The following is a 265,525-nucleotide window of genomic DNA, read 5'->3' as shown; positions in this document are numbered from 1 at the left end:
ACAACAGACACAGAAAAACGATTTCCGAACGCACGAGTCTTCGGGTATCTGTAGAGACGCTCGGCTCAGGGCTTTCTGGGCGCGCTTATCTCGGGCAGCTCCGCGCCTCCTGCGCGGGCACGCGGCGGGCACCGCCTGTCGGGGCGGCCGCGCGGAGGGGCCGGGCCCCGGGGGGGCGGGGGGGGGACGGGGGGGGACCGGCACCGGCAGCACGCCCGGGTTCTTCAGTTGTTCTCTCAGTGCTACGCAGATGTGCTGTGCTGCTTTATATTTCTAAACAGTTCTTTTGATTATCACTATTTTTATGCCAGCCACGGCAGTGCTGGGGAAGAGCCACGTGGAGAATTTGTTAGTAAATAAATTTGGTATTATTCGAGAATCGGTTGCTGTGTAAACCTTAAAAAATAGATGCGCATACCCAAGGACGTTTCTATGTGCTCTGTGCTACAGCCACTTAGGAAACTCAATAAAATGAATAATAACAAAACTGGGAAATAGTAATTTAGAGCAATGAGTCCTTAGCTTTCCCTTCTGTATCTGATCCATTCTACTATACTGGGGTTTTTGCTTTAAAAACACATAGGTGCTGCTCACCAGGGGAAATTTGGTTCCCATACTTCCAGCTGCATTACTTTGCTCTCCTGGAAGTACCAAACCAAACTCGCCAGAGGAGTTTTTGTAGAACTGCTGTGTCCATGTGCATGCTTCTGAAGCTACCAATGAATAATCCATGCTCAAAATTCATAGGTGAAAAGAATAAAGAAATGAAATTTGGAAGTAAGTTTCATGCGGCTTGGAAACTGCACTTCAAGCCATGCCTGACTGAAAACTGGAATATTCACTTTCTTCCACAGTTACATCACACACAAATACAGCTAAAATAAATGATCCACTATCTGCTTCAGATCTATTTCTAATCTTGACCAGACCACTTTTGGTTTTGCTTTTACTGGTTTACAGAGAACCTTCCCCATGTAACATAATCCTTTCAAATAATGAAATGAAAGAAACCAACTTTAAAAAAAAATCCAAACAAAGAAGGAAGTCTTCAATTTAGATTTGAAAAAAGAAGGCTATCAGTCAAACTCCTTCCCCTTGGTAGAGCATTCCAGATGCAAGGTATTTAGAGAATGCAAACAGCAGAGACTAAATCATTGATCTGCTTGGGGGTAATAGAGCTGCATTCATCCCTGGGCAGGAGATGAGGGAGAAGGCTGCCCTCCAACCCAAACTCCATTCACCCCTGCCCCAGCTGAGATAGGGCAAAACAAGCTCTGCAAAATCATCTCCAAAGGGAAACCATTCTTCTCTTGCAGATTTAAATGCTATCAGGAACTGCACCGAAAATCCAGTGGGATATCTGAAGCTAGGGAAGAGCTGAGCAAGTTTTCACCCAGGCACAGTCAATTTTAAAAGCATGTGTGGCCTTTTTCCTCCCCCAGGATTTTCTTGCAGTTGTAAAAATCACTCAGAGTACTTGATTCCTTTGTGCAAGTTTACAAGCATTTTCAAATTGTATAGCCACACTCAGTATCAACATAATGCTGCTTATGATTTTATACATAAATTCTAATTTGGGCAAAAGTTGTTGGATTTGGGGTATTTTTTGGTTTTGTTTTCTTGTTGTTTGCTTTAAGATTTAAATCTTTGAGTCATGCAGAAATGTTCTTAATCAGTTTTTACAATTTATCTGTAAGTCCAAATAATCACTGTTGGCACTTTGGAGTTTTGGGATTTTTTTTTAAGGTACAAGGTTAAAACTGGGTGGTAAATAATACATCTAAGATTTCAATGAAATGTGGGTTTCAAATGCAAGGGTAATAATTACTGCAGTCTGGTGAGGTATTGTTGTTGATCTGAGGCATAAAATATTTAAAATAGAAATAATCTTTATGACAGATTAGTGGTAAAATAGAACAGAATATATTGTTATTTTTTCTGCCAGTTATTTGGTTTTAAAAAATATTGTTGTTATTTTGTTGTTTTGTTTTGTTTGGTTTTGTTTTTAATCTCTGGTGATATCACTAATGTTTAATTTGGGCAACATTAAAGATATACTTGGAAACCCTGGAAACTTTGAAAAATCTTCATTTTCAAAAGTTTGAATGTATGTATTAGTTACTATGAAATATTTATGGGTTGAAAGTTTTTAGTAAAACACATAGGTCACAGAGGGGAAAAAAATAATTTATTTTCATAGAATCTGTTTCAAACAAACCTCAGCTAACAGAAATAATCCGAATATAGAGCAAGCCTGTCCATAAAATGTATGTGAGAATTCGACAGAGTAAGAAGTGTGAGGGTTGCAGTTGGAAATATTTCCTTTTACTTAAGTGGAATCACAGTTTAAACCAACTTCTGTTCAGTTTTTGTTATGTGGAAACATTCTTCACTGGAAAAAGCAGCTCATATCTAAGAAGATCTAGTTGATCCAGTTGATTAAAACTTGAGTGGACAAATTAGATAAGAATCAAACTTACTATGAAACTATTAGTTTAATTTAAAACAAAATTAGGGTTTGAAGTAGATTATTAATAATCTCCTGATTTTCTTCTGTGCATTTGAAACACAATCTTGACATTCAAATGTTGTTTTGCTAAAGCTCAGGATCAGAAGAGTGTCCTCAGCCCCAAGGAAGGTGCTGAGCAATGGGAAACACCCTCTCCTCTCTGGAAGGGCTATTCAGATGGGAGGTTCAAAAGAAACAGTGCTGAAGATGCAATAGGTTAAGCCTGCAACTTGTTTGAAGATCTGGATATTCCCTAAACATTTTAGTGCTTTAGTTAAAAACAAAGTAAACGCTGCAATAAACTCAGGCTCCAAAAAATCAACTCACAGTCTGAAAAATCCTTTTGTTCTGGTACTAAAAGATGGAGTCCCTTTAAAACAGAAAAAGAAAACCACAACAAAATAACTATTTTCTTCTCCTCTCTACGTCTGTTTGTTAGCTACTTCTGTGTTCACTTCAGCGCAGGGTGCTCATCTCTCTCAGCAACCTAAATTCTCCATTGGGTCTTGCAAATATTCAGAGAATTGTTCAAACTTAAAACAAACTTGCTTTGCATAGGTATTTTTTCTCCACAACGGAACTGATTTGGTTCAGTTTTGATTTTGCAGCCCTTTTTTTGGCTAAGTAGTAAACTCTAAATGCAAGGAAAATAAAACGCTTATTGGAATGAACCCTGAAATTTTTCTGTTCGAAGAATCCCTTTAATTTTTCATTTCCCTCCTTAATTTTACTTTTGAATATACCACCACTTCTTTATAGCAGATCTCTCTAACATGTCAATTTGTTTTTTTCTTCCTCAAAATCACTGTGAGCAGTTGGACAGATAGCTGGAGGAGACATTTCTCCTACTGATGGCTAGAAAGGTGGAGGAAAGTTTTTGTCTTGGTATAATGATAAACAAAACTCACATAGTTCAGAAAGCATTGTGGGGGATGAATCCTGCCATTGCTGAACTCCCCCTGACCTTATTTCAAGAAGGAGCTGATCTTTTGAACCCCCCTCCAAACATTCACAGCATTTATAGAGCACAGATTAAACATTTTCCTCTTGGTAACAGTAGGCATTTGTATCAAATTTCCTCCAGTCTGAAAGAAAAACATTTATATCAGATTTATGCTACGTGAGTACAAATTTGGGGGTCCTTTAATTTCAAGTCACCATTTAAATCCCCTGAAGAAAGGTGGGCACTGCAGCACTCACTGCTCTTCACCCTTTCACTTTCTGAAAGTCCCTGAAGTCCAGGAGGCAGTGAAAGGCTCAGCCACTAATACCACTTCATTTTTGTGTAATTCCTCAGACCCAAAACAAGTTTATCCCGGGAGGTGGGTAACTCTGCAGCAACAGTTTCTGTTGTGGGTCACAAGTATAGGTCATTTCACAATCTAAATCTTGAACCATACACCACCGCCTGTGCCGGGGCACCAGTACCGCTGGGCTGCTGGAAAGGTGATGTTAGGAGAGCAGCAAAGGCACAAGATGGAAATAATTTCATGCTAGTGAACCAGCCACTTGGGCAGGTGCCTTGCCATTGACTGTGTTGTCTAATTTCTTGTCCTGCTGGTATATACTTGGGATTTATCAGGACTGATTATTTCTTCTCCTTTCCTGCAGCTCCACTGCTCTAGTCTCTCCAGCCGTTTAGTTCTGGCTCTGTCTTTGCTTAAAGATGGAGTAAAATATGTTTAATGTTAGAATAGCTGCCACAAGGTAAAGAACTAAAAGGACAAGACACATGTAAGTTTTGACATTATAGCAAGTGCAGATCACCTCTCCACGTATTTGAAGCAATGACAGTGCACAGCTGCACAGTGGTAAAAGGAGCAGTCTTTGGATTTTTCTCTAGAGACATCTTTGCGGTCCAAATAAATCTGTCATGCACTGATGTTACATGGGCTTTTTGCTACACTAGTTACTGTGCTGTAGCTCCCTGTTCCTGGTGTGTAAAGTAAGCATTCAAGAAAAAAAGAAATAGATGGAGAGTGGGACATGTAGAAGTACCTAGTTCCTATATTTTGTGGTTCCTGGTTTTGGGTGTTTTTGTTTGGTTGGTTGGTTTTGGTTTGGTGTGGTTGGTTGGTTGTTTTGGGGTTGTTGTTTTAAAAAAATAAAAAATAAAAATAAAAAGCAGTCATGAAGGATCAGAGACAACCATGCCAGTGAGCTGAATTAATCAAGAAAACACTAAAAGCTTTAAAAGGCCCTAGTTTTTTGTTTGTTAGTTTTTCAGTTAAAAGGGAGTACTGGCATTTAAAAACATACCTGGTATTTTGCTATTGTGAAAAAAATAAATAATAATTTAAAAAAAAATCTATTCCTGTAAGCCCAGGAAGGGAAGGCAGGTTTGAACCCAGAAGAGAGGATGAAATAATGCTCATTGCTTGAAAGATCCGCTGTAACTCTAGCCAGAACATCACTCATGTCCCATATGCAGCTAAATGAGAATGTTGGATAGGTTTAAGCACCAGGGATGAGATGAGGAACCAGACAAATGCTCTCTGCCTTCAGCTAGAGCTGAAGCTGCCTTTGGTGCATTTTGGTTAACCTGAGTCTCCTGACAGAATTCTGGCACCTGGGATAGGGCAGAAGTCTTTGCTACTTCTGATATAAAGGACCCATGTATGTTGGCCGAGGCTATGAGCAGGCAGTGAGAGCCCAAGCAGCCCTTGGAGGAGAGAGGGGAAAGATGGATCTGTGCTGTGGGATCAGGGCTTGGAACAAAGAAGCTGATATTCAGGACCCTGTGGTCTGCCAAGGTGGATTAGGATGAGCAAAAACAAAGCATGTAGAAGTTACATCCCTGCACAACATAGCTGGTATCTTAGGGAGAGAAATGAGCCCCCCAAAAAAGCCTCAAGCCTCTGTTCCTTTGACAGCAGCTAAGGTAAGCTGAGAACAGAAACAGTCCTGAACGAGGACCGGAGTTTGAAAGCTGTTCCAATGTCTGTGATTTCAGTGAGAGGATGAGGGTGGAGGAAAAACAACAACTAAAAATCCTCTCTTCCTTTCTCTCCCTGTGATTTGAGGAGTAGAGCAGATGCTAATACTGATCAATCATAGCTGGATACAGCCAGGAATCTCAGATCAGCCTAATGTTTGCAAACAAAATGGAGCAGAAAGTCTTATTTTCACATGTCACATGCAACACCTGAAATCCTTCTCTGTCAGAAGAGATCCCCTAACTGGTGCCACACAAGACAGCAACTAGACAGCACTACTCCAGAGGGAAAGGGAAAACCTTACTCATCATATCCACTGGGGAAAGACAGAGGTGTAAATTGTGCCACTGAAGGTGAGGTTACAGCTAAATACTACAAGAAATTTATTGGGAAGTTCACAGTATTTCCATTTCTGAAAATTTTTGGGAACAGATCAGACTCTCATCCATTCAGAATGGTTTAAACAGAGTTGACCCCATCTGGCAGCAGGGGAGTGAATGGATGACCTGTTAAGGTCACTTCAAGACCTATTTTCCATGATTATGGGGACATCTAATATTTGAAATGCTTTGTAATCAAAGTTGCCCTTGAGATGTTCCAGTGTCTCAAAGCAGAGCAGGACTGTTTCAGGAGCACAGCTGTGACCTTCCCAACACTCCCAAACTCCTGAAACAACTTTTCAAGCCAGGTCTGCCACAGACAAGAGGAGAACTCTGTCTCACTAAGTCACACTCACTAAGTGCTCTGCAGCAGAATATGGTGAAATGGGGCAGCACCAGCTCTCTTGCTTAATGTGCAGGGAGACAACTGCCCCAGCTGGATGAAACCTAATCTGAAGTGCTCTTTGTCCCAAGCCAAGATCCAGCTGAAGCTCATGAAACAACTTGTTATTAGAGAATGTAGCAGATCACAGACAATGCTATGGATAGCATTGCTATCTCATATCATAGCTGTAATGGGCTAAGGCTAGAGAGGAGCAAGGTTTGCATCTTTAATTAGACCCTCTGTTACACTGGAAAAAAAGCAAATGTGGGCACACGGCCCTTTTCTATGCCCGCAGTTCAGTCCTTGCCCCTGCACTTTTCAGAGCTGAACTGGCAGGCAAAGGTTCATCCTTTTACATATTGATCAGTGGATATCATGCTGATGGAATATTGAAATGCAGATAGTGCCCGTCTGTCTTTAGGAACCTGGTGTTTTTTTGTTTGTTTGTTTGTTTGGGTTGGTTTTGGTTTATTTATTGTCTGAAAGATTGTGAGAAACTTTAGAGTGATGCTGCTGTCCAAACTGGATCATGAGCAGATGCCTTGAAATAACCATAACTGTGAACAGTGGGTCAACATTTAATGTTGCTGGATATTTATTTCACTCTATTAACTTCACATCATACAGAGGCAGTTAATGAGAGGAAAACAAATAGGTTATACTTTGGAGAAACAAGATATCCAAGTTGGCTAGGAGTGAAGTACCTAGAATACACATAATAAAGATGTCAGGTTAAACTACTCCACTTTATTGATTAGCAACTATGATAGGAGTGTGAATTGGTTACTTTTAACTATTACAGTGCATCATTTAGTACAGTAGGCATGACGCTTTTGCATGGGTGAAAAGCTTTTGAACACTCTGGCATGTGTGTGTACTAATAGTTAAAGGATTAAACCAAATGTTAAGTAGTTCCTGTGAAAGTAATAATTACTCCCTAATAGCACTGAAATCTCAATCTACCCTAAAAATATCCTTCTGATCCTTTATCTTAATGTAATAGAGATGCAAGACTTTTTGCCCAAGAGGCTGGTTGTGCCAGGGAGTTGTGTAACTACAGAGTAGCAAGAGTTTTGCTCTGCCAAGGAGGGCTGCAGTAAGCTGGATGCATGCTCATTCTGCACTCTATGCACTCCTGATGTAGGAAGACAGGTGGTGGTTGAAGCAAACCTATACCTGATAGTGTGTCACAGCAGCATTTCTCAACAACATTTCTCAGTTTTACCACAGGGAAGCTGTCACAGCACCGAGCCTGACAGAATTCAAGAAGTGTTTGGACAATGCTCTCAGATACATAGTCTGATTTTTTGGGTGGTCTTTTGAGGACCTAGGAACTGGACTCCATGTTCCTCATGGATCCCTTCCAACTCAGGGTATTCTGTGATTCTACTTAATTATAAAAAAAAAAGGCAGAAAAAGTATATTTCAGGAAGGAATTTCAAAGTAGGAAGCTTTACACAGAGACATGTACCTCAATCATGCTGGATTTCTGCATTTGTTCAGGACAAGTTACATCATGGACACTGTGCTAGCACAGTGAAACCCTTTCCCACACTGAAATCATTGATATACTTCAATTTTGCCATTATTACATTATATACATTTCCACTAAGGTCTGCTTCTTGTGCAGCCCAACAAGAAAGTCTACTGCTTTCATGCACAAATCCATGATGTAGCTAAGCCAGCCCAAGCCCAGGAGAATAGGCACACATATCCCTCCTATATCCAGGTGTGTAGGGTTACTGCTCCAAGCAGCTCAGCTGAACTCCATAAACAAGTGCTGGCAGACCTGAGGGGAAGGTTGTAACTTGGATAACCTCCTGTAAAAGTTCAGGCAGCTTAGGGGAACTAAGCCACAGGCAGGACTATGTTTTACAAGTCAGCACAACCAGCCACAGGCACTGCTTCAGAAAAGATGCAAATAGAGCTTAGCTTGTGTGTTAAAATAGCACAAAGATAATCCTTCTCTGTTCCTTCAACAGATTAAACCTGGGTGCAACAAGGATCCTGGAGCAGCTGGGACACCCATGGAGCAGCCCCTGACCAGAACTCACATACTAAAATGCAGTAGGCCCAGGTCTTCTCCCAGATAGGACTTGGGTTGGGTAGGGCAGGTCAGACAGCACAGAGAACATCTTACCGGGCATACGATCACAGCAGAACTGGTGGGAGTGGGGTTTAACCCCTTACACTTTAATGGTATAATTAACATCAGGGGTACATCTGCTCTCCTAAATCCAGCTGTACAAGGGCGAGATGAAGTAGTTGCCTTACTGACACTCACCTCCAGCAGCTACAGAACCATAATAAAGCACTTCTTCACTTGTTCAGGACAGGAGTCAAAATAGTTGCTGTGCTTCAGGCTAACTTAGCTGCCATCCTTGATCCCATATAGGCTGCTGCTGTGCCACCACCATTCATCTCGTTAACCAGCGCTGCCTCACTATTTCCTAATAGTTTCCTGTCTGCTGCTATCCATCCCAAATTTTGTCCTCTTAGATTGCAAATTCTGGGGGATAGATACAGCTTTCAGTATCTAGGTTTGCACAAGGAGGTTGCAGACCACAGTCAGGTTGCCCAGACTCAATGCTGATGATGACAAAAATAACAATCGAAGCTCTTGGTTTTAGCGAATTTATTTGAACTTTAAGAGAGAGAAGCAGCAAACTGAATCTCTCTAAGATGATTCTCATGCTTCTCAAAAGAAGAGATGGATATTAATAAAACTTTTGCTGGGGAAGGAGGTGTTATGTGGAATTAAGGTTTAGATCAATACCATATGCATTATGTCCACAATACACATTCATTCTTGATTTTGCGATATACTAATGTGTAATTACCATTAATGTAAACATATTTTTAAAGGTTATTTTCCTGCTCTGCAGGTCAATGGACCTAATGAAGCAGATCTAAGTGGGCTTGAGCTACTTTGAGTAGGTGCTTGATTTCCTGTTTACCTCATGGAAGTGGGTTTGGTCCCACACTGCTAATGTTTATAAAGGCTCTGAAGGATCTCCTCTGAGCACTAGAACTGGTCGAAATCTTCTGAGCAGCCTCAGTGGAGTAGAAAGGTAAGAAGCTCTATATCAGTCTATATTTTTTTTTATTCTTTTTCCTAAGATGAGAGTGAGCAGTGCTTGACAGTGTCAGGCAGTATCTATAGCAGAGTAGGAACAAGCTGTACCTTTGGCTGAGTTTTTCCTGAAGTGGTGTAAGACTAGCAATTTTCTTGATAGGTTTGGTGGAAAAGAACTATAGCAGTACGCACCGTGTTGTAAAGGGAAAGACTGTTATTTTAGAGGATTCAGTACATGGCAAGTCTCAGGCTGGGATCTGCCCCTTTAAACATATTCTACACAGGGAAATGATGAGAAATTGGTTCTTGGCTGCTTTTTGTATCCTAGCTATGAATAAAACAGGGATAACTCTTCTTCCAAAGCAGACGGTATTGCACAGGGGATTTGAAGACCTTCATGTAGTAAAGATCCCACAAGTAGATACTACTCTTCCTTTTGTGAAGGAATCAAATTGTAAAATCAAAACAGTGTAATGACAGTTACAGTTAGCAGTAAATGACACTCCAGGCGAGACTAACTGAGCTTGATTTGAGTATCATACAGGCAAAGGGGTCTTGTATTAATTCAGGAATGGTTTCTCTACAATCTCCGAAAATGCAGACTGTTTTTCCTTGCTGCTTAGATAAATTCTGCAGAGAATAAGTGCTACCCTTTCTTAAAATTAAGGGTACAATATATGTCCTCTCCTATTTTCATAAATAATTATCTTAAGCAGAACAATATCCTTGGATGACTTAACTATTTTCAGATTCATCATCATAACTACAGTGATATATGTAATGAATAGCAAATAAGAGGGAAAGCTTATTTAATCATGACACTTTTCTCAACTTTCATTTAAAATACTCTTTGGCTTTCTGTATAACGAAACCTACTTTTCATATTAATACACTCTGTAACTATTTGCCTCTTACTGCTTTAGCTGTAAATATTTCAGGGGTTTTGCCACTGTTCAATATATAACACCTTTGCTTTTAAAAGTATTCCTCTCAACTTGATATCTCTGAGATAATGTAACACATTTAGTATTCAGCCTATATATAGGCCAAAACATTTGTAAAAAAAGTCACAGTTTTCCAGAAACAAACAAACAAAAAAGCCTCAGTTATGAACAACATCCAAACTTACAAATTCTTGTTTTCTCCAAAATAATAATTGGGCAGTTGTAAGAATGCAAATTGCTACTTATGAGTAAAGTTTCACTAATGTATGAATGAATTTTTGAAGGATGGGATACCTAAGTCCTGATCTAGACTTGTTTTTGTTACTATATTATTCCTGTTAACAGTAGTTCTCCAGTACAATGCAGATTCCAGAAATATTGATAACAAAGAGTGAGGTGAGAGACAATAAAATACATCCGTGAGCCTTGATCAAAACCATTTTTGTACAGAGTTTGCAGAGCTGGAATAGTTATTAAGAGCTCAAATGTCCAAGGTCTACTGAGCTGAACTGTGGACATGAGGACTAGGAACAGCTTGAAACTAATAAATCTTGGAATTGATCAAATTCCGTCACTATCCTGAGATATTTTTCATAACAGATATTCACTGACTCTGGCACCAGTCCCGACGTAAGGCATTATCCATCCCTACAGAAAGTTTCCCAGGAATTAGATCAGGCTGCTAAATCCTGCAGAACTGCAGTATGGGATAAGCAGGATGTGATGTAACTCCTGTTTGCTCTTGAATTGCCTGATCCAATGTGCGTTCTCATTCACATACTTAAGATTGAATTGACCCTTAAAGCACAATGAGGTACCCACAGGGTCAGCTTGTAAATGTGGAACAATACAATGTCCTCGCCTCCACGAATGGGCAAATCACAATTAATTTGATGGTTGCAATAAAAGTATAGGGAACAGATGTTAATAGACGCCACTGTGGTGAAGGAGCATTGTTATTGAAAGAGTAACTTAACTGTGAATGGCAAAGGAGAGCTTTGTAGGTTGGAGAAAGCTGTTCCAAGGACAAGGAAAGAAACATGTTTACAAGTGCAGGCACATGCCTAACCATTGCCCATCTCCCTGGGTTCACTGTCATGTCACTTATGTATCCCAGGGGCCAAGCATCTGGATTGCCCTCTGCTTTTGAACAGAGAAATCAGCCAAGAAAATGATGTCTTTGAAAGTTCTTTCTCTGCTTTTTGCTTCTTTGAGCTTTGTTTTGATGGAAGAGAACGTCTCAGGGTAAGTGTTTTGGAAAACCCACAATGTATTTTGAGCCTTTTCCAGCTTCCTACTGGAGGCAAGTAGACTATTTCCCTTGGCATCTTGGTAAATAGGTGAGAACATGAGTCCTGAGGTAGCTCTTGGATAATAGAAAGACAGCAAAGCATACAGAGATGAGCAAATGATAAGAGAGGTCTCAAATTAAAGCCTTTGAGCCAGAGCCAAGAACTCCCAAGTTTTCCCTAAAAACTACATTGCTCCAGCTGGGAGTAACAAGCTGGAAGGCAACCAGGAAGTGAAGGTTGGCTGGGAACTAGAAACAAAATGTAATTGTCTCCCATGAATACGGCTAGGGGGCATTTGATATTTCAAAGTTTCTGAAAATGTGACCAGTTATATAAAGCAGGTACATAAAGACTTTCCATCTCTTCCTCTGATTTCTGCCACAAAACTTCCAACTACCACATGAGAAGATCTAAAAGAAACCCTATTAGAGCAGCAAGAGCTGCTGCAATTCCAGATAATAACACTAAAAAAAGATCAGCCTTGATATCCTTTGCTAACTTAGCTAGCCACCAAGTACGTCTACACTGTCAGACCAGCACTGGCTTCAAGTTCTGGACCTTGTCTCCTGCTGTCCACCCCTCAGGCTCTTGAGGACACAGGAGGAGGTTCCCTTGGCCCTATGTGTGCAGCTCACTAGAGAAGAGAATCTGTGTATACTCAGTGTCTTAACACTTAGTCAAAGTCTATATCCATCAGGCTATGGCAGGAAAGCTACTCTGACTCCAGACGTCAGCAAATATCCCAAGTTCATCTCCTCCTGAGAAGTCAAATGTGAGCTGCAAATGTGTTAGCAGCCAGAAAAATGGATGAGGAGATTGCTAGCTCCTTCTCTAGTTAACTCTTCACTTTACAATGCAGGAACAATCACCTGTGCTAAAAAAGAATTAAAAGTGATCACAAAACTTTGCTGACCTTAGGGGATGCATGGGCAATCCCATGCAACCCAAGCAAAATTCTGCATAGTGCTTGCTTCTTGTCTGAGCAAGAATCACTCTATCTGTACTCTTACTGTAGCATAAGTATAAGGACTCCCAGTGCCAGACCAGTGCAAAAACGCTACTCTGAGGCCACCCTGGCAAGTGATTACAGCCGCACAATGGATAACATGCTGAAGAAGAACTTTGTGGAATGGTTGCTAGCCAGGCGAGAGAAGAAAAGCGAGTAAGTACATAGACTTTCAGCGCTTCCATGATTTGAACTGACAGCTGTTGTCAGGCAACTGTTGGCTACAGAATAATGTAGAGCTGAGGATATTTTCCTTGGACTGCAGCAGTGATTCTCTGGGGACTTTCTCTTCCTTTTTTTTTTCCTTAAGTCCTTGAAGCGTTTCTTGTCTGTCGGCACACAGCACAACTATCCTTCTCTCTATCCAACACTGCCTTCTTCTCTGTATGCTTGGTAGATGGAGTGGGAAGGAGTTGGGTTTTGTGGAAAAGCAGCATTTCAGCACCCTCTTGTGGCATCTCAGGCTGATGTCCTTCTTCCCATTTTTGCCTTTTCAGCAACGTCATTGAAACATACAAGAGAGAAGCTGAGCCACAAGCATCAGCTGTGAATGGCCAAAGCTTGGACCTGCGCAACCATGAAGCCAAAGACTTCTTTGCTTGGCTTCTAAAAAACAAGAAAAATCAGAGGTGAGATTGGCAGAATAGGAAATAAGGACGAAGTCTGGTCCCCAAGGGAGGGATGAGGTCCCCAAGTGTTCAATTTTTGAAGGGATGTTTTAGGGCAGAAATCGGTGATAACACTGTCAGCACAGGAAAACAAAAAGACCTCTGTTTCAAAAGGGAATTCCATATTTTGCAATTGTCTCATGAGTGACAAAAATAACAAATACAAAAAAGCTTCTAAAACTTTACAATTTCTCACGAAATACACACTTCAGAAACAGAAAAGATTGATTTTTTTTTTTTCCTTTCAAAGTATCAGAACAGCCTCATCAAAGCCCAGCACTTTTAAAAAAGTCAAAGTGCTGTCTTTTGACAGGGCTGAAGCACATCCATTCCTGCAACATACTAACACTACAGTAATGGAGAAGTTAAACTGAAGTGCTTTGACCTAATAAAACCATTCCATTCTATTCAAAACCCTAACAAAAGAAAACTTTCCAGTGAAAATTGGGATGAAACTGATACATTCCTGCAAAACTTTTTTGATTTGATCAAATCGTCTCACAGGGCAAAAATAAACAAAACAGTTATTCCATTGTATCATTGCTACACACTCTTACTATGAAAAGCATGAGATCTAAATGTGAAATTATGCAGGAGAGATGCCCGAGTGACTCAAGGAATTCCCCAGTTTGTTTTTGATCTATGTCACTGGAGACACTTGCAGTCTTATTCAGATGTATCTACGCTGGTTACAGGAATGATGGCAATGCAATCTAGTTCTTAAAAGGTACCTCTCAGGAAGGTAACTTAGTCCATACGGTGCTCTCTCTTGTTCCAGCTAGTACCTTCATTTCCCAAGCCATCTGGCTGAGAGTGCCATCTCTGTGTTGCACAGCTTTGTGCTGTGTCAGCATAGCCATGGCCTGTCAGTAGCGTGTTTCACCGCCCCCCAATCTTACCTCATGTCGCAAATGTTCAAAAAGAAGGTTAGACACTTGAGTCCAAACAAAAATCTGTTCTCAGGCACTTTCTATTAAAAAAAGAAAAAAAAAAAAAGCCAACAAATGAGGGAAACATTTCCTTTCTTTAACATGAAGGGGATTTTACAAAACCTAACAGGTTGTTGCTGATTAGTCCCAAAATTGTGTCAGGAAGGAAAACAGGCACTTACTGCACATGGCTCACATCCTTCAGGCACAATTCTAGTGTCTCTTGATAAGAGAATGAAACCTCTAACTTACAGGGAGTCATGGGACAGTCACCCAGAACAAGAATCTGGGGGCATTTGTTGTCTTTTACAGCCTTTGCATGAAAACTGCTTTAGAAACAAACGTGCAGGGGATGACCCAGGGGTGGGGGAAATGAGCACTGTTATGGTTCACAGAGGTGTTAAGGCCAAGCACCCAGAAAATCAGACATTGAGAATTGCTAGTCATACTGAAAATGCAGAATCAAAGAAACAAGGGCTTTGTGGGATCTCAAAAGGTCATTTAGTCTGACCTCTCCTACAAGGCAGGATCAGCTTGCTCTAAACTACTCCTGACAGATATTTTTCTAACCTGTTCTTACATAGGACTGGGGGGGGAGGGAAGGAGAGGGAGAATGACACACACACCTTTGGTGCTAGAGATTAATCAGCTTGTTAGTTAATAATATTTAAAAAAAAAAATGCAGTGTTTCCCCTAATCTCCTTAATTGCAAATAAAAACCACAATTTGTGGGGTGAAAAAGTCCTCAGAAACAAAGGCTTCCCTTTGTGGGCTTGGGGCATAGATCCTGCTTCACTCTGCCTTTGTTTTGATGCCTGCTGGGTTTAAGAGAGGACATGGGGTATGGGAGGGGCGGGGGGTGGTACAGGACTGTTCCTTCTCATCTCCTAAGCCTGACAGATATATTCAGTGCTAGATATCCCAGACTGACCAAGATCAAAGCAGTGTTCTGTAGCAGGATCTCATCATGTCAAAACTAGGTTCTGTTGATTTTTTGTTGTTGTGTTGTTGTTTTGCTATGCTTAGGGGAACACCCCCCAGCCACCAAGATGTACCTTTATTCACTCTTCTTCACTGGCACTTCTATTTTACAGAACAGAAAAACAGTTACTAAGAGCATAGTGTCCTTTCCTTCAAACTGTCTCTCCTAGTTCATGGCTCTACTGCACTGCCCAGGAGGCAGCAGAGGGACTTCTGTTAAGGAGCAAATGACTAACCTTGTCAAAAATCTAAGTGCTGCCTGGAGGAAAAGATGATGAAGAAAATGCCGTATGGATTCAGATCTTTTTAGTTAACTAATCCTTGATCTAGGCTGGGAGGCAGAGATTTGTACTTGGCTGTTTCAGAATATAGAGGGATGAAAGACTCCCTTTTAAGATTTAAAAGGTTTTTTATATATATACAAATAAATTTAGTTAAGAATTACACAGTACTGAAAAATAAGAAAAGAAGAAAATGCATCCTCTTGGCTGTGGAGATAGGAAGTGGTGAACAAAGAAGAAAGATGAACTGAGACAAGAGCCTGAGGTGTCTAATTTGAATCATGCTCAACTGAAACCCAGGAAGAGAGAAAGAAATCCTCCTGGCTTTCTTTCCTTAAATCAGCTCATCCCTCAGTTCCTCCCCACTGTCACTGATAATGTTGCAGAACAGTCTCATTTCCCAAGAACAGGGAAAGAAAAAGCGAAAAGTTGATAGGATTGACAAGATGGCAAGCAATGCACTAAGTCAAAGGTATTAGAAGACAAGGAAAATAAAATATGCCTGTGAACTCGATGCAATTGGAGTAAGATTGTTATATACACATTTGGGTGGTTTCCTTTCCTCTGTCTTTATGGCATGGCACATTTCTTGCAGTTTTACTTCTCTGGAAGGTTCAGAAGATTTGAAGGATGTTTTGAACCAGGAGTTTCTGACATGGCTAATGTCGATTGACCTCTGCAGACCAACGTGAGTGGTTGTTCTACCTGTTCCTGTTGTTAAAAACATCCCTTCAGATCCCATTCCAGCACTGTACAAAGGTTTTGCCCCAAAGGTCCTTGATGCAGTGCTCATCTTTTGATAGCTGTTGAGTGCTCACATGGCGTAGCTCAGCTGAATTTCATTGGACAGTTAAGAGCTTTGGCCAGAGTTTGGCTCTGCAAGAGAATCTTCAAATCATTGATATGATAAACTGGGGGATGGGCAAATTTCAAGTTATGACTGTCTAGAGAAGGCAGGTTAGTAAATTCTTTTCTCTATTTTTATGAGAAAATTAGATGTTCATCTAACCATTTACAGAAAATACTTTTCTTTTTCTACTCAACATACCTAAGTATGAAAGACATTCAGAAAGAAATACAACAAGAAATTGGGATGCAAAATGTCCAGGGGAAGGTCCTGAGAAGGCTCAAGGAAAGGGAGAGCCCATCTTAGAGGCTCTAGTAAAATGAAGGCTGAGAGAAACAAAGTCACCATCTATTAAAAAACAACAACAAAAAAAAAAAAAAAAAACAGAGAGAAGAGCTATTTATGCTAATGGGAAAAGTTAGACAAGAATGAAAAAGGATGAACTGGCCACAAATAGTCTGGAAATAAAAGGCAGCTCTGTGCTACAACCAATTCCATGCAGCTTGGTCAGACAATGTGAACTAAGTGGCCAGCAAGCAAGCAAGCCAGAGAAAACAATTAACTCTTGAGCTCATCCTGCAGCCTTTCCCGCAGAGGGGGAAAAAATAATAATAATAAAAAAGCATTTATCTCCTCTAACCAGTTGCTGATTTTTTCTCAAAAGCTGTAGATACTTGCTATTAGATGCTTACTAACTTTGAGACGTCTGTCCTGCTATCAGAATGGATTTCCAAGGTATCAGAGGGGACTAGTGGGTAAAGAAGCCAATAACTTATGCTTTGTTTCACGTAGAAACCAAATTAAAATGGGTTAAGTGTGGTCCCACAGGGATTTATGCTTTTCTCTCCCACTTCTGCTTCATTAGGACTGTGTAACTCCAGGACCCTATCTCAAGGAGCTCTCCACTCTATCAACGCACTCACTACGGAGGAAGATATTCTATGTTCATTCTGTTCTATGCATATTGTCCACTTTGCCAATGTAAGAAATAAAGATTTTAGCCTGAAGCTGAAATAAGATTTAGTTAAGGCTTCGTTTGGGGATGGGCTATAAAACGTTACTAAATTACTTTTTAAAAAAAAGGCGTCATTCAAAGCAGGGCTCGTAAGGGTCCCAACACGCGCTGCGTTGTGCGGGTCGGTGAATCCGGCCTGCAGCTGCCGCAGCCGTAACGCGGCACGAGCCTGGCCGCAGGCTGCCGGGAGGCCGCGCCTGCCGCCGCCCGGAGACCCGGGAAGCGGCGGGGGGGCGGGACGAAGCTCACCCCGGGCTGCGCAGGGACGAGCCCTGCCCGAGGGCTGCCCCGGCACAACGCCGGCCGCAGGAGCCCGCCCCCTCCCAGCGCCCCGCCGCACGGGGCGGGCACCCCCCCACAGCGGCTCCCCGCACGCCGGGGGCCCGGCCACCCCCCCGGGCTCCTCCCGCGGCGGGGCCGCGGCCGCGTAAGCAGAGGCCCCGCCCCAGCCCGGGGGAACCCGCGGGGCCCGACCCCCGCTCGCCCCCGCTCGGCCCCGGGCCCCTGCGCGAGGCGGGGCCGTGTAGGCCCCGCCGTGTAGGCCCCGCCCCCGCCCCGCGCCGGCGCCGCGCGTCGCGGGGAGGTGACGTCGGCGGGTGCGCGGCCGGCGGGGGGGCCGCCATGCACCGGCGGGGCGTGGGCGCGGGCGCCGTCGCCAAGAAGAAGCTGGCGGAGGTGAGGGGGCGGCGGGGCCCGCGGCCGGGGCGGGCGTGCGGGGCGCCGGTCCGCGGAGGGCGGCCCCGGCGGGAGCGCAGGGTGCCCTCTGGTAACTTCCTCGCTTGCCCGGGGCCGCGGGTCCTTCTGATTCACGCGTCCTTAAGGAGCGCCGCCTCCTCCGGTCTGGGGTTTGTTCGCCCGTTTCCCGGCGCCGTCCCCAGCGCCCTGTTTTCTTCCTGCAGGCAAAGTACAAGGAGCGAGGGACGGTCCTGGCCGAAGACCAGTTGGCCCAGGTGGGAGATCGCCCCTGCCGTGGCGTGGCTTGCGGTGGTGAGCCTAGCCTCAGACCTGAGCTTCGTTTTGCGTCCTGCTTTGGGTTCTGCCTCCCTTCCCGTCGCCTCCGAAACATCTCCGTTCTGTGGGGTTGTTTCTGTGCCATGCACGGCACAGGATATCTGTTGCCGTCCTTCTGAGCCCAACTATGGGTTCAGAATAGCCTTGTCTTCTCTCCACTCTTGTTTGATATTGGCTTATATTCAGTGTTAAAGCATACACGTGTGAATTTGTCAAGCATTTTTTTCTTGTTTCCTGCTTTTTGAGTCCACTGGTGCCATTTGTACAGGGTGAGCAGCATGTCTGAATCTTGGCTACTGCTTTAGGACTGTGTCCACTTAGTGCATTGTGGGGTCTGTGATCACCAAAAAACGTGTTAAATAAGTGTTAAGACAGAAATAGTTTTCTGTAATTCTCTTCCAGATGTCTAAGCAGCTGGACATGTTTAAAACCAACTTGGAGGAGTTTGCCAGCAAACACAAGCAAGAGATCCGTAAAAGCCCAGAGTTCCGGGTCCAGTTCCAGGATATGTGTGCAACAATTGGAGTGGATCCTCTGGCATGTGAGGAGCAGGCACCAGGGGTTAATGACTAAAGATTTGTTTTACTGTTCTTCTGTTGTAAACAGTTCTTAGTGGAGCTGATGGAAGTTGTCCTTGAGGAAAGCTAATGGTATTTTCATTCTTGGGGTTTGTGAATTGGTGTAATATGCCTGTAGGTGCTATTTACTTTAAAGGGTAGCAAAAGAGGTGGAGATGACCAAAATGGAGACTCTTGACTGAGGCATGAGTCCTCACAGTGAGGTTTGTGAGCAGGCTGCTTCGTACCAGTAACTATTAAGGAAGATGTTCTTGCCAGTGGTCCAATCACTTTCCCCTTTCTCACTTCACAGCCGGTAAAGGATTCTGGTCAGAAATGCTGGGAGTTGGAGACTTTTACTATGAATTGGGTGTGCAGATTGTTGAAGTTTGCCTGGCTCTGAAACACAGGAATGGAGGTGAGGATCGCACTGTCTGTTTTCTAGGAGAATGGGAGTATACCTTGTCCACGTAGAAAATGAGTTGCATCACTCAGCATAGCATTCTTTACTAGATTTCACAGAATATGGAGCTGATGGTTCTGTCTTCCTTGTACCCCTCAAAACCCTTGTTTTGTTTCTACAACATTTTATCACTGTGCCACTGGTAGTCACCTAGCTTCATTGATTTCTACAGAAATCAACCAACTCTGCCCTTCCCTAGGTAACAAAACTGTAATTCCTGGTACGGTGGGAAGGGAGACGGTGATAAATGACAATCTGGAAGGAGTACAAAACCAGTAAGTTACTGCTTTGAGACTGGCAGTAAGACTGTCTCTAAAGGATCACAGCAATATCCAGAAGAGTTAGTGTCGATCTGTCGGAGGGGAGGGAGGCCCTGCAGAGGAACCTGGACAGGATGGGATGAGGTTCAAAATGGCTAAGTGCTGGGTCCTGCACTTTGGCCACAACAACCCCATGCAGTGCTCCAGGCTTGGGGCGGAGTGGCTTGAAAGCTGTGCAGAGGAAAAGGACCTGGGGGTGCTGGTTGACGCTTGCTTGAACGTGATCCGGCAGTGTGCCCAGGTGGCCAAGAAGGCCAACGGCATCCTGGCTCCTATCAGGAATAGCGTGGCCGTCGGGACCAGGGAGGTGATTGTACCCCTGTACTTGACTCTGGTGAGGCCGCACCAGAGTACTGAGTACTGTGTTCAGTTTTGGGCCCCTCACTACAAGAAGGACATCGAGGCCCTGGAGCATGGCCAGAGAAGGGCTATGAAGCTGGTGAAGGGCCTGGATACAAGTCTTATGAAGAGCGGCTGAGGGAACTGGGGTTGTTTAGTCTGCAGAAGAGGAGGCTCGGGAAGACCTTATTGCTCTCTGCAAGTACCTGAAAGGAAGTTGTGGGGAGCTGGGGGTCGGCCTCTTCTCGCAGATAACTAATGATAGAACTAGAGGGAATGGCCTCAAGTTGTGCCAGGGGAGGCTGAGGCTGGAAATTAGGAGACATTTCTTCTCTGAAAGAGTGGCTAGGCATTGGGACGAGTTGCCCAGGGAGGTGGTGGAGTCACCGTCCCTGGGGGTGTTCAAGGAAAGGTTGGCCCTGGCGCTTAGGGACATGATTTAGTGGGTGACATTGGTGGTAGGGGGATGGTTGGACCAGGTGATCTTGGAGGTCTTTTCCCACCTTAATGATTCTATGATTACTAGTGGTAAGTGCCTAATGAAAATATACTGGGTGTTCTTCACCCCAAAAGGGCAATCAGAGACCAAGAGTGGGCTATAGCAAAGCTAATTGAAACTCTGTCTGGTAAGTCTGTGGAAGAAGGCAACACCAGAGTGCTGCATGTTAATTGTAGGACCAGAAGTGACTAGATGCTTATCTCATCCAAGGCTTGAAACGGGGAACAATGAAGAATCCACTTGTATAATGTAGGGCAGGAGTGATTCAGTGGTAAACACACAAAGGAGCCTTTACTACTTGTGCTGGAGTAGTTTTCTTTCTGTGCAGTAATGTTTTCCTGTCCCCTTTTGTTAACTCCTAGGTCTGATAACACTAGAAGAACTTCATCAACAAGTGCTGAAGGGAAGAGGGAAGTTTGCTCAGGAAGTAAGCCAGTGAGTGTCTGGATATTACAGGAGGGTAGAATCAAGTAGCATTTGTGGAAGAAAAGAGGGTGACTGATCTCAGCTAGGCTTGAATTTGCTGCTGTTAATTGGACTCCAAATTCTAGCAATTGAGCCACTTACACATGCTCTGTAGTTAATGACTTAAATATTTCAAAAAGCAGGAGTGAGCACTAAAGCATGAAGAACTGTTGTCTTGAGCTGGAGAGGATTAGTTCCCTGCAAATCCAGCTCTCTTACTGTCACAGTCTGCTGAAGCTGCTGTGGTCTGAGCTATAAGGAAGGGACCAATACGTGCCCTTACAGAAATCAATGTTAGGACACAACTCACCATAATTAGTAAGTTGGGCTGAATCTTAAATATAGCACTTGCAGCTTAGATACTACAAATGTCTCTAATGAAAATCTGCACTTCTGTAAAGGGGCAAAGATATGCACACTAAAAGAAATTATTGGCTGTTGATTACCTGAAATTGCAGCAAGTAGCCACTTGCTATAGCTTATAGCTTCTTCTCATTTACAGAATTGAGGATGCAGTTTGAGAGAGGCTCTCTTGGTTTAAAGCTTTGTATTAACCCTTGCTCTTCAGGGATGATCTCCTTCGTGCAATCAAGAAACTGAAGGTCTTGGGAAATGGCTTTGGGATTATCCCTGTTGGTGGAACATATCTGGTCCAGTCTGTACCAGCTGAACTGAACATGGATCACACAGTCGTCTTGCAGCTGGCAGAGGTATTGATCCAAGTGATTTTAAAGTACAACCACCCTGAAAGAATCTTATTACTTCCACGACAGGGAAAGCAGGTTGTAGGAAGTGCAAATTCCAGCATGAATGTGAATCTAGAACTTGTGCTATGATTAGATCAGACCTGTAGGCAAAATTGTCCATGTGCATCTAAACTATGGACTTAAATATTGATTATAAGCACACAGTATTTTTCTCTCTCATTCCAGAAAAAGGGCTATGTAACAGTCAATGAGATCAGGTCCAGTCTGAAATGGGAGATGGAACGTGCAAAGCAAATACTGGTACGTATGAAGGTCTCTTGTGCACAGTGGAGGTCAGTGACAGGGTGGAGTGGCTGTTCCTGCAGCACAGCTGCGTACACTATGGTGAGGATGTTACCATAGCATGCACAGGTGATAGACCTGAGGCAGGGTACGTACTACTTAAACATAGGTTAAAGACAGCAGAGTCTCAGGAGTTGTAGATATTCCTGTGGCTTCACTAGTCTCGGTTAAAACTTGAATTTTGTTAGCTCAGGTCCTGCATAAACATGGAGGGTAGATTTGACTGGATGTCCAAACTGTATCTTTCCCTGCTCAAGATGAGTAAAAATGTTGAGTTCTACACACTCCATTACACTACAATAAATGTGGGATGAGGCCTGTGAATGGCTTCTCAGCCATTTAGTTAAGTTTTACTCACAGTTTCTGCTCTGTTTGAATAGGAACACTTGCTGAAGGAAGGAATGGCCTGGCTGGATACGCAGGCAGCAGGAGAACCTCAGTACTGGCTGCCTGCTCTCTTTACAGAGCTGTACTCTCAGGAGATCACTCCAGAGGAAGCTAACGAGGCAATACCTTGACTTCTAAGTGTTCCATGTGTGTATATAATTCTTCTTGTGAGGTTACTTGCATATCACCTAAAACACAGGTACAATGGATTTGAAATAAATTTTTTTAAAAAAAATGTCTAGATTGAGAAGTTTAATAGGACTAATTCATACTTGCTTACCTTTGGATTTTCTCCTCTGTTGTGAATTGAAATACCACTTACTGTTACAAACACTAATTACCTTGTCACAGCAAGAGAAAAAATATATAAGCTGCTATTGCAACTGCAGTCTCAGAGGATGCATATGTGACTGTCTAATGAATCTTAGAGCCAGCAGTGACATTTCCAAAGCATCTTAGAAACTGTTTTGTAGTCCTCTGCTCTGTGAATGAGCCTTTGTTTCACTAAGGAGTACCACAGTCTAGATTCTGCCAAAACAAACTTTATTGCACAAAAAAAAATCTTATGTACAATAGTATATAAACAAGGTATCTTAGAGTGACTCTTGTGCATATATTTCAACTCAATTAGGTCTAAAAATCTGTTGCTAAAACATCTCTGCCTAGAGCAGTCATTTGAGGATTGTCACTTTGAAATGGAAACATTCAGAAATGGTAGGACAGACAACATTAGAGCTATAAAACTAATACTTCTCTTTTACAGCCACATGCTAGTTATGTGAATAGTGTCCACAATAAGGCATTTTCTTGTTTTGTTGTATCAGTGGATGGTAACGCCACATGCATCACAAACAGATTTCAGAACCAGCTCTGCCTTTAAAAGGCAGCCGAGTCACAGCTCTATCCACAATGCTACTGAATGGTGACAAACAACGTGACATTTACAATGGAATTACAGAGGCGGAAGAGTAGCATACAGCTCATGACTTCCCAGGAGATCCTGCTGCCTCCTGAGACCTTATTTCAAGGTGAACACAGCTTTATTTACTCTCACCTGGTGTATGTGTTGAGTGAGTCCTATGTAAGTTTAGCTTTCCCTTGAGGGAAGACAGGGTTTAAGTCAGACTCATACCAATGACAGACCCAGGGGGTGTTGCTTGCTAAAAGGGAAAGGTTCCCAAGTTGTTAAATGGCACACTTACAGGTCAGGAATGTTTCCACCTTTCAGCTTTTCAGAGCTGCTTAAGGAGCAGTGTGCAGGCTTCTGACTTCTACACAAGTTGATATAAATCGGAGACTGAAAATAATTAAATAATTCAGTGATGTATGGGACATTGCCTTTTTGTACATTGCATGGCAGGGGTTTTCTGGCCCCTCCTTCTATGGTTGTATTGTGTTTTTTTTTTAAAAAACAAAACACAAGGATGACCATTGGACATTCTCTCACCACCACTGGGAGTCTGAAACAGAGCCACACTGGTGGAAGGTGGTTAAGGAAAGAGCCTAGGACAATGTGCAACTTTGCTTTCTATCAAAGCTCCTATGAAAACAAGTAGATTAAGCTATTTATCAATGAAACATTTTACTGCTGCAATCAAATCATCACCAGGATCTTTTACCTGAAGACACTTTTTATTTCTTCTCCACCCAAGTTGCACTGAATACATTTTTCATGTAACTGTACTCGCAGCTAGCAGATACTTCTCTGACAGGCTTGCCCCTCACAGTAAAAAGCTGCTGTCTAAAACATTCAAAGCACTGAAGTGTTAACTTTACAACACTTGTCTAGCTTGCACTCAGCCAAGTTTGGCAAAGGAATTTCAGTCAGTAACTAGGTGTACACCTCTGAAAAGCTCCACCCAGAAACAGTGGCTTCCTTATCTAGAGTTGCCCCTTATTCTAGCATTTCAATCTGATGGATCAAGGTAGCAGTGGGGAGTGAGGTGGTAGTAAAGAACGACGGAGGAGAATAAAATATTACACTGACTAGAGAGGTGGAAAGTGAGAAGTACTTCAGTTAAGGAACAGCTCCATCAGAGCAGCCAGAATAAAATATTTCTAGAATACTAAATTCAAATCAAAACCTTAAAGATATAGACAAACTAGACTTATTTTTAGTGACCCCCCCCCCATCTCTGAACCAATGTTTTTCCCCAAAACACCAGGATGAACACATCTGCACTCAATTTATGGATTCTTGCAGTTTCCACTTTTCATCCTACCCTTTGTGCCTAAAGTCTCAGTGGACAAAGTCACCCAGGGCTTGTGTAAAGCCTTCAGAAAGGAGCCCAGATTCCACCACTGCTCTTTATCTTTGGTCTGTCTAGAACAGCATCTAGAAGAAAGACATTAGGTAGATGGGCTCAACAGAGCAAAGAGGCTCCATCTCTCCCAACCTGCAGAAGAAGGTTTCATCCAGGCACGTAGTGCCTGGGCCCTGTCACACCCCAGACTCAACAGAGCGCTCCCACCGCTACAGCTCTGTATTCAGCATGGCCCCAGGGAAGGGCTCGCTGTCTAGGAACAGAAAAGCTGTAAAGAGGAGTCGCAGTCTAGATCTCATTCTTTAATCAAATGGAGACAAAAAAATAACCAGTGTAGATATTTTCAAAAAATAACCTGATGCCACATGCTCCGGCTTTGTATCAGAGTAAGTACCTTTTAAGAGTAGCCTGTCACAAGCTTGGCTTTGTCTAGCATGAAGTCTTCTCATTCAGCATTATCCACCAGAGCAGTAAAAGGAGACAGAAGACGACATCCTGTAGTTTTCTCCACTCTGGCATTGGTTTGGTTGTTGAGTCTGTCAGGGGTACTCTAGTGTGAAGACAACATTCCCACAGCTTGGCCTCTCCATTGGTAACACAGCTCTAAGCTTTGGAGCAACTTTGAGTGTCTGTCTCTGTCTCAGAGGAGCTGCTCTCAGAGTCTATTTCTGTATTCTCCTGCTGATGTTTCTCTTGCACCTTCTGCCGAATTCCTTGCAAACGGACTAATAGGGATTGATAGTCAAAGTGGCCTCGTTTTTCACCAAAAGGATCCTGGAAGGAAGCCATAGATAAATATATCAGAATAGACCTTTATCATTCTGGCAAGAAGTAGAATTAAGAAAGCTGTACAGTAACTGGGCAACAAACAAATAGTTAAAGGTTAAATCCTGTCATATGACCAAGGGGCCTCTAAACAGGGTCATGGTAGAGGTTGAGGACTGCAGGTATTTTCTGTTTGGAGTCTTCTGGGAAACCTTACAAACCCAAGCAAACTTCAAAGACAGATAGAAGGCCAAGCAGATATGAAGTGAATTTCTCCTAGCAGGCTTGAAGAAGTAAACTATTTCATAGAATCATAAAATGGTTTGGATTGGAAGTTACTTTTAAAGATCACCTAGTTCCAACCTCCCTGCCATGGGCAGCAACATCTTTCATTAGACCATCCAACCTGGCCTTGAACACTTCCAAGGATGGAGCACCCACAACGTCTCCGGACAATGTGTTCCAGTGCCTCACCATCCTCTTAGTAAAGAATTTCTTCCTTATGCCTAATCTAAATCTACCCTCTTTTATTTTAAAAACATTACCCCTTGTCCTACCACTACAAGCGCTGGTGAAAAGTCTCTCTACATCTTGCTTATAACCCCTCAAGTATTAAAAGGTCACAATGTGGTCTCCCCTGAGACTTCTCAAAGCTAAACAACCCCAACTCAGCCTTTCTTCATGGGAGAAGTGTTCCAGCCCTCTGATTTTTTTTGTGGCTCTCCTCTGGATCTGCTCTAACAAGTCCATGTTTTTCTTCTGCTGAGGGCCCCAGAGCTGAATGTAGTACTCCAGGTGCGGTCTCATGAGAGCAGAGTAGAGGGGGAGAATCAGTTCCCTCAACCTGCTGGCCACACTTCTTTTTATGTAGCTCAGGATACAATTGGCTTTCTGGCCTGCAGGCACACATTGCCAGCTCACGTACAATTTTTCATCCACCAATATCCCCAAGTCCTTCTCCACTGGGCTGCTCAATTCATTTATCATCACCCAGTCTGTACTGATACTAGTGATTGCCTCAACCCATGCACGTTGCCTTGTTGAACTTTATGAGATTCACATGGGTCCACCTCTCAAGCCTGTCAAAGTCCCTCTAGATGGTATCCCTCTCCTCCAGCATGTGAACTGCGCCACTCAGCCTCCCTTATGTTACCTGCAAACTCGCTGAGGGTGCACTCAGTCACACTGTCATTGATAACGATATTTAACAGTACCAGTACCAATATGGAGCCCTGAGATCCACCACTTATCACTGGTCTCCATCCGGACATTGAGCTGCTGACTGTAACTCTGTATGCAGCCATCCAGCCAATTCCTTATCCAGTGAATACATCATCCATCAAATCCATCTCTCCAACTGAGAGACAAGGATGTTGTGTGGGACCATGTCAAAGGCCTTACAGAAGTCAAAGTAGATTACCTCATTAACTCTTCCTTACCCACCAATGCAGTGATTTCACTGTAGGACATCAGATCACTCAGGCACAATTCACCCTTTCTGAAACCATATCTACTTCAAAGATCAGGTCTCATGCTCACTTCCAGGAGGCAGGAAAATATTACAAATGAAAGCCTCTAAAATCCAGAGGCCAAAGACTTGACCACACTTTATATTAGTGCTACAGACCCTTTCCAAATTAAAGCATTTCTATTGTCATTTTAAATCAAGGCACCCAGCTGCTTTAATACTTTTTGCTTTTAACCCTATTCCTGGTTAAAGACACGTTGTCAGGGCTATATAAGGTGGTGGTGGAATTTACCCTGTCCCACCTGATGCAGTTCTTTGGTGCAAGCCAACATGCAGCTCCAGAGTTAACCAGGCAGCACATTTGGCAAGTACTAAACTGACACTGAACATGGAGTGACTTTATTTTAAAAATAGGGTAACGAAGACAACAATGGCATCTCTCCAGCATGTTGTGTTCATACTTCCTGTACTACTATTTACAAGCAAGCAGAAAACAGACCAAGGCAGTCACTACCTCTGGGAACTGAGCACAACACAGTTCCAAGTCACAGTGTTCTTCATAAACCCATGGAGAAAGCAACTGAGCCCTGGATCCTTGAAGAATAAAGAAGAGTTGGCCACACCTGACAATCCTCTACCCTCAACAAACTGCAGCCTCTCTGTACAGCACTCTCTGTAGGTATGTCTGTCACAGATCTTCCTTATGGGAATTTCTCACTTCAAACATGAACTCTCCTATTTTAGGAGTGCTTTCATTTTATGAATTAAACGGTCAGTGATGGTACTTACAGGAAAGAAGGATCTTTAGACACACTAGATCGTTAAACCAATCACCTCTATCTTTTCTTAACAATGTAATTTCTCAATGAGTCAAACAAGAGGTGCCTGATGAGGGAGGAAGACGTACGTGTTCATAGGCAAATAACTTGGCAACCTATTCTTTAAAATGTACTTCCCTGCAGAAATAAGCTTCTTTGTTCAACCTGTCTATATGTGTCTGCCATATTGTCACTGTTCCCCCACTCCTTCCTCCTCCAGGAACTTTTGTCTCAGCCAGCCAGCCACTTTCAACCTCATCTGAGAGAACAAGGAGTGTCAGAGAAAAGTTCTTATCTACTGTATGAGCAATGACACCTCAGAAAAAGAAATCCCACCAGTGTCTCAACAGGGGAACGCTGCAATAGAGTTCAGTTGCCACCAGCACTGGATAACCTACATGTGCCTTCCCTCCTTAACCCCAAATCCACATGAAAGCAAACTGTACTGATTCCACTGCTCAAAGCACGACCCACTTGCCTTGAGAGTGACCCAGGTTCAGCACCGAAAGAAATCTAACAGCCTTGAAAACACTGTGTGCCTATGCTGGACTTGGGAGAGGTAGCTTTTTATTCACAGGAATGTCTCAGGTCTCAAGTTCCATGGTTAATTCAAAGTTGAAATGTACAGTTGATAGAAAAAGGTCCAAATCCACCCCACACACATTTAGTTGTTGCACATTACCCATTGCAATTGTCTGTCACTAACTACAAGTGACTAGGTATTTTGAATCAAAATTTTGAATCAACAAGAAAATTGTCTGCCACCCACCTGCATTGTCTGACCTTGCAGATAAAGTCTCTCTTTGCACACCCCTTCATAAAAGTCGTAGTATTCCATGAAGGATTTCTCCATTACACTCCTGAACACAATCAGAGCAAACAGTCAACAGAAAATGACAGTGTTACAATGGTCACATCATCCAGGGTTGCACCATCCTACTAAGCAGCAGTCCATGTAATCAGCACAGCTCAACCGACACAGGGCATCCCAGACAACTAACTGGATACAGCGAGGCAGGACACAGAACAAAACAAAATACAGCACTGCTACTGTAGCTGAACAGATTCTGCATGTGGTTCCACAACAGCTTTGCTTTTCTCTCCCTCAGATTTTCATTTTTTTTTTTCTCTAAGAGAAGGCACATTTATCCTCAAACAAGTCAGAGGATGCAGCCACTGTGCACAGTAACACAGCCTTTGTCAATGTACAGCTCCCGGGCACCACATAGATGCAGCCATCCATTTCAAAAGAAACAAAACCGCTCTTCACTGGACCAGGATGAGTTAAACACTTGCTCTTTCCTGTAGCAGCTCTCAGGAAGGGCAACCAGAGAACTTTAACCTGCTTCCCCACACCCACTTTCTTATGTTCCCTCCCTGCCTCTTTTCCATACCGTAGTGGCTCAGGACAGGGACACTTTCCTTCCAGCATGTCACATACTGCTACTCGGATGGTCTCATGCCGAATACACTCATTATAGTTCTTGCTGTCCCCGGGGTGCCTCTCCTGGAAACAGAATTTGGTCCAGTAAGTCCATGTGACTGGAATGATTCTTTGTATCTCTCTCATGGGCCCGATGAATTTCACTAAGGCAAGAACCCACTACAGCATTGTCTGTTTTGTGTACACTGAGCTCACTTACACTGCAAATGAAAAGCTGGCAAGATTTCCCATATCTAAAGAGCCTTGGACTCACACAGCTGTGGAGACAGACAGCCGATAAAGTTAGCACAGCAACCTGCCTCTCTTGGATGCTGGAGACATAAAAACCTGAGCAGTTTGTTTCCTGCATGACATTATATCTCAAGGAAGCTGTATTAGGAGTCACGTAGCAGAGAAATGAAAAGCCATCCCATCTCCTCAGCCACTTCTTGAATGCCTCTTGTTCTTCGGTTACTTAACACATACAAGAGCTAAGCAGCCTCCAGTCCAGAGCTGGGTTGCAACTTCTCCTCAAGATCTGACCAGAGGCAAAACAAACTGGAAAGGAGCCACGTGATATAACCTGGTTTTCTCCCCCATTTCCAGAGCAGAATTTGCCACCAGAAGCAAGGTGTAGAGTGAAGAGACAGACAGCTGCAGAACCAGAGATGATCCACCTTCAGGTCTCACCTGCTCAAAGCCGGGTTCATTGTGATAGGGGTTCTCAGTCATCAGAGATTGGATGGAGATGAGGACTGAAGAGATACTCTGTGCTGGGCTCCATGCAGGCCCGGTCCAAGTGCTGAGGCATCAAAACAGAAGAGCATCAATTAACAACGCAGGACCAGCCAAGTGACCACCATCCCTCCAACTACCAAAGATCAGAAAGCTTGTGAAACTACCTCTATAGCTTACAGAAATATGACAGGAAAAGCAACAGCTGCTACTGATATACAAAGCACTGGACACTAAGAAAGTTTTCAGGTTGAAGGTAGTTTATTCTCTCAACCAGATGAGTATGCTAGCTTGCAGGAGGCTGGTGAACTTTGCTGCCAACATACATAGGGCACCACATGTGAGCTGAGCAAAAGTAACATTTCCAAACACCTTACAGGGCACTTTAAAGCTATGGCTATCATCTCGCACAGCACCCTGAAGCAACATATCCTACCAGCACTACAATAAATCAAAACCTGCAACTCTTAAGAACTGAAATCTAACTCTGAAGACTTGAACAAGACCATCACTTTTGCAGTTTGTAATGCAGACATTCAGCACAAAGTCTGCCACCAAAAACACTAATGGACGCTCTGCTGTAAGAACGAGGTACCTGTTTAATACATACAAGGTAGCAAAAAACTCTGCATAGACAAACATGATCAGGAAAAGCTGTTCTGCTGCTTGCCCTTAATATCCTGGTTCCAGATACAGACTCGTCTCCCTGTGAGCTGAACAAGGATGTACTGACCCATATATGCTCTTCCTAAATCCTTTCATTCACAGCTTCCCATTTCTGCCAAGGCTGAGACTCTTTATTCACTCTTCAAGACATGACTACACTGCATGAGCAACAATGCAGCTTGCATGGAAGTTGCTGGGCCTTCAGACCCCCGAGGTACGGATGTGCCCGACACACCTTAGTGCCTCACAGGCATGCGGCATCCAGCTCATTGGATCAGAAACCTCATACAGTGAGATGTTTCCCAACACACTGTGTCTCTCACCCAGCCCTGGACCATTAACTACCAGCTGACAAGTATCAGCTACTTGGACCAGCTTTCGTTTAAGGGGCACGTGCAGAGAACTGCAGAAACAATCCCAGCAAAGGCAACGTTATAAACTGCATCAATGCTGAGATTTTGTTTGATAAAACTCCTACAGCAATTCAAGCTACCACTGCCCCTTCGACACCTAGCTGCCTGTATCTGTCTGCAGCCAAAGGAAAGGGACACTAACACCCCAGCTGCACCAGTCCAGAGTCTCAGCAAAAATCTTTCTTTATTGGCAGATGAAACTGTCACAGCTGGCATGAGGAATATCACACTATGGCCACGGTTCCTCTGGTAGAGCCCTAAGAGCCACTGAATCAAACAGGACTTTCACATGTTTAAAAATCAAGTAGGTGAGAAACGAGCATTTGCAGCAGTGGAGCCTGTTTGAACAGGCAGCATGGGAGCAGCGCTTGCAAATCATTACACCCACCACTCAGCCCCACGTACATGTAGGTGGAAGCCCAGAGCAGTCGAATGGCTCTCAAGGAAGTTCTTAGTGGCTTTTAATCTTATTTATTTATTTTTAAACCCACGTGGAGAGAGGAAATTAAAACCGCAAAAACCTACATTCAGACAGCATTAAGGATCAGGTTGCAAAGCGCAAGAGCAGAAGAAACACAGTGCTCAGGCCAAGACTTTGCACGGGGAAGAAGAAAAGTAGCAGTGTCCACTGAACTACATGCTTCCCTTTCTCCATTCTCAGGCTCTTTTAAAGACAAATTAGACTCTTATTTCAGAGGAATTTGTGCTGCTTCATGACTCTGTTCTAGCACATGATTTTACAGAAGCATAAATGTGCATCAAACACATCTGGGGCAAGATCAGGGCACAGTGCATTGAGAAAGATGCATGAGGCAGAATACTACCTGCAGCTACCTCCTGGTTTCCCACCAAAACAGCCAAAGTCTCTTCTTACCCTAGAATACTCAGGCAGACTTTCCCATTGCGGTAGAAGTTGGGGTTAAACCTCACTGTGTTATTTCCTGTTGTCATCAGTTTGACCCTTGGTGGGTGGATAGGATAATCTGGAGGACAGCGAAACAGGAACAAGAAGAAACCCCCTTCATAAGGCGTGTCAAATGGGCCTGTGATCAATGCATGAATCTGGAAAACAAAAGCCCATCTTGCGCACCACTTCAAAACTGCAGCACCCTCAAATCCTCAACAAAGCCAACGGAAGGCAAGAAACCTCCACCCAGGCAGCAGTATGGATGCAGCATCTTCCACAAGCACACACCATACACAGGCCATACTTAACCCTCCCTCCTTCCCTCATTAGAGGGAGCCACTGCTGTGCACTTCTCTCCCCTCTGCCACACTCAATGTGCAAAGCAAGTTTCTAACGTGAGGTTTGGCCGGAGTCCACAACAGCTGCCTCCCATACATCTCTACACAGCTCAAACCAGAACGGATCACAGTTCAGCTGGTAAGCTCTGCTTAAAAAAAAGACAAAAAAAGATTTCAAATATGAAAAAAAATATAGCTAATTTTAGAAAGAAAACGTCAGAATTTCTGCCAAAACTGGAACATTCCTCAATTTTATGGTCTTGTGCTGATCTGGTCGTATTGTAACCAGTTAAATCCTCTGCCAGGATCTGAAGTTAAGACCCTATCCTTGCCATGCTAATTACCCTCAAAAATCTCAATAGTGTACCAGGAAATCTTCTCCCACCGGGCTATTACAGAAGTTTTCTCCCTTTGCATCCTCCCAAAGTGATCCAAGCAATCTTCCTTAAATGACCGTCTTACTTAGCCTAGGATTTTAGTCAAAAGCCCCAAGGCTGGTGTTCTACAAACCTGCATTTCCACTGAAGGGCATTTTGGCACTTGCGGCTTCCAAGCCAAGGGAAGCCAGAACTACAGCTAAACGCCTGAGGTAGCTGTTGTCTGTGCAAAGACCCTCCCTTTGTGCTATCTCCAAAAATCCAAGAGCCCTAAGCCAGGAGGTGCTTACACTGGGGGAATCAGGGGACTACCAAGTTTGTCGGGGGGGTGGGAGAAGTGCACAACAGAGAAACCAAAAGCAACCCCACATGCACACACACACAACTTTCTCAGAAACCAGCACAGCCAGATGAGGTGACATTGGCTGGAGAAAGGGTAGCACCAGCCAAGGAATGCACTGGATTACGAACACTGTTTGAGCAACCTCACCCTCCCAGATCACTGCACTCCCTCAGACTTAATTGGAAATTCCCAGTTCTGGAAACCCCCTAGAGCCAGGCAGCCAGGAGGGGAAGAACTGGGGCAGGAGAGGCCATAGACATGCCTGCCCCTAGGGCGTAAGTGCACTAGAGGCAATCTGGTGGAAGTGGCTGTGCAGGTCAGACTTGCACGAGACCCTGGTACCTGTGAGAACCAGGCAGGCAGCTCCACAGCAGGATGGGATCTGGGCCCAGAGACAAATCCCATTACCAGTTCACAACAGTTAAACACCTCCACCTTACACAGGTGGGTTACAGATACTCCAGCACTGTCTGCAACTGATAGGTGCTTCTCATTTCCAACTCCTCAAGAAATCCCCCATGGCCGACAGCTTTCCACAGAGCAAATCTCTTCTTTGAGATGCTCTATTGATTGTTTTCAAACATCAGTAGAATAAAACAAGCTGGAACAGCACTCCACTAGAGTTCATAGGGCCACAAAACAGTGCTGGCTTTATCTGTGGAAACTTCTCAGATTCCTGCGGTGTTCTCTCTCCACAAAGCCAGTTTCCTTGATAGCCTCCTCCCATTTAAAATGCAGCCCATCTCAATATCACCAAGAAAACTGGAGGTGCATTGTGCTCTTACAAGATTCACCCTGACTTCTCCCAAAATACTATGGAAATACTCTACTTGGGAGAATCTTTAGAGCGGCTGTCAACAGCAACATGCAGAAGAGCATGAACCTGAAGCAGTTCCAAATCTGCTCTTACCTTGGTCATGTCATGGGGATCAGGCACAACAAACATTCCTGGCGGTGGTTCCTTGTAAATGGACATGATATCTCTGAACAAAGGAAACAGAAATTAGTCAGGATCTCCCTTGGCGTTCATCAGCCCTTGATGCACGGAATGTTCTAGATGACAAATCTGTGTACAGATGCAAAGGGACAGATTTTAAAGATGGAAACCTGTAACTCGAAGTAAAAGATGTTCTTTTTCTTCAGTCTGTTTTCTGGCTGAGCTCTCTTAACTTATCCTAAACAATAGCTGAGGCAGTTCAAGAGTACAAGGAGCATTCAATCAGTCAATAAGCAAGGCATCAGACCACGAGCACCTTGACTACCTGCTGCCTTGCGTTTTACCACAGATCAACTCCAGCATATAGAACTTCAACCATAAACTTCTCCTAAGGTAAGCACATAAAACTTCTCTTAGGTGAATTTTGTTGCTTAACAGTCAACTTTCCCTCCCCATGTTTTCCCTCTCCACACTCAGACTATCTTTTGTATACCCAGTCACTTGTTTTCCCCAAACATACAGTGACTCAACTGTCTTTGAGCATAAAACTGCTCTGTCGAATTTGGTTTTAATCAAACAACGGGTTCAAGCATTATGAGGATGCGTATATACATGCAACTTAATCACAATGCCCTTGTTTTTCCTGGACTAAATGAACTGAAAAATAACAAATCCCATACAGTTCTGTGTAGTTTACAGATAGACTGAATGACACCCACCAGCTTTTATTGCCAAGAGGTTCCCCCCATAATCAGAGCTGCACCGAGCTCCAGGACAAGCTATCACTAGATCTTCCCGTTCAGGAAGCAACCACAGTTCAGAGAGGTTTAGGGCAAGAACAAAAACAAGTGTGAGAGCAACAGGAGAGTTTTGCCTTCCTACCTAACAATATGAAGTTAGTGTTTTTGGCATTTGGATCGGAAACTGACAAAACACCTGGTGCCATCTTTGGAAGACATTATACAAGCTCTAGAACACGCAACGGAACAAGGATGAGCAAGAGCCTGGCAGGCAGCAATACTTGCTCTGAAGGAAGAGGAAGAGCTTGTTGAAACACTGCCAGTATTTCTAACAATAAAAGACCACGTTGCTCATAATATCAAAGGCTATCAACACACCAGATTTAACTAGATGATTATTTAAAGAGTGGGAGCAGACAACTAGGTGGGCACCACCAGGAAAGAGGATCACTACTGGCAGGTTTAGGATAAACGTCTTGCAAAACTCCACTTGACTGCTGATGGGGACTGCAAGAGAAGCCTGCTCCCCTCCCCATTGAAGAGCATCTTGAAGAAGCAGCCAGTAATCCCGAGGGCAGGATTTGGGCAATGCGCCACAGCGCTTAGCGGCCACAAGCACCAGCGAGAGCAGCAGAAGAAAGCTGTCCTGGGTGGAGGTACAGGGTTCTGCGGCTCCAGGGCAGGTGAGGCACGAGAGCTGTCCTCGCCCGAGCACCTGGGCGAATACAGGCCCGGGGCCTGCGCTCAGGAAAGCCCCCGAGCACGGCGGTGACCAGGGGCTGCCCCACGCCCCAAGAGGGCGAGCCCCGGGACCTGTCCCCGGGCCCAGCGGGGAGGGGTCGGCGAGGCCCGGGGGACAGTTACCGGCGGCCCGGGAGCACCGGCCGCGAGCCCAGCGGTTCCGCCGCGTTACGGGGCCCGGCTCCGGGGGGCGGGGGTCCCACGGCGCCCCGCTGGGCCGGCAGAGGGCGAGGGCCGGGACCACCCCCAGGGCGCCGCGGGGCCACGGCTGCCGGGGCCGGCGGGCAGGGCGGCTCTCACCGTTTGATCCGCAGGAGGCAGGCCGGGCTGGGCCGCTCGCTGTCCCAGTCGCCGCTGACCGTGGGGTCCCAGAAGGCGGAATGCGTGAGGAGCGCGGCGCCCGCGGCTGCGGCCGCGGCGGCGATGGGGGCTCCGCCGCTCCCCGGGGCGACGCCGCCGCTCGCCGGCGCAGTGCCGAAGCCCGCGGCCGCCCACAGCTCGGCAGGGATGAAGACGCCGGGGCTCCCCGCGCCGCCGCCGGGGCCGGGGCCGGCCGAGGCGCCGCTGCCGCCGCCTGCCGCCAGCACCGCGGCCGGGGCCGGGGCCGCCTCCTCGGCGGCCGGACTCTCCGCCATTCCGCGCCCGGCCTCGGGGAACGCCGCTTCCGGGACTCGGCACCAACGAGTCGTCCGGCCGGAGGGGCCGCCCCCTCGCGCCTCCGCCGCTCACCGGCCAGAGCGTCACCTCCCCCGGGCCCCCGCCCGCTACCGGCGCAGGCTCCCCCGAGCCACCACAGAGCCTCCCTCTGGCGCCGGAGCGCCCTTCCGCGGAGACGCCTCCTCCTCCCCGCAGGGCAGAGCGGAGCGCCGCGGGCAGCGCGCCCTCTACCGGACGGCGGCGGCGGCGGCCTCCCCGCGCAGCCCGGGCCCGCCGCCCCCGGAGGCCGCGAGCTCCCACCGCCAGCGGCGCGAGCTGGGGGCCCGCTGCGTTTGCTTTCCGCGGGGAGGGGCCGGAGAGAAGCGGCTTCTGCGGCAGCCTCGCTTCCCGCACGCCTCAGCCCGCGGAGGCAGGCTGAGCCCCCAGCAGGGCGGAAGCTGAGCACGGCCCCAGGCCGCTCCCGACCCCCCCGGGGCGGAGCCGCCCGCCACGACCTGCCAGGAAGCACCCGCGGCCCCCGTCCGCGGCCCGTCTGCGGGCGCCGAGAGGAGGCGGCGCAGGAGGCCCCGCTGCCAGCCCCGCGCACCTCCGGCAGCGCCGGGCGGCACCTGCCCGCTGACCCGTTTCACCTCCGAGACCCCTGCTGCTGTACCAGAGATACAACAAATAAATAAATCGTATTTAACCACAGTTACACGCACAAAAGACCCATATTAGGAAGAATAAAAGGTCAGGTAGCGCTGCCCTGAGTTCTTGAGGCAATAAATGCAAGCGGCTGACATGCTAATAGCTGCAGCCAGCTATTAACAGCCAGGTTTTAGACTGAAGGTTCCTAAGCATGATATTACTGACCTGGCCATTGAGTTCATTCTAGACCTCGACTGATCACGTCATTTTGCCTTCCTGCTTCACAGGAAGCACAAATAAGCTTTCCCAGATATTTAGAGAAGTCTTGTAGTAACCCTGCAGCAGTCTCTCCCTAGATCACAGTCTCAGAGGTGGCAGCTGTCTGTAATGCACTACAAAGACTTCTCTTTAAAGAAAACATGAAAAAAAAAAACCCACAAGTTAACTCGTGTATCACCCCCTCTGCCAACAGGGGTTTCTGCTACTGCAGCCTGGGATGCTGCTTGGCATAGTTAAGACAAAATCTGAGGCTCAGTTAGAGTAGAAAAAAGGGCACAGAGGACAGTCTTCTCCTTTGCACAACTACACATTTGTCCCTAGCAGCCAGACCATCTGACTATGTAGAATCTTTCTCCTTCTTCAGCCAGGGAGTCTCCTCTGAGCTCTTTTTGGTTTCAGAGCCACTTTTCTCCAAGTAGTCTCAAGGACAGTTTTTGTCTGTTTGTTCTTAAGCACAAGTCAAAATCCTTGTCTCACTCCCTTACCCTCACAGGGCGTAAGCAGCTCTTACAAAGGAAGACAGAGCGGTCACTGTACCCCGCTCACATCCCCCAAGGAGGTCACAACCATGCTTCAGAGGCTTTAGTATACACAGCAGCTGCATTAATTCAATTACCTAAAGCAGATAACCAGACAAGCTTCCCAAATGGTCACCTTCCTACCTTCCTTAAAGGCACAGCTGACTTACCACAAGGTCCAAGATTCAGGTTAGATTTTAGAATTTCTGCCTAGTACACTCCAATCTCTAAAACAACTGAGGCATAGAACTGTTGGGGAAGACCACAGCTGTGGTCCTTTATTTAAACTGATGCTTTGAAGAAGCCTATGAATAGTGTGACCTTGAAACCAGCTCTTCTTTGTGAAAGAAAATTCAGATGATACGGTAAATCCTTGTGTATTTACTGTTTATTTAATTTTTCCAATGCCCTTAATACACTACAATTCTAAGCACACTCATCTGCACCCATCACCTTTTCAATATTGTCTTCGCAAAATAAAGTGGATATAGCATTTTCATTAATAGTATGTGGAGAAAACAACGCTTTATCAGCTCACATAAGTATTTGCTTTACTAGGGCAAAACTTCTTGGGATTTCTGAATAGATATGATGCATTGTTTGAGCTGTTCAAGGACATCCTCTCTTATCTGACTGTCTTCGCATTTATTATTGTCCTTTCTTCTCACCACCATTTCACATTTGTCTGTGGGTACCCCTATACTTAGGATATGACATTGCTCAACTTATACAAAAATGACCCCCAGGATCTTCCCCATTGATGGACCAGAACATAAGAAAAAAATAAAGCCACCAGTTTATTTAGAGAAATCTTTTCTTTAATTATCAGCCTTGAACACTCTGATGGAAGCAGACTCAAACTGCAGAGGACAAAGTGATGAAAGCCACAGCCAGGGCCAGAAGTTGTCACATAGCAAAGAGGATAAGGAATGCCACCATCAAACAGAAGAGACCCATGGCCTCAGACAGGGCAAAACCCAGGATGGCGTAGGAGAAAAGCTGCTGCTTGAGAGATGGATTCCTGCATGGTACACAAGGGGGGAAAAAAAAAAGTAAAGAAAAAATAGATCCACGGAGAGTGGAAAACAAAACAGACCCCATATCACCAAAAGCCAGGATTATGCCACACAGTCAACAAATTTTGGAGCACAAACCAGATTTATGGCAGCCAGCCAATGGCTGGAATGAGAAAGGACTGCTTCACTTAAACACAGTATCTGCTTATACACACTACACATGTAGAGTTGAACATACATTCTAGGAAAAGCTCTATCCATCTAACAAATTTAGTGATATAAGAAGGGAATAAATTCAAGCCAGCCTGGCACCTTACTTACCTGGCATAGCCAATGATCAAGCTGCCAAACACTGTCCCAATACCTGCTCCTGAACCAGCCACCCCAACTGTGGCAGCACCTGCACCAATGAACTTAGCAGCAGTGTCAATATCCCTGGAGACAACACTAGTTTGGAACTCGCGGCGGGACAGCTGTGAATAGGAAACACCAGCTGGCTGCGGAATACAGAAGAAACATGTTAATAATGACACTTAATCATAAATACAAAACTTCCTTTAATAAAATTCTTAATCACCATTTATCATCTACTCAAGAGAGCAGGAAACAGCCAAACTTGCTAAGCCAGCTTCTAGCCCAGATCAGTGGTAAGTGTTCTTACTAGCCATCCTCTTGAAATACAAACTTACTCTTCCACCTCAGGAGAAACCATCAAGTACCCCAGACTGCAAACACAGAGATAAAGGAGTCGATTTACCACATAAGAGTCTTACCTGTACAGTCTGAGTCTCAGGCCTGCTGAAAACAGACACTGGAACTGGCCTGGCCAGAGCCCTGGAACAGCACCGGAACTGAAGCAGAACACAGATAATTAACGCCTATAGTTGGACGCGTCCACGCTAATTCTCAAAACAGGTATTTTATGAAGAACAATCTTGGTTTTTTTTAAACACATCTCAAGAATGAAACAAGACTCATAACAAGGTATGTGCTAATTTAGAGTATTTCTAGCTTAGCCAGTTGGATGAAATACATGAGCGATACCGCCACAGACCATGCACTGCAGTACAGCAAGTATCACTGCTGCTACTGCACAGTTCAGTCATTATTATGACTCCATACGTTTTATTCTTAGTTCACACTTTGAGACAAAAAGATGACTGAGTATCTATGTGATAATCAGTTATCTTACAATTCAAGAAAATCTTAGGCTTGCAGTCTAATGCGTGTCTCCTAAAGCCGTAGGTATCACTCTCTGGTCACCAGAGGTCACCTTGTTTCCCCTCCTCGTCCAATGCACAGTAAAACAAATCCACGCGATGCCGTCCCAGCTAGCGCTGTCCAAACCAGCATTCTGAGCTCGGCAGCACGGGGAAAGCCTCCGCAGCTGCATATCCCCACTAAGCATCGTTATTCTGCTCTGAACAAAGACAACGTACCAGAGCTGGAGAGCTGAGGAGCGCCACGGGGGTCCGCATGTTGGTTTACCTGTTACAGACAGAACAGCACCACAAATGAAGACCCGGCAACCGAAGCGCTGCGGCAGTGCCCCGGGGCCGCCGCACAACGCGGCCCCCGCAGCCGCCTCCCCGCCGCCCGTCCCGCCTCCCCCAGCCCCTCGCCGCTCTCTCCCGGTTAACCCTCGCCCCGGGCCCCGCACGGCCGCCTCGCGGACCCGCGGCTTCGCCTTCCCGGGCCCAAAGTCCTGCCGAGAGCGCGCCCGGTGCCCGAGCCCCGGGGGGAGCGGCGGAAAGCGGCGGAGCCACAGCCGCCCGCGTCCTCCGCCGCCCAGCGATGGGCGCGGCGCGGCGCGGCGCGACCCCGGCCCCGGCCCCGGCCCCGGCCCCGGCCCCGGCCCCGGCCCCCGGCCCCCGGCCCCCGGCCCCACCTGCGCGGCTCCCGCTGGCGACAGCTGTGAGAGCACCGCGCGCCCCCGCCCCGCTCACCTTGCGGTGTCCCAGCGCGTCCTCCACGTCCATTGGCTGTCGCCGCGCGCTGCGCACGGCATTCTGGGACAACACTTGTGCTCCCCATTGGCTGCGGCCAAGCAAGCCCCTCCCACCAGCATCCGGGACAGCGGGACAGGGCGGGAGAGCAGTGTGGCTACGTGGGTCTCCATTGGCTAGCTGTTTTCGCTGCGCGCTTCCTGATTGGCTGGCGGCGTGGAAGTCTCCCTCCCAGAAGCTCATCAGGCGCGCGGGGCCGCCTATTGAACGCCCAGCAGCCGCTGAGGCGGCGGTGGGGTGGCTGGGGTCTGTCCCGTTGCGGCTGCAGCCGCCCCGGGCAGTGCCTGCGCCTCGCTCGGCGCCGCTGCCCCGGGGAGGGCTTGGGGCCGGGGCTCGTCGCCCGGCCGCGGAACAGTGGCGGTGCTGGGCCCGGCGGCCGCTACCGCCAACCTCGGGGCTGGGGCCGCCGGGGCGAGCCCAGCGCGTGCGCTCGCGGGGGCGGCAGCGCCGCCCGAGGCCGCCGGGGTCCCGTCCGCCGCCGGGGGGAGCGGCCGGAGGGGCCGCCGCAGGCCGTGACCGGGACTTCGGGCTCCCGCTGTGCCGAGCCCGCGCGCTCTCGGCGGAGCCCCGCGGCCCGTGACGGCCTCAGCGGCGCCCCCGCCGCTCCCCGGCCCCTGCGGGGGGCGGCCCCGGGCTCGGGGCGCTCCAGCGCCGGACTCCACATCCCGGCAGCGCGGCCGGGGCCACCTGGGCGGTGCGCGGGGCGGGGCGGCGTGTGGGGACTCCACCTTGTCCTTGTCCTCCGCCTCCTCCTCGCCGTCCCGGGGGTTTCTGGCCGAGCGTCTCGGTGAGTGAGCTGGGGGGGGACGCGGAGGCCGCGCGGCCCCGCAGTGTGCTGCCCCCGGAGCCAGGCAGGAGGATGGGGGCGGTCGGGGCTCGCTCGCTGCGAAGCGGCGGCGCTTTCGCTTTCGGTTCCCGGCGGCGGAGCTGAGGTGGTCCGGCTGCGGGGAGCGCCCCGGTCCGCTGCCCGGCCTCCGCTGGGACCCCACGCACGGGGATGCTAACGGGGACCGGGCCCGGGGCACCCGCCTGCGCGGCGCGTCTGGGCCGCGGTGTCCCGGTGTCGAGCCGCGGCTGGAAGTTGGTCGCACTCGGGAAGGGGGAATCCGCGGCTCTCGGCGTTCTTAGAACGCTGTAGTATATGACAGGAAGAAAGCAACAACAGCAAAATGAAAACAAAACAACATTTAAAAAAAAGCCCCCAGAGAGAAGTTGGGCCGTGAATATCACAGGAAGCGTATGCTGTGCCCTCCTCCGTGCGTGCTGTAATGATACCTCATTACCTCGGCTGGGGGCTGGGACTGCCTGCTGCGCGTTACCATCCCCGAAGGTGCGGCTTTCACTATCTCCTCGGGCAGCAGCAGCCTCACAGGGCCTCTCCTTCCTGTACTGATGACTTAAAAGCTGTTCATAGAACAAAAATTTGAACGCTAATAAAATCTCTTCCTACTTCCTGTTTTTTCCTTGAAGTGAACTGCACAGTGTGCTGTCAACACAGTCTGTATGACCATTGGGTTTGTTTTCACAATTATTTTTACCAAAACCAACACTCTTCATCTTTGTTTTCAGAAGAATGCATTGTTTTGCTGCATCCAGGCTGTGACGCTTCATTTTCTTTGCAGGTTACATTGAAGTCTTACGGCAGCAAGGGCACATATCCTGAAGTTATTAAGGAGCTATTCTTAGGTTACTATTTTTTTTCTTTTCGGTCTGCTGGCTGTCAGGAGGTCCCAGGGCATTAGGGAACTGCATCATAAGGCACGTCAAGGTAGGAGAGGTTGACATCAGCCAAATAAAGACTGAGGCTTAGGTAAGGCATGTATAATTTGCTATGTTTTACTAACTAAAACTTAAACTGCACTCCTGGATTCCCTGGAGGATCAAGGCACACTCATTTCAAGGCCTTCAGCTCCTGGCAGGAGGAATTAATTATCCATCCTCCCAAAGCAAGATATATCAGTGCTGTTATTAGTGCTCTTTCCAGCTGCGCAGGTACCATTTCTTTTTTGAACACAACCCCACAATGCCCATCTAAACTCCTGCCTGATTTTCAGGCTGTTCTTTGGCACAGAATACAGATGATGTCCTCGGTCATGACAAAAAATGAAGGGTTTCATGGATTGGAGATGATCTTAAATCCTCCAGCAGGATAGTTTTTCAAGATGAACTTTCTGTCATTTCTGATGTCAATACCTATTTGCTACTACTGTCACTAAGATCAGCTGAGAGGGTTCTGCTTTGGATTTCTGGAACTGAATTGCCAGGGATTGGTGGCAGGGTTTTCTCAGCAGTGATCTGTCTCTTGACAGATTGCCGGGGCTGAAGTCTGGTTGCCTGCAAGACACAGTGGCAAAGAGGGTAATTTAGTGTTGTTTCTAATCATGCCTAGGCATCTGGCAGTTCGGATAGATCCAGTAGATGCACGCACTGCATGTTTATGTTGTCGTGCGTAACACATTTGTAGTGTCACAATGCACTGAAAAGCTTTCTGTGTAGATAACTCATGCATGAGCTTCAGTGCTATTTGTTGACCCTGTTGCCATGCAGCATAATCATTTTGATACTGAGAATCTTGCAGTTTCACCGTAACAGTCACAAGTACCAAGGCTATTATAGCCTCATAACACAGGCTTGTGAGACAGAACTACAAGAACCTGCCTAACCAGGACCTCCTGTGTTTGTGCTTTTCCATGAGAGCTGATCTTAGCAAGGTGCCTCTTTTTCTTGGAGCAAAAAAGCTGAGAGGAAAGATGCTGTATTTGGAGGTCAAATCATCATGTTGGATTTGAATGCAGAAAACAGCAAGGCTGTTGAGTTTGCATATCACCAGCATGAGTATGTCTGGTGTGTCTCACCGTGGTCAGACAGTGAAGATGAAGTGTGTCAGGGCTGGGACTGTGTACAAACGTTGGAGCTCCTAGCATGATGGATCATACGCTGCTATTTTTGTGTATTACTGCTATCTGCAGGAGCACTTCACTGACGCAGCAAAACCTCTGTTTTTCTCAAACAATATGCTAGTCTCCAGGTTTCAGAAGAGGTGATGCACCCCCACATTAACCACATATAGTGGAGATGTGTCTGGAGTGTCAAATCACATTAAAAACATGATGTAAGGCTGCGTGTAGGGACAGCTTGTGTTCCAGCTGGGTTGTCAAGCAGGGAATCACACCAGTAGGCACGCATGCTCTTGCTGCTACAAGGTACCACTGCCTCTCTCCTGAGTAGCAGATCTTTAGGATGGTCAACAGGGTCGGGTTCATGGACTCCCATGCAGGAGAGGGGCTGCTGTGTCACATTGGCAGCTTCAGAGCATCAGACACTGTGGCTAGGAAGCAGGGGTCAGCCTTACACTCTGCTGAAGAGAAACTGCAACCTGCCATGGATGTAAGGAGCAGTCTCGTCACAACAGCAGGGACTCCAGTGAGTGCAGGTGCCTTGCTGAGAAACATTGGTGTGTCTGCAGGGGGTTAGGACCTTACAGCTATGTCATTCATCAGCTGTACCTCTTCATATCCTTCATGGATACAACTATGTTGGCAACATCCAAAGATGAGATAATGACATTACGCTTTCCTCTTGTAGGCTTCCATGATGGATGAGACTTCGGACGAACCTCCCACTTCCGCTGTCCTCTTAGACAACTGCCACTTCTCCCAGGTCATCTTTAACAATGTGGAGAAGTTTTATGTTCCCGGAGGAGATGTAATCTGTTATTATACTCTCACACACAACATAGTTCCTCGTGGGAAGGACTGGGTGGGCATCTTCCGGGTAAGTGAATACTGTGTAACCAGATACGCCGTGTATGAGAAGGCAGCAGCTGTCAGAAACAAGTAATTTGACGTTTAATTCATACTTCATCCCTAAGAAAGGCCTTAGGGCTTTGGTAGAACAGGGTAAGAGATTTTTTTTCAATAATAACTTTGTGTAATACAGCATTTTTCTTGTGCCCTGAGACAAAATGCCAGACACGTTGTTACTTGATCAGCTTCAAGACTAATTAAACAGACTGTGATTCACAGAATCAGTGAAGAATAATTGCATTAAAGATCATGTTGGCACCATCCCTTCCAACACATTTCCTACTTCAGTGCTCCCCTCGCCTCCCTAACACAGACCATAGAATAAGGCATATGCTAGCGAGTAGCTTTGATTTATGCGTAGACCACAACTCTGTGGAGTCAGGATATCAACACAAAAGTCCTACCATTAAATGATCTATGTGGAAATATAGTCCAGTTGCCATAGGATAAGCATGAACTATGTGATCCCTTTTAAGAATTTTGTTATTGCAGGTGGGATGGAAAACAACCCGGGAATATTACACATTCATGTGGGCTCCTCTGCCCGGTGATGTCCATGGTGATACCGCTGTGCAGCAACAGATCCAGTTCAAAGGTGGGTTGGGAGGTTGGGTCACTCAGGGAATGTATGTGTATGTGTACACACAGGCACATACACACAAACTCCCACACTACTGCCACTAATAAGTATTACATTTAGAATTTGAGAAAATGTGTAGTAACATGCTGTAGTAAACTTCAAGTCGCATAATTACAGCCAAAAAAATCAAATCTACTGGATTCTGCCATCCTGACTGAGTGATATTGTTTGTGTTCTTATCACTGGCACAAAGGCTTACTAATGGTGGAGGAACAATATTGAAGTAAGATGTCTGTTTTCTTAGGTGCTGACTTTCTGTGCTATATAGTTAAGAGACTTGAGTAATTACAAGCATATGACAGGATTGTTGTGTTTGTCTGAAGCTTACTACCTACCGAAGGATGATGAATACTACCAGTTCTGCTACATCGACCAGGATGGTGTGGTCCGTGGAGCCAGTGTTCCTTTCCAGTTCAGAGCAGAGACTGAGGATGATATCCTGGTGGTAACCACACAGGTATGTGTCCTCTCTTCCCCTGCTTTTTCCTGCCTTTGCTTTTATTGGCATCTGCTCATTGCTAAGTTGGAGAGATCCAGTAAATCGGATGCTGAGCTGGAACTCAGCAGATCTGGATTCTATTCCTGGCTTTGCTACTCATCTGTCACCCAAATTTGGGCAGCCTTTGTTTCTCTAACTGACATTTATCAGACTAGTTTACTTAGATTGTGAGCTCTTCTTAATGGGGAGTGACTAAATACATAGTGTTTCAGGGCATTTTGAATATTTTTTAGTGGAAATGTAATGTTCATAGAAACAGCCTTCCATTAGATGGGAGTAAGAACATACACATGGACAATAATTGAGGTGTTGTGAAGCCAAGCACCCTTATTTTGCAGTGTCTTGTGTGCAGCCCTTTTACTAACTACTACACAGAAAATCAGTCTGTGGTCCTAATCTTACAAGCTACAAAAAAATTTGCAGACTTCTGCCTCTGCTTTAAGATTGAGCATCTTAAAAGATCAGAGGTAGTGTGTGCTTGGTATTCAAGGACTGTGTTGATGGTCAGCTTTGGACAGACTATGGATAGTGAAGTAGCAGTCTCGTCTGAACTAATAATGAAAACCTGAGGAGGTACATGATGTTCCCTTTTGCAGAATTCATCTTTTTTAGCTCTTCATACTGTGTTCTTCGGAAGATAGATTTTTGATGTTTCCATGATGACTAAACAAATTTGTTGTTTGCCAGGGAGAAGTGGAAGAGATTGAACTACAAAACAAAAATTTGCTTAAAGAAAATGAGGAGCTGCAAGCAACCTGCGCAAGTCTCCAGAAACAAAACATGGAACTGCAAGAAGAGCTCAAGAAGACACAGGTACAACAAAAGTTAATATATATTAAGTCAGAAGCTTTAAGTCTGAAAGATGAAGAGAGACCGAGTCAGGTCTTGCTCCACTGTATGCTTCCAGGAAAAAATGAAGGAGGTTTCTCCGCATATTATCTCTTTAATCATTTACCAGATATTACAACAACTCTACTACAATAAGAATGATAATGATGAACAAGAGGCTTCACAAGAAAAAGGGATCAGGAACATATGGGAAAGGGAGTTTTCACAACTGTTCAGTAGGCTGTCCCAAAATTGCAAGGCCAGCCCTGTTTCTAATGTTCTTTCATCATTATTGTTTCCTCCTTCAGTTTTGCTCAGGACTTAATATAAATAAAATAGGGTCTGAAAGATGCAAAGGAGAGATTTTTCTCCTTAAGGTGGGCTGCCTGCAAGTGTTGCATTAGAAGGATTTTGCAGTTCCACTTCAGAGCAGGACTATTGCTTGGGTCCCATTTTGCCTCCTATTGACCTGTCTTTGATTTTCAGGAGCTGCAGAATGGTTTAGAGTCTCTTAGGAGCAGCACAGAAAAACTGGAGCTGGAGCTGAATTCCCTGAAAAAGGAAAATAAACATCTAAAAGAGCTGGATGAGTGCAGAGAGGCAGAACTGCACCAGTAAGTGTATTTACAGCATCTCTTAAAACAGTATTTCATTTAAGCACCTTACCGTTGTGGATTAAATTTCCATTTGTGAAAGTATGGTGTGTTTTGATTTGTTCTGAGTAGATTCAAAGAGCAAATTCAGAATGTGACCTCTGAAAAGGTACGCTTGGAAACCAGATTGAAAACAGCCCTGGATCACATGGATCAGCTGCAGGTAGAAAACATATAGCTGCCCTCCTTTGCTTTTGTGAACTGTCTCTGATGGTCTTAGTTTGTCTGACAGAGAGCTGTGCAATCTTGAGCAAATATGTGATGTATAAGTTTCTTTTCTGGTTATGTGGGTTCTTTCGGAAAATGTCAGGCTCTGATATGGTTTATGTCCAAGAAACCTCAAGAAAGCTATATTATGGAAGGAAGGATAGTGTGGGATGTGCTAAAAGAAATTATAAGGATTTTACTCCCTAAACACGTTCCCTTTGCATGCTCATTAAGTTGACCAAAATCACACCATTGTTCACCTCCTGCTAGGTAAGGATCCAGGCAGAAAACACTTCTGTTTTGAAAAATTTTCTAAAATTATGTTCAATATTGGGTAAAAACAAGACAAAATCTGGGAGGTGTGTGAAGGTAGAAGGTAAATGAAAATAGCTTGTTTGTTAGATGTGGGATATGGGAAACTCAGAGTAATAGGCTAAACATCTGGCTAAACAGCCACTATTTTTCTCTTTACTATCTGAATTCCCAGACTAGAAGTGACATTTTAAAATGTAGAAAGCTCCTCAAAGAACATATGAGTGAATACTGAGATTTAATGGATTTATCAACTCTGATATATCCCCATGTAACTATTCTAATTTTCTACAAAGGTTTTAATGGAAAAAAAGTTTGCAGGAAAAAAATTAAGTAGCTGCGGGTTCTAGTGATTTTCTTTGTGCAGCAAAAGGGGCCTGTCTGTCTCAATCATAGCTATTAAATTTTCACTTTCTGCCCATTCTTCTTTCTCCCTAGTCTCAAGTGTTGAATTATGAGAAAGAAATGGAAAACTTGGTTCGTATGGACCATGACAAGACTGAGCAGCTTGAAAGTTTAAAGGAAGAGAATTGTCAGTTATGCATGACTATAACTCAACAGGTAAAACCTCCCCTAAATATCAAGGTGCTTGGGGAAGCCAGGGAATAGAGGCTGAGAGGTATACTTGGCAGTAACCAGGTACAAATATTGCTCAATCTTATGAAAAGTCTAGGAGATTCCATGACAAACAGAGAAGTCTTCATGGTGGCATGGGAATCCACATAGGTGGTTCTGCGAACAAACCATCTGACAAATTCTTATAGTACACACACACACGTTGTGGTTTTGGAAGAAACACCTGTATAACTAAATTTTGTAATTCTGATTCTCTAGCAAGAAAATTCAGTCTCCGTCTTCATCTCTTTTGAGCCAGCTCAAGGGATGAGGTAGGGAAGTGGGAACTCAGGACTGATATTTGGCTGATTGGAAATTGTTGCAAATATGCAAAACTGTTTCAGGACTGGGACTTATGTGTAAACAAGACAAGTTATCCTAAATCTGCTTAGACTATATGCCATTAATTTTGCATCCAACAGGAAGCTACTAGTAACTGGTGAGAGGCAGCAACCCTGCTGGTCTCCTGTCTGCTTATGTTTTTGCCCCTGTCTCATCTTTACAGTCATAGATTTGGCATTGAATAATCAATAAAATAAAAAAGTGAAATATGGTCAGAATGCCCCCCAAAAAGCTGTAAACAATACAAAGTTTCTATTCTATAGTTTGATGCTCTGCCCCCCATCCTTACCTGACACCTCTTTTCTTTGACATTGCCTTTGCAACTCTGCCTTTGAAAATCTGGGATTCCTGTGCAGAAAGAGCAAAAGAAGGAGCTTGAACATCGATTGGAGAACTTGAAAGAGACAGAGGCCAACTTGTCACTTCGTCTGCAGAATGAGCAGGTGACCAGCATTTTTGGGGGTGAAGTTGGGGAGACGGTTCCAAAAGAGCTGAGCATAGAGCTCTGCTGTATTGTATAGAATCTGCTGGTATTTGTGTAGGGAAGCTGACATTTACTTAAAGCGCCGTTGTCCACCCTTTTTCAATTTGCAGAACCATCAGAATTTCCCTGGGATGTTGCAGATGCCTTTATGTGTAATATTTAAGTTTATGGTCAAAAGGCTTGCTTTTCTTAGGTAACTTCTGCAGATCTTTGGCAAGTAATCCACAAACCTCAGCACTGAAAATCACTACATGAAGAACTGTGAACGTTAGAAAAGGGAAACATGCGATGGCGTTTTCTTTCTACTGAACCATCACTGGTGATGTCTGAGGCTGTCCCATCATCATCTTTAGCCTGTTGCCCTGAGTGACCTTCTAAAGGTGCTTCTCTCTGTCTGTGCTGCTCAGGACACTTTTGGAGGCTCTACTCTGTTTCTGACATTGAAAGTTAAATGCCTAAAATGGATTATGTGATTACCTCCACTGTGATGCCAAATGTTCAGGATTTTTAGAGTGATACTTTGAGAATGACTACTGAATCCCTAAGTACTCTAGCTTATCTAATTTACTGATTTAAATCAAGACTTAGGTACAACACTGATTCCTAAGGAGGTACTAGCTATCCACAGTCAATGCAAGTCTCACAGTAGCAGAGAATTTGGCAGACTTGGAGAGTTCTCATCTGCCAGTGTAGATTTTTCAGCAGTCATAGTTCCTTTTCTTCAACCTACCACTTTGTTTGACCTGTCATATGTCCCCTTTCGAGGTCACATGTCATCTCTCATGTTGTGCTGAAAATGCAGACATTAAGTGGTTGGTAATGCGGAGATATCCAAGGTCACAAACTATGAAATGGTAAGACTCGTGGTGCAAGTGAAGGTTTATTTGTTGGTAATAAATGCAGTTAGAGGCTGCCTGTATATGTGAACAATGATTGGAGCTGTCATGGTTTTGTTTGCCAGTTTTCCACAATTTACCAAATAATCCTCTTCCTTTATAGCAACAAAACAGAGACTTAATGAAAGAACTTGAAGAGCAGAGGCATTTGTTTCAGATTTTGCAAGCAAAAAAGAGTGAATCTGATGAGGAAAAACAGGTGAGAACTTGGCACAGCTCCCTCACCTTTCTCCTGCATTGAATATGACACAAATATCTTAAGTCTAATGTCCAGTTCCATTAGCCCTTCTACCACACTGATCACTAACTGTGTCTGTACGTGGACCATCGCCTAAAACAAGGCTGCCGTGCTGTCTGCGTGCACATAGGAGCGACCATGTGCTCACTCTCACAGTATGTTGTTGCTGCTACCTCTGTACAGCCTAAGAGGAAAGAAAACTTCCACCTTTTTGCCCCACCGCAGACAAGACCAGTTCACCCATAATAGTGTGGGGATTTTCAAAAACTCCTGTTATTTCACTGAAGTGAATGGACTTTCTCATTTAAATGAATATAGCTTTTTCATCCAGTCTAGAAAATGACTCTATGGTGTTGTTCCTTACTCTGCCATTATCTGCATGACTTCAGTCTTCTGTCTTTTAAAGTGTATTATTCTATTGTGGTCATCCTGTTTGCCTTTCTGAGCAGGTCACAGAATAGATCCTTGCACTTCCTTACCTCACTTTCCCATTTTGTCAAGCAGGACTAAGACTGAGCTATCTAAAGGAAGAGCAATTTTGATTCTGGTCTAAGAGGATCTATGTTAGTGCAAAGTATAACTTCTCTCTGAAATGGTCTTCTGAGGTTCTGGAAATTCATTCTGTCCTTCTGTCCCTTTGCAGAAACTGAGGGAAGAGAATGATACCCATCTGAGGCATCTCTCTCAGGCTAGAGATGTTTCTTCTTTCTCTGCTGTTTCACAAGCTCAGGCCCAAGTTCCAGCTCCTGAAGCAGGATGCCTTGTGTTTGGTAATCCATATTATGGTAAGAGTACTTGGCAGTCTGTCTGAAACCACAAATCCGTGGCAGTAAAATTCTCAACAAATTGTACTCCCTCTTGAATTGGTTGCTGTGGAAAATAAATTCTTAGCAGTACCTCTGTATAGTTTTGCATGTGTGCAGGTGACTTGGCAAAATGCTGCCGGGTGTTAAGAGTTGATTTAAATGATCAGCTGTCTGTTCATCTTCTGTGAAGAGAAACAACTGTTAGATAGTTTATTCATCTGTGAGGCAGCTAGTTCTGTGGCTTATGTCCAGTTTTCATAGTCCTAAGTATAGAGGTCTAGATCCAGGGCCACATACTCATGTTTCAAGAATTACTATTTATCAGCACATTACACTGTTAATCATTTGTAGTGGCTAAATGAACTTCTTTCTTTTCCAGCTGCAGAAGCAAACCTGGAGTCAAGAGCTGCCAGAACAGTAAGTAAAGTGGATGTGAATGGACATGAATTAGTGGTTTACAGACAGAAATTAACAATTTGAAATGAGGAGCTACAAATTCAGCTCTGTAGCCTATTGTCTATGTACCATTTTAGTCCTGGTAATAAAGTGGACAACAAAATGGAATCATGTATGCTTAACCTGTAGGATTAAGTTGTTGTAATAACAGTTGGTGGTGTTAGGGAAGAGAAAGGAAGCTCTGTTCACCTTAATGTTTAAGGAACAATTTTTGGCAGCATCTGGTGTCAGAATGAGAAGCATTCAGCTGCTAAATGACTTATTTCATATTGTAGACATGGACATGTGCTATTTAGGATGAAAAGTTAGAATACCTTGTAGAAGTTTGACTTGTAAGTACTATTTACAGAAGCCTGGAGACATTTGAAAACTTGAGGGTATTGCAAGTCAGAAAGACTTGTCCAAAGCTGATAATGTCTGACTAATAAACTTTTCTTTTTCTTCTCTTTGAATGTGAATACAAATCTTAAACTGTCTTTATTTGCACTTCCTTTGTACTTCAGGATTCTATAAGGAAATGCCCCATGTGTGATGACATATTTCCTGAAGATATTGAAGCAAGTGACTATGAGGCCCATGTGCAGAGCCATCTTCTGGAGTGCCCATTCTGCAATGAGACCTTTGAAAAGTCCAATCGGCAGGTGTTTGATGACCATATTTTTTGTCATGGCCTGGAATAATTCTGAATTCCTATCTGTTCTGTAGAACAGGTGGCAGAGGCCACAGGATAGAATAGAGCAAAAGTATTCTATAGACTTGATTCATACTAATAAGATCAACCTGACAAAACTGCATATGCTACTAGTGCTGTGATTCTGAGCTTTCTGTTCCATGCAATATGTGCATAATTGGGTCAGATATCCATATCCTGAAATTGAATTGTCATCAACTTAAGTCCTCCATCTTGGATCAAATATATGTGCTTTTTAAATGAGTCACAAATCCTATCATAAGTAAAGTAGTTGAATATGGTACCAGTTCTTTATAACAGGATTGTCTATGTAGCTGTTCATCTAGGTAGGGCCAAATAATAGATGTAACAGTTTTCTGTACTTGGCTGATATATCTCTATTATAACAATTTTATTCTTCAGTATAGCACTGTGATCGCTAACCAAAGACGAGAAACATTGTGGAGTCTTTTAGGATCACACCTTCAGTCCAGCTCAGCTTCTGGAATGCTGATTTAATTGCTAATAAAAAGTCTAAATGAAAATACATTTTACTTTGTCATCAGTCATAAAACAAGTGAAATATATTTATAAAGAGACTAAATACCTGTTTCTAGATCTAAAGGTCTAGGGCTCTTCTTACAGCAAAGTAGGCAATATAGCTTGTAGAACAAGGTGCATGCACTGTTTTCCCTTTTCTCTGTATGACCAGACTTAAAGTGGTGATATACTTAAACTGTGCTTGTGCAATCGCTCTGACACTGTCATGCCTCCATCTCATAACGAAGGAACCCTGAAATTTCTGAAACAGGAAAGGTCAGCATGGCATGGAGCCCATAGGAAAGCAGTAGCTGAGTTTTCTTAACAGTGGTGAGGATAAATGGCCTCTTAGTCTTGAAACTGGGCATCCTCATTTAAAGGAAGTGATGAATCTGGATTATTTCTCTTTTATGTTTCTAAACCTTATTGATTTAAAAAGAAGAGCTTATTCTGAAACCAAAACATTGATTCAAAACTGCTAAGTGCCTTGGAATATTACAGTACTTTGTGAATAGATTATCCAGTTACTATTTTTATTTCTGCTTTGGGATTTTCAAGTTATGATTAACAGTTATTTAGTCTGTGCAAACATAAATGGGTGAAATTTTATTATCCAGCTGTATTAGACTGGATTTTCTGCTGAATATCTGAAGCAATAGAAAATCCTAAGAAGTTTACATAGAGTTTTAAGACTATTAAGAGTAAGAAAGACTTCAAAATGTTTTACTGTTTTGTTTATACATATTTTTTTTATCAACCTAGGTTTAAATAGAGTATTTCTGTCTTTAAGATGTACTATACTGGAAAGCATTTTTTTAAAAAAAATCGTAACATAATAGGAGTTGTTAAAAATAAAAACTGTACTGAGAAAATCATTGAAAAAGATGACTGTCTATTTTTCTTAAATAAATTGGGGAAATTGATGGGGTCTTCAATTACTTTGTGAAGCTTCTCTTGAACAAAGTACTCAAGCACACCTCTGAATATTTTTTAGCATGTAACATAGCATCTCTGTGGTTAGTGGGTCTGCTTCTGTTTAACAAGACATATTTCAATGGCTGATCCTCACTGGTTCCTCACAGCATGGGAATATATCAAGAAAGCCAAAGAAGTATGAGGTAACATGAACAAACCCGGAAAGTAGAATGAGCTGTATGGGGTCTGTTTGTTCATATCAGTTCCAAGTACTGCTGATCTAAAAGCCTAGAGCTGGCTGAATTTCTGCTATGTCATAGGGACATCCAGTGTATCAACATTTATTTTTTCCCTAGAGTAAAAGAAAAAGCTGAAAAAACGCTCACTCTGGACACTAAAATTTTTTTTTAATATTGTGCATATACTTGGTATTGTGCATATTTTGACATTATCGGTTACTATAGTATATATCAACATTCCTGACATTTTTCCCAATTTTGACAAATATTATGTCATAATAAGGCCAATTTTTAACTGAACACCTGTTTCCTCAGGAAATGTCCCATTGTTTTTCAAGAAAATCCCCCCTCCAACTTTTTTCTCTGTGTCCTCATTTCGAATTACATTTGTCTTTTACTGCTTTACATCTTGACAGAATCAAATCAAATGTGGAGAGTCACAAAAGCAGACTTTATTAAAACCCTGATAGTTCACCCTAATACCAGTTACCAGACCTATTGCCTTTCTACACTTCTGCTGGAACTGGCTCAAATCCTAAAGCCAAACCCAATCATTTGGGGTTAGAGTTATGTCACAATGCTGTCTGTGTCCTTGAACTATCAGTGCCAAGTGTCAGTGCCCCTGAACTGCCAAGTCTCCATCCCTTTTATGCTGGTACCTATCATTTTCTGCTTGCCAGCACCTATCGTCTCTACAAATCACAGAGCCTGTTTTGAAGTGCAGGTTATGGTACACTGACAGCAAGCATGTCGCCAGCAGAGGGGGTCAGACTGCAATAAATCTCCTGAGGATGCTGAATTTTTAAAGTGTTTTAAGGTATGTCATTTGTTTTCTGTAATAATAATGCAGATTCAGACTCCAAAGACATATACTTCAGCCTGATGCAGGTCATACCTTCCCTATTCTGGGCAGCCAGGAACCAATTTACCCATAAGCACAAATTACATTATATATTTTCTAAGTAAATCTTCATTTTGCTTGTATTTTACAGTTTTATTTATGATATGGCTGTATTTAGCATTTGGAATCATAAGAGGCTTCAATCCTACCTCAGTTTGATAGTTTAATACAGAAGTAGCTCAAATGGCTGATAATTAGATATAGTTATACTTTGGATGAGTTCCAATTTACGTTGATATAAATCGCGCATAAGGACATTGAAATAAATTTTCAAAAGGGACAGTAGGGGTTTGGCATAATTTATACCCAAACTCACGCAGAATCTGAATGGGCATTTATTATAAATGTATCTAGAAGGAAGGAGCTATACTTTGTGGACCAAATGCCTGAGGACATAAATTCTACTACTTCCTTATACCTTTACAGGGCTTATCAGTTTGGTCCAGCTTAGGTTTGGTTTCTGTGAGCAGTCACTGCCCCAGCGCAGCATAGTGTGTTCTGTTCCCCCAGCTAGGCAAACCCACTCAGATGTTCATCTTGCTTTGCTTGGTTCTCCCTTGCTTTTTGTCAGATCTTTTGGCTATGTTTTACAAGAAGTTGGTTCTTCCCTTGGGCTTTCTCTCTCCCACTCACATAGAGTACATTTTGAATATCTCTCTTCATGTAAAATCATTTTTCACTTGATAGGTATTTTTGTGTGTAAAATACAAACCAGATGATAACATCTTCAAGCTGCAAAGGCATGCTGTGGATCCCAACTATGGCCACAGAGGGTATCACATACTAACTGATGTCAGTTCTTTCCATAGGAAAGGCCATTGTTTGCCTGGGAAGTTATTTTCACTGCAGAAAAAAGAGACTGGCCACAAGGGAGACAGTTACAGATTCCAGAGTCTCAAAGTCTTTCAGCCTTGACAGAGTATCTGAAAGGCTGCTAAGATAACTGGCTGCTGTCTCTGTTCCTTTCACAAAGTGATATTCACAATCTTACAGCCACTTTCTCTCTTTAGCAGCCTCTTACCTCTGCCCTTTCTCCTCCTGTTTCCTCTTCATTTGTCCATGTCTTCCCCCCCTCTTCCTGCAGAACAAGTTGGCCCTTCAGCATTATCCTTCTCCCCTGAAATCACAGTGCTGAGATTCAGGGTGCGGGAGAACACAGGAAGCACGGAGCACAGTCCATCTGGCAGTGCTGCAAGAACACAGTCTGGGAGCACTGCTGGTGCTTCACTTCACCTTATTGAGGCTGTCACGTAAAGCAGAGAAAACAGAAAGGAAATAAAAAGATTCCCAACAAAATGAATGTAAATAGACAAGACACAGGTGAACAATAGAGAAAAAGGAAAGCAGTGTCCAAGCCAGCAATTGAGTGGTTACACTTGTTAACCAACTTGTCTGATTTTAAGACTCAGCAGAAGAGATGGGTAATTCTTTACAGCAGCATAATGCACGTCCTAGGATTTAAAGTGTTTTGATCATCAAAGTCCTTATTTCAGGGATCGGGCCTGTACTGCTTAGTACGTGGCACTGCTTCTGTATTTGTCAAGTCAACGACGGAAAAGGGAAGAGAATAAAGGACGTAATCATGGTTAAAAAAACATGGTTTAAAAATGACACCGGTAGACTGCCATACTGGTTTAGACAGGGCAACTCAGAAAAATCTGGCAAAGGAAATGCTCACGTGTCCCTGTGAGGATGAAAAATGAAGATATTATACTTATGCAGAGCTCTTTTTTTGCTTATATTGTTTTGTAAGGAGAAATTTATTTATCTTTGTTTTGCTGTGGAGATCCAAACTGAGACATACTTGCTTGTACAACGAGTCCCTTTTTCTCCACTGCACTAGCACAAATAGACAGTGCAAAGTGGGTATATAATGGCATGAAATCAGAACACTACTGTTTATGACCCTCTTTGTACTGAATTAAATCACTATGTGAAACGCACTGAAGAATCGAACCTTTATAGTTTTGTTGGTGAAAGGGCTGGGTCCCAGAATTACATCAGTTGTTTTCTCTAAACAGCTATTAGCCACCTCCATTATACTAACAGAACTGGTTTCCATCCTCTGGCTCATTTATTCCAAACCAGCATTATTGAAGTGAATGGGGTCTAGGCCCTGGGTATTAGAAGAGCTGTTCGTCTACTCATAAATAACAAGTTGTCAAGGTTTTTAATGGAAACCCTTAGAGTGCTGTAAATCTGTGCAGTTCTGCCTGGATCCCCTCCCTCATTTCCATCACAATATCGCTCCAGTGGGACTGCAGCTTGCAGCATGTGCCAGGCAGCCTAGATTGGTAGGACACAGGGGAAGGAGGGAAAAAAAAAAAAGCTGGAGATGGGATGGGGGATTCAGAACAGTTGGTACTGCGGAAGCATCTGCTGGGTGGCCGGTTTTGGAGTCACCTGGCCTGTTCAGCATTGTGAGGGGGAAGGGCTATTCATCCAGGGGGACTTGAGAAGGGAAATAACAGAACCAGAGATGCTTGTGGAATAAAGATGGTTGTGTTGCAGTTTACATTTTGCTCTGTTGGTGTGTGAAGTAGTAAATCTCAGCAAATAGAGGGCTTTATTATTTTTTCATCACAATTTAAGCAGTAGGGCTACTGCAGTGATACTGTGTGGACAATCTCTTGCTGTTAGTAAAAGAGAACTCTTCTCAAGATGAAACTTTTAACCTTCCTAGCCAGACCAAACTGCCTTCAGGGAAAATTTAACACTGCATCCTGATCCAAATAGCAATGTTTCTGTGATTCACTGCACCTGGCCAGAAACTGGGTTAATACAATGTCCCTTGACCCATATTTCATCTACCCTGAAATATAGCTTAGCTGTGTGCAGAGATCGTAGCACCCTGCTGCATATAACACTAAAGTTTTCTAGGAAGGAGCTTGAGCTCACTCATCCATTCTCTGCTGACTATATGATATCATGGGATATAATATGATTGGCTTGGATCAAGAGTACTTGGTGCCCATCCCACTTGAAAAGTAGATGGGACTGCATGGTGCCCTGTTTAAGAGATCATGTGGACTCTCTCCTCTCAGGCTCCAGAACTTACTAAAATTTGTAAGCAAGGTCACTTTATGCTTAAATGTAGGTTTGCACCTTGGCTTACCACGTAACAGAAATAAAAAAATGAAATTGATGACAAAGCTTCCACTAGCTTCAGAGTACCCAAGGCTTACAGTCTTATATAATTACTAGTCTGGCACTGAGAGCCTAAAATACAGTAAAGCCATCAACAACACAGATGCTAAATTAATTACTATAAAATATAGCTCCTTTCACATTACTATGACTCTATGACTCTATGAACCACCCAAGCAATGAAGAAGTAGGTCTTATATACATATATATATATAACACAATTAAATATTGACTCTGTGTAATAGATGGGGAAACAGCTATGTAGACATGAAGGAATTTGGCCAGTCTCACAGAAAATTTGTGGCATAATCCCCCTCTCCCTCACTAGATTTAACATTCATTTTGAGAAAGGCTGCACAGCACAAGAAGTGAGCCAGGATGGAGAAAAAAATGGATGCCTGTCAAAAGGGATTGATGTCCCTCAGACCCCAGGGAGTTTTTAACCCTTCCCAATGGTTTTCCCAGTCTGAAAAACCTGGTGGGGTTCATCAGCCTGTACTTCTCCTCTGCTGAGCCATAAGAGATTTGCCAGTGGGAGCAGCTGCTTTGAGAGTGAGTTGATAACTCAAGCCCCGGGGCACTTATATCTGTATGTCTCATACCCTGCCTGCATCCCTTCCCCAGTAACAGGATGAGACTAGAATATTGCATGTGCTTTTATAGTGTGTATTCCTGTGGGGCCTTGGTCATGATTATGGCATCTAAATGCAACCAGAAACAAATAGTGACAAAGAAAAAGACAAAAAGATGGTGTCTGAAGATTCTGAACGTTTTTTTTTACACTAAAACTGCTTCTGTAATAGTAAGTTGCATTTCTGTAAGCATCATAGTGTAGTTAATTCCATTTTTATTAACAGTTATTAACATATTTTTGAGGGCAGGTACTGCATGTTAGACAGTACAGCTGAGAGAGCGATATGGATTTTTAATCCCTAAAGGTATTACATGGTTGTAGCAGTATATATGAATCCATGTTTGTCTTAATGAAATCATTAAATTTGACAATCCTTCCTTAAAGAGTGTGATTGGTAGGATAGATATGATACAAAATGTTGGAAAGGTTTGGATGAAGGGCTCTTCACTAAATCATCCAGAGAATATCAGCATCTTCTTTGAGGCAGCTCCGTGGTTTTCACACCTTCAAGAAGTTCCTTCTCTGTTACTATAAAATAATTTTAATTACCTGTATTGTGGGTGCTTGTTTTTGTTTGTTTTTTAATGAACCAGTCAAAATGGTGACACTCAAACTTTCTTGCAAGCTACCTACTAGAACACCCCTCTGTTCCTAAAAGAATAATTTTAATAAGAATACTCAGGGTTATACTGCTAGCATATATTTTGGAAAATACATTAACTTTGAAAGATATATTAAATTATATTTCTCAGTGCACTTGTCTAAGACAACGCCTAAACATGAGATTCTTGCATTTTATCCTAAAACATGTGGCCCAGTAGGAGACAGAATATAGATCTGATGCATCACTGTGAGATCCTGAACGAAAATTTCTCTAGCAATAAAGGCTCTCACATTTGTGTTTATAAGCAGCAGAAGAGAAAAACACACTGCTTTAATGCAGAAGCTATATACCAATATATCACTTGGATGTATCTTATTGGGTATGCTACAGATTGCTCAAATAAATCTAAGGAGCTCACTGGATCTTTAACTCGATAGAAGATGTTGGAAAACTCTTAACCTTATGACATATACCAGGATTGTAAAATTTAAAATGAATTCTAGTAAATCTGCTGCTGGCTGCCATGAAAATGGAGAAGGTTAGTTTAAAGGAATCAGTATCTGAAAAAAAGAAAAAAGAAAAAAAAAACGGAATCCAAGTTTTTTTGTGTCTAACAATTAGCTTAGAACAACCTGCTCCATTTTTAGCACTCTCCGTCTGTTTCCACGGCAACAGAATTAACAATAACAACTGCAAATTCTGGATGTAGACGGTGCTACCCGTTGTGTCAGCAGCACCAACAGACTTCAGCATCTAATTTCGCCTTCCCAAAGCTGGCAATTTTGTTTCAATATTGCTTATTTCGGATGACTTTTGCGCCTGTTTAAATACGTAACCCAAGTCTGCGCTGCCACTTACGCAGACCTAGGGTAGCGCTGACAGAGCTGGCGCGGATCAGCCTGCCAACTTGTTTAGAACCGCGTCCTGAAGTGCCGTCCCGGCGGGCAGACGCGCGGCTGCTCTCTGGAAGCACCGCTGCCTCACGGACAGGAGCACCCTGCCCTCGCGGCACGGCAGCACGCCCGCTGCTACTCGAGCACCAACGTTTTACTTCTGCCAAGGGCTCTGATACCCTCCCGTTACGCGGAGCTGGCCTGGGCCTCGCAAGACACTCGCTTCCCCTCACTTCTCTCCTCCGGCCTCCCCCCAGCGGTCACAAAGCGGACCAGAGGTGCAGCCCTCCCCACGCGGCCTGCCCGCAGCAGCGGCTGGAGCGGGGCCGCCTCAGAAACCCTGCCCGCGCCCGGCCGTGAGGCGCCGCAACCACCCGCCCAACCGCCCCGCCCCGCCCCCCCACCGCCCTCGGGCGGCAACCGACCGCCCCTCCCAGACGCCCCTTCGCGCCCCGGCGCCTCATGAATATGCAAATACGCCCCGTCGTCGCGGCTGTGATTGGCTGTGGCCGTTCAAAAGAAGGGGGTCAGTTACCGGGCCGTTCGTTCGAAGGTGGGAGTTGGGGGCGCCGGAATGCGCATGGGCAGCCCTAGCGCATGCCAGTGACGCCAGCGCGTCGTTTCGTTGTCTTCTCCATTGCTACGTGTATCCAATCACAGACATTCCCGGTCGCTCGGCCCAATGGAGCGGCAATATGTTAATAAAGGGGCGGGGCGAAGGGGGGTATGCTCGTCCATTTGCCCAATCAGAAGGCGTTAGGGTGAGGGATAGGGCGGGTTCCGGCTCCGCCCCGCCAAGTGAGGCCGTCTGCCGAGGCGGGCCGGGTGGGGCCGCAGGAGGCCCCGCGGGCACCCGCCCGGCCCGGCCCGGCCGCCTGCGGGGCACGACAGGTGCCAGCACCTCTCGGCGCCTCCGAGCCTGATGGCGGTGGATTCGGGGAGCAGCGGCCGTCGTAAGGGCGCTCCTGGCAGTACGCTGCCGGTCGGGGCGTCCCGTTGGCGCTGGACCGATCCCCGCGCACCGCAGCTACGCGGCTGGGCGCGGGGGGCGGGGCAGGGCCCCATGGACGAGCCCGGTGGGCTCTCGGGGCTGCCGGGCTGGGCGCCGGTCCCGAGGGGCGGTGTCGGGGGGCGCGCCTGCCGCCTCGAGCTGAGGCCGCAGCAGTCGCGGGGCGGCCGATTCCTGAAAGAGAAGCGAGCCGACGTTTGTGCGGGGGTCGCGGCATGGTTTTAAAATGCCGTGTGGAATGTTGCATGTCAAAAGCTTCCGTGTCTGGCTTTGCGGAGTTTGGCAGTGTCTCAAAATTCCCCTCCTGATGCAGTTCGCTGCAGCCATACACAACCAGTCATTAGCCAAATATTTCTTTATTGCCCCCAGAGTGTCCTCTGTTGTTCTAACACTTGGTCTTTGCAAGTGTTCGCTGTCCCTAATGTTTAATCTTTTTAAAGGAGTAGCTTGTGAGCATTATACATATTTCTCACATAATGACTGAAGCTAGGCAAGAAGTCAAAACTTAATACGCCTGTGAGTTCATGCCAGCACTTTCTGGACTCATGCCTTGAGTGCAGAACATGAAGAAGCACTACAAATGGCTCCGTTCCCAATTCAAATAAAGCATTATTCAGGCTCATATTCCAGGAATCTTTGTTTTTCACCACTCACCAGGAATATCAATGGAACTGTTTGTTCTAGCAGTTATTGCTGGCTACTATGAAGCTTCTGAAACAGCAAGAAATTGTTTGTCTTGGTAGTCATTTATGACTAATTGCTCAGATTGACATCTAAAACAGGCAGTTAGTAAATAATACATCCACAGCAAACAGAAGCAATCCACCTTGATTTATTGCCGAGGTCTAACTGAAAGGTGATGATACATCTCCCTCAGAAGACAAAGTCTGAAATTGCAAATATTCATTCTCTTGAAACTGCTTCTGCTTTGTGATGTAGTGTATGGAGCTGCTAGATGGTATGGCTTTTGGGGAGCAAGAGATAATGAGGAGTGGACAGCATACTGGACAGGCTATACCATCTCAACAGATTGGTTAATGGAAATGAAAAATCAAGTCTAATCAAGTCTTTATGAATGCGAGCTGGATAGTGTGTTTTTTATATGTATGATGGTCCCTTTTTGACTGTGAAAAAAAAAAAAAACACGATCAAGATACAGGTGGGTTTTGTGTTTTTATTGTTGTTTGTTGTTTTATTTTTGTTTGGTTGGTTGGTTTGGTTTGGTTTTTCCTTGTTTCTTTACCCAGAAAATTAGCTGCTTTCATGGAAGCAGTGAGATCTGTAGAAAAGAGTTCCTGGCTAGGAACAAGAGCAGGGTGGTAAAGCTGGTGTCTTTCTGCAGAGTAAATTCTAAAGCCTGACTTTCTTGGCACAATTATTTTTTCCTGTCTGATTTAATTTCTTATTTGCATTTTATTAAGTGCTATCTTAATAAACTTCTTAGAGCTCCTATGAAGAAACTTCATAGGAGTCCTATGAAGAAAGGGTGAGAGAGCTGGGGATGTTCATCCCGAAAAAGAGAAGCCTCTGCCGTGACCTCATTGCAGCTTTTTCAATACTTAAAAGGAAAGTTGTATACTACTTATAAAGTAGTATATAGAAAGTATATATAGAAAGTAGTAGTATATAGAAAGTATATATACTACTTATAAAAAGATGGAGAGCAACTTTTTGATAAGGCAGACGATAGGACAAGGGGGAATGGTTTTAAACTAAAAGAGGGGTGATTTAGATTAGATGTTAGGAGGGAATTCATCACTCGGAGGGTGGTGAGGCACTGGAACAGGTTGCCCAGAGAAGTTGTGGATGCCCCATCCCTGGAATTGTTCAAGACTAGGCTGGATGGGGCCCTGGGCAACCTGATCTAGTGGGTGGCATCCCTGTTCATGGCAGGAGGATTGGAACTAGATGGTCTTTAAGGTCCCTTCCAACCCAAGCTATTCTATGATTCTGTGAACTTCCAGCATAACAGTAGAAACCTTTCCTGAACTAGGCAAAGATTAATATTCTGTGCTAGAGGAGAGCACATAGTTCTGTTTATGTTAAACTACTGGGAAATAAATATGGAAAAATAACCAATTGTCACTTAAAACTTTTCTAAGTGTGGAGAGCGGAGGGAAGGTTGTCCTGATTCTTCACCATTATAAGTGCCTTACAGTCCTATTTTGCTGTTACAGTAAGTTGCAAAAGATTGAAAAACTAGGTCTAGAAAGTCTACCTTAGAAAGCAGCTTTAATGCAATTATTTCATAACTTTTAAAGAGTCTATTCTGTTTCCCTCCTCATAGTACGACAATTTGCAGGCCAATAGCATAGCAAGGAAACACAGACTTATATCTGCAAACTGGACTTTGGCTGTCACTGGAGAAGCATCTTCATCACCAAAACTGAGAAGGACAAAACCTGGGCAGGATAGGATCTGCCAGGTCTACATCTCAAGGGTAACCACTCCATTCCATGTTTCAAGATTGCTGTTCTGTCACTGAGCTACTGTTTTAATATCCAGTTTAGCCTTGCTTTGATGTGGTCAGTCAGCCATCAATAGCATTCACTGGTCATTTTCTTCAGATTCATCACTGTCAAAAGAATTCATCACTGTCAAAAGAAAAATGTCTACTTTACATGTTACTGCGTAAACTCTTGTTCAGAAATGGCCTCTAATATTTTGAGATGGAATCACCTTGACAAGAATTCAGGCTATTCAGGATAGACAAATTGGACAGGGAAAAGTTTATCCCTCATGAGTGAATGAGCACTTAAGCAATACTCATTTTTCATGAGTCTGGTTAAGCCCTGTTGTGCAGTTCCTAGCATTCTCTCACCAAAGTGTTTTTAATTGATACTTTAAGTCATGTTCCTAATGAAGTCTAATATGCAAACCTCAGGAAGCCTCTAGTTGTTTGGACTTCTAATAATTTTAGAGGAAGAACCTTAATTTACTCTGGTTTATTGTTCACATTTAGACGCACTTTATTTTAAGGGCTAAATTTGCTTGACTTTGCATTGACTTTATTGCTGTTTTTTAGGGAGTGTATCAAGGAAAGAATGAAACTCTATGGAAATCTGAAAAAAGCAATAGAAGGCAGGGCAAGTGGAGCCTCTGGCTTGTTGAAAAATAAAGTAGGAAATCAGATCCTCTTGAGCAGGAGATTGGCTAGACTGACCCATAGGCTCCTTTTATGTTGTTAGTGTTTCATTCCTTCAAACATTCATGCTTGAAGTGAATTTCAAACACATAGTGAGTTGCATGAAGAATAGCTAAGGCTTTAAATCAGGTGAGAACACTTGCTGTGGTGCAGACCCAAGCTCTAGTCTGGTCAGCGTTAGGGGCATAAGCCCCAGTAATAGACATTTACAATATCTTTCCTAGCTCTGTATTAGCAGGGCTAGACCATGCTGGAAGCATATCTGAAATAGGAAAGAGTTCAGTGGAGACATTTAACTAGGCTTATAACCTCTGTTCCAGGGCTTAATGAGTTACCAGTGTTGTTCACGTGTTTCAAGCAAGTTTAGAAGCATATTGGTTTCATGTTCTCCTTCCCAGACTTTTATGATTGGTAGATATAAGTTTGATCTGAAGATTTACGTGCTGGTGACGTCCTGTGAAACTCTGAGGATGTTTGCCTATAATTTGCCTATAATACCTTACACATTTTGCTGTTTCAGCATTCTCTGACCCTTTGCATAATAGCTTCATAAGTAAACAAGCCTATTAGCAGAAGTTAATGACAGTTCAATACATTGCAACCAGAAATACAGAGAAACCATAATGGTTTGACTCCAAAATATCATTCTCTTGAGAATATCCAAGCACTTTATAAATGCTAGTAACTTGGCTTTGTAGCATCTGAGTACCATAAATAAAATTATGCATGAAATATTTGAGCAGATTCTCTAGTAGAATACAGCATGTGTTATATTATCCAGATCCATGCTGAATACAAGTTTTAGGCCTATTAATACTTCTATAAATACATATCTAATTGACCTTTTGCATAATTTTGGTACTTTTTTTTATGAAATATTATTGTGGGGAAAAAAAGGTAGTAATGAGAAATTAAACTCTGGAAGGAAAAAAAAATTGCCTACATGATAAGATATTTTCTTTTTCTTCTTTATAAAAAGAAGTCATGGTTTAGTTGATGGCTGGAAAAGGTTCTGGTATGTAGTTCTGGATCATTCTAACACAGAATTAGCTCTACTAGTAAGTAATTTTAGAACGGGACCTGACTGAGGAAGAGGGTTATCTTCAATTGAAACCGCTGATTTCTTAGAAGTGATGGAATTGGAATGCTGATGAGATTGCAGTGTAGTGAAATTGAAGCTGTTGAGCCTCATTTATTGTGTTCTTTAGAGTAATGGGATCAGTATAGAGCTGATCATACTCAGTGCCATTAAATCTTCTGTGCTTAATTAAGATGCTTTGTATATTACCTAGTGTGATCAGGATCATGTAGAGAAGAAGGGAGGAGGCTAATACCTTTCTAACCCTGCATCTTGTTCATTCATTTACAGATAATGTTTGCTTGCATCTGACAAATTATTCCATTAACAAGAACAGTGTTAATTCTGCTAAAGAAGACGACACTGGTGGTAAGAAGTAAAAAGGAGAAAACGTTTCTAAGCTACTCTCAGAGAGGGTATTATTTACTTTTTCTGGTACGTATTCATAGGCTTGATTTAGGTCTTCAGAGTATTTCTTTGTGTTTCCCCAATGCAGCATATTTTTTGCTGTTGAATTAACCAAGTGAAGAAACTCAGAAGAGTTACAGAATTGGACACCGAAAGCAGGGAGGAAAACTTTGCAAAGGGGAGTTAGGACTCAGGCTTGACAGCAACACTGGATTTGTTTCAATTTTTCTCTTGAGACTAAATGCTTACCTAGCTATATGGATTTGTCTAATGAGATATTGCTACTGGTTCCAAACTTTGCTTGTAATTCTAGATCATTGTGCAGCAACAGCTCTACATCTTCACATCTTCGGTGTATTTATTATCATTGTTTGCTGTGATAGGCAGTTTTACATTAGTTTACCTAGACATCATATTTTTCCTGTTGCACACATTTCTCTTGAAATGTTCCTTCTGTTTCCTTCTTTCTAAATAGTGAGATCCCTTGCATCTGTCTAGTTCTGCTTAACATCTCATCCTTTGCTAATAAAATTTAAATGTTATCTGTTCATAGCAGCAAAACTCTTAACAGTACTAGCTTCTCAGCTGCAGTGCTGTGATTTTGTGAGGCTTAACAGTTGTAAGACAATCTAGGAGTATAGGTTTCTTCTTTCCATTTGCCTTAGAATTATAGTCTTAGAATATCCCAAGTTGGAAGGGACCCACAAAGATCATTGAGTCCAACTCAGTGCTTCCCAAAAGTCTTTTCTGCACTAGGAAAAGAGATTGCTGTAACTCAGTAATAGTTTGTGCAATTGAAGTTTCAAGGCATGAATGTGGTTTTAGTGGTATAAAGAAGCTGTATACAGATTGATCTATTGCAATATTGGGGTAGAAATACACCAGTTCAGCTGTATTTGTGTTAGCAAAGTTTCCAGTGTTTCACCATTTCTAGGAAACTGTCCACTTTTAATAACTCTATGCAGAAATGTGGCTGTGATACCTACCAAATGTGGCCAGCTATTAGCAGATACTACTGTTAAAACATTGAGATCAGCACATTCTATTATGAAACACAACTATCACATCTGCCTCCCTAATTACATTGGGGTAGTGGTCTATTTGAAATACAGAGGTTTGATGTTATCTTGATTCAAAAATTCAAGCCCTAATTGCTTGAGGTAAGAACCCTGATAAAAGTGTCTACTTGCTGCTGAAATATGTTCATGTATTAACTGGTCTCTTTTTCAGCCTGTTGGTTGCTGTCATTAGTCTCTGTTTTAACACCAGTTTCGAATTGTTCTGGTTATCCTCTGTAGGATCTCCTGCAGAGTTCCCAGAGAAGAATGGCTCATGGGTGACCGGCAGGGGGGGATAGACTACACTGAATCAGTGTGAAAACAGCTTGAATTGTGCTCCAGGACACATGCATAGAACATTTCTTGCCTGCAGGAGTCCTCACCGTTGTGGACAGCTTCACTCAAGTTCTTTGCATACAGAAGTATTTCAGAGTTAGCCATTACCCAATGTGGGATTTACCTGCTAATGGAGGGTGTAGCCTGTGGTTCTCAGAGGACAGTAAGTTAATACCAGTTCCTCCTCTTCTACACCTAGCAAATACTAGATTGACATCAACTCTACGTTCAATCTCAGGCCATAATTTCAAACTGAGTGTCACTTGTTAGTTCCCTCTTTGCCATATATAAAACAAACAAACAAACAAACAAACAAAAACAGATGGTTTCACTGCTTTTTTTTGTTGTTGATTTGAGGAATGTAAAGAACATGCTGGATAAGAAGGCATCTTTTTCAGCTCAAGTGACTTGTTCAAAAGTCCTTGGTGAAACCAACAGAAAAACTACAGTTTTCCTGTTACCTCAGACCTGTAGACACGGGGACAGACAAGCATAGTACATCCCCCAACATGGCTCCATGCAACTGTCACCTATAAAATATCTAACTTTCTAATACAATATACCTACCGTGTTCTAGGTAAACTTCAAACTACATATGAATTTAATTTATATGCTGTTTGAGACAGGCACATGAGGAAGTCAGATTAGCAAGTGAAAAACACTCAGAGGACTATATTCACAGTGTTTTGTTTTGTTGTGTTTTGTTTTGTTTTTCCTGGTCCTCTAAAACATTAATCTCCTTATGAAAATGCTAAATGGCTTGTGACAGCAGCATACTAGTTATTTGATGCAAAAAATGGTATTGTGTGCGCTAAGTTACAAACAGTGGAAGCCACAAATAAATTTGAAGACAAAAAAAAGAGGAGAAGGAGAAACTATGTGGTAATATCTATCTGGCCAAGAACTATCACCTTCCAGAAGTATTCTGCAAATAATAGGCACTAGCCATCCAGGAGTGAAGTGCATTCAGTGAAGACTGGTACATTTCAGTGGTCCTGATCTCTTGCTAGGTTTGACTTCAGACTGTAGGAGCAATGTGAGTTAGCAGGTGATTTTTCTTCCTCTGGTTCAGTATTGTATCCTTAGAAGACTATTTACAGATGCTAAGGCAAACTGTCAAAAGAGCAAACGATTCCTAATTTTAACGTAAAAATTGTTTAGGAATGAAGGATTGAACACTGCTAAGGGGGAACCACTTTGATTTGCGCATGAGATGATTAATCAGCAATATTCAGCATACGATAACTGTCTCAGAAATGATGCATTGACTTGGTAGAAGCTATAGTTAGAAGGGAAAACCTTGACAAAGAAGGTGCTAACTTCTGATGGGTTTTTTTTTGACCATCATGTCATTGGAGGCAGTACAGGACAAATATACTGTAGCATCTGAACTTAAGCAAACTAGGGAAGTTAAAACAGGATGGATGAAATGTATTGCATCCAGCAATCTTCCATGCTCTTCTCTGAGAGTTTGCTGTCCTTAAATCACCGGCAACTGAATAGCTCATCAAGCAAATTATGTCTGTCTAAAATTCAGCTTTGTGTATTACAGTAAGTTGAAACCAGGAATGGATTGTGTTCATATGCAAGTTATTCAGTAGCACAAAGCACAGGTTTAATAGAATCCATGGGAGAAGTGTCACAAGCCAGCAGGGATGGATTTTTTGACTTTCATCAAATGATTTTAGTCCACTTCCAAAGCATGTATCTGTTCTGCAGTCTTACAGTAGTAAAATGGAGTAGTCATTCTCAAACTGCAATGTCTTTATGAGCAATAGTACATAGGCAATTCAAGATGATAAGCAAGTACCACTAAAATGATAAAGAAGTACTTCTCTGCATGGAGGTTTATAGCATGGAGGAGCAACCTAATTTAGGAACCCCATTGTGTGGTGATAGCTGAGCTATCTTTAATTTATTTCACTGACAAATGATCACGCATGTGCATGGCTGGTCCTGGCTTTACTGTTTCCAGAATTTGAGTTAGGTTGTTTAAAGCTTCAGTCTGTGGTGAAGATATTAAAAAATAAATAAATCTATTTACAAGGCAAGATATGTATAAAAAGAATACGCACGTCTATTATTCTTCATAAGACTAAAGAATATAAAACCAAATACAGTAATGTGGTATATTAGGGTTTCACTTCTCAGTCTCACAAAGAGTAAAGGATAGAGGCCAAAATGAAGAACAACTGTCATCCTGTAAGTATGGGGGTTTGGAAGGGCTTGTTTATATTGTTCCATTGGGAGTTGTTCATTTTGCACTTAACTCTGTTAAGAGAGCACTCAACTACTTATAAGTATGCCCTTCCTTGGCCTAGTTTTCATCTGATTAGAGGCAAAAAGACCTCATATATCTCACAAATTGCTTCATTTGATAGGGTAATTTCTTTTTCAAGCTCAATTTCAGTAAATATACATTCATTTACTATGTATTAACAAAAATGTTGATTATTCGTATTAATACTCACTACAGATCCTCTGGTTATCCAGAAAACTGCGGTAAGGTGAGTGGATGAGTAATGGAATGGCTGCCGCTGGGGCTTAAAGATAGGAAATGTAAGTAATGCTTATTAGATAACACACAGGTCTGTTGAAGTTATGCATAGATCTGTCATTCTGTCTCACTTGTAAGTTGCAAATATTTGTGGTCGGTCAAGAACAAGCAAATCGGTTTTATCATTAATTATTTTATTTTATGCACACTTTTCAGCAGATGAGGAAGCACCGTCCTTGTCCAAAGTACTTAACAACATCTGCCCTAATAAAAGAAAGACTTAAGGCTATGGCTTCGTGTTTCTTCTACTAGCAACTGAACAAATATAACCCAGTGTCTCATTCTACCTGATCTTAATCCCTGTGTCCAGAGCTTCCTGCTCTGTTAATTATATCAGTTTGGTGTTCAGTACTCATGCTACAAAATTCATCTGTGGAATGATGTTATAAAAATACTGAAAAAATGACCTGGGCTTTTTATTTTTTTGGTTGTAATTTTTAACAATAGCACTTTGCAGATCTCCTTTAGATGTAGCTACAGACACTGTTAAGTTGTTCCCTGTTCAATTGTTTTTATTTGCAGTGGGTAGTCATTGAGGGAATGTGGGGAACGAGCAGCCGACTGGGGAAGGAATTAGAACCTCAGCATTAGCTCTGCCTTGCAGAATTCTAACATGAAACAAAATTAAAAGGTAATCAGTGTCTCATCCTCACTTTTTTAATTTTTTAATAGTAGCCAACTTTGTAACATAGACTGAGTGGATACTCTCCATTTCATCAAGAATGAATTTAGCCTATGCAAGATATTTGGCTTTGTGAGACAGGTGAGTCTGCGTTTCAAGGAGGACCATTCTAACGCAAGATGCCTATAAAATATTAATCTTTTAATATATTTTAATAGAAGTTTTATTAGAAATTAGGCTACCCATCCCAATACTGGTCTACTTCCAATATAAAAATAGAGTACAATGTATTGGAAACTACCACATACTTTGTACATATTTAATCAGTTCACTGTGGGAAGAGAGGTATGTGGTTGTATAAGCCTGGAAAGTGATCATGAGTTGCCTCCCAGCATTTTTGTAGTAGCTGGGTTCTTGGTGCAATGATCCACTGTCTTGTGCCCATGTAGTAGATGATAGAGGGATTTTTCAGTTGAAAGGAGATCTGCCTACAGAAAAGGTGGAAGGATAAATTTTGTTTTTTTCCAGAAACCTTCTAAACACTGGAAGAAAGTTTAAGTGTAAAGGAGAAGGGAGGAGCACTAATTCAACATAATAACTAAAGGCATTCTGAACAACAGCTATGTAAAACAGGCTTGAGGAGCAGCGATCAAGGCAATTAGTATCTCTTCCTCGTATCCTTCAGTTCTGGAACCAAATGTCCATGCAGAAATAAAGTAGGGCATATTAGAAACACTGTCTATACAAAGTATCACCAATAGGTTGGGAGAATATGGCTATGACAGTATTGTGGGTAGGGAAACTGAGGCACTGATTTTGATGCAAGTTGGCAGAGGTGCTCATCTGTGTTGTTGGACCTCTAACTTTTTCTGTAATCCACTGAGTGAGGAACAGAACCAAGTCTCTTATCCTCTCCAATATGGAGTAGATAATAACCTGGTTTTGGTTCCTGCTTCAGCTATTAACAGCACAGGCTTGGATCAGATAGCAAAGATACCCCTTAGTGGTTTTAGCTCTTTCTGACTCTTAGGCAATGAGAGATCCCATAACATTCATTTCTACAGCCTTGTTCTGACCAATTCAGAGTTGATAATGAACCTCCATGGTGTTGTAGGATACATTCAGTCCCTCAGTCAGCTCTTGCCTTTTAATTCTGGAAAAATGAGCTCCACACAGTTATTTTTCTAAGTCATCTATTTCAAATATAAGAGGTTCTGTGTCTACAAAAGGCTGTTTGCAAGCTGTATGGTTCTTCATTGTCTTGTGCCACTGTGAAAAAAGAAAAGGGGTACAGAACTAATTCTTTCCTTTTTGCTTCAACAGTGGTATCAGTTAGGTATTAAAATGGCCAGATTTGTAAATGTAGTGTAGTCAGGAAACAGCAAATCAAAGCAGTTACTATCAGAAGAACTGGATTTCTGAAAGATCTTCAGCGTGCCATGCAGGACGCAGACCAATGAGTTAGGACAGAATGGCATATCCTTGAGAGCAGGTGCATTGGAAACGTACTTGTTATTCAAGAGTTTAAATGGGAAATGGCCATTTCTCATTTCTACATAACTGCTAAATGCTTAAAAATCTGTCCAAGCTGTTACGAAAGCTTAGTCCTCTGAAAGCCCCTTAGAAATAGTCCTCCGGGTTGTGAATATTTCTGAAAAGTCAGATTGCTTCAATTAAATGCCTAAATGAGAATTATAATCCTTTAAATATCTGATCAAAAGAGACTGGCAACTGCACCTTTTCACTCTGTGGAAAACCAGCCAAGCTCATATTACAAAAATAAGCTACTGTCCACTTGATCTGGCTGCAAAGCACATTTTCAATAAGTTTATGCTCTAACAAGCTGTATCAGTTTCATCTCAGTAGATCTGATGGTTATTGAACAGTGTTCAATGTTCTGGAGGGTGCCAGGCACATAATTGTTTTTACAACACTGTAAAATGGATCAGACTGAAATTAGTGTCACTCAGCAGAATCACTTTCCTTCCCTTTAAATTACTTAATCTGATGATTAATCAAAAAGAAAATGAAGTTTTAACACTGCCCTTCAGCTAAGGGCAAGTACAGGTTCAGTTGCCTTCACTTCGTTTGGCTGTGAAGTAGTATTTTACAATATCTGCACTTGTACATGAGCAACTTTGCTGCTACTCATTCACAGGGGGGAAGGAGAGGGGGTGAAGCAGGATGGTGCTGTCTTTTGCGTGCTTCACACTTAAATATCAAATTTGCAAAAGAAGGAAGCAGATATCATTTTTTATTTTAATTCCTGTGAAATGGGAGATAGCAAAGAGGAGTTGCAGGAAAGATAGGGAAAAGGGTATTGCTGAAGGAATACTCTCACAAGAATAGGCTGGCAGCTTCATCGATTATAAAGCACAGAGAGGTTCTCACCCCTCCTTCGGTGCCACTTGTCCTCAGGAACTGAGATGTAAATGAGTTGTATAGCTAGGATATCCTAATGTATAAAAATATCAAATAGCATCTCCTTGATTTCTCTGGTATTTATTGACTTCTTGTTGAGATAAACTAAGCTTCTGTTGCTCTGCCCACTTTCAATTGTACATTCTGGAAACAATCCCAGTAAATTTCTCTTTCTTGAAGGCTTTCATGTCTCACTGTATGTAACTATTGCTTTGTTATGATCACTCACTGTAACAGGTTTATTATTTTCCACTGTCACATTTTGTATGCATGCAGTTTTCAGTTTATCAGTATGCTTTTAGAACATCATCTGGCTGATGAGTTCTATCAATAACATATGGGCAAAGTAAAATGATCATAAGCTATAACTATTATATACAGCAATTCTGTCAACTAAAGGCTTCTGAGAAATGATGTAGGCTAGAGGATAGCTCTAGTTTCAATACTGTATAATCCCTTTACAATAATACAATCATGCAAAATGAGATTAAAGTGATTATCTGCATGTGAAAATTGCATCAGTTTCTATTCATATTGCTTTTCTGCTAGCGTGGATAATATTTGTCCTCTGGTGGCCTCAGTTCAAAAGCTAGTGGCATAACAAGCCTCAGCATCCATTTTTCCAGCTTCCCAGAAAGAACTGGTGCATTAAAGGTATTTTTGTCCGTTCAGGTTGAGTTCAGACATCTTCTTAGACATCTGGTCTGCCAAGGCTAAGTTGCTGCAGGTCAGTCCTCCTCCATCCTACTAGAGGCTAATCAGTTAATACAACTTTCATACAGTCCTATCAACATGGGACTTGCCCTGCCTGGTGCCAGACCCCAAACTGTAAGTTGCTGCAGTCCAGCACAAGCAATATGGATAACCTACTGCAGGTTTAGGGTGGGATACGCCCACCTAACAAAAGGAAGTATGTGTATCACCAGAAGACAAACCCACACCAGCTTTAGAACAAGTATAATTAAGAACAAAAGCAGAATAAGAGAGGCTTAACACAGGCCAGGAACCAAAACATTTGCTCAGCATTTTTCAGGGGCGTGTAATTCCAGCTACTAGCCTGTGTAAGAAGGTGCTAGTCTCCGCTTGTGTTCATGAATGAGCTGTGCTGTTCTCAAGGCACATCTCCCGTGCTGGGAACATGTGATTCAGGTTTAATTAGTTCCAGCGCATATGGGATGGCTTGTTTCATTACAACGTATAACTGAAGATTTATATTCTAGCAGAGACAGGGAGGGATGTAGCTTGTGGAGTGCTCTGACTCTTTTCTGATGAAACTGTTCTAGATTTCCTTCCCTGCAGCATAGCCAGAAAAGGCATTGTGTCAGCCAAGGTCTAAAATCCCTGGGATATTATACCCAAGAAGTGTAGGGGCCAAGGTGAGGTAATACAGATAAAAACCCTTTGTCTGGATACCAATATTATGGTATGAGGAAGAAGTATTTTATATGTTTTAAGTATATTTAAGTATACTTATATAATTTTAAGTAAATTATATATTTTTTATATTTCAGTATTTTATATTTTTTCTACTTTTAGTAAAAATATGTGAACTCAAGAGAAGAAATTATTACAGTAAACCAGTCATGAGGAAACAGTATTTACATCTTAATCTATTTTCTTGTGCAACAATCTATAGTGTTTCTGACAAGTTTAATAGTGAATGAACTGTGAAGCCACTGATGGCAATATCACACCCTGTTTTTAATAGTTGGGGCCTGGATACAGAAATATATTATTGCATTAAGTCATACGGGTGGTAAGATTGCTAACAACCACTGAGTACCAAAAAGCAGCATTTATTGGTCCTGGCATTCATAAAATGATCCAGCTCTGCCTGATATTTTGTAGTACGTGACTAGTCAGCAGGAGAAGTTGTACGTAATGACAGTGGGAAGGCAACATTAATTGCCAGCTGTCAGAAGAGTACTCTGATGTGGTGTACACGCTACACAAGGAGAAAACTCAGATCTGCCTCTCCGTCTGGCAAATATAAAATGATTTAGGCACAGGTATTGAAAAGTCTATGCTATCTTGGAAATGGGAAGAAAATGACTAGCGAGGTACAGTCTCCTACTGCGTGTTCTCAACTGTATGCTCATCGTCTACTTCTTCTGCTATAAAGAAACTGTTCTGGGCAACGTTGGAAGGAAATTTGACAAAGGGAATGAATTAAACATTTTTTTGAAGAACTTTCTATTGTGGCAGTGAATAACTCTGGCTTTGTGAATCTTTTTTTTATATTTTTTTTCTTCCCCCCATGCTATGCTTCATAAATCAAAGTTATTCCCTGATTGCATTTATCAGCAGCAAGGACTGGACTAACATGAGAACGAAGAACATAGCTGGAGACCACCGAAATGGTCCAAGACATGTTCCCCAGGGAGGCTGCGGGATATCACTGAAGGGAGGTGGATGGCAGCTTGGGTATGCATGACTGCATGTTCAGAGCTGAGCATATTAAAACTACAGCTTCTTTGAAAATCTGTGCTCTGGGTTTTTCAATGTCCAGTCTTTTAAGAATATCATGCAAGCTAAAAAATCAGAATTCTGAAAATGAGGAATTTTTGAGCAAGAATCACACTGTGTAGACAACTCCAGACAGCACATAAGCACCTAGCACAAAGACACTGAGATATGCTTCTGGGTGACAGAAATGTATTGGTCAGTAGAAACAAGGAAAAGTACCTTTGGTTCAGACAGATATAAACAGTAGAAAAAATGTCCAGTTTGTGTAAAACTTTTTTAATATCGTGCATGCATATGTTTTAACTTTTTCATGTTTATTGTGCTTTAACCTGCTTCAATTTTTACATCTTGACTGTTTGATAAATAGGAAATAAAATTGATTTTCCTTGCTGAAGGACAAGAAGCTGTAGAGACTACCTCGAAATTAAAATGTGAACGGATATAAATCGGGTTGGGAAAGGTTGCTGAAAAATGCGTTATTCCATTTCCATTAAGGTTTCTTGAGGACATGAATGGTTCAATGGGGAAAGTTTTGAGTTCTTCCTACCAGGCCGAAGGGTATCCCCTTTCTTCACCTCCCGGGCTCTCAAGGACCCGGACCCCCGTAGTTTTCTACATGGTAAAATTACTGGGAAGAAGAAAAAGGAAAGAAAATGAAACCAAAATAAAACACAAGTTAGATGTGGAGGTGCTCCCATCTGAGTAGTTCACAAACCATCCTCTCCTTAAGTGAATGGCTACTTTGGCACCTTGTGGGAACCTCCCGAACCCCGGAGCCCCTGGGGGAAGCAGGGAAAGGGCTGCCCGGGGGAAGACTGGAGCTCTCCTGGGCTCCCTCCCAAGTCGGAGGCGAGGGATGGGCTTGGACACCCTGCCCTGCTCCTCGCCAGGACTGTGATGTCGTCCTGGAGACGGCCAGATTCCAAATCCACCCCAAAGTCACCCAAATCCTCCCCTTTTTCCCCTGGCGCCCAGGTCCTGCTCGATCGGTGATCTCCGCGTGGTAGAAAGCCACGACCTGACTTTTCTGGGTGGAAAAGGGTTGTTAGCTGCTGGTGTCAAATCTGTTTCTCTGGCTTCCTCGGGCAGCGAGAAAATAGCGAGAAGGCAATTTCCCCGTCCGACGGTAGTTCTCCCCCGCTCCGCTCAGAATAAAGGGGCATCTTCAATTTCTTCTTATTTTTAATAACCCAAATAATTAACACAAAACAAAGCATTTACCATCGCAGAAGGGAACTCGATCCCTTTAACAGCCCACGAGAGAGGAGTTAGTTATTAGCGGCAGTTAAATGTGTGCTGCCTTCCCTGCCTTTGAGGATACCTTCCCCCTTCGAGAGAGGATTCGGGGGGGGGAGGTGCCCCCTTCGAAGTGCAGCGGGGGCTGCCAGGTGCTCAGGGGAGCCTCAAAGTTGGTGGCACCAAAATGAGAGAAGAAAAAACATCATTTTTCCCCAGACAACTGAAAAAGAAAACAAACAAACAAAAAAAAAAAACAGGTAGTGCTAAAATATTACACAGAGGGAGAAAGGAAGGGAAGCCTTCTCTCTCATTCGGGGGGAATTAGTGTAATTCGGGCAACACAGGAAGCAAGTGAAAAAAAAAAGTAAAAACATTTCTTAACCGATTTTAGAATGATTTCTCTGCTTTGCAGTGTTATCTCGATACTTTATTGTTTTTTGTTTTGGTTTGTTTTTATTTGATTTTATTTTGTTGGTTTTGGGTGTTTTTGTTGTTGGTGTTTCGGTGTTTTTGTTGGTGGTGGTGGTGGTTGTGGTGGTTTTCTTTCCGGTTTGGCAAGCAGGAACAAACCAAGGGAAGAGACAGAAAGAAACCTTTCCTATCCGCTCTGTTAACTGATAGAGAAGATACATATTTGTGAATCTAATAATTTGCTTTCTTTCTGAAGTCGGCAAAGGCACCTCGCCGCAGCCGCGCACCCCGCCGCACACAGCACTTTGGGGCCACGCAGGGCTGTGCTGCCCTCGCGACACCTTTACACACACTTCGGGTGTACACGTATGAGATACAGGTATTAAATAAAAATATCTTCTAGGTGATGTCTTGTTAGCAATGATAATAATAATACATAAAATGCATTAATATTTTAGTATTTATCAATACTGCCATTACTGTGTCAATATTAACACTTCATACTAATTTAATATTTGATGTTAATGTTTATTAAGTTGCACAAACCTCCCAGGAAAGCTCGTTAAGGGATATTGGGTCTTTATTTTAACTGGAGAGTCTTAATTGTTATATCTCCATTGGTCAGAGAGGAATGCAGTGGTCTCTGCCCCCGTGGGACGCTCAGTGCTCTGTGTCCCAACCAAGGGGATAAAGCAGCAAGTGCGGGAAGAGGAATCCGGGTGGGGAACGGGCTCACGGGGTCCCAGGGACGCGGCGTGAGACAGTCCGGTGTCCTATCACTCAGTCAACTCTGGGTCCGGAAAAATAAAATCTGTGGAGAGTTGGCCGTGGTAACACTTGTTCCGGCCAGTTTGCCACAGAACTCGCATAGATGTGATTCTGCAGGGAAACAGCGAGAGAAAAATGCAAAGAATTTCCTTGCTTTTTGGAAAAACGAGTTAAAAAGTCTCCGGCATTGATGCTTATGTTGACGCGAGGTCTGAACTGTGTAACGTCCTTGCTGTTCTGCCACCGTCCTTATTTATCAGGAGGACGTTAAGAGCAGGGATTATTAAAACCTTTATCCTGCTCTGCGACAATAGAGATGTGTGTTCCTGTACCACCATTGACTAATTCAGTGATCGGATTTCTTTAGGTGAGTAAGACGCGTAGATAGGAAGAGTCAACTAATTTTATTATTTATTTTTTTTTAATTAACTGCCACTGCGGTAAACTTCCCAGAGTGATGTCTGCAATCCTAAAGCAACTATTATCTTAATCGACAGGAACTGCTTCTTCTGCCGTTCTGACCTGAGCTTCTGATTCAGCTTCCCTCGTTGTGCACTGAAACCTGTGGGGCTTAGAACTGAGTTCAAACGGCCAGAGTTGCCTGAGAAATCTCTGCTCGTGCCAACAGCTAGCAGGACTAGGGACAGGAGCCCCCGTCACCTCTCCCAAGATAGAAAAGACGGGAAGAAAAGTGATTTCAAACATCGGTATCAGGTAATGAGATCTCCTTGCGTTTTGCCCTTCGGAAAAGGATAGAATTGCGTTTCTGCAATGCGTAATATAAAGCATCCGACCCTGTACGGCTTGTAAACCAATAATCCCTCCATTGTATTCAGGCATGGAACTTAATGTAGCCTGGCACTAGTTGTAAAGAAATAATTCACTAACACATCGGTTGATACTTGGCGTTATATTTTCCGCCATTCTGGCAAGTATCATTTGGGTGCTTAACTGACTCACAGCAGCGCACTGATTCTCCATACCAAACTAATTGGACATCAGCTGAATAGTCCTAGCAGCCGGGACGTGTCACGGCGTTTAAGCGGCAGCATCTGAAGCCTCGTCCGAGAGAACTCGTCGCTGAAAATGCCAGGAGCTGGCTTTGGATTTCGGCTTTCATTTAGGGCTGAAGCTCGCTAGGTCCCGGACCCCCGGCGCCCCCGGAGCCGCGGCCACAGCCCGGGGCAGGAGGCGGCTTTGGCTCTTCCCGCGGCCGCTCCTCCCGCCTGCTCCCCGCCTGCTCCCCGCCTGCTCCCCGCTGGAGGCAGCGGCCGGGCCGGGCCGCCCAGCCGGTGAGGGCGGGGGCGGAGCGGGGGGCGAGGGCGGCCTCTGAAACCTCCCCGCTCCCTCCGGCACCCGGGCGTCCCGCGGGCAGAGCCGGGGCAGGGTCGGTGCTCAGGGCCACGCTGGGGGCCGGGGTCGGGCCGGGGACCCTGCGGAGAGCTGAGAGACACGAGGGGCGAGCGGGCGGAAGGGTGGGAAGGGGACCCCGGGGTGAAGCGCGGCCGCCGCCTGGCTTACTCGGGCGGGGAGGCTTCGCCGCCCGCCCCGTCTGGTTTAACCGCGGGGCTCTCCGCCTCCCCCAGCAAGGTGGGCGGGAGAGGCGAGGGACATCAGAGCAGCATGGGGAAGGGGAGCTCTGCAGACCCAGCCTGGCCTCAAAGTGTATGCAGCGATGCGCGTCTCACGTTGTAGTCTTGGTCCTTCCCTATCGCTACTCCCACTTCACACATGATATCGAACTAAACTCAAGAGCCGAGGTGGAGACAGGGGAGGAGACCCTGCTCTCAATCCTTAAACTGCTGAATAAGTAAAAATTACAGTAAAAGCCACTGGGACTGGGGACATCGCTCCGTGTTGCCCGCAAAGCTGCAGCCCAGGATGCAGTGGAGCCAGTCCAGTCATGATGGCTGGTGTCTTTCCATGCTGCAGTCATCTGTTCTCGTTGGGAATCACCCTATGCCACAATGCATGTGTCTGAATCTCCACCCCTAGAGTTCTCAGGGTGGGTAGGGAAGGCAGGAGAGACCTCCCCAGATCTGGCCCGGCAGTGGCAGCAGTGAGGGCAATGCAAGAACCCGCTTCCCTGTGGCTATAGTAATGTATACTAATCACAAATGTCTCCCAAAAAACTTGTTATGGTTTCTGCTCTAGCCAGGGGACACTGAACCCACCCCTGTGCTTATAGGTAACTCTCCTTAGGCACTATCGATCCGCCACCTAACTCAGGAAGGCAGAGTAAGCCTGAGTCAATCACCTGGCCACTTTTTGGATATATACAAATCTCTCCTAGCAGTGCAGGTAAAAAGCATACACAGTTCAGCCAAAACAAAAAATATTGTCCCAGATTTCCACTGACTGTGAAGTGCCACAACCCGTACTGCACAGCCAGCAATGTTGTGCCCTGGACACCTCCATGTGGCATTTCCAGTGTGACTGCCCTGAGGAGGTACACTGGTTCAGATCCTCAGTATTTTGTCTGCTCTGAAGCCCATAGTCCCAAAGGCCTGGATAGTTTTGCCATGAATAGCAGGAAGCATAATTCCCATTGCTATGGGCACTGCAGGGTCTGAGGACCTCAGTCACCATCCTGCTTGTCTGTGCACCTCTGTATCCAGCCTGGGGCTGAAGCAGCCATCACCCATCTTGCTTGATTTATGGTCATCCTACTGAACTCAGTAAGACTTTCCTGAATGTAGGACATGAATCACACCTGGCACATGAGTTAGAGCTTACCCATTGGTGGAGATGACCATGTTGGTGGCTTGGTCCAAAACACAAAGGTCCCATGTCTAGCTTTCTGTCCTAGGAAGAAATCTCTGAATTATCAGAGAAGTTAGAATTGAAAGTGATCAATTGCAGTGGAGCCTGGCTAGAGAGGAGGCATGGTCCCACCTGGGAATCAGAGGCATAAAGAGCTTCAACAGCTGCCGTAAGTTTGGACAGATCTCTGCAGTCAGAGCCCTACTGCTGCCCCACAGCCTTCCTCAGCATGTGAACAAACTTGCCTATAGGGAAGGGGATTACTCTGGTTCCCGCCTCCAGGCTGCCCTGGCAGCAGCATGCCTGGTGTGGGAGAGCTGCTCCTGACCTGTCTGGATAACCACCTAGGTTCACCTTCCTCAGGGGGATCCCAGTCTCAGGCACATTTTTTAGAACAAGTCTCAACCTACTCCTGATTCTACCCAAAATTTGCCTTATTGTGAGCCCTTCTATGCATGTCATCAAGCTGTGCCCCTTTGCAGGCTGCCTGCAGAACCCACACCCTGCTGCAGGCTCCCATCAGCAGTAGAGAGCAGAGACCAGTGCAAAGGAATATGACAGTTCCTAATGAATTGAACATCAGAAGCAAGGCTTAAACACCATGCACAAAATAATTCCCCTTTTATCCCACAACAGCTGAAATAGATTGCTTTAGCTGAGCAGGGACTTGGGGAACACCAAGTTAGTCCCTGGGGCAAGGTCCTACGTGAGCAGGGCTGTGGTGCATGCAGTGGTGGGTGCACATTGCTGGGCTCGATGCCAAGCAGGGACACATGCTCAGGCTAAAGGGTTGCTCCATCTGGGTGGGACACTCAACAGGATGCACAGCCACAGTGCATGATGCACGTACATGTACACACATATAGGGGTATGTGGAAGGGGTTTGCAGAGATGCACATCTTGCCATATTTAAAGGAAGTGCACTTGAAGAGCTGGATTGTACATAGAGCTGACACAAACAGGGACATGCGGGAATGTTTATGAGGCTGTTTCCAGGTTGAGGATGTGCAGACATCTCTATTTGCAGCAGCAGATGCACGTTTATATTTTGTATCTCTGCTCCAGGGCAGGAGCATTTGCCTCATAAGCTGCACCCAGGACACATCCCCTCCACTTTCCTCGGGCTTCCACCCTGCAGGAAAAGTCATTGTGGACTCCATCTATGCTTCTTCCCCTCATGGCGGAAGGAGGAGTACAGAGTTGGCCCCCTCTGAGGTTTCAGCCTCCCAGCCTGAGGAGCTTGGTGTGGGAGAGGCCAGGGCTGCAGGACAGGATGCAGGAGATGGGCAGGGAGAAGTTGGAAGGGGGGCATTTTCTGAGGGAACGTCAGGGTTTGGGGCACTGACAGCTGCAGTTTTCAGGGAACAACCCAGGGTTTCATTTTCACATTTTGGCAAAAGGGAAGTATGGACCCAAACTGGAGATTTCAGGTTTGACAGTCCAAGAGCAAGACACAAGTGGTGCACATCAGCACTCAGCCTTCCGGGTTCCTCAAAGGGAAAATAAGAGGCATGGAAGAAGCCACCAGTCAAGGCTGGGGAGGGGAGAAGAGACCTGGAGGGTTCAGGGATGGGGAGAACCGGATTAAACAAAACGCCACGAGTTTGAAGTCACCTCACATTTCACCCCAAAAAGGGTGTGTGTGCAAAAATGTGCTGCAGTGATTGTGGCGCTGGGGGCTCGGCCAGGGCTTCAGCGTGGAGTGGCAACAATATACAGGGATAAAAGAAGCAAAGAGGAGTCAGGCCATGCTCTCTGTTCCCATGCCAGCTGATCTGTTCAAAGGACCCAAGAGAAATGTGCTATAAAGTGCAGATTCTGGCCCTCCAGTCACCAGGGAGAGAACTATTCGCACCTACCACCACTGGGCTTCCGGGGATGCCTGTGGGGTGGGAAAGGAGTGGCCGGCGGTGAAGGGGAAAAAAAAAAAAAAAAAAAAAAAAAGATCAAAATGTTTGCCTTTATTTGATTTTTCTTCCCAGAAATATTGCCAAAATCAGAAACCAAAGAGCTGGGCTCCCTTCCAGACCCAGAATTCAATTTTCCAACAATTGATTATTTCCAAACGTTAAGTCTTTAAGTAGTTCCAATTTTTCCCTTTCAAACTGCTTGGGGGTTAGGGTTGGTTTTGATTTTTTTCCCTCGTATTTTGTAACAACGACTTCAAATTCAATTGCTTAAAAAATTTACAGACAGTTAAGAGTTATTTCAAAGCTTTTCGGATTCCAGATGACATAAATATTAAATGGATCCTATCGAGAATAAAATAGCAGAATAGTTGCAAACTAATAAGCGTTTTTAATAATTTTAAGCACGATTGTCACGAGAAGAGAGGAACTGGTAAAAGAAATCACTCTTTTCTTTTAAAATAATAACGTTCCTCTTGCTCTATTGTGACATAAAATATCACACTGAATTTTCTGCGTAAAATCGTCGAAGAACAGAAAGGTTATTATCAGTTTGGAAGCCGCACTAAACTATTTCCACGGCAAAGCGGGCTCAAAATTTTTGCAACATGTTATAAAGAATAGCTGAAGGGAATCGAGATCTCAGAAGCACGCGGTATGACAAAAATTCGAAAATAGGTAATGCCGATAAATAAATTAGCCCAAGTGCAAATTCTCGGGGAGCCAGGTGGAAAGGCAAAGTCCTCTCCGACGCTGCTCCTGCGGTCGCTGCACCCGCGGAAGGCAGAGGCGAGGCTGCTGCTGCCGGAGCAGCGCGGCGGGGTCCGCCGGCCGCGAACCGCCTGCTCGAGGGTTTCCGTGAAGCGGAGTGAAATCACATTTCCGAAAATCAGCGTTTCCTTTCCCTCTGTTAACGAGGGTGTCTGTGCGCGTTGGGCTGCCTGGGTGCTTCTGCTGGTGGATCCCACTCCTTTTCCTTCCGCGCTTTGAATAAACAATAAATAAAGATAAATAAAATGACAAACTAGCAGGAAAATCTGCAGCCAGTCGCTTTGTCCGCGGATCCCCCTTCAGGCTCAGTCCGGGCCACCTCGGAGGTTCCTCCCGCAAAGCCGCCGCGGGTCCGTTCCTCGCAGCCGCCGGGACCCACGGAGCAGCCCCGACGGCGGCCGCAGCTCCCGCCGCAGAGGAGCCCCCGAAGTAAACAGGCCCTTAACTTTCAACTTGGCCTTGACCTCCGGATTAAACCCGACCTTTCTGCGAAGGAGCACCGCGAGACGCGGGGGAGCTGCGGCCCCGTCGACAAACACTTGGCCGACCGTCGCGGCCGCCTTGTCCCAGCGCCCGAGTTGTGAGCGCTGGCTCAAAGCAAACGGGGAGAGGGCAGGAGCAGAGCATAAAAAGAGCGTCAAAGAAGGAGTGCAGTCGTTAAACTACAGAAAGGGAAGAAAGAAGCTCTGAAATAGGAAAGGTGAAGGCTAAAAAGACAGGACTTTTTTTTTTCTTTTCTTTCCTCTGATTCTTTTTTTCTTCTGGAAAAGAAAATCATCGGATTCAGCAAGACTCCGAGATTTTTAACAAAAGAGAGAAAGAAGGGCCGAGCGAGGAGCCGAGACTGGGGGCTCAGCTTTGCGCTGTGGTTCAGCTGTTTTCCTGCGAAACGCGGCGGGCAAGGAAGCGGTGCGGGAGCGGATCTCGACGAAACAGACCGGGACAACCCCCCTCGCAGATCTCCAGAGCTGAAAGGAGCGGTATGGGAGGGGGGAGGCAGCCTGCCGCAGCGAACGGGGCTTTTCCGCGTCGGGTTGGAGGTGATCGAGCCAGTACCCCTCGGCTCGGCGGGTGCTGCCCCCGGGGCCGCAGCCCGGCCCCGGCAGGCTGAACGCCCCTCACCCAGCCTCCCCAGACACATACACAGGTAGGAAGCCACAAGACACAAGCCAGGGGCTTTGTCAAGCCGGTGTTTTTCCATCGTGTCCATTTGGGCACTGCCAAGTGGCTCCGAAACGGACACGGCGCGGGATTTACCTCCCACAAGCCTGGGGGGGGTCCCCCCGGGGAGGCATTTCGGGCAAGGTAATGCTCCCATATGCCTGGCCCAGCATCACAATCCCTATTTCCTGACTTTTTTCTGTCTTTGCGTGTGAAAGGCTGATGCAGCTCCTTCGGGAAGAAGGATCATGATTTGGTGGCCTAAAGACATGACAGAAGGAGCAGTTTTTCTATAAGTTGTTAATAAGCAAGGAGAAAATCTCGATTTCTTGAGTTGATCTCTTTGCAAGAAGGAAACGATGCAGAAACATGGCATGAACTCAACTGTTATTTGAGTAACTGTGGTGAAAGTTTCCACCAGACAAAGGCCTTTGGGAGAAAAACAGAAACAGGAGGGAGAAATGAGGCTGTGTGTGTTTGTACTGTGTGTACAGGTGATGAAAAATGCATGTACCCAAAAGATTTATTAATAAGCACTTATGCACAGGCCTCATCGTATTTACTCCAAACTTTTCCATGCTGATGTAATCCCCTACCTCTACATCCATCTGTCTTTACCTCTTCTGCCTGTCTCTCCACCTGCCTGTTACTCTGGGGCCCAAAGGGGTCTCTGTACTATTTCTCCACTCTCTTTTCAAAACTCTTTCCCTTTGAGCTACTTAGCTGGGATCCATACTGACCTGCAGACCAGGCCCAGTTCCACGCCAGCACTGTGCAAAGAGGCAATAGCTGTGTGCAAGGAGGTTTGGTTTTTTTTTTCCCACTCTCTGCAGTTATTTTTCTTTCCTCTTTTTTTTTTTCCCTCTTTTTTTTTGGGAAAGATTGGGGTGCATATGTGATATGTGTGATGATGGGACACAATCCCTGAGCATGAGTGGAGAGCAAGGCAGGGGCAGAGGGGAAGCCCTGTCCCACGGCAGTGCCGGTTCTCCACAGCCTCACGGAGAGCAAAGCTGAGGGCCCAAAGGGGTCCTCAGGTATCCCCAAGTCAGGTCGGATTTTTTGCAAAGGCAGAAACCCTCGGACCTGTGTGGGAAGAAGGGGACACACCGCTGAAAGATGGCTTTAGTCTGAGCCTGTATTTTTTTTCCAGGACTGCTCCCTCTCACTGTTTTCGATCCTCCCTCTCCCCCCCCCCCCCCCCCCACTTAATTCATCCCTCTACTTTTTTTTGGGGGGGGGACATGATGCAAGAGGCACCTCCTGTGTACCCACCTGTCACGTGCTTGGGGGGGGGGGGTCCTCCCTCCTCCTTCTATTGCAATAAAAGTGTTTTCGCTATTTCTGCAGCCAGGGTTTATTAGGACTGGAGGGGTTGGGGGAGGTGTTTTTTTTGTTGTTTTTTTTTTTCCTTCCTTCTCCGTCCTTTTCCCCCCGAGCAGCAGCCAATGAGGCAGGCCCTGGCCATTGCGTCAGGACAGCCCGGCGGGGAAAGGCAGCTCTCGGCAGCTCACAGCCTTTTAAAAAGATCCGGGGACCCCCCTCGGACAGCGCCCGGGTGCTGTCGAGCAGCTTCTCCCCATGCCCCATCCCCCGCGCCGCCCCGCATGCAGCCTCCGGAGCCCCGCGCCCCCTCGGGCCTCGAGGGGCTCCTGGCAGCCGGGGGCTTCGCAGGCGGCCAAGGCAGGGGCCTGCTCCCCGCCCCGGCTCTCGGCGGCCCTTCGCCTCCCCCCGGGATGAACCCCAGCTACCCGGCGGAGGAGCCGGCCAAGCCGTGCCTGGCCGCCCCGCCGGGCCCCGCCGCCCCGCCGGGCCCCGCCGCCTCCGCCCCGCTGCCCTACGGATACTTCGGCAGCGGCTACTACTCCTGCCGCGTCGCCCGCAGCGCCCTCAAAAGTGGCCCGGCCCAGGGCCCCTTCACCCCCGAGAAGTACCTGGACCCCCCCGCGAGCAGCGAGGACTTCCAGAGCCGCCCCGCGGAGTTCGCCTTCTACCCCAGCTACGGGGCCCCCTACCAGCCCGTCGCCGGGTACCTGGACGTGTCGGTGGTGCCGGGGCTGGGCGGCCCCGGGGAGGCACGGCATGAGACGCTGCTGCCCGTGGACGGTTACCACCAGCCGTGGGCTCTGGGCGGCAGCTGGAGCGGCCAGATGTGCTGCCCCAAAGAGCAGGGCCAGGCCGGGTACCTCCTGAAATCCGCCTTTGCAGGTAAAGTCCCTGGGCTGGAGCTGCGGAGGGGCTGGGAGAGGGGAGGTGTAGGGTGCTCGCCGTGCGTGCGGGTAGTTGGGATCACAGCTTCCAATAACCTCCTGGGGAGCTGCTACTGCAGCTCCAGGAAAGCTTGTTCGTGAGCCATTTCACCGTAGTCGGTCCGCAGGCTCCGAAACCAGCAATTTAGATTAACACTGCTCTTTGCAACTCATCGCCCTCTCAGAACGGAGGCAATCGGTGACACATCCCAGGTTCAGGAACGATCCGGGTAGTTGGGGGCCAGCCGCAGTCCGCAAGCAACGGGACAGAGCTGGTTTAAAGGCTGGGTGTACGTGGTCCTGAGAACAGGGGGGCCGTGCCCATGCCCCACGTCCGCTGCCCATGCCACGGCGGCGGGAGTGAACTTGCCCCGGCCCTGCTCGGCCGTTCACCGGCCCCGCGTTACGCGCTGAACCCGCGGAGCGAGTACGCATTGAACCAGCGCACGTCGAATCAGCTCTCTCACGTCGGTTGCTGTTACGTGGAGTCGTGTCCCCCTCCCCCTCCCCCAAAAAACAGTCAGATATGAATACATTTAGCGAAGAAAAAAGCTGACTTCCATTAGGAAAGAAATTGTCAGGAGACAGGAAGGCTCGAGGGAAGAAATGGGGAGGCAGGGAAAAGGTGCTGCTGCTGTGAGGAAAAGCCGGCGGGAGAGGGGTGCCGGGGTGAAGGGGTGGGGATGCCCGCCCACCGACCCCCCGGCCCTGGCATCACTCAGACCCGTCTCTCCCTGCGCCCAGACGCCGCCACGCAGCTACCCTCCGACGGGTGCTCCTTCCGCCGGGGACGCAAGAAGAGGGTCCCCTACAGCAAGGGGCAGCTGAAGGAGCTGGAGAAGGAGTACGCCAGCAGCAAATTCATCACCCGTGACAAAAGGAGGAAGATCTCCGCTGCCACCAACCTCACAGAGAGACAGATTACCATCTGGTTCCAGAACAGGCGGGTGAAAGAGAAGAAAGTCGTCGCCAAAATCAAAAGCAGCAGCACTCCGTGAGGACACGGCCACCCCGCACCGCAGCCCCGAAGAGTCCCAGTCTGCAAGGGGACTCCGGCTCCTTCAGCGGCGAGAGCGAGCGGCGCCCGGGGCGGGCCGCACCACCCCCGCCGCCCGGTGCAGCTCGGGGCGCGGGGCACCGCTCGGCTCTGTTCCCGAGGAGTTAAACCCAGCCTCCAACGAGGGCAGCTTAAGAAGATGCAACGTTCCTGCCCGGTCTGCACGCAGAGGGCCCTCTCGTCTTACAACGTCGCTCTAGACATCGTGCTCTCCGTCTCCCACCGCTTTTGTTTGAACTGCATCCTCAGAGCGTTAAAAAAAAAATAATAATTGCTTTAATTAACCCCAAACACGCAACTTCCGTCTCGCCTCCGTGCAGGAGCGGGCTGACCGAGGCGGAGGGGTGGGGGGTTTCACAAGGAATTTGGTCTTTAGAGAAGAAAAGCTGTACTTAGAGCGTAAAAATAAAATTTCCTTAATTGCAGGCAGAAGTATCAAAATGTGTGTGTATACTCCAGGTGTGTTACATAGAAACACACGTGATTTTTTTTTTATTGGTATAAACGTGCGGTTTTGCGTGAATGCACAGTACATGTGTACAACATGTACACATAGACATACATTTATGAAGGCACGTAATACGTTTTGTGCTGTTATATATAAAATATACATATAGGTATGCACATATATAGGATTATGCATTATTTTACCTTTTATCGTATATGATATCGGTGTTCGTGTGTTTATATATACCCAGATACCCAAACGTATGCACGTATATACATGCAATATAGTAACCAGCTGTGTGGATATGAATATATATACATGTGTTTGTATACGCACATATATACATACACTTACATGTATGTTCGTGAATATATTTTGATACAGGTAAATGCAATTCGTATAATTTCATAGACGGTTTCGTTTGTGCATATATACGTATATTTGTATCCACATTTTCCTTCTCTTAATAATGCAGAACTATAGCGATGCGTTTCATAGCATGTCTGAGATAACCTTCGTATATTACTGAATAATATTGTTTAATATTAAGAAACTTTGTGATCGTTTACAACAGCATAAATAGGGTGGAAGTACTCAAACATGCTCTCTTCTCTGCACTTGTATGTTACGGCTTCGGGGAAGGGCTCGGTGCAGGATTGCAAACCACGTACAGGATCTGTTCAACATCTCGGTGTTTAAAGGCAGCGGAGTGTTGCCTTGGAGAGTCCCCGCAGCAGCGTTGTGTTTAAGTCTGCTTGTAAACCCCAAAACAGCCTCTGAAAGGATGAATAAACTTCAAAACACCGTTACCACGACCCGCGTTTATTTTTGTTTTTTTAATTTTTCCTGCCTTTTCTTTCACAGATTCGGAGCATTGAGCCGCAGCGTGCCCTAATTAATGGCTATTTTAGGCAGCGATTTCGCCCGTTTCCAATGACACGTGTATTAAATGTTGCAGGCAGGGGCAGGCGCAGGCTCCCGCCAGGTGCCCGGCAGGGAGCGGGCTGGGGCCGGCCGCGCTCTCCCCGTCTTTGCGCGTCCCCCCGCGGTGTTTCCGCCCCGAGCCCCGCTGGGGGGGGGGGGGGCGGGCACGGGCGGGCGCCCCTCCGCCGTGACGTCACGGGGAGCGAGGCGGGGGAGCCAATGGCGCGCGGGGCAGCCCGGCCCCGGCCCCGGCCCCGGCCCCGGCACCGCAAAACAAAGGTGAAAAAGGAGCAAACCGGGAGCAAAACGGGCGCGGAAACGTGCGGGGAACGCCGCGGAGACACGAAGGCTTCCGCGCTCGGCTGTAACGCTCCTCGGGCTTCGGACAGGGGCGCAGGCGCTGTCGTGCGGGGACCGACTACACTTCGCTCTTCCCCATCCAGATTCTGCTCCGAATTGCTCTGTTTTGAACCAGTTGGGGCATTCTTTTTTTTTTCTTTTTTTTTTTTTAAATTTTGTTTTCCAGTTTCTGGCTGGGAGGGAGGGTCGGAGGTTCACCGACTCGCGGCTGCACCCTCCGTTCCCGCCACTCTGGAAAGCGTCTCGAAGGGTTTGTTCTGCTTTCCTGAACGTGCCGGTCGATGAGAATCTCAAAAGTATCTTTTTCTTTAAGCCTGTATGACCGGTAATGAATCTCTAGCCCTGATTTCCATGCCTCTGTAGGGGCCGTACAGAAGCGGCTTTAGCCGATAAGAAGTCCCTCGGATATTCCCCAAAGAAAAACAAATAATACGATAAAACAAAAAAGAAATCCGTCTGTGATCTCCAACGGCCTGTACCTGCGAGTGACTTCAAAAGAAACCAGGTCTACTCCAGGGTTTGGAAATGGCTTATCCTCTTAAAGTGCCCCTCTATTGCAAGTTAAGGGTTAATCATTTTACAGACATGTTTCTTTTTCCCATTCTTTTTTACAGCTGGGGTCTTTCACTGATGTCCCAAAACGTGCACTGGAACGTCTGGAAACGTGGTGGGTGGACCCCAGACACCTCCAGCCCCGTTAGGATTGCTGCCTCCCCCTCCTCCTGGAGAACTGGGCTGAGAGTGGGAGACATGACTCCCCCCCCATCCCCGTCCTCCGCTCCGGCCCCGAATCCGAGGCGGAAAATGCAGATGGGAAGGGGAGGAGGGAAGTCTCGGGGAGAGCTGTAAAACCTTTACGCGGCGGCCTCAGCAAAAGGCAAGAAAGTCCTGACATTCTCGTAAAACTCCGGGAAGGAGCCGCTGCCGGGGCCAGGTGAAGGCTCCCGGCCCCCTCCCTTTGCCATTGAACTTGAAAATCAGAAAACCTGGGGCAGAGCAACCCCAAAACCGGGGCAGAGCAGCCCTAGGAGGTCCAGGGTGGGCGGGGGCCTCAGGTATGGTTTTAGTAAGAGCGCTGCTTTTAAAACACGGTTGTTGGAGAAGCGCCCTCACCCACCGGCCGCCAGCCCCAAGGTGCTTCTCAGCAGGTGAGGTGTGCCGGGCCCGGTTCTGCAGGGTCTGCGAGTATGGCATCCTTCTGCTTCCCCTTCCCTTTCTCCTTCCCTCTTTTTCTTTTTCTTTTTTTTTTTTTTTTTCAGTCAAATTAAAATGTAACACAGATACACCCATGAACAAGCAAAAGATAGAAATAGTGGGGAAACATCTTCCAAGTCCTTCCTTCATGCCTCCTCCTCTTTCCCCCAGCCTTTGACTCCTTTCTTTTGTTCAAGTTCATTCCCATTGCACAAAGTGTCTGGCCTTTTTTTTTTCCCCTTCAAAGGATTTTGTCATTGAACTTGAGCCCACGTTGTAAACATTCTTGGGTCTTACAAGCATCTTGATGAGATGTCATTAACAAGGACCTCAGACTGCTCTGTGCATTTCCCTGCTTCTCCTTTATGCAGCTAATAACAGAAACCTATCTAAACCTCATGACAGAATCAAAGGTGCATTTTTTATATCCTGACTCCTTTTCTTTCCTAATCTGAGTCCAAAAATAAAATACAATATAAAAGGAATCTCCGGGATTTCTGAGTCTCTCTTTCTTCCCCCATCTCTCTTGTCTCTCTTTCCTATTTTATCCTGTTTTTCAAACACGAAGACGATGTGACTTCCTAGTGAGTGTGCCGCTGTACACCATCATGCAGTTTTACACCTGTACACAAAACAGGAAATTTTTCATTGTAGTTACACCCAATAAAAATAAGATAAAACTCTTTATTACAAAGCAGTGTCAGGAAATGTCTTTTAGATAAATTATATCGTTACACTCTGTACAAAAGCAAAATATTATTAAATTTATACCGGAATCAGCTTTATCCTTCTCTGTTAGATGACAATTGCCTTATATAAAAGAAAATAAGATGAAACAGGTTTATTGTCTGCAAGCAAACTCACCAATGATTAGTCTCACGCCACTGTGAAAGAGCCACTGTGATAAAATATTTCCTAAACAGCTACTAAACCTCTCTTCTCGTTAGAGTTCTTGCTCTAATGTACAGAAGCCGGCTTCCAAGTGAGAAATATTTCGATTTTTCAAGCCGAAATTCAATATAGTCATGGTTTTTGAATTGTTTTTTGTTAAATAGCACTCAAAACCATTTCATTCCCACCGAAGAGAGCCGTGTGCTGAATGTTAATGTACACTTCAGGACTGTGAAATATATGCATTATAGATCCATGTACGATTTTCTGTTGCAATAAAAAAGAGGAGAAAAGGGGGCTCTTTTTGACTCCTTTGAAGCACAATCTTTTCTTTATTTCTGCCAGCTCCGCAGCATGATGGCCAAACACGTTTTTTGCTGTAAAGGGCGAGAGATGAACAAGCAGGAAACCTTGTCTCCGCTGCCCCTTTGCATTTCGCCGCATGTCCGCGGAAGAGCGCGAGGGAAGCACCGCGCTCGGGAAGGCGGCTCCGCGCCTGCGGCCGCTCCGCGCTCGGGCTGCACCCCCGCCTTCACCGGAGCGCCGCCGGTTTGGGTGCAGGCGGGACCGCAGCGCAAGAAAGAGGCGATTCCTGCTGCTCTCGGTCGTCCTGCAGGGCGGGAGGAGAAACCCGAGCCCGGCGGAGAGCCGAGGGCAAGAAGCCCGATTTATTCTTTTCGCACCGCAAACGTTTTCTCCGATCTCACGGGAACGTGGGATCCCAGCTCGCCGGGAGCGGCTGCGGCCCCGAGGCTGGAAAAAATCACTTTTGAAGCAGAATTTTACACAGAAAGAGTAGAGCCCTAGTTGTGTCTGCGCTCACCTTGCACGTGTCTCCCGTCCCTTTGAACAATTTGCAGCTCAACAGCTTTGTCCATTATATGTAGGTTTTCGTTTGGTTGATTTTAATCTTTAAGTTCCAAGGCTAGCAGAGATTTTATTATTGTGATGATTATTATTATTTATTATTATTTATTAATTATTATGAGAATGCCCATTTGCTTTTATTTTTATTAGCAAGAACGAAAACCTTTCTTAACAGCCACAAGAAGGGTAATAACTAATGAAGAAAAATCTGTAGAAATCAGTGCATCAGTTAGTATGACACTACAGATTTTGTTGTTGTTTTGCACGGAGAAGGGAAAGAAAATCCCGGTTGTGCTTATATTCAGTTTCATAAAGCAACAAAAGCAACCAAATGAAAGGATCTGTTACATTATCATCAGGTAAATGAAATGCAGGAGATTAATCATGCTTAAGACTAGGCAGCTTTCAAGCACCTTGTGGGACATGGGGCTTCTAGCATTGTCCTCTAGCACCCATGCAGCTGCAATTGTCATGGTAGATGTGGCTGTAAATAACCAAGGCTGCTAGGACAGTCATTGCTTACCTGAAGTGCTGTTGGCAGGCAAAAGAGAGGAGAAAAGCATTTCTGGCTTGGAAAATTCCAGTAGGAAAAGGCTACCTGGAAGAAATTTGCTACTGAAAAAAGTTGTCTTTAATCCACTAAAATAGCTATATGCCTTCATCCTGCCCAACCCCCAACAATTAGTGAAGTGCTTTAAATTTCCTTTGACTTCAGCAGTCTCTGGTTCAGGTACCTGCATAAACACTCACATCTGCACACTAAGCCCAGAACCCACTTTTTATGAAGTTCATCAGAAACAAAAGCATTGCATATTTTCCTAAGAAAAAAATAGAGGAAGAGTAATAATGCCAAAGACAAAACAAAAAACAACACATTTTGTTTTTCAGCACTTTATTACATGAAACAGGAGAGATGAGAAGTGAAACGTCGTTAAATTATGTTAAATACCATTCTTCCTGTACTGAGAAAGGTTTGAAAGCACTGGGGCTCATTCAGTGATGAGCTCTGGAAGCAACAGCTTTCAGCAATGGAAGTTCTTTAAAATGGGGGACATTTTGAGAGCAATACGTGCAACCAGAACAGGGCATGACAGAGATCTGCAGACACTGCATGACTGAGTCACTATTACTCACCTACCATTTCCAATCAGTCTAGATTGCACCTCAGTTTGGGATGAAATTTCTGAGCAGCCCAGCCTTTGTCCAAGTTAGAAGGTCTAAATATGCACTAAAAAGCCAGGAGTTGTGAGAGGTAAAACTCATTTGGCCTTGATGAGGTCAAGGGTGAACCTTTCTTTCTGTCATGTGGCCTTGGTGCAACATGTCCCTCCAGCTCTCTCTTTAATCTCCAGGCTTATGTTGATGTGAAAAAAACAGCTATTTTGCAGAAGTTCACCAGCAAAATTCTGCAGTCTCCTGCATCGGTTTAAGTTCAAAGCAACCTCTCCAGGTTTAGTGCAGAGGAGACTGGGAACATCATTTCATGCACATTTTCAAGCAAAGAAGTAGAGCCTTTTTGCAGCATGAAAATTATGATAGCTTCTCCTATTTGTCAGTCCACAACATCTCTTGGTTTACATTGCTGAAACACTGACCTAATAACGCTGCAGCTCCACTGAGGATGGAGTTGGCGCTTCTTTCAGTGCAAACAGAGGTGCTTCTTTCAGGCAACAGAGGTTTTCTCCTACAATTAATTTCTGTCTCTCTTCTCTCCATCTGTCCTGTGCAAGCTGTGGCCTGTTAAGGCAATGTCTTTCAGATGGACAAGAGATTAGTGACCTGCAGTAGCCAAAGTAGCATATGCCCATGTGTTTTTCCATATGTGCACCCAGAAACAATCCCCACAGACCTGTGAAGATGAGACAGAGCCAGACAGTTGAGAAAGAGGTGGAATTTCATAACTTCGTATTTTTATTCACCAAGAAAATTTGTCTTGGTATAAGATGAGGAATTTGATCATGGTTTTGGGATGTTCAGAAACATGGAACAAAGGAACATAAGACAGGATGAACTCCATGAAGGTCAAGGAGTCTGATGTATTTAGAACATGCTGGAACCTACTGCCTGTGAGCCAGTCTGTACAGTACACTAGCAGCAAGTCCAGCGCCCTCAGACATGCTGTGTGGTACAAGATCTTTTTCTGCTGGGGGTTTCCAAGCAGTAACTGTCCTTCCTGCCCCTCCTCCCTCCAACACTAACTTCCCCCCCTCTGAACCTGAAGGGTTTCACAGCAAACAGGTTGCAATCCACAGTGTACTGGCTCCAGTGGAACAGGCAGTTGAGCAGGGCTAGCCACTGGGACCATTTGCTGGGCTATTGCTTCTACTGGTGTCAAGCAAACACAAAGTGCAGATCAGCTGTTGGGTCAAACGCATTTACTGGCCCATGTTTTCAGGTCTACAGTATTCCTAAAGCATCTGTGTGAAATCTTGGATGCTTTTGCTGAGAGTATACAAGTTACTGATTGAGAACACAGCATGCAAACAGCCTGAACATTTTTGGCTTATGGATATTTTTTTGGAATTCAATGCACCACCAGTACCTTCACCTATATGTAAAAACAAAACAAAGCAAAACAAAACAAAAAAAACCACAGTGACAGGGAATTTAATCATTAGAAACAATATGTAAACTGATGTGCTTGATTAAATTTAACAATGTGTGTTAAGCCATAAAGGCCAGTGCTGAGTTAGAAGAGACAGGCAGGTGCTTCTTGTTAAAATTCTTCTCTTGAATTACATGGCAGGTTAGGGTGAGTTTCCTGTCATTTGAAGGATCACCCTGCTTGCAACATCCATCCATCTACGCTTAGATTTTATAATAGTCAATTTTAAAACGGTACTTAACATCTCCATATTTCTTAAACGTTTCAAATACTGACATTTTTCTTTTCTTTGTCAGCTTATCCCAGATTTCAAAATATTTTCCTGAAAAAGATCTGATTCTTAATTATAAAGCTCTGAACAATTATTTTGTTCTTATTTCTCACTCCAAGAAGTCAAGCATCAGAATTTAGCACTGACATAGCTTCAGCATATTTTTCCAAAACCCAAGGAAGTAAATTTCCAGCCTCCAATATTTCACAGCAGCATGCTTGCCCAGCCCTGGTCCCTTCCTCTCCATGAGAGGAGGAATGACAGTTAAAAGAGAAAGTGCTTTTGTGTAAACAGGGAAGCAAACACTGTGGTGTTGCAGCTCCTCAGACATAAGGTTTTTGCAAGCAAAGGTCAGTAGTGATTTTATGGCAATCCTTGGTTAAAGTATGTTACCATCTCTGGTAAGGCCTCCTGTTTTTCTGTTCCAGTTTTCATGAAACCCTTTCTCCTTAATCCTGAATAACTTGTAACTTAAAAGGGTTTTCAAAGAAACATGAAAGTTTGTACACAGCAGCAAACATGCCACAGGTACAGAGTCTCTTGAACAGACCACAGAACTGGCATCTAAACAAATGTTTACATAAAAATCACACACCTTAGTCTTTATGATACCTTACGGCTCTGTCTGCAGTCTGTCCAGGTGATCCAAGGCTAGGGTCATTTATGTGCATCCTGCTCTCACAAACAGCCTATTCTAGGGGGAAGCGTAAGCCTGGCCATGGCACCTGAGAACAGACCTAGACACTTGCCTGTCCAGATGGACTGGGCATGGCTGGATCCAAGAACACTGCTGCCCTCTGCTCCATTACCAGGTGATGAGAGTGTTGATGAGTCCCCCAGGGTGGGAATCTTTGTGGGGACTTTCAGAGGAACCTCAGGGAAATTAGTACTTGTTTTTGATGGCAATCAAAAAGATTCTGATCTCAGTCTTATCACTTTGTTCTCATTACCAAATAAGCTTACCCTCTACAATGACTCAGTTCAGTACAAATGAAAAAAGGACAAAGCTCGTTCCTACAGGGATGCACAGTCCTGCTTCCAAGTGGAAATGGCAAATCAGGATTAATAAATCATTCTTCATGCCCTATTAGTCCCTAAGTCTGGATAGCTCACTGTGAAGTGTAAGAGCACTTTACCTTACACTTAAGTTTATTCTGCTTTACCCCTTCAGTCTGAACTTGGCTGCATTTTGAACAACTGGCATCTGGGACTCACAGTAGTCCTAGCCCATCCGCATGGTGTTGTCCATGCACTGAGCAAAGCCCCCATCATTGTAAATCTGTGGAGATGGTATTTTTTAACTCAAACCATTGAGCTATCCTCAGATTTTTCACTTCTGTTTTCTCACTTGCTCTGCTTTTGTTGCCAAATCTAATGATGAGCTTATGTCTGAGATGCTGATGTTGGGACACCAGCCACCCCATTTCCTGTCTTTCTCCCAAGCTCCCCATCATCATCAGTCCGTAAAGGATGTGAAATCTGCAGTGAGATTCCAGGGCTCATAGGCTCCATTCCTGCTAATGCGGCTCTATTCATTGCCAATCCCATGTCCTTTCTTGGAGTGCTTTTGGCAGTCTTTTCCTACATCTGTGCTCAACCGTCATTCAGACACATTCCACTAAACCTAGGGTTACACAAAAGCATGAAACAATGTGAGATGTACAGAGCAGAAATGGAAACACACTGTTTCTTTTTTGGTATTTGGTCACAACCCACCACTGCCAGCACCTTCCTCTATGTTATGTATCTTTAAACTTCACAGAGAGGTAAAGTAGGTGAGCTAAGAAATCTCCTTAATGTAATAGTTGGAGTTTTTGGATTTGAAGTGATTTTTTTTTTCAAAATATTTCCCAAAATCAAGCTTGTTCTTTCCCCTTCCCCACCCAAGTTTTAGAAGAAAAGGATCTGAGATTCCTCAAAGACAAAAATAAATGTAGTCTGTCTTTGTTCTCAGCGTGAATTCAAACCCTAAGGCTGAGTGTTCTTAAAAGATGTATCCCAAGATTTGGTTTGCATTTGGTTTACAGCTTTTGCTTGAAAAGAATTAATGTATTTCTGAAGACCCAAGAGGCCAGTGGTTGGGGTACTATCCTGGGTACTTGAGAGATTTGAGTTGTACTTTGGGCTTTACCATGATCTCTAAATTTATTCCCAGTTCTTACAGCCATTGTAAAATACTCAGAGATCTCCCTGGAACTCAGCTATATAAGGGCCAATATCATTTATAGTCTAAGTTGCAAAGAGAACCTCCCAAATCTGCCCAGTGTCTATCTTGGCTGCCAGCAGCAGGCCAGAAACACAGCGAACTCTGGCAAACCTGTGGGGTCCTCCAGCTTGTCTGACAGCAGAGTTCATAAAAAAGTCTGAAAAGATGCTGTGTGGACAGGAGGCATTTCTCTCTCTCTCTCTTTTTTTTTTCTTTTTTTTTTTTTTTCCTTTGCTACAATGTCAGATGCAGGTGGGAGAATAAGTGGATATCAAAATTCTCTCAAGAATTTGTGGACACCAGTTCTCTGTTCTCTCCCCTCACACTCCTGTAAGTCTCTACCGCTCTGGGACACTTCTCACACTTGCTGCTCGCTTCACCATCAAGCCCTTCATCGCCCATTGAGAGCAGAAGGGCCTCGGGCACGGCAGAGCCCCAAGGGGAGGGGTAGAGCTGGGCCGAGTTCACCCAAGCCCACTCCAAAGTCTGGTGCCTCCTCCCAGGCCGGTGGTGCTCTCAGGAAGCGTAATTCAATCCAATAATGCTCTGGGTATAAATCAGGATCCTTTCCCCGTCAGAGAGCCCGTGTGTGCAGGGACTGACAGAAGTGGGGGCTTGACAGCACCGGGGCAACCCTTCTGCCGGGGTGTGTGTGTGCTCCAGGGGGAGCCGGGGTCCCACCCGCAGGGACAAAGCTGCCGAGAAACAACCGGCGGCAGAAGCGAGCCCTTCCCATCGCGAACCCGGACCCCCTCCTCCCCCCCGCCGCGGCTCAATTTGCTGCGTGCCAGAGGGGAAATTTATCGCCGCCTGAACAAGAGCACCGTTTTTTGGCGAAAACCTCTGGCTAAGCGACATCCCCAGATTCAAGCCCCTTCCGGAGAGGCCGCCGCAGCGTTTTGCAGTAAATCTGCCCGGTATTTCGGTTTCCAAAGGATCGCAAGCAGCTCCCCCGCCGCCACCCCCCCTCCGCTCTGCTGTCCGCGGCCGCGGCCGGAGAGCGCGGAAAGGCGAAGCCGGGGGGGCTTTGGCCGGGGGAGGAAGAGGGGGAGGAAGAGGGGGGGGTGCCGCATATGAGCGATTAATAAAGGAAATATGGCTCGTGCCCGAGCACCGTGGGTGCGGTCCCCGGCCTGTGCCTTGTCCGACGGCCGAGCCAGGGCTGGCGGGCGAGGGGGCAGCGGCGGCCCCGGCAAAAAGACCTGAAAAAGCCTCGGAGAAGCGGTTGAGGGCAGCAGCCGGCCAGGAATGAACGGGAAAGGTTTGGGTGCAGGCGCAATGTGTAATCTGTGCCGGCTGGTGGGCTGCGGTCCTCCGGACCGGGCTGCCCGGTTTTCTTTCTGGCTTTTCCTCCAGCAGCACGGACGGCAGACGGCGATAAACGAGACGGAGCTCGAGGTCTTCCCCAGCCCGTCGTTTTTCTCCCGGTAGTTTCCCTCTCTGGAGCCGATAAAAGTCACGGCCGTAAATACGAGCGTTTGTCTTGGATCTCTCGGCGCGCTGGGGGAGGTCACTCAGCACACGGGGCTGGGAGACGGTGCCTTCTCCCACCTCCTAAACAGCCCGGTGGACGTTTAGAAGCACAGAAATCACACGATTTCATTTTCTTTTCCAAAAAAATAAAGGAATAAAGGCAAAAAAAAAAAAGTTTCAGCAAAATCCCTGATTTATTATAAAAGCGAAACTCGCAAATTGAGCCAGTTTAAATTTTATTTCTGAAAACAGCAACTGTGTAATGCATAACCCCCGTCCCAGAAAAACACAACTTAAAGCCCCACCTGCCATCCTGCCATTTTGTTCACACACCCTTCAAATCTGTATCCCAAAATTGTCTGTAGGCTGAAGCGGGAAGCAGCGGCGTGGCTTCGTCACATCGCTGGTTGCTTCTTGTGCACAGTTGCAAATCCTCTATAAAAACAAACAAACAAACAAACAAACAAAAGCCACTCCTCTCATTTTCTGTTCTTTTCATTTTAATTTTCGTTGGGTACTTTTCTTTTTTTTTCTTTTTGTTTTTTACATGCACACATAACAAATAATAAGGAGGCATTTCAAAGGAAGCTCAGAGATGTGTCCTTCTCACAGGGGTAACAATTTCACAAAACACTCCTATGTTTCAGCCTTGAAAATATTTCCATGAAAATAATCGTACTCACTCTGTAGAAAACGTTGCACTAATTCCCACATAATCACTCTTTTCCTTCCAGAATCAGAAATCAAACTCTTCTTAGATACAGAGTTTTTAGGCTACAGATAATTACTTGTCTCTATTTGCAGTTACACTTCCCACAGTGTGAATTAAATTATCCATACTGATTCCATGTGTGTAAGGCTTTCCTTTGCCAGCTGTCTGACTGAAGTAAAGGTAATGGGGCGCACGCTGTTAAAAAACAATAGGAAGGTGTAACTCATAGTAAGAAAGGTCCTGCAGCCCCAAGTTTCACATGGAAAAGTGAGGATGGTAAGTGAAATGTGAAGCAGATCTGAAATTATGCTGTAATATCTTATGTTGCCACTTTGCATCATCCTCAATTCCCATTTTGGAGAAAGCTGGCATTATATCTGTGGAAAACAAAATAAAACAAAGAAGGTCATTTCTTCCCCAAGTAAAACCATAGTTTATTTTGTAATTTTCCTTGTGCATGTGTTTGGCTCGCAAAGACACTTGCAATCATTCATATCTTGGTTGCAAGAAACTATATTCTAGGCACAACACAAGGAAGCAGAGCTGCTTGTGCCCCTAACGCATGGTCTCTCCAAGCAACAGCTCCCTCATTTTGTCTATTTGCAGACGAATCTGATCAGCTTCTAGGAAGCACAAATGCAGCAGCATTGTGTTATCTTTTTTTTTTTTTAAACCACTTATTTTCTAGACTTTCCCAACCCTGCAAGAAGAATTAAAAGTCATTCTTTCAGTACATCAAAACATCACTTAAGGCAAGCGAGTGCAGTTTATATTGTTGCTTTATTTTTTACATTTTACTTCTGTAACCCAAGCTGTTTGTGTTATTTTACTTTCTTAACTTACGTGGTGGTGCTCCTGTCTTGTTGCATAGTGACCTCATGCACTACTACTAATTAATAAATGCAGGAAACAAAAGCAAAGCACCAACCCAAATAACTGGAGTTATTTAATGCCCATGTTGCTTCAGGAAAGTGAATAGCAAAGCTGGCTGCACACAGAGCATGGAGGACCCTTCCCAGTTGTGGACTGATGAGGACTCACAGCCAATACATCTGATCATATCCATCATTACTGTTCATCGCCTGCCATGGAAAGGAGGGTCAGACCATCACTGTGGACTCCCTTCCTTCCTTTGATAAGAGCATTGGATTGGAAAAGAACCTTGATGGTGTAGGTGGAGCTGTGCATATCCAGACCCATCTGTGCTGTCACAGAAAATCTGTGGCTGGCCATGTCCAAACAGAAGGAGGCTTTGAGACATCTACCTAACTCCCAGTCGTCTCCCACCAGGATGAGCGATCCTCCAGGCCGGCGGAGGCAGGGCTGCCCCATAGGGTGTGGAGCTCTCCACGGTGCTGCAGGCCCTGGGTTCAAGCACTGCACTGGTCAGCAGCTGAGCTGCACAGCTTGCTTGGGAAGGCTGCCTGGGATGCCAAGACTGTAAATTCCTGTTGACACCGGGGTGGAGTATTGCTTTGTGTTTGCCTAACAGTGAGGTGGGGTTTCTGAGCTGCATCTAGGCACAGGTGTTCCTGCAGGACAGCTAATAAATGCTAATAACTTCTGACACTGCTCAGTGGTTCCATGTCAAGTTTTGAGACTGTGTATTGTCTGAGCATTTTCTGGGTGATTAAGTAAAAAGTAACATTCATTATATATGTTCTGTCACAATGCATATGAAATTGGACTTGATTTGCTTATAATTTTCTCTGTGATATCGCTCTTCAAAAGAACAAGACCCATCTGCTGGGCAGAGCAAAGCTGCTCAACTTTAATTCATTTTTGTTACCATTTCAGGGGTGTAACCTTTGACAGAACATAGTACAAGTCTTTGAACAAAACAGTTGTGCAACTAGCATTAAATAGCCTAATTGAATCTTTCACTAACCACACCCACTTGCTTTGGGCAAAGGCTTTCTCTGTGCAAATATAATCATAACCATTTGCCATGAAATTTATTACCTTTCAAATCATGTGAGTTCCATACTACATGCAGACTTAAAAGAGTAAATGCCATGGATTCATCTTCAACATAACCACGTGTTTCATTAAGGTGCCTCATAAATTCATTCTGACTTTCATTAGTTTGCCTTTGCTTCTGTGTTACGCTTGTTTCTGCCTTTCCAATGCATCTCAGTTTGATTGCCCCTTTAAGCTCTGCCCTATGAGATGGAGACATGATATTTATTCTTGTGTGTGTTAAACACCAGTCATTTCTGTTGTTATGAGACAAAAGTAACAGTAAAATTAATTTAAATTACTATTTCTTTCTGGTTTAGGTATCAGCATTAAGTAAATTGATTTTCAGAAGGTGCTGAGCACCTGCCATTCAAGGGCAGCACCCAAAATCTTTTCAAAAATTTGCCATATTATTTCTTCTTGCTCCCAAAATGTCTAGTAACACCAGTGATCCAAACAGGGATGTCCAAAGGACAGAAGCAGAAGGGGAAGTGGGGACAGGCCAGGGCTGGTCTGTAGCATACTCATCAGCTGCTCCTGGTCTGCACGATCAGAGGCACTCTGCAAAGAAAAGGCACTCTGCAAGGAAAGAAGAAGGTGAGAACTGTGAGAATGAGACTTGTACACTCCGCCTAAGGTCTTATTTCCACTCTCAGCCTTCTACATGGTCTCCTACAATTTTACCTTGTTATTACCATGACATGTATCCTCCCACTGCCAGAGATCTCACGTTGCCTTTAGACTCCAAATCCATGCTTTCTGTTACTTGCAAATAAAAAATCTTTGAAAACATGTAATATAAATCTTCTTGGTTGTGATCTAAACCATTATTTCATGTCCTGTCCACCATGAAAGTGACGAACATGACACACACTAGTCTTGCAGCCACTTTCATATGTTATTTAGACAATGGTCTGAAATTTCTCTTTCTACTTTACTTCTTTAGACTAGTGAGTCTTCAAATATCTTTAAGGACTCATTAAATTTATAGAGAGGAGGAGAAATTGATGTGTAACAGGCATTCACTGCTCAGTGTTTGGAAAGTGTTTGGATGGAAAAAAAAAAAGTTATAAAGCTATTGGAATTTATTTTTTCCTACTTTGTTATCACTTATCACTTTGAAAGTCCATGGTAGGGTCTGGCTTCACACAGCTACTGGAGTGCAATAATTTTTGTTAACAATGATGGCAAAATGAGATGTGTATGGATTGTATTGTTACAATATAACTGGATTATATTGTTATGATTCTTTATTTTTGAAAGAATCATTAAAAATGGCTATGAAATGGAAGTTTAAATTAAAAAGCTGATCTGGAAAAACAATTTATTGTATTGCATAAAACACTCATCAAGCTGCTTGATCTGCCTTTTTCTTCTTTATAGCTTTCTGGGTGATGGCTAAGAGGGGACTTTGCCCAGACTCTGCACCTCACAGAAAGGAAGTCACTCCTGATGGTTATCAACTGTTTTGTAGACTTTAAGGAGTTAACTCCAGACCTTGTTCTGGCTTCACTTCTCATGAGTGGATTTTATGGGCTCCTTTTAACTCACAGCACAGACTTGACACTCTGGCCTTTTGCAATAATCCTCTCACTCATGTTGTTTCTTCTGGAAACTTCTCCTGCTCAGCTTGTGCCAAAAAGCTCCACATTCCAGTTCTCCCAGACTTCAGTGGTTTGTGTTGATTTTTTTCCCCTTCATTTCTGCTTTCTTTATGTAGTTAACAGTTAGCAAGAGACAGAATGGACAAAGGACTTTTTTAATAGGCTTTGTTCATTTCTTTTCCAGATATTTCAGATATTCTTTCTCTGAGCACCCATTCCGTTCATGACCACACACCCTCACCAGGATGAAGTGGCCCAGTGGGATGCCTACTTTTGTTCCAATGCTCATACATTAGGTTTTCCACACCTTCCCCCAGGAAGCAGTTGGGAAGTCACTGAAGTGTTTAGCAGCTCTCCTCAAATGGGTGCTTTTTTTACTCAGAAGCATCTTGAAACCCTTTCCCCTCCCCATCTTCCCCTTCTGCTAGGTCCTAGACACATTCGAGTGCAAAATTATAATCATTCTCAAAAGTAGTTTCACTGAAATATACGTAACACCTGTGGCACTCATAATAAAGCACATTTCAAATATCAGCTTGGATCTTCACTGTTGTCTTAGGGAGGAGGAGATATGAACTTTTTTTTTTTTTTAATTCATAGATTCTGCATATGGAATTTTGCAAAATTTTCCAGTTTTGTGATCCTTATTTTGCAGATGAGGAAACAGAGGCAGAGAAGAGGCTGAGTTATTTGATCTATTTCACACAATGTTATAGAATATACCTTGGAATAAATATTGCCAGTGTGTTGCTCACCAGCCTGTCTCCACAGGGCAGAACAAGAATGTATTTGCTAGTGTGAGCGTGTATTGCATAAATAAAACTGTATCTGTGGCAGAAATAAAATATTTGGTGGAGGTTGAGAGAAAGTCTATAAAAATCTGCTTGTTTCACCAAAGATATACCTGCATCTTCTGTCTGAGTCTTTAAAAAGGTAGAAAATCAAAGAAGATTAATTAACCACAAGCCTAATGAAAATAAACGGTGAATTATGCTCATGATTGGATCATTCAGCACAAAGTTTTGACTGATTTGAAAGAAAACACGCTTTATTGTTAACTCTGCTTTTTCCTTTAAATTAGAGCCAGTTTGTAATAATGAATACCACTATGTAAAGAAACATGGGCTACCGAAACTCACAATCCCTGTAAGATCCCCCATCTGTGTTTCCATTTTACAGCCTTCCTCCATCACAGTAATTTGAGCTTTTCCTTGGACGGAGCAGCGAAAGAGGAAAAATGCTCTGAAGTATCTCTTTTTAACTGGTGTTTTTCATTTCAGTTCTAGCCAGGGATTGCCCCCTCCTGGATGATAGGAGGAAGTCGAATACCACGACCTTGGAATCCTTCCCTTTAGGCTGTAACCCATGCACCGCCAGACCTCCGGGACAATTTGCTTCTGCCAGGGCAAGCTGTCCTGTAAAGTAAGATTAATGCCACAAAAAATGTGGGTAACCACACCATCCACTGGGGACTAAGCTGCCAAGGATAGAGGGATAGCCAAGACAGAGGATGATAGAGATCTGTCCCAGCCTGGAAGGCAAAAGGAAGAGTTCGGGGGAATATTTTTTCACTGTTTCCGGGGATGGACAAGTTGTTTCTCACATACTGTGGAACTCACATACACTGAGGAACTCACTGCTACTGGAAGCTGCAGAAGCCAAATGTGTAAACAAGAGTCAAAAAGGGATCCAGTTGAAGGACACATCTACCTTTGGCTTTCAACCACAACAGTCCAGGCAGAGACACCAAGTTAAAAAGTACATGGCGCTTCCCAGTACTTTTTTGTCCACTTGTCCTCAGTGTTTTTCTAACTGGAATCTATATCACTGTGAAAATCCATCCCAGTGACATGCCACCATGCCCTGGCTGTCAGTCTGGGTTGTGTGGACTCTTTTGTCTCTGTGGTTGTGTTCCCAGGTCTTTCTCTGTCCCCATTTTCAGCATCTACTGCCACTCCTCTTGCATCATGTGAGCCAGGAAGTTTCCAAGGTGCTTGGAGGCTTTCACCAGGCGGTGAGACAGAAATGCAAAGCATACATCCTTTATGCATTTAAGACTCATAAAAAGGAAGCCTACATCTATTTCATCTGCCCTCTAGAGTCCCAGAGTTGGCCTAATAGGAAATGGGGATTGGGGGTGGTGGTGGTGGTAGTGGTGGTGGTGCTGTTTGTTTGTTTTTTGTAATGTTGCTATTTAGATAAGCAGGCGAGAAGGTCCATTTCTCTGCCTAATGGTGATTCTAACACTTGTGAAGTTGAATGAACACCACTAAAGGGAAAGATTAGAAGTCACTTTAAAGTGGAAATAGGGGAAGTTTTCAACCCAATCTATTTGCAACCATGACACTGTATAAAGATAGAGCTAATGTGAGTGCAGTGAAGTCATAAAGATAGGCTGACTTGGTTTTAAATTAACAGCAATATTGTTTATACTCAGGACATCAGATAAAGGAAACCTTTTACAGAATCTCTGCTACTTCCTAATCGTCCCCCTCCCCTCCAACAATATTAGTTAATTAAAAAGTCAATATAAAACTTCAGAAGGCTTGATCCCCCTCTTCCCCCCCCCCCGCTTTTTTTTTTCTTTACTGAGTGCTTCATTTTTATTAAGGTTGGTTGGCTTCTGTCAAGATAAATACATAACATCAGTGTTTTATTCTCCAAAGAGCCACTGGATGGGATGCTAATAAGATTAAAATGATAATAAATAATCCCAACAGCAGCTTTTATGACCTGGTTTCTGCTGAGCTCCCTTTTGGTTCAATTTTGCTAAAACTCCAGCCAGATCTCATCCTACACACAGTTCCCATTCACCATGCCATGGTGGCCTGAGTGGGGCCTGGGGACTGGATCAGGCCTGGGAACCTCCCTGGAGCAGCTCTGCTCTGGCCTCCCTGTTCATAAGCTCGTGGCTCACAAAGACAGGAGATGTTTCACTCTTTCACATTTATTCCTTACATTTCCCCTTCCTACAGAGGCACTTGAAAAATCTATACCCGCATTAAAAAAAAAAAAAAAAGAAAGGCTTTTTGGAGACAGATTGATCCCTTCTGTTTTCTCTCAACTGCTACAAAGTGAAGAATACATATCTAGACTGAAGACAGAATGGGACTGACAGCCGTTTAAATCAATTAGAGCCCAAATTACCTCGAATCACAAATGCACAGAGCCGTTACCTTGCTGCATTTCGCTCTAGTGGTGTCTTGCTGCTACACTTTTTGATGTAACTTGGCATAAATGCAGATTGAACCCCCCCTTCCCTAAAAACACAAGTAACCCAATTCTCACTTTCTCTCCTAGGTCCAATGTTTTTCTCCTCCTCAGCTAATTCGCGCCAGCTAATTAATTGAGCCCGTGGCTCCCCCTAGCGTCGCTCGGGGCCGTTCCCGGGGGCGGGGGCTCTGCTCCCGGCCCCGACCCCCGCCCTCCCTGCCTCCCTTCCCTACCACTGGGCCGGAAAGGGGAAAGGCTCTATGAGCTTAAGCATCACAGCAGCACCTGGCCTGTGTAGTTTTACTGAAGAGCTTTCCGTGTGTGGTTTGCATGAATGACACAGAGACATTTGCTCTCTTTAAAAAATAATGGAATACAGCTAGGCCAATTTAGACCGCAAGGTCTTCTAGACTATAGTGACACCAGACAAGGATCTGGAGCTGAGTCTGTTCAAATTTGGGGCTTCAGTACAGTGGGCTGAGGTGATGTTGAAGGTCCTGGACCTTCAAACACTTTCCTGCACTCTTACTTCCTCTCAGCGTCAATGGATTTCACCTCTGTGTATTTGTATGTGGACATGAACACCACGTTTAACAGCCAAAGGGACCTGTTTATGGTGGTGCATGGCACCTGCAGTGCAGTCTGGTTTTGGTGGGATGTAGAGACATTCAGCAGGACTGTGCCATGATGCTGCTCACACTGCCCATGTCCCCTCATCCCCTGAAGAGAGCAGAGGCACTGCCTGTGCACAGGTACCGAGGAGTCGACAAGCACAGGCTCCTGTCTGCAGCATCCATGGGCACAAGCCAGATGGCTCTGAACTAGCAAATATGTTGCTTTCTTCATTTGGATATGAATTCCACTAGAGAAATTAGGTTTCTGTAATCAACTGGTACCCTGAAATAAGTCTGGAAGTGCTCTTTGCTTCTCTTATTGTTATTTCTGTGGAGAAAATGAGGCATGCAGCTGTGATTGACTCCCCAGAGCTCTGCAGGATCTCACAGAGGGAAGCTTTCATAGTTGTGTTAGGCACAGATTAGAGATGTCGTCTTCTTCAGTACCCCTCTGTTACTTCCTTGACCTTGGCGGGATCTCTTCCTTTCTTCCCTTCCTGCAAAGATGTGCAGACTCCTTGCTCCTAACCTTCCACCTCCAGGCTGCCATGATGAGGGGATGTTCCTTCTCTTGCTTCCCACAGCACCTATCTCCATAAAACTGCCAACATCAGGGCCTCTGGGACTGCCCAGAATATAAATAATAATAAATAATGTGGGTCTTCAGGCTCCAGCAATCTTTCCCCTCCTTTCTCCTCTCCTTTATCCCCTGTTTCAGCCATTGTGCATCCTTTGGGCAGTCTGCAGGTATGCAACCATCCAGAAGGAGGTCATAATTCTTGGGGAATTTGTCCTTTCTCACCCTGACTGAGGCATTCTTCTTTGTTTGGAAGACTTTTCCCTGTGATCTCCAGCAGACGCACCTCAAATTTCAATCCCAACCTTGCACTCCTGCTCCTTATTCAAGGACCGTGACCTGTGACCTTCAAGGTCAGACATCTCTAATCCCAAGAATAACAACTCTCTAGTCAACAGGAGGATCTCTCTCTCTCCAAATTTATGAGGGGTAGTGACTCTGGGGGTGGGGTAGGGAGAAGAGACCTTAAAAGGTCCACATCACCCATGGATGTGAGCTAAATAGTTTCAGAATGGTGCTACAACTTGCCTTTGCTCTGTCAGAGGGAAAAGACACTGGGATCTTTTACTGGGATCCACGGCCTCACTTTGTTCTTGTGACTTACCATGTGATTTTGGGGCCTTTTTTTTAAAAATAAATAAATAAATAAATAAATTATTCTTCTAAAGAAAACTGGCAAATTAAGGGGCAAGACCAGCCCAATCACCAGGGACAATCATGGAGATGGAGAAGTAATTTTTTTGGCCCTATTTGGGTTCCAAACCTTCAGAGAGACTGGAGAAGAGGAGGCTATTTTTTCAAAGATGTGAGACACTGAAACTGCACAAAGGAGAACCATAAACCTGAGAGGCCAGGGGAGCAAGAGGGAGAGGAGTGCTTACATCCATCCCCTTCCAAGGGAAGTTAAGTCATGGATTTGCTCTTGTGCTTTTTCTTTGCCTGGATTTCCAGTTATTTCCCATTATTTCACCTCCTTCTTTCTCCACCAACCTCCCTCTTTGAACTCCAAAATATGTGATTAATTAGAAAGAAAAGCAGCAGGAACAGCAAACCGATATATCTATGGAGTTTCTGCAGCTACTTCAGGCTGGTGTTGGGCTGGGATTTTTCTGTGTGGATGATGGCCTACAGGGGAGCTGAGCAGCCCTTTCCATGTCCCAGGGATGGGAAATGATCAGGACAAAGAAGCCCCATTGCCTTCCTGCAGAGACTGGAGCTGCCAGAGGTGGAAAGGCTCTCCCCAACATGGACATCCCATGGATGTTTTAGAAGCCAACAATGCCTCTGACTGGAATCAGAATTCAGCTCCAAACAGTTTGAAAATCCTGTGTTTTAAGGTCAAGTCGTGAACCAGCTCTCATTGCAAGGTTTGACTGCTTAAATTCATGCTAAATCTGGAGGGATCTCTTGCTGGGAAATGTAACCTGGAGAGAGGGGGAACACGGGTTAAGTTAAGGAATGAAATGAAACTGTGTCCTGGGAGTCAGGTTGTAAAAAGTTGTTACCTGGTAGTGTTCAGGCTCAGGCACTGTAAAAAGACTTTTACAAGAAAGGTTTATTTTTTGGACTGTGGGCAAAAGGGCTGAGGCGGGGAATGCAGAGGAGCCCCGCACTTCTCGGGGTCTGGCTGGACAGGACCAGAGGTGCTCATCCCAGGGTTGGTCGTCTCCAGTGCCAGTGGCAAAGCACATTAGTACCTGCTGGCAGCAAACATCGAGAGGTAGTAGTTTGGGGTTGTTTACTATGTGATTACATGATGTGGCAAAATTCCCTGTGTTTCCTCTGCCCTTGGCAGCAGGTGCTCCAAAGCCCTACACACTCTTTGCTTCAGGATTTAAGCACAAAAAAACTAAAGCAAAATACGTTTCCTAAATCCTAAGGCCTGGAAAGCCATCAGCAAGGGGGGGGGTATGGTAGTGGTGTCCCCTGCAGCCTATAGTATCCTTTTCTGTCACTCATTTCTGACAAACTACCAATTTTTGTTTTAAAAAAAAAGAAAAGGAAAATCATTTCTTCTAGCTGAGACACCCTGAAACCTCAACCACTGACATTTCCTTTAAAGGTTCTGTGCCCATTTCTCCTTTTTTTTTTTTCCCCTCCCCAATTCCCCAGTGACTCACAGTTATGGAGGGACATTGAGGACAAGTGAGCAAGTGTGGGGAGTAGGGTCAAGGCTGCAGAGAGCCTGGCAGTAAGGTGGGGATTGTAGTGGTCAGTTCCCTTGGCCACTCTTCTTTTGTCTCCCAGATGGCTGAAAGCACCACTGGCTGACACTTTGGACTGTACAGTCAATGTGCAAAGCAGTTCTGGACTTTGATCCCTGGGGAAAGGAGAGGGTAGAGTGTGAATGGAAAAGGGCACCCCCAAGGGACCACAGTGCAGAATCAGACCCTGGAGGAGGTCTGATTTTTATTTTTTTTTCATTTTTGTGAAGGACTTTTGGCTACATTCCCTGTGCAGTGCAAAGGCCCATTGAGAGCACAAGTGCAAAACTGTTTGGAAGAGGAGATGGGAGGTAGAAAGATGCTGAAATGGGGAAAAACACCACAACTCCATAGCTCACAGCTGCAGCTCAGATAACTCTGGGGAGCTGAGTCCTGCACACTGCTCCAGGTCAGTCCTGACTGCTGGAGGGGAGCACTAGTGTTGCAGACCACTGAAAAAGGGTCAGATATCCTTCTGGGGCTCCAAGTGTTTCCAAAATGCCCTTCGTTTTGGTTGTTTTAAAGCAGAGGTTGGTTTTGGTTTTCGGAGCTTTTTTTTCCTATATGAGGTTTTGGTTTATATTTGTAATTTCCAAAATCTGTAAAATCCCTCCCCTTCCATAACTCTTTTTGAAAGAATTGCCCATTACTAGCTACTAGAATCAGCATAGTTTTATTTTTGAGATCATGTTGTTAATTCAGAACCAAATGTGACTGTAAAGTATCTCCTCCCAGCATGAGCTTTAATAGGTTTCCACCAACACCCTGTCCCCGCAGGCTTAATTCCAGAAGAGAAGGTGTGTTGCAAGTGAAGGAATTGGATAAATAGATTCTAACGAGGAACCATTTTTTCCCTTTTCTTCATGCTCCCAGTCCGCGTCGTTTTGGAAACGGTGCCTTCAACCATCGGAAACCTGCTGTTGTGGTTAGGATTTTTTTCTTTGCAATTACAGCTCTGCAGAGGATTGTGCCACAAAGCATCATTTTTCTTAAAGACAGAGTCAAAATTAATTCACTGTGATTGTTAAATTGCCTTGTGTGGCCAGGCATTTAATCCCGTGTATAAATCCTTACTGAAGAGAGAGGGAGCAGACGGGGCACGGCCCTCCAAGGCAATCTGGGTTTCCCCTGTGTGTTGGACAAGCCCTAAAGCAAACCCCAAAATTGGACGGAGTCCCCCAGCCCCGGCTAGGAAGGCTTAGGGTCCTCATCCAGACACCCACCAAGACCCTGAATTCCTGCCGAAAGGGGAGAGAAAAAAAAAAAAAAAAAAAAAAAAGGCTAAGTCGTAGCATGTAGGGCACAGGCGGGAGAACAGGGGCGAGGGCTGTTCCCCCACCCCCCCCCCGTGTCCGTGCAGAGCCGCGGGCCGCGATTTTTCCGCGAGCGGCGCGGTTTGGGAAGGGTGAGGTGGGGCGGGGGGACTCTTCCCGGCGTCTCCCGGCCTTCGGGTGCCCCGTGCCACAAGAAGGGAGGGAGAAGCCCCAGCCCGGAGGCTAGGTGATCTTTCCTTCCCTGAGAGTGCTACGGTCTTTTTGCATTTAATATTTAATATTCAATATTCCCCTCTCCCTCCTCCACCGCACGTAGATGTGTGCAGCCTGCAAGCAAAGTACACTGCAGGGAGGTGAGGATTTGTCCTTTGAGCCTGTGGGGACCGAGCTGAGCCCTCCTCTACGGCAAAAGCTTCGAGGCCGGCTTGCAAACGCCGCGTTGAGTGCACTCAGCTGGGGGTCAACTTTCGCAAAAGGACTTTTTCTCCTCTCTGTTTTTCAGGATAGGTTTTTGTGCTTTGGCACAACCACAGGCTTCCGCTTCATCTCCGCAAGACCTTTCTCAGAATAGCCACCACCCCAAAAATGGGGAGGCTGGAAATAGAGGTGTCAGCAAGCTGCGTCGGAATCGAGTGAGTGGGGAGGAGCGAAAGGAAAGTCGGCGTTAGCTGCGGCCGCATGTCCTCAAATTAAAAAATACATATCCACCCCCTGCAAACCAGTGAAGTTTCCCATTAAAATTGACACCAGGGGATGGTCTTAGCAGTCTCGTCCGCCTCGGATTGGTGAGCCCTCCGGAAGCCTCTTGCACACGCATTTTTTAACAGATAAGTCAATCGCCAGAGACTTGCCCCCTTCTTCCCTCCACTTTATCCTAAAATACCTTTTTGCAAAGCCAGAGCCCGCTCCCCTAGCCGTGCTGGCAGCTGCGTCTTCCTCCTCTGCATTCTACCCTCCGCTCAAGGCTCCTCATTGCAAAGAGGGGTGTGTGTGCGCGTGTGTGTGTGTGTTTGTGTGTGCGTGTTCGTGTGTGTGTGCGTGTGCGTGTGTTCCTCCCCTTGCCCCTTCCTTGGGGTGCAAATCAGCCGGGACTGTGGTTCCCCGCACCGTGCTTTCCCCACCGAGCCCGCAGGTTCCCAGGAGCTGCTTGAGCACGTTCCCCAGCTGCAGGCGGCTGTCTTTGGGAAGGTGGCTTCGCACCCGCTGGGTCGCACGCTGCAAGTGGGGATTTTGAGGTGCCCGTTGTGCTGGACCCTGATTGTGGACCGGGGAAAGTAAAAAAGAAGATGTCCTTTTGCGGCAGGAAGCTCCATCTTTAGACAGGTCTAAAGATGCTAAAACATCACAAGAAATCCAAGGTGGGTAGAACTAATAAATAAAAATTAAACTCCCCTCCCTAGGTTTTATAGCGGACGAAGGCAAACAATCAGGAATTAACGATGAACAGGCAAAGCCGGCAGTTTGCCGTCAGACTAGAATGGTTTCGTCTAGACTGCTAAACAGGGGGAGGGAGAGTGCTTTTTTTTACCTTCGTTAACACAATGGCCTTTTAGTTAAAAATTAATTTACAGCACCCTCGCTCACAACCCAGACTCACGTTCAACCAGAAGGAGTCTCTAGGAAAGAACTGAAAAAAATAAAAAATTTTTAAAAATAGCAGGAGCTGGGGAAGGTTTGCTAGGTTGTAACAAGTGGTGGAAGGATGCCTCTGCGAAGGAGAGGGGCTGCCTTTATTTATTCATTCCCCGTATATGTTTTTGTTTTGTTTTGTTTTTTCCGGGGAGGCGGGGGGGACACTTTAAAAAAAAAAAAGTAAAAAGAGAAGGCACAGAGTAAAATAATTGAACAGGTAAGTCATTGCTGGATTCGACCTCTCCGGGAGACTGGGGAGGGATGTGTTTTTCGTAACGTGTTGGTCTTTTTACACTTTCCCACACGTAGATTCCCGAGAATACTTTATCCTCCTCATCAACTACAGAAGTCCGGATAGAAAACTGTTACACGGCTCTCTGGACGGGCGAGCAGCCCGTTTGCTTATTTTCCCTTTTCTTTGTTTTTAATGATAAATCAATTCTCCGTCTTCTAAAAGTTCAGGCTCTCTTTTAAAACAAAGATCAGACGCAAAACTGCTTTGTTTGTAATCCCCCTTCTCCACGCGTCTGTTTCTCTGTTGGGAGTTTTGACTATTATTTGTCACGGTTCCGACTCTTCATCATCAGCACAATTTATTTGTTTATGTATATGGCTAAAACCACTAACCTGCGCCATCGACTCGGGGAACGGATTGTAAATGAAAGGCAACCGCGTCGCAGCTCCAAGCACACCGCAGAGAAATCGCACTTGGTGCAAGGCTGGGAAAATCTTCTGGAATAAATCCCCCAAATTAGTGGTTGCCTCGCCTAGTGCCTACCTAGTTAAAATATAATAACAGTAATGCAACCCACAGCTTCTTCGCATGACTCTTCTATTTTCACCGTTGTCCTTTCTCCTTCCACTTTTTTTTTTTTTTCCTCTGATGATTCTTAGAGCCTAGCGTTTGGATGGGAGGGAAGGCTACTTGCTAGACTTGAAATTTAAAGTTCGTTTCGACAAGATTGCCAAGTCCACTTGCTGAGGAGGACTCAGCCTTCTATGCTGCCATGTATTTCTCTCCGTGTGCATAAACTTGTGTCCGTCCGCAGCGATGTAGAGGTAGGAAAGCAGTTGTGCCGCAATGAGGTACCTTTAAATTTAATTTTCTGTCCCTTCCCTGCTTTACGGATTTCTAATAACAATGTTGGAAACCAGAGAAGAAATCTCTTTAAGTCTCCGGGACAGAGGGCTTACGTAAATAATTGAAGGTAACCGGGCTTAATTACATTTCATAACAAATGGATAGAATAGGAAGAAGTGCAGTATTTTATTGAAGGGAGCACCCAGTGCTGGATATATTTCTGTTGTTCCTTTCTAGATATTTTTTATCAAGGTTGCTCTTTAATTTTTAAAACATAAATAAGCATAATTAAACATAATTCTAAATACCCCGACATATAGCAATTAAAAAATGGGAATATTTTTTTAAATAAATTATCGCATGAATTGTTGGACCAACAAGAACTTGGTAAAGCGAGAGGTTTGATGTCAGAAAATTAAATTCGCTTTACCGATAGGTTTCGTATCTGACTCTAGGCTTGTTCAAAATATTTTATGTGTTGACAGCCAGCGTAAAGTTTCTGACTCTTGTACCTGCTGCTAGATTACTTATTGGGGTTCTGCCCTTAACCACTCCGCCCATAGCTTCTATTGTGAATTAAGGTCTCATTTGATTAACTTAGAAGGTTTGCCGTATCTGTGGACACTAATAAAATTATTATTTTTTTAAAGTGAAGCACCCCTGCCGTTCCCCGTCCCAGGGTAACGATGCCGTTTTGGGTCCGGGACCCTGCAGCCGGGCCGGGCTGTGAATCCGCGGCGGGGGCAGAACACCTGGAATGGGGCCGAGTTCAACCGTGAACCTGCAAAGGCAGCTTCGGCATCTCCAGACACCCTAAATTAAGTTCGAGAATTTGGGGAAAATGCTTACGTCTTTGCTCGCTGATGAGATGTGTTATCGTTTTGCTTCTCTACACAGCCTACAATTCCAGTTCGCCCTGAAAAGAAAGTTATTGAGATAGGTGTGACCGAGCTCACTCTATCTTTTTGTTCCTATTAATTGGAGTTTTCCAGCAGTGAAGGGGACATTATCTTGCCCGGATTCTGCTTTTATTTCCCGGACTTTGCATAGTTTGCTTTCCTTAATTCCACAGGAAGTGGGTGCCGAGAGACAGAGGGGAAGGCGCTCCCGGGGCACTGCAGGGGCACGCCTGAGCCAGTCCTTGTTTTTGTTGTTGTTGTTGTTTTCCTGGACTAATGACTCCGTCTGATTGAGGGTTTAGTCTATAAAATCAGGGTCTCCGTCTCTCCTTGATCTCAGGAAGAGCCTGGACGGCCACTCACACCGATATCGGGAGGGGAAAAAACAGAACGAAAAAGCAAAACCTCCAGCCCAGTCCCGACGGGGAGGGCCGGCGGTCGGGCCGAGGGGCTCCCACTTCACCCCACCTCGTGTCTCCCTTGCCCGGAGGGAAAGTTTTCCGCAGCAAGCATCCGGGGAGGTGCCGCCCTCGGGACTTGACTTCTCCCCATCGGAGCAGATTGCTGAGCCCGCGTACCCCGGCGAGGAGAACCGCACAAACAGAGCTGCTCTGGTGCAGTTTTTGGCCGTGTTTTAGGCGGCCCACGGCTCAGTCTCGCACCTCACTTCGGAGCAGGACCCAGGACTTCTGTCCCCTCGACATCACGGGGCCGCCGCAGGGTGGTGGAGGGAGGATCGCTGCACTCCTCGTACCAGCTCCTCGCCGTTGGCTCCCTGCCGGTCACCTTGGCTAGAGGCCGTGGCACCCTGGATGCCCCGCGCACTCCCACCCCGCCCCGGAATTACCGGCGTAAACCTGGCTCCCAGGTGGCTTCTGCCCCCACCTGGGAACATGCCGCGGGGAGTGGGCTTCAGAGAAACGACTTTAATGCAGCCTTCCTTAAGGCAGAATGACTAATTTTTATCCCAAAAAATCTTTTCTCTCTTTACCTCTTTGCTTTTCCTTTCTTCCGCAGAGAGAGAGAGAAAGGGAGGGAGGGAGGGAAGGAAGTAAAAAAAGAAAGAAGAAATAAAGTGAAAACGTTTGTGTTCTATTTGTCAGAGGAAACAAAGGCTGCACCTCTAGCTGGCAGCTGGCTGGCGCGGAGGGCGGCGGGGCCGGGGGCAGCGCGGCTCTCGGGCTGATCCCGGCCAGCGAGCGCCGCCCCGAGGCCACCGAGGCGCCGGCTCCGCTGCCGCCAGGAGCGGCGAAACTCCCAGCGAGGGTGGCCGCCAGTCCCGGCCAGTTTCTGCCGTGGACAAGTGGTTAAATACAGCCTCAGTCAGCGGACGGGAGATAACTTTTTAATAATTATTATTTATTGCTTATGGTTTATGCTTTTTACTGGAGTTATAATGATTCAAGCATTATCTCTCTCTCTCTCTCTCTCTTTTTTTTTTTTTTTCAATGGGTAGTTAAGAAATATCACAGTGCAGTTTTCCTCGCATTGCTTTGTATCTTTTGGTCCAATGGATAGCTAGAAGAAAGAGAGAAAGAGCCCACACCGAGCTGTTTCCCATTCACATGCAGTCCAGTGAGGTGGAGAGGGAGGACAGAAGGAGGGATTAAGGCCAATTTTTTAATCTTTTTCCTGTAACTGCGACAAGCTCCTCCCGTTTGTAACATGCTCTTCTTGGGAATATCTGTATGATTCCTAAGGAGCAGACACCAAATACCCCCAAAGGCTAATGCTGATGAATAGAAACTGTGAAAAAACAGCTACTATAACCTCATTTTAATAAAAATACTGTTTTGTGAGCACCTAAGTAAGTCACAAAGAATCCCTTAATGATATCTTGAGATTCAGTGCCATTTCACTTAGATAATCTTTAATAGATTTTTCTATCATGTAACGGTGTATGTGTGTGTAATGGATATGTACACATATATATATATTTACTGATATATGCTCATGCAAACACTTGAAATCCCCCTATTCCAGCCTATTAATTATTTTAGCACTTATTCCCCTGACAAGCAGAAGTTATCTTATAGCTAAGACATCCATTTACTGTCTAAGAGCTCTAACTTGCCGCTGACGTCTAAATTTAAAATGTCTTTTAAACTTTAGCATCGTCCAGAAGGGGAAAAAAGATCTCATTACCTTAAAATATTATTCCAGCCAAAGAATTAAAGCTAATACATCACCTACTTAGATTTTTTCCTTTTTCTTCCTTCCATTTTTTTAAACCAATTGTTATTTATTTTAAACATAATCGTGAAATTAAATGGCACATGCAGTTTTGTTTTTCATGTTTAACTTGAGTGGCTTTCCTTATTTATGTTTTCCATTTGCAGCTGGGGGAGGGCTTCATTTCCTTTTCAAGTTGCAACAGTGAAAGCTCTGTTATATATATACATTCCTCCTGCTTGATTTGTCTGAAAGAAAGAGCTTTTAGTAGAGCTTTTAGTAGTACGAGTTCAAGTGTGACTACAACTTTTGGTTTACAGATTCTATTGGCATAAAAAGTGCAGCAATGTGTCCTAGTGAGGTTTTTAAATCATCTTTGCAGGAAATAGAAAATATTCAACAAATTGTAAACATATTGTAGATGTGATACATGTAAGTATACTAGACTGTACGTATACATCCCTGGAAACATCATATCTACAGACCACAGGAACGTAGTACTATAGGTTCCTAAATTAATATGTAAATATAACTGAACTTTAAGAGTAAACTTAAAATGCATTCCCTCCACAAGTTTGATTAAAACTTGAACCTGTGTATATTTGTGTACCAGAATGGTGAGAAAGAGAAAAACGATGATTTGTGAAGTAACAGAAAAATCTATATTCATTTCAAGCTGTACCCTTTACGAAGACACGGAATCAGACGATCTTTTCTCCCCTCGAGCATTTAGAGACCTCTAACCTAACAACATAAAAGTAAAAACCCAAGCTGCACAACATTCTCGCCCAGAAGACTTTTTTTCCCCTTTCTATTATCTTTTAAATGTTTGTTTGTTTGTTTGTTTGTTTTTCCTGGGGGTGGTTGTTCTTTGTGGGCTTGTTTGTTTGTTTTCTCATTCTGCCCTGTCTTTCTGCTCCCCGCCCGATGTGGTGTAAACTGTTTGAAGTTCAACAACATGGCTAAGTTTTATTGTATTTCCGGTACAATAGATTTATATACCGTCCTATCCAGTCTTTTAAAGGCTTTTCAAATGAAATGAAGTTAAGTTATAGACAAGTTTCTGGCTCCTGCGTGTATCTCTTGAACTCGGTGAATTTGCTTCTTCAATGAACTTTTAAACTTCACTAAACATGCACTTTCGGGACGGCTGTCTTATTGTCTTCCGTTTAGTTATTTAATTCACTTGAGGACAAAACACGATTTTACAAGGTAAGACTTTGACTTTATTTTATATATTTAAATAAGTGTGTGTGTATGTGTTTGTGACACGAAGGGACCTAACCTGATAATCTGGGGATGTTTGTTCCATTTTTGCCGAACGAAAACTTTTGTTATTTCTGCCAAAATTCCACCGCGGAGGTTGCTCGGAGCTCAGCAAGGCCCTCGGGGCCTGCACGCCTTCTATCTCCTCTCCTTGGCTTTAATTCTTCTTTCTATCACCACCAAGTCATTACTCTATAACTTGTTCTTCCAGCACATGGTGCACGTCGGAGGGAGGAAAGAACAAATTAAGTTTCTCGGAGTTGTTATTTGCACCTATAAAATAGTCTCAATGACGCTTTTTCTCGTTTTACTTGATTTATATGTCCTTGGCTTCTTTTTTCTTTAAATGAATCACCTTATACATGCATTCATGGGATGAGAATATGAATTAATAGCATTATTATTATTATTATTATTATTATTATTATTATTATTATTATTATTATTATTATTATTATTCCGGAACTCACGGCTTTGACTTCATTTTCTTCCCTGTGGAAAGTTTTCCAAACGTTAATGCTTTTAGATTAAAAAATAATAATATTATCATAATAGTGTTTTAATATGAAGTCTTGATGAATCAGCTTGAAATCGGAAAGGATCCTCTAAAGTAGATTTCCAAAGGAGGTGAGGGAAGAACTTTGGGAATTTTTAGTCTTTTTTTTATAGCCTCGATAATCGCTTGTTTCTCAAAGTCAATAGCATTTTACTGTTTCCTCTGGTCTATTTGTAAACTATTTGTAAAGTCCTGCAGGAGGGATCTGCTGTAGACACTGTACATAGGAAATCATTTGAATAGTTATTTCGTGAAATCGTAGGGGTTTTATTTCGTCTTTGAAAAGATCCTTTTGTTGCTTTTGTTTCCTAGCAACTGTTTTCTATTATAAAAGTTCAGATTGCAGATGATGTCAAACAAAATGGCCGCCCAGGCGCCTTTCTTGGTAATTTTAGCCTTTGACCCAAGAATGAACTAGAACTGCTCTGTGAATTAGGTAGTTTCATGTTGTTGGGCTTTTAGTTTTAAACACAAGAACATCGAACTACCTGATTTACTCCAGTTATCCTCCTCGGTGTGTTTGCTGAGGGCAGCCGTGCAGGGCGGGGGCCGGCCTTATCGCCCCGTCCCGGACCGGACCGCAGCGGCCCCGGGCGCGGAGCCGCCGCCCCCCGCCCCTGGTGCAGACCACGCCGCTGCCGGGCCCCAGCACCGGGCACCGCCGGGCAGGGGTGCTAGTTTCTTTGTTTGAATCCCCGTTTCGGGGACCTTTTGCGGGACAGCGCAGTCATGGCCCAAATAATAAAGAGCTTACTAAAGGTCTAACTAGGCTGCGGCGCCGCTCAGAGGCCCAAATCCCTCTCCTCAGAAGCAAGCAGTCTTGTGTTATCAAGCCTCTCTGTGCAATGACGTGTGGCCGTCGAATAAAACGTATACATACAAAATACGTAAAATATACACAGAGTTGTAAAGTAATTTTAGTGCTTCTTATTTTAGTAGCTGTGATCTACACCACTGTGTAAAGGGTAAAATGTGGGATTAGGGAACGCCGAAGAACTGTGACCAGTTGATGAGTTTAATTGTCCCAGTTGACAAGATAAGTTTATTAAAGGCCCCGCTGCACATCTCCGCAGGGCTTCACATTTGTCATTTCACTGGCAATGCTATAGGTATCAGGACAGCGAGCAGGTCTCTATGGCTTCTCCTATTGAGGTAAAAACACCCGACTTAGCCATACTTGTTGGATATCGAATTCATTGTCATATTTGGTCTCTGAGGAGCTCCTGCATCTCGTAGGAAACATGCCTACGTCTTCAGAGACTAAGTGTATAAAGGCGCAGTCTGTAGGCGTGCACCCGTGCACAGGCGCGTGTCAGCTGCACACAGCTGAGCGCTCAGCGCTCTGAAAGCTCATCTCCGGGCCCCAAATGCACCATCTTTAGACTTAAGCTAGAAGCACGCCTGCGAAGTTCACTTAATGAAAGGGTTCAGATGGTATCAGAAATGTCCACAGACACTTTTTCCACATCCTTCTCCCGTATTTCAAAGTGTTGTATGTGGGAATACGCTAATTTTATTGTATTTTATTCCAAACGAACGAGCAAACAAACAAAATCAGTGTGAATGTGAGAAAGAGGGAGCGCAGAGAGCTTTATGTGTCAGCTTGTGTGGTTGAAGTCTACCCATTCCTTTTGGACCCATCTACTTTCTACAAACTGGAAGCTCGTAGAGTGGTGTGTGTGTTACTACTCAGCTCGTGGAAGCAATTTTCCCTGCATTGGTGTTTAAAATATCCATAAAAACAAGTTTAGCATGGTCTAGGCCACGGCTAAATAAGCTTGCGACTGCATGTCCCTTCGAGGTTTGAAGAATTAAACTCTGAAACGGTATCCAGGATCTAAACCACCATCTGCTGCTACATTCCGTGGCCGATGGATTACTTGGGAATTTTTTTTTCTCTCTTTTTTTTTTTTTTTCCCCATTCGGAGTGTTAAAACACAACGAAAACAAACAAACAAAAAATTGTATAGGTTGTAGTCCGGTGTGTGCTTATTCCCGAAGCTGGTGATTGTAGCGCGCATATTGCCTATCTCTCCTATTAAACAAACAGCCACTCCAAGGGGAGGAGAGGGAAAGTCAAACAGCGTAAAATAGCTCGGAGTTTTCTACCTAATTCACCAGCCCTGTGACTCCTTCCTTGGAAACAACGTGCTACTTGTGCCCTGACTCAAAGCCCTTAAACGGAAAAGGACAATCTGGGAAAGTTAATCATAAACTATTCGGTAATAATGTCCCCACAGGCAACCACTAACCTGCCTTGTAAATGTCTGGGCTTCTGATTTTGATCTCCCTCCTACCCACGTAAATACAGGAAGCAAGGGCCAGGGAGGAGAATGGGGACACAGAGCTGGGACAGACCAGAATCAGGCCCAGGGGGGTCTGTATTACTGCCTGAAATCGGGAACTGGGACTCATTTCCCCAGGCTTTGGGAAAGGACTAGGGAGAGGAGGGTGAGATAGGCTGGTCCCGCTTGTCCCACAGGCACGGCTACCTCTGGAGCGGTTTGTTTCTCTTTTCCGAATTAGAAAGATAAGAATGACCTTACCTGGAGAAGGAGCTGTGTGGGGATAGCTAAAAAATCCTCCGCGTATTAATTGTCTCTTTTGAGACATGGTACGCACTTCTGCTCTAAGAGACAACGAGCAACTGTGGTTAATGTAACAAATTTCCCCCAAGTTGCTCTCCTGCCAAGGTCCAGTCTGTCTGATATTACCCGACTCAGGATGAGTTTTAATTAGGGGCAAAACTGTAGTGAAAAGAGCCTATCTATAAGAAGCTCCACCTTTTATTTTCCTGAGGCTCAAGGTACGGATTTTACTGGAACTCTTCCATGAGTACTTAGTTCTTGTACCTGTACTTCTACTTTCACACCCTCCTCCCCCGCCTGGGGTAGGAGCGGCAGATATCTCACCCCGATGGGCTGTTACTTCCCTTCCTTCCAGATGAATGCGGTTTGGAAGATTTTTCGGGGGGCTCCAGTTATATCGTGGTGACCCCAAAGTAGATCCCGGTCTCAGGGAAGGGGAATGAGCAGCAGTTGCACCAGCAGCTCCCGGGGTGTAAAACCTGCGGCAGCAGGAGCGAGGCAGGCGTCCAGCTATTTTATGGGGGTTGAATATTATTTCAATGAGGGAGGCGGGGGGGAATTAGTCTAGTAGCCAGAAAGTGGGTTCCCGAACAACAATCAAACTTTATTTTAACTTTCCTCCACCTTCCCGTTTCAAATGCCGTTTCAAATGCACATACGCTTTTGCTTTACAGGGGATCTAAATGCTTTATTAACTGCTGAGATTACAAACCTCATTTGAAATGGTGTTTTAGCCAGAGTGTACTTTTGGTTCTTGGAAAATTTCCAACATGTGTAACTTGTTTTTGCTTCTCTTCAGACAAGGAATTCCTCCCCCCCCCCCCTCGACGCCCCCCCCCCGCACACACACGCTCCCTTTACGGATTTTTAACAGACGGCAGCATTCAAACTGAGAGCCTGCACAGGAAATGGCAAAGGTAGATCTTTCTGCTTTTAGGCTACAGAAACTTATTTCACTTTTTTTTTTTTTTTTTCAGAGGTTTTACTCTTCAAGAGAGATTTTTTGTTGCACTCTCGTGAGTTTGGAAGGGTATGTGACTAAAGTTTATTTCTCTTAGACCCATGTAAAAGTATCATACATAAATTATTTGCTTTATGCTGAGTTTTTATTTATGTTTCCTGGCTTTAAAAGGTTGTTGTTGTTATTATTATTAATATTATTATTACTGAATGTTTTTATGGCCTAAAATAAACGCTCATCCCTTTGAAAGCTGGGTAACCTCTGAATCTGGTCTCCAGACTCTCTATAGCCATGAAGTTCACGCTCAGCTTTTATCCTCTCTAGCTTATCCTTATCGACTTCAAAAACTAAACTGAAAAGCATAGTGAAAGCACTGCCGAAAGTAACGCACGTTACACACTGATGACACGTTGGCCTCTGAGTCTTAAGATTCTAATAGAACCCCCCTAGTTCTGTCCTGTCTTCAGTGCAGGAGAAAGCTCTGCAGCCCCCAGTCTCCTCCTCCTTCTTCATATCAGTGATAAAGAGGCAAAAATATCTGGAAGAAGGTGCCAGTTCTCATTAATGAGAACAACAGTCTTTAAAAAGTGCCTAAATATATTTCAGGCAAGAAATAAATTATCTTATATATATATATATATATTTATTATGCCAAAACTTATACATCAGTAAACAATGGCAGCTGAACAGACTTAAAATCTGCATATTTTGAATGTATTTTATATTTGGTAGTTTTCAGCTTAGCAATGGCAAGCCAAAGAGCTGTTTGTTAAGGATGAATTTTTGCAGCTGTGTATTTCAAAGGGAAGCACTATTTGGAAATTATTCCTTCTCTCTACAAACAATAAAGATTATTTATAAGCAGCATCTGAGTTCAGAAGCCTTTGGCTTTCCATTGCAAGCTGACAATACTTCAAATTTCTCCTCACAGCCAAATACACTTGGTGCTTATTCTGAAAGCAGGAAAAAGTTTCCACTTCAGACTTTTTTAGTAACTATTTCCAGTCCCACTTCCCTTTACTAACTCTCAACAATCGCATATCTAAAATTAAGTCAGCTACGATGCAAAACGAGCAAAACTCATATCCTGTATCCTCTTGCTCAAAGATTCATCCCTGCAGCTGACTTTTAGATTCTGCTCGGAGGTCACTTTCTCTTTGGCTCTTCCTTCTCTAAGTTTTTTTGCAAACAAAAGAGCTTTTCATGCAATTTCTGATGGGCTCTATTTCGGGCTTTAAAGTATAAATGTCTACGTAACACCACCGAAACAGACAGCACCACACGACTTGGTCTCTGTAAGCGGGCAGATCTGGAATAAAATGGTAGCTTGCCTTAAGCCCCATTCAGAAAAGGCTGCAAAGAGATGAGCTATGGGGATATGCATAAAAAATAAACTACTGAACAAACGGAAACCTCCAGAGGACCAAAAGCAAATGGATTTTGCAGATCTTCTTGTGAGGTTTCCATCCACTAGGGATCTGAAAGCCCTTAGTTTCTGCCTCACAGCCATACTCATAAGAGTCTTTTCGGTTTGAATTTATATACTACAGAAAATTATATACTCACATGCTGACACAGTTCATCATTATTTATAGGAGGCGCACCAGGATTTTTTACAAGAATATATTTACTACAGGTAAGACATAGCCAATCTATCTAGCAGACAGAGAACAGGTGTTTTGCTTCAATTAACGTTCAATATTTTTGTCTAAACTTATTCAACACACTGATAACAACACGGCTGTTTATCCATCAGTTGTATAAACACTTTTCCATGAGCCAAGAGAGTTTAATCTCCACAACACACTTAAATCAGCCTTTTCCTTTTCCAAGCTCTCATAACATTTTCAGAATCCCTCCGAATCTGTTGTAAAATGTGTTGATTAAAAACAAACAAATTAACAAACACTGAAAAGCAATAGAGCCGAGAAATATGACAACATGGGCAATCAGCTCGCATTTCGTGTCTGATAACACGCGACCTTGAAATTTAAAAACTCCCTAAGTCATGAAGAAGTTAAAGAGAAGAACAAATACGATAGAAAAGTTGGAAAAAGCAGGAATTCCACCCGTCGCTCTACACAACCGTCTTTTCTGAGATGAACACTGGAGAAAAGCAGCGGTCCTGCCCCACTCTGTTCACTGGCAAGAATTCCTCTGCTTTTACTAGTTTAAACGCAAAGGGTATGAAGTGGAGTTACTTTGGATTTACTCCCGCGAAAAGGAGAAGAAAGTTTGCAAGCCAGTGGGGAGTACTCACCTGGTCACATTTACTCACGGAGGTCTTTGCAAGATCTTAGACCAGGGGCTGGAAAGGGCTCCCCAACCAGTCCTCAAACCTCACCTTGGCTGGAGACTGGAGACTGGATCTTTTTCTCAAGAACAGAGAGAATTTTGCTCTGGCTGGGGTGCTCTTCCTACTTTGATTGGTGCAAAAATTAAAAATAAATCTGACCTCCGGCATTAGGCTCCGGCTCTTCTTGCCCATCATCCTGATCCCCTTGATTTTTATTTTTATTATTTTAATTAAAATGAACAGCTTCTTAATAGCGCCTCTGTTAGAGGATCTCTGGTTCTGAACATGGGGAAATGTGTCCTTCCATCACGCTGCAGGGCACATACTCATGGAAAAGCACCGCTTATAGGAATAAACGAAAATCTAACAGTTTGGGTGTCGGTATTCAAGCGTCTCTATGATCTTCCTGTATCAGTAAAACACCTCTGATAGCAATTTCATACATACGTTTTGTATAGATGCGGACATCGGGAGTCATGTACGCACATGCACACACAATATCATAGAGAGAGAGCTGCGTAATAAATTTTATCCTTGGTTTCAGGTGGCTATTAACACATCCCAATGTTATTATTAGCCTGCTAATACAGACTTACATCCCTATATACTTCAGGAACGACTCGCGATGATTTATCATTGCTAGAAATCTCTTTGCCCTTCACATTAAATATCCTTCTGTTTTGGGGTGAGAAGAAGAAGGACGGAGGGGTAATAGATTAAAGGAAACGAATTGATCCAGACTGTTACAGCTGAAGTCCAGAGAAACACTTTTGCCCTGATCATACAGTGCACCTTTTCCTTAACCAACATTTACGACGCCATCAGATCATCTTGCAATAAATGCATTTGTCATAATAACTTCGTAAAACTGACCCTGTTACCCTGCATCAGACAGGATCGGAGCCGCACTGCACTATAGTCCCCTGTCAATCACTTACGTCGGTGCCGGCCAAAAAAAAAAAAAAAAGAGAGAGAGAGAGAGAAAGAGAGAGAGAGAGAGAGAAAGAAAGGGGAAGGAAGGAAGGAAGGAAGGAAGGAAGGAAGGAAGGAAGGAAGGAAGGAAGGAAGGAAGGAAGGAAGGAAGGAAGGAAGGAAGGAAGGACGGAAAGAGAAAGAGAGAAAGAAAGCGAGCGAGAGAGAGAGAGAGAGAAAGAGAGAGAGAGAGAGAGAAAGAAAGAAAGAAAGAAAGAAAGAAAGAAAGAAAGAAAGAAAGAAAGAAAGAAAGAAAGAAAGAAAGAAAGAAAGAAAGAAAGAAAGAAAGAAAGAAAAAGAAGGAAAGAAGGAAAGAAAGAAAGAAAAAGAAAGAGAGAAGGCAGGAAGGCAGGAAGGCAGAAAGGCAGGCAGAAAGGAGGAAAGGAAGGAAGGAAGGAAGGAAGAAAGGAAGGAAGGAAGGAAGGAAGGAAGGAAGGAAGGAACGAAGGAACGAAGGAAGGAACGAAGGAAGGAAAAGAAAAAGTATTTTTGAAAACACTCGGAAAATGCACGAGGCCGGGGTGGGGGGTTGACACGCACACACAAGGCACATACATGCAGCTATGTGAGGTGTGAAAGGGGAGGGGGGGGGCGGGTGTACCGTGACTGAAAATGCGAGGGATTCCTTTTTACCCGCTTTCTTTTCCACAGGCAATAAATTCAAGACTATAAAAATCAAAGAAAGCTAATGTAAGTTTTATTAAACTATTTAACCATCACAATTTTAAGGCATTCTGTAACAAAGCAGTGTCAGTGGCACGCTGTATTTTACTAGCCTTGTAAAGTTAAATGAAGGCTTACGGTTTCAGCAACATAGTAAACTATTTTAATCCAAGCAAAGCAATACTGATATTATGCCGCAAAATACGTGAACATATACTCATATATGGAGATATTTTTTAAATAGTATATATATATAAAAGCATTCAGTCTAAGACAAGCTTTGGAGGTATACAGGAGGTTGTGTCTCCTCAGCTTGATGGTCAAAGTAGTAATGTCATGTGCGTACCAGTGACATTATAAATTTCATATTAAACCACATTATTTGACCATGTTAATAATCCATTTTCCAATGCCAGAGGGTTAATTAGTTATAACATCGTCCCCACTACTCTTACTACTTACATCTGTTTTTTTCTTTTCAAAAAATGCGTATATATCAGTATTTATGTATATATGCCTGTAATGGACACACACATACATGCATGTGTACGAAATCACCGGGTGTGTGGTGGTCTGTATGTAGTCTCTGGCTTTTTGCTGTCATACTCTGGAGACGAGTGGCAAAGAATAGCGTTTATCTCTATTCCCCCATGATGGTTATTAAAGGCAAAGTGAGTACATCAGCATCTTTCTTTAAAAAAAAATAATAGTAAAAAAAAATAATCCTTCCCCCCTCCCGGACCCCCACACAATGTTTCAGGAGCAAATCTATGAAGGGATTTTAGCTATTAGCCCCAGCGCTGCCTGTTTCGTGGCTTTTCTAAACTACTGACGTTTTGCAGCATTGCATAAACATAAAACAATCCATCCTTGATATGGAATGCAAGGGCGGATGACAGCGCAGCGCAGCCCCCTTGGCTTCGATTGATTTACGCTGAGACTGACGCTTTATCAGGCACACGAAAAAAGTTTGACCAATCATTTTGCTGGGAGCTCACAACACAGCAGCCCAACTGTACTTTGTTGGCTAGGAAGTTCGAGAAGGGGGTAGAGTACAAATCTAGATCTGTCCTATATATTTTTTTCCCTTCATTGAACCGTGCTTTGTATGATGTCTGAGAATGTCCATTTCTGGGACTCTTAGCAATTATTATGTCGACTCTATTATAAGTCATGAAAGTGAAGACTCGCCTTCAGCCAAATTTTCATCTGGGCAATATACAAGTTCCAGGCAAGCTGGGCATAATGAACATCTAGAATTCCCCTCTTGTAGTTTTCAGCCAAAACCTCCAGTTTTCAGCGCCTCCTGGACTCCTTTGAATCCACATTCTTCTGGTACCCTTCCTGCCGTCTACCATCCATATATTCAACATCAAAGCGTCCCATCTGATAGCAGGTATCTACGGAGCTGGCTGGATCCAGTGCCCAGAGCAGAGAACCTCCCCGGGCAGGGATCTGTTAAGGCAGAGCCGCTGCTGGGCCGTCCCGGGGATGTCCATAAACAGGGAACACAGGAGTACAATTTAGAAACTTCTGCTGGAAGGGAAGGGATCGTTTCCAATCAAAGGCCCAGCTTCGAGGACAATAAAGTTTGTGAAGGAAGCGAAGACAAAGACAGAACAGATCAAAGTAAGTTATAAAAGTGAGGAAGTAAACAGTATAAAAGCTGGAGGAGGTGCAATAAAATGGGACAATGCTGCATAAAGTTTAAAATCAGGGCTTAAAGAAAACTCTCAGATTGCTGATGCCAACATAAGGGGAGAGGTGGGGAGGGGAGAGGGGTGGCATTGTCTCTGCAGATAAATAAAAATCAAAATAAAAATGAGCATCGTCTCTGAGCAAAACAGAGTCCAGAGCGGACAAAAGCTGGATCAAATCATCCTCTTTCCTACAGAGCGCTGACTCCGGCTGCAGAGATCACTTTTGTAAGCGGGAGCAAATTCGTGCGGGGTCTGCGTGTGGAGGGGAAAAAAAGGGGGAGAAAATAAATGTCGGGGGGAAAGATAGGGAAAGGGGAGTGGAGGGTGGCGATCGGGGGAGAACAAGGGGGGAAAGAGAGAAAATTACGGAGGAAAAGTTCACGTGAGGGAAGTAAACAGCAGCGAGGTCTTTTCCATGCCCGTTGCTCTGATTTACCTCGGCAGATTCAGGGAAAGGCTCCCCTCCTCATATTGTTTCGTGTTTGGTGGTGGTGGTGGCGGTGGGTTTCAGTGTGTGTTTTGTTGTTGTTGTTTGGTTGTTGTTTTCTTTGGGGGGGTTGCTTGTTTATATTTAATTGTTTATTAAGTGTTACGGTTCAGGGTATGAATATTTCACAGCCATGCACCCTCATAGTTAAAAAAAAAGGGGGGGGGGTGCCTCCAGATTAATTAGTTCTTTATTTGTAAGGTAGCCAGATAGGGGAACAGTTAAAATTCTGCATACGTTTTTTCAGTGACCTGATTAGTGTTTTTTTTATCTAAAATACAGAAAAGAAAAGCTTTCTCCTTGAAAGTACTTAATACTACTATAATTAATGCTATTATTATTATTGTTGTTGTTATTATTATTATTATTAAAATTATGCAAAGGCATTTAAGTAAAAAAGAATCAGTATCTTCACCTCATGCAGTTTCGGTTAGTACCTAGTTTCCATCTAAAAGGTAAAAGTGAGCGAAAGCTTGTGTTGGAGGTGAGAGAGAGAGAAACTTGGCTTCACCGCCACGGTAAATATTTTGCAATGAAAGCCGAAGTTGTATAAACTTCCCGGCTGGAAATGGCAGAGAAACAGCCCCCGCAGAGGGTATAACTCTGCAGAGTGCATGCAGGACATACTGTCACAGTCATTCTTTTTCCTCCTGAATTAACTTATTTTTTTTCCCACCAACATGCAAGAGCAACAGAGATTGCCATTGCAACCATAGAATTAAAAATACAGTATATTCTCGAGCCTCGTGATTTCCTTTCCTCCGTGTCCAGGATGTTATGGTGACATTTTTTTCCTATCATTTAACTTGCACCATGCACGCGCACGCACACACACTTACACGCGCGCGAAAAAGAAAGTCCTGTTCTATTGTATTGGGCAGAGATCCAGAACAAACTGCGACCGTGAGGTGAATGATTTGAAAGAATTAAATATCCAGGTTCTGTGCTCAATGTCCCTGAAATTGAATATATAAAAATCTTGTCCAAGAAAATGTTATTATGTTATAAGTAAGTGCAGGGACCCACTCTAAGAGGATGCTGTGTGGTTTCTATGGCATGTGGTTACGATGCATATTTTGTTTTAAATAATAGTTTAATTTGGGGTAATGTTGAGAGCCTGCCAGGGCGGGAAGACGGAGCTGTTTTGCAGAAAGTACTCCCACCAATTTCCCTGACTATTTCAATTTTTGAAAGTATTTCACAATAATGAATCTCTACACTGTATATGGCACCGGGATCTGTTAATTTATTTGCCAGATTTTAAAGAAGGCATGTGCCAGAACTTCTACTCATTCTCTTGCCAGTTTAGGCACGTGTATACAGTAGGTAGATAAAACAATACTCGCATTTAAAATATCATATATTTTAACGATCCAAGATATAACCAAAAAAATAAAATCAAACCAAATAAATATCTGTTATGAAGCACAGCCCTCCATTGCCATTAAAGGATGGGTAGCAGGATTAACAGTATCAATTATTAACAGCTTTCTTCCTCTTTAATATTTAATTCTGCATATTAGATTAAGTCAATTACATTAAGGAAATAGCCGTGCAAATTTGTAAGAGGCAGTACTTACAGTGGAAGATTAACCGGATTATTTTAAAAAAATATTCAATATATTTAATTTTACAAAGAGGAAATGTTCTGATGGTGCGCGTGTGTGTGTATGTATATATTTATAATGGTCCATTTAATTGGTGTAAAGGTTTATGGCTTCAGTCATAATTTCAGAGAACGTAAAGGAAATAAAATAGAAATACGTGGTCTGTCTATAAACCTTCATTTTGCTTTTCCAGTATTCAGTTACCCAGCGGTCCTCTAAAATTTGCATGTGATTACTAAATGCTCTATTGTTTATTCCAAAAGGACTTCACCTTTGTGTGCAACCTTCCCATAGCACCTTCCCCAAGTACTGTCTGTGGGACTCATTTCTAAAATGTTGTGTCCCGTCCCCCCCCTACCACCCCGCACCCCACCCCACCCCACCCCGGCTTGATTAGGCTTATTCCTGAAATGTGCTTTTTGCAAAGGATTCCCACGTAACTTCTCCCATACGCGAGAGTGACGGGCAGTCTGTTATTTATTTTTGGCTGCATTTCTCCCCTTCGAAGCAGCCCTGCAAATGTCCGTGTCTCTGCATAACACTGTCCAGATCTCCAGCAGGAGAGTCCGGCCAGCCCTCAAAGGATTTTTATGGTATCGAGACCATTTCTTGCCACACAGCAAAACAGGCAGAATTTATGAAAGTTTTTTTTTCAGGCATCGTCTCAATATTATTTGCCTGCACGCTGTGTCTGTAGGAGTGCATCTGGAGACACGTGGGAAAACACATCTGAATTCTATATATAATTTTTGCATTGGTTTCTCTGAGTATAGCATATGGAACGCGCAGATAGGCATTATGCAAATCCGTAAGTGCATACATGTGGGTGTTTTCTGGTGCGGATAGACCTGGAGAAAAGTCGACGGGAGCTCTGCTACTGGGTACAGAAGACACGTGCGCACCCAAACATACGTGTGCGCAAGCACGTATGTGCAAGTGAGCATGTGTGCGCAGACATGTATGTGCACACAGACACGCGGGGAAGTCTAACTCGCTGCTGCTCCTTGCCTGCAGCCCAGACCCCCACCCGCGGAGGCGCAGGGGACAGGCGCGGCAGCTTTTCGGGACCGGGGCACCCCCCACATCTGCGCGGGTTTGTTCGCCCTGATGATGCTGTACTATTATCATAGGGCCTCTGCTGCCAGCTCATATCTCAGCGAGCATTTTTCACTCGGGCGTGCATATCCGTATGTATAATCTTAATATTTGATGGCATGATTAAAACCTTCTGAGAAACACTCAAGCTGCATCGTATTGATCTTGCTGCTTTTCTTTCAGCCAACCCAGCTGCCAGCTGGCTTCACGCCCGTTCCTCCAGAAAAAAGCGATGCCCTTACACGAAATACCAGACCCTGGAACTAGAGAAGGAGTTTTTATTCAATATGTACCTGACGAGGGACCGTAGACATGAAGTGGCCAGACTCCTCAACCTGAGTGAGAGACAAGTCAAAATCTGGTTTCAGAACCGAAGGATGAAAATGAAGAAAATGAACAAGGAACAGGGCAAAGAGTGAAAACCAGAAAAGCAGCACCCCTCCCTCCTTCCCCAGCCTCTGCGGCCGTGCACCCGAACTGTAGTGCTAACATATAAATAACCCAAGCAGCGGCAAAACCTTCCCATTTCCCATCTCCATCGTTGCATGCGAGATGTTGCTTATTATTTTTATCTTCCTAGTGTTGTCACGTATGAGGCAACTTAGCAAAAACTGCAGCTCCTCTTTGGAGACACATGCTAGGTTTTGTTTCTATTTTCTTGTTGTCTTTCTCTATTATCATTTTTTTTTCTTCTCCCTACAGCGTTACATAGATACAGGCTCCTGTCTGAGCAGCAGCTTTCTCTGCTTGCATTTTCTCCATGGAAGGCAAGACGGCAAACAAAACTGGCCACAAACAGATCTGGTCCAAGCTCCCACCAAACCACGCTGTGTTTCTTTATCCACGTAAGGACAAAGATTCTCTATAATACTCACAGCACCCCGGTGCACCCAGGCACACAAACACACAGACACACAAACGTTGAGGTGGCCAAGGAACCAGACGATTTAATTAAACTACTGCAAGACAGACACATTCGTAAGACTTGCGTTTAATTGCACCCAACAAATCATTTTCAATTCGTCAACTTTACACTGGGCAAGTCGGTCAGTGACAGCCCAACTCCCAGCTGCGCTGGGTTTCTTTATTTCTTTTTCATTTTCTTTCTTTTTTTTTTTTTTTTTTTTTTTTTTTTTTTCGGTTGGCGTTATTATGCGGGATTTTTATTTCAGTCTTGCCATGGCAGATATGTGACTTTGACCTGGAAGTTTAGTAGGATCTTTACAGGCAAACATCCTCATCTGGTAGCTTTATATTGAGTCACTTGGAAGAGGAGAAAGACGGGGAAGGAGACGAGAGTGCGTGTGGGGGGCACTCTCAGAGCCGCATTGTAAATTATTTAGGAGAAAAGGGGGCGGAAGAACCCCTGCCAACTTATTCCTAACTTTTAGAGGACAGGAAGAATGGGATTTTCTAGTTAAAAAACTACCTTAGTAGAGCTGTAAGAGAGGGAAAGGTTGTGTTCTTAGTGCTAGCATATTTATAATTTATTGTGAATTGACTTTTCCTAAAGCAGTAGGCTGTTGCAGAGATAAAGTGCCAACCATAGAGTGTGTGTATTTCTTCCCCCTCCTGTTTGCCGAGATGCTTTTAATACTCCGGTGTTGTGTTTTTTTCGCCTGCTCCGTGGTGAAGCGAGCTCACGGCATGTTTTCCCACTGCGACCCCGTTCACTTCGGGGCCCTGCGCCTGGCCGGCCCCGGGGCCGCCGCCTCCCCGGGGAGGGAGCCCCGGCCCGCGGGTGGCACCGGGGGCTGCGGCGGCTCCGCGGCTCGGCGCTCAGCCACCCTTTTCCCGAAGAGCATCCAGTGTAACAAATATAGACCCTAATTGTTTACAAACGAGGTCTCATGTCATGCCGGACGGAGCTGGTTTCTCATCTGACAGATCCGCTGGAGGTTTCTCTGAACCGCCCGTGCGGGACTGGTTTTCCTTTATCTCTGTAAGACTTAACTTTGTTTTGGGAAGGGGGGAGGGAGTGGGTGGCGGGTGGGTTAGTACGAGTTGATTACATGGTGGCTATTGTAAAATGTGTTTGTGGTTGTGTTTCTGTGAATGTTGAAGCTCGTTTTCTGTTTCTATTGTGGCTTTTAAGTATACAAAGAGTTCTTCAGTTGTTAGTTGATGGAAAATACCGAAATAAACCTCTTTTTTTTTTTTTCTTCGTGTGCAAATTTGTATATTTAGCTGCCAGGAGGCTTTCTAGGAACAATGCAAGTGCAAGGTAGCTTGTTTTAATTGGGTGGATGGGTGGGGAAGAGAAGACACATCTATTTCTGTTGTATATGTGAACGAATCAGTGCAAATCTGATTTCATAAGCTACTAACTTGGGTATCCTTAGCATTAGTTTTTGAGACCACTTTTATCTGATGTGAGCAGAGATTGCCCTGGGAGGAAGTGATAGGAAGATCTGCGTTTTTTCCGTGTTTTTTTTTTTTTTTCCCAAGTGTTCCTGTTTTATTTTGTTTGTTTGTTTCTTCTTTCCATGATCCAGAGATAAGAAACAAGTAGCTGCACCTCGGTGCACCGAAATTTACACCAATTCAATTCCTTATGAAAGGGAAAAAAAATCTTTCACTCCACCAGAAACCAGTGTGTAAGACCATTCCTCAGAAAGTTTGTTTTAATGCCTAAACTTTCCCATTTGAAGCTTTCCATCATTTAGTAGCTCCTTTGGGGCTTCAAAACTTAGGGGGCTTCAAAATTTAACTATTACGTTGCCAGAGAAAGATAAATTTAACTAAACTTCACCCTGTGTCAAAATATCTATTCTCCTTCCTCAAAACTAAATTAAGAAAAAAGCTGCTGCAGATATTCTGAGCTGGAAAAAAAAAAAAGTTCTGACGGCAGGATCATTTCTTTAAATCCAAATTTATATATATATACTAAAAAAATAAAAGATACTATGTTGAAGAAGATGATTATGTGTGTTTAACTACGTAATTATTTCAGTTTTATTTGATTCTTCTCAAGGGTGAATGAACTTTTTAATCTGCTTCTTGCTAGGTTGATATATTCCTCACATTTGGAACTGAGCATGCAGTTCACTAAATACACATTACTATATTTTTGAGAAGTGTACCCATGACTTAATTGATGTTTGCAACCCATCGGACACTAGAATTTAGAAACGTTTTTCACTTTCTTTAGAGTTGTGGTAAAGAGCAGATATTTTTAAAACAACAACATAAGGTTCTTTTAAAATAGAATTTAAAATGTTAGTTCGTTTTATTAGGAAATATACTTACTTTTAAAATGTTGGAAAAAACTGTCTTCTGTAGCATCAGCCTGGATGTATTTTCTACAGATGTTTAATGCTCCAGAATAAAAATCGATTTTAGAACAACAGTACCTATATGTCATTGTGTTATACTGCTTCGTCTAAAATTTCATAAATATTTTCATTGTGTTTTTCTGCGTTCTTTAGTGTCTCGTTAAATGTATTATAAGAATCAATTTTTGCTTAGGTTAAAAGTATGTCCAGAGACAAATGGAAATAATTCCTTTCCAGTGTAGCAAGTGCTTACTCGGTCTTTTGCAGATTTGATGCGTTTCTAAATCTTTCTAATTTTTTTCTTTAAGTCAGAGATCGTTAATCTCTGATTGCATTCACCGTTGCTTGCTTGTTTGTTTGTTCTTTTTTCAGGTTTTAATTTTTGCATTCTTGCACCAGCCTTAGGGGACCAGAAGTAGAAGTGCACAGTGGGTAGGCTTTATTTTACTTTCTCTCTGGTTTATACTTCTACTTCCCTATGAAAACTTTGCTAAAGGAAAATTAGAAAACCAAAACAAACAGTGAGAAACCCCACCCTGCCTTCCCTGCTTGGCATCACCTCGGATTTGACACGCGGTTCCTTTTTTCAAGGACTCAATTAGCGGTTACTGTAATTTCGTCTCTAAATTCTTTTGATACTTTATTGCTTGAGAATAAATACAAACGCCTGGAAAGTGTTTCCATCTATATATTAAAAACAACAACGACAGACAAACAAACAAACAAAACCTATTACATCAACAAATATACAAACAAAAACTGAGACCTGCTCAATCCTACAGGAAGCAGGTATTGAGAAACATAACCAAGAATCTTTTTTCCACTAACTTTTAACATAATGGGCGCTCTAAAGGGCAATATTTCACTTCTTTAAAAAATCCTTTCTTTGAGGAAGCTCTGAAAAGAAAACAAAAGAAGAAAAAAGATACTTAGAGCTTATTGAGGGAAGAGAGAGAAAGGGAAGTAACTTGTCATAAAAAAAGGAAAATTCAGTGCAGTGTGCTGCAATAAAAGAATATGACCGCTATAAAACTTTATAGGGTATAAATTTCTGAAGGTTAAGGAACTAAACGGCTGTAAAGCAAACAGTGCAAGAAAACTTTCAGGAACTCCTAAATTACTACAACGACTTGGGAATGTGGGGAAACCCAACGTGTAAAAGCTCTTCTTTCTGCTTCAGTCACATACAAAGTTCACTCCTTTTTATTTTCCCTATTGGAGGGGGTAGGTTAAAAAATAAGAAGGGGGGGGGAGGGAATAAAAGGTAGGGAGGAACTTTTGCTAATTTATTCTTCTCTTGCAGTTTCTGTGAAAATCCAGCACTCTGGATTATACCCTTTGTTGTTCAATTTTATTATTATTATTATTTTTTCCTTTAAAGCAATTCCAGGCTGCCAGAATGCTGAGCCGTGCACACAATAACACCACCACCACACAGATGCACCCCCACACTCACACTAAGTTCTGGCGAGACGTCTGGGCTTGGGAAGCTCTTTATCGGTTTACAGCTCCGGCCTTCCCCTTCCAGAGCAGAATGACCAATTGTTTAGTCTCGGAATTTGAAACAATAGAGGTTTTCAAAAGCAACCCCATTTTGTCTCTTTTATTGCTAGTAGAGTGACTGGATGGTGGGGCTTTCGCATCGCAGAGAGCGCTTTCAGCGCTGAGCGGTGCAGAGGAAGAAGTCAGCTCTCCTCCTTCTCGCTCTTTTCGCTCCTCACCGCCCTTCGCGGTCGCGGTGCCCCTGGCCCTCGCGGGCCCCTCTCCGCGGGCCTGGAGGGGGAAGCGCCGCGGGGCTGCGGTGCCGCCAAGGGCCGCGCGGTGGCGCCATTGCTCCACGAGAGACGCGCGGCTCCCGCGCGCCGCCGCGGGGCTCCGCGGAACACCTTGATTGGATTAGCGGCAGAGGCCGGGCTGTTCGCTGCGGGCATGAATAATCCCGAGGCATAAAATATAGGGTTAATTATAGCTATTTTTCCGATTTTATAGGTTACATCTATTTTTTTTTCTCCTCGAGGGTAAATTATGTGAGGTTTAAAGAAAAGGGGGGGTGTTAATCTCGTGGCTCTGTGCTGGGATGCAGTGAGAGTTGGGACACGCATCTATTGTAAATGTTCTTAAAAGGGAGGAAAAAAACATCATTTTGTTTTCTGCGAGTTTGGATGGAGGTGGGGGGACAGCTTTATTATCTCAAACCAAAGATTTACGTTTGCAGCACTGGAAAAGAGAGTGGCTCAAAGATTTCGGGGAGAAAGAGGCACATACAAAATCAGGATATTTCTCCTTGGCTATTTAACTTGGCCGTTAGGATGGTTTGCGCTTTCTCGGCTCTTTATTTTATTTTATATGTTTTAGCTTTCTTAGCCATCACCTAAAAATGGGATATGCTTTTTAGATTTTGAGCTTTTTTATATACTTCCTCCTCCTTTTGGTAGAACTGCCGCTGTTTCTTGTCTTCATTAATAGGCTTCAAAATGCTACTATATAGTAAATTAATCTAAATTGCTGTGAACTTACCACGTTTTGTTATGCGTATAAATGCTCCAAGGATGCTGTACCAGCAAAAAATGTAAAATTTTAACTCTATTAGTTCACTTCTTCTGGGAACGTTTTTTTCTTCATAATTGCAAGACAATAATTATTCAGACGTTGCAATCCTTATATTCAGCTACAACTAGCACAGAAAGAAAAGATGGCAAATATCTCAACATTTTCATTCAAATTATTATAACAATGCATTTTCTGAATACAATCTCCTCCGAAGATACACAAGAAAATATGCCCATTTCCCGATATGCAGCATTCTGGTGAAGAATGTAACAAATTAAAACTATGCACACAACAGAATAGGAATCATTGCCCAAGCGATTTGACATGATGTTTAAAGAGTCAAAGTTTAAACATCTCAAGACTCTATTTAAACCCTATAAAATGAAATACAAATGTAAACAGATACAGATGAAAAAAAAAATATAAGAGAAATACTACCCTTGTGCATTCATTAAAATGCAGAGTAGTGAAAAGTTAAGGTTTACCTAACAGAAGGTTTGGAGTTCCTTCCTCCCTCCCTCCCTCCCTCTCTCTTTCTCTCTCTTTCTTTCTTTCTTTCTTTCTTTCTTTCTTTCTTTCTTTCTTTCTTTCTTTCTTTCTTTCTTTCTTTCTTTCTTTCTTTCTTGTCAATTCTCAATAAATCTTTCCTCCACTGGGTATTTATAAATTATCTTCTTTCACACACACACCCCCACATGCACATACATGCGCACTTGTTTTTTCTTATAATAGAAACATTTTCCTTTCCTCGGGAATCTGAGTACAGTATATGAAAGATTTAAGATCAGCTATTGATTTCTAGTGCATTGATGAGTTACCATCACTTCATGACCATAAAATTCTACTGCACTTGATAAAATGTGAACTTCCAAGAGCAACTTCCCTCAAGCCTTCTCAGGCTCCGTATATGAATGGGAACGGCTGTTATTTTTTATTTTATAAACTTCAGTGGATGTGAGTACGCCTGTAAACACCCATAGAAGAACATAAATTATTTTCTAAAAATCCTTTAGTCAATTCATTGTTTTGCTTTCTTGAAAATTCTAGCATCGAGCATCCACACACCACGCTGTTTAGTTCTGTTTACTTATGTGCACCATTTCTAGGTTTTTATGTTCAATGATGAAACCAAAATCTGCTCAATCGACAATAAAAGTGTTGAGAAAAATAAAATGTTAACTTGTCTTTTAGGGGGGAAAAGCCTTAATTATACCACTGCAAGTACTTCAACCACAATAATTACTTGAAAAGGCTCTTAGACTCGGCTGAAATTATCCCTACACAAAATAAACGAAACGTATTTACTTAAATTATTTCTCTAAGGGTGGTTTTAAAGTTTTATTCCGTTATTATCTTTGTTTTCTTTCTTTCTTTCTCTCTCCCTGTCTTTTTGTCTACCTTAGTTCCTTGCCTATTCCCCCTGCCAATGCAAGTGCTTTTTACCAAAGCCCAACAAAGCAAGGACTTTTACTCTTTTTCATGTTGTGGACAGTTGAAAATTGTCCTTCAGCTTAAGGCAGGCAGGAGTAAAAACGTGCTTTATTCACCTTTCTGTGTCAATACTGCGCAGACGGATGCAACGGATTTCAGCAGAAATCTACCTGGGGAAAATGGAAAATAAAAAGAAATGTTTAGAACAGTGTCTTTAACTCCTACTGAAGGTTGAAGGATTGGAAAATAGAGATGGCAATGCGAGGGGATTGGAGAGGCGTCGTGGGTGTTAGGCACGCTGGGACAGCATTTAAGTTGGGAGGGTTTGGTGTCGTTATTAGCTGAAATACGTCTCTGTAATATTTGCTGACTGCGATAAATGAATTTCAAAATCTACCCCCTGTGTGTTTAGATTGTGGAAAATCGCAGCGTTGGCATCTTAGGGGTAAGTTTACTTCGTTCTTAACAAACGTCAATAAAATAGAAAGCCTCTCTTTCATCTCACTTATCCCATCCCCCTTTTCTCCCTAGTTTTCATAAGTATCATGAAAAAAAAAAGTTATTGAGAACGGGGTGAGGTAGGGAAGCAGCCATCACTTACTGACCATAAAGGTTCTGTTCTGGATGTGATAAGCGAAACAATACTTTTAGTTTGTAATCATCCCCAAACACATCTTGAACAAGTCCTCTGTGTGAGCTGGGCACCGGGGAGGAGGCTGGGAGGGGGCTAGAAGAGAGATTCAAAAAGTCAATGTTATATATGAAAAACTATAATCGTTTTAATTCAATATTGACACCTCAACATCTCGCTGTAATGCGGACGGGTCCAATCGAAACCTCTGTTTTATAGCAGTAGAGGAAAGAACTCGTAAAATCCTAACAGCTTTTATGTAGTGCGGTATAAACAACAACAACATCCCCGGCTTTATGGCATTTTATAGTTTGTTAAACAGTTTACAGCCTTTTTTGGGGCTATTACAAATGCAATTCCCTTCATGTGATAGTTAAACCTTTATCAATAATAAGGAAATTGATCATTAAAATGTTAAATATGACTACCTCGTTTGTTTTAAAATATGTTTAGGGTAAGAAGCTGTATGATTTGATAACTTGTATTAAAATACCAATTACATTTATAGGACCTTTTAAAACTGGTAGCAATTAAATCGTGTTCTTTTACAGTTTTCCAAAGCGACCCTGACATTTAAAAAGGCTAAAACTGCCTCGTTAAAATTTTGAAATTAACGACTGAGAGCGCTCCTCTTTAATTTTCCAGCACTCCCCAAAAAATCAATCTTTTGGGTGGTCTAGGTATGTGATTTGTTGTGAGGCGAGAGATATCTCATTAATGTAGGTAGTTAAACATATTTAATCCGTATATTCACCCCACCTCCTTCTCCCTCTCTCTCTCGCTCCCTCTCCCTCTCTCTCGCTCCCTCTCTCTCTCTCTCTCCCCCCCTCGCTTGCTTTTCCTTCTTTATTCTCTCACACTCTTCCTTTCACAATCATGCAGTGCAGAGTCCGTGTGGAGTAAGGAGAAGCCAATAGGATGAGGTTTTGGTAATAGATGCAAATGATCATGAAAAGACACTGCAAAATATGAAACAACTCATTTGCGCTGAAGTAAATCACTGAAAACTGTTTATGAACTGGCATCTCTTCTTGGAAATGTAAAGCGAGAACTCTTTAAGTGGCGATTTTTTTTTTTTTTTTAGGGGTGGGGGGGAGGAAAGAATTCAATATCATGCAGGCTTAGAGTTTTGATTATATCCTCCTTTTATATTCCTGGAAAACACAAACTGTCGTTGCTTAGCATCTTAGCGCTTTCTTTTTTTGCTGATAGATTCCCGTGGTCAGGTTTGGTTGGCTACTTCTTTTTTTTTTTTTTTTTTTTCCTCCTCCGAACAAATATTATTATTTAAATTAAGATGAGCTCTTATTTTGTCAACTCACTCTTCTCCAAATACAAAACCGGGGACTCCTTGCGTCCCAATTACTATGACTGTGGGTTCGCTCAGGATCTTGGGGGCAGACCCACGGTGGTGTACGGACCCAGCACGGGGGGCACCTTCCAGCATCCGACCCAAATCCAGGAGTTTTACCACGGAGCATCCTCACTCTCCAGCTCCCCTTACCAACAGAATCCCTGCGCCGTGGCGTGCCATGGGGACCCCAGCAACTTCTATGGCTACGACCCCTTGCAAAGGCAGAGCCTCTTCAGCGCCCAGGAGTCGGACTTGGTGCAGTACACGGACTGCAAGCTTGCTGCCAGCGGCCTTGGAGAGGAGGCGGAGAGCTCGGAGCAGAGCCCTTCTCCGACCCAGCTTTTCCCCTGGATGCGACCGCAAGGTGAGGCGAGATGGAAAGGACAGCGAAGGAGCGTTTCCAGAGCCCATAAAGTATCTCTCTTTCTTTCTCTCTTTCTCTCTTTCTCTCTTTCTTTCTTTCTTTCTTTCTTTCTTTCTTTCTTTCTTTCTTTCTTTCTTTCTTTCTTTCTTTCTTTCTTTCTTTCTTTCTTTCTTTCTTTCTTTTTTCTTTTTCTTTCTTTCTTTCCTTTCTTTCCTTCTGTCTGTCTTTCTGTCTTTCTGTCTTTCTCTCTCTCTCTCTCTCTCTCTCTTTCTCTTTCTCTTTCTTTCTGTCTGCCCCTCTTTCTTTCTGTCTGTCTCTCTTTTTCTTTCTTTCTTTCGCTCCCTTTTTCTTCTCCAATGACTGTATTTTACTGCTTTATGAGGGTAAACTTTTGCACTTGTAAATTGCTTTATAGTTTAATTACCCTGAAGGAGACCTTTTCTTCTGGGGGCTCAGCGAGCCGGGCTTTCAGTGGAAGGAAGCATCCTTAAAGTTTATGGCACTTTTACAGCCTTAAAAAGCCTCTCATTTTTTGTTTTGCGTTTGGTTGGGGATTTTGGTGGTGCTGCTTGCTCTCCCTGGGCTGCAGCTTTTTTTTTTTTGTGTGCGGGCAGCCTCCTGGATCCCAGGGAGCCGGAGTATGTTGTTGTTGTTGTTCGGGTAATAAGTGTACAAGTGAAGGCTTTAGCTGGGCTGCTTGGAATGGGCTTGTGTGTGACCCTCCCCCTCCTCCGCCACCATCACCCTTTTCCTTTACAACCATCTTCCCTTTTATAATATAATACAACAGTCTTTCCTTTTCCCTGTTTGCTTCCTGCCTTTGCTTCTGCGAGTCCTTTCTTCCTCCCCCTTCCGTGTGTGTGTGTGGGGGGGGGGGGGGGGGGGGGTGAGTGCGTGTGTGAGAGTGTGTGTGTCTGCGTGTCTGTGTGTGTGTCTGTGTGTGTGTGCGCGCCTATTCCCGAGCCTGGTTTATGTATCTTTCAACCTCCTTCTCTTCTTCCCCTTTCCACCCAACCTTTGCAATTCCCCAGCAGCCGCTGGACGGAGGAGGGGGAGGCAAACCTACAGCCGCTACCAGACGCTGGAACTGGAGAAGGAATTTCTATTTAATCCCTACCTGACCCGCAAACGGAGGATCGAGGTCTCGCATGCCCTGGGATTGACAGAAAGGCAGGTCAAAATCTGGTTCCAGAACAGAAGGATGAAATGGAAAAAGGAAAACAACAAAGACAAGTTTCCCAGCAGCAAATGCGAGCAGGAAGAACTGGAAAAACAGAAAATGGAAAGAGCCCAGGAGGTGGACGAGGAAGGGGAAGCACAGAAGGTGGACAAGAAATAAAAGCATTTTTAAGGACTGAAAGGCAAGCGCTGCTGGGGTGGAAGAGCCCCTAAGCCCCACATTAATGGTAGTTAATGTAAGGGAGGGGTGGGAAACAACAATGCATAGAAAAGAGAAAGAAAAAAAAAACATTTTATTGCTGTAAAACAATATAGCTGTAAGCACCACTTTCCTGATTATCCTTTGAAACAATGAACAGTATGCAAAAGTGGTCTGGAGGTCTCTCCTGCCTTTTGCCAGTTATTAACTAGTGGTAGTGTAACGCAATAGCTTATGTAAAACATGACTGTGAATTTTTTTTTCTCTCTCTCTGTCTTTCTGTCTCTCTCTTCTTTCCTGGGGGGTGGGTTGGTTAACATAGCTTTCAATGCTATAGAAGTTATGTGAAATTACATTTGTGCACTTTTTAAAAAATTTCCACTTTTTTTGTTGTGGTTTATCTGTATGTACTGGAGGTAGCGATTGACACAAACATCCCAACAACATGAAACTGCCTATTTATGCTACAGTTTTCTCTCTCTTTCTCTCTCTTTACTTTCTTTACTTCTGTTCTTATGTTCGCTTCATTTTTTTTGTTTTGTTTTTTTCGATTTTTGAATGTCTCTTAAAAAAAAAGAGAAAAAAACATTAAAAAACGTTTTCCTCTCCTTTAGTTAGCATGCGCACAGTGAAGCAAGTTGTAAAGTGATCTTTAGGTTAACTGTGAAAAAGAATGTATACTGTATACGTGAATTACTTTATTGGGGGAACTAATGATATATTTTGTTGTTCTTTCATCACTTTGTTCTATTGTCTAAACCTGGAAGCAGCGGAAGAAAGTTACAATAAAGTTTACAAGCGAGAATTCCGTGACATCATTCTTTTACCCTGCTCCATTTCCTCCAGGACCACTTTGATAGAAAGGAAATAAAAGTCATTGTGTCGGAGCTGCAGCCCTCACCATCAAAGACTTCTTCGCCTGTAGAGATGCTGGCAGGCTGGATCGCTGCTGGGACAGGCAGAGGCAGGGGCTGGGGCTGGGGAGCTGCATGGGAACCGTGGAGAAGGGGCCGGGGCAGGAGGGGGGGAGGAACTGCGATGGCTTCTTCTGTTGTTGTTTCTAACTGTTCATGTGTGGTGACAGGTTGGGAAGCTGTGTGGAAATCCTTCCTGAAGGTAATGTGTGTTTTCCTTCCTTCCTTCCTTCCTTCCTTCCTTCCTTCCTTCCTTCCTTCCTTCCTTCCTTCCTTCCTTCCTTCCTTCCTTCCTTCCTTCCTTCCTTCCTTCCTTCCTTCCTTCCTTCCTTCCTTCCGTTCTTTCTCTCTCTTTCTCTCTTTCTTTCTTTCTCCCTCCTTCTTTCTCTCTTCTTTCTCTTTCTCTTTCTTTCTCTTTCTCTCTCTTTTCTCTCTCTCTCTCTCTCTCTCTTTCTCCCTCTTTCTTTCTCTCTTTCTCTCTCTCTTTCTCTCTCTCTCTCCCCCCCTTCTCTCCCTCTCCCTCTCTCTCCCTCTCCCCTTCTCTCCATCTCTCCTCCCCTTCTCTCCATCTCTCCTCACCCTACTTTCTCTGCACGATAAAGCCCAGGTCTGAATCACTGTCCTTTCTTCCCACTGGTCTGTCTGCAAAATCGCCAGTTGTGCGGCTGAGCTGTTCTCTACCCTTTCGTCTAGTGAACTCTCCTGCCATGGCAAGAGAGAGCGTATGGTGTATGGGGATACATCCCCACACACATCCCCTTGCAACTTAACCTTGGGAAAAGGGAAACAGTGCAAATCCTAGATGCACATCCACCATTGTCTGAGCTGCTTTTCGTGCCACCCCCACCCCCCAAAAAGAAAAAAAAAAAAAAGTCACATTTTGGAAGGTCTCTCTGCTTCTCCAGCAGAAAGCAAATCAGCCAGCTGGTAACGCTTTACTTATAATTGTAATTGAGTCCTGCAGAACCGCTGACACGCTGAACAACGGATCTGTACAGTCTTTATTTTTTGCAACAAGAAAAGCAAATGCCAGCTCAATACGAAACTCAAAGCCCGTGGCACTGGAATAAATTAGATATAGAACTGAAAGGCATTTGGAAAAAGAATCCTGAATCTATTAGGTATCAATCAGATATTTGTCCTTTGGGGGGTGGTCGCAGAGGGGGAGAGGGTCAAGGGGGGAGGAGAGGAAATTATGTACTGTCTTGTGAAAAAGTACCTCGGAGCCAGGGAAATGGTGCGAAGGAGGGAATTTTAGACGGGATCAATAAAAGGATAAATAGAGCTCCGCTCCTTTTTCTCCAGCAGAGAGAGACCGAGAGGGAGATGCTGGTTTATCAGCAACGTGCTTTTACACCCCCCTCGCCTTTCTCTTTCTCCCTCGGTCTCAGCTGAAAACTGATTACAGGTTGCTTATCGACTCCAGCACAATTTCACCCCTTCCAGCATAGATCTTGGAGGGTTTTATATCGCATCAATTATTTATCATATTTTATAAATCCAGCAGCACTACAATTTTTTGCCCCTGAGGAGGGAGCGGGCGGCGATTGGCGCCGCCGGAGCCACGTGCCCACGCGTCACATGGGCCGGGAGGAAAAAGGGCTCCTTTTTGGTGTAAATCTGGACTCTAATTCCGTAATATATCACGGTACCTCGTAAAACCGACACTAAAACGTCCCGACCTACAAATCACCCGGCCAAATTATGAGTTCATTGTATTATGCGAATGCTTTATTTTCTAAATATCAAGCCGCAAGTTCGGTTTTCCCATCCGGAGTCTTTCCCGAGCAAACTTCTTGCGCTTTCGCCTCCAACACCCAGCGAACGGGGTATGGGGCCGGATCCACTCCTCCCTTCGCCGCCTCCATGCCCGGGCTCTACTCCAGTGGCAGCGCCGTGCACCCCCAGGCCCCCACCATGTACTCCTCCGGCTACGGCCTGGAGCCCAGCTCCTTCAACATGCACTGTTCCCCCTTTGAGCAAAACCTCTCCATGATGTGCCCGGGAGATGCCTCCAAGCAGAATTGCAACAAAACGGACCAGAGGGACTCAGATTTGCAAAGCGACAGTAACTTCCGCATCTACCCCTGGATGAGGAGTACAGGTAAGCCCAAGCCTCCTTAAAGAGAGGAGCTCGGGGAGGTGGGGGGAGTGTAAATTATTTTATGGCGTGCGCGGGGGGTGGCGGAGGGGGAGGGGGGGGGGGAATTGTCCCCAACTCCTTTCATGACGTTTCATCGAAAACGAATCTCTGTCTTCAAAAGGGAGAGAGAGAGAGAGAGAGAGAGAGAGAGAGAGACCCCCGCAATAAAGCCATCCTTTTAGCTTTAAATATTTATTAGTGTTGCTGGGGCTGTGTATGTGCCATCCAAAAGGCAGTTTGTCTTTGAGAGGACAGACAGAGCTGCAGAAATAATGGCCATCCCCTTCTTCTCCTATATTTACAGGATGAAGATTGTGCTACCCCTACGTAGATATAGATATAGATTCTGAAATGAACTGTTTATGGGAGGTACCCGCAAGCTTGTTTTGTTAGGTTTCAAAACCTTCATTTGCCAGCCCCTCACCGCAATGTCCCAGATGCTGCAATTAAGCCTAGCATGTTACCATCAGAAACAGCAACACATCATTCCTTGTTCAGTAAAAACCCTTCTCTCAAAACCCTGACATTCCAGCCGGGATCCGGATGGATGGATGGATGGATGGATGGATGGATGGATGGATGGATATAAGGACTGTGAGAGGGAGAGCACGTTTATCCGTGTGACCGCCAGAAAAACCCAAGCCAGGCAGGCGGCACGAGGAAGCGTACTGTGTGCTCTGCGCCCTGGGGAAGTCTCTTAGGAGGCGGTGGGACTTGTCCTGGGGCGCTCAACGTGGCCCTGCCCGCCTCGGAGTTGGGGCTTCCCGGGCAGCTGCCGCGGCGCTGGCAGCGCAGCCCCGCGGGAGGCCGCGCAGAGCTCCGCGGGGAGCGGAGAGGGGGCGCCCCGCAGCGGGACGCGCTGCCGCCCGCTTCTCCCCCAGTGACCCACTCCACGCCGGGCCGCCGCGCTGCCTGCGTTCACGAGAGTGCTCCATCTCCGTGTATTAGTGTCAATTAACATTTAATAAACATCCCGTTCCCTCGCACGGGAGCGCCCCGGCTCTACCCGGGCCCGTGGAAGGAGCGCCTAAGGCCGGGCTTCCCTGGGGCTCCGGACCCCAGCCGGGGCACGCCGGCCGGCGGTGGTTATACTCGTGTGAGACTGGGAAGAGGGGAGGAAGGCGCTGCTGTCCTGTCTGGGAGACGAGAACGCGTGAGCTCATTTCTACAGACCCCCGGCTTCGCCGGAGCCAGATTGCAATTTGAGAGCATCCCTGAGAACAAACCTCAAGCTGCAGCCAAATTATGGGAATGTGTCTTGTTAGTAAATTTCGGGGGCGACCGGACTGTGGGCCAGACTCCCTGCAAAGTAAAGGAAAAAGAAAACAACACAGCAGCCAATGCACTGCAGCTTATAAAGGCAGGAGATACCATCACAGCTATTTGGTGGTCTGTTCTTTCCACTACCTGCTCCACTGTTTGTTCACTTTTATAGTTGATTTATCAAAGACCAAATATTTCTGGTCGTAAACACTTCGTCTCTGCTTTTATCTGACCTTAGATTTAAGAAGCCCTCCGCCTCTCCCCGCCCCCCCCACCCTTTCCCCCTTAGCATGTGACGCTGCGAGGAACAGCACTAGAGAGGGCTTGGAAGCAGAGAAAATGCACGAGCGTCCCTGTACTCCAAACCCTGGATGCTCTGGGATGTGTTCTGCCTAAAACTAGGGAAACTCGACCTCGGTCGTAAAAGCGGGTTCTCGTCCGCCGCCCGACACCCCCACCTCCCACCCACCCCCCCCGCCTGATGCCCACTGTGCGATCGCGCTTGTGGAATTTCATCAGCGAGCAGAGATAGAGTTGTCATCCCTATTCAGCAGCAGTTTATGGCTCTCCTTCAGAGGATTTTACAACCCACATTCCACAACCTGCAGATTTTTGCTTTACAGCTAGCATGGCTATTTTACTTTTTTTCTCCTTTTAATGACTAGGTCTTTTCTTCTTTTAAAAAGAAAAAAAAAAAAGAAGAAGAAGAAGAAGTAGAAGAAGAAGAAGAAGAAGAAGAAGAGGAAGAAGAAGGAGTCTAGTGGAATGTGTGGAGGAGGGGCCAAGAGCTGCTGTTTGCTAACCCGAGTTCTTTGGGAAATAATATATTATACTGTAGATATACACTTACATGGAAAATAGAGCCAGGATTACAAACACCATATTGTATAATTATTTCCAGTTGGACTCAGGAAATGTCGGTTTGGAACGGGGCGTGTGTGGAATTAAGGGTCGGGCCCTTTCCCGAGCCCTGCTCAAGGACAACAGAATAGTAGTGGCGAGTCTGGGGTAGGTGTTGAAGCATTCTCATGTATGCACACACCCACAGGAATAGTCCGGGGGTAGCAGCCCCCATGTCAGCCCCTGCCTGCACAGCCCCAGTGAAACAGAAGTCGCTGCTGTGCCCAAAACATTCCTTGAAATAATTAAGACCATAAGACACCTTCTAAGCAAGCACCCTGATGACAGCTTTAAGAGAGGACAAATAGTTGGATCTGGGTAGGTATCAGATGCCTCTCACACTCTTGCTCGGTGTTTGTGTGTGTGTATTTATTCCCCAACCATCCTAACTTTCTGGCGCCTAAAACTAAAGTAGGAACTTTGAGTTTGACTGGTGCTACGAGGGCAGGAAACTTTCTGAAGTTTGCTGTTCGTTCACGCACTAGCTCGGAGCCACACGCAGGCACAGGCTTATCAGGGATGCATGCAAAAAAACACTGCACGCATTTCCTAGAGTAAAGAAAATTAAATGTGCAGTGGTTTCAAAGCTAAGAACAGGAAGAGTGAAGTTGGAAAAGCTTCTAGAATGCGGAGCTGATTTTGCAAATAAAAAGGCAGATAGTCTCATGTTGCACAGTTCATCCGAGGATTTTGCACTCCTGTGGAACTCAAGTGGATGGTGCTTGCTAGGCTGCACCAAAAGACAAAAGCAAGAGGGTAAAACCTAACCGCAGCATCAAAACAACACTCCCTCCCCCACCTCAAAAAAAAAAAAACAAAAAACACTAATACGGATCTAATTTTGCTTCCCAGGCACTGACAGAAAACGCGGCCGCCAGACCTACACCAGGTACCAGACCCTGGAGCTGGAGAAGGAATTCCACTACAACCGCTACTTGACGAGAAGGAGACGCATCGAGATCGCCCATGCCCTGTGTCTCACAGAGAGACAGATCAAAATCTGGTTCCAGAACAGGCGCATGAAGTGGAAAAAAGAAAATAAAACTGCCTGCTCTGGCTCCGGCAGCCAGGAAAAGCCAGACGTGGAGGACGACGAGGAAGAATGAAAGGGCAAAATGTGGATCCAGGAAACGTGAAAACCCACGCGAACAGAAAAGGGGAAAAACACACAGAAGAAAAGACTATATATTAAAATACATAAATGAGAAGTGCATAAATAATTAAAAACATAGGAATGATACATTGTGTTTCCTGACACTGAAAAAAAAAACTACCTATATTAAAGTCTTTTTTTGGGGGTGGGGGGAGATAAGACAATAGAATGAATATCTACCTATTAAATGTGGCTTTAGAGTCAGAATAGACACATTTTTCTATGTGAGTCCTCCGATAGTACAAGTAATTTGTAAATCTCCGTTTGTATTTCGCTGTGTACTTTTTGGTATGAAGTAATGTGGTCGTGTTTAGCACCTTTAATTTAGAAAATGTGACCTGAAAGTCTGAATGCAAATTATACTTAGCGTATATAGAATCGTGTACATAATATGAATGATTATCACCCCTTTTCCCTGTAACCTCTGTGGTTCTTTTCACGTTGCTATGCTGTTTTGTCTGTGTATATTTTTACTGGGATTTCTTCCCTGTTCACGTCTCTAGGAAAAAAAAAAAAAAAAAGGAATTAATATTGTGCTACGTAAAATGTTATATATCGAAGTAGCAATTTATTTAATGGCAACGTGTTGCTTTTTGTTCTTCCCTCGTCTGTGATGACTATTCTTCGAAATAAAAAGTAAATCTCCAATATTCCAGAATCACGTTGGGTTCAGTCCCCTTTTCATATTAAAACAGTACACAGGCTTTTGGATTTAATTTTTTCCCCAAGGAAAATATGTATAGTAAAAGATCTTTTTTATATTAAAACATGCCACGACCTGTAATCTTAATCTTCTCTTTCTTTTTTAGCAAGGTCACTGCTAAAATCTATTTCAATAGATTTCAAAGATCAATATAATACCTTTTTCAACAGATTTGGCAAAAATATAAAAATATAACTATTATTCTGGGCTCTGGAAATGCGGGCTGGTCATCTCTCTCTTTCTCTCTCTGGGATTGTGCTGTGGCGATTACTGAAGTAGGTAAAAGTATAAAGAAGGAATGCGAAGAGGCCAGAAGCAGCCCAAACAGTCTTTCCGCCCTTTGTTTTAATTCTCTTCTTACACCCCCCCCCCCCTTTTTTTTTTTTTGAGAGAGAGATTCTCCCTCTGCTTTTCAATTACCTTACTGCGGATTACAACTATTTCATTAGTACCAAATAATGTTTAACATCAAAGCGCGCATAAAATAAATTAAAGCAATTAAACGCAGGAAAATCACCAATGCAAAACAAAAGTGAGTAACTTTAAGCACTTGCGCAGGAACCAACCTTCGCCGCCCTTTCCCCCTCCCGTGCCTGTTTGTTTATTTACATTTCCAGGGTGCGCAGTAAAGACGCGGATTCCTCCAGCGGAGGCTCCACATAACTTGCTCGACAAATATATGCTCAAGATGCACACACGGAAAAAATCAGACAGCTTTGGAAGCACTTCTGGCTTTGCAATGGCAGCTTTCCACCTTTCCTTCCTTGCGGCTCTGTCTGCCTGCCTTTTCACCACCCGCCAGCATAGATGACTTCATGTCTTAAGTGAAGGCGCACAGGGCGTCTTTAGCAGGTTCCAGCGAAAATAAGATGCCACGTCAAGTATCGGCGCGCCCACATCTATCATACAGATTTGCAGTATATACTACATATCCTAATTATGGCAAGTCCATTGTTAAAGAGAGCAGCTGTTATGGCTTCTGAACACTGAAATCCTACTTGAAGAGAAGGGTAAATAAAGGGAACTTCCTTTTTTCTTGGTGAAATCCGTTGGTGCAATCTCTTCGCATAGCGAGGAAAAAAAAAAAAAAAAACAGTTCTAGAAATTTCCCCCTAGTCCTGGAGCTCTGCTGCATTGGCACGGCTTTCTGCCCCCTTGGCACGGACCTCTGCCATCGGGGACAAGCAAGAATTGGGGAGGATTTCATAAAAAAGGCAAAACGTCCCCCACCGATGCCTTAATACCATGAACCCAGGGCAGCGGCTTACCGGCGGGGCATCCCGTCACACCCCCCCCACCTTGTAGAGGGAGCCCGGTGTCTCCCCGGGGGTGATCAGCCGTGGGGACCCGGTGAGGCACGAACCCCACCGGCTCTGCTCTGCCCAGGGCATGAGCACCCCGGCCACGGTCTACTTTTATTTCCTTTTTTTTTTTTTTTTTTTTTTACTTCCCTAAAACCTGGTAATTGCCCTTTTCAGCAAAAAAGGTTCCCAATTGAGTAAAAAAAAAAAAAAAAAAATCCCTCCCGAACCCCACTGTTTTACTATGTCTTTACACATCTAAAAGCCAAACCCAAGCCCCATCTCTTTATTTCAGAGGAGTTATTGTTCATAGCCTATTACGTGAGAAATTATTCGATCATTTCTCTCAAACACCCCCCACATGCAACCAAGGGGGGAAGAATCCCTGAACCCCCTTTCATATTCTTTTATTTTTGTTTTAAAAAAAAGATGGCGGCTAAGAAAAAGACTGCTGTTAAACCGGTCATGAAGAAATGCAATAAATTCCTTGTTGTTTTATGAAAATTTACAACTTTGTGATAGAACTTTATGAGTGGCTGGGTTCTGGGATTGGCCAGAGCCGGTCATGTGGACTGCTAACCGTGAACATGAACTTTTTATTATTTCCCATGTGGTTATATTGCACCATTCTTCTGTCCGCTGCACCTTGGGTCGGATCAGTGTCCTCTATAGGGCTCTCGCCTCTTTACATTTTTTTACTTTTGTGTATAGGTTCGATAGGGCTAAAACAGGGGAGAGAGGAGGGGGGACGCCTGTGCACACATCCACACACACTCATAGACACCCACATCCGCACACACATAGGAAAAGAGGTGCTTTATTTTTATTTTTATTTTTTTTTTAAATTCATCTGTTAATTTGCCTGCTGACTTGGAATCTCAGTAGTAATGGAGGGACAGAGGAGATTCTGGACCGAGTGGAGGCTATCATTTTTCAAAGAGGGAAGTTACTCCATTTTCTATGCAAATGACAGAAATGCAAGAAGCTATCACAAGTCAGAGAGGCAATCGACGGCTATCAGGTTGGGACAATATTTGTCAGCTAACAGATAAGCAAACGCTGTCTCTCTGTCCCTATATATTTACTTATACCACAGAAATGGACGTCAAAAGGTAAGGGAATAATATCTGTTTCTCTTAATTTAATGTTTTCATTGAGAAAATGTATTTGTCAATCTGCCTTTTCTATCCCAGTCCCCATTTTCCTCTCTCCCCCTACCCAAGGGGACAAGTAGAAATAAAAGGGTGGAGTGAGGAAGAAAGGAGACACTGGAAGAAATCAGGGGTGGTGGAAATCTCTTTAAGTGAAATTTTCCCCTTAAAAGTGTAACATAAGGTGGGAAAAGGAGGGGGAGAAGAAAGAGGGAAAAAATGAATAAATGGGGGGACGACAGAAAGAGAAGGAAAGAAAGAAGGAAAGAAGGATGGAAGGATGGAAGGATGGAAGGAAGGAAGAGAGAGAGAGAGAGGAAGAGAGAGAGAAAAGAAGGAAGGAGGAAAGAAAGACAAAGAAAAAAATGAAGGAAGGAATTGAATGGAATAAGAAGAAAGTAGCCTGTAAGGTCACCTGGAGATTGTAGAGTTGGAATGAAGGATTTTGCAGTAGATCGGTGATGAAGGCTTTTAGATACTGTCTTAAAAAAATTACCAAGCCCTTTGTGGGTAGTTGTCGTGTTTTGTTTTGTTTTGTTTTGTTTTGTTTCCCTCGCAAAATCTCTTGACAGTTTGCCTGTCTTTAGGCGCCCAGTAATTTGCCGAAGTTTGTGTGGAAGCCAGTTGGGTTTTGCGTTGCTCTCCAGGGTCATTATTATGTGGGTGGTTTCTTCAAAGAGGGCAGTTCACGGCAGTCCCCAAGAACAAGGTTCTGAAAATTGGGGGTGGGGGTGGGGGTGTTGGAGGGATGGGGGGGGGTGTGAGGGGGTGAGGAAGAGAAACGAAAAGAAAGAGATTAAAAAAAAACAAGATAATAAGAATGAAGCCAACCCAGATAGCAGTGCTCTCATTGCGATTCTTTTTTGTTATTGTTTTTTTTTTTTTTTTTCTTCGTGAAACTCCCAAATGAAGCTGACGTTGCGACGCAATAAGCCTCCCCGTATTTAATTGCGTTTTTCAGTGTTAACGGGTCTTTACGGATTTTCATACCGGAATACCGGGTAGGGTTTCAGACCCACGTTGTGTTGGTCCTTTTCCACAGCTTGCAACCAGGTTTTGTGCAAGTTTCCCCCCGTGTTTTCTCTCCTCTGCCTGTCTGATACCCTAACGTTTGCCTTCGGTTTTAGGAGAAATTGTCCGGAGATGCCCGTCATTTTGAATGCGTTTTTTCTAGACTTCAGGTTGTTTAAATAGTACTAATTGCTACTGTTATGGGGTGATTTTTAAATAAGATGTAGAAGCCTCTATATGTGAAGCGAGATTGAGTAATAAGAAATTCATTACTTAAGCATAAACCATTTTATGACGTGCCAATTTATCTCACCTAATTTCAGTGTGTCTGAAGGTTGCATGGACCAGAGTAAATGATCGCAAGCCGTGGAAATAATAAACAGAAAGTCGTTTTTAAAAGATATTTCTTCCCGAACCTGTTACATTTTTCATAAATCACGGGAAAAAATACAATGCCGGTTCGCACGCCTGTTTTCCTCTAAGTCTCTCCGCGCTCATTTTCTTCTTTCTTTTCTTTCCATTTTTTTTTCCAATTCTTAATTAAAAAACAAACAAGCAAATAAATAGAAACCTTGCTCCATAACGCTTTTATGCCGATTCTTCCACATCCTGCGTGGGCAACCACTTGTGGAAACCTCGCACTTCGGTGCGGGCAAGTCTTTTTAACCTCGTCAGCACGGGTCGGCGTGGGATGGCCGAGAAACCTCCGAGTGCCCCGGGGTGGGGGGCCCGCGCTGCTGCCGGCGGGCGCCCCTCCTCGCAGTCTTCCTGCTTGCTAATTTAAGAAAATAAAATTAAATAGAATAAAACGAAGGCAGCCCCCGGCGGCGCCGTTCCCCCGGTGCCGCCGCCGCGCTGCGGGGCTCGCCCATTCCCCGCCGTCTGCTGCCATCTACCGTCGACGGCTGCGGCCGGCGGCTCCCCGGGGGCTCCCCGCAGCCGGTGCCCCGGCGTGGGCGGCTCTGCCCGGGTCCTCTCTCCCCGGCCGGGCGGCCGGAGCAGGCGGCCGGCAGCGCCCGGCGGGGCCTGGCTCCGCGCTGCTCGGGAAGGGAAGCGGCTTTCGAATGCGTTTCCACCCTTGAGGCTTGGTGCCCTGCTGGGAACTGCAAATGGGAGATGTGCTTTTAGCTGTTTGCGTGGTCTTACAGTGTCTGAATATGCGTACGCGGGATGCGCTTGCACATATACGGGCACTGACATGGGCAATGTACACCCCGTACGAGTGTGTGTTGCTCTGCGCACACCCCGATGTGTAGTGCTGTGTGTGTGCAACTGTGTTTGTTCCTTGCCGTGTGTGTATAAATACATACATGCATATACATTCAAAGGCTATCTATCTCTCTATCTCTCTGTTTATCTATCTGCACACACACGGAAGATGAAAGATAGCCGGTTGTTTGCTGAGCGTGAACACAAGCGGAGATCTTGTAAAATGAAACACGGTAATGACGTATGAGGCAAAGGCGAGGCTGGGGATTTCAGCTAATCATAAAAGGCAGAGGAGCTTTTATTTATTTATTGCTTCGAGTGGTCATTTCAGTGGGCTCTGGAAAAGATATGTCAAGTCGCATACACAAAATTGAGGTGGTTGCTGGGGAAGGAACAGAGAGTAAAGGCAGACGACGAATCACTTTTAAGTTACTCTGAGCTTTGAAGGGACAATGCGTGTCTGTTATTTTAAAAGGTTTCTCTCTCCTTCCCTCCCTTCCTCCCTCCCTCCCTCTTTCTCCCTCTCGTTTTCTCTTTCTACCACACAGTTTCCTGGCAACTGTTTATGTCTAGGCTAGTGACACTTTCTCTAAGAAAGTGAGATGCTGAGTGACTACATGTATAAAAAAAAAGGGGGGGGGGGGGGCAGACACGACGACTTTCCTTTGACTAACAACATCCATGATTAACTTATTCTATGTTGTAATTCCCAACACCTCGCAGCATTCGCCTTCCACATTTTATGGCATGTATCGGCTTCTCCTTACCTTCTCCTACGTATCCAATCCAATCTACTAGCAGCCCCCTTCCCCCGGTCTCAGGGTTTTCTTTTGCCGAAATAGTTCAGTATGAATGCATTTTGACTACCCCAATGTCCTTACCCCCCCCGCTCTCCCTCCTCCGCCCTCCCCTTTTTGTTAATAATTAGCTGCACTCTTTAATGGAACAATGGTAGATTATTATTACTTCTTTTCAAAGATCCCATTAAGAAGGTTATTATGCACTGCACGGGAAGTCAGGTAAATTAAACTTAAATTGCTGGAAATTAAGTTTCAGATGGTTATGTGCGGAGAGAGCAAGTATTTTTTTCTACACCTTCAGGGGTCATTGTTTTAAACACGCCAGCACTGCAGCGCATACATGACTTCTGTGGTTGTTTCTTTCCCCAATGTGATTTTTACTGTGCATGAACATCACAGGGGAGGCTTCTCTGCTGCCAATTGCTTTCTATGTCTGACTCCAGGAACAAGTTTTTTTTTTTTTTTTTTTTTTTTTTTTTTTTTTTTTTTTTTTTTTTCCCCTAAGTGTTTTCGTGGTATTTACTTGACTTTATGGCTGCAATAAGTCCCTCGGTAGGGAAACCCCCGCTGTGTTCTCACTTCAGAAGGATCGGGAATTCCAGCTCCACATGAAAAAGAGTTTCATTTTTTATTGGAACCAACTGCACTGAACTTTCTACCAAGTTCTTAGCCGGTTTAGCTTTCACACAAGAAATGCTCTGTTCTGTTTGCATTTCGAAATGTTTGGGTGTTGTTTTAATCCCCTCATCTATTTGCCTTTCTCTACTTTGTGGAGTAGGCATTTGCTGCCCAGAAAAGCGAACAAAAATCGAGACCTTCCTGGGCAGATAGCTGTGATTGTACATACTGTAAATACGTCTCTTTATCTTTATTTATACCCCGCCAGTTGAGTGATGTCAGTCAGGAGAGGAAAGACGGGTTCCCAGCGCAGAATGAAATACGTTATACCACCTTCTGGCGTCTCTTGCAACTTCCCCGGTTTATTGCTCCTTAGCAAACCCTGTGCCTGTTTTTAAGCAGATGAGGCCAAAGACTGAATAAAGATATGCCAATGAGTACGGTCAAAGACAAATCTAACTTAAGGGCTGCTGTATAAGCTTGCTTCTGCATCCGTTATTCTTTGCTCTGTGTCTCCGTCCCTCCCGGCTTGTCTGGCGCTAGAGTCGTCCAAAGAAAATACCGCAAAATCGGTCTCAGATTTACATGGGGACTTTGGCGGAGAAGACAGGAGATTGTCTATTAAGTAGCTATAATAATAACTCAATATTTATTTATTTATTTACTTTGGTAAAGCTATTTAGATGGGGAGAGAAACCACCTCTGTGCTTAATGTACAGTTCTCTGAGATTTAGTGCGGTTTAAGACCTCTGCTAGAATTTGCATGCATTATATGTGGCAAACCAATTAGACTGCGGTTCAGACCCTTCAAAATGCACTATGACACATTTTTTCAGGTTGGAAATAATGTTTTCTTCTTATTTTATTTTATTTTTTTTTTTATTTTTTATTTTTCTCCCACAAATAACCGTCTGCAGTGTCAAGAGAAGCTTCACCCTTCTTCTAAAAAGCGGGATGTATTAATGTTATCTATAGCGTGTCTAAAATGTTAGCAATTAGCAAGCGGACAGATTAAATTCATTTTATTTTCTTATATAATGGCGACAGTCAAGCCACTTAAAAAGTCTGTTTTAGTCATAAATGCGCTAAAACGAGTAGCATTTTACTGCTGTAAAACATGGGGAGGGGATGGGGCGGTGTCAAACTATTTTGAAGAATTGACTTGCAGCGAAGTCATGAGAACTGATAGAAAATATTATAGTAAGCATTTTCAGCAGATGTACTCACGCGTTGAATTATCAGGACATCAATTTCTTAGCCAAAAATGTGCAGGCAAAGCTGATCATGCCAGATAATCGCTGTTTTTGTAGTGCTACCAATATTGTGTAATTCTCAAATCAAATGTATGAGCTGTACGGCTCCTGCAAAGCAGTTAACTTCAATCTCTCATCCGATCTTTTTTTTTTTTTTCTTCTCTAGTCATCGTTCCCTTTCAATCTTCCTTTTTTTTTTTTTTTTTTTTTTCCCTTGCATACCAATAAAGTAGATCTACGTAAGTTTGGGTCCACTCCATACACAAAAGGAAACTCTGCAAGAACAAATATAAGAGATATCAGTCAGAGAGGGGGTGGAGGATGGAAAACTACTTCCTTTGCATGTTATTTCCTTGAATTATAAGGATTACGTTTCAGTCGAAATGTTCATTGCAGCCGTGGCATGAAACAATCTTGGCTGTGCTTATGTAAATATGATGTTTAAAATATATTAGCTCGTAATAAGATACGGATTTCTTAGATACTTAAAGCTCTGTCAGACAGCCGCATTGGCAGCTTTACAGTGAGCATGTACTATATGTAATTCTAGATTTGTAGCGCACACGGCCACAGATTCAAGTACAGGGGAGTGCATATTATAAGGCGTGCCATTTCACTGCATATAAGAACCGACAGACAGATGGCTACAAATTCGGACAGGAAACAAATCCTTTATATAACGCGAATGATCAGTGACAGTCCTGGTTTTCATTATTACTTTTTTTTTTTTTTTTCCCCTGTAAGATCGCTCTGATTTTTCCCGCTTGAAAAAATAGTAGGCACCGAATAGAGATCCCACATTACCTTGAGCAAACAGAGGTCTGAAGAGGGGATGCACCAGGTAGTGCAGAGTACATCCCTGGCGACGAAATCCAGGAAAAAAAATAATAAATTAGTCGAACCCAAGAAGAAAGTATAGCTTTTGGGATGGCAGGGAATTGCTTGAGACTTTCGAGCTTATCTCTTTCAACGTTTTAAGTTTGCAAAAATAAGTATTTTGCAGTGGGGATGGGCTCGAAAGGAGGGATGCAAAAAGGCAGGGTCCCTGCGCACCTCCAAGGCAGCAGACCCACCACACCAGAAATTTCCTCTCGTAAAAGAAAATAAAAATAAAACAAATAAAATAATAGAAATAATTTTTAAAAAATCTCGATCGGTAACAATCAATAAACTCAGCTTTTGATCGTAACACAAAGTTTCTTTTTCTTGTTTTTTTGTTTGTTTGTTTGTTTTTTTCCAGAAAAGGTCGGGCATAGATTTGGTATTAACAAAAAAACGCAAGAGGGCACAATGCGGTACAATACTCCAGAGCAGATCGGGATTTAGCAAGGGATAAAGGAAATACTTCGATTTTCCATTTATCTCCTGAATATGTAGCTTTTGCAGATAAATAAACGAAAAAGATACTATATATGAAAAGCGGATGTTTGTTTTAATCCAGCGCAGCTTTCTTAACAGGGAATGCTTAACAGGGAATGCTAATCTATAGTAATTAGATAAACATGAACCGAAATAAATTGTCAAAATCCATTTCTTCTCCTATAGGAAATCTCTTAGTCTAACCAACGGGATCTCATCCTTGCAAAGTTCACACACACAACTTTTTTCATTAACTGTAGAAAAGTACCCAGATATTTTAGGACGAATTGCAGACACTAAGGGTTAAAGTTTTCCGAATGTAAATAAATAACTTTTTTTTTCCCACTTACACCAGGTATTTGTATACATTATGTGTGTGGATGCACCGCCATCCATACACACAGGCTTTCACATTCACACTCCCCCATGCTGAAGTCGTCGGGGGGGGGGGGGGGGGAGCATTTATTTATGAAGCTCTGAGCGCGCCGGGAACGTTTCTTTCCGCAGATATCATATATTTGGTTAAGGGGGTGCATTTCTGTTGTTTAAAAGGGAGGGAAAAGGGGGTGGATGGTTTGTTCTTGGGGTCCCTGGTGCAATCTCAGCTCCTCATGGGTGCTATTTTGCAACCTCAGGCGCCTGCTATTGGTCAGCCCATGATCAGATGGTTGTATTTCCTTGTGTCCCTCGCTGGCACCACGCCATCTCCCTTCAGCTAAAACCCAATCTCCGATATACTACTAATAGCTAAACCACTTGGACTATAAAACACAACAAATCATAAAGCCGGGAAAGGACGGCAGGCTCCTTCCAATGAGTTCTTATTTTGTCAACTCGACCTTCCCGGTGAGTCTGGCGGCGGGGCAGGAGCCCTTCCTGGGACAGATCCCGTTATATCCCTCGGGCTATGCGGATCCTTTGAGGCACTACCCCACCACCTATGGAGCCACGGGAGTCCAGGAGAAGGGCTATGCCTCCTCTCCCTACTACCAGCAAAGCAACGGAGCCTACAGCCGCAGCTCCGCCTGTGACTATGGGGCCGGCGGTTTTTTCAGGGAGAAGGACCCTGCGTGCGCCCCTTCCAACCTGGACGAGGTGCCCTTCGCCCCCGAGCCGCGCAAGTCGGACTGCGCGCAGAGCAAAACTGTGTTCGGAGAGAGCGAGGAGCAAAAGTGTTCCGCCCCGGTTTACCCCTGGATGCAGCGGATGAACTCTTGCAATAGTGAGTTTACTCTTTTACAGAAATAAATACATCAATCTCCTCCCCCCTTTTTTATTTGTTACCGCCAGAGTGAGAGAGCGAGAGAGCGAGGGAAGCAGGAATAAGGTTCACTTTAGAGCCCAAACTTCCAGCGGGGAAGTTAGGCAAAATGAGAGGCTCCAAGTTGCTTCTGACACGCACCAAAACTTCACGCCGCTGAAGTATTTTCTCCTTTCGACCAGTTCCCCCCGCTTCCCCACTAGAAAAACAGCAAAAAAGTTTGCTCCCTATTTAATCCCCGGTACAGTATTTCTGCTTTCCCCCTTCTTTTTTTTCCACATTCCAGTTTGCGTGTCACGCAGTCACAATGATTTGTCTCTGTCTCCCCTAAACGCACAGGGAGATATCTTTTCTAAATCAGATCTGGATGACTTTACACATGCACGTACCCACACCCTCAAGCAGCTTCCTCTCTCTCTAGATAGCCGACCTGGAGTTAGATAATATAAAAGTGTTTAAATATTTGAAAGGAGAGAGCTACATTTTTAATGAAACTTACACGTAATGAAAAGTCTGCCTGGGGAGAATTTTTTTCTCCTGGTGATATATGACTTTTTTAAGTGCTGTTTCCTCAATCAGGAGAAGGGGGAAAAATGAGAGAGAGAGAGAGGGAGAAAGAAAAAAAAAAAAAGAAGAAAAAATTGAGTCTCACCACCCTTATCCCCGTGTTTAGATGCATTTGTTGCCTTTTAAGTTCCGAATTGATGTCCATTAGCGCAGGGACATAAAGCGTTGTATCCTCTTTAATGTCGACTTTGGGCAGATCGATTCACTTCATTATTGCTTAAATGCTCAGATCTATTACAGTTGCCGGTAGGGTGGAAAACAGCGGAGGGGGGTGGGGGTGGGAGAACACCTTGCGATTTTTCATCGCGGAGTAAGATAGATCTCGCCCTGTCTCCCCAGCCCGCTGCAGGCTGGCGCGGTCCGCACCAGCCCCTGCTCTGCCCGGCCGCCCGCAGCCCGCGCGGGCTCCCCGCGGGCGCGCACCCAGGCGGCCCGGCCGCGGGGGCTCCCGGGGGGGCTTTTGTTGGCCGAAGCCTGGGGAGGGCAGGGAGCAGGCCCCCTCTCCTCCGCACACAGGCACGGCGCAGGCGGCACCGTCCCCCCGGGTTGCCCGGGACCTCCGCCGCCCCGCTAAACCCCGGGGCTTCCCCCCCCCCCCCCCCCCCCGCCCCCCTTCTCTCTCTTTTTTTATTTTTATTTTTTTTGCGGGTGTCGCAGGTTCCTCCTTCGGGCCCAGCGGCCGGAGAGGCCGCCAGACCTACACCCGCTACCAGACGCTGGAGCTGGAGAAGGAATTTCACTTCAACCGCTACCTGACCCGGCGCCGGCGGATCGAGATCGCCCACTCCCTCTGCCTGACGGAGCGGCAGATCAAGATCTGGTTCCAGAACCGCCGGATGAAGTGGAAAAAAGAGAACAAACTGCTCAACTCCTCGCAGCTGAGCGCGGAGGAGGAGGAGGAGAAAACGGCGGAGTGAAAGTATTATTTAAAAAAAGAGAGAGGGAGTGAGTGCGTGCGTGTGAGAGCCAAGAGGATGAGGGTGGTGTGGGCTGGCTGCGAGGAAAGGGAAAACGTGCACATTGGTGGGACAAGCCCTCTGCAGCAACGGCAACAGCTAGAAAGTTTGGGCCACCAATGCCACGGACTCGTGTTCCCAGTAAACTGTCGTGTCCAGAAAAAAAAAAAAAAATCAGGCTTCTAGTTGCGTTTTTTTCTTCCTAGACTCCCCCCCCCAGTAAAATCATAAAAAAAAAAAAAAAAAGTGAGGAGATAAGCAGAGAGGAGAAAAGAAAGGCAGAAAAAAAAAAAAAAAAGGACTCCTACCCGTGTTTCTACCCTTGGTGTCACTGTTAGTAATATGCTAACTCTTGTATTTAATGGAAGTGCTGCAATATATGTCATTTGGGGTGTTTATTGTCTTAATTTTGTAAAAATGTTTTATGCACGGTTGACATAGGGTTTTTTTCCTTTTTTTTTTTTCCTTTGGTAAACTAATCAAGCCCTGGGGTCTTGTAATTAGTTTCTCTCTCTCTTTTTTTTTTTTTTTTTTAAGAAGAAAATCTACTGAAAGAACGAATACTACCTAAAGGGATGCAAAAGCAACAACAGCAAAAAAAAAGTTATATTTTATTAATTTTTGTACGTGTTGTGTTTGAAGTTTGTCTTAGGTATGACCATGGAATTCTCTAATAAAAACAAAGTCTTCGATCTCATGTACACCACACTGTCATTATTATTATCCTTCCCTTTTTCAGGGGAACTTGTCATTCTTAAGGAGCACGGAGTTATAAAGAAAGCACTGCTACTCTCTTTATGACACTGTCTTCTAATCTGCAAGGACAAGCAACTCCAAGCATACGGAAGTTACACTGGAGAGATAAATCTGGTTTTCCCTCTTTTTGTCTAATCTTAAATGGAAGACCTTTCACCAATATTATTTCCTCGTTGACATTCTGCTTTAGTATAGCTCTTTTTTATTGTTATAGTACAAAGAGTTATGACGAAATGCTCTCCATATACATAATAAATCAAGGAAACAGGCAAAAATATGCTCTCATTTATCTACCAAAGATACCTAACATTTGCCTAGCATCTTTCAAACATCTGGTCCCTTACTTCACATCCCCGAATCAAAGTGAAGTGTATTGCAAAATACTCCAGATTTCAAGGGATTTTTTTCCTATGAAACGTATAACTTCTCAGCTACAGGAATACAGCATTCACTTATGGGAAAAAAAATAAGAGGAAAAGAAAAGAAAAAAAATCTAAACTAAGTCTACTAGTGGATTCTGATATTCTAACTTTGCTCAGGGTGGGGTGGGTAACGCTCTGTGCCAAAAGGGAACCTTGTACATGCAAATAGCAAACTCTTACTGGGTTTTGTAATTAAACAAAAGGAAGTGCTTTTTCTGCTGGGGATTTAGGACTGGAAGCAAGCAACCAGACCAGCCTAATGTGGATACGATTTTTTGAAGCTTCACGGGGCAGGAAAGCTATGAAACAGTACCTCCTTACTTCTACTCCCTATCCCCACTGCCCACAAAAATACCTATGTATGAACGCATTCCCCCATGCCACGAGCTGGTTTAATGTCAGTCACTTTTAAAATCAATTCATGCAGAAGCTTCACAGCTGTAGGACATTTACTATTATTGCCACGCTTTTCATTGCCCGTAATTATTATAATTATATGTCACTTTCAATATGGCGCATAATTTCCAATGAGTTGCAGACAAGCATATGAAATTCCTGAACTGCCTTGGAAAAAAAAATGGAGAGAGAAAACGAGAAGAAAAAGTAATGCTTAACAACGCACAGACCTTTCACAACGTTTTTACCAATTTCAGAGTGCTTTTGCTCCCCAATATTCCTTGCAGGTTAGCAAATGGAAAGGAACAGCACCGTAACACAATGCTGTGGTTAAAGAGGACGTGAAACGCTCGGGAACAAGATTGTCCTAAATACAACGTTGTCAACCATTTCCACCGGCTGGACCTTCCTTCCTCTGCCCTTTTTCCTCATTTTCCCCGTTTTTTTCGCTCCCCAGTTACGGTGCGACTGCATCGCTTGTAGCACGCTCAGCGTGCCAGGAAGCTCGACTTCTCCCGGAGCAGTGGCGAAGCCTTCGGAAACAAACACGCACGGCCGCGCTCCCCCGTAGCAGCTTCGCATTGCCCCCCTTCAAATATCAAAGGAGAAGACTGCCTGGCCTAAAAGCGATTTAACGCCTCACCCCTCGCTGCCTCTAAAACTTCCGCAGTGCTGTTACAAAGGAAGAAATAACGGTTTAATAAAGAGAACGAGCGGGGCGAGAAGAGCCACATGGAGAGCGCGGGCGTGCTCGCCGCGGCAGGATCTCCCCTGCTGCTGCGCAGATTTTTGAAGAGGCAAAAAGCGGGGCCGGGGGACCCCGAGCGAGGGCCGGGGCCGGGCCGGGGCCGGGCCGGGGCCCCGCCTGCGCCGCCCCCACGCGGCCGGCAGGTGGCGCGCTCCGCCAAGGTGGGGCGAGCGCGGCGCCGGCGCGCCCGGGGACTCGGGGCGCCGCGCACCGACTTGGGCCTAACGACTCCGCGATCGTCATTATTTGTAACCATAGAGCATGAATTACCTCTTGAGGTCATCAGTGAGAATTTACGACTGGTCAACAAAAGCACGTGATTCCCAAACGCACCCCCACCCTCCCCCCATATTTGGCCGCATACATAGCAAAAACGAAGTACAGTGCATCGCTATAATTCATTAATACATCATAAATCGTCAAGCACAGGGTTATAACGACCACGAGCCACAAATCAAGCCCTCCAAAATAACCCAAATGAGCTCTTACTTTGTAAACTCGTTCTCAGGGCGCTACCCAAATGGCCCCGACTATCAGTTACTAAATTATGGGACCAGCAGTTCCATGAACGGTTCTTACAGAGATTCAAGCACCATGCATTCCAGCTCTTATGGCTACAACTACAATGGGATGGACCTTAGCATCAACCGCTCAGCCTCTTCTAGTCACTTTGGGGCTGTGGGGGAGAGCTCCCGCGGTTTCCCTTCTCCAGCTCAGGAGAGCAGGTTTAGACAGGCGTCTAGCTGCTCCTTATCTTCTCCCGACTCCCTTCCCTGCTCCAACAGCGAGAGCCATGGAGGCAAGCCCGCCCCGTCCCCCTCCGACCAAGCTACTTCTGCCAGCACCAACACAAATTTCACAGAACTAGACGAGACCAGCGCGTCCTCGGGAGCCGACGAGGGCACTCCAATAAGCAGCAGCATCCCCCGAGCGCAGGCAGAGCCCATCGCAACCTCCACCGCAGCAACAGAAGGGCAGGCACCTCAGATATTCCCTTGGATGAGGAAACTTCACATTAGCCATGGTACAGCTACTTCTTTTTCGGTCGTTGTCGTTGTCGTTGTTTATTTTCTCACACCCCGCTTTTTCCCCCCCTTTCCTTTCCCCCCCACTCCCTATTTTCTCTCCTTCCCTTTATTCGGTGGAGACGCTTTGATCAGAAACACAGCTATGTATTGCTTTTTGCATTTCTTGCTCTGATCACGGCTTTAAAGCTGCCTCTGGCGCCTGGAGGGGGGAGATTTTATTTTAGTTTCGTTATTCTTGCCGCGAAATGTGCGCTTGTTTCAAGCTAGTAGCTATATGTATGTGGTGGGAGAAGGTAAAACAAAAATTGAGGGAAGGGGGTGTTCCTTGGGGGGCAGAAGAAAGGAAAGAATTGACCATTAAAATGGCATTATATGCACAGATGGGTCTCTCAGTCCTTTCCTTCTCTGATTTTGCTGGGTGTATTCTTGACAATCTGCTCTTGACAAAACCAAAATTGCGGTGAAATACAGAGCACGGGGAACAGCGAGGACCATCACCACCACCACCACCCCCCCCCCCCCTTTATCTTTTTTCTCCCGGAGAAAAGAAAGCAGTATTAAACCAGATGACCCAGCAAGCAGGCACAAAAACACCCAGGCAGGGCGAAAAAAGGCGATTTCAAAATCTCGGTTCTTCATTTAAATTATGAATATTGAGTTGCGGGTGTCAGTTCTGAAGGGACCAAAGGTGGGGGTTTTTACACGTGTCTGGGGGTGTGCGGGAAAGAGAGGGAGACCGGGGGGGAGGGGGGGAGAGGCTCTTATTTTGGGAAAGAGCAGCGTTCCTAATTGCTCGAAGACGGTGAATATTTTGCCTCGGTACTAAAAAATAACCTTAATAGTAAAAATCCTATCAGAAAGACTTGAAACAGAAATCAAAAACCCGTTGTTGTCCGTGTTATTCAGACATGACTGGACCAGACGGTAAGAGGGCAAGGACAGCGTACACTCGCTACCAGACCCTGGAGTTGGAAAAGGAATTCCACTTCAATAGATATCTCACCCGCAGGAGGAGAATAGAGATCGCTCACGCTCTCTGCCTCTCCGAGAGGCAGATCAAAATCTGGTTCCAGAACAGGAGGATGAAATGGAAGAAGGATAATAAACTGAAAAGCATGAGCTTAGCCTCTGCGGGCAGCGCCTTTCAGCCATAAATTATAGAGGAAGAATGTCGAGGAAAGAAGAGGAAAGATTAAATAAATAAGTAAATAAATAAATAAAGCTCAGCAGATCTTAGTTTTGGAGTACTGTACAGTGAGGCACCTTCTTTTCAGCATGTTGTTGCTATTCTAAAACAACGCGTGTGGTACCGTTATCCCAGGACTGAGTTCATGTCGTGTTTTTTTAATTATTATTATTTTTAATTAAATTTTATTTCCAGATGCTCCTCATGCTCTTGTTGTTCTTATAAATGTATGTGTCCGTGCTCTCTTGATGCTTTCTGGAAAGCTAGCATGTTTACGTGAGCCCTTTAAATGTTATAACTTATTTATAAATTGATAACAGATACAATTGTTTATTTGTTGCTTTTTCCCCTTCCTGAGTTTACTGCTTTTTGGGTGAGTTCTTCTCTGCCTAAGCTAAAATCGGGGGTTCCTGCACTACAGTCGCAGAAAGAAAAATAAAACAAACAAAAAAAAAGGAAAAAAAAAGAAAAAAAAAAAGAAAAAAAAAGAGGGGGGAAGGAACAAAAAAAAAAAACTCTTGTAACTTTCTGTCATAAAATTGTCCAGTCTGTGTTTTAGTTCAAACTTCAGGCCAGGATTTCTAGTCCCAGGCTAATTCTGAGATGTACTCTTAGACGTGGGTAAACTTCATTATTAAAAAAAATATATAAATGTATAAGATTGGACCAACGATAAAGTGCTCAAATGTTTGTAAATACTAGAAATATTTCTGATGTGACTAATAGACAGTTTGTAGTGGGCAGAGTGAATGCAATGTTATGTGTAAAAATGGCATCCGTCATGTCTAGCTGCCTGTTAGTACTTTGCCAATAAGCTTTTTGTATTTGTTTGTAGCTTTACTTGAAGTCAAATAAACGTTTCTCCTACTCACAAAGGCTCCCAGTTGCACTTTATACCCAACCTCTGAGGCTTGCGCAAGGAGTCCGCAGTACGTGCTAAAGCAGGGACATGCCTGGCATGGAGCTCAGCCTGCCTGGAGACCCCAGCAGGGCTGCAGCCCTCGCCTCTCCTGGGCAGCTCTCGGGGAGCTCGCAGCCCGGCAGCACGAAATGTTCGCTCACACAACGCCATGGCATCGCACGGGAAACCTTCCGCGGAAAACACAACTTCTCACATTTCTCAGACGCTGCTTCCCTAAAAACAACACAGACACCCCCACCCCACCCCCGCTACAGCACCATATCAGACAAAGTAGTTTAAAATACTTCAAGTTACAGTAACAAGGCATAAATTCTTCCCAAGTACATTTACGTGCATTTCAGGATTTGTCAGACATAGATATAGGTATACACACACACAAACATTCTAAAAGCAAGTGGTATTTACATCAGTATATGCGTACACATAAACCTGTGTTCTATGGAATTATATATCTGTGTGTTTGTATAGATATATTTATTATATATATAGTATGTATATATAGAGAGAGAATATTTCTTTGCTGAACTGTAATCTTTCCTCTACCTCTCGTCCTCGGTTTATTGTGCTTACTGATTTTACATCCTAGTCTCTGGTTCAACACGTAAATAACAGATTACAACTCTGTAACTACTGACACTAAAACGAGTCATTTTCGCTGCATATAATTTAACATCATCAAAGATGGCAAATGTTGCAATTTTGCTACCTAGGGAATCTAACAAGGCGCAAGATACTCCAGTTTAAAGTCGCTCTATTTGGCAAAACGCCACTGACATCTCTACAATATAGCTTAGGCTTTTTGTTCGTAGCAAGTAAAGTTGGATCTTAAAACTTACCAAACTTAATCTCCCACTGTTTAGGTACTTCTTAAGTGATTTTGAGAGGAATGTGAAGTGGACTGTCAGATCCCAAACCATTTGCTCGCCTTCCCTTGATATTTTTTTTTTTTTTTACCAATAGCAAACTATACCAAAAGTGGGTATGACATTTAGATGTCAAATGGATAGGGTTTTATCTAGAAGTTAGATCGTAAAAATCGCCCAGACCTCAGACAGATACCCCTCACTGGCTCTCAAAAGTCACGTGAGGTCCATAAAGTTAGTTTTATGGTTTTGGGGAGTTGACAATGTACAATATATTTCACATTCTCTAGAATGTTAAGTGACACTTTAACTGCTTGGTTTGGCTTGTAAGGGGCAGCTATGGGTGAGCACTTTTCCAGATGAGATAAACGCTGCAATTGCAGGGAACATGTTTTGCGGGTCCAGTTTTCAGTCCAGAGAGCCAATAGACTGGAGTCCTGAAAGTAAGTTCTTCTGAAATATTATCTGCTCAAACTATTTTAAAGGGGTTATATGGAAAAACGCTGAGTGGGGAGGAAAGAGGGTCTGCCTCTCTTTCCTAGTTTTATTTCTCACTTTTAGAAGGTCCTAATTCTTATCCTCCTGAGAGCTGAAATTGCATTAGATTTCCATCACAGCTTCGAGGCCCGCCAGTAAATTTTGTGGAACCGGGAGAAATAGAAAATATGTAAAGATTCATTATAATTGCAAGGCGAACTCCATCGTATCTTTGCCGGGGGACGTGTACTTCAGACAAAGTTTGGTTTTGTCCTTCGCCAAGTAAAAGAGGATCTTGCTTGTTTATTGGAGGTGATTTGGTGTGTTTTATAATGCTCGCAAGTAGACACAAATCTGGTCTATGCTTTTGCATTTCAATTAGCTGTATTATGTCTGTGCTCTTCAGGTTGTTAGCACATTTTGATTTTAATTCTTTTAATCTGCTTGCCAACGAAATTTGGGCACTTCTTTTTGCTTTCGGCCTGTGTCGAGACCGATTTATTCCCCCTTCCACCTGAGCTTTTCTTTTTCTTCTTTCTTTTTTTTTTCTTGGGTTTCGTTTTTTTTTTTTTTTCCAATAATATGAACACACATTTCCGTAGTTCGTTTCTACCATATGGAGACACTGAATGACCGATGTTATGTCTCCAGTCTGTCTCGAAGTGCTACAAAAAAATAATCAGAGGCTGCATTTTGCGTACGGACCCTCTCTGTATGTCACAGGCTTGCTTCTCTCTCTGAAAGTGACATCGTTATGGAAAAGGCAGGCAGCAGCCTTTTTCTTTGGAAAAACAAACAAGTTAGCGGGGAAGGACAGAAGAGCAGAGCCAGCCATCGCTCGGAGCTTAGGTAAAAAAGGCAAAGGGCTGTGATGGGCTCTGGTTCCCCCTGCTACATAGGTAGGGGCGCTCAGGTGGCCCTTGTGCTAGCCCGCGGCTCCGGCCAAAGGCCAGAGCTCCGCAGCCGTGCAGAGGGAGCAAAATAGAGCAAAAACCTGGAGGGGTTTCTTTTTGAAACCCAAAACACCACATCTGCAGAAGAGGTGAGGGACAACACCTGAACCAACTCACATCTATCCCCCTCCTCGTTACTTTAAAAAAAAAAAAAAGTTCAAAGCAGGGGTACAGAGGTGGGGGGGGGGGGAGGGAGACTCTAGAATTTGGAGCATTCACAGGCTTTTTTTTTTTTTTCCTCTTTAGCGGGGATTTTTACGGTAAGACAACATTTGGTGGACACATGTCCGTCTCTTTTACACAAAGCAGAATGTCCCCCTTTCGCACACTTTGTAGATTGCTTTTCCTTCCTCGGGCTGTTTTCCCTGTCCTGCTCCATGTGTCTCCTGTATCTTCGCTATCATCATTTGAACTTCTGGCTTTTTCCTGGCCAGTTAGAGGGTGGCCAGCACAATCCTGAGTGAGTCTGCTTGAAAACGTGTAAACTTAAATGCAAAAGCTGGAAATTCAAAGAAGGGAAGCAGGATGCAGAAAACCTTTCCTATTCAGCAGTCTGGGGTTTATTCTGAACTGCCTCTCCTTAACGTCTGTGCAAGCTGGATGCCTCTTTTTCAGTTGATAATAAAGATATTTTATGAGATCCTAGTGATTTTCCAGTGAATGGTCTTTAAATGTGAATTTAGCCACACAGACATGACAGGCTACAGACATTTTGTCTACATGGCATTAGAAACACTTGGAAGAAAAGGTTCACTGTGGTAAGTGTGTTATTGTTTGGGGATTAGACCAAGTGGTGGGCCTAGTAATTCTTAAACCTTCTGATCTGTACTGGTAACTAGAAATAATTTTGACTAATTCATATGAAAACTAGTGATTTTGGCAGGAAAAGTGACACACCTCCTCCCCTTAATATATATCTGAAAATGTAACCATACATTCAATGCACACGTACTCACAAACACTGTGTTTCCAAAATTCATCCATCCATGTATCCATATAACTGTCCATCCATCCACATCTCCCTTATGCATCATATGCATTAAAGTCCAATGCCCACCTCTCCACTCAAAGGATTTGTCTCTTATATAGTCGCAAGCAAACTTTCCTTCCAAATCCAGTCCAGATGACACTAGGAACAATGTTTTTCTCTCAAGTATCACCATTTCTAATCACCTGGTGCATAAAACATGTTATTTCAAGGGAAAAAACAGACCAAGATAGCCAGACCAAAGGGAATTTGAAATGCAGTTTAGCTACAGGACATTGCAGCAAGGAGGAGATGCCTGTATGGGTCACAACGTGTAATGCCAGCAGCAATCCTATGCCACTCCCTTCATTTTAGCTGCCTGAACACAGGGATGGCACCAGGCCTACGTTGCAGCAAAAGACTTGGATTTTATTGCTGGCATAGCAATATCATCCTCCCTCTCCTTCCCATTACTCACATGAAATGTTGTTCTCTCTGTTCATGAGCTCTGCTTTCTACCTGCATCATGTAGCATACTTTTTTTTTTTTTTTTTTTAACAAGATGGGGTGTTTGTGTGTGTCTATGTCTGTTAAACTCCAGCTTCTTGTGACGCATGGGGAAGTATAACTGGCTACCATTTTACAGCCTGGAAGGAATCACAGACTTAGCACAGGCTTCCCCCCATCTTTTAAAGAAAGAAAAAAAAAAATCTCCCTGTTGCTGGTGAAAAGGAAGTATAAGGAAGATAAACAGGAAAAAGGAGCTCTGACCGTGCAGGTAGGCGGAGATTTTCCTTTGTATCGTTTCTCTCACATTAATGGCATACATCAGACTTTGGACAATTACTTCTTCTGTAGCTGTAGAAGAAAGAATAAATACAAAATGCCTTAATACAGGGTATATAACTATGGAGGATATCTTGGAAATCGCTACTGCTTAGGAAAGAAAATAGACTTTCTTTTTTAAAACCTGCAGTCGTGCAGATCTTCCTATGATTACTCTGTGTGTTTATTGGGAAAACCTCTAATTTACCACCATTCCAAAACTGAGTCCGATGGTGGCCTGGGTAGATTGGGTCTGTTGGCATCAAATGTGCAAAGTCTCCCAAAGCCTTGAGGAGCCTCCTCATCAGCTCACCTGTGCCACAGCAGCTTGGGAGTCTGGCTTATTAAAAATGGATACAACCATGTTCACATTTGCCTCTTTTTTTTTTTTTCTTTTTTTCTCTGACATGTCTCTTTAGCCTTTCTTCTTCCCTGGAGGTTTCCTATTTCATTTAGTAAACAGTGTCTAAGCTTCTCTAATTCTTTGGGGGGTGGGGGGAAGCCAAACCCCAAAGCAGTAATTTCTCACCCAAGAGCCACCACGGGCTCTGCAGACTGAAAGAGCCAAGCTGAACATCTGTATTAATTACAAAGTCGTTTACTTTTGGGGCATGCACAGGCTGTGCTCTGTCCCCCAGGGCCTTGTGCCAGGGCAAGTGAGGGACCCTAATGCCCAGGCTGTTGCTGAGGGGCAGCTGTGCTCAGGAACGAAAAAGATGAAATTTCACCTGTAAAACACCCATTTTATTCCCAGGTTTGTTCTGCAATAAATGGGGGAAAATGTGTTTGTGTGTTTGTGAGTGGCACAGGGAGGCTTGGCGAGCACTTTGATGTAAAAGCCAGCTCAATATTACAATGCCATTGTCAGGCCATCTTGAATGTCATGGTTTATTTGTTTTTATTACTTTTTGTTTTATTACTTAAAATATTTGTTACTTTCAGGCCTTCTTTGTTCTCTGTGTATGGCAGGACACAAAATAAAATTTACTTACACCCAGGTTTTAAAAATTCAAACAAGAAACCATGCAGGTCAAATTAAAAGCAAAACCAAAACAAAGAAACCCCACCAAAAACAAACTTTGCCAAGGTAACCTAGTTACAGATGTGTATGATGTCTTATTTTATTCAACAAAAAGTGATTAAAATCTGTTAAAGGATTTAATTAAGAGAATTAAATGAAAAGGAAGGGGCACAAATGAGTTGGAAAAAAGCGAAGCTATTCTAAACGATTAAATCGCCATTTTAACAGTATAATGGGGTTTGCATACTGAAAGGAGAAATCAGAGCTCATATCTCATCAATAATTCATAGGCAAGAGGGATCATTCCGAGGTCAGCAGACTTGTACAGCCCCAGCTCCTCTCTCGGAGGAGAGGGTGAACATCGGATCACAACACAACACTTCTTGCTCGCACAGACCCCGGGGTCTGCTGGGTCACCTTTTTAAGGAAAACATGAGCTCCACGGCTTTTTCTCTCTCTTCTTTCTTTTTCTTTCTTTCTTTCTTTCTTTCTTTCTTTCTTTCTTTCTTTCTTTCTTTCTTTCTTTCTTTCTTTCTTTCTTTCTTTCTTTCTTTCTTTCTTTCTTTCTTTCTTTCTTTCTTTCTTTCTTTCTTTCTTTCTTTCTTTCTTTCTTTCTTTCTTTCTTTCTTTCTTTCTTTCTTTCTTTCTTTCTTTCTTTCTTTCTTTCTTTCTTTCTTTCTTTCTTTCTTTCTTTCTTTCTTTCTTTCTTTCTTTCTTTCTTCTTTCTTTTCTTCCTTTCTTTCTTTCTCTCTCTCTCTTTCTCTCTCTTTCTCTCTCTCTCTTTCTCTCTTTTTCTCTCTATTTCTTTCTTCTGCCTCACCCTCTCCCCCTCCCTCACTCTCTCAATTTGCCAAGTCCCACTGCCCGTGTGTGGTGGTGACTCACAGCAAGAGGAGGAGAGCTGAAGAAGGAATGGATGTGGTTCATATTGCTCCAATACAGACACACAGCTATAACGTGGTGATTATGTTTTTGAGAAGCTAAAGGGATCTCCTTTACTATTCCCTCTCCCCCCCTCCCAGTCCCACCCCCAGCTTCCCCCCCCCCCTTTTGCCACAGAGATGAAGGTTGGAAGGCTGTGGTTCCTTATTTGCCTTAGTGGGGATGTGCTGGCGGCAGGGTCTAGAAATTGCACTGTTCGGGCTGTAATTCTTGTATTTCATTCTATTTAAAGTCCTTGAAACTACTCCATTCTACACACATGCCATTACCTCCCCAGGAAGGGAAAGACAGTTCTTTCCCTCCAGGTCCGCTTCCCAAACCCCTTTCTCTCCCCCGCTGCTAAATTTCAGTCTGAGAAATTGTCCTTTATTTCCCCCTCTTGATAAAGGTCTTTCTGCAATTAGGGAACACGAAGAGGACTTCTATGGGGTTTGGCTCCTCCTTTGGGAGTCTCTTTCCATTCCTAGAATGGATTTAAGAATGAAATTTTCTTTCAGGCCGTGGCTATTTCGGTATCTGAGCTGATTTCCCCCCACATTTTCTGTCCTGAACTTAAATAAATGATATTTGGAAAGAGGCTGATAACTTAACTTGAGAGGTGTCCACCCAGCGTAGTTTTCCCGTGTTCTGTTACCCTAAATAGCTTTAAAAAGAAACTATTTTGACAGCGAGCGTTGAAAGAATAAGACTTGTATGAGGCTTTTTTTCCCTTTGATTTATCTCTTTTTAACATGTGTACGTATGTGTACGTATATATATATATACACATACATATATACCCTTCAAGTCAAAACAAATTACCGCGTTAGGATTTGTGAAGAGGAGGTTTGCTCGGTGGCAAATCACGGGTCTGTTTAGGCAGGGATGTTCTGCACAACCGGCGCGGGTGGGAGCCCAGGGACCGAGCAGAGCGGGGCGAAAGGCCAACCCGGGACGGCGGATTTGGAGCAAGCGCCTCGCCTGTAACGTCCTCAAGCAGCCAGCAGAGCTCGCTTCAGACCAAGTTCACTGCCAGGAGGGCCGAGGCCGGATCGGGGCTTGCTCGGCGCCACCGGGCCGGGCCGGGCCGGGCCGGGCCGGGCCAGGCCGGGAGCGGCAGCGCCGCCGCCTCCCGCCGGCCTCTGGCTCCCTTCGGGCGGCCACGGCGCTGCTCGTCCCCGAGAGCTCCGGTGCTCCAAAAATAATCGCGGCAGCATCCCCCTTCTTTCCCCCCAAACCAAACCAAAACGAAACAAAACAAAACCATCCAGGCTATTTACTGCAGTAACAACTCACCTAGCTGAAATGCCAAATGCGAGAAAAACAATTCAAAGTGAGGTGAACCCAGTTGTGGCTAAGCGGATATTTTTTTCTCCTGCTCTTCTAAAAAAAAAGGGGGGGGGGGGGGAGGAAGGAGAATTCCAGCTGTTTAAGGCAGCACTGGGTGATCTGGAGATAAAGATCTAATGTTTGCAGAACTCTGAAATTATTTAATATTTGTTCCCCCCGGAAAGAGAATTCACGAAACAAAATAAATAAAACAGGGAAATCGGTGGGCCATTAGTTTGTAGAGACGTATAAGTTAACTCTGGTCTTGGGGGTCTTGTACAGCATTATAGCTCGAGGGGTCAAAAAGTTGAGGGTCAAAAGTTTACACTGTGCGTGACTCAGTCTTGTGTATAACCCAGATAGACTGATGTCAGTGTGAAAAAAAAAAAAAAAAAAGAAAAAAAAAGAAAATAAAGAAAGAAAGAAAGCGGGGAGGGGGGCGAGGTGGGAGGAAGAGTCTCTGCTTATGGGCAGAGATGGGAGAATATGATAGCGAGGTAGGAGAGACCTTCAGCTGCAAGCTGGAGAGGCAGGAAAGAGGTCTGCAGGGTTTGGGGTGGGATGTTGATAGAAAATAAGGTAGATTGATTTGGGTCTCCCGTGAGGAAACGTCAAGCGTCTTCCTAGTATTTTTCTAAGATAACCCCTGAAACGCTATTTGGAGTCAAATTAACAGAATATAAGGGGAAATGCATTTATTAAATCCAATTACGTGGAGGTCCCTATAGGATATTAACGCGAGCAGTTAAAAAATAATTTTCATTCCAGAGTCAATTTTGTTTGGAGAGGCCTTAAATTATACAGAAAAAAAAAGTCTGACACGTTTGGTGAAAATGTGTTCTAACATTTTTCCTTGGAAGCATTTCCAAAATACTTGGAAAGGTGCCTGTCTACCTCCTCCCCCGGGCTTCCAAGACCAAGAGCCACACATTTTTTAATATGTAGTCGGTATGAGTGCAATGCTCATGAAAAAAAAAGAAAAATGAAAAAGAAAAAAAAAGAAATAACATAAAGAAAAAAAATACTTTACTATTTGGATTTCTACCTTAATCGCATGAAATCTATAGTAATTATATATAGGCGAAATCAGTGGACTGATGACTTAAAATGTTCAACGAATGTATTAAAGTCTCTTTCAATTTCGTCACTTGGTCCAGTTAAAGTAGCTAATTTTGTTTTGCAGCACACTTTCTGTCGGAATTTGAATGAAATGTTTTATATTTCTTCCTGGAAATGTGACTCCACTCTGGTCATTACAACAGTTTAACGAACTGATATAATAAATATTTCCCTTGGCATTTCAAAGTTATTTCTACACTGCCAGACTTCGAACCTTCCAAACTCTAAATATTATTTGCACTGGGACCGGTCTTTTCAATAGCTTCTTAAGCAAACAGTCGAAGCAAGGCAAACTCTTCTGGAAAAAAAAAAAAAAAAAAAAAAAAAAAAAAGCCCTGCAAATTTGCTTCCCCCCCACACCCCCTTGGCTTTTAAATATTTTCAGTGACTAAATACTTATAACAAGGGTCATTTTTCTTGGAAGAGAAAGGGAGAATATTAGAGCCCTGGGAAAGGCGTTCTGGAAAATTCATTTGCTTTCCCGATGCCGATATATTCATAGAGTAGGTGAAATTCGAGAGAACGTAAAGCGTTTTGTTTCGCGTGATAAGGCTCGGGTTTAATTAATTGCCATGAATTTGCTTGGTATTTATAAAATATCACTATATAAGGGCTACCGTTTAGTTGCAACTTGGGTAATCCATCTCTTCGCCCTTGTAATTACTATACTTATCTCTCTAGAACAGTCATTTCTACTTCAGGTTTATAGAACAGGTAATGGATAGTAAAAGCCATTTGTTTTCGGAATATTAAAACAAGCAGGTATAATTTCACGGCAATAAAAATCACCTCCCAACTTTCCTTGTAATATTCACTCCTACATCATAACGTTTAACTTTCAATTTAGGAATACGAGTCTGCGTGTTCTTTTGAAGTGGGTTCGTTTGGAGGGACGTAAAGAGAGAGCGCGAGGGAAGGAGGGGAGTAGAGAGGGAGGAAATTAAAGGTATCGTTTTCAAGAATATTTCTAATTTATCTCCTTTGCTCTGGACAGACTCGGTCTGGCCCGGGGGTGAGGGTCTCTAAGTGCCAGACAGGCGCTGCAAACACAATTCAGATTGAGTTTTCTTTCTTTTTTTTTTTTTTTTTTTTTTTCCTTCCCTGCCAGACAATCAGCTGAATGTGCTTTTAAATCCCGATTTACTTTTCAAATGACCTCTTTATCACGGTGAGAAACGCGGGGTTGGAACTGGCGGTGTAAATGCGGAGATAAACGGTGAACTGCCCCCAGCCCCTCGCCGAGGAGCCCCACTCCCCGCGCACACGGCGTTAACCCCCGTCCCTTCACGACTTTTAAATGTTGCACACCATTAGTGAAATCACAATCATAATTAGTAACAACGAAGCGGCGTTAGTAATAGAAAGATACACGAGGCTGACTGGGAAACACGCACGGCTTAAGTGTTGGTGCTCCCGTCGCGAGGCAGGTGTGGGCTGATTCCCCCTCACCCTGCTCGGCGCACCGCGCACCCCGGCTGCGGGATGCGAAAAGTCGGGCGCTAGGGAAGCTCCTCGGGAGAGAGACCGGCGTAAGGCACGAAGCCGCGGGCTGCGCTCCCCAGGGGGGGGGGGGGCAACTGGCAACTGGCTCTGCGGGGGGAACAGAAGCCGAAAAATACCTAAACGCAGCCCGAGCCAGAAGACGCGGGCAGCGCGGAGAGGGGAGCGCGGAGCCGGGCGCGGAGCGGCGCGGGGCTGGGCCGGGCCGGGCTGCGCTGCGCGGGGGCGCGGAGCGGCGCGGGGTGAAGCGCGGGTCAGTGCGGCTCTCGGCGGCCGCCGCGCTGCGGACACGCCTCGCTGTTTAACAAAGACTGACAAACTATGAGATTAATACCAAAACTTGCGGGTTTCCCACCCCAAAATGCTCAGAGGGCCTCCTGGCGCTGCCAGGAGCAGTTCCGCTCGCCTGCGGGGACAATGGTGGTGTATAGTGGGGGCGGGGGGAGGGGGCACCAACAAACCCGACCGAAAAAAAAAAAAAAAAAGAAGAAGAAGAGAGAGAGATATTAGTGTTCTTATCGAGAAATAATCTCATTGAAAAGGCAACACGGGGGAGAGAGACCAGAATAGCCCAGGCTGGACCGGGTCGGGGTTCTGGGGTGGGGGGGCGAGGTTTTAGGGGATTTCGGTCTGATTCCGCCTGCAAAGCCTTACCAACTTTTGAGGGAGCGTCCTAACCCCCTCGGGGATTACTCAGAGGAAAGACCCCACGTTTGGCCAAGGTAGGTACCGCCGGCGGCGTTACACCTGGGCGGTGCGGCCGGGCTGGGAGCGGGGTCCGCACCCACCGGGGGGCAACTCCCGCTTAGTGCCCCCTCTTCGGGGGTAGAGGAAGGAGAGGCGACAAAAGAGCCGCTCAGCTGCAGGAGTGCATTTGTAAGGAGCGGGAGCGGTTTAATAACCCCCTGCGCTGGCAGGTGCCTTCGGGAGGCTTTTGGGGAGGGCTGGGGGTCTCCCCCCGCCTCCTTTGTGGGGTAGCAGGTCGGGGGGGGGGGGGGGGCTGGGGAACACCACCAGCCCCCCCGGCTGAGTCTGCTTTGAAATGGTAAAGAGCCCAGGCGAAATCTGCCGTGAGAAACTTCCGCAACGTGGGGCGGTTTCGCGGCGAAAGGGAGAAAGGTGTGCGGGGGGGCGAGGGGTGTCTTTTTAGTTTTGGATCACAAGCGGCGAGTGTGAGATTTCTTGGAGGTGTGTGGGGAGAAGATTTCTGGTAGACGCTAGGGGTGCTGGTTTGCTAGCGCCAAACCCATTTTGTCATGGGAAAGGAAAATTAAAACGGATTATTTTTTTTTGGAAGAGTGTGGGAGGGGGTTAAAATATGGAAAAGGCCTAGTTATTTCTATTCAGGCTCCTATCCGCGGTTAGGAGATCGCTACGGTACTGGCTGCAAGGAAATAAAATAAAATAAATCAGAGAGGAATTGGAAATGATGAATAAAATTTAAGAGAAAAGGAACTCTAATGGGATTTGTTCTATAGAATTGTTTTATGGCAACCATCTACGAGTTCTACAAGCATATTTGATTTGGCTTCTTACTTTTAAGACAGGTTTTAGAGGGGAAGGTAAATTTTAGAGTTGCTACCTGCTCCCCAGCAAAGTGTATGTGCTGGTGTGTTCGAGGAGGTTGGAAACTCTCAGTGTTGCACAAAAATCAATTTTCTCTGCTTCTTTTGAAGGAAACTTATTTTGTTTGCGTGTGTGGGTCTGTGTGTGAAATGGTTTGGGATTGTCCCATGTAAGTTTGTACTTAGTTCTTAAAATATGGGTTCGTTTATCTGGGAATTATACGTTTTATCAAGAAAACCGATTATTCACCTTAAAGTACGTGAAAAATATTAGGGCATCATGTGTCCCATAAATACTACGGGACACTGATTCTTGGTCGTAATTGGGTTTTTGAAAAAATGGGGGTATTTTTGAAATATATTTCAGATATTTTTCGTAGTGGTAGTTTGTGTGAGAAAAGCATAGTATCTCCGATAGTATCTCTATCGCATTTAACTGCAATTAATTCGGGCGATAGTTGACTAAAAATGTGCTTTCCCTTTTGAAATAAGAAAAAAATATTAAAAAGGGGGAGCATGCTATACCTTTAATCTCTTCGGCAACTGTAATTTTAAACGAAATCTCAACATGATGCTACCCTCATTAGTTCCGAATGAAGCTTCATTACCTAGACAGTATGAATATTTTATTGCTTTATATCCTTTTTCGGAAATGAAGTGCCTTTGATCTTTTTCTCGGGTTGTAAAAAGAATTGCCTGCCATTAAAAAAAAAAAAAAACTGTCGTCCCATCTGCCTTTACATTCTGTATTTCTTTTCATCCGTTTCTTTCTTTCCTTTTTGTGTGTGTGTGTGTGTGTATAATCTATCCGCACACGCACACAACCCAAAACCTTGTTTGACCTCCAAGAACGAAAAATGGATGAAATCTTTGTACTGAGTATCAGAGAATAATTACGAGGGTATCTGGGCTGAGGGGGACGGAGCTATGGCATTTAAATTTTAAAGTACGATTATTTGTATTCGAGACTCATTGTGTGTCTATACTTACATAGTCCAAGATATTATTTTTTTAGCAAAGCGGTAAATCAGTGCATAAGATACAGATGAGAAGGCAGAAAAGTTCTAGATTTTCTGATCTAGTATCAGCTATTCGGATAGTGAGTTAATGCTTCAATTAATTGTCTTTCCTCTGAAGAGTGAATCTTTTAACCATCTTTATCTATAGATTAATTCTTGATCTCTCGAGTTACAAAACTTTAACCTTCCTCCCTCCCCCCTTCCCCGGAAGATAATTATGACAGTAGGCGAAGTAGAAGATCTCTGACCAAAGAGGATTCATCTGTCTTCTATATGTACCCTGTAGATCCGAATTTGTGTAAAGGAAGTTGGGTCACAAATTCGTATCTAGGGGAATATGTAGTTGACACAAACACTACAGGTCACAATCCCAGAAGGCATTAAAAAAAAAAAGCTACCCACACCCCCAGAGCACTAAATAAAAGGGTGAAAACAAGGTCTTAACCAGAAAGTGGTTTTATGGCTGAAAATAAATACTTTGGATTTGACCTTAGCTCAACTCCAGAGCTCCTATGATAAACTTTATCATCACTTCCAGATCAAATCTGAGTTGCAAAGGCAGAAGGGGGTGGCGGGGGGAGAGCTGGGGCGTTATTACTGCGATTTGAGCTACGAGATTCCCACTACTGCTTTAGTTTGTGTAATCTCAGAACTGACGCCGAATAACAAACAAACAAAACCTACTGCTATCCTTCCTGCTGCTTGTGACGAGCTTATTGCGTGTTTCAGATTTAAACACGAAATTGAGGATTTAGGGGCGGCTTTTGAAAGGCTGCTGATTTGCTCTGTCCTTTAACGCGTCTTTATTACAAGAAGGGCAAGGCGAAGATGCATTAGGACTTAGGTTAGTTGTCTTTTGTAATTGTTCATCAAGTCCTTGATTTCTTGCTTGGAGAACGGGCTCCTTTTCCATCGGTGCGTGGGAAACAGTCAATCTTATACCAGAGCTAAATGTGATTTAGGAGAGTGGGTACTCCGAATTAGCTGATGAATTTCCTATCGATTCCAAACAAGCCCTATTCATCTCTGCCAGGCTCGGGGCGCAATGTCCCTTCCCGCATCACCTTAGCAAGGAATGAGATGCAAGCACCACCCGGAGGGACCGCCATGGATCATGTGCTGGGGCAGCGATTGTGAGCGGCAGCCCCCAAACACTTGAAAATACTTTTGCCCTCTCTCTCTCTCTTTTTCTTTTTTTTTCTTTTGGGGTAATTTTTTTTGTTTGTTTTCCACCCCCTTCCCCCGGCCACCCCCGCCCCGAGCCAGGACACACCCCCGAGGGGTGTGGGCCGGGGGGGTCGGTTCTCGCCCGCGGGGCGCTGCCGAGTCCGGGGCCGGCGGGGGCCGGCGGGGCCCGGCGGCGCCGGGGCCGGGGCCGGGGCAGCCGGAGGGGAGCGGGCGCCCCCGGCCGCCTCCCCGGGGATGCTCCGGGCCCCGGGAGAGCCCGTGCTGGGCAGATTTCCTTATCCGGGGATCGCAGGCCACGTCGCCATTGGCCCGTGCTGTCACATGGACTCCAACTTTGTTCACTTGACAGTAAGTAGGAGGGTTTCACGAAACAGGAAAACGAGTAAAGGGGGGGACAGGAATAAATTTTAGGATATATATATATATATTTTGCGTGTGTGCAATTCTAAGAAATTAATGGCCATGAGCTCGTTTTTGATCAACTCCAACTATGTGGACCCCAAGTTCCCACCCTGTGAAGAGTATTCCCACAGCGATTACCTTCCCAATCACTCGCCGGAATATTACAGCAGCCAGAGGCGAGAGAGCACTTTCCAACATGAAGCGATGTACCAGCCGCGGTCAGCCTGCAACGAGCAGCTCTACTCGTCCTGTCAGAGCTCCGGCCACCAAGCAGCGGTGTTATCCCCCCGGGGTCATGTCCATCCTCCTGCCGGACTGCAGAGCCACCTCTCTGAGCCAAACCATCCCTGCGAGCCGGTCACCCCCAGCCCACCACCCTCCTGCAGCCAAAACTCTCTGAACCAAAGCCCTTCCAATTCCTCTTGCAAAGAGCCGGTAGTTTACCCCTGGATGAAAAAAGTCCATGTAAGCACGGGTAAGTGAACTAAAGTGGCTTTGCTTTATACTAAGTAGCACCTCAAAGTCTTGTAGAAATCTTATTGCACCAGTTGTAAAATAACCATTCGTGGAGATTTACGATCGCCTGTTTGCAGAGCGGTATAATTACATCCTCCATAAATTTTTATTGCTCTGCTTGGCCATGTGCCTTTGAAGTCTCTGTTACCATCCTCCTCCAATTTCTTACAGGCTACTTTTTTATGGCTGTTGAATCTTCATAAGTTAAGTTTTATGTTTTCGTAATTTGTATTTAAGTAGCGGGTTGAGTAAACTTTTACTATTTTCCCTTCCTTTTATTTCTTTTTTTTTTTTCTTTGTGTGAATGTGAGCGCTCGTGTGCGATATTTAATAAAAAGGAGCGTGTGTGCTTGTCTGTGTGCATGTGTGTAGGGGAAAACTTGAAAGATTTGGGGATAATAGAGTGATGCTCAAGTAGTGGTGTGTATATATGAGTGTATACACATGTAGAGGGCATGGAAAATGTGTCTAGGGGACCTTATAAAAACGTTTAGACAGGAATACACGTCAAGCAACGAGGATGGAGGTGGAGATTTGGAGATAGGCTCTGGGTATATTTTTAAGTTCGCGGTGCTGCTTTTTTTTTTTTTTGAGTATTTCCCCCGACAAAAGAATATGCAATGCTTTTTTTTTTTTGGGGGGGGGGGGGAGGGAAGGGGGGGGAAGGAAACATTAAAGGAACAGCTCAGTAATTCTTCTGCTCTTTTTTTTTTTTTTCCCCTCCTTTGTGTTTGTTCAGTAAACCCCAATTATTCAGGAGGGGAACCGAAACGCTCCCGCACAGCCTACACCAGGCAGCAAGTCCTGGAGCTGGAGAAGGAATTTCACTATAACCGCTATCTCACCCGGAGACGCAGGGTCGAGATCGCCCACTCCCTCTGCCTCTCCGAGCGCCAGATCAAAATCTGGTTCCAGAACAGGAGGATGAAATGGAAAAAAGATCACAAGTTACCAAATACCAAGATCAGGTCTAACCCTTCCACCTCCTCCGCAAGCCTGCAGATCCCACAAGGAGGTTCTCAAGTCCGATCCAGTGGACCAGCCACCAGCCTATAACTATTCGTTGTATGGATGGAGTGTGTGCTTGTGGGTGTGAGTTTGTGTGTGTGTGTAGGGAACACATGATATTCTTTTTTAATGCTACAAGAAGCGAGGGAAGGAAGGGTGCTCTTTATTTATAGGGGGAACAGAGGGAGACTCAGCTACAACAAAGCAGAGCCGTGCTGTTGGGCACCTCTTCCATTAGAAGGAGGCTGCAGATAGTAGTTTTCAGATTTGGCTAAGATGGATCCTTGTTTCATCTTTAATCACGCCAAGCTCTGCCCCATTTGTCATGTTTACTCTCCCGTACAAAGGATGGACCTTATGTCTGCTATTACCTCGACAACCAGCGTTCACTTTAATAAATGAGGCTCAGTTTCTTCAAGACGAACTGGACCTCCCCCCCCCCCCCCCCCCCCCCGTCTTTTTTCCTCCTTTTTCTCTTTTTTTCTTTTTTCGCCTACCAGCCACAGTAATCGAAAGTTTCTATCCAGACATGGCAAAGCGGCGGCGGTTTTAGCACAGCTCTGCGGTTGATCGAAGCCCCAAAGCCCCAGCCGCAGCCGCAGCAGCACCAGCCGGCTGCTCCGCGCCTTCCACTGACCGCGGGCAGCTCCCGGCCGTGGTGCAGCGCGGGGGCAGGGGGCTGAAAAAACGCAAAAATAGGTCAAGTGGGTGGTAGACAAAAAAAAACACACGAGAACGGCCACTTATATAGGACACCCCCCCCCCCCCGCCGCCATTTTTTGAGTCCAGCAAGTTAATTACTTCACTTGTAAGACTTGGGGGGGGGGGGGAGGAGAGGCAGAGGGGGAAGCAAGGTATGGAGTTTTGAAACTTGGTGATAAGCAGTGGCACCTGAATCCAGCCCCGCAGCCCCGGATGATGGGGAGAGGAGGGTTTCCTGCGGGGGAAAGAGCCCCTCTCCCATTCTCTAGCCCATTTTCGTACTGAGAATGTGAACTACAGACAGAGCGGTGAGGGGTCGCCTCTCTTCGGGGGAGCAATGGGGGATACAGGGGTTCTGGTGAGGACTCCGCTGCCATCCTGCCCTGCCCGCCTGGCCGCCTCGATTACCTCCTTTTGTCCTTCGTGATGTCCAGATTAAGTGTAAATAGAAGAGAAAAGCCAAAAAAAAAAAACCACAAAAAAAAAAAAAAAAACACAAAAAAACCACGCAATTGGAAATAAATTTTTTTCATTGTGAATCTGATCCTGTGTGTTTTTTGGGGGGGATCTTTTCGTTTTGGTTAGGAAAAAAAAAGCTATTTAAAAAATTAATTTGAAAACACATTATTGTTTTTACAGGGATTTCTGTTGTCAGTGCACAGCCTCAACTCCCTAATGAAAACAAAAGATGTTTGACTATAGGGTATATCAGCCTTAAGTACTGCTAAGACTTACATATTATGATTTATTTGTTCTAAGCATATATTAATATGCTCTTCCCAAACTGGTCTCAGACAAAACAGAGGTAGTCATTAGCGCTTTGCTTTGCTGTAAGGAATGGATGTAGCGTTGTATCTCTCTAGAGAGAATTCTTAATTAAAAAAAAAAAAAAAAACTCCTTCTCCAAGGTAGTTAATGCATTAATGAGTCTAATTTTTGCACAGATGTTTCTCGGTGTTTGCAGGTTTTCTGTGTATTTTTATATTACAAAGGAGCTGGCTCCTGCGATAGCTCATAGCCTGACAAGCAAATAGATAATCAAGAAGACAAATGGCTTCTTTTGTGAGCCACAGCTCTTGTATTAATTTTCATTTTCTTTCTCATAGAAAGTATCGAAAATACTGTTCAGGACGAAATAACATTCCAGTTGTAACTTACAAAAAAAAAAAAAAAAGACTATTGTGAGCAGGGGGATCCGCAGGAGGAGGAAAGCCTCCACACGAGCTGAAGAAAATAATTATTTTCCTATACTTGCCTATAAAAAAATTACTTTGTTTACAGAATTCCTCCCTTCCCCCTCTCTTCAATCAGGACCGGAATATTCCCCTGCATTATTCAGAAATAAAGGCAGGATTTGAAATATTTGAAGACAGAGTGTGTTTACGTGCTGTTCTTTTATTTGTAGTAAGTCACGACCACCTTGCAAATAAAGTGCCCACAAAAATAGCCCTTCCCCCACCTCAAACAAAGGACCGTTATATTTGTCTTTCTATTGAAATTTTAATCCTTTAAAATAATATTAATGTGGTGACATGATTCAGATATGTTACATGTTCAGACGTAGAAGAAAGAATTTATGGGTATATTTTTGGTTGACTATCACATTTTCAGAGAGAGCAACTGCAAACCTTTGAAGTTTCTCTCCTTTTTTTTTTTTTTTCTCCAAAGAGGATAGCAAGGGATGTATTTTATTGCAATACCTAAGGTTGAGATGTGTTTGTTTATTTATTTATTACTGTTAGATTTTATTTTACTGTTTCTCTCTTTGATCTGCTGTGGATGTAAATACGGTGTTATTTTCGAGATAGTGAAGAGATCGAAGAGATCGTTCTTAAAAAAAAAAAAAAAAGCATATGCTTCCAGGAATGCAGGGTCTATAGAAAGAAGCAAATCAAAGCTGGAAAGTATGAATAGAATAGAAGGGGAGAAGATTTCTATAGGACCTAAAAGTTCACAGCCATTATAAGCAGACAGAAGCCAAGAAAAATGCGAGAATTATACAGAAAATCATTAATCACTTCTTTTCTTTAAATACTTATCCTTTTCCCATTGTTATTCAACAGCAAATCTCCGCAGACCGTCTGTTGGGAAAAAAGCACCCGGACTCCTACAAGAATCTTCAGGGGAAATAATAATAATAATAATAAAATCTGGATCGTAAAGGTGAAAGCTTTATATCTGGGGGAGGAAAGCAAAACCAAAACCCCCAAGCTACCCCCTCCCCCAGAACTCTCACTTTGGAAGAAACCACCCAAACCATGAGGGCCGTCTCTGGGGCGTTGGAAAAAGGATGTGGGAGCGAACCAGGTAACAGAGCTGCTCTCTTGGCATGCATTTCTGATCGTTTAATTGCCTCGTCTCACGAGAAAGTTCGGGAAAAAAAAAAAAAGGTTAAAAAAAAAAAGGTCAGAAAGAAAAACAACACGTGAATGCTTGTGCGGGGTTTTCCTTCTGTTTTCTCATTTCATTTTGACCGATGTGAGAGAGGGGAGCAAGCAGAGAAAATTTGCAGGCGGGCTCCTTGTAGCGAGAGGATTTTTCTCCTCGACGTTGGGCTGTGCGTGTTTCGGGCCGCGGCGCCGTGTCCCCCCTTTGGGGTTTGGGGAGATGCCCCCTTTTTTCCTCGCCCCCCCCCTCCCTCCCGAACAAGACCTCTCTGGGCACGGGCCGCTTTGGGAGGGCTTCGCGGAACGTCCCAGAGGAGCTGGGGCTACGCAGGGCACCGGGGCGCGTTCTCGTGCCGGGGGTGCGGGGGTCCCGGGGCGGCCCAGGAGTGCCGGCGCCACGGGGGTGCTGCTGCTCCGCGGGTGCTGCCCCGGCCCGCGCGGTGCGGGGGTGCGGCGGCGAAGGAGGGAGCGAAAATCGGGGAGGCAAAAGCCAGCTCTTGCCAGCGCCGATCGGGGGAGAGGGTTCACGCAGAGGACACGTTTTCTAGGCGATTAGCTGTGTATTATAGCCAGGGACTGACCTCGCAAGCCCCTTGACCTCTCCGGGGCTGGACATTGTGCGGGGCAACCTCCCCAGCCCGGAGCGGCCGGGGCACAGCAAAACCCCGCGTGTGCGGAGCTCGCCGGCCCCGACCGGCCCCGCAGCGCCCCGGGCGCCCCCGGCCCCTGGGCGAGCCCCGCCGGGAGCAGGCGGCGAGCGAACGAGCGCAGGGAGGGCTCGGGGTGCTGCGCTGCTGCGTATCGCGGTAGAAGCGCCGTCGTTCCGAGCCCAGGCCCAAAGGCAAAGCTTTCCCTTATTTCTCGCGACTTCACTTCAAAGGGCTGAAAGCCCTCGGCGTTTGCTTGTTTGTCTGCTTCTTTGTAAGAGAGGAAGAGAGAAGGAGAGGGGGGGAAGGCCTTTGGGAAGCTGGGGTGGGACTGTAGTTTGGCTTTGCACAGCTGACTGTTGATTGCTTTACAAAAATAACTTGGGGGAAAAGAAACGTGAAATCAAAGCCGAGGCACCCCCTAACCCGCCGCGGACAGTTTCCTCGTCCGGCGTCGCATCTCGCGTCTCATTTTCAGAAATTCCTTTGTTTCCGAGCGTCCCCGCTTCCCCCCCCCTCCCGCCCCCGCCCCCGCCACTGCCCCCGGCGCTCCCGAGGCCGGGATGCGGAACCCCTTTGTTTTCTCTTGGTCCCCAAACCGGACAAAAACGGGTCCTGCGGGAGAGCGAAATCACGTACGGCAGCCCCTACGGCCCACCGAGATGCAGTTATCGGAGACAAGGGAAACCGAGGAAACCATCACAAAGAGGGACGCGCGCAGGAAAGCGGGGCCGCTCCCGCCCAGGTGCGGCACGGGGCTCTTTAAAACGGCTGCGCTCCGAGAGCCGTGCCGGGGGTTCTCAGCCCCTCTGACAGATTTATGATGCGCAATAAGAACGGCGTGTTTAAATCTGTAAATCAATCTCGCTTTCTCACTATATAAACGTTCATTTTATCTTTAGAAAGAAAACGGCTTTGATCACGGCACCTCGGAGGGTGAAGCCGCTGTTTATGGCCGTGTTTCCGACCCTTTGAACTGGGGGCTTTAAAAAACGAATGGGTGATTCTTTTGCATGAAACAAACCCAAAAATGCTAGAGGAGGTGCGGAGGGGGGTATCTGCCCCGTTTGCTGCCTTGCCTAGGTCTGTTGTGTTGTTGTGAGGTTTATTATTTATTTTTTTTAACCGGATTCCAGTCGTAGGGACGCTTCATTTTATGACTAAAGGGGAGGAAAAAAAAAAAAGTGATTGCGTGAAGCTGAAGTTGCGGCTTCTGAATCGACCTGAAGTTCCCATATAAACCTCCTGTTCCCCAAGAGTTTCCTCCCTCGTGGGACCCCTCCATCTCCCTTTAATCGGATTTTTTCCCCGTTCCTCCCACACTTTGAGCCAAACGCTATCTCCCTACAACCTCTTCCACTCGATAAAATCGATTAAGAAATAATCGAGGGCTTTTGAAAACGAAGCGCTGCCTCGCTCACTGCTTTGCAGCGGGGGAGAGCCAAGGCTCTCGTCCCCTTCTCCCCACGGTCGGCTTAACTGGTGAAAACCCGCTTCTAGGCTTTTAAATTAATGTCCACTTTTAATACGAGTTCCCTTCAAGCTTCAACCGTCCTGCGAAGAGGGAGGGAGCACGGCAGCTCCCAGTACAGCCGCCCCGCCGGGGGCTGCCGGGGCGCGTGAGGGGCTGCGGCGAGGGCTCTGCCCCCCTCCTGGGGGACCCGGGCGGCGGGGACACAGCGCAGGGCCCCCGGTGTCCCGCTGCTGCCCTCCCCCGGGAGGCGGCCCCGGAGCCGCTTCCCGTGGCCGCGCAGAGCCGCCGGGGCCGCGCGTTGGCCCCGCACCGAGCAGGCGGCCGGTGCCAGGGCTCCGCGGCTGCTCGGCGGCTGCTCCCGGCGGCTGCCTTTGTTGTTCAGGCTTTTTCAGGATCTTGTAGCTGGCAGCTCTCTTCAGAGTCACAATTTCTTTTTTTTTTTTTTTTTTTCAAATGCTGGCCAAACAATAACAGCAGCAGGGAGAAAAGGCCTGGCAGTGAGGCGGAGGAAATGGTGAGCTCTTTAAAACATGGTACCAGGAGCATAAATATTCTCAGCTGTTTTCGGCTCCAAAACAGTTGTGCTATTCAGCACAAGATGAGTAAAAATCTCGGTGTTGGGAAAAAAGAAAAGGAAAGGAAACACAAAAAGCACGGTGTTGCTTAGCTGAGCTACGGTCCAGCAAGCCAGGAAAGGTTTAGAGGAAGGTCCAGGAAAGGTTTAGAGAAGTGTTCAAATGCTCTCAACTTCAGGCAGGAGACAAGCGGGGGAAATAAACCTAAACCGCAGACCTTTACTAGGGAAGCGGATGAGAGTCGATTGCCGCGTGCCCCACACATCACATGCTCGCGCGGCTGTGCCAGGCAGCCGTGCAACAGCCGTGGACAGGGGAGGTGTCTGCAGCTCTAGGAAAGCTTCGCTCAGTTCGAAACTTAGTTAAAAAAATACTGTTCCGGTGGAAGGTCACAGTGGTCCTTTGAGTATGAAACTGAAAGACCCCCTTCCCCCTTCCCTATCACGTGATTCATTAAATAATTAATGCAGAGGTTGCAGAATAGATATGTATTCGTCAGGAAAATCGCAGACATGGTCTCCTTGTGTCTGACGTGAAATTCAACTGTCCTTTAAAAAACAAGCCTATAGCTGAGGGGAAAAAAAAGAGAGAGAAAGAGAGGGGGAGAGAGAGAGAGAGAGAAAGGGGGAGAGGAGGAGAGAGGGAGAGAGGGAGAGGGAGAGGAGTCTGCAATAAAACAATTCTCAGGAACCACGAAGCCACGCCGAGGGCTGGATTATTGTAAGTAGCAGGGGCTTCCCAATTCCTAGCGTGTCTATATGTCCATGTAAATTTATTGTTTGTTATTAATGTTATTGTCGTAAAATGTGACAAATAGCCGTCTTCATTTCCTCCCATTTCTCTTCACATGGTGGTATGTGTGTTTATACCCATCGAGGCATTTCATTGATATTTTTAGGAATATTCCTCTCTCTCTCTCCCTCTCCCTCTCTCTCTCCTCACAACCTTTTTTCTCCCTTTCTTGATTTATTACAATAAACATGTCAGCAGCAGTGCGGCTGCCATTGTGTGTGTGTTTGTGAGAGAGTTGTGTTGTTTATAGTGGTGTCCAAGATAAATCATTTCTCGAGTGAAAATGATGTGCAAGCGATGATATTTTAGAGCGAGGATCTCTCTCTACCCCACTCCCTGGAGTTGATTATTTCAGACGATTTACAGTAATAGATCAGCAGCTAATATGAAAGCTCTGTAGCTGGGGGTCTTAAATTACAGCATCTGTGATTACCAATTAAGGAAAGATTTGTATAAATTTGGTAAACCGGGAACGCCTCATTGGCATATAAACCTAGTAAAAGAGCACGACCTTAATATAAAAATTACAGTGCGGAGTCTTGCGTTACAGCATCCTTTTATCAACGATAACTCATTTTCTTCCCACTTTCTCCCAGTTTCTTCCTCCCGTCCCCGGCAGAAGGGTTTCCTCGCTGGAAACAGGCACAGGTTGCTTTAGCAAAGCAAGGCAACTTCTGGAGGTGTCCCACTTTAAATCAAACACAGAAATAGGGCTTAAAAGGCGAAAATGAAATTGCGTCGGGAAGCCCGAAGTTAGCTGCTTCCAAGAGAGATACAAACGTGGTCTCAGGCAGGAGAGGGAGTTGGCCCGGAGACCCGGCACAATGGGGCTGCGGCAAGCGGGGCGCTGCCGGCGGACCCCGTCAGAGGCGGCTCGCCTCGGGTCCTTCCAGCCACCCACCGCTGATAGCAAGGGAAAGGGGAACCGACTCGTTGCGGGTAGTTCGTTGTTCTTTTACAGCAGGCGGATAACTGTGCGTGGCTTTCTAGAGCCCTGATCTCGCTAAGGCTGTGACGGTGATGGATGAAGAAATAGAGAATAATGTTCTTACGATGAAAGTTGGAGAAGGTGCTCCAAGGAATGCTTTATATTTAGGAATCCAAACCTGTTATCTACCTCAGTAAAAGCACAGCTCCAAGGAGTAATAGCAGTAGAAATAAGCTTAAATGGTAGCAGAACCTGGCTGGCAGCTGTTACCTTTTTAACGATTGCTATGCAAAGCATAGCTGGACTGTAACAGGGAAATTCCTTTAAAGCCGCTGAGTTACGGTAGCGAAGCTGAAGCCGTGGGGATACGGTGCGTGTCCCAAACCGGGGGCACTACTGCCTGCCTTAATGTCAGCGCGAGGAACGCAACCTCCGCGGAAAGTGGGATGTCAGGAGCCACGCACTGCCCTCCCTTCCCATCTCCGGACTGGACCAAATTGGTCCTAACCGGGAGTGTTGAAAGGGAAGGAGGAAGTGAGAGATCGCGGTTTTAAATATTTTACAAGCTCCAGCATGCGAGGAGTCAATAAAACTGACAACAGGAGCAAAGATTAAATGTTCACACCGGATTCTCAGATGAGAATTCACCGCTTTTCCCCCCTGCTTCCCTTCCCTTCCCTTCCCTTCCCTTCTCTTCTCTTCTCTTCCCTTTCCTCCTCCCTGCTCACCAGCCAAGTCTAGCACCACACGAGTGGGGATATTTAACTCTGTCTGCTAGTGTAAACCTTTATGTAGCAAAATTAGAGCAACCCAGCGACTTTCATTAAATATTAAAGGAGATCCAGGGACGGTGACTGAGCCAGAAATGCAGCATCATTCTCTGTCATGCTCCGTATTAGTTTAAATTGTCGGCTTCAAATGGATGCAGACATCCTCCCCCCCCCCCGCCCCGGTTCCCCCCCCCCCCCTTATTTTAGTCGGTGACATTTTGGTTTGGTTTGTTGCCTTTTTTTTTTCTTTGTCTTTTTCTATTTGTTTGTTTCCTGGAGGCTTGGGATGTTGAGCGTGAGAAATTGGCACCTCGCGGGGGGCGGCTGCGGGCTCGGAGCGGGGGAACCACCCGCAGCCCCCGCCCTGGGCGGCCGCCCCGTCTAAATCAATACCGGGGCTTTCTTGAGCCCCGGGCCGGCCGCCATTGTGCGAGTGTCGCCCTTCAATAATCAGACGTCAGGAGATGGGGCGGCCGGGTGCTGCCTTGTCGCTCTGGCGGAACCCGTGGTGGGGACAAGCCGCCTCCCTGGCCCGGGAGGACAGCCCCAGACCCTAAATATGGCCTCAAAGGCCGCAGACCCTGAGTAAGAGCCTCAGAGCCCGATTAATAGACGCAGAGCCGGGATAGGATCCCGGGCGCTCAGTGAAAAGCCCCAGACCCGGATCAGGAGCCCCAGAAGAGCAGACCAAGGCGGGGACGGGACCCCCGAACCCGGGAGAAAAGCCTCAAACCTTGCAAGGCACCCCAGACCCAGGGAATACCCAAGCACAGGAGGGGAGCCCAGATCCAGGATGGGATCCGAGCTGGGCGGGTGGAAAGCAGAGCTCTAACAGCCCTGCCCGCCCCGGGCCGGGGGTTGTAGGTGGGAGCTGGGGCGTTTGGGTGGTGCAAAACAGCCCTTGGCAAGGGATCGAGACTGGGACGACACCCCACGGCTCAGGGCTCCCCGCTGCTCCCTGCACCCATGCCAGCCCCAGCCTCCTCCGCCAAAAGAAATTTCTCCCCGCCGCCTTTAGCGGAGGCCCGAGGGAAGGGCAGCGGGGTGCCCCCTCTCAGCACCGCTCAGCACCGCCTCTCGCCGCCCAGCAGCTGCCCTGCTGGAAGCTTCCCCAGGCCCACAACCACAGCGAGCAAATCGTTCCTTACCACAGTTTCTTTATTAAGTTGTTGAAAGCGAGTTTTATAGAAAGTAGCTGTTGGGCTTTATAGTTACAAATGGTAGAAATAATATTCAAGAGACGGGAGGAGATAATAAGCTATTTCAAGTAGCTCAACCAAGGGCTGTTTCATTAATTTCTGTGCAATATGCTTTCCTCCTTGCCTGTCACCTCTTCAGAAGTTCCTGGTCTATCAGCGCTGCGAATCCGTGTTTCTCACATCTCATCCCCAAAGAAACCTCCCTCCCTTCCCGTCTCGGCCAGACATACCCCATCTTTTCCCAGAGAGGAAGCTATTAACGTTGTAAATATGAGTCAACATCACCTTAATTCATAATTTATGGCGGGCGGTAGGAGAGAGTTATTTAAGATCAAAGCCTTGCGGAGGGCGAGAGCTGCACGGCAGTAAGCGGAGCAGAGCAGAGCAATAGCGGAGCGCAGAAACCTGCGGGGCGGGCGCGGAGCGGCGGCGGGGGCGCGCGGCGCCTTCTCGCGGGGGGCGAGGGCAGCGGCGGCCCGGCACCGGCGGCGGGGGGTCCCGGGCCGCTTCTCTGCGCGGATGCCGCTGCTGAAGCCAAGCGTCGCAGGGCAGCGCAGAACCGGCATCAGCCGAAATCCAGCTGCGAGGCAGGCCCGAGAAACCGCGGGAGAGGTCGCGGAGCTGATGCCAATTATGCTTCATTTTACTATGTAAAAAGGGAGGCGAGCACGCTTCACGGGCAGACAAGACAGTAGGGAAAATCTGCTCGCTTTTCACTGAAATAGGCAAAAGTCTGGAAACGGTGATGGTTTCCTTTGAAGTTTTCTCTCTCTCACACTTTGGCGGGAGGAGGGAGAAAAGAAAGGGGGGAGACGAAAGAAATAAAAGTCAATAACCACTTTTCAACACTTCACCGTGTGTAACCGACCCATTTGAAAAGGAAGGCTATAAATCAGAGGCGATGGTGGAGATTTGACTCTTTTTTTTTTTTTTTAGCATGGATATGAGGGTAGGGGTTAAGAAGAAATTCCCTCTCGTTGCTATTTTGTCTCCTTTTGATGTCCGACTCAATGCGAAATATATCAGTGCTTTATTGGCAGCGGTATCTAGAGGTCAGGAGAGAAGCCTGAAAACCTTCGGGTCAAATTCTCTCCGAGCACGTCCCGGTGAGATCAGTAGGGGATGGCAGACCGCAGCCTCTCGGCTTGTGGGGACGGGGAAAGGGACCGGCCGCCCGCCCCAGCTCCCGCTCCCGCCGCCCCGGGGCGCCGGCAGCACCGCAGCGCTCGGAGCCTGCGGGCCCCGCCACCTGCCTCGGGTCCGGGCTCCGGCCGCTCGCCTCTGCCCGGCATGGGTGGGGGGTTTCGTGGGGAGGGTTTGACCCCCACACCCCCCCCGCACCCCCCCGGCTTCGGAGCCGACGCCGCTCAATGTCACGCTTCCCCCTTCCACCAGCAGCCCGATCCGTATTTCCTCTCCCCGGGCAGAGTCGAGTCTAAAAATAACCTCCAGGGTCTGTTTTGTTGCTGCTGTCACCTCTCCCTCTGAGGTGCAGACGCGAGAGTCAACAATATTACCTGGCAAAGGGCAAGGCTTAAAGGCGGGGTATTTACCCGGGTGCTAATGGGAAGGGTTGGTGGGAGAAAAGAAAAAGAGAAGAGAGAAGAGAAGAGAAGAGAAGAGAAGAGAAGAGAAGAGAGAAGAGAAGAGAAGAGAAGAGAAGAGAAGAGAAGAGAAGAGAAGAGAAGAGAAGAGAAGAGAAGAGAAGAGAAGAGAAGAGAAGAGAAGAGAAGAGAAGAGAAGAGAAGAGAAGAGAAGAGAAGAGAAGAGAAGAGAAGAGAAGAGAGGGGAGGGGAGGGGAGGGGAGGGAGGGGAGGGGAGGGGAGGGGAGGGGAGGGGAGAGGAGAGGAGGGGAGAGGAGGGGAGGGGTGGGGAGGGGAGGGGTGGGGAGGGGAGGGGAGGGAAGAGAAGGGGAGAGAAGGGAAGAGAAGGGAAGAGAAGGGAAGAGAAGAGGAGAGAGAGAGAGAAAGAAAGAAAGAAAGAAAGAAAGAAAGAAAGAAAGAAAGAAAGAAAGAAAGAAAGAAAGAAAGAAAGAAAGAAAGAAAGAAAGAAAGAAAGAAAGAAAGAAAGAAAGAGGCAGAAGGGGGAGGGTAAAAGTTATGCAAAGCCCATCGAGTCTTTCTTTCTTTCTTTCTTTCTTTCTTTCTTTCTTTCTTTCTTTCTTTCTTTCTTTCTTTCTTTCTTTCTTTCTTTCTTTCTTTCTTTCTTTCTTTCTTTCTTTCTTTCTTTCTTTCTTTCTTTCTTTCTTTCTTTCTTTTCTTCATTCGTTTCTTCCCTTTCCCGGGACAAGACATATGGAATCAATTTTGAATCCTGACATTGAAGGCTGGCCAATTCCTACTGGCTCTAAAAACCAGAATCCATTTGGTTCCCTTCTCTCCAGCACCCCTTGTCACTCAGTATTATAACAGTCTTGCAACATTTTAAGTCTTTATAAAGAGAAACAGCTTTCCAGATAGATACCACGGATTCGTGAGTGGGGGAGGTTTGGGGGCTTTTTTTTTTTTTTTTTTTTTAAGGGGAATGTGAGCGCAAACTGCCCCTCCCGACACCCCCATTTCATCCCCCTCCGCTCGGTATCTCTGCAAAGGGGCCGTATCCTTGCAATACTTTAAGCTGTTTTGGAAGACTTTCTGGTTTTCTCCACGTCAAGTCAGTTCCATTTGAATCGAGAGAGTCCAAAAAAATCAAAGCTTCTTCGGAGAAAAAAAAAAAAAAATCGCGTCCGAGCAAGCTGTCAGCAAGATCCACCGGGGTGCAATAAAGTAGTTTCTTTTCTTCATAATTTGGCTGCTTCAGTTGTGAATTCGCACCACCCTGATCCGGCCTCGCTACTCCTTCTTGATGTCCTGGGTTGAACAGTAACGCAGGTAAGAAGTTAAAAAAATGAATAAAAGAATGGTGCAGCTCTGCCTTTCCTACCTTCTCAGCTCCGACGCTGTGAGATATAATTAATGCTCCGAAGGCTTTGACAGGCTTCTCCACCGGCCATCATGAGCTATAGCCGACTTTCTCCTGGTAACAAATTAAGACTGATGCCTCGGGAGCAGGACTGGGGAAGCTGAAGCTGAGCAAAAATTATCTCGCACGGTCCATAACCGAGACCGGGCACAAACTGTTTCTTTCCAAGTGCGTGTTTACCCGTGAAGTTTGTCCGGGACACATTTGTTAAAATTTTAGCACCTCCCTCGTTTGAAAAAGAAACTACAAAAGCCCATTGGAAAAGCGGGGTGTTAAGCTGAAGAATGTATGTGATGGTGATTTATGGCCCCACAGAGGTTTTTGTTTACTTGAAGCAGACCCTAATTACAACGGCTTCTAATAAATAAATAAATAAATAAATAAATAAATAAATAATCCCAAGCTCTGTGTATGTCCATAGCGGGGTTTCCCTCTCCAGGTCTGGTTGTAGGGGCCAGATGTGACCACCAAACGTCTGGGTAGTTGAGCTGCTCGTCCTTTTAGCCGTCCAGTGCATTTGACCGAAATGGGTAAGACTCAAACATTTGTCATAGAAGAGGTGGCTATTCGGGGAGTCCGACCTACTCGCGGAGCCCAAAAATATCAGGCTTTTAAAAAGAGGCAAAGTTTTTTTTGGTCTGGGGAGAGAGGTGTCCGAAAATGTTTCATTTCGCTCAAATGCAATTTCTATAATTGAAAAGGAAACGCTCGGGAGGGCGAATTTTCGCGTGGGAATATTGAGTGCAGTGGTCTGCGGACTTGCGCTGTTCGTTTCTGGCTCAAAAATCCTTCCCCCCCCTCGCCCCCCCCCCCGCTCTTCCCCCACGCCGTGAGCTCCCGATTTCATTTTAAGAGTGAGACAATAAAATCGGTTGCATGGGGAGGGAGGAGGGGAGGTGGAAGAGAGAGGGAGAAATCGAATTAAACGCAGAAAGTTTTCTAAATATATACGTGTGTGCGCTCTCTGTTCTCCTTTGGTTCCTTTCCATTTAGAACAAGATAATAACTCAGTCCCCTGGACAAGTTGCCAGTTCTAAAAATGTCCTCATACATTGTGAAACTGGAAAAGTTTTGACTCAGTGTCTAATATTTCCCGAGGCGAACTGGTATATTGGCAGAGAGCATGAGCTTGGATACACAAGCGTCTGTGTTTTTTTTTTTTTTTCCCTGAAAATTGCTTTGCATTAAATTTCCTCAGCTTCAGAATTATCTTTACTCGCCTCCAGCTAAACTTGATTTTTTTTTTTTACCAAGCGCTTGATCTGTTGGCGAATGAAATCTGAGAAGAAACCGCAGGCCCTAAGTGGCTGTAATTTAATTGATTTTATCATAAATCATCAACTTCATGAAGAAGCAAAGTTTTCATTGAAGTAAATTGATATTAATGGACACTTTCTGAAATCTAGCCATATAGATCTGTATGTTGTTGGTGCTCCCACTTCTCCTCTTTTGGGACAGAAGATTTGGGTGGGGGAGTATTTTTCCACACTTCTATCTTTCTTTTCTCCCACTCTCCCTAAAAACGACTTATTGCAGCGTGGGGGATCTGAGCCCTGGCGTGGCGAGGTGGGGGGGAGCTGGAAGCTCAGTTCCTCTTTGTGGCATTTTACAGCAAGGGCGAAATCCGGGAGCACCGAAACGAGGCTCTTCTGGGTGGATGAACATCGAGCAGCTGGGCTTCTTCGGGTTGTTCCCTTAGCTAGGTTGTCCGCTCTGCCCAGGGGCTTGGGGGCGTCGGGATGTGATATTTCTGGGAAAAAACACGTGCGTTGCAGCGAGGTGCATCCCGGCTCAGCCAGACTTGCTCGCATCCGTGTTAGAAATAGGATTTAAAACCTCCTCTTCCATCTGCCTGTCCTCTGCTGTGTTAAACATTGTTGTTCCCAAAGCTTTCCCTCCTAATTAAAAATTAACTAAGAACCCGGGAAAGAAGGGAGCCCTTTGATATGGTGATAAGTTTGACAGACCAAATACCCGTACCGTAAGAGAGGATTTTAGCAAAGGGCAGTGGCTCTCCTCTGTGCCCATTGGTGGCCGTCTGTGGGGCGATTGCAGAGATGTACACTGAGGGTAGAATGCGGGACTCGGTGGTATCCTTATGGTTCCCTACAGAAGATAAATATTCGGTGAAAACATCACAAAACAGAGAAATATAATTTATTAACAGCTCTTCTTTCTCCCTCTCCTGAGACTCCCTGCTCAAAAACTGTTAGTCTTTGTGAATTATCACTTGAAAACAGGTAAAATGGAGCTTATTTCTTCTCCCAGGTTCCTTCTCCCCATGCTCAGGCCGTCTTCCAGCGACAGCCAGGTCCCGGATTCAGGCGAGTACCACTGCAAAAATAACCAAATTTCTTCCTTTTCTCAAAGAAGCAACCACGGTGGTAGCGTGGGTGCCTGGACCTCCTGGGAGGCGAAGGAAGGGCAGTGGGAGAAAAGTTTTGAATCCTCAAATCCTCTTTCTTTCTTTCTTCTTTCTTTCTTTCTTTCTTTCTTTCTTTCTTTCTTTCTTTCTTTCTTCTTCTTTCTTTCTTTCTTTCTTTCTTTCTTTCTTTCTTTCTTTCTTTCTTTCTTTCTTTCTTTCTTTCTTTCTTTCTTTCTTTCTTTCTTTCTTTCGGGGGGGGTGGGGGGGGGTGGGCAGCCTGGACTAGGGGCGAGGAGCCCGTCCCCAAGGCCTCCGAGCGCTGCCCCGCCGCCGGCAAGGCAGAGAAGCCCCCTCCGCTTCTCCTGTCCCCTAACCCCGGTGTTTCCCTCTGTCACCGTCGTCTTCGCCGTTTGGCTGGACGCCGAGGCTTTGGGAGCGGTGGTTGTTGCGGTCGCTTTCCTCGTTAGTGTTTGTTCGTCTCCTTCGCCTTCAGGACAAAAGATTAAAAGGGGGGCGGGGGTGTGTGTAGAATTAAAGAGAGCAAGCGAGAGAGAGAGAAGAACGAGCAGCTGGAGCTCCCCAAACCCAGGCCAGTCCCAGCTGCGGCGGCAGGGAGCAAGGGGCATCGGCTGCCTGGGAAGTTTGGGAAATTTGCTGATGGGGGAATTTGTGCGACTGGAGGGGGAGCCGGTCATTTACCAATTCTGTATAAAATAGGGAAAAGGTTGACGCGTCCCAGTCACGTGAGCACATAATTCAAGCTATTATTTTGGCATTTGGAGTGGGGGTGGAGAAGAAAAGCGGGGATGGTGATTCCCAGCCCGCCTCCGGTGAGCCGCTCCCCAGACACCCCTGTGCACCCGCTGGAACCGCAGCCCGCCTGCCTCGCGCACCCCAAACCCGCCCCGCCCCGACCCCGTCCCGACCCCGCCTCAGGTTTTGGCGACGGGGCGGGAGAGGGGTGGTGCGGGGATGCGAGAGGCTGCGGGGGGCTGCGGGGGGCTGCGGGGCTGCCGGGGGTGCGGGGGTGCCGGGCACCCACCTCACAGCAGCCTGGGAGCGGCGCGGGGCCGGGCTTTGGTTTGTTTTGTTGTTTTTTGGAGACAATTCAAAAGCACTTCCGCTGAGCGATCGTTAACCTGGTGAGTTATTGCTCCTCTAAGCAAAGGTCACGGGGAGAAAAAGGTCTAATCTGTCAAGGAAAAAACACTGCTCACTCAGGTTCATTTTGATTTCTTATCCGGGCTGGCTTCTGTTTGGGGTTTCAGGAGGTCCTGGACCTTCCGTAACTCCCCCCTCCCTCGGGCTCTCTGTTTGAGGAACGGGAGCGAGGAAACCCAGACTCCTTTAGACCAAAAGCAAAAGGACCGAGGGCGGCTGAGCAGCCCCCGGGGAGGCGGTGGGTGCCGCGGGGGCCTCCACCCTGCCCCGGTGAGGGCCGAGCAGGGGCTGGGTGGGATCCGCACCGCCTCTGAGAGAGAAATTAATGCAAAGCAGATAGAGCAAAGCCCCCCAAACAAAACAAAGAACATCGGGGGAAAAACTCGCTCCATCCGTCGCTCTCCTGCCTTTACTGCAAGGGAATAAATTAAAAACAATGAAAAACAAACAGGTCCCCGCCCCCGGAGCCGTTATTTACGCCAAATCTTTTTTGTTTGTTTGTTTGTTTCTCTTTTCCCCTCCTCCCTCCTGCAACCACTCCAAATAAACGCGATTTTCCTCTTTTCTCCACCTCCTCTCGGTCTGCCCTCTTCTCCCGGGCCCGGCGTGGGAGGAACTTGCCGAGACTCAGATTTCGTTTGCTGAGTTCACAACGCAGAAAGGGTGGTGGTTTTTTTTTTTCTTTCTTTCTTTTTTTTTTTCCTCTTCACAAATTTCTGTGTGTACTCTTCAGAGGCAACTGAAAAGCCCCAGTTAACCGGGGAAGGTTGTGATGTAAGTGGAATATTGCCAAAGCTGTGTATTAAAGTGTGCGCTCATGTAATAATAATACTAATAAAAATACAGCTATGGGCCGCCGACTAGAGAAGGTCACGAGCATCCGCGGGTGATTTATGGACTCGGGGATGCTGTCACAAGCAGAGTGGGGGTGTGAGGGGAACATTTTTATTTAAGATTAATAACATCAACATACAGAACGGAAACGGGATTATTAAAGCGACTGAATGTTTCCCAAAACGAAAATATTTTTAAATGAGATTGCTTTTTCTTTCTTCCCTTCTTTTCCCTCTCTGAGTCCTTCCTGCGAACGTGGCGGCGGTAAATCTCGGTGTGGCTATAAAAACGTTACGGCTTGATATCGTTAATTCTGATACCAAATCTCTGCTGTGCGAGCGGTGTCCTCGGACACCATAAAGCATCCCCCCCCCCTTCGTGGCGATCCTCCGACCAAACTGGAGTGCGGGAAAGAACAGGCCCCCCCGGCCCCCCTCCTAATCCCCAGTCCTTCAGGAAAGCGGCCTCGTGCTTTCCGCGATGTTTCCTGTCCTTGGACTCGGAGCTAATTAACCGCCTGTGCTTAACCCCGAGCCCCCCGGCCCCGCCGCCTCCTGGACCCCCCCGGCCCCGCCGCCAGTTTCGCCAGCGCGGCCCCCGGCGGCCGGTCCCGCGGGGGCGGCGGGGGAGCGGGGGCAGCCAGGCGGCCGCATCGGGGTTTTACGGCAATAAACCTCAAAAGCCCCGTGCCCCACCTCCCCCCCCCCCGGCTCAACTCGGGTACGAACGCGCGGCGAGCGGTGCGCTCCCTGGAAATGCCGTGGCGGCTCGGATGAGGAGTAACCTCCGAGGGGAACTGCTGGGGCTTTTGTTATTAGAGCCTGTCTTCTCCCCCATTCCCACCCAGCATTTCTCTGTATGATGAATTCCTTTTGCATTCCCTTGTCCACGCTTTTCTGACCGAAGTTTCATACTTTTTTCTTCCCCCCCTTCAGTTCTTCTCCTTTCTCAAAGTCCACCACAGCCTCGTATTTGCTGGACCGGACATCCGAGAATTGGTGAGTTTTGCTGAATATCCTACCTGGTCCCTCTCCCTCTGTCCGTCTCTCTGCATCAGCCTTGGAAGCCATTCCTGCTGCAGTCACCCAGCGTGACCCCCCCCACCTGCACGGAGCACGGTGCCCTGGATTTCAGTATTTCCATTTTGCTACTTGCTTGTCTTTAAACTTTGTGATTTATGGCCGTAACTTTGAGGGAGTGTTTTAAATGCAAGATATTTCCTGTACTCCCTTTGAAGGGAAAGCCAGTCAGATCGCAACATTTGCTGCCAATTTTGTGCGAGGAAGTTACATTTTAAAGAAAAATAAGCTGCAACCAAAGCAAAGATGGTAATACACAGCAAGCCTAAAAACTCTTTAGAAGAACTCAACACATAAACGTGCAACGACCTCCTTATTTTTTTTTCGGCTGCCAGTTAAGCTTAAAACAAAATTTTGCACTTCAGAGGAGTTACTTGCAGAACCCGAGATACTTCTGATTGCCTAGGTACCATAATAAGTCAGTGGACATCCATATTCAGAAACCTACAGAGTACTTCACCTACAGAGAAGTCTTTAAAAAGAGTCCGCGACAGTTTTTCCTCTCTCCTTCCCTGGAGTTTCAGCGCCGGGGGCTCCAAAATATGAACTAACTTGTAGCAGAGGATTTATTTTGGAGCACTTTATAAAAAGTCACACGGGGATAAAAAATCGCAATAGGGATGTCCCCGGTCGAAACTCTCACTTCAGAGATCTGAACGTTGCAGTCAGAACAATAGCTGGAAACACCGTAGTCCTTGGGATAAGACTTTATCCATCACCTAGAAAACCGTGGCTGTCCAACTCAGAGTTAAGTTCTCTCAAAACTCAAATGTTTGCTTGGACGCACTTCTTTCCCCTTTCCAGAATCACTCGCCTAAGGTGAAAAAAAAAAAAAGAAAGGCGATGCAGCCCCCCCAGCCGGGGCATGCCTTCCCCGCGAAGTCCACAGAGCCCTTCTGGTCACTCCTTGTCTTGTTGCTAAACGTAAATCCCCCCCGTCAGCACTTAGCCGAAGGAGCGAGCGCCAGAATTAAAGGAGGGAAGATAATTGCGATGGGCAACAAAAGTAGCACTTAAAAAAAAAAAAAAAAAAGTGCAGACACCTAAATTCTTTGCCCTGCCTTCCTCCCACTCGCCAGCCCCTCCTCGTCACGGACGCTCCCCAGAACGCAGCTCGGCGAGTTTCTGGGAGCGGAGGAAGGCGTGCGCCTCGGGCCGCACAGCGGCACCCCGAGCGGCACCAGCGGCTGCCCCGACCCCCGGCCTCAGCGGTCGCGTCCCCCCGGTGCTCGCGCCCCGACCCCCCCGAGCCGCGGCTCCCCCCCGCGGGGCCGGGAGCCGCCCGCAGGCAGCGGCCGGGACGCGAACTCCGCGCGAGTTCCGCGGGCCCCCCCCGGCTCCCCCCGCGCCCCGGAGAGGCTGCGGGGCCGCCCCCAGCCCCCCCCCCCCCCAGCCCCCAGCGCCCCCCGGCTCTGGGCCGCCCCGGGGGGGGCCTCTCGCCGCCGAAGGGCCGCGGAGGGGCAGCGGCGGCTGTTGAAAGCGCCGCGACTGCAGCCGGCAACGGGGGGGGGACACACCATGACTATGTTGAAACGGTTTATTAGCATAAATTGACACCTAATTGTTAAACACGTGAATCAAAGGCAAGCTTTGCTATCTTTCTGTCTAGGCCTCTGTCCACCACGTCTGCAATTAGCATAATTTTTCACTAGTGACGCTGTTTGGGAGGCTCGTTGGCTTTGCCCAGCAATCCAGCCCAATTCTTTATTTTTAAATATCCCCTCCGCTTTATTTCCCCCTCGCCCCCCGCCCTCCCCGTAGCCTGGATTCTTTTCGTTATTATTTTAATCCTAGCCAAGCATTGCATAGTTAAAAGGGGGGGGGGGGGGGGGTTGTGTTCAGCTTTTCTTTCTTTCTTTTTTTTTTTTTTTTTTCCCTTCTCCTTTCCCTTCTTCCCCTTTGCTGTGGTAAAGCAGAGGCCATTGTTATCAGTGAGCAGAGCGTACCAGTCTATAGGGCAACTAGAATCTCAGGGTTTGTCCATTCAAAGCCCTCAGTTTTTCTGCACATCTTGGAAGCTGGAAAGCATCTTGATTTTTTTTCTTCCCAAACGGAGACAGAGACAATTTGAGCTGCCGTAACCGAAAGCTCCACTGGCTGAGCCCCCTCCCCCCTGTTTTGGCTTTTTTTTTTTTTAATACATTTATACATACATATGCTGGATTTTTTCCTCTCGTGTACTCCTTTAACGTTTTTAAAGGAAGGGGGTCATTCCTTGCTTATTGATTGCGTGGATGCTGGATGTGAAAATATATTATGTCTGCCTGTGCTTTGCTCGTCAGAGACTAAGGTAAGCCGGACTCAAATAGGCTATCACTTTGTGAATGGCGGAGTATATGTCCCAATGATTTATGACCATATGACTCCAATCTCGGTTCAAGAAGAGTTCACAAGCTTTAAGCTTCCTTCCACGCAGAGGCTCTTTTGCAGCCCTCATCCAGGGCCCTTTTCCCCTGCTTTACAACTGGGGAGTTAGGCTTGGGGTGAAGCTCGGTTGTGGGGGAGGGATGAGGGAAATTTTAGGAATGTGTCTCTATTTTCCAGGCATATGCACCGCAAGGCAGTCGCTGGGATCTGAGGTCTTTCTCAGCAGCCGACTTATTGTTAAGGGCATGTGTAGGATATTTATTATCGATAATAATTGAAATTAAACCCGGGGCTATTCCTGTTTTCACCGGCTCCGGGCAATATTCCTTAGGAGGGGCGGGGGGAGGGGAAAGGCGCTGCTCTTCTTCATAAACAGAGCCAGGTCGGGAATTTAGGATTTCCAACATGGAGGGAACGGTTTTACGAGGAAGACATCCGCCTTAGAGTTCCTCTACCTTCTTCCCCCGGGCGCTGGATTTCCCTTCGCCCGCAGCCCTCTCCCCTCGCGCCTTTCCCCTCCCCGATTTTATTTCCGTGCCCCCGAAGCTTCGCCCCCAAAAGTTCCTGGCGAGGAGTTGTGGTTAAACGTTACGGCTGGCAGAGCGAAACTTGGAGCGCGAGGAGACCCCGGCAAGGACCCTGCCCGGCTTTAATTGGAACAGGAGATAATCGAATATTTATTATTCTGCCTGAGATTTTTTTTTAAACAATTCCTTGGAGTAAATAATTAGGATTGCGGCCGTCCTCGGCAAAGATAAATGAGCGGCATTTGTGAGGCGCTGAGAGATGAGGTACAAAGCAAATCTCTGGAAGCCACAAGCGAGAGAGCTTTTGGGCGAAGGGGACTGTAAATTTATTTCATGGCCTTTTTTTTTCTAAAAAAAAAAAAACTGTTATTTTTAGCTGCTTTCGCTGAACCTCTTCACTCGGTTCTCTTTTCAGTTGGTTTTGCTTTTTTTTTTTTTTTTTTTTTTTTTAAGAAACCTATGCCAGACAGGAAGGCCTTGGAGAAATTCCCACCTCTGCCCTTCTAGACATTTTCAGCAAACCTATTCATAATAACGGCGCTGCTGTTTGTTAATTAATTCACAGCTTCTCAGCTATGGTACTGGAGTATACTTTTTAATAAGACTTATTTATCATGGTGCGGGAACCAGAGGAGAATAACTCCCAGCAAAGATATAATTCTCCCTATAGACAATAATACATCTCGGTGGAAGATACAATACAGATTTGGGAATGCAGAAAGGATTTAATCAGTGTAAAAAGCAAACCAGTCCCTTCGTGGACACTGTCTGAGGCTGTGTTAGAAGTATACGGAGGTTTCGTCTGCCATGGCAGAGGAACACAGCAGTCAGGGAAGGGAAGAGAAGGGAACGGAAAAAAAGATGTTATTTATTGTTGAGCTGTGGCTCCTGTTAAACCCCAGTACTCAGAAATATCACATTAGATTCTATCTCCGCAGAGTTTATTTTATTTTATTTTATTTTATTTTATTTTATTTTATTTTATTTTATTTTATTTTAGAGAATGAAAGAGCCCAGATAAAATTAAATATACAATAGGTACAATTAAATATACAATGGATATCAATTTCAAAACAAAATGTTCAGTGGCTCCTTGCAAACTCTGAGCTGCAGAGAGAAGTCACTGCCTTTTTAAAAGATGTTAGCTACACATCAGATTATTTTCAGTAATAATAGTTTTCATATTTCTGAGGGTATTTTTACTCTGTCTGCATTGTAGAGAAAGTTTATGTTAGAAAGAAAGAAAAAGAAAGAAAGAAAGAAAGAAAGAAAGAAAGAAAGAAAGAAAGAAAGAAAGAAAGAAAGAAAGAAAAAGAAAAAGAAAAAGAAAAAGAAAAAGAAAAAGAAAAAGAAAAAGAAAAAGAAAAAGAAAAAGAAGAAAAAGAAAAAGAAAAAGAAAAAGAAAGAAAGAAAAGAAGGAAAAGGACAGAGAGAAAGAAAAGAAAGGTTTCATTTTGTAATTTGAGGTTTTGAATTGGGTTTTTAGACTTCTAGGGCTTGGACTTGGGGAGAGAGGAATGATGGAAAATCAACGGGCTACAAAGTTAGGAGCAAATGGTCTGGTGACACGTTTGTTTTCTAAGGGAAAAAAAAAAAGGCAATTAAACTGCTTTTGGAATTACATCTTGGCAACAATAGTTCCAGATTCAAGAGCAATGAGTATGAAGCACTGTAGGCAACAAAAGGGTATGTTTTCTAAATACAACCTGTGCTGCCAAAGAAAGAGAGAGAGAGACCAACAAACAGGCTGAAGGAAGCACATTCTTGAATTCATGCCCCTGCTTAAATCTGCTTAAAATATTTGCCCCGAATTCCAAAGACATTGTGAGTCTCTGTGTAAACAGCAAATTGAGCCAACTGTGTCAGGACACTTTTACCTGGATAAAACATATCAACTATTGGCTGTTTTCAGTTTTAGAACAAATATACCAGAGAGTGGCCTTACAATAAACTCAGCATACTGTTCTGACTCTAAAACATCCTGCTGTTTTTTATGTCTGCGAATGGCTGATTTGAATAGGTCAGGGATAAGAAGGCACGAATCTCATTCCTCTCATGCTTGTAGCTAGCAATTATCTGTTCCATATTCTTGTATTTACGTTAATGTGCACAACTGCACATGGATCTGTGTGTGCTACCCCCCTCAATGGGTATATGTGTGTATTCCTATGTGTATATATAGAGAGATGAGAGATAAATATAGATGTAAATAGACGTAAATAGATGTAACCACATGTACTTACTGAGCATGTGCGTAGTTATACAACCTCGTTGTTATGCTCTGAGAAAAAAAGGGGCAAACAAACAACAACCAGGAAAACTACTCCTAAAAATCAGCTCAACACTTTTGCACTAAAACATCTGATGAGCTTTCTTAGGCTGCACACAGGACAAAATCTGCTCAAAGCATCTGTTCACCCCGTTCTGCAGGACCCTATTCATGTCATGTGCCTTTCAGGCCCCAAGATGGATTCATAGGCTGGGTACTATTATTGTGTGTTTTCTCCTAACCTTTCAGGTCAGCTTCAAATAGACAGCTGGAAACGGCCTGTCACGTGGCCTTGGGGTGCCAATGTTCTGCCATAGGGGTGTCAAGACCCTGGTAGCCGGAAAAATCATTTTGGGGAATCCCAGAGATGCAGAAGACAACATACTACGACAGCTCCACGCTCTTTGGGGGCTACTCCTATGGGAGCACCAACGGGTTCGGCTACGAGGGTCCGCAGCAGCCCTTCCAGCCAGGCTCTCATGTGGAGAGTGACTATCAGAGGTCTGCCTGCTCCCTCCAGTCCCTTGGCAACACAACCCCTCACGCAAAAAGTAAAGACCTGAATGGGAGCTGCATGCGTCCAAGTTTGCCCCAGGAGCACCATCCACCTCCAACTGTCTCGCCGCCCCCAAACCCTGCCACCAACAGCACCAGTAGCAACAGCAATAACCAGTCAGGGAGCAGTAAAAGTGCCCCCAGCAAAGCCAACCTCAGTGCAAACGCCAGTCTCACCAAGCAGATTTTCCCCTGGATGAAAGAATCGAGGCAAAACTCCAAACAGAAAAACACTTCCCCTAGCACAGGTACACTGTTCTGCTCTTGTAACCATCTGTTTTCCTAACTTGTGAGGTAACAGAGCCACTGTCCGGAGGGGTCTTTTTTGGAGGAAGGTTGGGGGGGAAGGATCCAGAGAGGATCCAGGTGCTGGGCATGATCCCAAGCAGCCTTGGCCCATCCTGCAGTGCTGACCGAACCCTTGGTTGCTTCTGAACATAACCAGGGCACCTCGGGGAAGTGCAGCCAGGTGGCTGTACACAGCCAATGTCTGGCCGTGCAGATGCAGACACCCAGAAATGTGCACCCCCGATCAATCTAGAGATGAGAAAGCCGAGTGCTTGTTTTCTTCCTTCCTCTCTGCCTCCAGACACAGCAGTAAACATGGTGCTCTCTGACTGTGTGTGCCTGTAGGGAGCATATGCATAAATACGAGGCTATTTCTGCATGCATACACACATGCATCTCTAATGCAATCGCAGATAAAAAATCAGTATAGAAATAGCACTGTTGTGACAAATGCACTCACATAAGCTCTGCAGCATGCACTTCACTACATTAGTATCGTTTATCTATTATATACATGCTTATATTACAAAAACATAGGTACAAATGCGATTTGGTGTTTAACAATGTGCGTGTAAATATTTCTGTTACACAAATATGAGCTGCACACAAGATGTGTATGTGTATTAACACCTTGGCAAACAAAGTACCTCCCAACACTGACCCATGTTAATATTAATTGGCTTTGCAGTGAGTGCCCCCCTGCCAAATATTATTTTCTCAAAATTATCTGTTGAAAATAATCGACTCCTAAATAAATGGCCCTGGAATCCTTTTCTACATGACATGATCAAATTTTCATAAACCAGGGGCAGCTTTGGAGAACAGAACTCTTAATAAATGACATGATTATGGAGTGCAGGCTAATGCAAGGGGGTGAGGGAAGGGGGGGGTTGAACTCTTGTGCCTGTTCCAGGATTTATTAAGAAACGATGCATTCAATTTCTGCATGTAAGTAATTATCTTTTATTTCATTTCGCGGCCAGCAGAAACCTGCAGTGGCGAGAAAAGCCCTCCAGGCTCCTCGGCCTCCAAGAGAGCCCGCACAGCCTACACCAGTGCTCAGCTGGTGGAGCTGGAGAAGGAATTCCACTTCAACCGCTACCTGTGCAGGCCCCGCCGTGTGGAGATGGCCAACCTGTTGAACCTCAGTGAGAGGCAGATCAAGATCTGGTTCCAGAACAGGAGGATGAAGTATAAGAAAGATCAGAAGTCAAAAGGCATGGGGTCTTCTTCTGGAGGGCCTTCTCCCACCAGCAGCCCGCCCCAGCCCATGCAATCCTCCGCCGGATTTATGAATGCCTTGCACACCATGAGCAGTAACTACGATGCCCCCTCACCGCCTTCCTTCAATAAGCCCCACCAAAATGCCTATGCCATGCCAACTAACTACCAAAACCCCATCAAAGGCTGCCCCTCCCAACAGAAGTACACCAACACGGCCCCTGAGTACGACCCCCACGTGTTACAAGGGAATGGGGTGGCCTACGGGACTCCCAGTATGCAGGGAAGTCCCGTCTATGTTGGAGGTAACTATGTGGATTCTATGCCCACCTCTGGCCCATCCCTTTATGGCCTCAATCACCTGCCACATCCCCAGGCAGCCAGCATGGACTACAGTGGGCCTCCGCAGATGCCTCCGAGCCAGCACCACGGACCGTGCGAGACCCACCCCACCTACACAGACCTTTCCACGCACCACGCATCTTCTCAGGGCAGAATCCAGGAGGCGCCCAAACTGACCCACCTGTGATAGGGAGCAGGGACAGGCTCGAGTCGACTGGATGGGACCCCGACATGGGACAGAGAGGAGGGGAAGAGGGCAGGACTGGCTTCAGAAGCATTTGTGTTGAGCTGTTTATTGTTTTTCTTTCGCTGATGGTTTTTTTTCTTTCGTTCTTAGGTTTTTGTGCTTGCCGTTATTATTTCTGGGTTCCATTAGGCACAATTTCCAACCATTTCAGTATTTACTGCCAAAAGCAGCTTTCTCTCTGAAGAGATATACCTCCTGTGGGTCAACACAAATGCTTCTGAAGCTGTTTTTGGGTAGATTTGTGGGAATCTAGCAGATTTTTTAGAAGCAACATCCTTAATTTTCAAACAAACTACAGATTACCGCTGGTAATTCTTGGACAGTGGACAGCAGAATAGTCAGCCAGCCAAATCTTAAACAGTTGGTGTCTCTGCATCTACAGAAACATGCACACCTGTCTATATAGGCAATCAAAAGAGATTCCCAAGAAAACTACCCTCCTCTTCAACATCTTCTCTAGAAAAACGTTGTGCTTTCCTTTCCAGCCTTCAGAGGAAGGGCATCCTTTTTTGATGAGTAACTTTCCACCAATCCCCACATAAACTGCAAATATACACACCTGCCAACGTGTAGCATTCACACTCTTCCCCTCTTACCCCACCTCCCCTCTCAAAAATAATTAAAAAAATAGAATAAGAGAGGTCTAAGAATTGAAAAAGGTTCAGGAAACAAATTTCTGAAATGCCTAAAAACCCAACCACACTAATAGCAGTCCAAAGAGAGGGAGAAAGAGTTGACAGGTCTGAATATTTTTCCACCTTTGCACTGATACTGTGAAGTTTCCATTTTTCCATTCGATGACACCGTTGGTTGACTTTTTTCTTTTTTTTCTTTTTTCTTTTTTTTTTTTTGGGGGGGGGAGGGAGCGGGGGGATTTTCCTTAGGGTTCATTAACAGAAAAGCAATCTTAAGACTTAGAAGTCCTATGCTTCTTTCCTCCTCTTCTCCTGACCTTACGTGAAAACAGGGTATATTTGAACAAATTGAATGTCCTCCAATCGAAGCAGAAGTGAATGGATCTCTAGTATTTGCTAATGCTTTCTTGTCTGGACATCTTTGTTGCACTTAGAGTTTACATATAATGGGTATAAAAACAACTTTGAAGGGTGTCCGTCCAACTCAGTCGAGATGTCCTTCAATAGGTGTGTGTTCTGGTGAACATTCATATATATTTATTGGTTATAGCCAGTTTAAAATATTTTCCTTTTTGTATTATTTATCCCCAATATTATGTATTTATATGAGGAAAAAAAAAGAATCAAATTGTACTTTTTTAGTATTTACTTGTTATAAAGGACATTGTGTTTCCTTGTCATTGTACAACAAGCTTATTTTAGTTATTGTAATTTAGAAGGACCAGTAGTTTTATGTTACCTTCGTACTTATGAATAATGTAATTAGTTCTACTGGAGGCATGAGAGCAGAACCAGCCTGTAATTGTATAGTCCCGGTTAGAAGAGCTAGAGCTGACCCCTCCCTCCCACCTCGCCCTCCTCTCCGGAGTTCTTTCTTTGTTCTTACAGTAGTTATTTTATTTCCTTGCTTAAGGGTTGTCTGTTGAACAATTCTTGAATAAACTTTCTGTTATCAATTTTATCTCGTCCTATCAGTCGGATTTAAAAGCAGAGAAAGAGAAAGAGAAAAAGAGAAAGAGAAAGAGAAAGAGAAAGAGAAAGAGAAAGAGAAAGAGAAAGAGAAAGAGAAAGAGAAAGAGAAAGAGAAAGAGAAAGAGAAAGAGGAAAAGAAGAAGGAGAAGAACGGGAAGGAGAAGAGGGAGAAGGGGAAGGAAGAGGAGCGAGCGAAGTCCCGGAGGGGCCGGGGCCGCTCCCGCTCCCGCCGCCCCGGGCCTGCTCCCGCCCGCGGCCACAAAGGGCTCACGTGGCGCGGGGCCGCGCTGCCATTGGGCCGCCGCGAGCACAAAGGCGGGCGGCGCACAAAGGGCGCGGGCCGCGCGCGGGGAGTTCCGCGGCGCCGAGGCGCTGCGCGGGCACGGCCGCGGGCACGCGCCCTCCCCGAGGCGCTCCGTCGGAGCGGGGAGGCGGGGGGGGGCCGGGGCCGGGGCGAGCCCCGCGGCTCCGGAGGGGGCGAGAGGCTCCGCTCCCGCGGCTGGCAGAGGGGGAGGTGTAGGTGTAGACGCTGCCGGGCGGGGAGGCCGGGCAGGCTTTAGGAGGTACCGGGGAACACCGACGGCAGGCCCGGGCCGTGGGAGTGCAGCACCGCGACGCCGGGCCTGCCGTGTGCCCGTGCCCCCCCCACGCGGGTACGCGCAGCCGGGCACGCCCGGGGGTGCGCGGAGAAACGGCCGCGTGCGGGGGGGACGGCGGCACGGAGCCGGGGGAGAAGCGGCCCGGGCTGCTCCCGGCCCCCACTCGTGAGCGGGTGGAGTTCCAGGTTAACGATCACAGCCCCCGCGCAACGGTAAATAACAGCACAAAAGAAAGACGGGGCTCGTTTTTCTCCCAGGACTGGGGCTCGCCTGTGCCTACCCGCGCAGAGAGCAATTCGCCAGTCGGGGATGCTGTAAGGCAGAAGCACAAAAGCGTGCGAGCTCCGCTTGGGATCGGATCAAATAAAAGGAGCTTGGCCTGGGCTGGCGTTCGGGGGCGGTTTTTCTCCCCTGTCGCCGAATGCAGCGTTCTCAGTGCCACATCCCGGTCGCCATGTTGCTGGGGTTTGTGGCACGGATTCCCGGGAAGCGGCTAAAAATGGGTACGGAGAAGCCAACGCCGAGGAAGGAGCACGGCTCGTGCTCCCGTCATGGGGGTTCTCGGCTGCCTCCGTCCCTGTAACCCCTCGCAGCCTCCGGCTTAATTTGCGCCCCCGCGTTGCAGACGCAGACACGGCTTTGTCTTCAATGAGTGCGTTTCCCAATCGCTCGCTAACCGTGCGGATTCCTTGCTGCTGGGCGATGCCTTTCCCCTTGAGTACGGGGATTTGTTTTTGTTCCTGTTGCCTCCGCACGGCGCGTGGGAAAAAAAATAAATTACTCTTTCCCGGATATATTTTGTTTCGTTTTGTTTTGTTTTGCTTCGGCACTTCAGTGTCAGTAAAAGCAGCGAATCCCGTTGGGGCAGGTTCCCTTTTACACCCCAAACTCCCCTGCTGCACCCCGGTCCCCCGGTGAACCCCACCGCGCGTCCCTCAGAGAGCAGCGAGGAACCGGGAGCCTAAAGACAAAGCCCGAAACCGCCAAAACGCCACTTTAGTCCAAAAAAAGCAAGAAATGATCGGAAACCAAACTATGAATTAGGACGTCAGTCCCTATCTGACAGGATTTATGTTTATTTCGATGAGAACATCCACGGATAATAAGTTTTTAGGGAAATTCTGCCAAACTCTAAAGCCCTCAATCGAACTGCGTTTTGTAATTTTAGTTTTAGTTTTTATTATTATTTTAATTTTTATTTGTCGTTTTGCTAAGCTGTGGTTGGGTATCTATTTCAGCTTTAGATTTATTATGTGTTTCTCTAAAACCCGTGCCACCCACACGGATGCTTTAACTGACAAAAGTTTCTAGGCTTCTCCCTGTGTGAATGCAGCCTGCCAATCCTTCTCTGCTGCAAAAAGGGAGAAATGGAGCTTGACAAAACAAACTAAAACCCAGCCAGATTTCCTTTTTGCAGCAGCAACTTTTTTTTTCCCCTAGAATTTTTTATTTTCTACAATTCCCGAATTCTGGGCCCTGGATTAAACTTTTCGACTCTTTCCTGCTTGAAGTAACTCCTTAGCAAAAGCCAAAATTCTTTGCTGAGTGAGTTAGGCCGAGCTGTCAAATTCTTTCGAGAAAAAGATTGATCGTTTCTCTCTTCTTTTCGGTTTGTGTGGACCTGGCCACTTTAAAAGAAAAAAAAAAAAAAAAGAAGAAGAAGAAAAAGAAAAAAAGAACAACAAAATCTTCTTGGGAAATGAGTTTTCATTTTATTTATTTATTTTGTAAACTCTGGAAGTGGAGCTGTTTATTGGCAGGGAGAAATGGGGGAAAAAGGTGGGAAGGCAGAAATGCGATTTCAAAGGTATCCGTGACCTTAAAAACACGTTTGGCTTTTAAGGAAAGCGTAAAGGGTCTGTTAAGAGTCGCTTTGGAAGCAGGATTACGCTGTTTCTTTTAAAGCAGTTTAACGAGGTAAATCTGGCCGATCTACCTGGACTCGACGTGAACGCCCACTTGATTTCCTTAGCGCCTCACACCCGGGCTCAGCCACCAAGCTGCGGACCGGACCGCCCCGCAGCACATCCGCACAACGGGCCCGCACCCGCGGCGGTGCCGAGGGCCCTGCTCGCCTGCGGTTCGGGGCCTTCTCCTCGGCTGCGGGCGGGCACCTCGGGCGGGCAAAGGCCCTTTTCCCACGTCCGCCTCCCCGGGGGGGAACCAAATGTCCCGAGCCCAGCGACGGCGTCGCCGCGGGGCCGCCCGGCACCGGCAGCACCGGGCAGCGCGGGCAGTGCGGGCAGTGCGGGCAGCACCGGGCAGCTCCGGGCAGTGCGGGCAGCACCGGGCAGTGCAGGCAGTGCGGGCAGCACCGGGCAGTGCACGCAGTGCAGGCAGTGCGGGCAGTGCACGCAGTGCAGGCAGTGCGGGCAGTGCGGGCAGTGCAGGCAGTGCGGGCAGTGCAGGCAGTGCGGGCAGCACCGGGCAGTGCACGCAGTGCAGGCAGTGCGGGCAGTGCAGGCAGTGCGGGCAGTGCGGGCAGTGCAGGCAGTGCGGGCAGTGCAGGCAGTGCGGGCAGCACCGGGCAACTCCGGGCAGTGCACGCAGTGCAGGCAGTGCAGGCAGTGCAGGCAGTGCGGGCAGTGCGGGCAGTGCAGGCAGTGCGGGCAGTGCAGGCAGTGCGGGCAGTGCGGGCAGTGCGGGCAGCACCGGGCAGTGCGGGCAGTGCGGGCAGTGCGGGCAGCACCGGGCAACTCCGGGCAGTGCACGCAGTGCAGGCAGTGCGGGCAGCACCGGGCAGTGCAGGCAGTGTGGCCAGTGCGGGCAGTGCGGGCAGTGCAGGCAGTGAGGGCAGCACCGGGCAGTGCAGGCAGTGAGGGCAGCACCGGGCAGTGCGGGCAGTGCAGGCAGTGCGGGCAGTGCAGGCAGTGAGGGCAGCACCGGGCAGTGCAGGCAGTGAGGGCAGCACCGGGCAGTGCGGGCAGTGCAGGCAGTGCACGCAGTGCGGGCAGCACCGGGCAGCACCGGGCAGTGCGGGCAGTGCGGGCAGTGCGGGCAGCACCGGGCAGTGCGGGCAGTGCGGGCAGTGCGGGCAGCACCGGGCAGTGCGGGCAGTGCGGGCAGTGCGGGCAGTGCGGGCAGTGCAGGCAGTGCGGGCAGTGCGGGCAGCACCGGGCAGTGCGGGCAGTGCGGGCAGTGCGGGCAGCACCGGGCAGCACCGGGCAGTGCGGGCAGTGCGGGCAGTGCGGGCAGTGCGGGCAGTGCGGGCAGTGCGGGCAGTGCGGGCAGCACCGGGCAGTGCACGCAGTGCAGGCAGTGCAGGCAGCACCGGGCAGCACCGGGCAGTGCAGGCAGTGCGGGCAGTGCACGCAGTGCAGGCAGCAGCTCCTGGCCCGCTGGCCCCGCGGAGCCGCCCGCAGCCTGCCGAGGAGGGATGGCGGGGATGCTCTTCTGGGGATCTTCCCTCGCCTTTTTTTAATCAATTAAAGAAAATAATGCGTTCTGTTTGCCACCAGGCCCCGCCTGCCATTGGCCGCGGATGGCCACGTGACCACGAATTGGCTGCAATTTCGCCCCAGTCTCGAGTTTAACAGAGCAAGGTCCCCATACGCCTGTATTATCAGCAATATAACAATTATAAAAAGCCCGAGAACCATCATCATCACTGCCATAAAAACTGAGGCCCTCAGATTTCTTCCTCTCTTCCCCTCCTCCTTCCTCCCCCCCTCCCGCTTTTTAAACCCTGGGCCCTGGAAAAGCCATGAATTTTGAATTTGAGAGGGAGATCGGGTTTATAAATAGCCAGCCTTCGCTCGCAGAGTGCCTGACGTCTCTTCCCGCTGTCCTGGAGACATTTCAAACTTCATCAATCAAGAACTCGACATTAATTCCTCCTCCTTTTGAGCAAACCGTCCTCAGCCTGAATCCTTGTTCCAGCAGCCAAGGAAGACCGAGGAGCCAAAAAAGAGCATCTCATGGCCTGCTCCAGCCCCAGCCTCCGGCACAGCCCGGCCCCTTGGCAGCGGAATTCCCCTGGATGAAGGAGAAGAAATCGTCCAAGAAAGCAACCCAGGCTCCATCCTCGTCTTCCTCCTCTTCCCCCCCATCATCTTCCTCGTTGCCGATCCCTGCCGCAGGATCTCCCGCAGGTTCGTATAATAAGGGGGTGAGGGGGTGTTTGCTGAAATCGGAGAGGATTCGAATGATGAACAGTCCCCGCCGTCCCACCAGCAGCCCTGCCCTGGCTCCCCGACAGACTTTGCCCCGCACCTCCCCGAAACTGTGTCACGCAATAAAATGCACCGCAGCAATGTAAACCGCCGGGGGGGCGGGTATTTATCCCCCCCTCAAATAAAAGAGAAATTGCTGCAACTTCTGCGAAAGCAAAGAGATTTCCGGGGGAGTCGGGCTCTTTATGAGCTACAGCGGGGAGACTTGGCAGCTGAGCCACAGCTCCATTTTCTTGACTTTCCCTCCCAGCCTTGATTTTCTTTACAACCTACAGGGAAAATAATAATAATAAAAAAAAAGCGGAGGGTGGAAAGAAAGACGTGTGGGTAACTCTGAGGCTGCTGCGAGCAAGATGAGGAGGCAGAAAGACGGAGAGCAGGGGTCCCCAGCATCCAGCGCAGTGGGGAGAGCCAGCTCGCCATCGCAAAACTGATACACCCCCAAATCCTCCAACCTCCAGGCAAACTAACATCTCCCCAAGGCGTCCCTTGGCCAGGGAGCTCAGTAACCCTGGCCAGGGACCCTCCTTCCCCCGGGACAAAATGTGTAAGTGTAATTTACTGTTTCGGTATTTTCCTAGCACCGTTCAGGTAAAAAATGTTCAGGCAGAAAGGCGGACACCAAAGCTCATTGGCCAGATAACACAGGAATCGAAGCCCACAGCGTCAGTCCCTAACCTACTGGCAGGAAAAAAAAAAAAAAAAAAAGGAAAAAAAAAAAAAAAGAAAGAGAGAGAGAAAAAAACGGGTCGAAATTCCCCATGTCTGCGAAGGGGGCAGAGAAGAAAGGTTTCTAAAGGGAGAGGCCAGGGAGCAAAATCCTTTCTCCTCCTTGGGGGCAAGGGTACCGGAGAGAGATTTCCAACCCTCTTCCACAGTGGGAAGAGCTTAATTAAACATTTATCTTCTCTCGCAGCGGCTCCCCAACCCTCCCCCCACCCCCGCTCGGTAGTGCGGGGCACGTCCTGCCCTGCCCGCAGCAAGGAGGGGACGGATCCAGACCCTCCATCCGCGCACCGGCCCCCCTCCCTCTTTTGCAACGTGCGGTTTTGTGTGTTTAAGACACCCAGGGGCTCGCAGACACCAGCGGCTCCAGGAGGCTCCGGACGGCGTACACCAACACGCAGCTCCTGGAGCTGGAGAAGGAATTCCACTTCAACAAATACCTCTGCAGGCCCCGCCGGGTGGAGATCGCGGCTCTGCTCGACCTGACCGAGCGGCAAGTCAAGGTCTGGTTCCAGAACCGCCGCATGAAGCACAAGCGGCAGACGCGGCACAAAGAGCCCCCCGACGGGGACGCCGCCTGCCCCGGTCCGGACGAGGGCAGCGACGCCCTGGACGAGGCCGAGGACGGCCCCGCGCCGGGGCCCAGCCGCGGCCAGGCGCGCCCCGAGCCGCCCGGGGGCCCCCGGAGCCCGGCGCAGCCCCGCGCCGCCGCCTCCCGCCCGCAGCGCGCCCGCCCCGGCGGCCGGGACTCGCCTTCGCCGCCGGAGCCGGGCATCTTCTCGGCAGAGCCCTGCCCGCAGCTCTCCCCCGGCCTGCAGGACTCCCTGGGGAGCCCCCTCCACTTCTCCGAGGAAGACCTGGACTTCTTTGCAAGCGCACTTTGCGCTGCAGAGCTGCAGCACCTGAATTTCCAGTAGCGGGCCCGCTCCCCGCCTGCCGCTGCTGCCCCGCCAGGCCGAGGCGCCCCCAGCCCCGCCGCCAGCTGCCCCCGGCTGCGGGGACGGGGGGGCGCCCCCGAAATCGCCCCCGAGCCACCACTCGTTCAATCACCCCCCCGAGCCCCAGACTCTTTCTTCCGAGACTGCTCGATTTGCGGGACCGGAATCACACTCGCAGTATTTATTTTACGAGGCTCACATAAAAGAGTAGGGTTTTTATTGTTATTATTTTGTAATTAAAACCAAGTTCTTAATTATAGGCTTTTTTCTTATTTATTTTAAAGACGGCGCCCGATAGTTCTCACGCACATCAGACATGTCAGGCCTCGAGAGAAAACATTTGTAAATCCTTCAAGTGACTTTCTCAGGAATCAGAATGAGACTTTTAGATTTCTTAATAAAATGATAATGATAATGATAATAATAAAACAGAGGAATTTTCTTTCCTCTTTTTAAGTTTTAGATGTAGACTATTTATTAAAATGTTTTAATAGTAAATGGCAAATTATTTATTGTACATTATTTTCATAGAGTAAATAAATGCCTTTATAAAACTAAGAAACGTGGGTTGCTATATATTTCATTCGAAATTGTTTGTTTTTTTTTTTTTTTCCTAAATCAGTCTCCTTCCTCTTCCCCGATTTGCAGCGATCTGGTGTCTTTATAGTCTGTTCATGTGCATTGAGAGAGAGGACAAAAGAAATTGCTCCCAAACAATATTGCAAGAGGCTTCGTGGGTCAGAAATATTTGCCCTGTTCCGTTCTGTCTGCATTTTCTTTGAGCTTGTTTTTTATTGTTATTTTTTTTTTAAATGAATCGAAGCCGGGTATTTGTTTCCCATGCTAACGCTCGCTGGCGTGTTTTTGTGACTCAGACTCCCTCCCGTAAGCACGGCTCGGGCCGAGGGGAAGGCAGCACAAAGGCGGCGCCGCGGAGCCCCCGCACATTCCGCTCCCGTGCTGGGGGCGGGGGCGCAGCCCCCTGCAGCCGTTCCCGCAGCCCGGCCCGGAGCGGCCAGCGCTGCCCCTTGCCGTGGGCCCGCTCCACCGTCTCTCATCGCTTGCAGCAGGAAATAGAAACGTGCCACATCGCAGTTACAAGTAATTTAAAGAAAGAAAATGCGAAAAAGGGGGATTTCGAGTAGGAGCAAAACATGGGTGGTGCGAGCCATCATTTTGGCCAACAAATAAATGCTACAGAGGGCAGAGGGGGAAGAGATTAGCCTGAAAGAGACATTTCTTTTTTCCTCCCCCGTCTTTTTAGCAGCAAAACCCAGAAAACCTCCGGCCTCGTAGATCTGCGGTCTCCTTCCGCAGCAGTTTGCGCAGCTCTGTCTCGGCTCGCGGATCCCTTCACGAACGCGGTCTCGCAACATGCGATTTTAATCACAAACCTCACTATCAGGGAGGGAGGGCGAGGCGGAGGGGGTGGGGAGGCTTATGAATGGAAGGGGGTCAGCGCAGGAATCAATCGCGGTGACACCCAAAATAAATCACGTTACGTCTTTGCTAAGTCACCGGTGGTTCCTCGGGCACGGCACAACCCCGGCGGGCGGCGTCTGCGCGCGGGGCGAGCCCGGGGGCGCCGCGGGCGGGGGGCGAGGGGGGCGCGGGGAGCGCGGGGAGCAGCCGAGCGGCCCCTACCCGCGGCGCTGCCCCGGCCCCGGCCCCAGGGCCAGCGGAGGGCCGGCGCAGGGCGGCCCGCGGCGGCCGGGGGCGGCGAGCCGCGCCCGGAGGGGCCTGGCCCCGCGGGGCTCCCCGGGGCCGCGGTCTCCGTCCCGCGGGGCCGTTCCGGCGCTCCGGCGGCCGGGCGGAGCCGCCCCCCCGCGGGCCGGGGCCTGGGAACGCGCTCGCTCGTTCTGTGCTTTCGTGCTGGGGGCGTCGGAGCCGGGCTCGCTTTCCGCTTCGGGCAGTAAAAAGAAATAAAACGAAAGAAAGTAAGGCCTCGACAGATGTTCTCGAAATTGCTGTGCGAAGATCTGGGTTATCGCTCCCCGCCGGAACAAAGGCAGGCTGGTTTTACGGCTACCTTTTCACTCGGAATGACACCGCTGGCCTCCCTCCCAATCAAGCCAGCAGACGTTTCCGACCTGCTAACAGCTCGCTCCGGGAAGGAGTCGGTTTATACTGAAAATGGAAGTGGATGGCGGTTACGACACGCAGGTGAACGTTACCAAAAGCACCCTCCCGTCGACGAAAGGAAGCGGCCGGTGCGCGGCCCGCGGGGGCTGCAGCCCCCGGCCGGGAGTCGCCCCCCGCTGCGCCGCCCCCTCTCCCGACTCCTTCGCTCTAGAAGTCCTCGAGCCAGGCGGGGGGGTTGGGGGGGGGGGGGGGGGGAAAGCCCAGGCCCAGCCCCAGTACCACAGAAGGCTATTCATTATCTTTAAGTTTATTTAATATCTCCAGCTTCTGGAACATACTCAGCGGCGGCGTTGGCGCTGCCAGACGCTGTCTATCAAAGCGCCATTTGTTCCAGCGCTTCTCAGATCCCCCCTCGCCCCCCCCGCCCCGCAGCACTCCCGAGCACGGGCTTGTTGCGGGGCGGCCGGAGCCGGCTCTCGGTGGCGGGGGGGGGGCCGCGCAGCCCCCGCGCTCGGCGCTGCCTCGGCCCGGGCCGGGGCCGCTCCCGCGCCCCGCCGGGCTCGCGCGTGTGCGCGTCCCGTGCGCCTGGGGCCGGGCGGCGCTTCTCGTTCGCCCGAAGCCGCGCACGTACGCGTCTCTTGGCGAATGGAGCTCGCAGCGGATCTCCACGGCGCACCCGCCCTTTCCGCGTGGAAGGGAGGAGGGGAAGCGAGAGGCGGAGGGGGACGCGCACCCCTTCCTCCTCGGCGTCCCCCATGCGGCGCGGCCCACGCCGGAGCAGACCCGGGGTGGGGTGGGGCGGGAGCGGGGGGCTCCACCGACGTACACCCTGACACCTTATCAATACAAATCTCTAACGAGGGCCCTTCTGCAGGTCGTAATGACTTCTCAAAGTTGCTGCAGGTCTAGAAAGCATGCCAGTCACAGCCACAGATCAATTCTACACCCACGGAAAGTGACTTAATAAATGGAACCTCGCCAGTTATTATCCTTGCTAACAGCAGGCCCTTTCTTATTTGTCCTAATTAGCAAGACTGAAATGTCGGAGGAAAGAAGGGGAATATTCAATAAAATCTAAATTATTGAATGACTGTAAGATTTCGCCATCAGTTCAGCCATTCTTTACCTTCTTCAAAATGTCAAACAAATGGGGAATGCATATTTGCAACCCTGCCCTTCTGTTCTGTGCAACTGGAGGGCATACATTAAGCATATTAAGCGTATTCAGCTCTTGATCGTTGTCAAAACACTGCAATTGCCTCACGATTATTAACCTAGAAATATGCAAATGAGATACGCTCGCACGTGTTGTAGGGATGCTAAAGTAATATTTATCTTGTGCTGGTCTAGTCTGGGGATGTATTTGCTAAAGAGCTACTTGAAGCCCTGAAGATGTTGAACTAACCCATTAGAGCCATGGGAAGGCTCAGGGCGGAAAACCTTCTGTGAAGGAAACGCGGGCGAGACCGAGTGGCAGGCCCCGAGCCTTTGATGTGAGAGGTGGGAAGCGGTTACTTCTCCCGGGGAATCACCCCGACCGCCCTCCGGAGCTGCCGGTGCCAGACCCCGGCTTTCCGGGAACTACTCTGTTTTCTCAGCTGAGTGGTAGCATTTGTCCCGCATTGAATGCATCCCCGTCCTGACTGGCAGGAGCTTGAGAAACTTTCCTAAGGCTCCATCACCGTCAAAGCAAGGAGCTGGGACAGGGCACCTTCCTCTGCTCGCCCTCCTGGCACCTCCCGCCTCCACCGCAACTTTGCCGGTTACTCTTTTCCCCTCTACACACCGCGAAGGGGGAACTGAGTGTCGGATTCAGAGAAACTACCTTAGGAAACGCTGCTGTTAACCCAGGTGAACCTAGGTCTCGAAGCCAGGGGGATACTGTTTAGAATCACTCTGGTTTTCATCAATAACGCTGACCTACCACTACCGGCAATACCGATGCAGATGTGAATAAAGCCAAGTACGTCGGGTCTAGGTGGAGCTAGCCCACGTCTGGTCCGCTGGGTGCTGATAACTGCAGGGACCGGAGTGAACCCTAAGGGCTTGGGGCTCCCCGGTTCAGTCCCGGCCCTGCACCCCCCAGCGGGGCTGCCGGCCCGGGCAAGGCGCCCCTGTGCGCAGGAGGGACACGGAGCTCTCCTCCCCGAGGCTTAAGCGAACCTCGGTGGCCGGACGAGTGGACTCGAACACACGCACCTCTGCCCTGGGGACCACGGAGGCACAGCCGATGCGAGTCACAGGCAACCAGGACGGGTTCTCCGAAGCCAGCGGGAGGAGTTTGATCTTTCGACGCACGAGGAGGTGGGATTTGAGGGGGTCGTGCCACACTCAGAAAAAGAAATACAGAAACAGCTATTTCTCACCCTAATCTTCCACTCAAAGTGTCACTCAAGAGACCGAGAACAGAAACCATGTCTCTCTGCCCGGCTAAGAGGGTTTCCATCCGCCCCCGGGGGTTGGTGACAGCCCGTCCAGAGATCTGCACGAACTGACTCCAAGCCAAGCCGCCAAATGCCCGGCGGCTCTTGGGGCGCAGCAGATGCCCGAGACGGACATCGCGCTCCAGCCGCCCCCGGGGCCCGGCCCGGCCTTCTGCCGGCGCCCGAGCGCGGCAGATAAGAAGGGTTGTATCTTATCTGAAGTGTCTCGTATTCATTCTGCAGCACGGAGATAGCACCGTGCTTGTAACTCATGCAAGGGATTCCCTTCAGCATCTCTTTGGAATCCCAAACTTTGAAGCATTTTCCCATACGATTTTCTCTCTTCAGTTTTTAGACTTAAATATACGCAGGCTTAGTAGGCCATGATTTAACCATGCCACATGGTTACCGAGGCTGTAAATTTCTGACAATTTCTAAGGACAAGTCCTTTTTGGTGATAACAAAGTCCGCAGCCAAACACGCATCCCGAGCGTCAGCGCTGCTTCTTATAAATCACCCCGCGAGGAGCCAGAACTGACATTTCTTACGCACGACACAAACTTTCTCCGCAGAGAGTTATCTTTAACTCCAAAACGAAGCATCTGTAGACTCTGTGTGCTCTGGAGCCTTTGGAAACGCTCCACCTCTTCTGTGTTGCCTGCATAGAAAACTCCCAAGTCTGCCCCGGGTAAAGATTTCTTACAAGAAAGAAACGTCTTCAGAAGGGCCTTATCCTTCGTGTCAGGCAAGTTGTCTCAACAAGTAAAGCGGCTCTTAGGAAAGAGCAAAATCCCCTTTGGTCTCTCCCCAGGCTGCTGCAGTCCTGAGTGTCACGGGGCTTGCTTTATGCCGCTAAAAGAAAGACATCGCACTCAATAAAAGCTTTATTTTAGTAAGATGCCTTCATCGGGTTGGAACGAAAGGCGTGGTTTTCTCGAGGGGGCCCAAAGCCTCGTCCTCGCTAACAGTGCAAGCGCGTGGGTGTGCTTCCACCCGGGGCAGCAAGCCCACGAGCTGCCCCACGTTTTGTCACGCCACGGCCCTCTGCCTCGCGGGGGCGGAGGGACCAAGGGCACTGGGGGCGTTTGGGCACGAGAACCCTCCTGCCACCGACAGCTTCGCGGGAAAAATGATGTTATTCTCGGTTCTTATCTGCTTATCAGGCTGGGTGTGGGTGGCAACGGCTTCCAAGGCGTGCCAGGCCCTGGGCTGGAAGAAGGCCGAGGAGGGAGCTCCCCCTGTGCTCCCTCCTTTCCTCCTCCACTGACCGACCGCTCTCGTGGGCAACGCGTTCTTTCTCCAGGAATCAAAGACCTGAAACCTCCCCACTGGCCCTCTCTGCTCACTCATCTCGAGATATTCTGTTTTAATCCCGTCGGTTTGGGGGGGGGGGGGGGGGGGGGGGGGGGGGCGGCAGAAGAATTACTGTCTTCCTCAGCACATGAGCGAAAATCAAGCAATAGATATGAGTAAAGGCTAATAAACTATTTTCGTGGTGTGAGGGAGGAGGCAGAGCTCTGGTAATTTGAGAACCTCCATTTACACATTTTCTTCGGATGTTTTGACCACCTCCCTTCTCTCAACTTTCCATAAGGGGTGTTTTAATGGAATAAATGTGCAAATAATAGCATTATGCTCGCCAGGCGACTGCTTGTTACCAATAGTCTGGTATTTCTTTCGCCCGCAGTACCGAAACTGGTTCTCACACTTTCTCCGCAAGGGGAACGAAAACCAGGCATAACGACAGCAGTGACCTGATACCGGTTCCAGCGCTAGGAGGGAAATTTGGAGAAGCGGTTCCCCGGCAATTCCCAGTGTGCTCGCGTGCTCACTGATGCTGTGGCTTTCGAAAATGCCGCGCAGCAGCCACAGGCCGTGCATTCTGGGGAAGAGCACGTTGCTCCGGGGCAGGAAGGCGGCGCCGGGGCAGCGCGGGCCGCAGCGGAGCCCCCCGAGCCGGGCAGCGCAGCGCAGCGCACCCCGCCCGCCGCCCGCTTCCCGGTTCCGCTGCAGCCGGCGGCTGCCGCTGCCCCGCCGAAGGCCGGGGGGAGGCTCGTCCCCCGGCCGGGGGAGCCCGGCACCTGCCGCCCCGACACCCCCGAAGTCTTCCCGGTCTTGCGCTGCCCGGGCTCCGAGAGCAGATGGCGAGCGCCCGGGCGGGAGGGCGACGTCCCCTTGCTGGGAGGAAATCGGCTCCAGCCCCCCATGCGCCGAGCGCGACGACTGCCTCCACGGAGGGGAAGAAAACCTTTAGCCGAAGTGGCTTCGCCTCCACGCACCCCGTCTCAGCTCTACCTTCGCCCTCACACGCCTCAGTAGCTTCACTTTTCCCGAAGAAGCCAGGGCTTGGAGTGGCTCCCAGGAGTCCAAGGACCACGTTTTATTCCTGTTTGGGTCGGGATCTCTGCTCTATTTCAGGGCCAAAATTTTGATCCCGTCCCATACGATTATTCCGTCCACCAAAGAAGCTGTGCTTCCCCCCCAGAACTGCCTCAGGTCTGAGCGGAGTTTAATAGCAAAACTTTTTCTTCCATAACTCCGCAGAAGTGAGCTCTCTCGGAGCTAATTTTGCAGCTCCAGAAGACAGCTGTATTTTAATGACATAAAGCATCCCCTTAATGTAACAGTGGAGTGAGATCATGGTGCAAAATTATCAGACAATACGAAACAAATGGTTCAAGGATGAAATAAACATCTATCCTTCTTTTTTTTTTTTCATTTTACATCCATAAATCATCTATTGTAAGTATCGTTTAAATATAATACATTCAATTTAAGCGCGAACACAACATAATACAAAAAGCACTCCTGGAATCAAATTAAAAACCGATTTCTTTTGCAAGGGAAATTACATGAGAGTTGCTTTGAATCTCTATAATCACTTTCTGTGCTTTCTGTTGTTTTATGCAAAAAAGGAGGTATCCTGTTTCAGAGAACATTTGTATCCTAAAGTATTTTCTTCTTGAATATCTCAGCATCAGCAAAGTCTGCAGAATACATGAATAAGTAGTAACACAGCACTGGAAATAGTTTCTCTTTATTCTTTTTATTGAAGGACAAGAGACGTAGTTGACTAAATAGCACGTCTTCTCTCGAGGGCATTTGAATATGGGAGGAGGGCTGATGCTATTGCAGTTTCTTAACAAACGTTACCCCAACGGGTTGCATCAGCCAAACCTCTGAACTAAAGAACGTGCTTATGCCTTTCAAAGTGAACTTTTGGCCTGATTAAAAAAAAAAAAAAAAAAGGGAAAGAAAAAAAAAAGAAAAAAAGTGCCCTCCTGGCTCTTCCTAGAGGCTGAATAACTAGTAAATATCCTGACAAGTAACAAATGACTGTGGGCGTCATATTGTTGGGTGCTCTTGTCTCCCTTCTGCTAACAAGTAAATAAATGTTGCCTACCTATGTTTCCATTCTCTGAGCAGTAAGTGGCCGCACTGAAGTCAGTGTCTTTCCACCTACTCATCACAGGGACTCTGCTAGAGGAAAGCTCCGGTCTTACAGCAGACTCGGGAAGATCAAACCAGGTCTGCCGTAGAAAAGCAGTGCCTAAAGTTCCAGCACTGGTTAAAGCCCTTAAAAACATCTCATGTTTTCAGAAGTAAATGTGGAGATAGGTAGGTACACGGACAAATGGATGGATAGAAAAATGGGCAGGATGGTTACACCGACACAGATAACTTTGGGTTCCATTCCTCCAATTGCTAAGCAGGGCATGGTTTCTCTCCAACAAAAGACATTCTGTCTTCGTAACTTTATTTCATCGTCTCATTAGAATACTGATTTAATTACATTGCTTTTACCCACACTGGCCCTAGACACAAAGCCCGCGTGGCAAAATTAAAGCACATGGAGCGTAGTTTTCGTAGAAGATTTTAGCCCAGAAAACTCCAAACACGTTCAAGCCATTTTCTAGATAAAGTTTCGCAACGAAGAAACGAGCATCCTTTTGTACTTGGGGCGGTGGAGGGGAGACGTAGTCAGACCTCCCTACCTCTTTTTCCTTCATCTTTCTTTCTCTCAGATGGAGTTAGGATCGGGAAAAGCCTTTTTAAGTTGAGGAAGGGGAAGTTCTGCTGAAATTGGCTAATCGAATAACTCGGGGGCCTTTTTAGCACTTAAAACAGGCGCAGATAATGCTAATTCTTCCCCCAGGCCCCCCCTTCCCCTCCACCTCCACCTCCCCGCACCCCACCTCCCTCCTCTCTTTTAAAGTCTTTGAGGAAAGATTTTGACGCATTCGTGTTGTTATCAGATTGATGGGCAGGGTTTGATTGAAACCCCTTTGTTATGTAAATGTCAGGCCCTTGATGGATGAGCTCAGAGATGTGACAAACTTCAGGAGCCCCTCGCTCATTGGGCTGGGGGCGAGCCACGTGGCCGCCTCCCCCTGCCCCCACCCCGGCCCCGCCGAAGGCTCCGGGGTTCGAGGACCAGCGATGCATGGAAGGAAGTTTTACAGCTTTGACATACTATCTAAAGGTTGTAGGGCAGGCGGAATCCCCCCAAAACAGGCTGACCCTCCTCCATCAGTGGCAGATGGACAATACTAGGATGAACTCCTTCTTAGAGTATGCAATTTGTAACCGCGGGACGGGCGCCTACCACCACTTAGAGCAAAGCTCCCCGTCCTTCCCCTCGTGCTCAGGTAGCCCCGCCACTGACCCTTTTCACGGAGACGGCCGCTTCGGCGCGGGGGGGAGCGCGGCCGCGGCCGCCCAGCTGCCGCAGCAGGGCCCCGGCTTCGCCCCCGCCCCGGCCGGCCGCGCCGTGCCCTTCGCGGGCGCTGCCCCGGCCGCCGGGTACCCGGCCGCGACCTGCGGCGCCGGCTACGGGCCGCCCCCGCTCTACCTCGGCGCGCAGGAGGCCGACGCCGGGTACCTGCCGGCGGCCGGGTTCGCCAGCGCGGGGCCGCACCTCGGCTCGCTCGCGGAGGGCTACGGCGGGGCGGCGGCCGGGCACTACCCGCAGCACCTTTACGGGCAGGAGCAGCCCGGCTTCTTGGCCGGCCTCTACGGCAGCCTGTCGCCCGCTCCGAGCGAGGACAAAGACCCCGCGTGCCCCTCCGAGCCGTGCCCCAGCGCCGGCACCACGCGGACCTTCGACTGGATGAAAGTGAAGAGGAACCCGCCCAAGACAGGTGAGGCTGGGGCGCGCAGAGCGGGCGGGGAGGCGCCCCCGGGGCCGGGGCAGGCGGGGGCAGCGCCCCGGGGAGGGCTCCTCTGCCTTCCCGGGCTCTCTGCCTTCCCCGGGCCTCGTACTCAAGGCAGCGGGGCTCATCCTCCAGAGGAACACGGGCCCGATTTTTTAAGCACCAGCCCAGCGCTGCAGAAAAGCCAGCCAGAGATCTTGCAGATACACCTGATGGAGGGACCCTGAGCGCACTTTCCCGCAGGCCGAATGCAATTTAAGCCCAGCTCGGAATAGGAAACGCTCCGGGTTTCCTGCTTCTTCCACAGACGTGGCTCCCACCTCCCCCATTGTTCAACTTCCTTCTCTAAAATATTCCCTAAATCGCAATCTTCCCTCCACCCCCACCCCGATCGAGCGGGCCCTCCTGTCCCCTTCCACTCTTTCCCACGCACGTTAAGTTTCAGGGCAGTTTGCGGGGAACCGGGGTGACGGTGTGCCAGCGAAGGGAGCAGCACTGCAGTCTTTCCCCCCAGGTTATAACCCCGCGCCGGGAAGCCAGGGCACAGCTCGGGCTCTGTGAGCAAGCACGAAGCTCCGGGGGGCGGGGGCCAAACGCCCAGGAGAGGGGCAGCAGGGCAGAGCCCGCTCGATCGGGCTTCCGCAGGGCCTCCAGCCCCGGCCAGGGACTGCTTTGGCTGCTCCTGCCCTGTTGGCTTTTGCTCGTTACAGCCAAAGTGTCGGAGTACGGGCTGCTGGGCCAGCCCAACACCATCCGCACCAACTTCACCACCAAGCAGCTGACGGAGCTGGAGAAGGAGTTTCACTTTAACAAGTACCTCACCCGGGCCCGGAGGGTGGAGATCGCCGCTACCCTTGAGCTCAACGAAACCCAGGTCAAGATCTGGTTCCAGAACAGGCGGATGAAGCAGAAGAAGAGGGAAAAGGAGGGTCTCGCCCCGGCTGCTGCCTCCAGGTCTGCGAAGGAAGCGAGCGAAGCCTCGGATCAGTCCAACTGCACCTCACCTGAGGCCTCCCCCAGCTCGGTGTCCTCCTGAGCCGCCCCGCAGGGGCAAGGAGGCTAGCCCGGGGCGGCTGCTCCCGCAGCCCGAGTAGACACACACGCACGAACACGCACGTCCCGGCCGCACACACGCGCGGAGGCAAGGCCGTGCTTCCTTCCGAGCAGCCCCCTTGGCTCCAGCCGTCTCCATGCGTGTGATACTAATTCTCCACCTTGCCTTTCTCTCTCTTAATTTATAGACCCTCCGTAAAACGTTGGACTCCAAAGGAGCAGCCGTGTCCTCGTTTGTCCTTAGCAATAGGCGTTTGTCTCAGGGACGTTTCTCCCTCTCCCTTCTCTCTCCCCAATAGGAACTGCACTTTCAACTACAGAAACTTTAAAACGAAATTAGTTCTCTCCCGTTTTAAAAGTGTGCACAAGGACTTTTGTCTGCAGGAATGCTACGTTTCATGCATTTTTATCCCCGAGAGATTGTAAAAAAAAAAAAGTTTGGGGTATTTTTTTGTTTTGTTTTGTTTCCTTTTTATTTACTCTGTGTATCGTGGAAAGAGATCTGATGGGCCCAAGACGCTAGAGGCCCGTGGGAAGACCCAAACAAACACAAAGCAAAAATGCAACTCCTTTGGTACCATTTTGCACTAGTGCTACTTTACGTGGTTTTCTACGCACTCCTGGTTATGGCTGGTACTAATCCTGGGGAAGGGAGGGCTGTTACTAATCCTGGGGGAGCGCTGTGTTATCAGCGGAAACGAGATGAGGCGAAGGCAGACCTCGGGGTACTTCGGAAAAGGGTCACCGTGCTGCGAAGTGTGAACGCGCACGGGAACACGGCTGCGGGGGGCCGCGGGGCTTGGCTCCCCCGGATGCTGATGCACTGACTGCTATTTATTCGTCTCGAAAGCCTGAAATCCTGGAGCGAGGCTGCACGGCTCCTTGCACCCCCATCCTCTTAGGCTTATCGGAGTCCGACAAAAACATTATTTAACCATGGCTGATTGTTTCCCTTTCCCAGCAGAAACTTTACCGTAGGACGAACTGAAAACCGCAGTGACTTTTGTTAGAGTTTGTTTTAAAGAGAAAAAAGTCATCGTGAAAAACAAGTGGTTTCTTAATCGGAACCTTCTGTTTTGCCTCCACTCCCTTCCCCATGCTCTGTATGTCGAAATGGAACTACCTCAGTCTAATAAAGTTTACTTTTTCCACACTCACGTCCTCTCGGCCCTAAGCGAAATGGAAATTTCTCCCGTCCAGGGAAGTGCGCGACACGGGGAGGGGAGCCCGGGCTCAGAGGGAGGAGGAGGAAGGAAAAGGTCTCCGTCTGCTGCTACAGCTCCCAAACGAAGTGCCCGATCCTGCTTCCTGCGGGGCCCGTCCAACACCCCCCCACCCCCGCCTTGGCACCGGCAGCTGCAGGATCGGGACCAGCTTTCACCTCCGCTACGGGGGAGTTCAAAGCAAGTCTCCCAGACGGGGCCGGGTAGAAACGCGTCGCTCCGCACGTGGAGTTGCTTTACAACGCGAAGTGAAAGGGGGCCTGATGAGAACAGCAAATCCTCCTCCTCCTCAGTGTAAGCATCCCGGCAAGGAAGCAGTTCTGCACTACCGAAGCAGCGACATTAACTGGAATCAAGTTGGGGTCCGGGGGTGGGGGAAAGGCGAGTTTCCCAATTATACGGAACGGTTCTGTAAGGCGGACCCAACTCAAAAACGGAACGAAGCGTCGATTTAGTTTTATCTCCTCAGCTTTCGAAGGTGGCCCCCGAAAGGAGAGCGGGTGTCTTCCAGAGCGTGAGCAGCGCACAAGGCCAGGGCGCGGAGGGACCGGGACCCGCGGCCACAGCGGGGGCAGAGCCCTCCCGCTGCCGGGGGGGCCGCGGGCCCGGATACAGCTCTGACCTTTTTACCTCGAAACGCCTCTGGGATTTCTAAACAAGTAAAGAGAGGGGCTGCCAGGAGAAACTATTGTTCTAGCTTCGTCCCATTTGCAAACCTTTTAGGTGGGGGCGTTCGCGGGGCCAGGAACGAGCGAAGTACCTGCCCGGCCCCGCGGCTCCGACGGCGGGGAGCACCGCTCCTCCCCGGCACTGCAGCCCTGTCCCGTGCAACGTCCGCCGGGCTCGGGGGCCATCCCGAGCGTCCAGTTAGCTCTGGGACAAGAAAAAGACGAGTGTGTGTGAGGAGGAAGGTGAAAAGAGGAGTTTGTTACACTAGCGGTTTGCAAAACATCAGGAGAGGGGACCGCGAATAACAAAGCACAGGCAGCCAGAGCGACTTCGCAGCGCGCCGGGCATCAGCCAGCCGGGTTTAACCTGCTCGCTGGCCCAAGGCGATCGAAGGGTCCCCCGAATCTGCGTGATTTAAACTGTCTCACGGGAGCGGGGGGCTGCGCTTCAGACAGCTCGTGGGTTTCCACCGAGGAGGTTTTCGCCCGTTGTCTCTGGACCCGGGAAGGGGCCGCGGCTCCCCTCGCCCCCCGACGAGCAGCGCTGCGCCGGGCCCGGCCGGGCGGGGCCAGCGCTCGGGGAAGAGCCGGGCAAAGAAAACGGCCGGGACAACCCGGGGGTTACTGACTGAAGCGCTGGAGTGTCGGGCACAACAAAGGCTCCCAGCTCCCATTTGAAACTCAAAGGGAGTCTCCGGAAGAGTCCGCAAAGACGGTGCCGATGCGCCCTTACATATGTAACCCCCCGGGCGCCCCCCTCACCCCGTCCCCTCGCTGCCAGCCGGGCTCCTCGCACCGCGCTCACCTCCCGCAGCCACAGATCTCTCCCCGCGCTCTCCCTCCAGGTTTCTCACTCTCCCTTTTGTCTCAGGAGCCCTAAACTCGCTTCTGTGAAGCAGGAGCCGGCTGAACGGCCCCGCAGCACAACCGCGGCAGGGGTCCCGCGGCCGGTACCGGGCGCTCCGCGGGGCAGCGAGGGCCACGCGTGTCGGCCCCACGCTCCGGCAGGCAGGGGCAGGTGCGGGCCCTGCGCAGCCGTCGGCCCGGGCTGCGCCTCCGCAGAGCCGCCTGCAGAACTCCGCCGGGCTCAGCCCTACCCCCACCGCTGGTTTATATGGCAGACACGGGGCCTGCACGCACTGCTTTGTTTTATATAGATGATACACAACGACGGGGCTGTTCCCTTATCTCCACGTGCGTCTGTCCGTGGTTCCCTGGCATTGCATTTTTTTTATGGGCAGGAAAATTAGCCAAGACCCCTCTACACTCTACACTACTCTACATTATTCGGAGGCAAAGCCGCCTCCTAATGGAGATTAATGCCGTTAATATCCCAGAGGAAGGGGAAAATCCCGGTTAAAGAGAAGCAACCCTGTACATTTTTAATGGCGGTCGCTGTGCTGGAGCTGTTGTCCCCCTGCGGGAGGAGGGGACGGGGAAGAGACGCCCTCGGCACTCCCGGTGATCTGGCCTGGCGTGGCAGACACTTCAGGGCCATCTGTTCCTTACCCCTCGGTGTGAAATGCTTCTCCTAAGGCATTTGTTCTCACAACGTGAGGCCCTTTTGATCTCAGAAGAGGACATTCTATTAAATAATAATAATAATAATACCTGAAGACTTCCTTACTTTCAACTCCACTTTGCTGGCTTTGCACTTAAGGTGTGAAGCTTTCCTGGGGGTCTCTGTCCGGGGGACAAAACATTCTCTCTGTGATTGTACTCTGGCTATTGCTGACCCCTGAAAGCCTTTGATGCCTTGAAGTGATGGGCAACAGGGGTCGAAGCCTTCCGGGTTTCTCCAAATTTGTTTCACACAACAAAATCAGTAAGGAGCTACCCCCTCCCCAGATCTCGGAAAACCAGAGCAGGGCGAGGGAAAGATGTTTTTGTCACACTGTGGGTGAGTCAGAACCAAAACACTACTTGATACATCGTCTGAGAGCAGCACCAAAGCAGCAAGGTGTCCACACACCTGCCAGCATGGTAACATTGCCAAGGGAGCCGCTACACCCTAGGTCACGGAAACCGAGAGGGATTTTCATGTCTGATCAAAGTTTTCTCACCATTTTTGATGCAAGCACATTTTTAGGTGTCATCAAAACCCACGGAGAACTGCGAAGGAGACCCGCAGCCCTGGGAAGCTCTGGGTGAACGCAGCTGTCCTTGCTCCCCGCTGGGCAAGGGGCTTGCACAGCCAGGACCACCCCGGCCCTGGGCACGTCCCCTGCCACACAGCCCCCAGCAGCACGCTTGGGCTCAATCGTGGGAGCTGGGCATACGTGTGTTTATCTGGATTGTGTATGTTTACAGACAGTGTATGTCATTTGCCTCCGTATCAAATATACTGCATGTTTATTTTTGAGGGTTGAGTCTGCATAGGTCACCTGGACTTAAATTGGGGGACCTCTGATCTGCTGCTTCATGTCGGACCCCAGCTGTAAACCCTCCCACCCGCTCTGCTCATTACACTAAAAGGGCCACTCCACAGTGCAGCCCCCTTCCTTCTTTCTTTTCCCCTCTGCCCCCCAGCTATTATTTTCCACCAACACAGATATTTCAGTGCCAATCAGCTTCAGGGCTGCATTACCCTCTTAGGCAGGTGAAATGAGGTCTGGGGCAAAGGGCTGGGGTGGAAGAAACAATTGCAGAAGTAAGTGTACAGAATGTTTCCTTGCTCTTCAGAGGGCTCACCTATCCTTTCAGTTTACACTGGTCTGACAGCTCCATTTCAATCCCAGCCTTCACATGGATTTGTTCAATATTTACTCAGGCTGATGGGTTTGCTCAGAACTTGCCTCTGTCAGCCTTGCTCTGTCGGGTTCCCTTCCCCTCGGGCCCAGGTTCACACAAAGTTCAGCCTGAAATGAATTCACCCAAAGATGGGCCCAGCTTGGCCTGAGGACCAGAGATGGGGTCAAGCCTGGGTCTCTGTGTCCCAGCCAGCCCTTGCGAAGGCAGCACTCAGCACTCCCGGCCAGGAGGCTGCTTTGAAAAATTATTTGGGGTTAAAAAAGAAAAAGCTCCAGGCCAGGGAGGACACACCAGGAAAGGCAGGAGTTGCTTTTCAGTGCAGGGAGCACAGGTCAGCCCTTCCAGGAGGGTGGACAGTTCACGGACATTAACTCTGACCAGGGGGCCTGTGTGACAGGGAAGGTACAATCCTGCAAACGCAATACAACCATGAAAACTGCCACAGGGAGAAAAAAGGTTGCCTATATATGTGTATGTAAGCATATACATATACAAGTGTGTATGCACTCCCTATATTATAAATATATACATTGCTTACATTTAAGTAAAGTATAAACCACATATAATATCTATTATATAAATCTATTTTATATATGTATAAGTAAACCTGTTGGCAAGAGACTCAATCTTAAAATGAAGAGCAAATCAAAAACTGATGCAAAATAGAAAAGAGCGTATCTGGAGACCAGCAACTGTAAGGCCCCAGGGACATGAGTTGGGAAAGGCATGAAGCTCTTTGTGAATTCTCAGAAGGGTGCTCCGGGACCAAGCCTGGGAGAGGAACCCGGCACTTACGGGGCCAGGTTCGGTGAGGGGCCACTCACTGCTCTGGGGCAGGGTGAGAGTCGGCGCTTCGCAGCGCTGAGCCCTGCCCCGGGATGAACCAGGTCGGGCCACTTTCAGAGGCAGGGAAATTGACCTGGGTTGCAAAAAGGGCTTACAGCAAAACCTGCATGAGTTCCCATTAAGAAGATAGAACAGCAAGGTAAATCCAAAGCATCTCCAAACAAAATACCAACTGGGTCGATATCCAGGGCAGCACCATGGTGGACTCTGTGAGGTGATGAAAGGAACACGAAGTGTCTGGGTACAGTCCCAGAGACTCGAGAAATCTCAGGGACACGGCAGGATCCGAACCTGCCCCTGTCTGGGGCGCTGGGTGTCTCTGGGCACCTGCCAGCTGCCTGGGGGATTGGCAAAAAGCCCCATGCGAGTCTCCAGAGGGCTTTGGGTCAGACTGTGGGGTAGGAGCCCCTTCCGTGGAGCTGAGAGGTCCCAGCGAGGGCAGCACTTGTCCTCAGAGACTACCTGTACACTGGGGCACTCACAGATGTGACACAGGGTAAGAGAGACAGATACCTTCCTGCCTCATCTCTTTTCCTGCCCCGCACTCTGAACAGATGCTAGAGGCAGGAACCAAATTCTCCAACAGCACCATTTTAGGCTTTACTCATTATGAATACTTATAAATTCACCTGTATGGATGCTCTACGAGCTGAGTCCTTCCCACGTCAGTCCTCCTGATTCCATCGACCAGTTACTTAGACTGAGGCATTAAAAACTGAAAACTGGAAAGAGAAAGCACATGATAAATTCCTATGGAGCAGACAAGGACTTATGTTTGAGGATCTAAAGCCTGAAGCTCTGCGGATTATTTGCACCTTTGTAATACCTTGGCAGAGTGTCTCTGATAAAAAGGGAGAATTTGAGGTCTGTATTGTGAATTTACAGCCCTTTAGCACACGACTGCCAAATTGTCGTGTGTGAGGTGTCTCTTAAAATCAGACACGAGAAGGAGCCACTCCCTTCTTGTGTCCTTAAAGCTAATCCGATGAGATTTAATGGATTTGTTAATGGCTATAAAATTCTGGAGGTTATCACAGTCTCTGCTGATTAAACAACCCGGTGAAGTGTCACAATACAAGTGTTTTAAGCTGCAGGGAAAAAAAAAGGGGGGGGGGGGTGAAATCTCACACGCTTCTCCTGCTCTTTCCCCCACGAGTAGGTTCAGTGGAAATATTGCCTGTTGGAAATCCTACCTCAGTCTGTCTTTATTTAATTTCTTCCTTCACTCATCAACTCTGCCTGAATCATTTTCTTTGCATTTCCTTCTTCCAGCCCAGCAGCGGGTGCTGGGAGATCCCAGTGGTTTTTGTCCACGTCTTCAATCTTTTTTCTTCAGACAGCAACGCTTGGAGCTACACGTGGGAAGACAGCAAGAAAACAGTGTTACCAGAAAGAAAACAATGTACCACTTATTTCAAATAGAGAAGCTGGCACTACAAAAAAAAAAAAAAAAAAAAGACATTAAAACAAGTTGTTTCTCATCTAAAAATAAAGTCTCTCTAACTTTTGCTAAGAGTTCAAAGAGTCCAAGTTCTTGCCAAGCTAAAAGATCAAACCCACCATCAAAAAGCCTTTCCTAAACAATTTCTGTAATTTAGGTGAGAAGATTTTCCCTCAAACAAAAAGGTGGCTTTTAACCTCGTTTATAATTATTAATACGTCTCAGAGAAAGGAAGGAAATGATAATTATTATTTTTTAGTTACTACTACAAAATATTTCTCTGTGTGAGTTATTCTGACCATGACACATCTGAAAATACTGGCATTGCTCTCGTGAAAGGGAGTAGTACTTGAAATCCGGTTCCCGGTTTCAATCCCTATTACCGCAATTAGTGTGTTGATAGCCACCGATTTGCCGCGTGTTTCGACACACCACAGAGCTCGGAAACGCCGAGCCTAACTCGTTTATTACGGAAAAGGGTACGAGAAAAATGTTTTCTTAATGGCCCTTTAATTGCGTTTCCTACGTAGGGATTCGAGATGGTTCATATTTAAATGCCGGTTGACAGAGCGAAGAAAATATAGCTCCTTCTAGCAGCCGGAGATCTCCTACGGACCTCGTATTTCAGAGGTACCGCTGAGTCTTCGTGGCGGAGCACCCTAGTCCCGCAAACCAAAGGGGTTTTTGTGCGACGCCGGAGCCCGGAGCCCGTCGGAGGGCGCCGGGTCCGCAGGGGCCGGGCCGCGGCGGTGGAAGGAGCAGGCGGCGGCCGCCCCCCCCCGGCCCCGGCCCCGGCCCCGGCCCCGGCCCCGGCCCCGGCCCCGGCCCCGGCCCCGGCCCCGGCCCCGGCCCCGGCCCCGGCCCCGCCGGTGCTGCTTTGGCACCGCTTCCGAAGGACGAACCATCTCCGAGCCGGACAGCACCCAGTGAAGAGGATGGGTTTGCTGCCTTCCCGAGTTTTGCTTTCCAGCCGCTCTTCCCGTTAATGTGTTATCCTGTGCGAGCCGGATGCCACAAAAATCCCTATTTTCATGCAATAAACGTCGTCCTAAATTATTCTCTCGTAAAATATCAAACGTCCTGGCACCATTTGTCTCCCACAATTATTTTTTGGGGTGATTTCTAACGAAGAAGTTTATTAGAGTCACTCCCTGCTTCCCTTTGTCCATTCTCTCCGCGAAGGTTCTCTTCTCTTTATAATTAATGGACTTGGCAAAGCTTTTCTGCAGTTTGTAGGAATATGCTAGCAAACAAAAGCATCTCGCTGATGGATGAGGAGCTGGGCTTTAAATCAGTCCCTACTGATACAAATTATTTTAATATGCCCCCCTTATGATTTGTTTCGATTTTATGAAGTAGTGAGCTACGTTGTAAGACTTGATTACAGATTGGAGGCTGGTTGCCTACAAAGTTATGAAGTCTTCTAGGGGAGCGTTTCTGAAAGGCTTGTTACAAATTCAGTGCATTCACAACTGCATTGCCAAGGTTGTGCATATCAAGGAAAAGTAAATTCTTTTTTCCTTGACCCACACCCTGCCTCTCCTCCACGCTGAAGAGGAAATTGATAGTGCCATGAAAATCAGCAGATGCTCTTTGTGCATTTAATATTGTTTCTGCTGCTGTATCAATAAACTAAACCAAACCAAACCAAACCAAACCAAACCCCCACAAATAACAAAATCTAACCACAAAATCTTTGCTTCCCCCCCCCCATCCCCCCAAGATAATAAGGGGAATAAGGCAGGGAAAGACTGAGATAAGGTTTTGTACTGTGCACGCTATTTCCCAGGAGGGTGAGGCTCTTGCTGTGCTGGGTGCTGGGTGGCAGAGAGGCTTTCTGCTTCATGCAGTGCACAGACGAAGATACCAGGGGCATCATGGGCTGTCTGAACTGGCTTCTGCTGTCCCTTGCTGCACTCCAGCAGCAGGGACGGCTGGGAGGGAACTGATATTCCTCAGGTACGCTGGACCAAGCCCGTTTGCCTGTTCCTAAGAACTTGGCAGTCTGGAGCCGACTGATCCCCAGCTTCCTGTGAGCACGCTGGTACTGGAAGTGAACGTGCAGCGAGTTTTGCCTGCAGAATGGGTTGTGGGAGCACTCCCTAGGGACAGTTTGAGTGAACTTCGTTTGAACAGCTGATGAAGGTAGTCTGAGGTCAGCTGGCTGATGCTGGAGCAGACAGAGCCAGAGGGCAGGACTGTTCAGCTTTCAGGCAGTGCCAGACTTGTACAGGTGATAGATAACCTTCTGCAGCTCTTCCGTAAGATGCAGAAGAGGGTATTTGTTAAGGACGTGCATTTTTGCAATGTCATTGACCCACCGTGTTAAGTTTTGTCCAGTCATGCATGAAATATACCAAGAACAACGTTTTAACTATCCTGTGCTTTTCTGTCATCATCAGCACTGGACATAAATCAATCACGCCGTCTCGGCTATGAAAGATATGACTGGAATGTCATCTGGCTTCCTCAACTGTCTCTGTGCCAAGGCCTCAGTACCCTGCTGTGCTGGACTGTATTCCAGACGAAGCACAGTATACCAACTGCCTTCAGTAGCCATTGTTTCTCAGTGAGGAGAAACATTCATGGAAGCCCAAGACGAGGATGTTTGTCACTGAACTTATGCATTAGATGCATGCAATGTATCTGTTCAGTATCTGAGTGCCTTTTGGTCTCTGTCTCTGCAAGATCAGAGTACTTCAGGTCGGTATCAGAATCACTTCAACGGCTTAACAGTTTAAATTTTGTTCTTTCTGAAGACCTGTGTAACAGTTTAAAACTCAGTTCAAACGACTGGGCTTGTACCAGCTACTTGAACATACTAAGTTAATGCAGTGGTCAGAGGTCAACAGCATCAAGCTGAAACAGATGACGTTTCTGCCAGTAAATTCAGAGCTGTGCATCACCCTGCAGTTTTCCCCTTCTTGTTCAATAAATGGAGAGCTTGTGAAAGGTGCTGGTGATGGGCCTGGGAGAATGAATCCTTGAGTCTAATCGTAGTTTGGGAGCGGCAGGTGAAATTTCATCCTGCCAAGGTTCCTTCCCTTCCTGATCTTGAGGAATGGGAATCCAGGGTCAGTAATTCACTTCATCTCCAGTTTGTGCTAGAGAGTATCAGTGCCAATGTGATTTGCTTGCTTAATTTTTTACTGCAAAAACACAGTTCTGCTTGGCCTTAGATCTGCTGAACTCATTTCATATACCATCAGAGAAAGTTTCTTCTCAGTAGCCACCAGTTCGGGCCAAAGTCAAGCAGCACCACGAGCTTTCTCTGCTCTCCTGTTCCCAGATAGACCAACATTGGTAGATTTCTATTTTTTAGCTAAATCTTCTTCTATAGTGTGTCCACATTACTGCATAAAGGGGGGTGGAGGCATTCCAACAACATTTGCTCACAAGCTTATTTAAAACATCTTATATACAGAGTCTTTTTGTCTGTCCAGTTCCTACAGGAAAGAACAGACAGAGATGGTTGCAAAACTTCTCCTGATATTACTGCAGAAGGAGTTTAATAAAAAATAACAGCACACATGCAAAGGCTCCCAGTAAGATAAAAATTCTCCTTGATCTGCTGATAGGAAGGAATCTATGAGAGTGGCAGATCAAAGGGACAACAAAGGCCAAACCTTTGAATAACAAAAGCCGTACATGTCTTCTCGTCTCCCTCAAAGTTATGTCTCCTTCCTATGCGCTTTGGGCCAAAAAATTTCCTATGGTAAATAATTTCCAGAAACTCAATGTTTCAAGTAGCACAATAACCAAGGAACTCAGGGAAAAGGAGGAGGGTTGTTTTTCATAATGTTTCTTGGAGACTCCACATCTTTCAATTTCTTATCAGTTTTGAAATACAAGGCATGAAGTCTTTAGCACCATTGGGACCAAAAGGTTATCAGCATGTAAATACCTGAGCTGGAAAGACATGTTTGAGAAAGAACAGATAACATTTTAAACATACTTATAGCCCACATCCTTTCCAATTTTTAACCCAATTTCACCTGAACTTTCACAAGTAAAGGTGTGCTTCTAATAACCCAGCAGATAAAAAAAGGATTTATCTCAGATCAAGAGCCATAGAATCAGCACTGTGGCCACCTCTATTATTTACTTTTTGTTAGAAAGCGACAGCCAGCTCTTTCTTTTAATAAAGAGTTTTTAAACATGCATCTGAGAACGTGAACTACTGGGCCAGTGGTAACAGAGCAACCTGTGTAACATATCTGTGACAACTGAGGAAATTGAGATGAAAGGCATGACTGGGGCTTTCTCTTTCCCGCACAAGGGCAAAATCAGAAAGAAAATTCAGGATTTCTTATTCTCAGAAGTAAGCACTATACAATGTCAATTCTTAGCTCAAAGACCTCAGTTCTTTCTGTCTGGAAGGGAAACACATCTGCCTCAAAGCCATCACTTCCTGTCAAAATAAGTAAGTGAAAGTTAAAATAGCTAAAGGATATATTCAAATGAGGTAGAGAAAGAAACCAGCTCCAACAGTATTTTCTTCTGATGTGTGGGAAAACCTTGATATTAAAAACTGGAAGGGGCAGGGCTTGCTTTGTAAGGGAAAAAGCAAGAGAAAGCCGCAGCTCTGACTTCGGTGCCAGGTGGGCCCTGTAGGGTCCTGGAGCAGGCTGCAGGCCCTGCTGCTCAGTGGTCTCAGAGCCGGCAGGACGAAAGCACCGCCAGGAACTGATACGTGGGGCCTCTTGAGTCAAGAACCGGACGACCTGAAAAACCAGCGGTGAACCTCTTCTTTGCACTGCTGTCTCTAGCAGCCTCAGACAGCAGTGGCAGGGCTCTGTTCATTGTGGACGCTTATAACAAAATCACCCCCTTCCTAATCGCTGGAGCTGTACTGAGTCCAGAGACCACCCGTCTCTTCCCAGAGAAGGTCAGGTCTGGTCAGACGAATCACCCCCGAGATTTCCCGGACCGTGCTGAGCAGATCTCTGCTGCCTGTAGAGAGCTTCTGTACAACCAGCTTAGATGAAGATTGCTACAAACGAGGTGGTGTTTTCCCTTTGGAAACTAGTGCCCTGATCGTTGGTGTAAATTGGCACCACCCGATCAACTCCAGACTTAAACAAGGAGAGAGTATAGTCTCCAGTGGACGACCCAAAAAGCATGACTGTATCAAAACTGTTTTAACTTCCAGTGGGGTGGTGAGAGGGTATCGAACAGCCACAGATACAGGGGAAATGAGACTGACTTAAATTCACTTTTTCCTCCATGCACAAGTGCAGAAACTGATACCCAGACAAGGCGGATCAAACCCTGGTACTACTCCATGAGCCTTCTGACTGTGTCATGATTTGCACAAGTTTCTTACAAAGGCAGAGCAGAGATGATCTGGGAGGTCACATGCTGCTGGTGTTATATAGACCGATCGATGCAAAAGCAGTCCCCACAGTAAATTCCAGCCCCCCCCCCCCTTTTTTTTTTTTTTTTTTTTTTACCGTCGGCTTCATGGTATGCCTCATAAATCTCTGTTTAAAAAAAAGATCGCATATTAGTGTTTTATCTCTGGTATGTGCTACCCCATGTTTTCCCCACTCACAGCATATTAGCATCACACAGGTGGGGAGAAAGCAAAATAAACATTATCAAACAAGGGCATCAAATATTTAGTGTAGAGGTTTCTGAGTATTTCAGGATGACTAGGACTGTTTAGATATCAGATGTTCTCCTGCCAGGTCAAATGAACCATTGCTGAGTAATGGCTAAGTTCCCCTGGCCACCTTTGGCCAACAGTGCATTATCACCCCTGCCCTTTAACTTTCTGTCCAGGGCAAGAATCACTTTCTTAATCCAGAATCTCTGCCTAAAGCTGTTTCAGCTGAGACAGGGGATTGTTTACACAAGGTGCAGGCTCCCTCCTCCCCACCTGGTTTCTGTCTGGGCCACACTGTTAGGGATGAGGGCAATACATCATTAATCTTGGCCTCATTTCACAGGCAGGTCCTGCTGTCATTGTGCTGTCGGTGTCTGGAGGTGCAGCATCCTGATAACTGTGCTCTGCTCTCTGGTGGGTGAGCAGCCGCCCAGCAGATGATCTGTGCTTTGCCTGATACCCCCCGGTGTACAGAGTGCAGCAGGACATGGGATCCAGCTGGCAGGGGCTAACAGGAGTTTATGCAAGAGGGTCAAGTGGTTCTTGTATTTGAGGGACCAACAGATACTAAATAGGGGTATTTTTTTCCACCCATCCTAGTACAGGAGAAAGGCTAGAGAGAACAACGTAAAATTGTCCACACCTTGAGGCTGATGGAAACCCTGGTGCGACCCCAATGGAAGGTGTCCTTAGCTTTTTTTCAGGGGTCTAGGGCTTAAAAAGCAGATGGCTAAGCATATGGGTCAACTTTTTAATGTGGACATTCAAAGTGATTGCTGTTAGAAGCAGCCCAAGTAAGAAATGCCATACATATTTAATAATGCAGAAAAGGAGGGAAAGAGAAAGAATACAGATGCAGATACAGAGTTTTGTGTTGTTGATAAACCTTCATGCTGAAGGGTATACATTAACCTCTAACTAATGGGTGTCAGGGAGAAAGTTTCCTTGTGTGTAGGTGAGTTGATAATTGCATTCATGGAGGTTTCTTGCACCTTCATCTACAGCAGCTGGTGGGAGTCTCAAACCAGAGGAAACAATGGTCTAATCCCGACCCACTTTTATGATGCTGCAAATCCTGTATAGCACTTCAAGCAAAATGTTTGCTTGATGTTGTGCTCTGTTGCAAGAAACCCAGAAAATGGTGCTGGAAAAGCTCAATTTAAACCGGAGGGTTGTCCATGGGATATTATCCAGGGTATAGAAGGATTTTGCAGCCACCCAGCAGGGTGCAGGCCTCAGATGGATCTATTTCAAATTATTGGGAGTTCATTTTATGTAGCGTGGGCAGTGGAATTAACATACGGGGGAAATTATCCAAAGATATGGATATGGACGTGAGTAGAAATGGGGTGGAAGGGATATTATATTTTTTCATTATTATTTTCAATAATAAACAGTCACTTCACTTTAATACTCAATCCCTCTGCTGACTTTTCCTCTCTGACAGCATTTTTGCCTGTGCAATGCTCATTCACTATTGTGAAAACATAGAACATGCATTTCAAACAGAAAGGAGAAGGCAACAGAGAACTAGGCTCAACAACTTTAAAACAGACTATTTTAAATCACATATGCTCTCATCATATCGATCTCCCTTTTCTCCACAAGTGCTCTTGGCTGTTGAGAAGCTAGTTGAGGCTTTGAAATCTGGGAGTAACTAATACGGCGTGTCACTTTACAGCATTTCACAGAGAGAGAAATGACAAATCAGGAAAGCAAGCCCAGACTGCTTAATTTTGGAAAAAAAAAAAAAAAAAAAAAGCTGTGTCAGAAGGATGACAAACATGTTCACCTTTCAGTCCCAAAAATGCAGGCTCAGTTTGTTGATAAAGATGGATGTTACTGCTCCAAGCAGCTGCTGCGTCACTTCACAAAGCGTGGAACAGTTGGGCACAGTCTGTCAGGCTTCAGTTGTACGGAGGGACAGAGCAGAACTTGGTAGGGCTAAGAGGGCTGGAAATAGCAAGGGCTGGATCAGGGAAGAGTTACTGGTGTGAGGAAGGATTGCTGATAGCCATCAGACCTGGCTTTAGACACAGCTAGGGATAGAAGAGTTCTGAAGAAAATGGTCATTTCCACTGGCAGATCTGGGGCTGTGATATGACTGCAGTGGCAAGGGCTGCTGCAGGTTCAGCTGCATCCACCCTGGCAGCTGCAGAAAAAAACAAGGGAGCCACCGCAGCAGCAGTCACGACTGAAGGGCTGCATGGAGTTCTCACATGGCTACAGGCAAAGGACCAAGTATTTTGACAGCCAGAAAGGTGGAGTTTAGTAGAGATTAAATTTTCTAATTCCTGCTTTTAGTGTGAGCTCATTTCTCCAAGTCAAAATCATAATTTGAAAGACAAAAAAAGAAAAATAATTTAGCCACAGGACTGTTTGGTACACCTGCCACTGTACCTCTACTGTCTGCTTTGTCCCCCTGTGGTACAGTGAAAGAGGGAAAAGCAAGTGGGTGATCATATATTGCTTTCCAATTTTAAGTTGCTGCCTTTCGTAAGAATAACTGGTGATTTTTACATAGGAGCAGGCAGCAATAGCAAATTGACCAGCAGATTTCACCAGAGGGACTTGTCTCTCCTAACTTTAGATGCTTACTCTGTGTATGTTTTCTACCAGGCCAGTCATCTGGGCTCCGTTTATAGCTGGTGGAGAGAAATAGGAATTTGGCATGCAGAGTTAAACTAAAATCTGTCTCGGAAGGAGATGAGCTGCACCTTAAAAGTGCTTGTTTCCCTTGAGTAATTATAAACAAAACAAAAAGAGGCATAAACCCAGACATCTACCACACCCATGATGCCTCACCTATAGTAGTACTCATATTCTTCCCCATATGGAGTTAGCAGTTGGCCTAAGACAATATTTTAAAAGTTGCTATGAAGCTTTAAATATTTTTTGATTTTTTTTCCTGAAAGAAGTTACGGATGGAAAAGGAGATCTTTTAGATTTGAGATGGTTCCCCTTGCAACGTCAAAGCTTTTGTAAGGAGGAGCAGCATCTCCCAGAAATGGCCAGCTTCAGAGTTTGGGTGAATGCCTCTGAAAATCTACCCCTTTCCACACTAAGACGACAGCATGCTGACAACACTGCCAATTTGTTTTCTGAGCACCCGATTTTGCAGACAAGATGCAGATAAACAGCAACAGCCTCTCTTAATGAACACAGCAGCATCTCCAGATAAACTGTCACCACTTAGTTGTGTCCAGCTTCAGTATCACCAGAGGAGGAAATGCTTCAAAGCTTGTGAAAACACATTCCCCTCTTACCCTTCTCTTCCCAAAGTCAGAAGCCAGGGAAGTCATTCCCTATGAGTTTTTTTTTTTTTTTTTTTCTACAAATAAGTAGAGATTGAGGAGATTGCTTCCACCAAATGTACCCGTGTGCTGTTAGGATACACAATGGTCTCAGTCATTCCAGTTTCTGGAAGTATAGGTTGGCCCTAACACTGTCCAAGTGGTTTACAGTTCCTGGTTTACCACTCTCTCCTGGACTGCAGGTAAGGGTGTTATGCTGCAAGTTTGCTATTACAAGCAATACAGACATCTTCCAAGAGAACCGTTCTGCCTTGAGTTAGACATTTTTAAATTGATCCACAGAAGTTTGGGGTTGTACATAAAAATAGGCTTTGCTGAACAAACCCAAACTCCTCTAAGAAGCATGAGGGAGTTCTACACCAATTTCCCTGCAAGTGTTTAATAGAATTGTTCATGTTGGAAAAGACCTCCAAGATCATCTAGTCCAACTTTAACCTAGCAGTATCAAGTCCACCATTAAACCATGTCGCTAGGCTCTGCATCTGCATGTCTTTGAAGACCTCCAGGGATGATAACTCAACTGCTTTTCTGGGCAGCCTGTTCCAATGCCTCACAATCCTTTCAGTGAAGAAATTTGTCCTGATAGCCAATCTAAACCTCCTCTGGTGCAACTTAAGGACATTTCATGTTGTCTTATCACTTGGTCGTTGGGAGAAGAGCCCGATCCCCACCTCACTACAGTCTACTTTAAGGTAATAGCAGAACATTTAACAATTCTGGTGCACACACAATGCCTGCTGCCAAGGGAAGTTCTCTGTTGTTTCCTTCTGCGTTCTCCTTGTCTGGTATGGAACATAAACAAAAGCCTCTATATGGATGTTCTCAGTTTGATTTTTTTTCCCCAAACTCTGATCTGACATCTAGACCAGCAAACCAAACAGTGACTGATGTGATCCAGCCAGTGAGATATTTCCCATCAGCTCGTTAATTTTTCAGTGAAAGAATATGGAATTAACTCTTCAGCTAAGGTGGGACTTTTTGCCTTGCCTGTACGCAGACTGCCAGCACAAGCTTGAATCACTGTCTCCACACAAGAAAAGACAAGATAGAGTTGAAAATACCACGCATCCATGCATGCTATACCATGTCCTGCTTCATGAGTCTCAGAGCTTGAAGCTGCTACTGTCATAGCTGCCATTTCACATCAAAGGGGAAGAAGAAAGTCCCAAACCTGGTATTTGGGTGATAATGTTGTACTGCCTTGCAAAATGGGAAGCATTCTGGACTAAACATCTTTTTGCTATTTTGCACCCGAATATAAGGTCCTGACTCATGAAAATGGCTTCTAGATGCTGTCATGGTGCACATTAGCTATCAGGATAATCAGAAAGAATTTGACATTTGTAACAGACTTACAGAGATACGTTAAGATTAGGGTTTTTGGACTACAGTCAAGAAAGCTGAATTAACTATATTTATAATCCTCATCTGGCTGGGGAGACTAGCAGTCTGATTTTCATTCCTGCTCAGGTCCCTTTACATAAATTGCTTTCACACACATTTCAGAAGCACTTTTTTTCCAAGCCAGAGAACTGTAAAGGGAGTTTCATGTAAATGAGAATCAGGCCATCAGGATGAACATTATCCATGTCTGCAAATGTTTGCAAAGCTTCAGTCCCCCTTTAACATCTGCTAAGGAGAAAAAATTCGTAAGCCTCAGCAGTTAAGGGTTTGGGGGTTTTTAAAAGCCACATCAAGGTCCTGTTAAGCTTTGTGGTGACTGTTAAGCTTATTGCCAATGAGTGCATTTCTTTGGACAACATCACAAGGAAATGTGAAATGGAGCAGAGATTAAAGCATGGGTGGATTTTGAAAAATGTAGCGACTGGTTTAATGCAACCAGGTGGAGACTGTCCAGTGCTCGGAGCTTTCTAGGCCCCTTTGTTAAACACTTCAGTCTTTCCACTTCTTACTTGAAAATAAACTTTTCCCCATTATTCTTTGTGGTTTACAAGAGGTTGGTGGAGCAGGGCCAATTTTCACGAGCTCAGAATCCAGTTAATTCAAGTGCAGTTTTCTCAGCAACATTGGGGCACACATCGAAGATTCACACAGTTTTATAGCCTCTGAAGATGTGTCTAAAAGCTATCTGTACCTTTGTTAGTCTTTTATCACCACTTTACATGATTTCCTACTCATTTTGTTTCTTCCTTTTGTCTCTGTTGCATTTATGTTGGTCTGCAGCCAGAGTTCCTTGCTCCTCTATTCAGGGTTAAGTCCAGGAAAACACACTTGAAAGAGGACGAACAAGTCCCGCGGCCACAGGAGATTTACCACCCATCTGGAATGAAATCTAGGGTCTACTTCAGCAGGATCTGCCACAGGCAGATTGCTCACTCCCCCTCCCTGCCTCCACCCAAAAGGTTCCTTGGACTCATCTCGGCCCCTACCCACAGATCTGTGACGCTCCCGACTAGCGAAGGGAGGTAAGGGGGACAGGGTTACACCACTAACGCTGCAGCCAACAGTCCCATTACCTGATCATGTAGCACATATCCATATGTAATCTCCCACCCCAACTCCCCAGGCCATCCTGGAGACCCTGCTTTCACTGGACAGCTTCCAAGTCTTGACTGCTTCATCATTTTTGGTATTTACTGCCACCTGCCCATGTGCTATCAGTGTGTGAGCCCATGGTGGTGATGGGAAGGGACCCTTGGAAGGAGGTAAGGAGGCACTTAAGGCAGGACTCTATTCAAGCTGTCTTTTGTGACTACTGTATGCAAAAACACCCTCTTCCCAGTTCCAACAACTAGGACTATGCTGTTGTGTCCCTCTGACTGGGTATCAGTATCACCCGCTGGGGTGGAATCCATGTTTCAGTTAATCATGCTCAGACGCACATGTCAAGCAGGGTTAGACTGACTACGTGATCATCCTCTGCTGTAAGAATAATGCTTAGTCTGTAATTCAGTTCCAAAATGAGAGAACAACTCATTTTTTTCAGAGGGCACAGACCTATAATCTGGGATCCTAAAATTCAACCACCACAGATTTTGGCAGTACTTTTCCGAGAATCCAAAGGCCTCGGTCACAGGGTACCCCACCCTTTTACACAGACAAAATGTGATTCCAGGCTTGGCAAGAGGTTGGAGGACAATCCAGAGCCTTTCTAAGCGTGTGTGGTGTTTGAGTTCAAATGGTGTTCACTTCTACCCACAGAGACTGCATGGCTGTCAACAACCTCTTGGCAGGAATCCTGCCTCACCCTGGAGAAAGGAGATGCTGAGTCCTTGGCACAGACAGTCCTGTGAGCTGTGCAGGAATCAAAGCAACTCTGCTAGCGAAAAAGAACACCAGTAAATCTCTGGATGTGTTGAGTGAGACAGCGAAAAGTGGCATAAAATGTAACAAGAAGACTGTCGTGGCAGCTGAGGATGTGTCAGTCAGTCTGCTGAGCACCTCTGTCCTTTGCAAATTCTCAGTGAGAATGCCTTCTAACAGCTTTGAATTCAGAAAATGCAATGAGCTAGGATTTCAAACACCTTGAGTCTTTAAAGGATGAAGTCGTTTCCACTCCCCAAATGCACATATTCCTCATCAGAGTCATTTCTCTGGAATATTTTTTCCTTTGGATATACCATCTTCCTGAAGTTGGGAGGAAAAAAAAAGAAAAGCAAAGAAAAAAAGCAGGAGACATTTCAGAGGTGAAACTGGCCAGCTGGCAGTTGATTTATGAAGTGCTGAAAAGCATCTTCGGAGCTGTCATTTATCTTAAAGCTCTGAGCCTAAATAAACAAAGAGCCCCCCTTCCTAAATATAGTTACAGTAGAAATAACCCCAAAGCCTAATAGCTGGCATCTGAAAACTGCACCCTTCAGACATCCGGCCCACAGATGCACCCTAGTGGATCAATGCTTCCAGCCCCTCCTGGATCCAGCTAACCTGGCCCTTACCTCCCTTACCTTCTGAAAAGGAACCAAATCAAAACCAACAGGGAAAACAAATCGAAAGCGACAGAGCCATCTCAGTTGTGCTGAGGGACTGCAGATCCACAGGCTGCTGCAAAGAAAACTTGCCCTGTTACGAGCATTAGATTCTACCCAACCAGCAAAAGTATTGATTGCTGCTGCTTTTTTTTCCCTAGGTTTTGCTGCATTTGTTGTTACTTTACCAGCCTAAGGGATCTTCTACTCCTGTTCCAGCTAAGAAAAGAAATGCTTCTCTAATGTTGATTATCCTATAGTTAGTTAGTTAGTTAGTTTTCCATCACACTGAAGTCTATACAGAAGGAGTAGAAATCTGCAGTAGAAGAAGCTCTACCTACTGTTTAGAAATGGATAGGGTATGGAAACATCACGGCAGCTGACTTCTCAGAAGCAGAAAGCTCCTGCTTATGAACCTCAGCATCAATCTACAGAGACACATAGAGCAGAAACCAGTATTTTAAAAATCATTTGGGGGCTTGTTGCTCTTGTTGTAGCAAGAGCTCACTGTAGGAACTGGACTCTCAGCCATTGCAAATAGTCAGAACTCCACTGAAGGAAACAAAATTGCCCCAGCTTGTACCAGCTGAAGACATGCCAGGATACAAATATGTCGTTGTAAAAACAGTGTGGGAAAAAACTCTAGCATGTCTACACTATTCATCCCTCTATCTTCTCTACTGTCATTTTGCTTATATTCCCTGCCAGACTGTTAACATTGGAAAGTCTTTTCTCACATGGCACTGTTCACAAATTAATGTTTATTTAACTACTTTCATCAGTAAATATCACATTATACAGATATAAAATGCAACCAGAAGACAAGCTAAAAACCAGTCCTGTTTTTCTCTGGTAGATTTCAGACAAGATATTTGAATTTTTGTGATTTTGTAATTGCAAATCTAGGGCCAGGTGAAGTTACTCCTAACTGTCTGACAAGTTGAACTGGAAAAAAAACAAACACAAAAAACCAGTTCTGCTGAGTCCCACCCCAGTGCTCTATCCACTAGGCTGCACCATCAGCACAGCTTCTCGCTAAAACACTAAGGTGAGAAATATTAAAAGCATTTAAAAAGACAAAATCAGATATTTTTTTAAGAGACCACCTCTCCCTGAGTGTCTCGAGCAAACTCTTTTCATTTGGATTGCTGAGTTGGCAGAGAACTTGAACACCAGTTAAATGCAGTTGACTGTGTTTAGAGAACCGACACGAAAGGAAAGAGGCTGGAAACTACGTGTGATCAGAAAGGTTTTGCATCATTAGAACAAGCGCCCAGAAGAGCAAAAAGGGGAAGGCATGTGAAGCTGTCATGAACTCTCCTCGTCAAGAGCAGTGTAAATCAAATCAAGACGAGGCTATTTCTTATTCACACCCCTATGAATGTCCCAGTCCACCCCTGTCAGGAACGGTCCCCAGAGCATGTTGTCAAAAGCCAACAGTGGAGATACTTGCAGCAGAGAGGCCAAGAATTGAAGAGGTCATAGCTATTATATTCTCTGTCTGGATAAGGAGAAACTGTTTCAGGAGTTCAGCCACAACTGCAAGGATGCTTACAGAGAGGTCCAGCTCCCGGGAGCAAGTGCTAGGAGAAAGGCATCCTCTCGTTTCTTTTATTAGGGTCACTGTCAAGCAGTAGTTCTTCTGGTGCTACCAGGAGTGACTCTAGACTGTCAGCTCTTCTTTCAAGTGAAATAAGCACACTATTAGATTAGACCTTTTTAAGACAGAAAGATTGTTCTTACTGGTGGAGAGGCTGCCATAGCACCACTTTCATAGCATTGGATGATGGATAAAAGATCCAAAATCACTCGGATGCCATGGTTATAGTATACTACTGTCTGTATAATGCAAACAGACCTGGGATTCCCTCTGACACACTGGATAAATTAGTTACCTCCCATCTTCTTCAGGGGCAGAAAATAATGCATTAGCAAGCCTACATTCTGAGTGAAATATTTGACAGTATCACTTTACTCTCTTAAAGCAGCTGCATATTTCTGTGTTCCTGCTCAGTTTGAACACATTCTTACCCTTGTCTCTCAGATCTGCTTTCAGGGAGAGCAAGAGCAGTCTTTTCTCCCCAGCATCCCACCTTGTAATCTAAGTTTCTCCAAACTGCATGAGATTAAACACTTTGGTCTATCAGCATTGCTAAGACCCTCCGTACCTTTGATCAATTTATAGCTCTTCTTTGTACCTTCTCCAGAATTTGTAAATCAGATAACTCCTCATATCTAACAGATAAGTGAGTGAGTCCAGATGCACCAGACTCACTAAGAAAGCATAGGAGATAATGTTAGGGATTCCACATGCATGAAATCTGGATCCTTGTCTAGTGGAAGATACCAGTGTTTTGGGACTTGTTAATTGTTTTTTTTTTCTTTTTTTAAATAGCATCCTATATCAGATTATTTTTGACCAGAAGCCACAAATGCATATCTAATGGAAAAATGAAGGGGAAGGGAGAAAAGAGACAGATATGAGAACAAGGAATGGAAGGCATTTCAGGGAGATAGGATAAATTGAAGCTGTCACTCTTCTGAGAGGGATTTATTGCACAACTTGCTTCGGAATACATGGAGCTCTGTCAATATTGAATTGCACCTGCTTGCTATGGGTGTAAAAATGGGAAACAGAAGAGAGAGAAAGAAAGGAAGAAAGAAAGAGAAAGAAAAATAAAATGAAAGAAAAAGAAAAGAATAACAAAAAAAGATAAAAGGCAAAAAAGTTCTATTCTGCAAAGTCACTCCGGACTTTTTTGATAGCTTCAGTCTGTTACCGTTTTTGCACCAATTCAGCCTACCTATTACTGCATACAGAAAGAGAAGGAACTGCATCTCTGCATCTCTTCACCCAGAAGAAACAGAAGGAGGGAATTATCCTGGGCTCAATTGAAACTGCAGCCAGCAGAAATTTGTGTCTGTTTTTTCCTCCAGCTGCGAGCCATCTGTAGTTATCCCTTTTTTTTTCTTTTCCTTTTTTTTTTTCTCCCTGTAATAAATTGATAGCTCCAAAGGGTGAGAACACTGCAAGGCAGAGAAACAGATTGCCAGGTTGCCACCAAGAAGTGTTCAAATGGATCAAACGAGAAAGGAGGAAGCTGGCTACTTCCCACAGCCATCATTACAAGCCATACGGCAGTGAGGCAGTGACATGTCATCTCCTGGCAGCAATACGAGCTGTGGGGAGGGGGACAGAGAAAGAGAGACGTTCGAAAGTTTCTGCAAGTCTGGAGCCAACAGACTCCAGAAAATGTGTGCACACACAGAGTATGAAGACGGGGCTGTAGAAGAAACATCTGCCTACTGGAAGGTTTTTATGTGTTCCTCAAGGCATCTAGTTCTGGTTCCTGAAACAAATGGGATCAAATTCAGCCTAGCCACCTGAGTGTTCCAGTGTTCCCATGAGGTCCTGCTGGCCTGTCTCTTGGCTATTGACAATAACAGGCAGAACTGGTGGAAATGAAGAATTTGCACTGGTGTGAACATAATCATTAATAAGTGAGCAACGGATTTGAAAGTAATCGGATGAAATGATCGAATCATAGCACAAGTGATAGAATGACAGAATATCCCGAGCTGGAAGGGACCCACCAGGACCATTGAGTCCAACTCCTGGATCCACACAGGATCACCCAAAAATCAGACTTTATGTCTGAGAGCATTGTCCAAACACTTCTTGAACTTTGGCAGGCTCGGTGCTGTGCCCACTGCCCTGGGGAGCCTGTTCCAGTGCCCGACCACCTCTCGGTGCAGAACCTTTCCCTAACACCCAGCCCGACCCTCCCCTGTCCCAGCTCCATGCCGTTCCCTCGGGTCTTGGCGCTGTCCCCAGAGAGCAGAGCTCAGCGCCTGCCCCTCTGCTCCCCTCGGGAGGGAGCTGCAGGCTGCCATGAGGCCTCCCCTCAGTCTCCTCTCCTACAGGCTGACCAAACCAAGGGACCTCAGCTGCTCCTCGCATGTCTTCCTCTCTAGACCCTTCACCATCTTTGCAGCCCTCCTCTGGACACTCTCTAGTAGTTTAATGCCCTTCTTATACTGTGGTGCCCAAACCTGCAGACATATTCCTGCACACACCAGCACAGAGCAGAGCAGGACGATCCCTTCCCTTGACCGGCTGTAGTGCCGTGCTTGGTGCACCCCAGGGTATGGTTGGCCCTTTGGGCTGCCAGGGCACGCTGCTGGCTCATATTCAACTTGCCACTCCAGAGTAGATTCTGCGTTCCACAGGGTCTGTCGTACTGCAAGTTCAGCGCAGCTGTGGGCCTTCCTCAGGGCTGGCTATGCCTGCTAGCTGTAGCTTAAATCCTCAGGGTCGTGCTGGGAGGCTGCCGAAACCGGGGCTCTAAAGCTTATGGGAAGGGGAAAACTTCAGCTTAGCACGCATCCACATTCTTGTTCTTATAGTGCAAAGGAATTGGATACAGATGAGGCCAACTGTCCCATAGCTCAATCCATCAGCAGATAGTCTAAGGTCAGCTATTTCTAAATACACCGCAGATCTCTGAGTCTGAGTGAAAGCTGGCCTAACAGATGGCTGCGTGGACAGAAAGCGTGTCACATCTGCTCTCAAGCCCATCCTTCGTTTCCCAGAAGAGATGAAGCCACTTCTGCTTCACCTTATCACCAGATACCTTGTAAAGATGCTGAGGTTGCAAGTCCTCCATTGCATTACACCTCACGTTGCCATAGTCCTTTGTGTAGGATGCTGATCAGGCAGCATTTTACATCTGCATCACATGGGTGCAAACTAGAACACTAGGCTACTAGAGATCAGGTCCTGCAGTTTTGCTTTGGTACCTGGAGGCTACAGAGTAGTGCAGAGGAGTGCAACACTGCTCCGAGGTGTGGCCACCCTCAGATACGGGCGCTTTTTTCAAAGGAATGCAAAGGATTTCTGAACCTGAAACTCCAGCAGCCTCCCTTTAGATCAAATGATTGCTGAGTATTTCCAGGAGGCTGACTCAGTAACTTTGTGAAATCACTAATGCCAAGTGCCCCTGTGTTGACAGGCGGAGGAATAGCAGTTTATGGTCTTCCTTGTTCACCAAAAGAAACATTATCTCTGATCCTACAGTCACCCTGAACAAATGCAAGGCCTTTCTGGGGGAGATGTGTGTGTTGTGTTAATTGCATATTTTGCTGAGATGAAAGATCTCAGCATCTCTCAGTAACTTCCTCTGCTTCCTTTTGTTCTCTAGAAGCCTCATTTTTTCCCTCCTAATATTTATTCATGAGGATTTTTGCTTTCAGAAGCTTCAGAGCAGCTGCTCCTGGTCTGATGGAATTCACTCAGCAGCAGAGATGTCTTTTCATCTGTTCAGCGCAGCAAGCTTCACCATCGACAAGCATCTGCTTCTCTGGACAGGACTCCAGCTTCAGCACTATTAATATGCATTTTATGGAGTGCAATGGAACACATGTGCAATCTGCAGGCTAAAGATTCTGCATAGTTTTGCACATATGCACACCTGCATGCAAAGAGCATCTTCCTGAGCCGAGGTCCTGGTCTTCACAAGATGGACATGGATTCATGAACTGCAGTGACACACGAATATGGTATACATCTCATCATATCCTGATGTCTGTATTTGGATTCTTGACTTCTTTGGTGTATGTAAGAAGCAGACAAGCTTATCTTTGGTATAGCTCCAAAGTTCAGATTTTAAAAGTCGGTAGTCTGGTTGTGAGTTGCATTTTGATGACTCAGTCCCCGAAAGCGTAAGCAGGCTTCAGTTTTATCTTGGCAAAGCAAAAAGCGCTTTACCTACAATTTCCTGTCAGAAACTTTTCCCACAAGAAGGGACTGGAAGTTCTATTGCCATTACATTGCTAGTAATGCAATAACATAGTAGAAGTTTTCACTTTCTATACTGTCGTGCTCATTTCAGCGCACACCACTGTACATTGTGAAGTGCAGCTGATTTTGTACACACAAAACATCTTGTTTCCCGGGCACATCTGGCAGCTGGAAAATCAACCACCTGCTGTGCAAAGGTGTCAGCTACATGTAGGGAAAGGGGTTGTGCACGTCAAAGAGGAGTGAGTGCACGTGTAACCAGAGGATGGATTCAGGTTCGGTATAAGCCATCTACTAGCTCACCATTTTCTGGAGATTTTACATGCACCTCCTCAGCTCAGGTAGGCAGCACTGTTGCCATTTCCTAACACATTTGACCTCCTAATTGGAAGCATCCAAAGTTACGAAGTTCAGGGTTAGCAAACAAAAAAATTTCTGAATCCCCTCTACCCTCACCTTGTTATCTTTGCTTACACACAGAAGGTAACAGTATTTCCCTTAGAAAAGTGAATTTTGCAAGGCACAAAGTTTTCAGTTCCCAAAGTGAATATTCCAGGCACAAAAGAGGGTGGTGGATGAGGCTGAAATTGCATTCGTACTAGTAGCCATGAATGCTCAATCCAGTATAATATATGACCTACGTGAAACAAATGTTTCTTTCGACAGGTGTCCAAATATCCTGAGATGTCTTTTACTTCATTTTAAGAATCTCAGCTCAAAACATATAAGGTAAGGGAAAAAAATGGGATGGGATGGGATGGGATGGGATGGGATGGGATGGGATGGGATGGGATGGGATGGGAAGGGAAAGGAAAGGAAAGGAAAGGAAAGGAAAGGAAAGGAAAGGAAAGGAAAGGAAAGGAAAGGAAAGGAAAGGAAAGGAAAGGAAAGGAAAGGAAAGGAAAGGAAAGGAAAGGAAAGGAAAGGAAAGGAAAGGAAAAAGGAAAGGAAAAGGAAAGGAAAGGAAAGGAAAGGAAAAGGAAAGGAAAGGAAAGGAAAGGAAAGGAAAGGAAAGGAAAGGAAAGGAAAAGGAAAGGAAAGGAAAGGAAAGGAAAGGAAAGGAAAGGAAAGGAAAGGAAAGGAAAGGAAAGGAAAGGAAAGGAAAGGAAAGGAAAGGAAAGGAAAGGAAAGGAAAGGAAAGGAAAGGAAAGGAAAGGAAAGGAAAGGAAAGGAAAGGAAAGGAAAGGAAAGGAAAGGAAAGGAAAGGAAAGGAAAGGAAAGGAAAGGACAGAAATATATGGAGCAGGTTCTCCTCTAGGGCAGAGCTAATCTCACAGAGATTAGTAAAGATAGTGCAATTGCTTCATTTTCCTTTCACTTCCACCAATAGCTTCAAGAGTGGAACCTCTAGTGAATATCTAGAGCAGGATGACTAATATCAGCTACATCTTTCAGAAATGTAACCCCCTATTGCATTTAGGATTCAGTTTCCTCATTGATACTAAAAGGAGATAAAACTTGTCCCTCCTCAGGGAAGTTTTGGAGATTCTCAGGTGAGTCATACTGTGGAAGTCTGAATCACTGCTACTTAATTACTTCATCAGAGGTTTTCAGTGGAGTCAGAAGGACCAGCATGAGGGATCCCCAGATCCCTGCCAGTGTGGAGATGTCCCCTAGGGAATCTAGAGCTCTGCATCAACTACTTCCAGAAGGAAATCTGTGGAGCTGCAGAGCTTGCACTGGGGCAATGGCCAGAGCCTCTGCCTCGCCTGCCAGGCCTTCCATCTGGATGTGTCAGAGAGCACCGGGGAGCCACCGAGCCAGAGACAGATGCAGTGAAGAGGGAGCAATGTTTCACCAGTCTGTCAACATGTCATTAGGCTCTCATGAGGGAACATAGAACAGAGGGGTGTGGGGAGGAGGGGGGAGATGGCGAAGGGGGAGAGACAGAAAGAGAAAGAGGGGCAGAGAAAATGACAGAGTATTGGAGAGATGGAGAGGTTGGTGCCAATGCCATGTAAATCACTGCCAAGGGGAGAGCTCCATCAAACACAAGGCCAGTACTATAAATCAGTCCGTAATTAGGTGCAAAGAGAAAGCTTTAACATCCTCATCAAATTGATTAATACATCTCGTGGCTCAGGACAGATGTAGATGGTGTTTATGAACAACTGCAAAGCAGCCAGGGCTGTGTCTGGGGCAGGAGGAAAAGGGGTTGGGGGGAGGAGTAATGGATCTGCAAACAGAAGCTCTCCAACTCCTCTCCAGGGCCTGGGCTGAGGGTCTCTCCTGCCCCTCTGCTCATCTGCCTGCAGGTTTGTGGAAATTAAGTAGTTAATGTTAGTACAGAATGATGGCAGTGGAATGCCTTTATTTTAGGGGCTGATCCCAAAACAGTCAGTGCTAATGAGCATCTTACCGTTGATTTTGGTGCAATTTGGTTTAAACAGTTAATAAGCACAATTACAGGTAGTCTTGGGTGAAGACAATAAAGAATAAGCTGGCTATGAGGAAGCAGAGAGATGGAGGAACAGAAGTTGTGAGGGCCAAAGCCCACTTGCATTCAACTCAGCAAATCTGCCACTGATTTCAGTGGGTCAAAGGCTCAGTCGAGACTGCACATCCCAGACAGGAAGTCAACAACGGAAAGAGCAGAAAAGGGTGGGAAGGGTGTTCCCAGCACTGTGATCCTGATGTCAGTGGTGGCTCTGAGGCAAAGCAAAGCTAGAAACGAAGAGTTCCAAGCCACCCTTGTGGCTGTTCATCCAACGCGTTCCACACACTGCCGGCAATTTTCTAGTTTCTCTGAGCTAATCTGGTTTTGGTACTTGCAAATGTACCAGAAATGTTTCAAGCACAATGAGCTTGAAAGTCCTCAAAAATCCAGGACAGTGAATGTAACATGAATTCTATACTGTTATTCTCACTGTTGATGTATTTCAAATCCCAGTCTGTGGATAGTTATGGGTTGCTAATGCTGATATTAATTCCTTATTATTTTATGTAGCATGTATGTGACCTTATCCTATCTGACATTTCACAGACACAGATGGTCCCTACCTCAAAGTGCTTACAATCAAAGGATAATAAAGATAGCAGGTGGGTATAGATAGGTGAGAGAACCTAAGAAAATTGTGTGGCAATGCTGGGCAGCAGGGTAAGGCCACACTGCCACTGCACTTGCTGCTTTGATGTTGTCAAATGAACATGCAGAGTGCACAGGTAAGGTAATCAAATGTGCATGGTGCAAACAATTTATCCCACAGCTCTGCAGCTTAGCCATTACTTGTCATTTCTAGGTGTGTGTGCAGCATGCATACATGGCAAAGCCAGCATGGGGCAGGATACAACTCTGTGGAAGGAATGCTGCAACAGAATCTGAAATCTGAACCTTTTCTCTCTGTTTTGCTGCAATAAATGCAGCAATGCCTACCTCTTACACAGTGGTTTTGGTCTCTTTGGCCACAAGGGCCTTCATAAAGGAGGTCAGCATCACTCCCATCTTTTCAACAAATGGAGAAACTGAGGCAATAAAGAGAGAAAGTGATTTAACTGCCCAATATCATCCAGCAAGTCAGGGACAGAAGCTGGAGTAGATCCCAGCTTACTGGACCCCATGCTCAGTGTTTTCCCATTCCCCTTTCTCCACAGACTACTCTGCCTGGCATTCAGAGACTGTTCTGGGGTGCTTAGAGAGCCCTCAGCTTTCACTTTGGCTTGACTGCAGGGATCTCTTACTCGTGCTGGAGAAGTCTGGTAAAAAGTCTGGGATTTGCAAGTGAGGTGTCTATGGTGGAGTGACAAGATACTTAACCCCTCAGCCCTTCGGAATTACAGATGTGATGTGGTGTGCATGTGTCAGCAAATAATTCAGAGGTGAAGGGGTTATAAGAACCACAGCTCCTCCAGATCTCTCCCTTTGAGAAGACACAGGTTGGCTTGATTCCTGTTACTAAACATTGCTTGCCTTAAGCCTCACACAGCGACTGTTTTCTACAATATACTCAAAAACGAGGAAAGACAGAAAGAAAGAGAGAGAGAAAGAAAGAGAGAAAGAAAGAAGGAAGAAAAAGAGCTCCTTCTATAGAAACAGCACAAGCCTTATTTACTGGCAAGAAACGCACAAGAAAAGAACTCTTTATTGAGAAATTTTAAACACCACTGGTTCTGATGACCTTTAACCTTCCTGTATTAATCCTGGCAGACAAAGACCTGGCCCATGTGTCATTATGGCAGAAGCGCAGGGCCCCAGTACAGATACTCTTAAAGCCACTCCCCGTGTGCGCCAGTGAACAGACCACAGACCCTGTGGATCCCAGCTACAGCCATCCAGCCCCAAGGAACAGGGCACCGAGGTGATTTTGTCACCGTCTGTTTGCCATGGAGAAGAATTTAAGAGGGAAATGACAGTCTTGTCAAGTATTCCCCCTCGCATCACAACATACAAAATATTAAAAGCTAGCCTATGAAGAGAAGTAGTAAAAGCACTTGGCTTTTACAAGTGTAATCCTTGGATTAAGAGGATGGTGCTGCATTTGAAGTTCACTTGCTTGTACTATGCTTTTCTGCTGTAATGATAAGTTCTCAAAACACAAGAAAGACTAAACAAGCAGGATATCTTTTTAAACTGCAGAATCTCTCCCATTCACTGATGATCCCTGCCCAGGCCAAAGGAAAAACATAAAATACTTAGCTAGAGCAGTCACTCTTGCTGTGGAAAATAAATGCTTTGAAAGAAAAAAAACATCAATGGAAATTAGCAAAGCTGAGGGTAAAAAAATCCATGCCCTGCCCGTGCGATATTTGAAGTATTTTTTTTTGCATGATTTAATGTCATATAATTACAGATACCAGTTCCCATTGTTGAACTGATTCTTTCATTCCACTTATTGAAGTTTCTTAAAGCTGATTCTGCTCTTTTTTGTAGTCAGTGGCAGAAGGCTTTTAATTTTACAAGGGCAGAATCTGGCCACACTGTAAACTCCATGGCTAGAGATGTTTGTTCCTCCCGTATTGTACAGTACTTGTCATAACAGAGATCAACTTCTAAATGGAGTTCTTAGGTACTATGGTGACACATCCAAATGGCTGCACTTCTTTTTTCTTTTAACATTTAACGGATGTTTTAACAGATATGCTAAAAAGAAGAAAGGGAGGGACTCTCCATCTCCCATCTACACATCCTACAGAGCTCTGGGTACATTTAATGGTCAGGATACCTGGTGGCCAGCTCTGCAGCTGGTGTAAATCAGCATTACTTCACTGCCTTTAACAGAGCTTCAGTCCATCATCTGAACTGAGGATCTCAAGGCCGTACCTGCTCTGCGTGCACTGCGTAAGTGAGCCTGCCAATGTTCCAGCAGCACAAATCAGCCTGATAAGACCCAAAATGTGAGTAGCAAAGTACTGTTTCATGGAGACACAACCCCTGAGAAATATAAGAGTTTAAACATTCAAAAGGCGAGTGAAAGGATTTCTTTGGAGAGCAAAGTCCAGTGAGCAAGGGCCCCACTGTGGTTTGTGCCTCAGCTGGAGTGACAGCACAACAGACATGCAACTTTGTGTATCCTTCGGCCCTGTCAGGGGGAAGTTATTGATGAGTAAGAGCCATTCTTTAAGGTCTCCGCTCCAGCCCCTTCCTCTGGCTCAGGCCCCATTGTGGGTCCAGCCCAGGGAGCAGTTTACAAACCTTGAGTGGAAAAAAAGCCTGTTTGTACTGCAGGGAGAAGCCATTCCCCGTGGCTCTGCTGGAGGAAGGCAAATGTACACCACACACAAGCCAGAGACATGACCTCCAAGAACAAAGTATGTATGTTCAGTGATGCAACAGTTGTGGTATCTGTACATATTTATGTGATCAAAACAGAAGGTTTCATCCTGCAAAGTGCTCCTTGTCCTCAGTGTTAGTCTGCCACCCCAACCCACCCCCCACTCCTGAATTCAACAGTTAGATATTTTTATTAATAACTCAGGCAGTGTAACAGAGCATTATGTGCAGCTGATTTCAAGATGGAGAAGGGGGACAGAGCTGCAAGCCATTCAGAAAGCAGGGTTTGAATTCAGAAAGAGCAATAATCTGAAAGGATTTAGGACAATAAATGCTAAATTCCACAATTGTGAAGGAATAATCAGCCACACAGACGTGAACTGTGGAACAAGTGTCAAAGAAGCAGCTGTGCAGGAAAAGATCTGGTGCAATCACTGCTCCAGAACTCTTCAGTTTTGGTTCAATAGATAGTAACAGAACCGAGGCATGAACCAAATTATGTCAGATTTGAGAAAAACAAAAAAAAACTCCTCACTCTCCTCAGCTCTAACAAGTGCCTCAGCTGGCCCAGTTTTGGACACCACAAGACAATAGTTTAGAGGGAGAGTAGCAAAATAACTTCAGGCCTAGAAAACATGGCCTCCATGGAGAGACCTAAAGTAGCAGATGAGTGTAGGGAGGAAACTGGTAGAGAAATTTATCAATCTCCAAGTACATTAAAAGCTGCCACAAAACGGAAGGTAATAAAGCATTTCCCATGTTTGCTGAGGACTGGACAAGGGGTAGTGTGTTCAAACTGCAGGAAGGGAGATTGAGGTTAGGAATTAGGGAGAACTTCTTAACAGTAAGGATGGTGAAACACCAGCATGTACTGCTTGAGGGGGCTATGGGATCCCCAACGCTGGACATTTTTGAACACAATAAAACTTAAATGTCTGACTGAAATAACGGTTCTCACTTTTGAAGGGGAGATTGGCTGATACAGCTTTATCTTGTATGTTTCTATAACTGTGACTTCCAAGTGCTCTTGAAATATATAATTGAAAATGTACATAAACCAAACTCAGCAACATAAACTCTACCTGTTGCAAAAGCAGACAATAAAGAGGCACTGAATTTGTTAGTGAAACTTTCGGTAGTCATTTTCTTAATGTTTTTCTCACACCCAGGTAATAAAAGCAGAGCCATTCCTTCAGCAGCTCAGACCTAAGCACCCCCAACCATGTGTGGCTCTCTTTTATTTTTTCCCCTACTACCAAATCGTGACTTAAACTATAATAAATCAAAGGGAACGGCTGCAGCTCATACAACACATGCAAAATCACAAGCCTCTAACCTTCACCTTCAAGATTTCCCTACAAGGATTTCAACATCTGGAGCCCATTCAGCTTGAAGTGATGACAATTTCCAATAAGCGTTAATGGGGGATCCTGCCCAGTCTATACTCTACAACTATAATTCAGTCTGTCTGTCCATCTGTCAGGGTTTATGACAGCCAGAGCTCACCCACACAGGAACAAACTACAGCTACAGATTTCTTAATGAGCACATAATGAAGTCAACCTGCTTCATTTTTTTCAGCTTGGCTGATCATTTCCAACAAGCAGACTTCTCTTTGCTCTACCAGCTCTCAGTGCCAGGAGCATGTCGGGCTGCAGATGAGCTGACAGGGATGAAAAGCCATAAACAGGAATCTTGGGAACACAAGGCTCTCACACTTTTACATAGGCAAGTAAACCGTGAGGATGACTTTTGCTGCTTTTGGATTAGACCCATAAGAACCCTTGGGCTGATTAAACACCCCAGAAATTGCAGGTGGAGCTGCGATACCCGTTACCAAGCAGCTCTGCTCCCTGTTTGTGCATCTTGTGCTGCTTTAACTGCAAAGTCCCTCCTTGCCTCCCTTGTGCAAGCACCCAAAGTGAAATCTCAGCATGGTAACACTCTCAGCGAGCTGACCGTGGCTCCCCTCTCCTCAGGCTGAGGCCAATGTCATCCCTATGCCACAGACAGCCTCACAAAGCCTAAGAGGGCTGGCCCAGGGTTGGTGCCCCAAGATAGTGGCCTAGACCTTGTTCTCCACAGTCAGCATCATGTCAGAGCTGAAGTCTGAGGCAGCCTGAGTTACTTCACAAACAGCTTCATCACACATTGCCTCACAGTCTCTGTTGCCTGAGAGCCCCTGTCACCTCTGAGCCTGTATTGCCTCAGAGTCCACATCACCTCAGAGACCACAACATTTCAGAGCTCAGTTACCTCAGAGCCTGCTCCACCTCAGAGCCCAGATCACCTCAGAGCCCAGATCACCTCAGAACCCAGTCACCTCAGAGACCACAACAGAGCCCAGTTTCACCTCAGAGCCCAGTCAGAGCCCAGATTCAGAGCTCAGAGCCCAGATTCCTCAGAGCCTGCTCCAGAGCCCAGATTACCTCAGAGCCTGCCCAGATCCACCTCAGAGCCCAGATCACCTCAGAGCCCAGATCACCTCAGAGCCCAGATCACCTCAGAGCCCAGTCACCTCAGAGCCCAGATCACCTCGGAGCCCAGATCACCTCAGAGCCCAGATCACCTCAGAGCCCAGATCACCTCAGAACCCAGATCACCTCAGAGCCCAGATCACCTCAGAGCCCAGTCACCTCAGAGCCCAGATCACCTCAGAGCCCAGATCACCTCAGAGACCACAACATTTCAGAGCTCAGTTACCTCAGAGCCTGCTCCACCTCAGAGCCCAGATCACCTCAGAGCCCAGTCACCTCAGAGCCCAGATCACCTCAGAGCCCAGATCACCTCAGAGCCCAGATCACCTCAGAGCCCAGTCACCTCAGAGCCCAGATCACCTCAGAGCCCAGATCACCTCAGAGCCCAGTCACCTCGGAGCCCAGATCACCTCAGAGCCCAGTCACCTCAGAGCCCAGATCACCTCAGAGCCCAGATCACCTCAGAGCCCAGATCACCTCAGAGCCCAGATCACCTCAGAACCCAGATCACCTCAGAGCCCAGTCACCTCAGAGCCCAGATCACCTCAGAGCCCAGTCACCTCAGAGCCCAGATCACCTCGGAGCCCAGATCACCTCAGAGCCCAGTCACCTCAGAGCCCAGATCACCTCGGAGCCCAGATCACCTCGGAGCCCAGATCACCTCAGAGCCCAGATCACCTCAGAACCCAGTCACCTCAGAGCCCAGATCACCTCAGAGCCCAGATCACCTCGGAGCCCAGATCACCTCAGAGCCCAGTCACCTCAGAGCCCAGATCACCTCGGAGCCCAGATCACCTCAGAGCCCAGTCACCTCAGAGCCTGCGTTGCCTCAGAGTCTGCGATGCCTCAGAGCCCAGATCACCTCTGTGTTGCCTCAGAATTCATGTTGCCTCAAAGCCTGAGTCGTCTCAGAGTGTGAGTAACCTCAGAGCCCCAGGCGTCTCATGGCTGATGTCTCCTCACAGCTGGTGCCATCTCAGCCCACACTGCCTCACAGTCCTGCCACCACGCAGCCTTGTCACCTGACAGCTCGTGCCACCTCCCAGGCTGCCGCCTCCAGCTCCCCCTCAGCTCGGGCCCAGCGCTGCTGCCCTCTGCAGCGGCAGCCTTCACTGCGCTCCTTCTCTGACCTCGAGCCTGAGCACCACAGCACCAGAAACCGGACAGCTTGCTTTCTGCCTGGTAATTACACTTGGAAACAGCCTCCCAGGGCATGTTAATAAGCAGTTTCCTGATTGGTGATGGTGTTCTCAGTCAGGTTGTAGGAATAATCTTGCCCTGTCCTCCAGCAGCCTCCGTTTTGGGATCCCAGAGACCTTAAGGGAGGAGGGTACCTCCTGTGCACCATGGCCTCAGCGGCAGGCGTGAGGGTTACTTCCTGACTGGGAGCCTTCAACCATCTTCTTTTTGTAAGCTTTCACCCCAGTTTGTCTTGGAGTTTGAATTTGATACCTTGGGCTCAAATGGCAGCACCACACCTGCTCAGACAGCCTGATCTGCGCGTGTTGGAGCCAATGGAGAAGTTTACTCCAATCTCGGTGGTGTAGGATTAAAATAGTAGGCACTAAATCTGTTCTCTGTGGACTTAAAACTATTTTAACATGCCTTATGCCTTGGTAGATTGAGAAGTTGTCAAATTATTTCCTTCAGATATTTGCAAATCCATTTTGTAAAGATTGGCCTGTTAAAGAGCCATTTAGAAAGACTGATGCCTCCTTGAGAAAGATGGGGTCATAATTCTACTAATTTTTATAATGATGAACACCCACTGGAGATCTACTTACATGAATGCTAAAGTAAGCAGGATCGGAATTAGACACTGTCTCCTTTTTTCCTTTTTTTTTTTTCCTCATCTCCCTTTGGAGATGCTGTTGCTGTTCCTAAGTTTTCACTTACTCTAGGATCTCAAGAGATCCCAGAAAGTATCTATATAAGGCTTCTCTCATTCCAGTTAAATAAGCTCTTTTTATTCTGACTGTAGAGAGAAGAGGCCTAGAACATCCCACTGGAATCCCTCTACCCACCTAAGCAGATAGTGAAAGCTGTTCATCAGCTCCAAGCCTGTCTGGCAGATGTAACAGAGCAAGGCTTTCTGCTTCTGAATTTAACTTACAGCACCTGAGGTAAGGAGTTCAACGGGAGTTTCTTTCCTGCCCAGTTAAAATGACAAATTGGTACATGAGTGTTTAATGAAAGATGCTGGAAATGTCCGTGAAGATCAGAAAAATCACCTCTTGGAATTGACAGGCAGGCCATCTGCATTCTTGCGTTCCTATTAATTCCCTAACAATAAACGACAGGAGAGCCTAGAGGGTTAAAAGCTTAATTCAATCTCCCAGATTCCTTCCAGGGGCCTGTCTGCATATAGAATGAGAAAGGCATTTATAAAACGTTATTTGCACACTAGATTTTTCATATAGCTCCATGCACCAAATATCAATCACGCCCCTCTCAGTCATGGTGTCACCATGCATCACACAGCCCTGCAGAGACTAATGATGCGCCCGCCTCTGACATCTGCCACACAGATTGATGACATCACACCCACTGCACACCATGTGACTGTTGCCATAGCTCTGATTCAATGTTTAATAATATACGTCCCAATCTCCAGTACCAAATTTGGGTAACTTAATTTGCTAAAATATAAACAGTCTCACACGCTTTGGGGAAGTTCAGGGCCAGGTTAGGTTTTTATTTCACTACTGTACTCACAGTAATCATTGTTTTAGGGTAATTCCCATCAGTAAAATAGCAATTACATGTTCTATAATCTGCGTATGAATCAAGCTTTGATGGTAGCTTAATTAAAACAAGTCAACTTTGTTCTTTTATAAACTAAACCTTATATTTTCTTTGTGCTTCAGTGAAGGATGACAGTCTCTCTGTACTCTCTGCTGTGTCTTTAGCTGAAATGCCCAAAAATGCCTTATTTTCCTCTCTGTTCAGTTCTCCTTCCCTTGATGTTTTATGTAAAGACAAATGCACACATCCCTACCTGTTGGAACAGTTACATCAGGTACTATTTACACTCTAAAGTTCACAACATAGATCGAGCTCTAATTTTACTATGAGAAATGACTTTTCCACTTCCTTCTGTCCTTCCTTTCACATAGCCTAGACCAATGACCATTAAAGTTGGTGTAATCCTTCTGTAGACTCCAGTGGGCATTACAACATGGTCAGAAAATACCTATCAGCTTTTAAAGCCTAGGTAATTGTTCCCCTAATGATATGATGCTCTTATGAAGGGAGCTCTTGTCTATAGGTGAACTTATTCTGCAGTAAAGTTAGGTGCGGATTTAAAGCAGAGTGCCTCACTGGGATAACTCATGTATAGACAAGTCCTTACACAGTGGCATTAATTTCTGTGAAGGATTGTTCGAAACATTGATCCTGCAGGCTCTCCCTGGATAGAGAAGATTCATATCAAAGCAGCTTGCCTCCCAGGGCTGGCATTTAAAAAAGCACTCTCTGGTAGCATTAAGGATAAAAACTTAAACCATGTAAAAACCTTTTATCCATTGCTGAATTAGTCAAACTGTCCCTCATGAGGAGGGAGCTTCACTAGAAGCCTGAGGACTTGGTTTCTTGAGGACAGATGGAAGTAGTCTGCATATTTAAAATATTCAGCCAGCTGCAGTGTAGTAGAGCTGCTGCTCAGAAGGCTGATCTGTGCTCTGACTCAGTTTACTGACTGCAGTTTTATTACTGCTGCAATACAAGAAACAGGGATGCAGCTATTCCTTTGAATGGGGGGGTTCCCAGGTGCTTCTGCCTTTCTGGAACTATCCATTATATTTTGCTCTGTGTGTGTATTTGCATGTGAATGTGTGTGTATTCAGACAACTTTCTCTTCAGGAATCAGGAAAAGTACTGGAAGCCCAGAGGAGCAAGCTCTTATCTCTAATGAAGGTGGCATGAGGGCAAGGATGGTCAGCCTGTAGCTCTTAACCTACACTCAGTTTTTCAGCACTTTAAGTGCTGGTTTTGATTAAGATGACTTGCACTGTGACCCAGGAATTGCTGGCTAGTGTTCTTGTAGTTCATAGGTAACTGTTAAGCCCTGCAGTGCTGGGTCGCTTTGTGTCCAGTGAGAACTGGAACATCCTTTGCATCAACCGTTCCACCTTAGCCCTGTATAAAGGACAGGTTTACACATATGGTCAGATCCTGCAACAAGAGAAAACCTTTTGCTGAAGTCACAGTGCTGTGTAAAAGTTCTTTCTGAAGTCTTAGATTCTGAGTACTGGTGGAAAGATTTTCTTCCTTTGCTGGTATAAACAGAGTTCTGTCTCCTGCTAGAAGGAGGGATTTCTGAGGAAGTTTCCCTTTCTAGTAACACAAGACTTGCACGACTAGATAACACTGTTGGGTAGTACACTAAAGTGCACCAGCTTCTGCAGCCAGTGTTCCCCCGAGGGAGCATCATGACTACTTTCCTAATGAACGAACCAGCTCCCCAGACCAAATGATCAGCTACACGTGCTCAGCTGCAGTAGCTTTTTCTGTAAGTCTCCTGCAAAGCTCAGACACCATAACAAGTTTTCTTAGCTGCTCTGCCACTGCAACTCATCCACTGAAGATTTAGGGAATATTGTTCTGCTATTTCTCAAGCTAGTAGAGGTAATGCACGGCTATGTATTTTAGAGAAAGCCTGGGAGGCAGCCATTAGCCTGAGGGTTGCCTCCACAGATTCACAATCCCTTTTCCTAAAATGCAAACTCAGACAATTTCTAAGCTGTGACTGGCATATGGGAATATAGAAATCAGCTTCATAAAAGCTCGTGATAGCTAATGCTTCCCACCAGTGAGGAAGATGGATGATATCCTGTAGTGTTAACATGTGGAAAGTGCTAATATTTCATCCAATTGTTCAGTCTGTAGGAAGGTGAGACACAGGCACAGAGTTTCCCACTCATGGACATCTTGAATAAAGCTTTTCTTTATTTCCATTGGAACTAATTCTCCTGCCCCTTTTGTCAGTGGCCCATCCATCTCTCGTGGCTGCTCTGCACACTTACCAAACTGTCTGGGGCACCAAATACAAAGTGCTCAGAGGAAAAATAGTGAGTGTTTGTAGAGGTGGTATGAGGCTGAGAACAGCATAGGAAGCCTCTGTTGAAATAATGCATTCGAGCTGTTACTGCAGATAGGACATGGCAGTGGATGATGCTTGGCAAAACTGATTTTTCTCCAGATGCTAACAGAATTAAAACAGAGGCTAATTTAATCAGAAGTGTATCATACCTGACCACTAGCTGGGCTCTTCAGTGTGGAGCAATCCTCATTTACGCCAGCAAAAGACCTACACTACTGAATGGTATGTTTGTCCACTTTTCATGAAAACACAAAGGAGGAGAGTAGTTCTTGTCCCTGAAAATACTGCCCTGAGAGGGCTGATTCCTCAGGGTTTCCTCCATCCTAAACCAAGTTTCATTTTTATACTAACAATTCTGGACCTCCAGACATTACTCTGAATTAATATACAATGTGAGACAACTGGATATCATCAAAAATACATAGACACACAATTGATGAGGACCAACCGTTGAGGTCAAATAGAAAAAATAGCATACAAGGGGGAGGCTGAAGGCAGAGGCACTACTGGCTCACAGGTTCTGTAGGGCAAAAATGTTAGCTTGGAAGCAGATGCATGATTATAGAGAAGGAAAAGAAAAAGATCTGAAGGGGAAGAAGTGATATAAGAAAATAAGGATGATGTGAAAGCAAAGGGCGAGTTTATGTAAATTCCTGATGAATTGAAAAAAAAGCCAAGCAACTAAAACTGATTCTTGAGGGAATGAAGAGACAAAGAATGCAATTCCAGAGACAGGTAACTGGTATCAGCAGGACTGGAATGAACATCACAGGCTGGTAAGAGGCTGAGAATACTGTTTGGATCAAACAAACAGGACATATGCACCTCTGTCTGCATAGCTCTGTGAAGGCAGCTTTGTCTCACAGCATCTTTGTTATTTTAGCACTGTTGGTCTCATGCAGCTCTGTGAGGGTTCTCTGTTTCTGATCCTGAACATCCACTGTCTTTCCGTTACCAGTATTCTCACACAGCCATTCTGATTCATCTCAATGTTGATTTCCAACACAATTGTCATTGTAGGACTAGGGATCCCCCTGACTCCTCT

At 46.0% G+C, this 265,525-nt stretch overlaps 15 protein-coding genes and 7 long non-coding RNA genes across 48 annotated transcripts; 15 read left to right on the top strand and 7 right to left on the bottom strand.

The window, feature by feature from the left end:
- Positions 1-8,700: 8,700 nt before the first annotated feature.
- Positions 8,701-17,445, top strand: GIP (gastric inhibitory polypeptide). Of its 2 annotated transcripts, XM_013200211.3 has the most exons (7): positions 8,701-8,782; positions 9,096-9,281; positions 11,348-11,475; positions 12,538-12,684; positions 13,026-13,157; positions 15,983-16,075; positions 17,100-17,445. In XM_013200211.3, the coding sequence occupies exons 3-7, from the start codon at positions 11,402-11,404 to the stop codon at positions 17,107-17,109; spliced, it is 456 nt and encodes a 151-aa protein (XP_013055665.1). In that variant the 5' UTR covers positions 8,701-8,782; positions 9,096-9,281; positions 11,348-11,401; the 3' UTR covers positions 17,110-17,445. The 2 variants fall into 2 exon arrangements, with proteins under 2 accessions (XP_013055665.1, XP_047906816.1); XM_048050859.2 differs by lacking the exons at positions 8,701-8,782; positions 15,983-16,075; positions 17,100-17,445 and adding an exon at positions 15,220-15,532 and having other exon boundaries at positions 8,854-9,281.
- Positions 17,446-17,768: 323 nt separating this feature from the next.
- Positions 17,769-22,582, top strand: SNF8 (SNF8 subunit of ESCRT-II). 2 transcript variants are annotated; one of them, XM_066981840.1, is made up of 8 exons: positions 17,769-17,924; positions 18,149-18,199; positions 18,663-18,801; positions 19,131-19,235; positions 20,801-20,873; positions 21,472-21,613; positions 21,815-21,910; positions 22,333-22,582. In XM_066981840.1, the coding sequence occupies exons 1-8, from the start codon at positions 17,871-17,873 to the stop codon at positions 22,468-22,470; spliced, it is 798 nt and encodes a 265-aa protein (XP_066837941.1). In that variant the 5' UTR covers positions 17,769-17,870; the 3' UTR covers positions 22,471-22,582. The 2 variants fall into 2 exon arrangements, with proteins under 2 accessions (XP_066837941.1, XP_047906758.2); XM_048050801.2 differs by having other exon boundaries at positions 17,773-17,924; positions 21,836-21,910.
- UBE2Z (ubiquitin conjugating enzyme E2 Z) lies at positions 22,572-36,298 on the bottom strand. The gene is made up of 7 exons (XM_066981839.1): positions 35,575-36,298; positions 33,767-33,839; positions 31,766-31,953; positions 29,768-29,879; positions 29,049-29,161; positions 28,424-28,514; positions 22,572-25,377 (listed from the first exon to the last, which is right to left on the bottom strand). The coding sequence occupies exons 1-7, from the start codon at positions 35,907-35,909 to the stop codon at positions 25,207-25,209; spliced, it is 1,083 nt and encodes a 360-aa protein (XP_066837940.1). The 5' UTR covers positions 35,910-36,298; the 3' UTR covers positions 22,572-25,206.
- A 1,841-nt stretch (positions 36,299-38,139) lies between these two features.
- On the bottom strand, positions 38,140-40,422 carry ATP5MC1 (ATP synthase membrane subunit c locus 1). 2 transcript variants are annotated; one of them, XM_048050807.2, is made up of 5 exons: positions 40,318-40,422; positions 39,811-39,859; positions 39,145-39,222; positions 38,693-38,868; positions 38,140-38,376 (listed from the first exon to the last, which is right to left on the bottom strand). In XM_048050807.2, the coding sequence occupies exons 2-5, from the start codon at positions 39,847-39,849 to the stop codon at positions 38,262-38,264; spliced, it is 408 nt and encodes a 135-aa protein (XP_047906764.1). In that variant the 5' UTR covers positions 39,850-39,859; positions 40,318-40,422; the 3' UTR covers positions 38,140-38,261. The 2 variants fall into 2 exon arrangements, with proteins under 2 accessions (XP_047906764.1, XP_047906763.1); XM_048050806.2 differs by having other exon boundaries at positions 40,260-40,365.
- Positions 40,423-40,587: 165 nt separating this feature from the next.
- CALCOCO2 (calcium binding and coiled-coil domain 2) lies at positions 40,588-53,254 on the top strand. 5 transcript variants are annotated; one of them, XM_048050793.2, is made up of 14 exons: positions 40,588-41,164; positions 42,687-42,735; positions 43,963-44,151; positions 44,676-44,778; positions 45,147-45,280; positions 46,010-46,135; positions 46,637-46,764; positions 46,876-46,966; positions 47,761-47,883; positions 48,636-48,722; positions 49,763-49,858; positions 50,541-50,682; positions 51,083-51,120; positions 51,663-53,254. In XM_048050793.2, exons 3-14 carry the CDS (start codon positions 43,969-43,971, stop codon positions 51,837-51,839), a joined length of 1,428 nt encoding a protein of 475 aa, XP_047906750.1. In that variant the 5' UTR covers positions 40,588-41,164; positions 42,687-42,735; positions 43,963-43,968; the 3' UTR covers positions 51,840-53,254. The 5 variants fall into 5 exon arrangements, with proteins under 5 accessions (XP_047906750.1, XP_047906751.1, XP_047906749.1 ...); XM_048050794.2 differs by lacking the exon at positions 42,687-42,735 and adding an exon at positions 42,000-42,063; XM_048050792.2 differs by lacking the exon at positions 42,687-42,735 and having other exon boundaries at positions 40,589-41,164.
- Positions 53,255-53,880: 626 nt separating this feature from the next.
- On the top strand, positions 53,881-78,386 carry LOC106048337 (uncharacterized). Of its 8 annotated transcripts, none has more exons than XR_010826301.1 (5): positions 60,236-61,870; positions 62,999-63,151; positions 65,226-70,056; positions 73,873-76,831; positions 77,718-78,386. It is a non-coding gene; the product is annotated as an uncharacterized lncRNA (long non-coding RNA). The 8 variants fall into 8 exon arrangements; XR_010826304.1 differs by having other exon boundaries at positions 60,237-61,870; positions 65,226-69,924; positions 70,444-76,831; positions 77,718-78,379; XR_010826298.1 differs by having other exon boundaries at positions 60,238-61,870; positions 70,444-76,831; positions 77,718-78,379.
- Positions 78,387-85,120: 6,734 nt separating this feature from the next.
- On the top strand, positions 85,121-87,164 carry HOXB13 (homeobox B13). The gene is made up of 2 exons (XM_048050776.2): positions 85,121-86,030; positions 86,816-87,164. Exons 1-2 carry the CDS (start codon positions 85,271-85,273, stop codon positions 87,067-87,069), a joined length of 1,014 nt encoding a protein of 337 aa, XP_047906733.2. The 5' UTR covers positions 85,121-85,270; the 3' UTR covers positions 87,070-87,164.
- Positions 87,165-110,785: 23,621 nt separating this feature from the next.
- Positions 110,786-123,315, top strand: LOC106048322 (uncharacterized). The gene is made up of 5 exons (XR_010826251.1): positions 110,786-111,882; positions 113,051-113,215; positions 113,888-117,520; positions 121,696-121,748; positions 123,275-123,315. It is a non-coding gene; the product is annotated as an uncharacterized lncRNA (long non-coding RNA).
- Positions 123,316-125,533: 2,218 nt separating this feature from the next.
- HOXB9 (homeobox B9) lies at positions 125,534-133,851 on the top strand. Its single transcript, XM_013200214.3, has 2 exons — positions 125,534-127,239; positions 130,683-133,851. The coding sequence occupies exons 1-2, from the start codon at positions 126,732-126,734 to the stop codon at positions 130,916-130,918; spliced, it is 744 nt and encodes a 247-aa protein (XP_013055668.1). The 5' UTR covers positions 125,534-126,731; the 3' UTR covers positions 130,919-133,851.
- Positions 133,852-134,461: 610 nt separating this feature from the next.
- Positions 134,462-139,188, bottom strand: LOC125180462 (uncharacterized). Its single transcript, XR_010826252.1, has 4 exons — positions 138,361-139,188; positions 137,872-137,925; positions 136,292-136,448; positions 134,462-134,671 (listed from the first exon to the last, which is right to left on the bottom strand). It is a non-coding gene; the product is annotated as an uncharacterized lncRNA (long non-coding RNA).
- A 495-nt stretch (positions 139,189-139,683) lies between these two features.
- Positions 139,684-142,287, top strand: HOXB8 (homeobox B8). 2 transcript variants are annotated; one of them, XM_013200229.3, is made up of 2 exons: positions 139,684-140,104; positions 141,139-142,287. In XM_013200229.3, the coding sequence occupies exons 1-2, from the start codon at positions 139,684-139,686 to the stop codon at positions 141,441-141,443; spliced, it is 726 nt and encodes a 241-aa protein (XP_013055683.1). In that variant the 3' UTR covers positions 141,444-142,287. The 2 variants fall into 2 exon arrangements, with proteins under 2 accessions (XP_013055683.1, XP_013055682.1); XM_013200228.3 differs by having other exon boundaries at positions 141,136-142,287.
- Positions 142,288-143,820: 1,533 nt separating this feature from the next.
- On the top strand, positions 143,821-148,639 carry HOXB7 (homeobox B7). Its single transcript, XM_013200230.3, has 2 exons — positions 143,821-144,500; positions 147,555-148,639. Exons 1-2 carry the CDS (start codon positions 144,101-144,103, stop codon positions 147,806-147,808), a joined length of 654 nt encoding a protein of 217 aa, XP_013055684.2. The 5' UTR covers positions 143,821-144,100; the 3' UTR covers positions 147,809-148,639.
- A 2,180-nt stretch (positions 148,640-150,819) lies between these two features.
- HOXB6 (homeobox B6) lies at positions 150,820-160,290 on the top strand. 2 transcript variants are annotated; one of them, XM_066981765.1, is made up of 3 exons: positions 150,820-150,971; positions 158,316-158,482; positions 159,746-160,290. In XM_066981765.1, exons 1-3 carry the CDS (start codon positions 150,820-150,822, stop codon positions 160,003-160,005), a joined length of 579 nt encoding a protein of 192 aa, XP_066837866.1. In that variant the 3' UTR covers positions 160,006-160,290. The 2 variants fall into 2 exon arrangements, with proteins under 2 accessions (XP_066837866.1, XP_047906741.1); XM_048050784.2 differs by having other exon boundaries at positions 150,832-150,971; positions 157,896-158,482.
- HOXB3 (homeobox B3) lies at positions 150,832-208,456 on the top strand. Of its 11 annotated transcripts, none has more exons than XM_066981760.1 (5): positions 150,832-150,971; positions 183,941-184,184; positions 198,906-198,968; positions 204,462-205,015; positions 206,042-208,456. In XM_066981760.1, exons 4-5 carry the CDS (start codon positions 204,580-204,582, stop codon positions 206,803-206,805), a joined length of 1,200 nt encoding a protein of 399 aa, XP_066837861.1. In that variant the 5' UTR covers positions 150,832-150,971; positions 183,941-184,184; positions 198,906-198,968; positions 204,462-204,579; the 3' UTR covers positions 206,806-208,456. The 11 variants fall into 11 exon arrangements, with proteins under 11 accessions (XP_066837861.1, XP_066837850.1, XP_066837859.1 ...); XM_066981749.1 differs by having other exon boundaries at positions 206,039-208,456; XM_066981751.1 differs by lacking the exon at positions 150,832-150,971 and adding an exon at positions 166,687-166,808 and having other exon boundaries at positions 206,039-208,456.
- Positions 151,525-154,126, bottom strand: LOC136786826 (uncharacterized). The gene is made up of 2 exons (XR_010826286.1): positions 152,593-154,126; positions 151,525-151,722 (listed from the first exon to the last, which is right to left on the bottom strand). It is a non-coding gene; the product is annotated as an uncharacterized lncRNA (long non-coding RNA).
- On the bottom strand, positions 154,538-156,910 carry LOC136786827 (uncharacterized). The gene is made up of 2 exons (XR_010826287.1): positions 156,706-156,910; positions 154,538-156,176 (listed from the first exon to the last, which is right to left on the bottom strand). It is a non-coding gene; the product is annotated as an uncharacterized lncRNA (long non-coding RNA).
- HOXB5 (homeobox B5) lies at positions 160,886-175,965 on the top strand. Its single transcript, XM_013200226.3, has 3 exons — positions 160,886-163,390; positions 164,301-166,808; positions 172,409-175,965. Exons 1-2 carry the CDS (start codon positions 162,844-162,846, stop codon positions 164,546-164,548), a joined length of 795 nt encoding a protein of 264 aa, XP_013055680.1. The 5' UTR covers positions 160,886-162,843; the 3' UTR covers positions 164,549-166,808; positions 172,409-175,965.
- On the top strand, positions 179,557-182,106 carry HOXB4 (homeobox B4). The gene is made up of 2 exons (XM_013200227.3): positions 179,557-180,126; positions 180,907-182,106. Exons 1-2 carry the CDS (start codon positions 179,706-179,708, stop codon positions 181,221-181,223), a joined length of 738 nt encoding a protein of 245 aa, XP_013055681.1. The 5' UTR covers positions 179,557-179,705; the 3' UTR covers positions 181,224-182,106.
- LOC136786825 (uncharacterized) lies at positions 194,911-196,464 on the bottom strand. Its single transcript, XR_010826285.1, has 2 exons — positions 196,371-196,464; positions 194,911-195,716 (listed from the first exon to the last, which is right to left on the bottom strand). It is a non-coding gene; the product is annotated as an uncharacterized lncRNA (long non-coding RNA).
- A 4,005-nt stretch (positions 208,457-212,461) lies between the features above and the next one.
- HOXB2 (homeobox B2) lies at positions 212,462-215,434 on the top strand. The gene is made up of 2 exons (XM_066981763.1): positions 212,462-213,162; positions 214,306-215,434. The coding sequence occupies exons 1-2, from the start codon at positions 212,775-212,777 to the stop codon at positions 214,884-214,886; spliced, it is 969 nt and encodes a 322-aa protein (XP_066837864.1). The 5' UTR covers positions 212,462-212,774; the 3' UTR covers positions 214,887-215,434.
- A 7,966-nt stretch (positions 215,435-223,400) lies between these two features.
- Positions 223,401-226,762, top strand: HOXB1 (homeobox B1). The gene is made up of 2 exons (XM_048050847.2): positions 223,401-224,553; positions 225,276-226,762. Exons 1-2 carry the CDS (start codon positions 223,857-223,859, stop codon positions 225,599-225,601), a joined length of 1,023 nt encoding a protein of 340 aa, XP_047906804.2. The 5' UTR covers positions 223,401-223,856; the 3' UTR covers positions 225,602-226,762.
- On the bottom strand, positions 225,385-260,960 carry LOC125180475 (uncharacterized). Its single transcript, XR_007159043.2, has 4 exons — positions 260,191-260,960; positions 232,300-232,458; positions 231,736-231,828; positions 225,385-225,521 (listed from the first exon to the last, which is right to left on the bottom strand). It is a non-coding gene; the product is annotated as an uncharacterized lncRNA (long non-coding RNA).
- Between the last annotated feature and the right edge of the window lie 4,565 nt (positions 260,961-265,525).

The sequence above is a fragment of the Anser cygnoides genome, chromosome 22 (assembly GCF_040182565.1).
Source record: "Anser cygnoides isolate HZ-2024a breed goose chromosome 22, Taihu_goose_T2T_genome, whole genome shotgun sequence".
Classification (NCBI taxonomy): Eukaryota; Metazoa; Chordata; class Aves; order Anseriformes; family Anatidae; genus Anser; species Anser cygnoides.
This window is presented reverse-complemented; position numbering and strand designations above follow the sequence as displayed.

Bases quoted from the DNA above. Each gene is read 5' to 3' on its own strand.
- HOXB5 (XM_013200226.3), top strand. From the start codon at position 162,844: ATGAGCTCTTACTTTGTAAACTCGTTCTCAGGGCGCTACCCAAATGGC. The intron at 163,391-164,300 runs GTACAGCTACTT...CGTGTTATTCAG, and splicing joins GAAACTTCACATTAGCCATG to ACATGACTGGACCAGACGGT.
- ATP5MC1 (XM_048050807.2), bottom strand. From the start codon at position 39,849: ATGCGGACCCCCGTGGCGCTCCTCAGCTCTCCAGCTCTG. The intron at 39,223-39,810 runs GTACGTTGTCTT...GTTCTGCTTCAG, and splicing joins TCCTCAGCTCTCCAGCTCTG to TTCCGGTGCTGTTCCAGGGC. The intron at 38,869-39,144 runs GTAAGACTCTTA...TGTATTCCGCAG, and splicing joins CTGAGACTCAGACTGTACAG to CCAGCTGGTGTTTCCTATTC.
- CALCOCO2 (XM_066981838.1), top strand. From the start codon at position 41,519: ATGACAGGAAGAAAGCAACAACAGCAAAATGAAAACAAAACAACATTT. The intron at 46,967-47,760 runs GTAGAAAACATA...CTTTCTCCCTAG, and splicing joins ATCACATGGATCAGCTGCAG to TCTCAAGTGTTGAATTATGA. The intron at 50,683-51,082 runs GTAAGAGTACTT...TTTCTTTTCCAG, and splicing joins GTTTGGTAATCCATATTATG to CTGCAGAAGCAAACCTGGAG.
- HOXB8 (XM_013200228.3), top strand. From the start codon at position 139,684: ATGAGCTCTTATTTTGTCAACTCACTCTTCTCCAAATACAAAACCGGG. The intron at 140,105-141,135 runs GTGAGGCGAGAT...GCAATTCCCCAG, and splicing joins CCCCTGGATGCGACCGCAAG to CAGCCGCTGGACGGAGGAGG.
- HOXB13 (XM_048050776.2), top strand. From the start codon at position 85,271: ATGAGGCAGGCCCTGGCCATTGCGTCAGGACAGCCCGGCGGGGAAAGG. The intron at 86,031-86,815 runs GTAAAGTCCCTG...CCCTGCGCCCAG, and splicing joins CCTGAAATCCGCCTTTGCAG to ACGCCGCCACGCAGCTACCC.
- HOXB2 (XM_066981763.1), top strand. From the start codon at position 212,775: ATGAATTTTGAATTTGAGAGGGAGATCGGGTTTATAAATAGCCAGCCT. The intron at 213,163-214,305 runs GTTCGTATAATA...TGTGTGTTTAAG, and splicing joins TGCCGCAGGATCTCCCGCAG to ACACCCAGGGGCTCGCAGAC.
- GIP (XM_013200211.3), top strand. From the start codon at position 11,402: ATGATGTCTTTGAAAGTTCTTTCTCTGCTTTTTGCTTCTTTGAGCTTT. The intron at 12,685-13,025 runs GTAAGTACATAG...TTGCCTTTTCAG, and splicing joins AGGCGAGAGAAGAAAAGCGA to CAACGTCATTGAAACATACA. The intron at 13,158-15,982 runs GTGAGATTGGCA...CATTTCTTGCAG, and splicing joins AAAAACAAGAAAAATCAGAG to TTTTACTTCTCTGGAAGGTT.
- HOXB7 (XM_013200230.3), top strand. From the start codon at position 144,101: ATGAGTTCATTGTATTATGCGAATGCTTTATTTTCTAAATATCAAGCC. The intron at 144,501-147,554 runs GTAAGCCCAAGC...TTTGCTTCCCAG, and splicing joins CCCCTGGATGAGGAGTACAG to GCACTGACAGAAAACGCGGC.
- HOXB4 (XM_013200227.3), top strand. From the start codon at position 179,706: ATGGCCATGAGCTCGTTTTTGATCAACTCCAACTATGTGGACCCCAAG. The intron at 180,127-180,906 runs GTAAGTGAACTA...GTGTTTGTTCAG, and splicing joins AAAAGTCCATGTAAGCACGG to TAAACCCCAATTATTCAGGA.
- HOXB6 (XM_048050784.2), top strand. From the start codon at position 158,074: ATGAGTTCTTATTTTGTCAACTCGACCTTCCCGGTGAGTCTGGCGGCG. The intron at 158,483-159,745 runs GTGAGTTTACTC...CGGGTGTCGCAG, and splicing joins GCGGATGAACTCTTGCAATA to GTTCCTCCTTCGGGCCCAGC.
- HOXB1 (XM_048050847.2), top strand. From the start codon at position 223,857: ATGGAAGGAAGTTTTACAGCTTTGACATACTATCTAAAGGTTGTAGGG. The intron at 224,554-225,275 runs GTGAGGCTGGGG...TGCTCGTTACAG, and splicing joins GAGGAACCCGCCCAAGACAG to CCAAAGTGTCGGAGTACGGG.
- HOXB3 (XM_066981758.1), top strand. From the start codon at position 204,580: ATGCAGAAGACAACATACTACGACAGCTCCACGCTCTTTGGGGGCTAC. The intron at 205,016-206,038 runs GTACACTGTTCT...TTTCGCGGCCAG, and splicing joins AAACACTTCCCCTAGCACAG to CAGAAACCTGCAGTGGCGAG.
- SNF8 (XM_066981840.1), top strand. From the start codon at position 17,871: ATGCACCGGCGGGGCGTGGGCGCGGGCGCCGTCGCCAAGAAGAAGCTG. The intron at 19,236-20,800 runs GTGAGGATCGCA...GTTAACTCCTAG, and splicing joins TCTGAAACACAGGAATGGAG to GTCTGATAACACTAGAAGAA. The intron at 21,614-21,814 runs GTATTGATCCAA...ATAAGCACACAG, and splicing joins TCGTCTTGCAGCTGGCAGAG to TATTTTTCTCTCTCATTCCA.
- UBE2Z (XM_066981839.1), bottom strand. From the start codon at position 35,909: ATGGCGGAGAGTCCGGCCGCCGAGGAGGCGGCCCCGGCCCCGGCCGCG. The intron at 29,880-31,765 runs GTAAGAAGAGAC...TTGATGCCTCAG, and splicing joins GTCTGCCTGAGTATTCTAGG to CACTTGGACCGGGCCTGCAT. The intron at 25,378-28,423 runs GTGGGTGGCAGA...GCTTCCTTCCAG, and splicing joins TGCAAGGTCAGACAATGCAG to GATCCTTTTGGTGAAAAACG.
- HOXB9 (XM_013200214.3), top strand. From the start codon at position 126,732: ATGTCCATTTCTGGGACTCTTAGCAATTATTATGTCGACTCTATTATA. The intron at 127,240-130,682 runs GTAAGTTATAAA...CTTTTCTTTCAG, and splicing joins CAAAGACAGAACAGATCAAA to CCAACCCAGCTGCCAGCTGG.